Source organism: Hakea prostrata, chromosome 2 (assembly GCF_041222555.1).
Source record: "Hakea prostrata isolate BN-2017 chromosome 2, UWA_Hpros_2, whole genome shotgun sequence".
NCBI lineage: Eukaryota > Viridiplantae > Streptophyta > Magnoliopsida > Proteales > Proteaceae > Hakea > Hakea prostrata.
Genome location: NC_142601.1, coordinates 45,289,838 through 45,578,195, shown reverse-complemented (window position 1 = coordinate 45,578,195; position 288,358 = coordinate 45,289,838). Strand labels below are relative to the sequence as shown.

The 288,358-nt window shown below is 38.0% G+C and overlaps 7 protein-coding genes and 1 pseudogene across 9 annotated transcripts in view; 2 read left to right on the top strand and 6 right to left on the bottom strand.

Annotated features, from left to right (window-relative positions):
* Positions 1-3,065: 3,065 nt before the first annotated feature.
* Positions 3,066-19,030, bottom strand: LOC149024465 (pyrroline-5-carboxylate reductase pseudogene; annotated as a pseudogene).
* A 16,566-nt stretch (positions 19,031-35,596) lies between these two features.
* On the bottom strand, positions 35,597-37,952 carry LOC149024464 (strigolactones hydrolase CXE15-like). The gene is made up of 2 exons (XM_089142954.1): positions 37,107-37,952; positions 35,597-36,100 (listed from the first exon to the last, which is right to left on the bottom strand). The coding sequence occupies exons 1-2, from the start codon at positions 37,796-37,798 to the stop codon at positions 35,788-35,790; spliced, it is 1,005 nt and encodes a 334-aa protein (XP_088999080.1). The 5' UTR covers positions 37,799-37,952; the 3' UTR covers positions 35,597-35,787.
* A 24,328-nt stretch (positions 37,953-62,280) lies between these two features.
* LOC149024463 (strigolactones hydrolase CXE15-like) lies at positions 62,281-65,158 on the bottom strand. The gene is made up of 2 exons (XM_089142953.1): positions 64,375-65,158; positions 62,281-62,897 (listed from the first exon to the last, which is right to left on the bottom strand). The coding sequence occupies exons 1-2, from the start codon at positions 65,055-65,057 to the stop codon at positions 62,588-62,590; spliced, it is 993 nt and encodes a 330-aa protein (XP_088999079.1). The 5' UTR covers positions 65,058-65,158; the 3' UTR covers positions 62,281-62,587.
* An 11,604-nt stretch (positions 65,159-76,762) lies between these two features.
* LOC149024462 (uncharacterized) lies at positions 76,763-82,984 on the top strand. Its single transcript, XM_089144692.1, has 4 exons — positions 76,763-76,780; positions 77,052-77,105; positions 79,503-82,452; positions 82,527-82,984. Exon 3 carries the CDS (start codon positions 79,515-79,517, stop codon positions 80,379-80,381), a length of 867 nt encoding a protein of 288 aa, XP_089000818.1. The 5' UTR covers positions 76,763-76,780; positions 77,052-77,105; positions 79,503-79,514; the 3' UTR covers positions 80,382-82,452; positions 82,527-82,984.
* A 37,543-nt stretch (positions 82,985-120,527) lies between these two features.
* Positions 120,528-122,237, bottom strand: LOC149024461 (strigolactones hydrolase CXE15-like). The gene is made up of 2 exons (XM_089142952.1): positions 121,585-122,237; positions 120,528-120,837 (listed from the first exon to the last, which is right to left on the bottom strand). The coding sequence occupies exons 1-2, from the start codon at positions 122,235-122,237 to the stop codon at positions 120,528-120,530; spliced, it is 963 nt and encodes a 320-aa protein (XP_088999078.1).
* A 13,859-nt stretch (positions 122,238-136,096) lies between these two features.
* On the bottom strand, positions 136,097-239,788 carry LOC149024460 (D-lactate dehydrogenase [cytochrome], mitochondrial-like). Of its 2 annotated transcripts, none has more exons than XM_089144690.1 (18): positions 239,432-239,788; positions 239,096-239,198; positions 238,827-238,927; positions 231,391-231,439; positions 224,130-224,225; positions 211,215-211,329; positions 196,081-196,141; positions 183,882-183,918; positions 183,745-183,806; positions 179,482-179,578; positions 178,671-178,745; positions 177,466-177,574; positions 161,098-161,207; positions 145,791-145,853; positions 144,744-144,823; positions 144,365-144,495; positions 137,313-137,356; positions 136,097-136,717 (listed from the first exon to the last, which is right to left on the bottom strand). In XM_089144690.1, the coding sequence occupies exons 1-18, from the start codon at positions 239,692-239,694 to the stop codon at positions 136,598-136,600; spliced, it is 1,716 nt and encodes a 571-aa protein (XP_089000816.1). In that variant the 5' UTR covers positions 239,695-239,788; the 3' UTR covers positions 136,097-136,597. The 2 variants fall into 2 exon arrangements, with proteins under 2 accessions (XP_089000816.1, XP_089000817.1); XM_089144691.1 differs by having other exon boundaries at positions 224,130-224,222.
* Positions 239,789-272,630: 32,842 nt separating this feature from the next.
* Positions 272,631-276,187, top strand: LOC149024459 (maltase-glucoamylase, intestinal protein). Its single transcript, XM_089142951.1, has 4 exons — positions 272,631-272,794; positions 273,015-273,240; positions 273,364-273,422; positions 275,963-276,187. The coding sequence occupies exons 1-4, from the start codon at positions 272,735-272,737 to the stop codon at positions 276,140-276,142; spliced, it is 525 nt and encodes a 174-aa protein (XP_088999077.1). The 5' UTR covers positions 272,631-272,734; the 3' UTR covers positions 276,143-276,187.
* Positions 276,188-280,283: 4,096 nt separating this feature from the next.
* LOC149024458 (cationic amino acid transporter 2, vacuolar-like) overlaps positions 280,284-288,358 on the bottom strand; it is a 23,360-nt gene continuing 15,285 nt past the window's right edge. For both annotated transcript variants that reach the window (XM_089144688.1, XM_089144689.1), the window contains exons 11-15: positions 282,612-282,876; positions 281,800-281,908; positions 281,337-281,449; positions 281,107-281,182; positions 280,284-280,945 (exon numbers count right to left, since the gene is read on the bottom strand). In XM_089144688.1, the coding sequence (XP_089000814.1) occupies positions 280,789-280,945; positions 281,107-281,182; positions 281,337-281,449; positions 281,800-281,908; positions 282,612-282,876 (720 nt within the window). In that variant the 3' untranslated portion in view covers positions 280,284-280,788. The remainder of the gene's footprint in view (positions 280,946-281,106; positions 281,183-281,336; positions 281,450-281,799; positions 281,909-282,611; positions 282,877-288,358) is intronic.

The following is a 288,358-nucleotide window of genomic DNA, read 5'->3' as shown; positions in this document are numbered from 1 at the left end:
CACAACATATGCGGAAGGTAGATCGAAATCTAAAGCAAGCTCTAAGCTAATACAAGTAAATTAAAATTCTAGAAAAAACAAGAGAATCTAATCCACATCTTCAGTCGGCTCTTCTTTTTCTTCAGTCTTCATCCTCTTCACTTTAGGGTCATGCTCTTGAAGCTTCAGATCAGCATCTAGCACACGATCCCATCGGCGAATAAGATGATGCCGGGTGCCATCAATAGGAGTTGTCAGTGCAGCCCAAATCCGAGTGTTGGCTGCCTCGCTGTTCATTACCTTGTCCAACGACATCCGGAGCTGTACCATGTACGGAAAGGTTCTCCGTGCTGGGGCACGGGTTCTCTTTCGTACCTGCAATGTCATCAAAAAACAAGTCCCCCGAAGGGTAAGCTCAAAAGAACTTAGCAAGTAATCCAAACACAATAAGCATCTTCACATGGATTCACAAACAAACATATATGAAATGATATGAAACAATATATGCAAATATGCTTCTAACTCTATATATGTATGCTGGTCTCTATTGGCAGACATGCTTTAAGTCATAGCACCATACTTCTTTGGGTAGGTCTCATCTCACAACGCCGGTTGGCAAAGGGTCCTTCATCCATCTTGGACAATCCATGGCTGGGGGTTAAGTCACTGCTCTTTCACATAACCGTTTGGTCTAAGTATTGGCGCATGTCAAGGTAAAGCCTAGCCCAATGCAAGTCTTCTACTTAGTCATATCAACTCAGATCCAGATACGTCCACTCCTCGCCCCTGGCGATCCTTTCCGGTATCCTTCACACTAGAGTCAGCATAGTCCCAGACTACGGACTCATCAACCCTATAGGTCATCCACATATAGTAAACGGGAAGCTCTCATGTCCTCTCACGGGTTGGTTACCGGTCTTAAGCGCCCATGAGCCCAAGTCTATCCATATGCAACCCTACCCATAAATGGCCCCCACAATGTGATTCATGTCCCCTCACGGGTTGGTTACCGGTCTTGAGCGCCCATAAATCCCCATTGCTACCACGGGTCGTTCGGTCTCAATACCCTTCCGAATCGGGTCTGATATAACAGGGGTATAACCTAGCCAAACACTGCTAGACAAGTCCTAGGTATGACAACAAATAATCCGGGAAAGCTTCAAAGGGCAACATTGGAAATATCCCATGCTATCCCCAATGATGTCCAAGGACAGAAATGTCAAAAGGACATTCCCCAATCCCAAATCATACCTAAACAATCACAATCATAATTTAGTCATATCATCCACGACAGATATCTCATCAAATAGAAGAGTATAATAAGACAAGATTAAATGAATAAGAAACATACATGAATAAGTATTCATTCATGATCAAGTACATAAAGTAAATAAGGAAATAAGATCCTACTGTACTTACAACATTCATATCATAATGGAAACTAACATAAAAGTAGCTAAATCATGCATTCATGTCATAATACATAAAGACATGTAAATAGGCATATTGTGAGTTGGAATACTCACCTCGAAATCCGGACTTATAGTCTTCAAATAAGAAATCAGAGAACAGATCCAAAATCACCTAAACAAGCTTGACAAAACATGTATAGGTCATAAGAAGTGATTTCAAAAGATTGGAGTCGAAACGAATGAAAAACAGAGTTGCTGTTCTTGCGGGTTGATTGGCTGGGTTGAGTGCTCCTGTCGACCTAGGCAATCTGCCCAAGAGCAAATCCGGAAATAAAAAGAGAATCTTGATCCGAAACCTATGCTACACAAACCGGAATGCGACGAAACTTGGAGGGATTGTCTAACACAGTAGTCTAAGACTAAAAAGCATAATTTAGACATCAAACCACCATTAAAACCATTACTTACTAATTTAGAATCATAGTTTCTATTTTGGAAAACAAGACTTTCTAATTTGGAAAACAACATGGTTTTCATTGAAAACAAGCTATGAATGAAAGAGATGAACTAGAGATGATGAGATCTCATTCTAGTACATGAATACAGTAAATCAAGAGTAAGAATGATCATAGAGATGCATCTAATATGCTAGAAGAAATCGAAATAAGAACATGATCATAGTTTAAGAAGAAATCATGAAAATCATGTAGAGAATGAATATGAAATCATAGCATATAGAATGAGAAGAGATTATAGAAGATATGATTGCAGAGATGCAATATCTTCCTCATAATCTCAGATCAGAGAAGAGAATGATCATAGTAAGAATGAATCAATAGCATAATAGATTGAATACTAACCTTTGATTGAAGAACAAGAGAGAGAAAGCTTGAGAGTTGAATGTAGATCTTCTTCCACACCAAAGGAGGCTTGGAGATGAGTTTCCTTCGTTCTCTAGGTGTTTTGGAGGCTAGGGATACTAAAAACACGAAGTTATAAGGTATATATAGCAATAAAGACCTAAACAGAAGATTCTGCTCGAATTCTGTTTGCTTGGGTCGAGTGGGTGGGTAGCATGGCCCAGTCGACCCAACCAGTCGACCCAGGCAGACAGCATAGCCAAAAACAGGGATTTGAGGGCCTTTCTCTTATTGGAATCAAAGGAAACTTTCTACACAACAACTATAACTTACCTAGCATAGGAAAATGGCTTTAAATCATATCTAACCATGCTCTAAGGTCATCAACCAATCTTCTCTTCATCAAGGTGCATTTTCTTTTCTAAATCAACCAAGCTCTTCAAGTAGGGAATTCCATCATCAATTTTCTATGGGTTTTCGAATCTACACTAAGGGAGAGGTCGGACTTGACTTCCTAGGACCTTCTAAACATATTAACACCATACTCAAGGTCCAACTTCAAGGTCAAACATCAAACAAGTTCTTCTTCATCCAAAACAAATAGGGTGTCTAATTTAGGTTTTGGGCTGGATTTCACAGATGCTGCTCCCAGAACCTACATAAACATACAGACCAGTTGACCTATTCATTATCACATCATGACACCATACATGCAGGAAACAAGAAAGGGGTCGGGTGCTGCTTATGTCACAAGTACAGAATGTTACTTGTTGAAAAGATAGACTCTTCTTATGTAATGGCTTAAACTTACAATCTAAGAAGCCAAGCTCCGTGCCAGATCAAGTGGTAGACCAGCAGCTACTCCTCCATCAGCCATAGCATCTATTGCTAGAAATATGTATGCAGGGCCACTACCATTGAAAATTTAGGTGAAAACAAGAGCTTATTACAATATAATTTAATTAGCATCTTCCTTTTTTGTGTTCTCACATGAATACACATTTGTGCACCACCCACCCCAGGTGCGCATACAAAAGAAATGCACAATCAAACATATGCAAACTCATAAAGCTCCTTTACATCCAACTTCTAAAGAAAGAATAAACGAATAAATGAAATAAAAGATGTTCAGCAATCAGTACTGAATCTTAGTGACATTTCAGATACTATTAAATCATATACCTCAGGCTGGTGATTGCATCAAACAATTTCTCATTGGCTGTCCAGATCTTGCCAATTGCTCCAAAGAGAGTAGCAACTAATTCTCCATCTTCTTTTGTTGCAGTACTGAAAAAAATAAAGTACTGGATTACAGCTCCAATTTCTAGAAAAAGTAGGGGTGGAAACAGTCCAATTAAGAATACCAAGATAATAACAACAATAAGCCTTATCCCAACTGTCACATGGATCCTTGCCTTCCAATCAAACTCTATTTGAGGTCATACTAGATATAGGGCTTAAGCTATGCATATCCTTTCTCACCGCTTCTCCTAAGGCTAGCTTAGGTCTGCCCCTAGTTCTTCTAATACCTTCGATCTTGATTAAATCACTTCTCCATATAGGGGCCTTTAAGGGCCTCCATCGGATGTGGCCATACCACAAATTTAATATCGGATGCTGAAATGGTGCAGAATTTCCAAGCTGTTGTGCATAACATATTCAACTAAAACTCAAGCCACACCTTATCTCAACTGTATGAGCTCAGCTTAATATGAATCCTGCTCGGCCATTCTCTCTATGGAACCATTGCTAAATCATAAGCACCACAATATCTGGAGTTTAACTTGCAAAGAAAATCGGAAACTTCAAACTCATCTAAGATTAACCTATAGAATGAGAAAAAATCATAACAGAAGTGTTTTAGGACACTGAAATGCAAATGAACTGCAGTCAAATTAAAATGTTGACTGAGAACCATTTTTAGATAGAGGTGTGAGTACTCAAAATAAGTGCTTTCTTGGAAAGAGTGAAACAATGCCAATCTGAACCAGTAAGATCTAGTTTCATCCGCATACAGCTGGGCATGTGTGAAACTAGAAGACCAGTTTGAGGTTTTAGTAAGAAATAACTTTGCCATTGTATTTATTAGCCTCAAATTAGGCTGTACATAAAAAACCAGACCCACCGAAACACTCAACTGAGACATGGTACATCATTGTATCATGGTGTGTTGTCGAGACAACGTGACAAGAAAAGATCTTGGACACTGCTGGAGATGCCTTGCTAGCTTAGACGCCATGACAACTATGGTCACAGGTGAGTATTTGATCCAGAATTGGGTTTTCATGCATGACATGAATGGCTGAATAGAATTGGTGTAAGAAAAAATTGAAGAAAACACAAGAGGTAGACTTGGTGATGATGTTTCAATGATCATGGTGGGAGATCTCAATCTCGAGCGAGATCTCGCCACTAAGAAAAAGCGAGATCTCGACCGAGATGGTGAGATCTCAATCGAGATCTACCAAAAAAATGGCGTAGTCTCGGTGGGTTTTAGGGCTCTAATTGGGCTGAAACTTGGTATTTAGCCTACTTAAGGCCTTTTGAACACATTGGTGGCCTTAGATTTGTGAAAAAATAACTCTAACTATGTCTCCTAAGTCGACCCTATGTGTAAAACCGAATTTCTGTAAAATGCAAGGTTGGAGTCTTAGAGAATAGAATTAGAGTCTTAGAGACAACATGTAATGTAAAGATATCAAGTAATTCAAGACTTCAAGTTAATGAGTTATCATTTATCAACTATCAAGTATCAAATACAAATATACAATAACATTACACATCAAGTATTCAAGTCAACAAGTGATCAAAGTTCAAACTTCAAACTATCAAAGATTCAAAGTAATAAATTGTTAAATGTCTTCAAAATTTTACAACCATAAGAATTAAGAAGATTACACCTTACAACTTACAAGACTAAGAGTATCACTGAACATTCTGCATCAATTAATTCTGAACGGTGGCCACATATGACTCCCAAGTCAATTCATCACTGAAGTATGTCACATATCGGTTTATATGGAATTGATATGTCTCCATGTCAGAATGCTAGAGGAATAGCACTCTGGGATAACCGTCAATGGTGGGTGGGTGAAAGAGCCATTGTTGTTGTTGTTGTTGTTTATATAGTTGTTGAGTATTTGGGTAGGGGTTTCTAAACCACTCATTTAACAACCCACCTTCACTCCCATATGTGTACTCTCTAGGTGCAGGGTCTTGAGGAATAGTATGACCTACATAAGAAGAATACCCACTGTATTCTGACCCGGTGCTGTGATCCCCGTATTGGTATCCCGATGACAGGCAAGTGTCCAAACTCTGCTGTTGTGAATCACTCTGACCATGATCTAGGCTCATGCTTCCCATATTCAATTCAAGATCATGCATGCTCACATCATCATTCGTTTGCCCCTGCCCTGGTTTGATCTTGCTTTTCCTACTCCTAGTATAAGTCCGAGAGATAGGGAAATTGTGGCTCGCATGTGTCGGATGACTCGGACCTGGTGGAGGTGAGTCAAGTGACTCCCTTTGTCGACGCTGGACTTCCACCGAAACACGACCAGCTTGATTGCCTTCATGACTCGAACTCGATGGCTGACTTGGGCCACTTGGCACTTTGGTATCATCAGCATCATCTGAATCCCCACTACTAGTTGTCACCTTAGTTGTTTCAAGTCGACTAGGTGGCTCCACAAATGGTACAGTTGGTCCTTCTTATGCCGCTACAGCAGCTTGACCCTCATCAGAAGATATGTGCTCGCCACAGCATCTGGGCCCATAGCAGCAGCAATGGTAGGATCCGGTTGCCCTTCTGGCCCATCCAGCACTGGGCCACCTCGATCCCTAACCCACTGATATATGACATCATCTTCCTCATCTTCTGCGGGGGGGCTCGTGGAATATATCAGTCAACTCAATCGGTTCACGACTGTCGTCATCTATATCATCTTGCATGTGCCCTATTCTCAATCTCATGTTGTAATGCACATACACTAAGTCCTCGAGCCTCTTACTCCCCAGTCTATTCTGTACCTTACTATGGATGAGCGAGAAGGTGCTCCAGTTCCTCTCGCAACCAGAGGATGAGCAAGTCTGTGAGAGTACTTTAATTGCTATGTCCCTGAGATTTGGTGCACTGGTTCCATATAGCACCCACTAGTCAGCTGCATAACCAAAAATAAGAATGCATTAGGCAAGTAAATCCTTATATTTATATAACTTATCAGTTATCATTTATAGAGTTATAGACTTATAAACTTAATGAATAATGACTTATAGAGTAATGGACTATTTACCAAGATCATTTTTTTGCCTAGTTGCAACTGCAGAAGGCTTTCCAAAACTCCCAGAGGCATCGCTGAACTCCCTGATTTGTACACCAATTCTTCAATTATTGTATTATGTATATGCTTAATGCACTAATGCAAGAAGTTGAAGAAACAATTGAATAAGTTCTCACATCTCCATTAATTGTCCCTTGCATGGTGGGATTTGACAAAAGCTTCTCCACCACGTCTTGCACCGCATTCATCAACTTTACATCAAGCCCCAGATCATTCTTGTAATGGTACTTTGGGTTGAGGTTGTAAGCTTGCATTGTGGAAATAAAAAATTTGGTTAGTGACTTAGTGATTTGGTTGTTTACTTGTTTATAAATCATAAGTTATAAGTTATAACAAATAAAGAATGTAAATTAAAGTATGCAACAAAAACTTAAAGACTTAAAAGTGACTCACCAGCCAAGTGCAAATGATGCATCAAGTGCATCTCCCATCTATTATCGATGCATCAAGTGACTCCCATCTAATGCAAGAAGTTGAAGAAACAATTGAATAAGTTCTCACCTCTCCATTAATTGTCCCTTGCATGACGGGATTTGACACAAGCTTCTCCACCACGTCTTGCACCGCATTCATCAACTTTACATCAAGCCCCAAATCATTATTGTAATGGTACTTTGGGTTAAGGTAGTAAGCTTGCATTGTGGAAATAAAAAATTTGGTTAGTGACTTAGTGATTTGGTTGTTTACTTGTTTATAAATTATAAGTTACAACTTATAACAAATAAAGAATGTAAATTAAAGTATGCGACAAAAACTTAAAGACTTAAAAGTGACTCACCAGCCAAGTGCAAAGGATGCATCAAGTGCATCTCCCATCTATTATCGATGATCCTCTCGTAGGATTTGAAGGAGCTAGGGGCAGCAGCTCTAACCAACTCTTTCATTTGCTCAAGGGTGGCATATATGTGGGGCATTGTGGGCTTCTTCTCCGAATCCACCATCTTTAAAACAAACACAATAGGCTCTATAATGCCCAGCATCCTATTCAGCTGCCTCCAAAAGGAATCATTAACAATGGTTTGTTGGGCTAGTACTGCATCAGGATGGCTAGATCCACGCCAACTAAACCACTCCTCACTTGCAAACATTTGCCGAAGACCCACCACTTTCTTCTGAAAGCTTTTCAGAGCTACATAGTTGGTGGCGAATCTAGTCAATCTAGGTCTGACTAGATCACCTTACAGTGGTTCCTCATCATCTTAGCACATACCCATGGTTATAAATAAAATTACTTACCCTTCTAGCCCTCTCAACCACAATATTGATTGACTTTCTTTTCCCCAAGTCCTTCAACATAAGATCAATCGAATGAACTGCACATGGTGTCCAAAAGAGGTGGATCCTGTTGCTCTTCTTCCTCATCAACATTTCACCAGTTTTTTTGAAGTTAGCACCATTATCTGTGACAATTTGAACATTCTTTGGCCCTACCTCGAGGACCACCTCCCTAAGAAGCTTGTAAAGGTAGTCAGCATCTTTGATCTTATCTGAGGCATCCACTGACTTAAGGAAGGATGTCTTTCCATTGCAGCTCACCATGAAATTAATGATGGACTGTCTAGTAGGACCAGTCCATCCATCAGCCATCATAGAAACACCATATGTACTCCATTTTTCCTTTAATGAACCAATGTATTCATCCACCTCCTGCTTTACCTTGGGTAAATATTTATTCATTACTTCCCAAGCTGTTGGGCCTTTAACCCCTACACCTGCCCTAACAACTGTATTGATCATCCCCTGATAGTATGGTGTTTTGGCTACATTGGCTGCAATGTTGTTGTAGAGAATGAATTTGTTGATTGCCAACCTAGCTTCCTCCTCCGTACAGCCTTCTCTACCTCCAGCAAACATATACGGAATGCTTCTTTGATAGATGTCTTGTTGGTTGAAGAGGGAGGGGTCTTGGTCAAATGTGGAATCATAATGTTTAGTCTTCATCCTCCTCCTTTCGGTCCTTTCAGTTCCTTGAAAACTATGTCTAGGTGGCATGGATGCCCCTAACCTCGAACCACCTGCTCCCCTTGTCTGTTCATATTGTCTCACACTCTCAGCATGTAAGGACTGTCTGCTAGCTTCCATTGCAGCCTTCATCTGTCTCCATTCGGCTCGTGACTCAACACCCATAACCCTCCTCCTCTCTTCATCGTCGCTTGACTCCTCATCAACATCAAGAGTAGGTCTAGATAGCACTGTATCCTCAAATTCCCTTTGCTTTTGTGGCATCTCGTCCTTTTTTTGTTTCCCTCCCCTTAAAGTTGCTGCAATTGCTTTTTGCACTTCATAAGGAACCCTGGGACACTTAGAAACATCTTTACTACCACTAGCCAAATGTTGTTTTAATCTGGTTGAACCACCAGAATTCAAAGTCTTGAGGCAATACTTGCATCAAGATTTCTTCTTGTCGCAGGTCAGTGGATCCCCATGTTGCCAAGCAATGTCCTGAGTCCCACTACCAGTGCCGCCACTCCCACTACCATCTCGCAGATCTCGCTTGAGGTCTCGTCTCACCACTCACAAAAAGCGAGATATCTCGTGAGATCTCCCACCATGTCAATGATTAAAAGAAGAGGATGAAGCATTAAGGGTGACTCAACCTACTATCAATTGAAGAAAAGAAAATAGAAGGGTAAAGACTAAAGAACTGCGACATTTCAATTACTTTGAAAGGGTGAAGACTGAAGAACTACAGACAATTCTTTCAACATGGCAACCACTGATGGTACTACCTCTCCCACTGGCTTCAAACATTACCCCACTCTTCATCCTCTTTCGGTAAGATTTAATGGAACAAATTATTTGATTTGGTCTCACTCTACTTACCTGACTATTGCCGGAAGAGGCCTTGTTGGATACATTATGGGCGTCACTATCAAACCTACTACCATAGGTGTTTTACAGTATAAATGGATATCGAATGACTCTCTTAATATGTCATTTCTTTTGAATTCCATGATTCCAAATATTGCTCGTGGATATCTATTACTTGATACTGCAACCCAAATCTAGAAGGCTACTACTGAAACATATGGATAGTTGGGGAATGATACACATGTTTATGAGCTATGAAAGAAGCTTTATAAGACTACCCAAAAGGAATTGACTGTGGCCCAATATTATGCCGCGTTGCGATCTCTTTGGTAGGAGTTGGATCATTATGGGGATTATCACCCCCACCAACCCAGATGATGTGACTACTTATAGGAAGCACATTGATAAGATTTGGGTATATGACTTCTTGGCAGGTTTGAATGTGGAATATGATCAGATCAGTGTGCAAGTATTAATTCATTCTCCCTTTCCTACACTAGAACAGTCTTATGCTCTTGTTTAGTACGAGGATAGTCGTCGATTAGCCATGCTTCATACTCCTATTATGGAAAAATCAGCCTTACAGTCTGTTAGCACTAAATCTGATCCGGCTAAGAAGATTGTCAAGTGTGAGCACTGTTACAAACCATATCATACCAAGGAAAATTGTTGGAAATTGCATGGGAAGCCTGCTGATTTTGAGCAAAAATGAGCACAAAAAAAGGGAAAATCAAAGGCTAATCTTTCTGAGACAGTATCCACCACACCCTCTGTAGACATTGGTTTTTCACAAGAGGAGTTCGCTACTCTGCGACCTATTCTGCAGTCTTCTATTGCCGGTACAGCCTCGACCATTGCTTCCTCTACTACCCATACCAACTCCTACCTTGCTACTTCAAGTAAAACTTTTACAGGCTTTCAAGTTTCTTCAGTTTCTACCCCTTGGATCATTGATACAGGAGCCACAGATCATATGACAGGTTTATCCTCCTCTTTCTTACAATATTCTCCAACTTCTGGAAAAAATAAAGTTCGAATTGCTGATGGCTCCTATTCTTCCATTGCTGGAAAATGGACCATTCAACATTCTCCATCACTTTATTTGTCTAAAGTTTTACATGTTCCCTCTTTCTTTACTAACTTGCTCTTCAGTAGTCTTACACATGACTTGGATTGTACAGTGACATCCTTCCCATCTTATTGTGTCTTCCAGGATTTGGTCACGGGAAAGGAGATTGGACGTGGTAAACTAGACAATGAACTTTATTTGCTCGAGCCAATTGAAGGATCTACTTCTGCTTTGACTACAATCAGGTCCATTTGGTTATGTCAGACCTTCATCAGTGGCATCGTAGGCTAGGTCACCCCCTCTAGGAACTCTTAAGAAAAAATCTCCTGATTTAGTTTCTTCTTGTAATGAGGATGATTTTTTTGTGAAGCCTGCATTTTTACGAAGCAGACTCGTTCTACTTATTTGCCTTCTCTTCATAATAGAAAAACTTTTCCTTTCATGCTAATTCATACTGATGTGTGGGGTCCCTACCGACGTGTGTCTATTACTGGCCATAGGTACTTTGTTACTTTTATTGATTGTCAGTCTCATTCTACATGGGTTTATCTTTTAAAACAAAAAAAAAAGAGATTTTTAGATGTTTTCGTGATTTTTATAATATGATTAAAACTCAGTTCAATGCCACTATGAAGATCCTTCGCAGTGACAATGGCACAGTATATTGATGGTGAATTTCAGAGATCTCTCTGACTCTCGCATAATACACCAGACCAATTGCTTTGATACGGCTGCCCAAAATGGGGTTGCCGAAAGGAAGAATCGGCATCTCTTATAGATAGCCCGTTCCATTATGATTGCTATGAATGTACCTGACCAATACTAGAGTGATGTTATACTCACTACTTCTTACCTTATGAATAGGATGCCCAGTAGGATACTTGGTTTTAAATGTCCTAATGAGATTCTTCAGGGAGCCTCTTCATTTGTTATTCCCCTAAAGGTTTTTGGATGTGTGTGCTATGCCCGAATCACAGCTCACCAGAGTAAGCTGGTTCCTCGTGGCCTACGCTGCATATTTTTGGAGTATTCTGCTACTCAGAAAGGGTACAAATCTTATCATCCTCCTTCTAAGAAAACCATTGTATACATGGATGTAATTTCTTATGAGTCTTGCTCTTACTATACATGTCACACCCCACCCAGCCGGATCCGGCCATACCCGAATACCCGTGGGGGTGATACACTGCAGGACATAGGTTCAGTGACAATTCCATACAACACAGGATATAGCATAATTAAAAGGACAAGAATAAATCAAGTTCTAGTAATAAGTTATTAAATCTGGATTATCAAAAGGTTACAATCATCCATTATCTAAAGTTAATCAAAATGGACATCAGAGTTTGAAGGAAGCATAGATTGTCATAGCAGAATTTAAACTAAACTGATTCCCTAATGGAATCCAACCTCATAAGAACAGTCTTTGCACGGGCATGAAGCTCCATGCAAGTCTACATCTTCTTCAGTCACTCCTTCAAGAAAGCCCTGTGGCGACGAATCCTCCACTTGGAAGGAGTCCTCATAACCTGCAGAATATTCTAATAGAAACATACATATAAAAAGGAATGAGTTCAACAGAACTCAGTGAGGTCAACTCAACATCTTACCATACATTCGTCCACAGGATTTCACATCATATCATGCATTCGTACACAAGATTCCATATCATATCATGCATTCGTACACAAGATCCCACACCACACACATAGCTTGAGTATGGACAATGTAATTAATGATAGTGATATGATGTATGAATGACTATGATATTATGCTCCTAACTCTATCATGAGGTCTCTATGGTAGACACGCATTAAGTTTGTACATCAATGTCCTTTAGGCGGTCTCAGTCACTCTCCCTCAACAAGAGACGTCTATTGGGTTCTCCGCGGTTGTTGGGTAAAGTCCTGTCAAGCCATAGTTGGGGTATAGGTCACCACTCTCTCACATCACCGTTTGGTATGAGATTGGCGCATGTCAAGGATAATCTTAGCCCAATGCAAAGTCATACGGTCTCGTACTACATATGGTCCGGATATCTCCCCTCATGCCTAGTGCCCTTTTGGTTCAATACCTTTCCACCTATGAATGGAATCCTCAACGGGAGGCATCTGTTGGATCCCATTCCTTAACCCAGTGGTCATCCACATATAATGGACAGAATGCTCTTCATGTCCTCTCATGGATCATTTCACCGGTCTTGAGCGCCCAGGAGCCCTTATCTATTATATGCAACCCTACCTCTCTATGATGATAGTGGGCCTACTTGACGCTCAGGACCCAGCCACTAACATCACGGATTAACCGGCTTCAATACCCCTACCGGAAGGGTAGTAGTACTTATGAGGTTACCTAGCCAAACACTTCTAGACACTTAGCATTCATGTACTTAAGTCTAGATGCATACTCATGTAAGTTCACTAGGGTAATGGGCGAACCCACAACCCTAGTTTGAAACATAAAATAAAAAGAGTAATTTAATTCAACATCATCCATATATCTTCATATCAATAATTTAGAATTGCAAATAAAAGAAAACACTCAATCCATTCAATCCCATCCATCTCATACATTCTCATATTATTTTCAAAGAATATTGAAAATAGAAGCAAAGATACTTGTTTACCTTTCATTCGTGCAAAGTCCCACACATAATCACAAGATAATAAATATTAAAGCAAGGCAATATATCAATAATGAAATTTAATTACATAATTAAACATGCAAGATAACGTTGAGTATATTCCTCACCTTTTTAGTTAACATAAGCTCTCCAAGGTTCCACAAAGTCACACTTACGAGTTGGTGATTATAATCAAAATAAACCTAATCATGTAAGAGGATCATTCGACATAAATTAGAAGTCAATTGGGTTTTAATAAAGTTCCCAAAATCACCCAACAAAAGCCTAATATGCCAACTAGTTTCGAACCCACCTTTCTTAACTTAATTTCGGCGAAAATCAAATTTCACCATCGATTCGAAGTCAAATCGAAATGAAACTTTGGGAATGTCTAATTGGCAGTAATAGGGTCCTAAAGTATACCTTCAATTTGATCTAATTCCATCTCAATCAAAAAGCCCCAATTTTGGGCTCTCACGAGTGCTCTCGACTGAGTCTGAGAGCCAAAATGCAGAATCGTTTGCAATAATTCGCACAAATCACTCACAAACAAAAGGGAAACATAAATGAAACTATTTTCAAGAATTCAAAACACCTATCATGTTACAACTACTCAAATCCAACATTTATAGCGAAGAACTACTCCTAAAACAAAGCCCAAAGAAGAGGGTTTGATGAATCTTACCTTTTCTAACGTTTCCGCAATGATCCGGGTGCCGGCACGCGTCCGAAAGGTTAGGAACCTTCCTCTCCCTTGGTTTCTCCTCCTCCTTGAGCCTCAGCCTCGTACTAGCAACATAAAATGCGAGTATGAGTGAAATATAGCTTCAAAATAGGGTTTTAAAGGGTAAAACCCGATTTTGCCCCGAACTGGGTTGGGGGCGGTCGACCGGCCGTTCAACTGGCCCGACCGACCGGCCCTATTTGAGGGACCAAATGAAATCCAAATTGGGAGATCTTTGGCTTGTTGGAAAGGTCTTTCGACGCTCTTCGTTTTGATACCTTTTCGTGTCAATCGGATTCTCCATCACCGATCTATGGCCGTTCCAAGATCACCCTTTTTACACCATCATGATTAATCTTCTCTCTTCAATTAAACTTTAGGAGAGTTGATGAGTCATCACAAGGGTCATCCACCAACATTGGTTCCATTTCCAACCCTTTGGGCTCCACTTGAATGGCCCACATTTGCCGTCAACTCGAGGCCTGATTTTCTCGATTTTGAAGCCACGGGTTAAAGGGGTAGAAATCCGGGGGATTTCACAAAAATACACCTCTCTAGGGGGAGAGTCCTAGAGGAGAGGTGTTCTTTCCGACTCTAGATCTTCCTATCACACACCAACACAACTTAAGAGTCCCAAAATAGTTTCTAGACCAGGGGGAGACATAGGTCAGTATACCTGAAGACTCTAATCCTCCCCCTTTGCTTTTTGAACCATGTGAAGAACCTAGCTATGGGGAGACCACTCCTGTGAGACACACTGTTGGGCTCTTTCAAAACCAGATTGACCAGAATAAGGAGGTCCTGACTTATCAAAGGAAGAATTACAACCGGCTAAAGCAGGTGGAGAAAGGTGATACGTTACCACTTTAGTCTCCTGCTCCAGAATCAAATTCTATTGTTCCCCTTATGGTATCTTCTTCTGATCTTCCTATTGCTATTAGAAAAGGGGCCAGATCTTGTACTCAACATCCCATAGCTAAATATGTTTCTTATAACTCTTTGTCTGACTCCTACCGTGCTTTTATATCCTCTCTGTCATCTGTATCTGTTCCTAAAAGTTGGCAGGAAGCCTATGTTGATAAGAGATGGAAGGCAGCTATGGTAGAGGAAATGCAGGCAATGAAGAAAAATGACACTTTGTGAGCTAGTTACACTTCCTCTAGAAAAAAACCAGTGGGCTACAAATGGGTATTTGTGGTTAAACAAAATATAGATGGATCAGTCAACAAGTTGAAAGCTAGACTAGTTGCAAAGGGGTTTACCTAGACCTATGGGATTGATTATCAGGAGACCTTTGCCTCTGTTGCGAAACTAAACACTGTCAGAGTTCTGTTGTTTGTAGCTATGAACAAAGACTGGAACTTGCACCAACTAGATGTAAAGAATGCTTTCTTACATGGGGAATTAGTAGAAGAAGTCTATATAGAAATCCCACATGGTTCCTCCGATGACAATACTGCAGGGAAAGTATGTCGGTTGAAGAGGTCAATTTATGGGTTAAAACAGTCTCCTAGATGCTGGTTTGGACGCCTCCTAAAGGCAATGACTTCTATTGGGTACAAGCAAAGCAATGTTGATCATACACTATTTGTCAAAAAGTCAAGTACTAACATCACACTTCTCATTGTCTATGTAGATGATATTGTCATCACAGGGAATGATGGTGAAGTAATTCAAAAGTTGAAGGACTTTCTTAGCAAAGACTTTGAAAATAAAGATGTAGGGAAGTTACAATATTTCTTAAGGATTGAGGTGGCTCAATCAAAGAAAGGTATATTCCTATCCCGAAGAAAGTATTTCCTGGATCTATTATCATAAGTGGGAATGTTGGGGTATAAAGCAGTTGATACCCCTATTGAAGCTGGAGCTAAACTTAAAGAAAAAGAGGGAGAACCAGTGGACAAAGGAAGATACCAAAGGCTAGTAGGGAAGCTTATTTACTTGTTCCACATCAGGCCAGACATTGCTTATGCTGTAGGGATAGTGAGCCAATTTATGCATGATCGATATTTAGCTCATATGAAGGTTGTTACTAGAATAATACAGTATTTGAAGAGAACTCCTGGAAAAGGAATACTTCTGTCACTCACTGATAATCTAAAAGTAGAAGCATACACTGATGCAGACTGAGCTGGATCTCCAGACAGGAAGTCAATTTTATGTTACTGTACCTTTGTTGGAGGTAATCTAGTTACTTGGAGAAGTAAGAAACAGAATGTGGTAGTTTTATCTAGTACCGAAGCTGAATATAGAGCTATGGTTCGTGGAGTTTGTGAGCTACTATGGTTGAAAGGTTTGCTGCAAGATATTGGAGTCCAAGTTCCAAACCCTATGATATTATATTGTGACAACAAGGCTACTATTAGTATTGCTAATAATCCGGTGCAACATGATCAAACTAAGCATATTGAAATTGACAGTTTTTTGTCAAGGGAAAGTTGGAACAAGGGCTTATCTGCATGCCTTTTGTAAGATCTGGAGACCAAGTAGCAGATGTTTTCACTAAGGGTTTAAAAGAAAGAGATTTCCTTCCTATTGTAGGCAAGTTGGGCATGACTAATATCTATACCTCAACTTGAGGGAGAGTGTTGGATTCTACTAAGAGTTCAATTAGAGTTTGTATAGGAGTTGAATTAGAGTTTGTATTCATGTAAAATTATATTCCTTGTAATAGTTTCCACTTAATTATAAATAGAGGGCTTGAGATCATTGATCAATAAGCCATTCTACTACAATCGTTTCTTTCAACATTATTTAATTTGCAGTATTGTATCTATGAAATAGAAGGGTGTGCCAAAAACTATTCAACAAATACAGGGATAAAGTTACACAATCCCAGAGATGGGTTTAACAAACATGAAAATAAAAAGATTGCAAAAGGGATTTTGGTACAAAAAGTAGATGTGCTAGAAAAGAAAAGTAATCTAGGTTGAACAAGAGAATATACTATTTTTTTATGTACAATACAATTGAGAAATCAATAACTAAACCCCCAAAAAAAAGAAATTCGACAACATCCCAATATTCTGCTAGTCAGTTATGTTAGTTAAGAAACTGGAAATTGCAGAATGCTTGAAATTTAATAAGAAATCGAATATCTAATTACAAGAACTGTTACCTGATGCTGCCTCACCAACAGCAGCAGGAGTATTTGGCATCACCCTAATAAATCGACTATGACCAGCCCATTCCTAAGCAAAACACAGCCAATTTCTTTGATAAGAAGGATACCAATAGTAGGTTAAGTTATAATAAATATAAAATGGACAAACTACAATTGGAATTGTAAACAAAAGGCAAACAAATGACATAAAGCAAATGAGGGATGTGAGAAGAAACTAGATGAAGGAAAAAGAAACTTTACAGAGGGGGGGGGATTGAAAGTTCATGAAAGAGCTTACAAAATTCACACATATGATACCTGCAATTTAACTTTTTCCAAAAGTGCAACTTTTTCATTTTTTTCTTTAATTGGGAAAGAAAATATTGTATTCCTCACAGAAAATGGCAGGATACACAACTACAAAGGCTATGTTTGGTCGTCAAGAGAGAGTAAGTGATAAAATATGGGGAAAGATGGATTTTTCCAATGCTCTCACATTTCCCATATGTGAAGTTGTTTGGAGAATTTACTCATCAACATTAGAACCTTACAACATTGTCATAATTATTTCTAACATGCCTGTCACAAAATCAGAAAGAAACTGGTTGGCATCCTAAAAAAAGAGTTCATGAGAGTCAGAAGGATGACACAGTTGCATTAGACATTAATCCCACATGGAGGCCTAGCCAAGCTTGCAAGGCTTATTAGACAGCACAGTTATCTCGTACCTGATTTTTTTCTCTAGTTCTGTTATCCTATCTTCCTCTTCCCAAATAGATCAATTCCATCTCTTTTCCAACCATTTCTATTTGTCTAATTTCTTCTAGTGATGCAGCTGTTTCTTTTATCTCAAATCTGATCATAGAGTTGATCATTGTATCTGCTTCACTGCTTGCTCATTGCATATTGCCTGATTTGGTATTAAAGAAACCTAGCCATGGATTCCCATCCAAAATTAGAGTTCTCTTTATTTTTATCCTTAACGGTTGCAATTATCAAATGGTCTGTCGTGGTGATGCAGATCCAGCACTGAATTGCCTATTTTCATACGTTTGTGGTCTTTGAAATCAACCTAGAGTTGATAGATACAGGTGTTGGGCCTTAATTCCATACGTTTGTGGTCATAGGCCTACTCAATGGGCCCAAAAGTTTACATGTAGGTCAAGTACCAAAATACGTTAGTTTGTTAGTTTAATTGGTCTAATTATGTAAAATTCTTGCCAACTTAAGTTATAAGGGCAGAATAGTCTTTTTCTTATGTTGTATTTCAGTTTTAGAAGTCTAATTCAGTCCATTTATTTTCCTAGTTTAAATCAGTTTCTAAGTCTTAATTTTATTAGGACTTCTTCTGTAAGGCTATAAATAGCCCCCATTGATTAGGTTAGAGAACAGAATTGAAGATTGAATGAAATCGAGCACTTTGTGTGTATTTACTTTGGTTCTGTCAATTAGTTTGAAGACCCAAAGCTAGGAAGGTTCTAGGTGAATCAATCCTAGACACTTGGAACTGATTGAAGATCAGAGCTCATCCATTCTCCATCTGAGTATTCCAGCCTCAACGCTCCATCCAGATATCTGGCAGCCTACACACATTTCCCTTCTTGTATCTTCCCTTTTTTTTCCAGACTTTTCCAGACTTTTCCAGAGATCCAAATTCAAGGTCAGATGTATACAATACACCAATCAAACCATTAGAACAGTCCAAACTTTATATACATCATTCCCCCCCCCCCCCCCCCAAACAACAACCAAAACCCTAGTGACCTTAAGTCCTAGTTTGACCCCATTCTAACGGTCCAATTTCAAGATATAAATATTTTCTTGAATTTTTTGCACTCCCTCAAAACCCTCATATCTTGTAATATAACATTCCAAGCCTGGGGGATCATATCCCTATATCATTACCTACTTCATTCCAAGTTTCATCCCCTTCCAATAATTTTTCATCCCACATCTCAATAACCTAACCATTCACCCATACACCCCATTTATAACCTAACCATTCACCCCATTATTCTGCACTTCTGCAAAACTAACCACATCATCCTTGATAATTCCATTCCAGTTAATTAAACCAAGGAATTCAGAGTCACTAACCAAATCCATCCTTACTAGCAAAATCATCCCATCATAGCCCATATCACAAATAACCTCCACATTCCATAACCAAAATTTGAAGAACCCTTTCTTGGCCCCAAATGAGTGTTTCTCTTAAAAGAACTTGGAAGAAGTGGCCTTCATTAAATTGGACTGCATCAAGTGTTATCATAGCAAGGAAGAACCAAGCATGGCAGAATATGATAGACGTCAAGTATACATAATCTCAAGTTCATCAGCATAGGTACAACGACGTAAGAAAATGGCGTAAACCTCCAAAGGCATATGATGGCAGAGCTGATCCCAAGGTATTTTATAAATGGGTAGATACTTTAGATGATTATTTGGAGAAGAATGCTTTCTCTGAGCGCAGCAAGATGAAATTTTTTTATATTTTTTTATTTTTATGGTAAACCAGCAAGATGAAATTAGCATACACTAGACTAGTGGGAGATGCCCGTCAATGGTGGAATGCCTATTACCTGGGCAGCAATAAAAGATGAGCAGAGCAGATTCTTTTTCCCCCCAGTGGAGTAAAGAAATTGATGACAACATCAATTAAACTCCTTCCAACAACAATGACACCAAGGTTCTGCAAAGCTGAAGATAGGAACAAGGAAGATGCTAGCAGGAATGCCTATGCCAGAATTCCTTATAATAGAGAAGACAGGTACGATAATACCATTCTTTATGGATACGATGAGGATAAAACACCCTATAGAGAAAGGCATCATCATAATACAACTCCACCTAACTTTAAGGAGTACATGCAAGCTTTCTCCGATGGAGGTTGTGATCAAAGACAAAGGAATACCTCCCATCTAGAGGTAGCAACATCCCTATTGTTGGAGACTAATATCAGAATAGTTCTTAGATTCAAATTCCTAGAAATGAGAATGGCAGCAAAGAAAAAAAAGCAAGGTGGATACTAGCATGTAGAGTCTTGATAATAAGGCAAAAGAAACCTGTGTTCTTATAGGAAGACTATGGGAGCTGATAGTTGAAGAAATCAAGGCAAACTGTGATAAGGAAAAAGAGGCAACACTTAGAGCTCCAATGGCAGAAATACAACATGAAGTCAAGCCCCGAAGGCACATGGAAGAGCTGGGCATCATGTCTGCTAAAGTAAATTCAGAAAATCATTAAAGACAACAAAGCAAAAACAGTGCAGACAAAGAGGTGATCAAGCCATTTATAAAAGAGAGAGTTGCCAAAGCTGATTATGGTGGTACAAAAGCTTGCAAAGACGTGGTCGAAGAGATAACACCAGCTAGAGTTGTCCTTAAAGAAAACCCCAAAAGAATGCCTGCTGATTTTGAACATGAGCATATTGAATTTGTTATGCCGCTGTGGCTCTTTGAAAAGAAAGTTCCCAAAGTCGAAGACTTCATTCCTTGTGTTTTCATAATGCAATTGTTTTGCCTAGGAATGGTGAAGGCTGCTGCTATACACATATTGCTCCCCCCACATCACTACCAAATACTACGACAAAGTTTTTTCAAGATGAAAAGAGTTGATGCAGATCCAACACCGTGTTCTATTTTCCTTTGAAATCAACCTAGGGTTGACATACGTAGGTGTTGGGCCTTTTTTCAAGTATATGTATAAATCCACCCAAGAAAAAAACTTCGTTATTCTAATTTAAGTTTGTTCCTTTTACAGAAAGTTCAATGCCATCAGTAAAGGTCTTCTCACTTAGATGGAATGTGACTCTCGACTCAAATAAACATAAACCCAACTACCCAATGAATGACTACACATTAGTCCCACAACTGCAATCTATCAGGTGAAACCTCAAACGGAGGAAAAGCATAAACATTGCATATCTACTCTCACCTACAGGAATAAGGTTTGAAATGCTAGTAAAGACCATGGAGATATCTTTTCTGATATTTGATATAATGTATGTTTAGGATATTTATCGAACCCTTTTACTATTTGAGCGAGAGGCATAACAAGGGTTGACAGGAAAGCTAAACAGGGTAACAGTTATCACAATAATTTAGAAACCTCATAAAACAAGAGAAAAACAAAAATTACAGATATGAACACCTGCAAAATCACTCAGGTTGGTTCCTGCAGCGACTGAAACCAAAAGTTTCTTCTTTGAAAGCACTGGCTTCAACTGCAAAACCGCCTCCTTAACTTCAATAGAAAAATATTCATATTATAAGTAGGCAAAGGAAAGGGCAAAATGTGCTTTGTAGGACAGCTTCACCTTAAAAATTATTATAAATTTAAATAAGCTTTTTTATAATTCATGGACTGAATTGTCTCTTCACATTTTGTATATGGCTAGTTACGGGTAGTTTGTGTATATATACTCTTGTGCTTCCCTATTTCAGTTATTGAAAATATTTTCTCCGGATTGTGTTTCTTAACACGGTATCAGACTTTCTATGGTTGATTCTCTCGTGAGACTTCTGAGATTTCTTGCGCTTGACTTTGTGATTTCTTAGCAATTTCTAGTGCTTTCTCTTCGATTCTGGTTCTAATGGCTTCTTTTCTTGTGTCTTCAGTGCCTTTTTCCTCGTTTCCTTTTCCTTGTAACCTGAATGTTTACAATTTTGTAATGCTTCGGTTAACTCCTGACAATTTTCTTTTGTAGGAGACACAAATTTCTTCTTTACTAGAGAGTCAAGATCTTGCTAGATTTGTGAATGGTGACTATGTTGCACCAAATTTTGCAGTTAAGAATGATGCTAGTGTTGAGGTTCCTAATCTGCTCTTTCAAGCGTGGATTCGAACGGATCGCTTGGTTAAGGCCTGGATTACAGGCATTCTTTCTGAGGCCGTTCTTGGTTTTGTGGTTGGTGTGAAGACTTATGCTCAGTTGTGGAAGGCGCTTGTTGATTCGTTCTCTCAAACGTCTGCAGCACGTGAGTTTGAGTTGCTTTCAAGGTTACATTTCTTGAAGAAATCTTATACTCTCTCTTTGACCGATTTCTTGAGTCAGTTTAAGAGTCTTTGTGATCAGCTTGCTGCTATCGATAAAGTTGTTTATGATGACGGAAAGTGTTTCTTTTGCTCATGAATCTTGGATCTGCGGATGAGGCGTTTGCAACAACAACGTTGAAGCCTCTTGTGCTGTCTTATGCGAATTTGCTTCCCTTGCTATAAAGTCATGAATATGTGAAGCAGAGGTTCTTTGTCTAAGACTTCTACTCCAAATCCAAGCCTAGCATTCTATGAATCTCAGCAACCTAGGAAGTTTTTTTGTAGACGTCAATCTGGTGCCTTTGGTGGTGGTGGTGGTGGTCGATTTTCTTCTCAAAATCATGACTTTGCTCCAATTAAATCTTCCATGGTTCTTAAAGAAAATCAATCTCCGAATGTTTCTTCCAATGTTGGATCTTCTACTGATGGTTTTAAATCTTCTGTTCAATGTTAGATCTGTAAGAAATTTGGTCAGGATGCACTCAGATGTTGGGGGCAGTTTGATCATTGATAACAGTCTGAGGACATTCCTAAGGCTTTGGCTACAATGTCTCTGGATTCTCCAGATTCGTGTAAATGGTTTAAAGATTCTGGTGCCACTGATGATCATGTGACTTCTGCTCCAAGTAAATTTTCTGCTATTGCTCTTGTTCCTTTTCGTGGTAGAAATTCGTTAATGGTTGGTAAATGGTAATGGAGATCACTTGAGGATTACACATACTGCTTCTAGTGTTCTTGATGTTGGTTCTTCTTCCTTACCTCTTCGTGATGTTCTTATTGTTCATGAGATCAAGAGGAATTTGCTCTTTGTCTCCAAGTTGACCAATGATTTAGGTTGTGTGGTTGAATTTATTGATACTGTTTTTTGTATTAAGGATCCTCGAAGTCAGGCAATTTTGGCATCAGGGAGTAAGTTCGGTGGTTTGTATGTTTTGGATGATGCTCATAGGTGTAGTTCTGCTGGTGAGGTGTTCTTTTCCTTGATTCTTTGCTGTTTCAGAAAATGTTTGGCATCAAAGATTAGGCCCTCCATATTCTAGAGTTACTGATTTTCTCAAGAAACAGGGATTGATCATTGTTACCAGTAAATCACAACATGTATGTGCTAGTTGTCAGTGTAGCAAAAGTTCACAAATGCCTTTTATTAGTTCTTTTACTCATTCAGTTGCTTCTCTTGATTGAGTGCATTGTGATTTGTGGGGTAAAGCCCCTGTTGCAAGTGTTCAGAAATATAAGTATTATGTATTGTTCATTGATGATCATTCTTGTTATTCTTGGTTATATCCCTTGAAATGAAAATCAAACATTTTTGGTTTTTTTTACGGTTTAAATCTCTACTTGAGGGTCAATTTGGGACTGGTATTAAGGTTTTTCAGTCTGATGGTGGCAGCAAGTTTTCTCTTGGTGAGTTTCAATCTTTTCTTGTAAATAATGACATTTTTCATCAATTATCTTGTCCAAAAACATCAGCTCATAATGGTGTTGTTGAGAGAAAACACATGCATATTGTTGAGTTGGGACTTGCAATGTTGTTTTATGCATCTGTTCCTCTTCCATTTTGGGTGGAGGCTTTTCTTACTACTGTTTTTCTGACTAATAGATTGCCTTAGTTTTTTATATGAATTCACCTCTTAAAGTTTTATTTGGTCAAGAACCAAATTACTCTGTTTTGTGGACTTTTGGCAATGCTTGTTTTCCATATTTGAGGCCATATGCTTCGCATAAGCTTGCTCCATGGCCTTTGTTGTGTGTATTTTTAGGATACAGTGATAGACACAAGGTTATTGTTGTTTTCATCAAGCTACTGGCAGGGTGTATAATTCTAAAAGTGTGGTTTTTTATGAGAATGTTTTTCCTTTTGCACCTTCAGTTCAACCACCTTCGGTTTGTGATGAGGTTGATGTGTGTGATTTTTCTGGTTGGGTTGACTATAATGAACCTTTTCAGTGTCTTCAACTTTACTTCTCCTGTTCAGCCATGGTTTTCAGATCCTTTTGTACACGATACTGTTGTTGTTCCTGTTGTTGCACAGGGTGTAGTTGCAGAAGCTAGTGTTAATGGTGTACCTATTGCTGCCCATGCTGTTCTAGTTGTGCATTCCAATGTTGTCGTTCCTGGAAGAATTATAGATACGACGTGCAATCTAAATCTGGATGTTAATGCTTTTACTGGTTTGGCAGGTGGTAGTGAGTGTTTGGGTCATATGGGTTCTAAGGACATGGTTGATTCAGGACTTTGTAATAAATTGTGTTCAGTTGTTGCTTCTCCACACCCTTTACATGCTTTGGAAGATTCTTCTAGTGCTGGTCCTCTAATTTCTAATTCACAGACAGTTGTAGCTATTGGTTTGGATGGTCCCACTTCTATGGGCTCTTCTTTAACTGCACATGCTTCGGTTCTTCCTATTTCTACTAGATCACATTCTATGGTAACTTATGCTCGGGTGGGAATACATAAACCCAATTCTCGTTACGCTGTGTGTGTGTCAACTATCCCATCTAAGCCATAGTCTGTGAAGCTTGCTTTGTGTCATCCTGGGTGGCATGCTGCCATGAAAGAGGAGATGGTTGCTCTTGCATTAAATCATAATTGGTCTCTTATCCCTAAGACTGATGATATGAATGTAGTTACATGTAAATGGCTTTTTAAACCAAGCTAAAAGCTGATGGGACTTTCGAATGATTAAAAGCTCGTTTGCACGAGGTTTTATGCAGCAAGAGGGTTTGGATTTCTTTGAGACATTTAGTCATGTGATAAAACCGGGTTCTATTAGACTTGTTTTGAGTTTTGCACTATGTTTGGTTGGTCTCTACAGCAACTAGATGTTAAAATTTGCTTTTTACATGGGTATTTGACCACACCGATCTATATGACACAACTGCCTGGGTTTGTCGATCCGTTGCGCCCTCATGATGTTTGTCATCTTCATTGTTCCTTGTATGATTTACGACAAGCTCCTCGCTCATGGTATGACCCGTTTAGTAGTTTTTTGATGGTCTTTAGGTTTCTTTCTAGCCCTTCAGATAGCTCTTTATTTGTTTATAGAGCTCATGGCAAGGTCTTGCTTCTTCTTTAATATGATGTTTTGACTAGTAATGACATTGATTTTATGATGTCATTTATCACAACTCTTCAGGCTCCATTTACTATGAAGGACTTGGATAATTTACACTATTTTTTCAGGATTGAGGTAGCTCGCACTTCTTTTGGGCTTTTTCTTTCACAAAGAAAGTATGCGACAATTTTACTTCAACGAGCCCAAATGGATGATGTAAAGCCCGTGCCTACTCCAACGCTTTTGCAGTCCGTTTTGTCGTCTACTACATCTTTTTCTAATGTTACTTTGTTCCATAGTCTTGTGGGTGGATTGCAATACTTGACTATGACTCGCCCTGATTTGGTTATGCCGTTAACATAGCTTTTCAATCTATGCATGCTCCGACTGTGGATGATTTTGTTCGCGTGAAGCATATTTTGTGTTCTGTGAAGGGTACTATTGATCATGACCTTTCTATTCATTATGAGAGTTCTTTTCAGCTTTATGCCTTTTTTTATGTTGACTGGGCTGGATGTCTTGTTTCATGACATTCCACAACGGATTTTTGTTTTCTTTTTAGGGGTTAAATGTATTTCATGGTGCGCCAAGAAGCAAGCAACTGTGTTTTGTTCTAGTACCGAGGCGGAGTATCGAGCTATGGCTTCTAATGCGGCAAAGTTGACTTGGCTTACCTTTCTTCTATGCGATATCGGTGTTCCCTAGCCTAATCTTGCTATCTTATATTGTGATAATATGAGTGCTCTTCATATGTCAGTTAATCTGGTGTTTCATGCATAGACAAAACATATTGAGTTGAACTATCATTTTGTGTGGGAGAAGGTGGCCCTAGGACCTTTACGTACTTAGTTTGTTTCTTCTACTCAGCAATTTGCTGATCTCTTTACCAAGCCTTTGTCACGACGAGAGTTTTTAGCATTATGTACCAAACTGGGCCTCATGGCCGGGCCCAGTTTCCGGGGGGGGGGATGTGAGGGTATAATTGTCTCCACATTTTGTATATTGGTACGGGTAGTTTGTGTGTATATACTCTAGTACTTCCCTATTTTAGTTGTAAAAAATAATTTCTCCAGATTGTGTTTCTTAACAACCATTGGACTTAGTAGATCGATTCTTTTTTTTTGGTAAGAACTTAGTAGATCGATTCGAGTAACAAAAGTAATCAATAATTGATCAGTATAAGTCTTAGATCGAGGATGATATCAGTGTGACCATTGGATTCGAGTAACAAATAATCAAATTGACCAGTATAAGTCTCAAATCGAGGATGATAAGTAGGTACTTGAGATGCACTGTGAGTAATAAGAAAACCGACAGAGAAGCATTTGTAGAGGCAAGAAGAAGAATCTCTTGAGTAAGTAGAAGACCAAATAAAGTCATTGAATTGAATAGGATCAGCATAAAGACTAATAAAAAAAAAAATGAAATCATGACTATCATCGCCGAAACCATGCAAAACTATAAGAAGATCTTCATCTGAAACAGGCCAATCTATAGCAACTAGAGCATCCGTTAGAGCACGGATAGCTAAGAGACATTCAATAACAGTAGATTAGCCTTTCTATAGATGATGAAGACAGTCTTCTAAATCAAGAATGCAAGAACAAGAAGATGGGGGCAAATATTTGAGTCAATAGCTGCCAAGCCTCAAGAGAGGTGTGAGGACTGATCACATTGAGGTTAAGTCTCCTTAGATAGATTAGAGATTAGCCAAGAAAGAACCAAGTGATTTCGATGATCCCAAATATCAGTAGAAGCGATCGTGGGCAAGGAAGTAGTCAATCAAAAGCAGATTCACTAGACAAAGTAGAAGGCATTTCAGTGGAACGAGTATATACAGGAACTATAAAATAAAACCTAAGAGGTGGTGTGCATGGTGGTTTGCATGAAGGATAGCAAGAAACCGTGGCTGCCACAAGAGAAAATTAGTAGCAAAAGGGTTTAAACAGAAGAGAAGGATGGACATTAAGAGATTCCATAGACAAGGGCAAAGCTTTCCCAAGGCTAGAGTGCCATGACCTTCAATTTTTTTAAACTTACCCTTTCCCTTCTCCCATTTTTTGAAATTTTCCTAAAAAGACCCCTTTAGCACTCTTTTTGTGTATGAAACAACAGCATTTGCCCCCCTCCCCCGTATTGGAGAAAATTTTTAAGGGCAATGGCAATGGGGGCAATGGTCATTATGTTTTGTGGTTTTATACTTATTCTTGTATAAAACAATATGGATTTAATGCTCGAATTCTTTTTCCCTTCTCCTCCCCCCGGAATTAAATCTTGGCTCCGCCCTAACCCTTGATCTAGATTCAAAAGTCATAAAATTTGATTAGAGAGGAAGCCTAATAACATGTAAATGCTAAGAGAAATTGATATCTAATTAAGGGAACAATTAAAATATTATATAGGTGTCAAGAACAAGAAACAACCTAAGAGACTATAATTGATAGTTGTACAAGACTAACAGACTAAGTTTAAATATGTCTTTTATTTAACACTATCCCCCATCCCTAAAGAAAGAAAAAAAAAAAAACTCATAGGAATCCCTCCATCTATTCATCTGAATTTTAAGAATGATTAAATCAAGAAAACTTTATTCTCTGTAGATTTCTGCTTATAAAGAGTCTCTAATTTTTTTCAAAATGTTTTAACATTAGTCTTATTAGCAATATGATGAAGCATACAAATATTAATCCACTTTCTGATAATACCGATAGTTTTGTTGTTCATCTTTGCCTATTCTTTATCATTTCTTATTTGTTCTTGATTTTTTTAATTGGACGTGTAAATCATTGCAACAAAGTATCCTCCATCTTGGCTTTCTAGATTGAATAATTTGATCCGCCATCGAGTTCAACCATTGTAGCCTTTGTTTCTTCCATCAACACACTAAATTTTTACCAAAAAAAAAAAAACACTAAATAATTCAACCACAAACCAAAGCTCTTATACCACTTTTTGGGATTAACAAACCTAGTGACCTAGTGTGTATTTGAGAAATAATAAAATAATACAAGAAAAAATTATCATCTACAAGATACCAAAAATTTTATGTGGAAAGTCTTTCTATTATAGAGGGCAAAAACCATAGGGCAATATTGCACAAATCCACTGTAAGAAAGGAGTTTAAATAAAAGTAGAGCTACATAGGGGCCAGGGAGGCCATGGCCCCCCTACATTTTAAAATTTTTGATTTTTTTCTTTATTTTTCTCATTCCACATGTGAAATACTATCATTCCCCCTTCCCCCACATATTGAAAATAATTTTTGAAGGTAAAAATAATGGACATAAATGTCATTCTCAATAATTATCCAACGGTTATTAGTAAAGCCCTATATTTAAGAAAGGAAAAGTTAAATCTCAATTCAAAACTAACTTATAATCCCAAAAATTTCTCTCTAATTTTTTTTCTTCTCCTCTTTCCATTCCCATTTATTATCTTTACTTTCATTTCTTAGTTTTTCTCTCCTCTTTCGGAAAAATTTGAAAAAACTAGCACACATTGGAGTCTATTTTTTAAATCTTTTCCACAGCCTGGAATTCACTCTCTCTTTTTCATTCTCTCTCTCTCTCTCTCTCAATTTTCTGTTATTCTTTTTAAAATTCACGAACTAATTGAATGTTTTTTTCAATGTAATTATTGAGCTAATTATTCTTCTAACATTTTTTCTTACTTTTTTTAGAAAACCATAAACTAAACAATTAAAAAACAATTCTTAAACTTTTTTTTAACAACTAGTTCAAAATTCTCTATACTAGTGTCTAGTGATTTATTTAATTAAGTTAAATTTTAAATCAGATACTAGCTAATAGTTAAACAATTTTGTGGGAATTTGAATACAAAGTTGAATTGTTTAGTTGAGTTCATTTTTTTATTTTTTATTTTTTAAATTTTCAATCAATACTAGTGAGTGGTTTAAGAATTTTTTAAACAACTTACTCTTATAATTGAAAAAAATATTATTTTGAATTTTAATTACTTATCCCCATAGAAATTTACATATATTTTATATGTGTGGGCTTCACGTCTAAACATGATAAAATAATTTAGAAGTGGGACCCCTATCAGGTCTCACATGGGGCCCACCCAATATGTGTGATGAAAAGACGTTAGTATTAGCCCGACGGAGAGGTGGTCCCGATTCTTATTATTTGGCCCCCCATGTTAAATCCTAGCTCCACCTCTGAGTACAAATATCCATCTCAATTTGAGGATACTAATTGAAAACAATAAATGACAATGTTACCTCACAAGAAACCAAATCAAGAAAAATATTACACACCACTTTAGATCTCACGAAGTCTTATTCCTTTGAGTGGATCTCAAGGTCTAGTAAACGGAAGATCTCACAGGCAGACAAACCTCCTTGCTTCTCTTTCTACTCCTTTCTTCTCTTTTTCTTGCTTTTCTTTTACTTGTGATATTCTCACAACCATATCAAGACCATACCACAAAGAGAAAAACAAATATCTTAAAAATCCTAACAATTTGTTTTTTTGCAAGATAAAAAAAAAAGGTAGAAATAATAAACAAGTGGGACCCACTGACTGTGGAGTAGGAGGAATAGGAAATGATTTTGTAGAAAAGTTGAAAATGTTGATTTTACTTTATCATTTTCCTCCCTTTCTTACAAGGTCCTCTAAAAATGTATGATTTTCAAAAAGGATCGGGTAAGAATAGTAGGAAGCCACACAAGAGCACAAACTTTCTTGAATTAAAAAAGCTCTAAGGAAGCTTGTCTACTCATTTTTCCAACCCATTAAACCAGACAAATCTTGTTTTAGAATTTTGTTGGAAACAATGTACTTCTCCCATCCATTTTTATCCACCTAATTTTATTATGTCAAACAAACGCAGAACACCGACACGTTTGATTAAAAATAAGCATCTTAATCCTATTGAGATTCGCCTTCCAATTTGGGCTAGACAAATAGAATATGCTCCACTAAGCAACAATTGTTTGAGTAGTGAAAAAAAATTTGTTGAGAACTTCTCCCCAAGCTATGATTAATTTTTTTCTTCTTTTGAGTAAAGCTTAGTTACAATTAATGAGCATTGGAAATAATATCTTACCTTTTTTTCTTCTTTCTTTTAGGGATTGATAGCTTTATATAAGGGGTTGGGGACTAATATATATCATAGGGAGAGTCTAACCCATGACCTCTTGAATAGGAAGTGCCGGTCATTACCAACTAAGCTGCTCTTTAATGGTGTTAATATTTACGAATCCTCATCATTAAGGAAGGAGGTTGTCAAAACCTTAAATTTTGACAAACTAAATGATTGCATAAAACACATGTTGCCGACCAAGTAGAATAAAATAAATAAATAAATGTGAGAGATTTTTTCTTTGTCTCCCAACTCCCCCTTTCCCCATCTATAAATAGGATTGGAGGTAGTTTGCTTACAACATATAACAACAAGAGGTGTGAGATCACCTAGAGAAGTGGGGGGTGTTCTAAATGTTGAGCAAGTCGTTTAGAGTTGTGGTAGCGGGTTAAGTTTGTAATCTCTTCACAAGTTGAGAGTGTGAGTTGGGAGAGGATGTACAGGAGTATCTAATTTTGGATATAAGGTTAGGTTTGGATCTAAATTTGAACATTGTACAAGTTGTGTATTTCCATTTTAATAGTGAAGAAGCCCCATTACACTTGTGGATGTAGGCAAAACCTGACCACTTAAATTTTGTATTTCTGTCTTTTGTGTTTGTTACTTTTGTAATTTTACATAACACACACATGGGTTCCACATAGGCACTAAGTACAATACTTGTACTTCATTTTTCTTCGTCCATCTTTTACAAAGGTGGGAAAAAGTGAATTAGGTGTGAGTACTTTTTTTTTTCTTCCAAAAAGTAGTATCAAAGTCAAGTTTCTGTGAATGGGAGGTATTGGAAGATATGAAAATTTAAGACAAGTGATTTGTTATACTATAAAGACTTGTACTCCATAGAAGATGCATTCCCAGAGTCAAAAAAGATTTTTGAAGCAAATTGGGAAGTCCTAGATGGGAAAATCATTTGTTTCATTTGCCAATGGTTTAATGATTCCGTCTACCATCACATTTCTACAAAGCTTGACGCATTCACTATGGAAAAAGCTAGAAGGCTTGTATGAGAGAAAGTCTGCCTGTAACAAGGCATTTATTATTAGAAGACTTGTAAATCTCAAATACAAGGAAGGGATCTTTATGGTGGAACACTTGAATTTGGTACGAAGTATAATTAATCAGCTTACTTCTATGAAAATGACACTTGACGATGACTTGTAGGCACTATTATTGTTTAGCTCGTTGCCAGATAGCTAAGAGACTTCAATAGTATCCTTCATCAACTCGGCCCCAAAAAGGAAGCCCATAATGAACATAGTGACTGGAAGCTTAATGAAGAGACAAGGAGAAAACCTTCGATCTCATCTACAATGAAGTACTTGTCACCAAGAAGCGAGGGAGAAGTAAAACCAAACCTCCTCATCCTTATGAGAAATCACAAGGAAGATTCAAGTTAAGAAGTAGGATCACATGCTACTATTGCAAAAAGGTAGGGCATATGAAAAATGATTGCAGAAAGCTTAAGGCACGAATGGAGAATTATAGCGAGGACAAAGAAGACAAAGAAACCACTGTCATTAACTTAGATGAAATATTATCATCGTCTCAACTTGTGACAAATCTGCCTCACTTTTACATGCCATGACTCAGAACTGCATCTTTTCATGTTATGCCTTGTAAAGATTTTTTTAGCACTATTGAATCAAGTGATTTTGGCGTAGTAAGGACAATAGTGGCGTTTTGAAAGTTATGGGGAAGGCAACATGTGCGTGGAAACAAATGTTAGATGCCAATTGGTTCTTAAGGAAGTGACGTAAGTGCTAGATCTTCGTTTAAATTTGATATTTGCCAAAAAGTTAGATGAAGAGGGATACCATAACCATTTTGGAATGGTCAATGGAAGCTCAACAAAGGATCCTTTGTGATGGCAAGAGGGAGCAAATTTTACACTCTCTACAAGAAACAAGTGAAAATATGTAAAATAGAGATAATTGCAATAAAAAAGAGTACACTACCGAATTATGGCATCGAAGACTAAGCCACATGAGAGAGAAAGGTATGCAAATTCTTACAAAAATGAATCTTCTGCCAAACATTAAATCGTGTTACTAGGAAAACAAAATCGTGTTATCTTTAATAGAACTTCTTCCCAAAGAAAATGAGAAATTTTAGAATTAGTGCATTTTGATATAAAAGTAAAATCTCTTGGAAGTTACTTTGTATTTTAATGAAACATCTAAAAAAGTGTGGGCATATGCATTAAAAATTGAAGGATCAAATCTTTGATGTATTTAAAAGTTTTCATGCCTTAGCTAAAAGAGAAATAGGTAAAAATCTTAAATGAGTCCGTACACAGTGGAGCATTTGAAGAGTATTGCAACGAGCATCGAATTTGCTATAAACATACATTTCTTAAGACCCATAACATAGTGGTGTAGCTAAAATGATGAATTACATCACTACATGAAAAATAAGATGCATGCTTTCACATGCAAAGTTGGCACAATGTTATCGGGGAGAAGTAATGTGGACAATTGTTAACCTAATCAACTTACCTCCACTGGTTCCTTTGAATGAAGATGTTCCCGAGCGAGTTTGGAATGGAAAGGAGGTATCCTATAATCACCTGAAGGTGTTCAATTGCTAAGCATTCATGCACATCCCAAAAGACACACGGACCAAAATTGATGATAAAGCAAAACAATGTATTTTCTTGCATTATACTAATGAAAATTTCGATTATAGGTTATGGGATCCATTGATAAGAAGCTCATCAAAAGCAAAGATGGGGTCTTTCTAGAGGACCAAACAATTCAAGTCTTTGATAAGATCGAGAAACCTCAACCATATAATGATGATCTTGTTGATCTTGGTCCAAACACTCCACGGTTATTGCAAGATGAAGGAGGAGATGTTCAAGAAGGCAATGGGCATGTGATTGGTGATGGTGACAACAACAATAATACTCCTACCTATGGTGGACAAAGGAAGCAGGCAACTCAAGAACAACCAGCTGAACCTAGGTTAACAAGTTCCACTAGGCTATGATAAAAATCAGCCAGGTATTCACCTAATCAATTTGTATGCTAACAGATGTAGGTGAACTAGAATGCTTTGAAGAAGCAAATGACAATGAGCATAGAGAAGAGTGGCTAAAAGCCATGCAAAAAAAGAGATGGATTCCCTGCATAAAAACAACACTTAAGACCTGGAAAAACTATCTGAAGGTATGAAAGTACTCGAGAACAAATGGGTGTCCAAGATAAAAGCTCAAGAGAACAACTCACAACCAAGGTACAAGGCAAAATTGGTCATGAAGGGATTTAGGAAAAGAAAGGTATTGACTTCAATGAAAATTTTCACCTATACTAAAAATATCTTCTATACGGGTGCTGTTAAGTTTGGCTGCAGGTATTGATTTGAAAGTCCATCATCTGGATACAAAAATATCTTTTCTCCATAGAGATTTCGAGGAAGAAATTTACATGAAGCAGCCAAAAAGTTTTGAAGTCAAAGATAAGGAATACGTGGTCTGCAGGGTGAGGAAAATATTATATAGCTTGAAAGAAGCACCAAGGCAGTGGTACAAGAAGTTTGATTCATTCAAGATGGATCATGAATATAAATAAACAAAGTTAGATCTTTGTGTTTTTGTTAAGAAATTTTTTGAAAAGGATTTCATATTCTCTGGCTCTATGTTGATGGCATGTTGACTGTTGTTCAAGATCTCAATAAAATTGATAGATTGAAGAAACAATTGAGCAAATCCATTGCCATGAAGATTTGGGAGCTACATAACAAATCTTGGGCATAAAGATTTATCGTGACCAAATGGCTAGAGATATGACTATCATAAGAAAGATATGTGTGAAAAGTACTAGAAAGATTCAATATGAGCAAAGCAAAGTCTATAAGTAACCCCCTGTTAGTCATTTCAAGTTGAGTAGTGAAGAAAGTCCCTCAACTGAAGAAGAAAATGATGAAATGAAGCATACTCCATACTTCTTAGTAGGGGAAGACCTAATGTATGTCATGGTTTGCACTATACCCGATATTGCACATGTAGTAGGAGTCCCTAGTAGATTTCTACTAACTCTGGAAAAGAACACTGGGAAGCAATGAAGTAGATAATGAGATATCCTTAAGGTATTACTAACATTTTCTTGCGAAACCCTGTGTTACAAGCATATACAAATGTTGATTTTCTGGAGTCAATACTGATTTTGTAGGAGACATTGACTCCAGAAAATCCATATCAGGATAATTAGTTACCTTTATAGGAGGAGTGGTGTCATGGCAATCCAAGTTACAAAAATCTGTGGTGTTGTCATCCACAAAAGCTGAGTACATCGTTATTGTTGAAGCTTGTAAGGAAATGCTATGGATGAAACAATTCACTCAAGAACTTAGTTGGGAATAAGATAAGTATGTCATTCACTAAGACAACCAAATTGCAAATTTCCATTATAAGTCCAAGCACATGTATGTAAGGCATCACTATAAATAAGATTTACTAGAGTGGAAGCAGTTGCAACTTGAGAAAATCCATACTGACATAAATGGAGTAGATATAATAACGAAACCTTTACTATAGGTTAAACATGACTATAGCAAAAGCATGGCAAGCAGAACCTATCCCTCCTTATGAGTCGGAGGGAAAATTTGTGGGTCCTCCTCATTAAGGAAGGAGGCCGTCAGCAACCTCAAACATTGACAAACTAAAAGATTGCATAAAGACAACTGACCACAAAGTGAAATAAATTGAAACAAAAATGGAAAATAAATGTGAGAGATTTTTTCTCTATCTCTCAACCCCCCTTCCCCATATATAAATACCGGGGGGAGGGGGAGACAGTTTGCTTGTAATATGTGACAACAAGAGGTGTGAGATCACCTAGAGAAGTGAGGGTGTTCAGAGTGTTGAACAAGTTGTTAAGAGTTGGGGTGGTAGATTAAGTTTTCAATCTCTTCACAAGTTGAAAGCGTGAGTTGAGAGAGGGTGTATAAGGGTATCTAGTTTTGGATACAAGGTTTGAGTTTATTTCTAAATCAAAGTATTGTGCAAGTTGTGTATTTTCATTCTCATAGTGAAGAAATCCTATTACACACGTGGATATAGGCGAAAACGAACCATGTAAATTTTGTGTTTATTAATTTTGTGATATCACATAACACACATCTAGGTCCCACATGTGCACTATTCACAAGTTTAGTACTTGTACTTCATTTTTCTACATTGATCTTCTACCAAAGGTGGGAAATTGGATCAGGATCAATATTTTTCCCAACAATATCTTACATTTGTCAAAACCCAAACAAAAATGCAAATCAAAACTGAATTAGTAAGCTTACCTGAATTGAAACTTCAGTTTTGTTTGGTTTCAACGTACAAGTCTTTTATTCAGTTGACCTGTTGGTAGTGAATCCAAACTGAATCAAGTAGGCTACTCAGCCAGTCCCCCCCCCCCCCCCCCCACACACACACATACCTTTTTTTTTTTAATTATTTTATTATTTTTATAATGAGGAGTTTAAAGTCATACTAATCCTAACATTCACAAATTATTGTCTTCATGAAAAAGAATAATTTTTTGAGACAGCTAAAAGTGAAACTTTTATCTTTATTAGAACAGCTAGGGAAGAAGAAACTTGAAGAGGAAACGCAGCAAGCAATGCAACAATGAAAGGTGCATGGGTTGGGACGCAAAACCAAAGCATGCAAGTTGGTTTAGACGACTGAGCTACACTTAGCAACGAAATCTTTGATGATTTGCATCAACTTGTTGGCTACTGTAGGGTTTGAATTCATCGTAATGAATCCATGTTCTTGTTCCTCAAATCCAAAAAGCCGGATATCCTTTCCCCACTCTTTCAATTTCTTAACATAATCTTCAATCCGATCCCTTAGCAGATCACGGTCACCGACCACAACCAAGATTGGATCAAGAGCCATGGATTCAAGGTTTGGACTGTTAGGTCCAAAGGGGTTTGCTAATGGGTGATCTGCTGTTCCTCCCACCGGTAATGATAGCCTCCAGTACCTATCAAAGACATTATATATGTAGTCATTCAAAAAATAAATTGAAATTCAATTCAACTATCAGATAGGAGTATTCCCAAGCAAGACGAGTAAACAACTCCGAGGTAGAACTTTTGGTAAGGGAGTTCGAGCAGATTTGGATATCTGAATTCATGAAATCTAGGAATTCACCTTTTTACACTAAAAACATGAACTTGTAGATTTATGGGTATATGGTGAAATTCAGAGATTTCACTCCTATTATAAAAACGTGAAACATTTGAACCATGATTTCCCATAAATGTGCTTTCAATATAAATCTACAGGTTTCATTCCAAAGATTCAGGCTAACCAAATAGTTAATTTTATGAACTATGACTTCATAAATTTTAGAGCAAATTACATTGGCACCCCAAAATGGAGGCTTTAAAGCACTGATATCTCACTTTATGTTTAAAAACACAAAGACTCTAAAATTGGATTTTCATTTGATATATTTGTCCAATTTATCACTCAAAACAGTCCAAATACTGTTTATTATAAGGATGTTTTTAAACTGAAACAAAATAAATATTGATTAACTATTTTAATTGATAAAATTGGATAAATATATCCAATAAAAATCCAATTGGGTCTTTGTGTTTTTTAAATATAAAATAGAGTGTCGGTGCTTTAAGGCCTCCATTTGGAGGTGCCGGTGCAATTTACTCTAAATTTTATAGATTTGAAATCTATAGATTTGGGTAGGCTTTTCAATTTTCAACCCATATCTCGTCCTATTAACCTTGGGTTAGTCCGGTTTGAGTTTTAATGGGCCAGCTTGACTTTGATTTCAACGGTTCAATCCCAGAATCGACACCTATAAATGTAGTTGAGGTCGGGTTTATCAACCAAACTCATTCGATTCCTTTCGACTAGTTTTTTGTTTTTGTTTTTTTGGATCTCTGGCCCTATTTTTGTACCGAAAAAATATCAAATAGAATAGAATCTATATATGGATGGTAACAAAAGAGAATTGGAGAACTCACATGTCAATCAGTTCCAAGTTGAGGAACGATTCCTTAGGCCCTTCGGCTTCAGACCTAGTCCGCACGGTCCCACCAAAGAAGGGATTCGAGAGTATGTAACCTCGTACCTGAACTGGTTCCAATCCGGTCGATCCAGCACCGAGTCGAACCGCTATATGATGAACGATGTTGCCGCCGGCCGAGTCACCGCAGATAAAAACTCGTCGGAAGTCGACCAGATCAGCGGTTAACCATGAATCGGGATTGTCGGACAAAGCCTGAGCTTGAAGCCACTTAACCGAACACAATCCGTCTTCAATGGCTGCTGGAAGCCTATTCTCAGGCGCGAGTCGGTAATCGATCGATATGATGATCGATTGAAGCTCAGAAGAGAGACGAAGGCAGTAATTGTGGAATCGGGGCCAAGTACGATAGCCGAGACAGAAGCCGCCGCCATGGATGTAGTAGTAGATTGGGAGCTTTGTGTTTGTGGAAGAAGAAGAAGAAGAAGAAGAAGAGGAAGGCTTGTAGAGACGGAGTTGGAGTTGATGAATTGGATCGAAGAGGACATCTTTCCAATCCACAGAGCCATCATCATCGACAGCGATGTCTGCAATTGGTTGAGAATTTCGGACAATGGAACCATCGCTGTACACTTGAAGAATTCCTCGACAATCTTCCACCACATAGGGAACGCTGCTGGTGTTCGACATATCTCTCTCTCTGTGTAATGATTTTGTTGAGTGATCAGAAAGGTCGTTGGAGGTGGAGGTGACGAAATGGAAATTGAGAGAAAAGGGATGGAATGGTCCTTCTTGATTAGCTTAATATTCAACTGAGCTGACCACTCACTCTACAGGTTGCTGATGGTTTGTATGTATTTTTAAAGAGAAAATTCACATGTACTCTTTGACTTGCAAGCTATTATGTTTATTTCTCTGAAGTTTATTATATTATTTTATTAAAAAGAAAATAAGGGAGAAAGGCAGTTGTTGGAGGTGGAGGTGACGAAATGGAAATAGAGAGAAAAGGGATGGAATGGTCCTTGATTACCTTAACATTCAACTGAGTTGATTACTCTACAGGTTGCTATGCTTTACGCCCGATTAAGACCCTCTAACACTTAGAAAGAATTTCAGCATTTTTTCTAAGGAAAGGCTTAGGTTATGTCCAACTAAGACCTTCTAACACTTAAAAAAGTTTTCAGGATTTTTTTTAAGGAAAGGCTTTGTTACACTCGACTAAGACCTCTCAGTACCTGGAAAATTTTTCTAAATTTTCTCAAAGTTAAAGATCTCAGTTCATTTAATTCGAAAAAAGAGACTCTTGATAAGAGAAAGTTAATTTATATTCAAAGGCTAGAGGGAGCCAACCCTTACAAAAGAAGAAAAAGAAGAAAGACTATTGAACGCAGTCGATAAAAATTACAAACAAAAAGAAAGAGAGAAAATTTTATGTTTTTGGAGCTGGATTTTCTTAAGTAGGATCGGCTACGAGGTGGGCTTGTTCTTGATCGAGAGGGTCTTCAGCTCGGAGTTTGGCTTTGTCATTCTCTTGTACCACTTTTGGTTCAGGAGAAAGTGGAGGGGAGTCACTGAGGTAGCGCTTGATGTTCAGTCTGAAGCTGGATGGTAGATCTTGTGAAGGGTCCATTCGGGAGCCACCAAATGTAATTCTTCAAAAACCTCAGAGTGACATACTTCTTGATGAGGCTCGCTGTTAAAAGAAGGGTCCTGCCTCAGGATAGACTTCCACACCTCGTTTTGGCCGTCGCGATACGCCATCGCATTGTAGTTGATCATCAAATCAGTAAAAGGTTTGTTGTTCGGGTACTTCTAAACACATGCCTTCCTAGCCTCCACTGAAATATGTTCAGGCTCTAAGGGTGTTGCTCGATCCTGAAGTTCCTTCTTCTCTTTAACCAAGCTCTCAACTTTAGCCTCCGACTCCTTCAGGACTTTTTGGAGTCTCTTCACTTCCCGATCCAGTTCATAGATTATTTCGGTAGCCACTGCTAGCTCTTCAGTGACTCTCCTAAGTTTGGAGCCTTCTTCCATAAGCCGAGAGATCTTTTCTTCTTTGGCCCTCACCTCTTCCTCCTGCCGCTTCGTCCAGACACTGAGGCGACCGATCCGGAGTACATCTTCCATTTGCCTCTGGAAACTGTCTGCAATCACCCTGCAAAGAGAAAGGGTAAACGATTAAGATGAGAAAATTTTGAACAGTTAGAAAAATGACAGAAGTTAAGTGTTATAAAGGACTTACTTGGCCAAGGAGTTTACAAACTCCTCATCAGAGATAGAACAGAGGATCTTGCTCTCGGTAGGCATCTGAGCGAAGGTCACCCACTCCAACGGCTGATTAGAATCCCTGGAAACACTCTCGGTCTCCGTTAGTTTCCAGGGAGGAATGTACACATTCCCCTTCTTTATTTAGGCCGCATCGTCGAGGAGATCGTGCCTCCTCTTCATGAGCACAACATCACCATGGGTTGACTCCGCAAAGTCAATAGGAGCCTTCTCTCGTTTGGTTGCACCTGGATGAACTTTTAGTACCCCCTTCGGGGCTTGGCTGGAGACCTTCGGGGGTGGAGGAGCGGCTTCAGACTCCTTTGTCCTGATTCTCACTACTCTATCCTTTGTGGCTTCCAACCCTTGTGAAGCCAAAGCCTTCACCGCCTTCGGGTTGTATCTGGGAGGCATTGCAAGGAGAAAAATAAAACAGAAATGAGTAAAGTATATGTATAACACTATGACTAAAGCAGAGGCTATAAAGGGTCGGGATCTCATTAGGGGCTAAACCCCACGTTTGAAGTATAGCTTCATGCTCCATAGCCTGACTATGGATCTCCTGACGTGCCCAAATAGATTTAATTTTCTTTATTGCGCTTTCTTCTTCGGGAGATAATGGAAGAGCATGATTCGCCTAGGTATAAGAATCAGTTCGATTCTAAGCAATCGGGAAGCTTAACTCAGAAGGAGGTGCTCAGCAAAACAAGTACCAATGGCGCCATCCCTTGTGGTTAGAAGGGCAAGTACACTTAACGAAGATACTCCCCGACCACCCAAACTCAGTTTTGGGGCGCTTCTAGAAGAAAACACAACTAGGAGGGTTGGATTTACTGAGGGATTTACTGAGATAGTAGAAGTGTGAAAAAAGAGGGAGAGAGGAAGTGATTTCTAACTCAAAACAGAGGCCTAGAAAGTCGACGATGTGACACCAACTATTCGAGAGGAGCATCCCTAGGCAAATTTCCCAGTGATTGAGAATCTCCAAAAACAGAGGAGAATAAAAAGGGAATCGAACACCACTTTTCAAGGTGTCGATATAAAGAGAGAACTCATCGGGAGGGTTAAAGTTAACCCTCTCGTTCGGATTGGGTACCCAAAGGAGATAAAAGAAAGGAAAGGAGTAGAAATCAAAAGCAAAGTCTATCTCTTCACAACAAAGGTGAGATACAAAGTAGCTAGGACCTTGAGAAGGCCTCTTAGATGGTCGAGAACTTCTAGCAACAACCTGCTTGGAGGCTTTTTTCTTTCGGATGCTGGAGGAGAAGCAATTCTTCTACTATCCATTTCATTCCCTGGGGGCTGAATGAATAGAGGTCAACCAACGGTCGATGATCCTCTCATTCTTATCACCCGATAGCTCAATTGAAGCTGAAGGGCTAGGTTGATTGGCATAATCATTCCCTTTTATCATTCGATCGATGGAATCATCATCGGAAGTTCTGCCACTACCCATTGAAGAAGAAAAAGTGGATTCTAAAGGTTTTTTCGAAAGAAAATAGAAGGGTAGAATCCTAAGTAAGCTATGTCAGAAGTCACAAACCCAGAAATGGAAAAGAAAGATGGAACTGAAGAAGAAACGAAGCTGAAGACCAAGAGACTTACTTGTTTGATGCTAAACTAGTTGGAGTTGAAGTTGGAAGACTTGAAATTGCAAAAACTTGCTAAAGACTTCAAGTGCAGATGAGTTCGTGAAATGGTAAAGTAAAGTTGAAGTTGAAGAACAAAGGGATTTAAGTATATTTTGAACAAAATTTTGAACGAATGCGATTAATTTCAATCAACGATCAAGTATGAGTGATGGTTCGAGTATGAACATCCAACAAACAATATCAATCTAGAATCAATGGTTGCAGAACGAAGACGGTTCGAGAAGAAGCTTTCATGATGGTGCCTGATCGCTAAGGCCATGTGGCATTGATAGCGTGGGTTACAATGAACGAATGTGGTTGGAGAGAATGTATCGTTGCCCAGGTGGGTGCAGTAAATGTGACATTTGGAGAACGAGGGTCGTTTGAACTGCAAACTTGTTATCTCAGGAGTTCGTGAGCAAGTAAAGATACACCAAGCAATCGGTTGTTTCACCCCAATCACTTGGTCTAGGGGGCTCATGATAAGGGGAAAATGACAACCTACCGGGCTTAACCACGGTTGGTTCAGTAATTCTGGTCAGAACTGGTCCGAGAGTTGAACCAAGAAGTATTGTAAGTGTGAAGGAACTCGATAGTTATGGAAAGAAACATGTACCCGTTAAACTCGGGATAGGAGATCGTGCCTTACATGGAAACAATAACCAAGTCAAGAGAAAAGGGGGAAACCCTATGATCGAACAACCACAAAGAAGAACTATGAACGAATCTAACGATCAAGAATAAGAGGTAAATCCTATCTAAACTAAAGTAACACGCAAATCAAAGGTATCTAAATCGTTTCCCTCTATTATTGTTTTCAATTAAGCTCTGCAATTAGCCAAAGCTATGTGATGATCCATTATTGACTTAACCTTCGGTAGTGGCTCCCCGACCATTGAGTCGGCCCACATCTAATCTTGTTTTGCAGGCACGCATTAAGAGATTGATCAATTTTTGAACACATCATGAGGCGAAAGTTATTGATGATGTTATTGGCAAAAGCATCTTTCATAGTTAAAAAATCAAAGTTGATTTGGTATCCAAATCTCTGAGGATTTTAACATGGAAGAAACTTCCTAGTCTGTTGATGGGGTTGCTTGTCATGAAGAAATGTCTTGCTTTTAGAGTGATTATCATTAGTTATAGTGCTCTTTATACTACAATCTCCACCCTGGTTGGCAGGTTTGAAATTCGGTTTGCTCTTTAAAACCTGAAGTTCTAATAATTTTGTACAGTTTTTTTTTCCCCCTCAGTGTGTCCAACCTAAATAATGTCACAAAACGAAGTTTACCCTCGACCAATAGTCTTATTTTGGGTATGAAGTGCAATATATACAATTTTTTTGTTAGAAAAATACAAACTATTAAATTATCACCTTAATGGGAATTAAGTAATCTTGTGGCTGCTAACCTGGCCGTGACCCAATCTACCAGATTATATAGAACAGGTTGAAACAATGGAGGTCACATCTGGGTCGGTGGTTAAAACAAAGAAAACAAACCCCAAAAAATTGCCCGAAGCTACTTGTGGTTTTATTAATGGGAAACTTCAGGGAACGAAAATCTCTATAAGATAAAGCCTCCTGCATCTTATGAGCATTACTTTTAATTTGACTATTGATGCGTCCAAAATCTGCTCAGCCCTTAGATCTCCACGTGATGTCTTGCAAAACGAAAGCGTCAGATGTGGCCCGACCGCTGGGGTCGGGAGTCCACCTCCGAAGGCTAAGTCAGTTGATGAACTTAATCACAAACGGCTCTGCTAGAAGCGCAGAGCTAAGGAATGAAGAACTGGGAAAGGTGATCTAGATAGCAGATCGCTGATAGTTTAGGTCTATCAGTATGTATCTAAACCTGAGTCTCAGATAGTATTCTTTCCGATCCCCTCACCTTGTATGGTAGTGAGGTTTATATAGAGTGTACCTTCGAATCTCCTTCATTGGATGCACTTGAGCCTTCTTCGGGTAGTCGTTGGATCTTATCAGTTAGATCCGTTGAGCAATAGACTTCTACTAGTTTGGGCTAGTAGAGGACTCCTGAGATAACCTTTAGGTTATGCGATGATTATCCCTTCGATAATGATTATCCGCAGCCGTCAATTCGAGTCTGCCATTATTAGGGTGATTACCCTAATCCATAAGTAGGATTAGGGCACGCTTGCAGCCGAATAAGCTTTCTTCTTCAGCAAGCCATCTTTCGGATCCGGTTTGCTCGGGAGCGAGTTGGATCTCTCCGTCTCGACCGGGGTCGAGGGTCGGACCAGGTATGAACCCGGTTTGATCATAATCTCTCCATATCACGAGCCCCCCAGACCAAGCGTTCGGTCGATCCCGAGGGCTTGGTTTTTTACTGGGTTCGTCGTCAAGTGATAATCTCTGCGTGCTTTATTAAATGTCATATCACATTTAATGCGGTGGTCACTTTTCCTCGAGCGTTGTGAGTGTAAAGCCACATATCTCCTTGCAGTTGATCTGTCGTGGTCACGTCATCCAAGCGACGGTTTCCGAACGCCTATTTCGGATTCGTGAGTTCAAACTTTCAAAACGTCTTTCAATCTTGATCGCTGATTTTGAATCAATCTCGATCGTTCAAATTCCCGAACACTCGTGCGGGAGTTTTAAAAGCGGTTCGTTGTCTTCGTAGGTTTCATTCTTCTTGTCTGGAATTTGAACCTTTGTTGTCTGCTTCGCGCCTTCCTACTCTCAAGCTTCCGCCTCACTGAATCTGTAAGTTTACTGGTCTTTTTCTTTTTGTAGTTTACTAAAACAAGTAATGGCGGACGATAGGGCTTCTCTAGTACCCAATGTTGGTAATAGTAGTGATGCTTTTGCTTCTCCTGCTCCCGAACAGTCGGATAGTGACAACAAAACCCTAACTGTCCTCTGGCGCGAGTTCGCTGAAGTTTCTCAAAAAGGTTTTGAAAGAAAAACCGAAACTTCTCCTGTCCTTCTCGAGTCTGGATCTTCCAAGATTGTCGAGTCTTCTAGGCAGCCTCAAACTTCTGGGTCCAATGGTGGACCTGGCTCTGTTCCCTCCATTTACAATGAGGAAACCCTTCTTTCAGCTGTCCAAGATTTTGATCTTCCTTCCTCATATCAGTTAGGGCTCCCCACCCCCGATGAGAGGGTTGATTCATCCCTTTCGGGTGAATTTTCTCTCGTATATAGATGCACCGGAAAGCGGGGTTCGCTTTCCCTTTTTTAATCCTTTGTTTTCCACAGTTCTGAATCATTGGAACATTTGTCCCGTAATGCTCCTCCCCAATAGCTGGCGTCTCATCATCGGCTTCTTGGGTTTGTGTTTTGAACTTGGCATTACGCCATCTCTTTCTCTCTTTGTACATTTTCATGTTCTTTCTATCTCCCATCCTCCCGGATGGGTTTTTCTGTCCAAACACAATAAGGCTGAACTTGATTGGAGGGGCAACATCCTTGTCAAAGGAACTTGCCCTTCTAACCACAAAAGATGGCGCGAACAATACTTTTTCTGTCGGGCGCCTCCATCAGATCTTAACTTCCCAACCACCTGGAGGAGGTGTACTTCTTCTTCCGAGAATAACCGAGGCCTTCCCTTATCCAGAGAAGACGAGGCCGCCATCAGGAAGATCAAATCCATTCCGTGGTATCAAGAGATACATGGATTTGAAGTGGAGTATAACTCCATCCTTCAGTACTGGGGCTTGGCTCATTGTGAGCTTCTAACCACCATCCTTTAATTTGACTGAAGTGATATGTTTCGAATTCTGACTCTTGTCCTTCTTCTTTGCAGTGCCTCCAAGAATGAACCTTGAAAGCCTGCAGGTGAAGGCCGCCAGGGCCGTTGTGACAGCCGAGCAACGATCGCCCAGAGTCTTGACCGTAGATCAAGAGGCTTCTCTTCCCTCTCCCGACCCCTCTTATAGGGGTATCAGGAATATCAGGCCTGTAGCTGATGCTTCGGGTAAAGGGAAGAAACCGATGGTGGAGAGGTCTAATGTCTCTTCCTCTGCCCGAACCAAGAGGAGGCATGACACAATTGATGCTCCCTCCAACAAAAAATACAAAGCTTCAACGGATGGTGAGGAGGTCTTCACCCCCGGTGGACCCCGAAGGCGACCGACGGGGTGACTCGGGATCCCGAGAAAGCTGCAGAATGGAGCTCCCTCAGTCTTGCTCCTTCTGATCGCCAGGAATTTGAAGCCCTAGATGACACCTCCCTTGTTAGTCAATCTACAAGGTACTGGTCTTCTTGCTTAGTTATTTTTTCATAATTCCTTATGACTTCTTCTGATATTTTCCGCCTTCCCAGGAATGTTGTGTTGAGCTTTTATCAACACATGGAAGCATTGAGCTGGGTTGGTCGCACCAGCTCCTTGCTGCAAACCTGTGAAGAGAATTTGGCGAAAGCCAATTCTGAAATAGACCAGCTGACTGCAGCTGCCGTGGAGCTGCAGAAAAAGCATGAGGAAGAAGTGATCTCCCTCAAGGAGGCCCTCGAAGCGTCGAAGATTCGTGCCTCTGCTGCCGAGCGCGAGGCCAAGAAGCAAAAAGCAGCTGCCACGTTGTTTGGTGACAGGCTTGAATTCAAATGTAGGGAGCTCGAAGAACATCTGAAGTTGGCGATCCCTAGCAAGCCCGAGCATATAAAGCCAGAGCTTCGGAAGGAGTGTGTTCGGAAATACCTGAACAGCGTACCTTTCTCCGAGCTGCTAGGTATCTACAACCTTCAAGCTTATCGCCTGGGGCAGAACGACGTTTGGGAGCGAATCCTCGGATCAATCCCTGCCTTCGACACTGCTCCTTTTCGTGAGGTGTGCCACAAAGAGGTCTTCGGGAAAGTTGGTATGGATCTCCTGGACTGGGCTCAGGAAGAAGATGATCCTTTTCCAGCTGACCCTCAATATGAGGCATACCTCTCTGACCAGCCGGCACTTCCAGAGGAGAAATCACAAGCCGAGTCTCAAGTTGCTGCTGTAGAGGACTCAGCCGATGCCATTCTTAAGGAAGGCTCTTCTCATGATCCTGAGAAAAGTCCTCCCGACCAGGGTCCCTCGGGCAACAATGAAGAAAAGGCTTAGGGAGTTATCTTTTTGTATAGATTTACCCTCTATTTAATGAATAGACGTTTCTTTCTCATGTTGGCCTTTATATTTCCCCGTCTCCTGCCGAAATCTTGCCTTGAACATCAAAGTATTAATGATAAAACTCATCACTTAACTTTACATTCCTCGCCGAATAATAATCTTGTAGAAATATTGTGAAGATGCGTTTCGGGAAGATGCATTAATCTTCCCCACTACTTCATTTATTGCAAAGTCCGCACGTTTCCCTTCTGCGAAGTTGAAACGTTTTCCTGCTTTTGTATACCATTCACTGTTTCCAATGAATCGGAAATACATCCATTATTTTAATGGCAGTGCGACGATTAGAGGTATCTCTGCATCAGGTGCTCGCTTCCACATGTTTCCATGTGGCATCCCTCCGACCGTTGATCTTGCTTTCTGCGGATTTCGAAGTGTCATTTCGATCTAGGTCGTCGGTTATCCTTAGCCTTCAACCGTCGTCTTAATACCTGAGGCTATTTAAAGCCTTCGTGGGTACTCTCCATCTATCCTGTCTTCTGTAAGTTAGATTTGCTAAAGTGTTAAAGCGACCTTTCGTCCTTCGGCCTGCTTCCGTATTCCTCGTACTCCAACAACAGCTCTACCAACTTCTGAACAAGTGAGTTTTTTGATTACTCATCTCTTTCCCCACTTCCCCCTTGAGTAAACTACACAGTAGTTATACTTGGGGTTTAGTTTTTTGGTTTTGTCAGAAGTGATAGAAAACTAGGGTTTTCCCTCTTGTTGTTGTTGTTGTTTATTTCTGTACTGATACGGCTTGTTTCTTTGCATAGTGGCTCCCAAGATCAACCCGAACTTTATCAGAGCAAAATCTTGCAAGAAAATCGTTCCGTCGGTGGTGGTTGGGGCCAGTGCGGTGGTTTCAGCTAGTGAATCCTCCAAGCGTAAGGCGGCTCGCTGCCGGTGAATCTTCAAGTCGATTCCCGCAGTTTCTATTGATGCCGTCCCTGCGCCTCCTTTGCCCGAAGTGATTGCTTGTCTTTCCCAGGAAGATCTTGATCACTCCGTTGCCAATGGTGCTGCCGGCGCCCCTGCTGGTGAGCCTGTTGGTGCACCCCCCGAAGGAGACTCTTCGGGCATCCGAGGCAACTATGTTGGCGTCCCGATGAAGGTGTGGTCCCAGCAGTGCTGCTCCTATTTCCAACTCTAGTGCTTGTTTGGCATCCTCCTCCTCTCCTTCCGAGTTGGAGGATTTTGCCACCAGGAAGCACCGTCGGGTGACAAGTGATGCAACTCATCCTTCTCTTGGTGTAGCTCATCCTTCACCTGAATTAGTGTCAAACGAGTTTGACAGAGCGTTGGAATGGTGTACTGCTGCTCGAATGACTTCCGAGAGCGCAGTTTTTCCAAACTTCCGGATGAAGTCTTTACGAAGTCACCGGTGATGTAAGTCTTTCTTCATTATCCTCTGATTCTGAAAAATTATATTTCTGCTCCTCGCTAACTCGGAAGTTGTTTGTAGGAGTCTTGCTGGTAACTTCCACAACCAAGTGGAAGCAGTTACTAGGCTCAGAAGATTGAGCAATGAAGTTTCTAGGCTTCGGGAAATCTCCGAAGCTAAAGATGTTGAGATTGCTCGCCTTCGGAATCTAGCTTGGGAGGTGGCAGGAGAAAAAAATTCGATGATTGGTCGTCTTCGGTCAGACTTGGATGATGCCGGGGGAGAAGATCCGGCGACTGGAGCGAACAGTTGGAAAGTCGAGAGCCAAAGGATCTGAAATGTTACTCCGAAAGGCAAGTCGTCGTCCCTTTGCCCGAATCCCTTCCAACCGATGTTCGCAGAGCTGCGTCTTCAAGTATTTACACAGTAAGCCCTTTGTTGATATGCTGAATGCTTATAACTTGCAGGTGTACCGGGATGGTGAGAACGAAGTATGGGAATCAATACTAAGGAAGGATCCTCATTTTGATTCGACTCCCTACAAGTCTTGTTTGCCATCCCGAAGTATTTACCGACACGGGTATTCCTCCTCCCGACTGGACCAAGGATAAGATTGATCCTCCACCTTCCGATCCAAATATTATGCAATATTTGGAAGATTCTCCTGTTTATTCTCCCCTGGAAGAAGTCAATTATGACGAGCTTGTACTGAATGCGAGTTTGGTCGAGGACCATACTTCTCCTGGACAAGCTGGACAAAGAGTATGAAATTGCGGAGGATTTTATGCATACCGAAATATTTTTGTAATCCTCATTTCTTCTCTTCTTTTCCTTGAATCCCCACCAATGGTTGACTCATATGTTTGTTCTAGCAAAGTCGCGTCGATCTTGTATAACTTCTTAACAGTCACCTATGATGACTTTCTTTTTTGACCGAAGATTGTATCCAACTCTTGTAATTGTTTTGATACTGGCCTCTTTGGATCTTTTGAAGAAATAAGAAATTAACTTTATCTTGAACTTTGCTAGCCACTTGAATCGCTGTTGCATTAGGTCTTAGTTGTTTGAAGCAATGCCTTTACTTAAGGATTTCTGGAGAAATACAATAAGTCTGAGAAGGAACTCACTCGGGTTTTAAACCGATGCTTTTACTTAAGGATTTCCGGAGAAATACAATAAGTCTGAGAAGGAACTCACTCGGGTTTTAAACCGATGCCTTTACTTAAGGATAATTCAAAAATTCAATAAGTCTCGAAGGAACTCACTCAGGTTTCAAACCGACGCCTTGCAAAAGGAACTCACTCGGATTTTCATCCGATGCCTCGACTTAAGAAAGTTCGAAAAATTTCCATAAGTGTTGAAGGACCCACACGAATTTTCATCCGATGCCTTATAGTTGGATCTTGTTCTTGAATGTGGTGTATGATGCCCCCAATCAAAAGATAGTTTGTTGAAAGCCAAAAATTGCATTGATTGAGTTGAAAATGATTACATCGCGAACAAAATTGAAATCATCCTCAAGGATAAAACTTTTTGAGATGCCTAGCATTCCACGAACGATCCAACTCTTTCTGGTTATTGATGTTCTTTAGCCTGTAAGCTCCTGAACCGACCGGTTTCACAATCATATAAGGTCCTTCCCAGTTTTCTTCGGTGACGCGGGTCGGAAGCTAGGGTGTTTCTCAACACCAAATCTCCGACTAAGTACCGGCGATTCTTCACTCGAGTATTATAATGAGACGCTATCCTTCTTTGATAATGTTGAGTTCGTGCTATTGCCTTTGCCCGAACTTCGTCCAACAAATCAAGACTATCAAGCAGTCCTTTTTCATTTGCTTTTTCCTCGAACTCACGATCCCGTAATGTCCCCGCCATTATCTCCACCGGTGCCAATGCTTCGGATCCATATGCCAACCTGAATGGAGTTTCTCCTGTGGGTGTTCGAACCGTAGTTCTATAAGCCCACAGTACATTATGAAGTTCTTCGACCCAAGAAGCTTTGTCGCTTCGAGTCTTCTCTTTATTCCTTCCAGTAGCGTTCGGTTAGTAACCTCTACCTGTCCATTGCTTTGGGGGTATGCCATTGAGGACATACAATGCTCGATCATATATGTTCCACAGAATTGCTCAAATTTTGGACAGTCGAACTAAGTACCATGGTCAGTGACAATAATCTTTGGAATCCCAAAGCGATATATGATTGATTCAAGCACAAATTTCTCCACTTTTTCTCGCGAATTGCCGCCGCAGCACCGGCTTCTACCCATTTTGTGAAGTAATCAATTGCTACTATCGATATTCCCGTCCGCCTCGATGCCTTGGTGAATTTGCCCATGATATCAATTCCCCACATTACAAAGGGAATGGGATTTAGAATTGAAGTCATAGTTTCCGCCGGGCGCTTCGATACTGTAGCATGAATTTGACAGTTACCACATCGACGAACGTACTCCATAGCAGCCTCTTGGACCTTAGGCCAATATAACCCAAGTCTCAGAATTTTGTGAGCCAGGGCTCGGCCACCCATGTGAGCTCCACAAATTCCTTCATGATGCTCAGCCAAAGCTGATTTTGCTCCTTTGGGGCCTATACATCTCATAAGGGGTCCAGCATAAGATCTTTTGTATAGTCTCCCATTCTGAATGACAAATCTAGCTGATCAAATCTTGATCAACCTTGCCTCTACCAGATCCTTAGGTAATTTGTCATCCCTTAGATACTCGATTATTGGATCCATCCAACAACGTTCTGCTTCAATATAAGAAATTTCTTTCTCATGATAACTTGGAAAAGTTATCTCTTCAATGTAAACCGAAGGGTCTAGATTCTTTTCCTTGGCATTGGCTAGTCGGGATAGCTCATCTGCCACTGAATTTTCATTCCTCGAAATCCGAGATATCTTCAAATTCGAAATTGGTTTTGAAATGCCTACACTATCTCTTGATATTTCTGCAAGCGTGGTTCTTTAATACCATACTCCCCCTGGACTTGGTTGACTATAAACTGAGAGCCACTATAAATAGTAACTTCTGCAATAGATAATGCTTTTGACAACCGAAGTCCTGCTATCAGAGCCTCATATTCTGCTTCGTTATTACTTGCGTCAAATGCGAATCTCAAAGCATATCGAATAATAAATCCCGCTGGACTTTTTAATAGAATTCCAGCTCCCTGCTCCATCTTTATTACTCGAACCATCCACATATACCTCCCAAGTGGTTGGTATAATGGGATCCTCAATGGTGGGTTCCACTGGTACAATAGTTTCTACTACAAAGTCGGCTAATGCCTGAGCCTTGATTGCAGTTATGGGCTTAAAGCTCACTTGGAACTCGCTGAGTTCAACCGACCAGGACACCATCCTTCCAGACAAATCAGGTTTGTTAAGAACTTTACTAAGAGGAAAAGTTGTAAATACCTCAATTGGATGAGCCTCGAAAATATGGCCTTAGCTTCCCGGCGGCCATCATGAGAGCCAGAGCTCGCTTCTCAATCTGTGAATATCTTGTCTCCGCATCTAGCAACACGTGGCTTACATAGTAAATCGGCCACTGTTTTTTATCTTTTTCCGAACAAGTACTGCACTGACCGTCGAAAGGGACGTCGCTAGATATAGCTATAATATTTCCCCCTTCTCTGGTCTGGACAGGATCGGTGGTTGTCCAAGTGCTTCTTTTAATTCCTCGAAAGCTTTCTAGCACTCTTCAGTCCACTTTGCTTCCTTATCGCCCTTCAGGTCTTTAAGTGCCTTGAAGAAAGGCAAACATTTTTCTCCGGACTTGGAGATAAATCGATTTAAAGCAAAGAACTCTCCCCGTTAAACATTGTACATCACGAACAGTTTTGGGAGCCTCCATATCAATCAGAGCTTGTATTTTGGCAGGATTAGCCTCAATTCCCCTTTGTGATACCATGAAGCCCAAAAATTTGCCCGAGGAGACTCCAAAGGCACATTTTTCCGGATTTAGCTTCATTTGATGTTTCCGAAGATCGAGAATACCTCGCTCAAATCTGCAATATGATTTGCTTTTGTAAAGCTTTTCACTAGCATGTCGTCAACATAAGCTTCAACATTCTTTCCTATCAGCTCTTTGAAAATCTTGTTGACGGCCCTCCGATATGTTGCTCCCGCATTCTTCGGGCCAAAAGGCATGACCTTGTAATAATAGCTCTCACGATCAGTCATGAAAGCCGTATACTTCTCATCCTCCTTATTCGTAAGGATCCGATTATACCCTCGAGTAGGCATCCATGAAACTTAAAGTTTCATATCCTGCAATCGCATCTATCAAGAGGTCAATCCGAGGCAATGGGTAGCAATCTTTTGGGCAAGCTTTGTTAAGATCTCGTGTAGTCTGTACACATCCTCCACTTCCCATTCGCCTTTTTTACCATTACCACGTTGGCCAACCAAGTTGGGCACTCAATTGGTTCTATGAAACCAGAATTCTTAAGTTTTTCAACTTTGCTTCGAACGGCTTCATACTTTTCAATGGAGAAATTTCTTCTTTTCTGTATCACTGGTTTCGCCTTAGGGTCTATCCAAAGTTTGTGCTCTGCAATGGCCCGATCGATTCCGGGCATGTCCTCAGCAGACCATGTGAATACATCTTTATTCTGTTGAAGAAATAACTTCAACTCATCTTTAAACTCTTCCACTGCTCGCACCCGATATAAGTAATCTTTTTCTCATCCTCGGTACACAGCTGGATTTGCTCCAGCTTCTCCACTGGTTCGGGTCTTTGCATCTCTGTCTCTTCCCGATCATCTCGAACTTCTATAGGCAGGGCAGTTATCTTCCTCGGGCCCTCCTTGTCTTTTAAATAGGCAACATAACACTGCCGAGAGATCTTCTAGTCAGAGGAGACTTGACCAATTCCCATATCAGTAGGGAATTTTATCTTCAGGTGCTTTGTCGAAACAATAGCACCTATCTTGGATAAAGATGGTCGCCCGAGGATCATATTATAAGCTGGCGGTTCCCGAACCACCAAAAAATTGATTCGGACAGTTGTTTCCTTAGGGAAACTTCCAATGGATAAATCCAACTGGACCGATCCTTCCGCCACCGCAGATGACCCCCGCAAAGCCATATAGATGTGTGGATGAAGGTTTCATCAAGTCCCGATCCACCTTCAATTTTTGATACACTTCGTAGGAAATTAGGTCACGCGGACACCTTGTATCAATCAAAACTCTATGCACTTCCCGTCGTGCAATCTCTACCTTGATGACTATAGCATCATGATGAGGTAAACAAACATCTCTTTCGTCTTCCTCGCTAAAGGTGATAGAATCTTCACCATTCAGCTTCTTCCATTTCTGCGTCTCTCCGGTTCCAACAAATTTGGATTTTGTTTTCGAGACCCGGAGTGATTCGGGCTCTGGTCCCCCGAAGATGGTAAGGATCGGTGACCGAGTAGCTTCAATCACCTCCTTGCCTTTCTTAGATTTCGGGGCCTCCCTTGATCATTCCGAACTAACCGAACGATCCCTTTTCGGAGCAGCCGCACGTGGCTCACGTGGCTCCTCCCTTCTTCTGCTAACGAAACTGGACAGATGTCCCCGAGATATCAATCTCTCAATATCCGCCTTCGGATGACGACAGTCATTAGTATAATGACCATAGTCCTTGTGGAATCGGCAATACTTTTCCCGATCCCGCTGCTCTCCGTGTTTCAAAAGAATTTTAGGCGGCCACTTTAAAATATTTTTTCTTTTGAGGATATTCAAAATATCAGCCCGAGGAGCATTCAATGGAGTGTACTCACTTTTACCGGGGGACCTTTGGCGCCAAGGCTGAGATTTTCCAACCCGATCACGAACATTTTTCTTTGGCTTCGCTTCGTCAGAGCCTTTTGTTCCTTATTGGAGACTTTATTATCCCCTTGGCGCGCATCTAGAATCTCCATGACTTCAGCCTCGCTTCTAGCATCTCTCGTACCAACTCAAGCATAAGTCGCAGGCATATCCCGTAGTAATAACTCCAGGAGTTTCCGATTAGTGAGTCCCGTGAATAGAGCAGTTTCTGCTACTTGTTCATCCAAATTTTCTATCTCCATCGTCACTTTGTTGAATCTTTTCGTAAACTCTCTCGATTGATTCGTTCTTTCCTTGTTTGACAAGAAACAAGGTTTCTTCCGTTTTCTTGACCTCGTATTCCACTCCGGAATCGCCTTATGAATTGGCGCGCCAATTCATCAAAGTTTACGATCCTTCCAGAGGGGAGGTTCGAAAACCACTTTTGTGCTGCTCCAGTTAGAGATGAACCAAAACCCCGCATAAAATTTCATCGAATTACCGAAACCGCCATGGTCTCGTTGGTAATAGCCGATGTGAGCTGTTGGATCTCCGGGAGCCATCAAATGTTGAGAAGGTAGGCAAACGGAAGTTATGGGGAAACCGATATCCCGCAATTGGCTCGGCAAAGGGAGTCTTCCGAATGACCGAGTAAATATCCTCGCTTATTCTTCCCTTAGCCAACCGCCCTAATTTCTCATTGATGTTGGCCAATTCCCGACCAACTGGGTCGGGTGATCTTCAGCAATATGATCACGACCTCGATTAACACGATCATCCCGTGCTACTCGATCATCACAAACAGCCCGTCCTTCCCGAGCATTCCTCTCGTCGCGAATCGCTCGATCATCACGAACGGTTCTTCCGACAGTGGTGAGTGAGTTCTTACCCCCGTATCCAACCTTGTGTTTGAATCATTTGTACTCTCTTGCGGTCTGTCGAACCGATTGTCTCGCCTCGGTTGATCATCGATCCTCCTAAGTCCTCGGTCTCCTTCACGGAAATTCTGATCGATATTTTGGTCTTCAGCCAGTCTCTGGTCACGTGGCAATGCACGTCTCCCTGAATCACGCTGATCAGGCTCTTGTGGTAAAACCACTCGTCTGGTGAGCATGCGGAGTGCTTGGCTCACCTCCAAGAGTTGAATCTTTACCTGATCCAACTGATCTTGGATTGTATCAGGAGGAGGATTACGTCCTCCCTGGCCACCATCTACCTCGATAGGATTTTGGCTTTCCTGGGGAATATCTGGATTATTCACTCCAGGGATCTGAACACCGGAATTGCGTTGTGCAGCGGCTGCTGATCTAGTCACCATGGCTTTTCAAGTTGTTTCCCACAGACGGCGCCAATTGATGCGTCCAAAATCTGCTCAGCCCTTAGATCTCCACGTGATGTCCTGCAAAACGAAAGCGTCAGATGTGGCCCGACCACTGGGGTCGGGAGTCCACCTCCGAAGGCTAAGTCAGTTGATGAACTTAATCACAAACGGCTCTGCTAGAAACGCAGCGCTAAGGAATGAAGAACTGGGAAAGGTGATCTAGATAGCAGATCGCTGATAGTTTAGGTCTATCAGTATGTATCTGAACCTGAGTCTCAGATAGTATTCTTTTCGATCCCCTCACCTTGTATGGTAGTGAGGTTTATATAGAGTGTACCTTCGAATCTCCTTCGTTGGATGCACTTGAGCCTTCTTCGGGTAGTTGTTGGATCTTATCAGTTAGATCCGTTGAGCAATAGACTTCTACTAGTTTGGGCTAGTAGAGGACTCCTGAGATAACCTTTAGGTTATGCGATGATTATCCCTTCGATAATGATTATCCGCAGCCGTCAATTCGAGTCTGCCATTATTAGGGTGATTACCCTAATCCATAAGTAGGATTAGGGCACGCTTGCAGCCGAATAAGCTTTCTTCTTCAGCAAGCCATCTTCCGGATCCGGTTCGCTCGGGAGCGAGTCGGATCTCTCCGTCTCGACCGGGGTCGAGGGTCGAACCAGGTATGAACCCGGTCTGATCATAATTTCTCCATATCAACTATCTAGTCAATCTAATTAAGAATCATAGCACAAGATGCCCACTATGGTGAAGCCTTTGGAGGATGACATTTGTAAATTGGCGGGAAGCTTTTTGGGTTTTGTGATTTCTTATGTACCTAGGAAAGCTAATTTATTAGCAGATCGACATCCTAGCTAGGAAGATCTTTTTAGTTGAGAGCCCAAAAGAATGGTCATGTTCCAATGAGTGGTTATTAGAGCTCTGCTCGGCCACATCCTATGCACAAAATTAATGACAAGCTTGGTTACCAAAAAAAAAGAAAAAAAATAAAAACACAACCAAGTTATTGAAAGGGCTTAGATAGCAAGAAATTTGAGAAGGTGCCAAAATCGAAAGTGAGAAGATGGAGTTGATTATGGAAGTTGCTCCAAAATCTAACTATGGACCAACTAGTTTGTCGTAGGACCAAACCTGGTTCTTGAGAAACAAAAAAAGTGAGTGTGGGCTGCCTCTAAGGATGGGAAGTCACCTCCGATGATTAAGTCAAAATCTGATGAACACAAATCCTCGTAAAAAGGAGTAAATGCTCCAAGAAGATGAAGAAAGAATGCCTTCTTGAGTGGTAGCAGGAGAGTAATGACCAGAGTAAATGTTCTTGCCCTCAGATCCGTGTAGAGTATTGGAATATAAACCAAGTTGACACCTCTGAGGTGGCCAAGAAGCATCACAGTTGTTCCAGATGAAGGGTTGAGGTGGCATCGCAATCCTCAGTTTTATCCCACTACAACATATGTATGGAGGAATCGCTAAGTTGGAGTTAATTTCTGTTGTAGGGTGAGCTATGTGAGTCTCTACATTCTTCTTTTCTTTTTCTTTTTCTTTTTTTTTCTTTTTTTTTGCTTTTTTTTTTTTTTTTTTTTTTTTTTTTTGTGTGGAGAAAATGAGACTTTATATTAATAGAAATAAATAGAATACATACAATAATGCAGGATTAGGTTCTAAAGAACCTACGACCCTGCCGCTCTCAACATATTAAGAGAGCTGAGTAGGCAAAGAGAGAGGAACCAACAGAATTTCTTGGCTCGCCGTTGCCAATTCGGCTAAATAATCCGCTCACCTATTAGTCTCCCTAACTCCATGCACCAAAATACACTCCTGAAATAAAGATCTCAGTGAAGAATATCCTCAAGAATGTGTAATATCCCCCAATGAGGGCGGTAAGTACCCAGTAAAGTCCTAATTGCCACTTGGGAGTCTGAATGCACCAAAACCTTATTATAGCAGTATTGCCGTGCAAATTGTAAGCAACACCGAATTGCAAGCATCTTAGCATGAAAAACACCCAAATTAGCACAACCACTAGAACAAGCAAAAAAAACATCACTTTGCAATTCCGAGCCATAGCACCATACCCTCCAATATGTCCCCGATGAGAACCGTCACAGTTGATCAGGATCCAACCCCATGGCGGTGGTAGCCAATAATGAACAGAACTCTTGACCTGGGCAAAAGAAACCGAAATACCCCAACTAGAGAAGAATTGTCTCTGTCTTGGGCAATCCTCCACCACTAGCTTTGCAAATTGAAATCGTAATCGGGTCATCTTATCCACTAAGCAAAAGATGTCAAGGTCACTCTGAGAACCCTTCTGAAAGGTACGATTATTCCTTTCTTGCCACAGAAAGTAAATTATGATAACAAAGCTAAATCGTGTCACATCATTCAAGCTATCGGATCCCTTGAAATGCTCAATGCACCATTGCAAGGCGTCGGCCCCTGAGAGAGCACTAGGATCCCTGAGTCCATGAAGGATCATGAGACGACTCTAGGCGCCAAAAGAGAAAGGACATGAGAAGAAGATATGAGCATCTGACTCTCCTACCGACTGGCATAATGAGCAAGTTGGGTCAATATTCCTACCCCATGAGATTAATCGATCCTTGGTGGGAAGGCGCTCAAGGTAGGCTAGCCAAGCAACAAAAGCGAACCGTTTTGGATTTTTAGAAGACCAAATCACATTATACCAAATTGAGTCTCTACATTCTTATTTATAAGGATGTAATGTTGAGGTATCTGAGTCGTACTCAAATATTGTTGAGGTATTTGTGTTATACCCAACGTATGTTCTAATATAGGCCATCGGATCAGTTACGATCCAACGGTGTAATGGGCTTTGTGGGAGAGTCCAACTATCCGTAAAACCTAGTGTTGGTCTATAAATACTAGTTGTAAACAACGGTTTGGATATTCAAATCTAGATACTCAGGGTGTAATGTTTTAAGCAACCTTGTGCATAAACCCTAACCCTAACTATTTTAAAGCATTATTTTATTGAAACTTACTCGAGACTCAAGAAAACGATGGTGTCTAGATGGTGTGTGAATCAGTTAAAACATTATTGTTACCTACACTGCTACTGAAAAACGTAAGGTAAACTGATTCTCCCATTGCTGATGCAAGCATGATTTCACTAGTTCATTTTTAAAAATCATTAATTTTACTTGTAAGATACCTGTGGTGTGTGGTGCATACAAGAGCTCAACCTACTCATTATAATGGAGCTTCTCCCACTCATTATAATTGAGCTTCTCGGGCTGCTACTGTTGCCGTTTTCTACAGTGGTGAACATGTAATTGGATACTCCATCTTCGACGAAGGGAGATAATGGTGATCTCCAAAGAAAATATTGCCTTCTCCATATTCAAAGAAGGTTTCTTTTGATCGCTTCGGCTGATCCTACCGTGTGCTGTAACGGCCAATGAACAAAAGCAAAGATGCATGTAAAGCTTGCAATTTCCAGAAAAAGGAATAGAAACAAATTTCTTAAAGGGATGGCTGGGTGCAGCAATATTCGTGCTAGACAATATAGAACGAATTGAATGGAATCCAAAAGCAATCAAATTGGAGCTATTTGGGTTTCTTTCACTGCCGATATAGAACGGATTGAATGGAATCCAAAAGCAAAGTGAGGTAATCTTGACTTCAATAATTGTTCCCCAGGCAAATTTTCTGGGCCGTTTATCAGGAATAATTGTTGGTTACTCCATTTGATGGGGTTGGCCTTTCGTGTACAATGAATAGAGGAAGAGAAATTGACAAATTCTCTTTGAATCTCTAAGTAGATCGTGGACTCCAGTTGCACAGAAAACACAAAACCAAGGTGGATTCTTGCAAAAGGCGTTGATGGCTCTGTCGGCAGCATGTAGCTCGTTAATCATTCGATTTGGTTGTGTTTACTCCTTGCTCAGGCGCGATCGATCCTCTTTACTAGTATTAGTATCTTTCTTTTCTTTACTCTATTGTTGAAAAGAAAAATATAGAGAGGTGTCAAAAGGAGGCTTATGGAATCTAGAATATGATTTCTCTTAAGTGGCTAGGTTTGTTAGTTGACCAAAGCCCCTTCTTGTGAGAGGGGTAACATTTTACTGAAAATACTTCAAATTGAACCCTTATGCCATGAATTTGAAATAAGATAATCTATTTGCGTAACCACATAATGGAGGAGGCATGGTTGTCAGTTGTTACTTCAATTCATTGAAGTTAAAATTAGGAATAAAATAACCCAATTCCTAATTGGTTGGTGGTTATTTTCTTCCAACTTTACTATTGTTAAAATACAAAAGAAAGGATTCAAAGCGATGGCTTTGTCACTATCGAAATCCAGAAAGAAACTGCTACTTACTTTCTTCTGTTAAGAATTAAAAAAAAAAAAAAGTTTTTAAGAGAAAAAAAAAGGAGGGGAAAAGAGAGAACACATGAATGAAGATATGTGTCCAATTAACCTGATCAAGTTAGAGACCTTTATTGGGTCTAAAAACAATACAAGAAAGAAAAAACAAAATTTGGATGAAAGAGTCTAAATTTGTTCTATGGAACACTAATGTGTTTTTTATTCAGTCAAATGATTCTTGTGTCGTTAATTCTTGGTCTTGTAAATAAAAATGACATGTCTTTAAGTTTTTGTTACATATCAAGTGATTCATATCGATTTTACAATTTTGTGGATTCTGATAGAGTTAATGATATGGACAAAGAGTACATTGATTATAAAACCTACATGAACAAACTTGAAAGGTATGTCATGAAAGGTTTCGAACATAAAGACTATAAATTAATTTAGCCTTTTGATCTCAAATAAGCACCTAAATTGTGGCACAAAAATTTGACAAAATAAGTAAAGAGCTTTGGGTTTCAAACGAGTAATTGATAAATGCCTTTACTATAAGTCTGTGTCGAATAAGGTCATAATTATTTGTTTATATGTAGACGACATGTTGATTCTTGGTTCTGATCATTCTGTAGTGAGTGATATCAAAGAATCTTTAGCTAAATAATTTGACAAGAAGGATCGTGGTGTTGCAGATATCATTCTTGGCATGAAAGTAAGTTTTTTTGGGCAAGTAATTACCATTAGCCAATTTAGCTATATTGAAAACTACTTTCTAGATCAGAATATAGTGAATACAAACTAGTAGAGACATCATATGATTATAGCAAAAGCTTATATCAAATGATGGAAAAATTATGAATTAGTTAAATCATTCTAAACTGATTGGTAGTCTCTTATATGCAATAAGTTGCATTAAGCCGGACATAACCTATTCAATAGGCATACTGAGTTGATTCACTAGTAATCCTAGTAGAGAGCATTGGTTTGCCTTTATAAGGCAAATGAGATACCTTAAGGGTACTTTAAATTATGCTATTCTCTAACATATTCAAATTTTGCAAGAATAATTCTGATGCATTTTATTGCTTAGAAATAAGAACAACAAATCTATTAGTGATTATTTTTACACTAGATGAAGTGGTTGTTGAAAAGAAATCCAAGAGATGAACTTCTATTGTTTTGAGTTCTATTTTTCATGGAATCAGAATTATATTCTCTAGCCATAGGAGGAGATAAGGCAGAGAGTAAATAAAAGATCTGATCTTGGATATTCCTATGATTAACTTGAATATTTGTTTTGTGATAATCAAGCAATAACAATGATAGCTAATACCTCACTCTTTAATAGTAAGTGGAGACAAATTAGGCTAATGCAAATTGTGCTGAATTATCTAATAGAACAGGAAGTGATCACTTTAGTTGATGTGCGATCAATATAAAACATAACAAATGCCCTTAAAAAGGGATTGAAATACAAATTGAACATTCAAAATTGTGGGGGAGATGGGGTTAAAGACTATATAGATAGATAGGTCTTAATCCAATTTTTATTTTGAATTTCATCTAGTCATAATTAGCATTCATGACAATTACATATTTCAGATAATTTAACAGGTTGTGTAGTATAGAAGTTTGTAAAATCATTCCATATTGATAATATAGCAACCTTTGTATGAAGCTCGATTACCTTATTATTCCAAACAAAGAATATGAAAATTGTTGATATGTTTCGATGATGTTATTATTATCTTTATATCATTCCACATCTGATGATATGTCTTCCATAGAAAGGTTTATCATTCGAAATTTGATGATATAACTAATAAGTATGTTGGACATGATAATTCTAACATTCCAAATAGAAACATGGAATTGTATTTTGTAAAAGAAACCATTTCGATTTGTTCTTGTATAGAAACTTAATGATAATGCAAATGATTTTCAGTCATCATATGGATTCTACTAAGTTCTTTTGATTGAACTAGATACTTATGCAAATAATTGAATTCATTATTATGAAATTCATATTTTGATAAATTTGTAATGGATGACGAAAATGGAGGAACGAATCTAATCCTTTGGCGTAGTGCAAAGATTTACTTGACAAGTAAAATCAATCAAAGCTGTCATGATGGATCTCGACGGAGATGATTCACTTTATGAGTAAATCATTCAAGGATGCAAGGAACAGTTGTATTGTTCTTTGTGAGAATAAGTAATTCACTTCCAAGAAGAACTTCTAATTAGATTGAGTTTAGAATTGTTCTAAAACTCATGTTTTAATTTAAAGTGTTCTTTTGGATTTTATTGAATACTATTCTCTTTTTTGAAAAGTTATGAATGATTTTGTATTGAGTTTGAACATTACATTTCTAGGACTAATGCTAAAGTCATATGTAGAACATAAGAGGAGATTGTTGAGGTATTTGAGTTATACTCAAATATAGTTGAAATATTTGAGTTATACCCAATGTATGTTCTAATATAGGCCATCGGATTAGTTACGATTCAACAGTGTAATGGGCCTTGTGGGAGAGTCCACCTAATCGTAAAACCTAACATTGGTCTATAAATACTAGCTGGAAGCAACGGCCTGGGTATTCCAATATAAATACTTAGGGTGTAATGTTTTAAGCAACCTTGTGCTTAAACCCTAACCCTAATATGTAACTCAATCAAGATGGTACAATACGATATTGGAATGGAATTTGTGTCGATTTTCCTCCTCAAGGTGGAGTTCTTCGCAACCAGATTGCTCGATCTCATATTCCTCATCTATTGTTCCCTGACTTCTTCTTGATTGACATTCTTCCTGATCCGTTCCTTTTTCTTTCTTTCCTGAAATGATACAAAACATCTGTCACACCTGCTGTAGCTCGAATTAGAGGAACCACCATCAAGTTTTTTAAGGTATTTAGAATGTTGACATTAGAAAGAAAATAGGATATGTAATTGGGAGTATTTTGATCATTAAAAAACTAAGGGGTATTTTAGCCTGCCTATATTTAAAATTTGAAAATATTTAACGGTGGGAGGCAGTGTTAGTGTAGTTGGGATCCAGATGTAATATATTGCATTAAGGACCCAACATTAGTTTTTCCTTTACTAAGAGGACCTATGCGTAAAAAACACATTTTAAAATAAACCGCACACGATTTCTATCATTTCCTTTTGGGTGGCAATAGATGAAAATCTATTAACAAAACAAATGAATATATATACAATTAACATCAAAGGATTGCTCAGTTAGTAATGATGAACGCCTCTTAATAAAGAGTGACATGAGTTCAGCTCTCCCTGGAGGTATATAAAAGATGTTGCTACAGTGCATGTACACTATTGACCTGGTATGAGCATTCCTATCTTTTCCACATTAATAATTAGACTAGCTAGTTTGAGTTGGACACTAAGGACTGAAAAATGCGAGAGCTCTTTTCCGATATTATCATTATTAGTAAAGATAATTACTGCTGCCCCCATACTATAGCTTAAAAATATGATTTTATATACTAGTGTTTCATCATCATTATTGGAAAACACAGGAAAACTTTCAGATTAAGTGCAAGTATAGACACATTTTCTTGCTATAAACATGATGAGACTAGTGAAACAGAGCAAGAGCAACTGATCTGCAGGCTTAGTTGTTGGAGTTTTCAGTGATGAATTTTTTGATGACTTCCATCAACTTGTTTGCTGATTCAGTGTTTGGATGGAGCGCAAAGAAACCATGGTCTACTCCTTCAAATTCTGCAAGTTCTATTTCCTTTCCCCACTCTTTCAACCTCTTTACATAGTCTTCAATCCTGTCTCTTAGTATATCACAGCTGCCAACTACTGCAAGGATAGGGTCAAGAGCCACAGTGTCAAGGCTTGGACTTGCAGGTGCAAATGGATTTGCCAATGGGTGATCTCTTGTCTCTCCAACTGGTATTGAAAGCCTCCAAAACCTGTCCAACATCATCATATGCTATAGAGTTTCAAAAAAGAAAAAAAAAAAAAAATGATTTGCAAAGATGTGCATGTTCACTGCATGGTACATGCAGCGGGTTCAGACTCATTTTGTCCCTTAAATCTAACTGAAACTTGTTTTTTCATTCTAGCACTTTTGTTGTTTTGTGGGTCATCACTTAGACATGTCATGTGTTCTTTTTTTCTTTTTGGCCAAAGACATGTCATGTTCAAAAGAAAGAGAGAGAGAGAAAAGAAAAGAAAAAAAGGGTTATTTATGATCACTTATTTTGATAATACATGACACCATTTAGATGATGAGCCATAGATTAACCGAGGATGTCAAAATCCCTTAAGACTTCTATACATCTCAATTTATGTGTGTAAAATAAACAATAAAATATAGATCAACGTCTCTACTCATATTTTGACATTAGAGGAAGGCTTCATTTTTTGGGGTAAAGGAGCAAAGATTCATTCATCCTATGATAAATGTTATTGGACCCAAAAAAATAAAATAAGTCTCCATTCATAAACTTGAAATGACATTTCTAGTCTTATAAGACAAAACTAGCAATACTGTTACCCAGTCAAGAAATTCTCCTTGAATTTGACAATGGGGTGTGGAATATTCGATCCACGAAAGATGATAAAGACTTCCAATGCAAAAGAGCACATAATTACAAGGTACGATAGAGATGTAGGACCCATCGAGTTTAAGCCCAGCAAACTGCCAAGGTATCTAGCTCATTGAGGATCTTAAGGATTTTTTATCGTGTCATAGAAATGGAATATTTATTTCTCTCGGGATGAAGAATACATGTCTAACAGTCACATCTATAGGTTGAGGTAAGATTTAGAAGATATAAATTTTTTATATTTTAATTTAATCTGAACATTTAGATGTAATTGATGGACACATATCCTTTATCCAGAAGAAAATAGATTGTCCACTTGATAAAATTTTGGATCTCTAGATCCAAAAATTTTAAAGGAGTCAAGATTCTTTATCCAGATAAGTATAGTTGATGACAGATCTTCACTTCTTAGGAACATAGGTAGTGCTAGGAAGAATAGAAAAGAGTGAATCCAAATATTAAAGGCTTTTGCATAAATAGAGTATATGCCTGGGGTACAATTTACTATGTAAACTTGATCCAGAAGGGCTTCAAAAAATATAAAAGAAAAAGAATCCAAGTTAAAGGTTTTTATATGAATAAAATCTAAGGGTTTTGCTTGACTGCTGTGTAATTAATGTTCAATACCTACAGTTTACAGTAGGGATCGAAATCTTGACACTCTCTTTCCAATACGTTGAAAATCACATTTTGTCCAGTCAAGATCGAAATCTAAGTTTAAATTTCCATCCCCACTGTAGATTGTACCTGAGCAGGCCCAAAATCCAGAGGATAATTTTTCTACAAAACCTTATTTTTGCTAATGGAGTAGTTTTAGTTTGGAGGCTCGGAAAAATACCTGTCAGAAATCTCCAAATTGAACAAAGCGTCTTTTCTTCCCTCTACCTCCGACCGCACTCTTTCCGTTGCGCCAAAGTAAGCAGCCAAGTATACATAACCTCTCACACGAACAGGAGCCAACTCGGGCGATCCCTTACCGAGTCCAACAGCGAGGTGATGAGCGATGTTGCCACCAGCCGAGTCTCCCGAGATAAAAACTCTGTCAAAATCGGCAACACCTGTCAACCACGTGTCGGGATTTTCAGAAACAGCCTGATCTCTGAGCCACTTGACGGATGCAAACCCATCTTCGATTGCCGCCGGTAGACGATTCTCAGGCGCTAAACGATAATCCGGCGACACAACGACGGCTTGAAGGTCTTTTGCTAGACGAAGACAGTAGTTTTGACAGTTGGGCCAAGTGCGAGAGCCGATGCAGAAGCCACCGCCATGGATATAGTAGAAGATTGGAAGCTTTGCGTTTGAGGTTGCAGAGATGGGTTTGTAGAGACGGAGTTGAAGACCATGAATTGGATCGAAAGTGACGTCTTTCCAGATCACAGAACCATCGTCATGGACGGGCACGTTGAAGCTTGGTTTATCAGAGCGAACTATGGATCCATCGCTGTAGACTTGAAGAACTCCACGGCAATCTTCTACCACAAAGGGAGTGGTGGCGCTACTGCTGGTACTGTTCGACATCTCTAGCTTTCTGATGGGTTTAATTCAGAGGAGTGGTGTAGTTCTTGTTTTCCAGATTTTAGTAAGTAGTTGGTGATGACGTTGTCAACGTGACTCATGTGTTTCTGTTTGATGGTTAACGTTTGCCCCGAATACGGTTCTACTAATTTTCCTGGTACCTAGTTAACAATTAACCAGTTGAAGCCTATATTTGCGGGAGATTTTCAGCACAGCCTGACGAAGTCCCAACACATGGCCTAGTGTTTGAACCGGCGGCCAAATGAGGTTTGGTTTGTCGTTTGGGTTGTCATTTGGCCCCGGCGAGTCTTCTTGATCATAATTTTGAAACAGTTGACACAGATAAGATTTCCACCCCTCTTAATTGTTGTTGCAATATACGAATTTGATCGGCTGCTTTTGAGATATTTTCTTTATAATCTCCATGAATCGGGGAATGATTCTTTGATTCGATTAGATCTAATTAACCATAGTTTGATTATTTAAATCCAAGTTCAGGTCGGATTTGATATGTGATTACATTCATTTATGATTGTACACATTAAATTTGGAAAAATTTCAAGAACATTCTACCATAATTTGTAAAAAATAGGGACACCTCTAAAATTATGTCAAATTCTCTCCTAAAATGTCTCTTAGAGTTGCATAATGATACACTTTAACAGTAAAATTCCCTTAAATCATGGTTTCATAATCCCTACATCACCCATAATCTTTTGTGACTTTAACATGTTACCCCTACTAAAATAGAATTCTAAATTTCATTTTCTTTCTTATGTAATGAGTTCTTTCTTTATCTTCATTTGTCATTTATATTAAAAGATATAGAATAATACAATCAATGGTATATTTGTCATTTCCTTCGACTGATTAACTATTCTAACAAAATCGAAGTAATGCAAAATTTATATAGTTTTCGGATATTTATGCTTTTCACCAATCATAGTGGAGTGCCTCTTAAATTTTCCCTTAAAATTTTCCCTTAAAATTTAGATTCACAAGTAAAGCAAAATAATGGTACCGCTAACTCTGATCCTAACCCTAAAACTGACCACAAAATAATAAAACCAAGCATATGTCTATATTCTTGCCCTACTTTTATTAAATATAACCTATAAAGGTGATAGAGACATATCACATTTGTACTAATCAAACACTCAACCTTAGAAAATAAAGCAAAAGCATAGAAAAAACAAGAATTTATGTGGTCCACCTGAAGACTAAGTCTGTGACTGTGCAGAATTAATTTTTTATTTTAGGGATGATTATTGTTGTCTGTTTGTACTAAAGTTTAATTAGCTCCTCTCAATGATCATGAATCCAACTCCTTACCTTACCTCACCCTACACAAAACCCAAATCAAGATTTAATACATAAGGTAATAAAAACTCGCACTTCCTTGATTTTTGACTTTTACTTATTTCCTTGCCTAATTATATTCTTGTTTTTGTTTGTTACTTTCAATTTAATGGTATTAATTTTAGGAAGTTCTTAATTCTAATAGCTTTTTACTTATAAACTTTTTAATTTAACGTTATCAATTTTAGAAAATTCCTACTATCAATGATTTTATTTTATTATTATTATTATTATTTTAAATCTAAAATGAATTAGAATACAATTGTAAAATTAGTATTTCATTTTTTTTTTAAATAAGAATAACATTGTTCTTAGGTTTCTTAATTATAGAAAGACAAAATATGGATCCACATCCTCTGTAATTCCTTTCCCCATAATTTCCTGTAATTCCCTCATTGGATTGTGCCATGTGGCATTTAAGTAATTCAATGGCATTTAACTACCATTGATTTGCATCTCTTACGTCTATCAATTATGCCTGTCTAAGCTTAAGCCACGTAGGCAAAATAATCATGATAAGGAACATACGCTTGTCATTCCACAATTAGCATTTAAACTCATTATTTATAATAATCTTTTCCCTGTTGAAGATGATGATCAATATGCCCTGATTCTGTTAGGTAGTGTTACTGTTGCTTTTCTTTGTGACGATGGGCAGAAGATTTTGTTGTCTTTTTAAGAATTTTTAATTACTTTTGATTGGTAATTCTTAGTGGAAAGAAGCATGCATTGTTTGTGGCATGGATATAAATTTATATTGTTCTGTTTCTAGATTTGTTGTGAGATTCATCACGAGACAACCAGATCCTCCAGTGTGAGTCAAATTATAGAAAGAAGCATGCATTGATTCACACTACTATTCACTTTTTTGGAATGGATAGTTTTTTCAATAATAGGAGATGTGCACTATTAGTATTATTTTTATTTTTTTTAAATGTAGCTTGTATTAATAATAGAAAAACAAAAAGTTACGGGCGAAAGTAAACCTTCCCATTGGCATCTTCCAAAACAATTTTGGAGATAGCCTTGTGGAGGTTTGGAAGGAGTAAAAGACATTTTACAAATAATTGAAGTAGCCCTTGCAAGGTAATCAGCCTCGGTATTGAATTCCCTCAAATGATGGTGAAATACATGCTAGACTTGTAAATGGATAGCCGAAACCGCCTCCGAATATGCATTCATATTCATTTAAGGGTGTCTATATCCAAAATAAATTTTACCGAAAAATATTTGTATCAGTCTGCTAAGCAACCGGATCCGGATTCGGATAATTGTTTATCGGATCGGATAAAAAATTATCCGGATAGAGTGAAGTATTCAACATATTTTTCTCTGAAAATGGATGATAATCGGATTCAGAAACCGGTAATCGGATAATCGAAAATAAAAAAATTATCCGATTAGAGTAAAGTATTAAACATTTTTCACAAAAAATGACTGATAATCGGATTCGGATACTGGTAATCGATAACCTAAAATTGTAAATCGAAAAAAAAATAAAAATGACAATCACCAATCAATAATCGGATAGTATATAGGATTGGATTATTATCGGATATCCGATAAAGTTCCGGATTTGAATTCGGATGCCTTCTCTAAATTTCTGCCGGATTTGAATTCGGATTCGGATAGCGGTTTTGCTAATCGGATTCGGATACTGATGTATCCAAGCCAAATCCGATCCGTTTACAAGTCTAATACATACCCATGACAATGCTGAGCTAAAGCACCATAACCACCCAGTCCAGAACAGACTGATCCATCGCAATTCAAAACAATCCACCTTGCAGGTGGGTATTGCATTCGAGTTTTCTCGGTGACTTCAAGAGCCACCGGACATCAATATTCCAACATCCAAAGAAACTCCTAGTAGCTGTTGTATCTGCCACTTTGTCCTGGATACCTGCAAATCTCAAACCGGTGTTATTAACTACCTGGAAGAGGATTGCTACACTAGGTGAACTCTTCACAGAGAAGATGCGATGACTTCACTCCATCCAAATGCTATAAAATGTTGCACAGAAGAAGCTGAAACACCAAACCTTACCCACCAAATCGTCACTCTCACATTTGTGGGCTGCCCAAGAGAGAATTTCCTTCCAGGAATTATCATTAAACAACCTCAGCCCATTTCTATAGAAGAGGGCTCTCCAAATCAACCACGGATCTGCAAAAACTACATAAAGAGTCATTTATGACACCCCACTGCATAAGGACACGACCTGTGGGAAGACACTCCAATGCAGTGAACCACATAATGAAACAATACCGTAGTGATGGTGCCGTAGACTTCCAAATAAGCTTAGTCCAAGAGACTTTAAACCCTGCTGTCGAACAAGATCATAAGCCCTTCTCATGGTGAAGTCATTGAAAGAAGAAGAAAGCCAAACCGGACGGTCGGTAGAGAGCCTATGCCAAATCTTAATTGTGGTAATATCACTCCACTTGGCCTTAATAGCAACATCGGAGCTATTGTTGCACCACCCAACCATGTCGTTTAGGAGATTACTAACACAATCTAGATGTCGTCGCCCAACTGCTTCTGCCACCAAGCTAGAGGATCTCCTTGTAGCCTTTCGTAGCCACTGGTCGAAGTTTTAGCTGAGCCCTCATGAAAGAAGTACACCCATGAGGGATTTGCATGGACCAAAGTGAATCTGACGAGCGCCAACGATGGGATACATAAGAGCACAAGAAAGTAGGAGCTTTGATACTAAGAAGCCAAATATAACGGATAAAGGCGGCATTGTTCCAGTCTTCAAGCTGTCGGATACCCAAGCTAGCCACCCTCATCAAGAGGTTTGCAAACTGTATTCTAAGAAACACAATAAGAGTCAGAATTGTTTGAGCCCTTCCAAAGAAATTATTGAAAATCATATTCAACCAGTAGGCCACAATGCCCATTAAGATAGAGTGAATAAGGGTTAAGCGGCCTTCATATGAAAGAGTTTTATGCTACCAACCCAAAATACAACTTTCCACTTTCTCGATCAAAGAAGCGAAATCATCTTTCTTAAAGTTTCTGGAGGAGAGGGGAATTCCCAAATATTTCACCGGAAAGGCGCCATGAGAGACACCAAGAATTTGGTCTATAAGATGAATAATTACCGGAGAAGTATTGGAATAAATTTTTTTGACTTCCCACGATTAATCACTAGGTCAGATTGAGCAGAAATTAAATAAAATAAAATAAAAAGTGCTTGAAGTGGTGGCAATTTTTATATTTGCTTCCCCGAAGATAAATATATCATTCGCCGAACAAATAGAGGTAATATCTAGTTGTTGACAATGTCAATGACAATCAAAACTGCCTTGTCAGTAAAAAGAAAATCAGCAAACACTTGAAGCACCATGTTGAAAAGCATGGGGGCAATGGAGCATCCCTGTCTAAGACCCTATTTGCATAAAATCTTGATGACTTAGTTCCATTCAAAAAGATTACTTAACTCGAATTGGTGACACATTGAGCCATCCAGTTAATGAACATAGGAGGGAAATTCAACTTATGAAGGAGAGTAAAGGGATAACTCCATTGAACGGAGTAATAAGCCTTTCGGAGGTTGGGCTCAAAATGACCAAAAATACCCTCGAAACTGGTGAGCAAAAATTACCTAAAGTCAACATGCCAAATATGATTAAGAAAGAGTGTATACATGAAATAATTTATAGAAACAATTTAAATTATTAATGAATCTTGTAATAGAATCTTCAGAGTGAATGGATAATCATTCCAATTATGTCCGAATGATGTAGGCCTCAGAAGGTAACATATTAAATGTGGCTAGGTACGTAGGAGAATTTATATGGAAAAAATTTTAGGAAATAATTCAAGTTTATCACATGTTTGCATTAGATTAGGAGGTATCAAATATACCAAAATTATTGAAATTTTCTATATGGGGGGGCGAAATATCGCCGAGATCTCCGCGATATTTCGCCATTTCGCCCGGTTCGCCGCCCAGCGAACTGGGCGAAACGAACGAAAGTTCGTTCCTTGGGTGGAAGATCAATTCCAAGTAAGGGCTTGGTGTAGCTGCCTAGGGTTGATTTTGGGTTTAAAATTCTAATTGCAAAAATCATTGAAGAGAGAGAAAATGGGCTGATCGCTGGCAGGGGAAAGTGGGGTGGTGGTTGTTGATGATGTGGGGGGTTTTTGGCTGGGTATTGGAAAAGATGGATAAAGGAAAAGGAGAATCCCGTCACTTAGGGTTGGGTCACTTAAGTGAGGACTTTCCAACAGGGTATGGGAAGAAGAAGATGGGTGAAGGAAAAGGAGAATTCCTTCATCCATCTAGGGTTGGGTCACTTAAGTGAGTAAAATGATAATTTCGTCTTTACATAGTACTAATGGAATATTTGATATTTTACAGCCCAAATTGAACAGAAAAAATGTTTGACAGTTAAGGTGTGTAATTTGGAATATTAGACTTTGAACAAAAGGGTATTATTTATCCCACCAAAAGGGTCAGTCCCTAATTTAAAACCGACTTAAAGGAGGGCCAAAGAAAAAACTATTTTTGTAATTTAAACCTTATCTTCTTTTTTCCCCCACCGAATGAGTGCATGTAGAAAGCTCTAATAATATGGATTCAAAAGAACAAATGAGATAATTAGAAGTTTGTCACCTAATAAGATTCATTCTCGAAAGAGGTTTTAAGTTTGATCATTGTTTTTTTTTTTTGGGTAACAAATAAACGAGGTTTAGCAACCCTGCAAAAGAAAACTACTCAAGCATGCAAATCTTATCCGCCAGTAGGATCTCCTCCAATTCTTGGGGTGGATCCAAAAAGAATCGTGAAGGTTCCTCTAAAGAAGTCGGTCTCTTCGTGATCCAGTCAGCAGCATAGTTGGACTCCCGGTACATGTTGGAATCTAATTCCTTCATAGCTTCCCACTTCTTCCTTTATTGCATGCACAACTCTTGCTACTTTCCCTTGTATTCTTACATTAGGCTTTAACAGATCAATAGCTTTAAGCGAGTCTGATTCCACATATAAAGGCATGAAATTCTTTTCACGTTCAACGTTAATTCTTTCATAGATTGCCTGCAATTCAGTTTCTAAAATATTCATCTTCATTTGCATTAAAAAAATTGTTTGTTTAGAAAATAAAGAAAAATCATTGAACGCAAGTTGTAATTATAAAAGACTGTTTTGACATACCGAAAGAAATCAAAATATTGTGAACATTTTTTTGGGTAATTTTCATCTGAACTCCCTGAGGTTTGACTTAGGTCACTTTTATTCCAAAAAAGATGATCTTTTGCATCTGCCTCCCCTAAGGTCTTCAAAAAAAGTCAATGTAAGGACATAAAATTTTTATGACCAAAGTGCCCTTATATATATTTAAATTTTTTGTTTTTTGCAATCCCACACCAGGCCATCAAATTAGCATCACAAATATAAATTTCAATCCGACGACCTAATAAAAACCTAAGGTATGCTTGCAATTAGAACTTCTCTTTTTACAATCAAGGGGTTTCTTAGATTCTAAATTTACAAAATCAAACCCTTGGGTGAAATCAGATGGAAGCCCAAGAATTTTCACTCAAACCCATCCGCAGACTAAGAGTCCTCACTGGAGGTTTGGTTCTATTTCGTTTCATATCTATTTTTGTTTACCTTGAATTCCTAACAACCACTAGAGGCAATGTAGGCTTCAATGGTTAGAAAGCTTAAAGGAAAAAAGAGGAGAAATATGGTGAAGGTCAAGAATTGCCTCATTAATTGCTCTTGCTTTTACCTACAAATCGCTCTCTCTTCCCCTTATTCTCTCACTCTCATTCTCATGCAGAAGCTTCCCATTTCCATCTTATCTTTGCAAATCGTCATTGTTTTTTTTTTTCTTTCTTTCTAGGCTACTCCACAACATTCATAAATATAATTTGTGCATATGCACCTCAAGTAGGATTAGATGAAAGTCTAAAGCTAGAATTTTGGGAAAATATGGATGGATTAATGTAAGGAATTCGTCAAGGAGAAAAGATTATCATAGGAGGTGATTTAAATGGACATATTGGAAAATATCAAAGGGGATATGAGAGTGTTCATGGAGGATATGGTTTTGGAGAAAGGAATGAGGAGGGGATTTCAATTTTGGATTTTGCTACTGCTTTTGATCTATCTATTATAAATACTTACTTCAAAAAGAGAGATGAACATTTAATTACTTTCAAAAGTGGACAGCATAGAAGCCAAATAGATTTCTTCCTAACTAGAAGGACTGATAGATTGTTGTGCAAGGATTGCAAGGTGATACCGGGGGAAAGCTTAACTGCACAACATAGACTTGTGGTCTTGGATATATGCTTAGTCCCAAGAACACATAAAAGGTCCAAGGTAAACTATCCCAGGATAAGATGGTGGAATTTGAAAGGAGAGTACTCTAAATCCTTCGTTAATGAAGTAGTCAAACAAGGAAAATGGGATTTTAAAGGGGATACCAATGCAATGTGGAATGAGATGGCTATGTGTATTAAGAAGGTGGCTAAAGATGTTCTAGGTGAATCAAAAGGAAAGATCCATTTTTATAGAGAGACGTGGTGGTGGGATAGTGAGGTTCAAGCTGCCATTAGGAATAAAAAAGCTAGTCTTAAGACATGGCAAAGAACTAAGGATGTTGAGGATCTTCAAAGGTATAGGTTGGATAGAAATGAAGCTAAGAAAATTGCTGGAAAAGCAAAAGAAAGGAAGTATGAGGAGTTATACAATAAGTTGGGCACAAAGGAAGGGGAAAAATCTATTTATAAGATAGCTAAGATGAGGGATAGGAAGAGTAGAGATCTTGACCATGTTAGATGTATAAAAAATGGAGATGGTAAAGTAGTAGTTTGTGAGGAGGATATTAAGAAAAGATGGGAAACCTATTTCTCTAGTTTACTAAATGAGCATTCTTCACGCACTTATGTTTCGGACAATTACAGTTTTCACCAAGGCACCAATGTCCGAACTTATATACGTAGAATTTCGATGTCCGAAGTAAAAGAAGCTTTAAGGAGGATGAAACTTGGCAAGACACAAGGTCCTGATGAAATCCCAATTGAAGTATGGAAGAGCTTAGGAACTCATGGACTAGTTTGGTTGACTAAGTTGTTTAATAAGATTATGAGCACAGGGAAAATCCAGATGATTGGAGGAGAAGTGTTGTGGTTCCAATTTACAAAAATAAAGGAGATATTCAAAGTTGTAATAACTATAGAGGCATTAAATTGACGAGCCATACAATGAAATTATGGGAGAGAATAATTGAAACCCGTTTGAGATACTTAAGTACAGTTACGGAGAACCAATTTGGGTTTATGCCGGGAAGATCTACAACGGAGGTTATTTACTTAATTAGGAGACTTATGGAAAGGTATAGAGAATGTAGGAAAGATCTTCATATGGTATTTATTGACCTAGAAAAGGCTTATGATAGAGTCCCTAGAGCGTTAATTTGGCAAGAACTAGAGAAAAGAAGTGTTGCAAGTAAATATATAGATATAGTTAAGGATATGTATGATGGTTCGGTTACTAGTGTTAGAACAGTGGGGGGACAAAGTAATGAATTCCCGATAACAGTTGGGCTACATCAAGGGTCAACTTTAAGCCCATATCCATTTGCACTAGTAATGGATGAATTAACCAAAGACATTCAAGATGAGGTCCCCTGGTGTATGCTTTTTGCGGATGATATTGTATTGATTGATGAGACCCAAGTGGGGATTAATACCAAATTAGAATCATGGAGATTAGCTTTGGAATCAAAAGGCTTTAAACTTAGTAGATCGAAGACAGAATATTTAGTTTGTAACTTTAGTCATGATTAGGCAGATGATGAGTTGGTGATACTTGATGATAAAAAGATTCCTCAGAGTGATTGTTTTAGGTACCTAGGTTCAATCATAAGTAAAAGAGGTGATTTAGAAGATGAGGTTTCCCAAAGAATTAAAATAGGGTGGATGAAGTGGAGAGGTGCGTCCGGGGTCTTATGTGATCGGCGTATTCCATTAAAGCTTAAAAGAAAATTTTATAGTACCGTTGTTCGACCAGCTATGATGTATGGTGCAAAGTGTTGGGCTGTTAAAAATAATCATATAGATAAACTCAGTGTAGCAGAAATGAGGATGCTAAGATGGATGAGTGGCAAAACTAGGATGGATAAGATAAGAAACGATCATATTAGAGTTGGTATGGGAATTGCTCCCATAAGTGATAAGCTTAGAGAAAGCCGTTTGAGGTGGCACGACCACGTTCAACGGAGACCTATAAATGCTCATGTACGGAGAAGTGATATAATCCATATTGAAGGAACTAGAAGAGCTAGGGGTAGACCTAAGATAACCTTAGGAGAAGTGGTGAGAAAGGATATGTATAGCTTAGGCCTTGTATCTAGCATGGCCTCGAACGAAAATGATTGGAGGGCAAGAATCCATGTAGCCGACCCCATTTAGTTGAGACAAGGCTTATTGTTGTTGTTGTCGTTGTTGTTGTTGGCTACTCCGCAACAAAACCCGTGTGGGCTTTTGTCTAATCTTCAAATTCGAGAAGTAAAACCCGGGTGAGTTTTCTCTAATGATGCAATTTGGAATCCTTTGCTTATGAGAATTGTGATATGGGTTTTAATCATTAGCTCAAACATCTTCCAGATTCTAGCAAAATTACTACCACCAACATCAAAAGTGCTGGTTTTGGCTCTTTTTGGTGGCTTGTTTAATTGATCTACGCTATTGCAATCACATAGAGATATCAACACCTTTGATGGGTTTGAATGAGGATTCTCGGGCTTCCATCTGCTTTCACCGAAGCGTCTGATTTTGAAAATTTAGTATTTAATAAACCCCTTGATTGTTAAAAAAGAAGTTATAATTATCATAAAAATAAAAACTTAAATATATACAAGGGTTTTATTTAAAAAATTGATCTATCTTTACATTGACTTTTTTGAAAATTTGAGAGGAGGTATATGCAAAATATTATTTTTTTTGAGGTTAAAAGTGACCTAAGTCAAACCCAGGGGTCCAAATGAAAATTACCCTATTTTTTTTCTCTTAAATTTTATATGTTTGTCATCTCCTCCTGTCAATACCTTGAAGCAAATTGATTCAAGAGTAGGAAACAAAACAGCAAAATTAAACCCGAACACTTGCAGACAAAAACAGAAACAACAGCGAGAGGCGATGGAATCATGGAAGTGATGGAACCAAAGAACGGAATTTCGGTCGTTTTGCCCGGTTTGTTGGGTAGCGAATTGGGCGAAACGGCGAAATTTCGCCTACATTTCGCCGAACTTTGCCTTTGAGATTTCGCCTACACGTATCTCTCTGTGGTCTGAGCTGTTCTGAACGTGTGTCAAGCCATCCCAAATGTAAATGAGATGCAATAGAGAGAGAGAATCCTCCGAAACATAGAGTAAATCAACCTTTTTAGTCGTTAATGGCGAATGGTTGGGTTAAATCGTTACAGTGCAAAGCAAGAGCCTTCAAAGACGTTTATCATCCAAGCCCCAAGCAACTCAACAACCTTATCGCATCTTCAAGTTGCATAAAGAGCATTCAGATTTCAGAACCTTAAATACGTAGCCGACACCACCAAGAAGAAGCCCAAGAAATCAAACCCACCACCATCGCTGACGTTGATTTCTTTCTCATTTCTTCTCACTGCCGCCGCCGCTGCTACTCTGAGAGTTCGCCGTTGCAACCCAAGATTTGGCTCACAGTGTTTCTTTCTCTTTCTCTCTCTCTCTCTCTCTCTCTCTCTCTCTCTCTCTTTCTTTCTTTTTTTTTCTTCTCCTTCAACGATCCGGCAAAAATAGCACCACCTGGTGGTACTACTCCTCTCTCCGTTTATTTCTCTTTTTCTCTTTCTTTCTTCTTCTTCTCCTTCTCCTTCAATGATCCGGCAAAAACAGTACTAAATCCGGCGATTTTCAGGCGATTTATGTTGGGTTCGCCAGACGATTTTCCGGCGACTTCCGGCGATTTTAATACAGTTTCGTTTCGCCCCCTAGTTTTGATTCGCCAGGGGGCGAAATCACCGAAATTCGGCGAAATTAAGTTCCTTGGATGGAACCCAACTAAACATTAATTTAGGGCTATTTGATTATTTGAATCTGGAGATTTTTAATATTTGAATCTATAAATGGAAGATTTATACCAATTGGTTGAGTGTATCATGAAATCCTGGATTCAGTTTTTTGCCTTACAATTGTAAATTTGTACATTTCTGGGGACTAATAAGTGAAATCCAGAGATTTCAGCGGATAAATTTACAGATTCGCGGTTCATTCGAAAATCGAAAGACGGAAATCTACGAACTCCTTTTCGAACGACAGTGGGTTTCGAAAGTTTTCGAACATAGGGTTTTCGAACGAAAGGGTTCCAAGAGCAGGTAGATCTTCTTCTTCATCTTGCTTCTTCTTCAGCTTCTTCTTCGTCTTCTTTCTGCTTCTTGCTTCTTCTCGTCTTTTTTCTGCTTCTTGCTTCTTCTCGTCTTTTTTCTGCTTCTTGCTTCTTCTTCGTCTTCTTTCTGCTTCTTGCTTCTTCTCGTCTTTTTTTCTGCTTCTTGCTACTTCTTGCTACTTCTTGATCTTGTTTTTGCTTCTTTTTTTTCCAGTTTATTCGTGGATTTCAGTAACGATAAAAGATTTCATGTTTTGCAGGGCCTAAAATACATTTGCTGTCTCACAAAGTTCAAATCGCCACTTCTTCGCACTGTAAGTTCAAGTCGCCACTTCAATCGTCTATCAATTACCTCAAAAACTAGATTACAGCGGAAGCTTTTGTGGTGTCTTGATTAGCCGTCACTGATAAACCTTCTTTCAATCGTCTGCCTCTGCTTGACCCAGAAAGTCCAAAAATGGTTTTTTTGGGTAGGGGTTCAGCTAAGTAGAGTCGCTAGGACCTTGCCTACCGTTTCGACTTCAATGCTGTACCACATCGATAGCTCTCTTTGATCATGTCCTGGAATTCATTTTACTATTTCTACCGAAACTGGTTGGAATAAACTCTAGGTAATGAGACAATGCTCTTCAGTCCTTGTATTTCCTTCCCTGTCAGTTTGTTGAGAAGAGCAGACGTGGTCAATCAGCTCTGTTTCGTTGGTATCATTAGGAAAATGCCTCAGGTGGTCTTGTGTTCCATAGGTACAGTTCTGACACTCCTACCGATCCTTCTTGTGATCAATCTCCCCCATCCCCTCCCTCCCATGCGCGAACTGTGGATGTCTGTACTGGCCTCTCTGAGTTATAATTATAGATTGCAAGCAGGGAACACAAATTACAAGGTCCTGAAAATAGGTTTAATTGTTGAGAAACTTGAATATCAATAGTGACCCATTTCTGCGATCTTCAAAATTTGGATTGTGCCTGGATGAACTGATTGTACTTTGCAGGCCAGGTTGCATTGCTGTGTCTATAGTCTATATGGACCATTTCTCTCTTTTTGGTTTTACTTATAATCTTTTATGTTTTGGTGATCTTGATTGATGTTTCTATTCATCTTAGAGTTGGAGTTTAAGGTATGGTTCTCATCTTGCCAGTTTCAGATCCTCACACCAGATTTTTTTACACCAAAATACCTGATTTTTCAGTAAAACTTGCATACTTAAAGCTGGTATTCAGCATATGACGTGAGGCAGTATCTGATAGAAAATGCCAAAAAATGAGATAAAAACTTTAATGCTTAGGTGTCTATACACTTTACTTAAAACAACATATATTGTTCTTTTCTTTCCTTGTGCTCAAAATCTAGTTCTAGTTAATGAATGGAATGCAGGTAGAAATCTATTTTTCAGTTTTCATGATTCCATTTCAGACATGTTACTTATGTAGTTCCATCTCATTGTGTTGTGTAGTTCAATAACCATAACCTTATCCCAAGTAAATGGGGTTGGCTACTTGTGATTCAAAATACGCGAAGATATAATGTGTAGTTTAAAATAGAAATGGATGCTTGTTGTTGAAGGCTATGTTTTATAATTTTTAGAACAATTTGGAACTTAGCTATTAATAAGGTAATAAATAGGGTAGGTTACAAAATTTTCCCAGGTGACATGTCATCGTTTGAAATTTCTTCTGCTTGATATGGTGCTTCCTCATGGATGATGTTGAATCAAGATGGTAAAACATGAGATGTTCTTATAAGAAAAACAAGAAAAAGCGGGAGGGTGGGTGGTTGATGCACTTCAGCTGTATTTAAAACCAGCCTCAGGTGTAGGGGTCTTACAAAAGCAGGTTAGATATGTTTTTGCACGGGTAGTGTCCTAGGGTAGGTTACTATGCCAAAATGGGAAGAAGTATAGAAAGTTGATAAATTTAACATAAAAGTGTAGCAATGAGTGATATAAACTTTAGCTATTGGGCTGCATCAAGAATGGTGTTAAATGATATGGAATGAGAAATAATTGAGAGTGGTGTTAATTAGGTGAAAATGATTGATTCTGTCTTGTTTAGAAGATTGAAGGTTTATCTTCCTACCTGTTGTTTGTGCATTTACAAGATGTCTACTTCTAGTGTCAACAATTGTTCAAGATCGTATTTGAGGTTTACCAACACAAGGATGCAAATGTGGAAAGCGGTAGGCTGGGTTCTCGGGTTGCTTGGCGTGTCATTCTAACATTCCAATTGGCCATATCAATATTGTGAAGCCTTTCCTAGGGGATGTGGCTTCCTTACGTGGTGTGAACCACTAGAACAAGTAAGCACATCCAATCATGCTCTTGTTACAGATACGAGACAAGAAGGTGTAGAGGAGGAGATGAGAGATTTGAAGAAAAGAATGAAACAAGTGGAGAATAAGTTAGGATTCCAACAGAATTTTATGATTGTGATTGTGGTTGTAGTGTTTCTTTAAATGTTAGGAGTGATGCCATGGTCTCATTAGGAAGTTGTAGTATGTATTTGGATTAATGATTGTACTTATGCTTAATATTGTACTGAAACCATGGTATATAGACTATGTAATCAATTAGGGTTGCAATGAAACATTTTCCTTTGTTATCTTGTCTTACATGTAATGACAATCTTGCCTTATCACTTTTACTATATGATTGCAACTTTGTGGTGTTATGATATAAATAATACATATTTCTAATTTATTGAAATTAATTGTAGATCACTACTGACATGGATTACAAGAATGATGACGAGCAACTTAGGAGACAGAGGGAGGAGTTGAGGAGACAGAGGCGGAGGAAAGCTGTGATATTTGTCATTATTGGTGTCGCCCTAGCAATGGAACAAATTAAAAGATTGTTGTTCCCAAGTAGAGCTCCATACTTGGGCGAGACTCTTCATGACCAACAAGAAACACATAGAATTATAGGGGCATCTGATCGTATTTGCCGAGAGCAAATTAAGCTGAGTAGAAAGGCATTTTTCAGCTTGTGTAAATTGGTGAAGGATAGGGGTGTCATGTTTGATACTAGGCTTGTAAGTTTGGAGGAACAAATGGTGATGTTTTTGAGAGTACTTGGGTTCAACCATTCGAATCGTGACCTTGCTCATGAATTTAGTCATTCCAATGAGACTGTGAGTCGGCACTTCAATTTTACTTTGAATGCAATAATAAAACTGCATCCAGTACTATTGAAACCTCCATGCACGATGGAGTACCAAGCTAAATATTATCCTTTCTTCAAGGATTGCATTGGTGCCATTGATGGATCCCTTGTCCCTGCAATGGTAGTGGGGAATGGACAAAGAAGGTTTCAGGATAGGAAGGGAAACATTACTCAAAATATCTTGGCTGCGTGCGATCATGATCACAAGTTCACCTATATCCTAGCTGGTTGGGAAGGTTCAGCCTCAGACTCAAGAGTTTTTGAAGATGCCCTACATAGAAATGGAGAAAGTCAACTAAAGGTACCTGAAGGGAAGTTCTTTCTTGTTGATGCTCATTTCCCTAATAGAAAGGGCTTCTTAAGACCGTATCGATGTAGTCGATACCATTTGAAAGAGTGGCGAACTGTTCGGAATCACCAAAAAATCTGAAAGAACTCTTTAACTTGAGACATTCTTCTGTGCGGAATGTAATTAATCGTACCTTCGGTATGTTGAAGAGGCGTTTCAATATCTTGAGAGTCCAAGCAGATTACCCCTACAAAACACAAGTGAAGATTGTCTTAGCTTGTGCACTTTTGCATAATTTTATTCTTACTGAAAACACTTTTGAAGAAGAACTTCAATGGGTTGGAGATGGCAAATCTGATAATGATGATGAAGATTCAAGTTCAAGTGAGGATTCGGAGAGCGATGAAGAATCTGACGAGGACCCTCCCATTGGCAATCATCAAGTTCATGATGATGTTGCCTTCAATCCAGAACATTTTCGTGATGACATTGCACAAACAATGTGGGATGCTTGGGATGGAGAAGTTAATTCGAATGAACTTTTTTAAATGATGTATCTTATTCTACATTACTACATTATGAAGAATCTTGGACTTCTATGGTTTTTTAATTTTTATTTCTTTTTTCTCCCTTAATTACATGGGATTGTTGTTGCTTTTGATCAAACAATGTGGGATATTGCTATGGTTGTTGCTATAACTCTAGTTTTTTCAGATCAGTAAATGTTGGTAATTATGGGGTTGTTGGTATTAACTGATGTTAGTGTAACTATGTTTTCTACTCCATATATTTAAGTATCTTGCTTTTAAGTAAAAGGGCAATCTCTTAACCATATATCTTGTACAACCATATCCTACAGATATATCATGTATAACCATATCCTTCAGTATCTTGCTCCATCTATCCTGTATAACCATATCCTCCAGAAACAAAGGAAGCACCTGTAGCCCCTATAATGACTATATGGAAGTTCGAGCAGTTGGGTCCTGCCACAAGAAATTTGGGTGATGATTTGTACAATGATTCTGGCTGTCTCATTCTGGGTTTTCATTTAAGTGGCATTCAATCTTGGAAAGAACATATCCTCCTCCCCCATGATGGTAGGTGATAGTTAATTTTTCAGACCAGTATTGTATTTTGTATTTGATTTTTTGTGGTGAAAATTTTGTCTTTGATTAGATCCATTCACACTACTATAATTACTTGGCTTAGTGATGGATCAAGTATTGCTGTCCCCATTTTTCTTTTGACAGGAAAACAATATATTTCCTGTACAGAAACTTGACAAATGCTTTTGACAGTGGACATTATATGAGCCAATAATAGTCCTATCAACAATTATTTTTGGAGTTCTATGGTTTGAACCACTGAATCTTCTTTTTCCACCATATTTTTCAATTTATTGGATAAAATGGGATCTTCTAAATGTTAAACAGAATTGTACTAGTATCTGATTCTACGAACCTTAATGGTGGATCTGTCAATTGGTCATTTTTCTTTAAATGTTTATTAATTTTCCTAGAAAAGTCTATTGCCATCCACCAACTATTATATTCTTATCTCCCTTAGTATGTAAACAGGATGCAATGTGACCCTAACTACCAAACTAAGTCAGTTAATGGGCATGATAGTAATTGTCCTTGCTTGGGTGCAAATAACACCACCATCCGTATCAATGAAACAAGAGAGTTTCAGGTTTTGGCAGTATTGGGTAACACCCAATGGACCTTATAATGTTTTGTCTAAGTGGGTTCGAAGGAGAGATGGATAACAGCCTTAGGCCAGCCCACTTTGCAGAAATTGCAAACCACATAAATGACGCTCTCCAGGCTACGTATGAGCCACACCAAATAAAGAACCAGTATCGGGTGTGGAGGTTGAGAATCAAGCACTAGACAAGCACTTTGTTGTTGGATTATATAGAATCAGTTTCAATAGAATCCAGATTTAGGATTTAGAAAACTTTTTGGTTAAAGAAAAAAACTGATGGATTCACTAGAGTCACATGGTTCACTTAAATCCATTTTCTACACTAGAATGGATTCAAGGCTGAGTTGTCTCAAAACCTAAACTCAAAATTGTATCCACTTTTCAGACCTAGGGTATAAAACAGGTCGATTCTGGAGAATCCAATTTGTCGGGTTTCTCCTCACAGGAAAGAATGAGACTTCTGCTCTTCTTCTCAAACGTGCAGCTTTTCTCTAATGTGAAGGTTTCTCATTCTCTCTCAATTGCTCTCTCTCTCTCTCTCTTCTCTCTCTCATCTAACCAAGGATTTCTCTTAAGGTTGTTCTCTCTGAATCCATGCATCATTCTCGCTGCAAAGTTGGGAAATCGGATTTGATCAAAAGTCTATCTGCTATCTACTAACCAGGTATGAGTGAAGAAAACCCTAGTTTCTCCCATTGTTTATGTTGTTATTTTTCCCCCCTTTTTTTGCCCCCTCGTGTGGTATATCGGTTCTGCTTGGAGTTGGAATGCAGACAGTTTTTCCTAGTTCTACTTTTGGTTTTATTGTCCTTCAATTTATTGGTAATTCATTGTAAGTCGATTTGGTTAACCGTAAATGGTTTGATTTCCCCTAAAATTTAGAAAGGGTGAATGTCTTCTCACTTTTCAACCTAGAGATAATCCTAACTGCTTAGAGAAAGAAGTAGTGAGATCAGAGAACTATTGTCATTCTGGTAGAGTAAGACTGTAACAGATGATATTGTGTTGTGAGAATGTAGACAACATTAACTTGTAAAAACACATCATGTTAACCATGGTACCAACATTGACTATCAGCTGCACACATTGTGTTCATTATTAGTGAAATCCAGATCTTGATCATTAGCGTTTTTTGGTTTTTTTTTGGTCTGGCTTGATCATTAGTCAGTTGGCATCAATTAAGAAATCAACTCTCATATATTGGAAGAAGCTTAATTGAAAACCAACTGCATTCATTTGATTGCATCTCCAAGACAACTGCATGAAACAGGGTTGGTTGTATGTACAAAGTTTCTGGTGAATGATTTTAATTACTGTAAAATTAAATTAGAAAAGTCAAAATGGATTACAGATATGATCTGTGGTAGAGTATTAAAAGGGGGGTGGGGGTGGGGGACTGGAATCCCAGATTCTTAGCTCTTTCTTGGGTGAGCCCCAGATTCTGTACTTCTCTTTTTGTGTGTCCTAGTAAAGAATAGAGAAAAGAGATTAACAGCAATTGCGATTCAGGAAGAAGCAAAAGAGAAAAAAAAGGGAGAAGAGCTCTTTTCTATTACTTTGTTGAGGCAGAAATGGACCCAGCTTCAAAGCCCTTTGTTCTCTGGTTAAATGGAAGTATAGTCAAGCTTCTTCTTTCATGATCAAATGAATGCAGGAGCTTCAAAAAATGGAGAGTGAACAGGGAAGATTTAAACTGAAAACTAACACAAGAAATGTTTGTTTTTGTGTTGACATAGTCTTCAAGATATTATATAGTTTGGTTGTTTGTTTTGTTCTTTCCATAGGGCCTGGTTGTTCTTCTGTTGGAGTAGGAGCCTTATCTGAAAATGAACCTTTTAGAACAAGTGGAGACAGATTGGTCAAAAGAAAAGAAAAGATATACATTTTCCTATAACTTATGGGTTTGATTAGAGACTGCTTGACACCCAGAAAAGAAGAGAGATACATTTTCCTATAACTTATGGGTTTGATTAGAGTCTGCTTGACACCCAGATCAGGGATCATATAAGAGGATATATGTCTTCTCTGTGTTAGTCTGATCTGCAGAAGCAAACATGTTGTACTTGGAGACCCCAGCAGGGGTTGGTTCCAGGGTAATAGAGCCCTGCATCTGCTAACATATGCCCAAATCAACATAATCTGAAAGATCCATTATTAGTACAGAGCGAGAGAGAAAGCAAATCTGTAACATGAATATAGTCTAGAAGGCCCATTATTGTAAAAATATAATCTAGCATGGACTCAAACAGAACTGATTGGAAGGCAAGAGTTCGAGTAGCTGACCCCATTTAGTTGGGACAAGGTCTATTGTTGTTGTATCGTAAAATAGTCATTTATGCACTAATGTCTAGGGAGGAGCTTTCAAGCTTTCAAGCTTTCTTTTAGAAACACACCAGCCAAAGGGACCTGTCATGTGTGATGGGGTAGTTTATCCACCATGAGTTTCTTAAATGTTTGTTTATGGTAGGAAGGAGTTGCAGAGATTACTGTACCCAAGACAAAGTGAGGATTCATGATCTGGGTTTAAAATACAAATTAGAGAATTGAATCAACTATATGGAGATTTCTGATTTGAATGCTTGGAGGGAAGCATAGAATGCTTCCTGTTGGTGACCTAGTTGATTATCCAGCTTTGAAGATAATCATCAGAGAGAGAATTTGTTTTCTTGGGATGATCATATGACTATATTGATGAGGTTGCAATCTTGTGCTTCTCGTTATATACCTTTCCATAATTTCTTCCTTAGATATAAATTAGCATCAAATTGTATAATGCATATGCTGCTGTTTTTTTTCTTTTTTACATATCCTGTTAGGTTTCTTTTGTGAATTTTTGCATTGTGGCTCCCTTACAATCTGGGTTTCTTTTTTAGGTGGGGTTTTAATTTGTTCAATATCCAGTGCTATCAATAGTTAATCATTTGGTTAATCTCTGTTTTGGTTTGATTGCTTATTTTTCATATTCCTGCAGTTTGTTAGTTTTACCTCGCACATGATTAGGTGTCTCAGATGGACTGAGTGGATAAGGTACTCGTGCATTTTGTTTTTGACAATTCCATTATCAGGTGATCTTAATGATGGCCTGAGAATACGGAGATAGTGGTAGTTGTGTCATTTAATCTCAAGGGAGTTGTCTTCTCTTTGTCGTCTGTCTACTTGAATTTGTGTCTGTATGAAGATTTGGAGATGCTGACTGGTTGACGTTATGTGGTTATGGTTATTTAACACCCCCCCCCCCCCCCAAAAAAAAAAAAAAAAACCCCCCTTTGTGACGGTGTGAAATTTGGTTTGTCATTATGAGTTTTGTTCAGAATAAAGTTTAGTAAGTTAGGGGTTGTATGCAATGATTTTGTGCCAAATTTCCCAATTCGGCACATAATGCCTTTTTTATGTTTCGGTGCCGAATTGGGCAAATTTAGCACATAATCTATACTGAAATCTTGTATGGTTGGATACAAATTGGCTCGTTTCTCTGGTAAAATTGGCACAGAATCTCGTATGGTATGTACAAAATGGAAATTTTTTTGTTAATAAAGTAATTTTTTTTAAAAAATACACATCAGTTGACAGAATATTTATGTTGTGCATAGATATGAAAATTGAACAATTGATTGAACTTGAATTTGTTGTCATACTTATGTTTTCTAGTAGTGCATTGTGATTATTTTGGCAACATAACATATGAAAATTGAACATTACATTGAACTTGAATTTGTGGTCATATCTGGTCTTATCTAAGGTTTTCGAGAACAGATTCAAGTCTGACGAATTGAAGATAAGCCCACTTCAATTTACTTTAAATCAGCCTCCAAACAGTTTCACGAGGTTTTGCCCTATTCTGGGTTTTATAAGAATATCAGTTTTTGGCAATGTGTGAAATTGAGCAATCTAAACTTCAAGGATCATTCAGAAGACCAACCAAAAGACCAAGGTGGGGAAGAACAAGAAAATGAAAAACACAAATACACAAATCCAAATGTCAACTTCACCGATTATTTGAACTCTATTGAACTTATAGCACAACCACCTAAATATAAAATTTGTATGTTTGTTCTTTACATTCCGGCTCCTCTCTTGCCCTTTATTTAGAGAGAAAAAGATATTTGTAAAATCGTTGAATAGAGAATAACCTCATTTTCCAACACAAGATAAATAAGACTTACATATGCTTCTACATATAGCATTTTCCAATTTAGTTGCTATCAAGCTCAGATGGAAACATGAAGCTCTCTAAATTTGTGATCAGATTGGGAGCTTCTACAATGGTTTTAGTCCAAATTCCATCTTTTCACTCACTGAGGCACATCAATCTCCTTTCTTTATCCTTTTGTCTTACCTACAACATCTGTGACATGGCTGCATCTGTCTCTATAAGTATACAACATAAAATTAATGAAAGAAAAAATGTCGTCTAGAGTGGTGTCCTTTTCTAACTTGCACAAGTGTTTGGAAATATATATTAAGGTGAATAATATTTGATAGAGCAAACCAACTTCTCAGGGGAGGAAAGAGTAACACAATGAAGTTGTTCCATTCCTCATTTTTGTACATATTGGTAGGTAACACGGATTTTAAAACACTTGAATGACAATTATATACGGTTTTCTTTGCACATTATTTGCAATACCACATCATGTGATGAGAGATCCTTCACTGTACAAAAGAATTGATGCCCACGAGGTAGTTTGGACTTCACAATCGACTTCACATGGAGACTGCAAAAGAATTAAGTACAAAAACTTGGTTTGCCTTCACCATGATTTCTTTGAGAAACAGCTTTAAAAAAGTGTCCAAATTACCTATTATAATAGAATGAGCACATCATCAAATTGTCTTTCAGTTGAGCAAAAAACCTCAAAACAGAAGATCCAGTAGATGGAAAGTATTCCCAGATATCCAACAGAGTCCTTTGGTTAGTGTGAGTGGAGTTAATGGGTGTGAATGAAGAGCCTCCTTAGCCAGATCACAGTTCTTTCCAGAGTCAAATGCATCCATCCCACACTTTACCTTTAGCCGGCCATTCCAATAAAAAAATAATAGGAAAACGCCGAGAAACATATGATGAAACCCAGGTTCAGTAGTTCAACAACCAACTTGATGATAATGCACCAAAGCCCATTTTCACAGGAGTAGTGAATCTAGTGATAAACCCTCTCAAAAATTAGTTCTAAATCAGCAATTGGTTCAACCTTTAAGCCCTCATCCTTGAGAAGCCCGGAAGGGCTCTGACCACCAGAATTAGGCAGCCTTCGATAATCAGATAGCTCGATTTCCGGATTTCCGGAGGCACATCATTGTGTAGTCCTGTGGTTAAAGATGATTCACCATGCAATTTCCAATTGAATATGCTAGGAGCATGTTTACTTTTTTTTCACTGAACATCATTCAGTCAAGAAGATAATGAAAGAGATATGACTCTCCAGATTTTTCTATGTGAAGAATTTTGAAAAACGATAGATTTTAATTGCTGCCTTTCTGTAGCAGTAATCTTTTGGAATACACTAGAAAAGAGTGCCATTTCTGATATCTAGCTGCAACGAAGTAGCTAGATAATTGTTTTGAAATTGTTACCATCTTTTCATGGTGACAATTACCAATCTAATGCCTATGTTATACATAGTATCTTCCTTAGAATTCATGGGGTCACACTCAATACAAGATGTGACAGTATAATGTCTATCTCATGCTAACAACAAAGGGTGAAAACAAGAATTTCAGTGACCAAAGTTGCTCGGAAATAAGCATAATGCAAACTCCAAGCATGGGTGCATTTTCTAGGACTGATTCATCAAGACATGGATTAAGATAAACAGAAAAAACAATATGATGATTATCATTGCAACAATAACAACATCGATGACTACAGCAGAACATTTGTAAAGAAAATTCTTGAAAAAAAATCTCTCCCAACAGAAATGGTTAATAGAGGTAGGAGGAGATGGCAACTACTACATTCTGGATTTCAATAATACCATACTCCTAGACATTTCTACAATTCCTGTCTAACTCCAACAACAAGCATGGTTGCAATTCCATCACCAATAACAAGAAAAACATTCAAAAAATCTACACTAAACTAGAAACTTTCATTCTGACACTTAATAGAATATATTTTTTTAAACCAAAAGGTTTTATTAGACATCCCAAACCACAAAATTTCACTCTGACATTTATTCAAACACTCCCTATGTAGTCTAGCTCTCTCTTACTCTGTCTCTCTGGGGAACCAATTAATGGCTGAGTTTCTAAATTCACATCAAACAGGTATCCTCAAAAGTCCATGACCTCCCAAAACAGTTCTAGCTCAAGTCAAAACCATGAACAGACCTGACTTGACTTGACTTGATCTGTAGGAGCTCAAACCACAGACGAAGATGACAAAACATAATAACAAATACAAGCACTTCGATTCTGTTGTTATGTGTTAGGGGCTTTATGGTCTTTTCACATTTGTCTGGGATATGGGAGTCTTATGTATTTGTATGTGAGGTTAATAAGGTATTTAATTTAAGTGGTTAGTATGTATAGTTCTTTGAGGGCCTTAGGGTTTTATATCTTCCATTATTCTCGTTCTCTCTTTGGTGTGTGAGTTAGAATTGTGGTGCTCTGTTGGAGATGCTTGGTTGTTGCTGCTTCATGAGGTGTTTGAGCATGGTGTTGGTGAAGCTATGGAGCTTCTAAAGCGTGGAGTAGTTGCTGTTTTTGGTGGTCTCGGTTTGCCTTGAAGAAGAGATTGTGTGTGTGTGATTATCAGGTGTGGTTGTTTTGATTTGGTTAAATCTCTTTCTTGGTCCATGTCTTGTGAGTTCATGTTAGGTAGCAACTAGATCTATAATGTTTTTGTTGGGATTTAATAATTATTAATTTAATTATATGCCCAAGGGAAAAATTGAAAACTCACTATTAAGGCGGTTACAAAACATAGGGTTATATATTTGTAACCACCGCATCACTGAAGAGGTACGAGATTATTCTTACGTGAGATTTTCTAGAAAGGTGGCTCCCTCACACACTCTCTCTCTCCCTCTCTCCAACAAAGTAAAAATACTGTGTGTTATGCTTTTGATTTCCTTTCTTTCTTAATTCCGCTACAATAATGTATGAAAATCTCAACATATTGGCATCAGAGCCACATTTTTCGGTATATACATTGTCTGATATGATGCTAGATATTCTTGAATGCTTCAATCGAGTGTCCCTCTGTCTTATTCTGGTTGAATCTTGCTTTCAATTTCAAGCATTTCTTTGATTCGGTGGTTGTGAACCAAAATCCCTAATTTGCCCTAAACTTTAACTTAGGGTTTGACCTAATTTCTTTAGGGCTTTCATTCTTCATTCTCATTGAGGTTGATTGCAATTGAAACCTCCAATTTATTGTAAGAAATTGTGATCCAAAAACTCAGATTGGGTCACTTGAGCGTTTGGCTGCTAGGGTTTCTTGAATTTCTAATTCTTTGATGTTAGAAATTGATTCTTTCTCTTAAATTAATTTGGGGCATTTGCATATTGTATACTGTATGCATGAAATTGATGCTTGAAATGTATTTATAATCTGAAATTGGTTATGAATTGACTGTTGTTTATTAATTACATATTGTCTAGAATTGTAAATTGGTTCTTTTCTCTCTGTTTCATATTCTTTACTATTAGAATTGTTTACCTGAAGTGAGTTATTCAATTGAAACCTAAATTCTGCCTTCTTTACATAATCTTGAAATTACCGTAGTATTATATTTCATAAGTGTTACTAAATTTGAAATTATTTAATTTAGTAGTTTCATACTATGCTGCTATTTATATTTGTTAGGCATACCTTGACTTAGTCTTTTTTCTCTTGTCACGGCTCTTACTGGATATAAATTGGAGACATTTGATGGGAATGGTGACTTTGTGGTTTGGAAGAATAGAATGCATGCCCCCTTCTCCCCCACAACCCCCACCTAACCCCCCCCGGGGGGTTTGTTTTTCCCCCCTTTTCAAAAATTATTTCCCCCCCCTATTTTTTTGGGGGGAATTTTCCTCCCCCGTTTCCCTTTTCCTTACTTGAAGTATTCGCAGCGGAAGTCTAGATCCACGTTCTCGTTCCACCACCAAAGATTTACCGGCGAGATTCCACAATCATAGGGAAAGGGAATAATATCCACAACCCAAATGCCGTGGATTAATGGAATGAAGATCAAAAACTAGGAAAGAAAAATTTCTAAGCCTGCGAGTCTAAGAGAGAGGGAGAGAGAGATGGAGCCGCTGTTTCTCAGAGATTCGCTCGTTCGAATGAATCACTCAGTTACCTACTCACTAATGCGGTGGTTACCAAAATATATAACCCTATTTTGTAACCGCCCTAATAGTGAGTTTCCAATATTGCCCTTGGGCATTTAATTTATTAATCAAATCAATAAATTCCAACAGCTCCCACTTGCACAAGGGCAAGTGTTAATCTTTCAATGTGTCCCAGACACACTTGTATATCCCAGATATACACATTCAATCTCTCTGCTATGTATCCCAGATACATAGACATGTTGTGTCCCAGACACACATGCATATCCCAGATATACATATTCAATCTCTCTGCTATGTATCCCAGATACATAGACCTCTTGTGTCCCAAACACACATGCATATCCCAGATATACATATATATTGATCTCTTCATTATGTATCCCAGATACATAGACCACCTGTGTCCCAGACACTAATATCCACAAGTCATACTGGCAAAATGGGTTGTGCGACCGGTGATATACCTGCACGCGTGAGCCCCAAACTAGAAACCTTCCCAAAAGGCCAGAATGGCACATCACTCATAAAAACAAATCAAATAAGCATTAGTATAACACAGTGTCCTAGGTTTATTCAAACTCACCAGACTAAAGGTATCTCGATCCCTTTGAGAGATCACCTTCTTGTCCTTAAAATGTTCACTACTGTAACACATAAAGTTGGCGCTAGCAAACACTTTTTAGGGTGCAGTTGAATCAAACCTTTCCTTTCGCCCCAGACCATCACTACACTTAGGATTGACTCCTTTCCCGGTAGTGCCCCTTTAGGTCGAATCAATCATGACCATAGGTAACACCCCAAAGTAGCCACATCAACCCTTCGTTTCATGATGTCGTCGAAAGTCACTAAGAACACTAATGGACCATAAGGTCCAGGACTCACACAATGAGAGGAGCAGGGATCCATCCTCTTATTTCCAATGATCGCTAAGCACACATAGTATGATATATGTGCTATGGTGGAGCACTCTATATACAATAGAACGTATGTCCATCTCAACACCATACAGGTCTTAGTCTAGTCGCAACCTCTTGCGCCTAACCTGAGTTTCTTTATTGTCGCCATCCTAGCACCACATAAAGTACTCGCACCTGGCTCCTATAGGCAACATGAATAGTGGGAACACTCATGTCGATTCTCTTTACAATAGAGAAACTCATCTTGATTCCAAATCAAGGCGACATCATGATTATGAATTGACCTACACAAAGTCATTCACAATCCGTCTCATCTCTGCTCGCCTCCAAGGCGCCGAGGAGGCGAATGCTCGTGTGAGTGAGCCATTCTCTTGCCTATTGACATATCTTGTTTTATGCTAGCAAAACACAATCACACGAAAGTGAATAAAAAAAAATGCTGGAATGAACTCATATTATTCATTAATAAGAAAGTCTCGGTACAAAAATAAGTCACAATCTACGTAAGCCCAAGGATTTTACATGAGAAATAAAAACATCCTTGGCTATAGGTTTGGTAAGAGGGTCAGCTACCATCTGACTAGTAGATATGTGCTTAAGTACAACTTTCTTCCTTGATGTAATGTCTCTAACAAAGTGATATCTCAACTGTATATGTTTGGTCTTCCCATGATACTTGGGGTCCTTGACATAGCTAAGAGCTGCCGTACTATCCACGGTAGACAAGGGCAGCCTCTTTGGATATCATCACAATCCCGATATGTCGAAGGAATCTCCTCAACCAAACAGCCTCTTGAACCGCAGCTGAGCATGCCACATACTCTGCTTCCATGGTCGAGAGGGATATACAAGCTTGCTTCTTGCTACACCACGAAATGGCCCCGCCATTCAGCAAGAAAGCATATCCGAGAGGTTGATTTGCGCTCATCGATGTCTCCAGCCCGATCGGCATCACTATAGCCAACTAACCGCAAATCCGATCCTTGGTAACACAACATGTAGTTACTCGTTCCTCCGAGATATCTCAATATCCTCTTGACTGCTTTCCAGTGCTCTATGCACCGAGTTTGATTGGTACCGACTAACCAAACCCACTTTGCATAACAAATATCCGGCCTAGTACACATCATAGCGTACATAAGGCTACCCATTGCCTTTGGAATATGGAACTCTTTCCATCTTGGTTTTCTCCTCTAGAGTCTTAGGACCCATATCAAGGTTCAAATGCAAACCCTTCTCCACTGGAGTATCAATTGGTTTGCAGTTGTGCATCTGGTATCTCGTCAAGACATTGTCAATATAGGTCTCTTGAGATAAACCCGGTAATCTCTTTTGCCTATTTCTCGACAATCTTGACACCAAGCACATAGCTTGCTTCACCCATGTCCTTCATATCAAATATGGAGGACAACCATTTCTTAATGGTTTCCAATAGCTCCTTGCTATTGCTAGCCATAAGTATGTCATCTACATACAATGTCAGAATGACATAATTATTATCAGATCTCTTGGTGTAAACACAGTGGTCTTCCTCAAGCATGGAAAAACCATTTTCCATCATAGCTTGGTGGAAGCGCACATTCCACTTGTCTAGATGCTTGCTTTAAGCCATATATGGACTTCTTAAGCTTGCACACTTTGCGCTCAAGTCCATGTGCTTCAAAGCCTTGAGGTTGATCCATATAGATCTCTTCCTCAAGTTCTCCATTGAGAAAAGCAGCTTTTACATCCATCTGATAAAGCTCTAAGTCCAACTGAGCAACAATGGCTAGTATGAGGCGAATTGAGGCAAACCTAACCACAGGGGAAAAAGTTTCCTCATAATCAACGCCCTCTCGTTGGGTGTAGCCCTTAGCCACGAGCCTTGAATCTCTCAATAGATCCATCCGCCTTTCTTTTGATCTTGAGAACCCACTTGTTCCCAATCGCCTTTCGGCTCGGCGGCAAGTCAACCAAGTCCCAGACATGATTAACTTTCATCGACTCCAACTCTTCCTTTATTGCTTTTAACCATTCCTTTGAGCTTGACCCCCCAAGAGCTTCCTGCACGCTCTTTGGTTCATGCTCATCGACTGAAATCATCTCACAGTCGATCTCTTCAGGAGTTACCATGTAGGCTTCATCCTCTATTTCGAAACGTCGACGAGGAACTAGCCCGCGCCCACTACGGCGCAAGTGCATGTCAGATTGCTCACCGTCTAAGGTAGCTATCACATCTGCACTCCCACTCCCACTAGGATCTTCTGGATGAACCCCAGGTTCATTATCCAGAATCTGAATCCCTGGAGTGACAAGACCACTATCTTGTATCTCAAAGAATTCCGATGATTCTTTGTTAACTCCTGAAAGAGATGGAAAATCATTCTCCAAGAATGTTGCATCCCTAGACTCAAGTTCCGTTCTCCTCTCACTCTCATCTAGTCCAATGAAGACATGGCCCTTTGAGGGTTCAGAATATCTCACAAAGATACACTTTCTTCCTCTGGGTCCAAGCTTTCCATATTGGTGAGAAGTAGAGTGAACATATGCTTGCACATCCCCATGCGCGCAAGTAACTCAAATCTGGCTTCCTTCCGGTCCACAACTCATATGGTGTGGAAGGAACCGATTTGGTTGGAACTCTGTTGAGGATATAGGCCGCGATCGGCAAAGCATCTCCCCAATAAGAGATGGGTAGATTTGCCTGCGCCATCATGGATCTCACCATGTCTAGCAAGGTTCTATTCCTCCTCTCGGCAACCCCATTTTTTGTGGAGTCCCCTGGAATAGTAAGTTGTCTAGATATCCCCTTTTCATCACATAACCCTTTGAACATATCGGAGAGATACTCTCTACCTCTATCCGTTCTAAGAGTTTTAATCCTTTTATCTAACTGATTCTCAACCAAGCTCATGAATTTCTTAAAACATTCCAGAGCTTCTGACTTATGAGAAATTAGATAAATGTGACCATACCTTGTATAGTCATCTATGAATGTGATGAAATATGACTGTCCTTTTCTAGTATGCACATTCATGGGTCCACACACATCTTAATGGATAAGTTCTAAAGGAAGAGAGGCTCTCAAAGCCCTTTTAAATGGTTTTCTAGTTGCTTTTCTCGCTAGACATGACTCACGAGTTGGCAAATCAGATAGTGAACCTTGGCCTAAGAGACCTTCTCTTGCCAACCTGTTCATCCTATCTAAACCAATATGTCTTAGTCTAGCATGCCACAAATTAGAAACAATACACACAATATCTTGGCAAACAAAAGCACTACTAGAATTAAATGAATAATCAATTGTATCCAATACAATGAAACCATTCAGAAGAAAACCATAACCATAAACTGTATCACCCAGATACAAAACCAAAGAATTGTTTTCAAATGCAACTCTAAAACCATGTCTCATAAACCACTCTTGTTTCTGTTCCCACCTCTATTACTTTGCCTAGACCACTGAGGTTGAGCTCTCTCCTTCTTGCGCTTGAAGCTTGCACCCTTACGAGTGCTTGCTTCAGCAGCAACTATTTCAATGTGAGGGACATCGGCCAACATCCGATCCTCCTCTAGCTTAAGGTGCTTGGCAGCTTGATCAAATGTCTTGACCTCATCAACATGAGTCAAGAAGATATTCATATGCTCCCAAGACTTAGGCAATGACCTAATGAATGCAGAGACTTGCTCCTCATCAGTCTTTAGGCGCCCACATTCGCTCAACTCACTAATCATGTTGGACATGATGGTTATATGCTGCCTCATGGTGTGACCCTGGCGCATCTTATAACCGTCAAAGGTGAGTCCGAGCTGGCAGCCTCTTGTGGTGGAAGTCCCTCCATACTGGAACTTCACAGCCTCCCACAAAGACTTTGCAGTCCTATGCTTCTCAAATCGAAGCATCAGGTCATCCTTCATGGAGCTCGGGATTGTAATCCACGGCTACCCGGTCTTTCCTCTTCCGGGCATTGTAAAGCTCAAGGTTCCTGCTATACTGTGCAGTGGTACCTTCCTCAGGTGGGGACATGGTCTAGTTTACGGTTTCCAGCATGTTCTATTCTTCTAGGAGATACTGCACCTTTCGGTGCCAAAGGTCATAATACCTCTCATTCGGTTTATCTCCTTTCGTGAAGTTAGCAACAATGCTCTTGGTAGCAGCCATTTATTCTAGAGACATTACATACTAGGATGAGTTCAACTATTCTAGCATAAAACACAACTCAAGCAACAACAAATCACACTAGCATAGTCAACCTATGGGATAAGCATTTAAACCAAAAGAGATGCTAACAAACATTCAATCAAATTCTCATGCAAACCCACATAGACTTATACACTAGTTTCATTCTGTGCAAGAAACATGATTGATAGACCCAAAATAAAAAATAGTTTTATTAAAATAAAACATGCAATCATGTTAAAGCTATGAGGTGGTTCACACAGAACACTTCTACCTCATTAGCTCCCACTAGGCCCCAATAGGCCCTCAATGCCCAAACATCACACAGATTGTCGGGCCATTGGTGTCCAGTAAGTTAGAAACACATTCTGAACTGGACAGACCAATATCCAAAAAAATCCATCTCCCAGACGGACTGCCGTTTGCCCAGACGGAATTCCGTCTGCCTTTTATGCCCAGACGGATGACCGTCTACCCAGACGGAAATTCCGTTTGGCATTCTGACCAGACGGATGACCGTCCCAGGCGGATGAAATCCGCGCGGAAATCCGTCTGGCATTGTGACCACCGATAAAGCGGCGATTTTTCAATTTTTCCTTGAACGGCGATTTTCAATTTTTCTCAAAAACCAGTAAAACACGTTTTTTCACTCAAAAAATCATCCAAAAACACATGAAAAAATCCAACAATAAATTATCATCATGGATTATCAATTCATGCAAATCTTCATTAGGGAAATTCACAAGGATCTCCCACTCGAATCCGAATCAAAATTAAAGGTTTCCAAAAACCCTATCAATTCTCCCATGGGTTTCGTATTAAACCCTTGATCCTCCCATTGGATCCATACAATAAAATTAAACAATGGGGAGTAACAATAAACGTGGGAACCAATGGCTCTGATGCCAATGTTGGTAATACTCCATATATCAAAAGTAATTCAATTCAATTAATTGATGGGGAAAAAATTCCTTACCTGGATTCTCTTTTCCTTACTTGAAGTATTCGCAGCGGAAGTCTAGATCCACGTTCTCGTTCCACCACCAAAGATTTACCGGCGAGATTCCACAATCATAGGGAAAGGGAATAATATCCACAACCCAAATGCCGTGGATTAATGGAATGAAGATAAAAAATTAGGAAAGAAAAATTTCTAAGCCTGCGAGTCTAAGAGAGAGGGAGAGAGAGATGGAGCCGCCGTTTCTCAGAGATTCGCTCGTTCGAATGAATCACTCAGTTACCTACTCACTAATGCGGTGGTTACCAAAATATATAACCCTATTTTGTAACCGCCCTAATAGTGAGTTTCCAATATTGCCCTTGGGCATTTAATTTATTAATCAAATCAATAAATTCCAAAGGGGGAAAAGAGATTCTTTTTTTTTTTTTTTTTTTATTGGGAGGGGGGGGGGGGGAGAGGAGAGCTTTTTTTTTTTTTTTATAAAAATAAAAACAGGGGGGGGGGGGGGGGGGTGCGATTTCACTGGGGGGTTTGGGTTTGGTCTAACACTTTTTTTTTTTTTTTTCTTTTTTTTTTTTTTTTTTTTTTATTTAATATTTTTTTTTTTTTTTAATGGTGGCTTCTTCGTCTTTTTTTGCTATTTTGGGGGGGTTTTTTAAACTATTATGTGATTTGGGTGACGGGGGGGGGTGTTTTAGATGAAGAATTGATTGATAATACCCTTGTTGTTTTGTTATTAAATTCTTTGCCTGATTCTCATGTTGGTGTTGAAAATGCTATCTAAGTATGATAGAAAATCTATAACCCTAGATGATGTTATGGAAGCATTAAAGATTAGGGATATAGAACTTAAGACTGAGAAGAAGGGAAAACAAGTAGGTGAGGGGCTATTTAATAATTCTGAAAACATAAATGGTTTTGAAACTAAGAAGAGGCTCAATAATAATAAGAAAAAGAAGAAGTCTATGGGAAAGAATAATAATGCAAATAATAATCAGAAAAATAATGGTAAATATAATAACAATAAAAAAGTTTATTATTATTGTAAGGAGGGGCATATAAGAAAGTATTGTAGGGAAAGACTTCAAAAGAAACAAAATGAATTTGGAATGAGAGAATGGAGGCTACAAATGTAGCTGATGTTATAAGTGATGCACTTGTAATATCCCCAAGTGGTGACTTAGATACTTGGATCTTAAATTCAGGCTGCATTTTTCACAGGATTCCTTGGAGGGAGTGGTTTATCACTTTTGAATCTATAAGAGGTGGTAAAGTGTTAATAGGTAATGACCATGCATGTGATGTTGTGGGGATAGGGTCAATAAGACTTAAATTGGAATGATAGGATTGTCAGGGATCTTGAACAAGTTAGGCATGTATTTGGACTTAGAAGAAACCTGCTATCCCTAAGTTAGTGGACTTTAGAGGTTTTCAATATACCTCTAAAAATGGTTCCCTTAGGGTTATGAGGGGTAACAATGTAATTTTAACCAGTGATTTGAAGAATGAGTTATATTTCTTGAATGAAAGTGTAGTTTTAGGGGCTGCATTAGTCTCTAGTGAAGTACCTAGTGAGGTGGAGCTATGGCATAGGAGGTTGGGTCACACAAGTAGTAAGGGTTTTACTTGTACAAAAGTGGCCAAATTAGCCTCAAGAAGTTCAGTAGGCTGAACTTCTGTGATGTGTGTGCGATGGGTAAGCTCCACAAGACCAAATTCCCCCATTCTTTATATAAGACCTCTCAAATCCTAGAGTATATACATTCAGATCTTTGGGGAAGTTCAAATGTGCCTTTATCTCTCTTGAGTGCCCAATATTCATTGTCCATAATAGATGATTACTCTAGAAAGACCTGATTGTATTTTCTTAGGGATAAATCAGGTGTATTTGATAAGTTTCTAGAGTGGAAGGCCTTAGTTGAGAACCAAACTGAGAAGAAAGTTAAGAAACTAAGGACTGATAATGGGCTTGAGTTTGTGAATGATAAATTTATGGTTTTTTGTAAGGATCATGGTATATCTAGACATAGAACATGCACTTATACTCCTCAACAGAATGGAGTGGCTGAGAGGATGAATAGGACTATTATGGATAGGGTAAGATCCATGTTGATTAAATCTGGCCTAGGTAAAAATTTTGGGCTAAAGTTACTAGTATAGCTTGTTTTGTGATTAATAAGTCCCCATGTTCCTCTATTGACTTTGAAACACCTGACTTCAGGTGGAGTTGGGTTAAGACTGATTATAATATCCTTAAACCTTTTAGATGTGTGTGCTTTGTTCACCAAAGTAAAGGTAAACTTAAGCCTAGAGGTAGGAAGTGTATTTTCTTAGGCTACCCTTTAGGAGTGAAGGGGTATAACCTTTGGTGTTTAGAGGATAAGAGAGTTGTAATTAGTAGGGATGTGAGGTTCAATGAATTAGAATTCTTGAGAATTAGTTCCTCTAGTGGTATCTCAAACTCCCATAACTTAGATAAGAGTTTTCTTGAGGTGGAGTTGGATGATAGACCTAATGTTGAGCTAGATATTTCTAATCTTATAGGTGAAGATGATGATCTAGAGGCTGGTGGTGATTCTTTAGATGTTAAAGAAGAGCTTGAGGATGAGGATCCTTTAGATAACTATGTTTTGGCTAGAGATAGGTCTAGAAGAGAGATTAGGAGACCTTCTAGGTATGCCAATGTGAGTGAGATGTCTAATTCTAGTTCAAATCTCATCTCTTATGCTCTTAAAGTAGCTGACCAGCTTGAGCAAAGTGAGCCTAGGACTTATAAGGAGGCTCTTGAAAGTGTGGACAACAAGTATTGTCTTGCTGCCATGAGGGAAGAAATGGTTTCTTTTGGCAAAAATCTGACTTGGACACTAGTAGATAGACCCAAGAGGAAGACGCTTAAAGGTTGTAAGTGGGTTTATAAGAGTAAGGCTGGGATTCTAGGTGTAGAACATCCTAGATTTAAGGCTAGATTAGTGATTAATGGTTATTCTCAGATTGAGGTAATAGATTATAATTAGGTGTTCTCACCTGTTGTGAAACACACCTCTATTAGAGTGTTGTTGGCCCTAGCTGCTATTTATGACTTAGAACTTGAACAACTTGATGTAAAGATTGTATTCTTGAATGGTAAATTAGATGAGAAAAGATTTACATGTTTCAAACTGAAGGTTTTGTTGTTAAAGGTAGTGAGACAAATGTTTGCCTATTGTTAAAGTCATTATATGGCTTAAAACAATCCCTTAGGCAGTGGTATAAGAGATTTGATGAACTCATGCTCAAGAATAAGTATAAAAGAAGCTATTATGATAATTGTGTATATTATTGTGAATTCGGTCCTAATTCTTTCATTTATCTTTTACTTTATGTTGATGCTTAATGCATCTAAGGATAAGTTTCAGATTTGTAAACTGAAGTCAATGTTAAAATCTAAGTTTGAAATGAAAGATTTAGGAATTGCTAAAAGAATTCTTGGCATTGATATTCATAGAGATAGATCTAAGCGTATTTTAATTATGTCTCAAGTTGATTACGTTCATAAACTTGTGAATAAGTTTGGAAATGTTAATTGTAGGACTGTGGATACTCCTCTTGGTGCTCATTTTAAACTTAGAACTGTTACTAATGTTGCTGTAACTAGTAGGCCTTTTTAAGAGTGTGTTGGTAGTCTTATGTATTCAATCGTTTGCTGTAGGCCTGATGTTGCATATTCAGTTGGACTAATTTGTGGGTTCATGAGTAGGCCTTGTGATACACATTGGGATGCTGTTATGTGGTTATTTAGATATTTGAAAAATTCTGCTTCTTATAGAATTGCTCATGATAATTCTTATGTTAATTTTCTAGGCATTGTTGGATTTTGCTGCTGACTTGAACAAGAGAAGGTCCTTGATTAGTTATTTGTTCATTGTTGGTGGTAACTTGGTGAGTTGGAAGTCTACACTTCAACATGTGGTGGCACTTTTAACCACTGAGGCTAAATATATAGCTTTGGCTGAAGCTATTAAAGAGTGTTTGTGGCTTAAGGGGCTTCTTAGTGAGCTTGGTTTTAATAACTTACATTCTCTTATGCATTGTGATTCTCAAAGTGCTTTGTGTCTTTCAAAAGAACAATGTATATCATGAAAGAACTAAGTATGTTGATGTAAAACTTTATTTTATTAGAGATATTATTGCTAAAGATCTTGTTAATGTTTGTAAGATTGATACCTCTATCAATCCAGCTGACATTATGACTAAAGTGGTTCCTATTGGAAAATTCAAATATGCTTTGAACATTATGAAGTTATTATCTCTCTAATCTGCTTTTTGTTTTGTTATTCTTTTGATGAGTTCAGTGTTTACTCTCAGGTTATTGCACAATCAAAATATCAGAGTCAAGGTGGAGAATGTTGTTATGTGTTAGGGGCTTTATGGTCTTTTCACATATGTATTGGATATGGGAGTCTTATGTATTTGTATGTGAGGTTAATAAGGTCTTTTCAGTGGTTTGTATATATAGTTCTTTAAGGGCCTTAGGGTTTTAAATCTTCCATTATTCTCGTTCTCTCTTTGGTGTGTGAGTTAAAGCTATGGTGCTCTGCTGGAGATGCTTGGTTGCTGCTGCTTCATGAAGTGTTTGAGCATGGTGTTGGTGAAGCTATGGAGCTTTTAAGGTGTGGGGTAGCTACTGTTTCTGGTGGTCTCGGTTTGCCTTGAAGAAGAGATTGTGTGTGTGCCATTTTCAGGTGTGGTTGTTTTGATTTGTTTAATCTCTTTCTTGGTCCATGTCTTGTGAGTTCATGTTGGGTAGCAACTAGGTCTGTAATCTTTTCTTTGATATCTAATAGTGCAGTGCTTGATGAGATATTGAACTCACCCTTGGATGTAGGTCTACATGACCGAACCAAGTAAAAATATTGTGCGTTATGCTTTTGATTTCCTTTCTTTCTTAATTTCGCTGCAATAAGGTATGAAAATCTCAACAGATTCATTATCTTCAACTATGAAAATATAACTTCTAAGTTGCAGAGAAAGTACTTTAATAGAGTTGAACAATTGAGCAATGGTGATTTTGATGAATGATGCCTCTTCACTATAATTTCAGATTTGAAAGACAGATGCACTAGAGAGAGATTGTTGAGCAAAATAATTAATGAGTGATAGATGCTTGCGTGATTCCTAACACTTTCGAGCGAACTTGAGAGAGATCGAGTGAGAATGAGAGAGAATAGTCGAGCTTTTGGAGTGAGATTCTTCATGGACTTTGTGCGAATGGGAGAACATAGAACCGCTAGGGCTTTGAAGCTTTATATTGTGATTTTCCAAGTTTTCCCTCAAATGGCGTTGTTCATTCAAGTGTGCCCCGCTTCTCTATGAGAAGTGCTTATGTGCCCAAGAAACTCCAAATTTGTGGGCACAACCAATTTGTGTGCCAAATGTTTGGTTGAGCACACTTTTGCTGAACCGGCACACTAATTTTAGACCGGTTTACCATACAAAATTTTAGTGACTTCTATGCCAAAATAGGCAAATGACACTAAATAAGTGTGTTAGAATCGTTACCATACAAACCCCCCATTCACTTTTTCTCAATTTGGTTCATTGCCATGGATATGTTGTAAAATGAAGTGTGTACATACCCTTGAGGCCTTGGCAAACTATCAATACATAGGGTGGAAAGCTAGAGTTGGAAGGTTTTTGGGAAAGGTTGCTTGATTATAGCTTCCATGTAAACTTGATTAGAGAACAATTCAATTGTATTGTGATATATGCTCTGTTTAACAACATTTGAAATAGTGAACAAGTTTCTTTCCTTGTCATCTTTCCTTAAAGTTCAAGTTGTATTCTCATATTGACGCAGTTGTCTGAATCTTCAACAAATAAAAACTGCAACGTGGCGATTTTATTGATGGATATTGTTGTAATTCTGAACAGTATAGTCTCTAAAGATTCAAACAATACAGGGCTAAATAAAAACAGCTCTGCCAAGGAGGGTTGTAAATGGATAATCAAAATATGTTTCTGGATTCACATTTGTATCTAGGGGAATTGAATCTATTTGATTACTAATACGATATAGATATGGTAATATCTCTTTCCAACCATTCTACCTCCCCCCCCCCCCTCCAAAAAAAAAAAATCCCTTTTAATTACAAATATGTAACATTGTTTAGTAGTGAATCTTTAGTTCAATAGTAGAGCACTTGGAGCATGAGCATGTTTCAAGAGGATTGTGGTTTTAATCCACCGAGATTTCTTGTAGTGAATTAGATGATAATGCCATTTTTTAACTTGTTAAAAATGAAATTTTACCCAAAATAGATATCTTAGAATGTGTTTATCAAAAATGAAATTTCACCTAAAATAGATATCTTAGAATGTGTTTATCAAACATGTTAGTTTTTGGAAAATGTTTAAAACACTCATATGGAACATGTTTATTAAATGCTCAGAATTGTTTCAAAAATATCTTTAAGCACAAAACATCAGAAAATAAACAATAACAACAACAATAAGCCTTCTCCCAACTAAATGGGGCTGGCTATATGGATTCTTGCCTTTCCAATCAGTTTTGTTTAAAAACAATAACAACAACAATAAGCCTTCTCCCAACTAAATGGGGCTGGCTATATGGATTCTTGCCTTTCCAATCAGTTTTGTTTAAGGTAATGCTAGATACAATGCCTAAGCTATGTATATCTTTTTTCACCACTCCTCTTAAGGTCATCTTAGGTTTACCTCTAGCTTTTCTAGTTCATTTAATCTGGATTATATCGCTTCTTTGTACAGGGGCATTTATAGGTCTCTGTTGAACATGACCGTGCCACCTCAAATGACTTTCTTGAAGCTTATCACTTATGGGATCAACTCCCAAAGAAACTCTAATATGATCATTCCTTATCTTATATTTTTTTACTTTTGCCACTCATCTATCTTAGCCTCATTTTTGTTATATTGAGTTTATCTATATGTTTCTTTTTAACATCCCAATACTCTGCACTGTACATCATAGTTTGTCAAATGACGATCTTATAAAATTTTCCTTTAAGCTTTAATAGAATACGTTGATCACCCAAGACCTGGGACGCACCTCTCCACTTCGTCTACCCTATTTAATTATTTATCATCTCTTTTATTTATGATTGAACCTAGGTACTTAAAAGATCACTCTGAGGAATTTCCTTATTGTCAAGTTTCACCACCTCGTCGTCTGCTCGATCATTATTAAAGTTACAAACTAGATATTCTGTCTTCATTCTACTTAATTTAAAGTCTCTTGATTCCAAAGCTTTTCTCTATGATTCTAACTTGGTATTAATCCACACTTGAGTCTCATTATCAACACAATATCATCAACAAAAATCAGAAAATATGTTTTGCAAAAAACAATCTAGCATAGAAGCTTTGTAAAATGCATATCAAGTTCTAGACTCTGGGTTGAAATACTTCTCAGTGGAGAGGTCATGGGTTCGACCCTTGCGGACAACAAGCATCCCCCTGAGGATGTAATCAAGGTGCGCGCAAGCTGGCCCGGATGAACCTTAGATACCAAAAAAAAAAAAAAAAAAAAAAAGTTTTTATAATTGTATTGTATTACAACTCTTGTTAGATTCAATGTGCAATGATTTCTATTTTGGACTATTCAAGATCCTTTTTTTTTTTTGGGTACTTTCTTGGTCTTTGCTTGAAAACTAATGGTAGAGACTACCAAAATGATTTTAGGCCCACAAGTTGATTCTTTGCACCATGGTGTTTTCACTTACTGATAGTTCTTTTTTGTTGTAACTTGGCATGATTATATTTTGTGAAATCCAGCCCAAATTTAATCAGGACATCCTATTTGTGTTGGGTTAAAGAAAGGCTTGTTCAATGTTAGACCTTAATGTTAGACCGTGATTTCAGTGTTTTTATCTTTGAAAGCCTTAGGAGGTTATGTCCGACCTTTTCCTTAGAGTAGATCCAATGTCCCGAAGTAAAGGAAGAAGTCCGTGTGGGCCCTCTTTATGGAAGATATGGTATTTGACCCGAAACCCATAGACATTGATGATGATACCCCTTACTTGAGTACATTATCAGTGTTTAGTGAAAACCTGAGCATCTAAGAGGGGTGAACTATTTGAAGTACCTAATGAACTCCCGTGCACAATCCGAAGATATTTTTCGAAACTAGACTTCTTGATGGATTTGTAGGAGAAAACCCCACTCAATTTGATCCCGTATAGCCCTCCGAATCTCTGTCCGAAGTTGTTAAACTATTTCTGGATTTTCTGTTGAAACCTATTTTGGTTGATCCTCTTTGGTTGATGCCATCAACCAAAGAGCATCGACCAAAGTTGCCCAAATTCAAATAAAATATGTTTTTTGGAATATTCTCTCATCTATATATGCTAGCCTCGTGTTTTGAACCCTATTACACTCATTTAGACCACTGAGAACGAGAGTGGAGCTTCCCAAGGCACTCTCTTGGTATTTGTGAAGGATTCTTGCCCCCAATCATTGCAATCATTGTCTCTCTTCTCCAACTATCATCTTCTAAGGTATGATTCTCTCTCTTGCTCTCTATCCTACCCACTTCTCTTCTTCTTTTTACTGATGAGACCATGGCCAAGGTGCTACAACCTTGCAAACACCTTGCCATGAATGTCTCTTCCCATTTATACTTGCTTTTCCTTCATTCTTGCTATGCCTCACTTGCATCTTGATCCTTGCATATGCATTACCATGATTCCTTGCTTAGCAACTTGATTTCTTATACTAGACTGAAATGTGGAGTATGATTAGTCTAATTTCTGGCTTGCAAATGATTGTAATCTTGTTCCTAACCCATTCCCCAACTAATTCTCTAGCTTACCTTTCAATTACATTGATTTCCCATGAATGCTAGGATTCTTGTCTTTAGAACATAGGACCTCAATTTGGGGGTTTTCATTTGGACCATTGGATTGTGATAATACTTGCTAGGTAGTGTTATTACATTTTTATTAATCATCCCTCCAAGTTTCGGATCGATCCGAGCCCTGGAAGACCGATTTTGGACCAAATCACCAAAATCCAACTTGCTGCCCGAAACCACTTTTGGTCGATCCCATCAACCAAAGACAATCGACCAAACATGCTGCTGACAGCAACCTTGCTCCATTTTGACCTGTTCGACCTCCGATTTTCTCGATTTCTTCTCTAATCTCTTATTTATATTTGTTTAGGGTCTTAACACTATTATTGAATCATTCCTTTGTGACTCTTGGATCGTTATCGATTCAACTTAAAGTAAGGATGGTTATCGCCATAAATACGTAGGCTATGTGCTTATGTCTTGATGCTCATAATTTAGTGAACAAAGCATCTTAATTGCTTTTGAATGTCATAGGACTACTATACATGTTTTAGAATAGTAGTATTGTGATTTCATATACTCTTGTCATAATGATTTATTATTCTTGCTACTTGTATATATGATGGATCATTTCGATGTCATGATTTAACTTCTGTCATGATGATGTATCAAATGTATGCGATATGATGGACTTGAGTATGTGATTGCTTAGGTATAACTTGGGATTGGGGAGTGTCCTATTGATGCTTCTGTCCTTGGGCATCGGAGGGAATAGTATGGGATGTTATCTGAAGATGCCTATCGACACTTTCTCGAGTTATTGGATGACATACATAGGATCGTCTAGTTGTTTGGCTAGGATGTCCCTGTCGTATCAGACCCTAATCGGAAGGGCATTGAGACCGAACGACCCGTGGTAGCAGTGGGATTTATGGGCACTCAAGACCGGTGAAATGATCCGTGAGAAGTCATGAATCTCATTGTGGGAGCCATCTATTGGTTGGGTTGCAAATGGATAGACTTGGGCTCACGGGTGCTCGAGGATCGGTGGGTCATATCCGTGAGGGGACGTGAGAGCTTCCTGTCTACTATTTGTGGATGACCAATAGGGTTGATGAGTCTACAATCTGGGATTACACTGACTCTAGTGTGAAGGATACCGGAAAGGATCGCTCGGGGCAAGGAATGGACGTATCTGGATCTGAGTTGATATGACTGAGTAGATGACTTGCATTGGGCTAGGCTTTACCCTGACATATGCCAATACTTATACCAAATGGTGATGTGAGAGAGTGGTGACTGAATCCCCTACCATGGTTTGAGAGGACTTTACCCAACTACCACGGCAGACCCAAGATACGGAATTGGTTGAGGGGGGAGTGACTGATGACCCAAAGTAGTATGGTGCTATGGCTTAAAGCATGTCTACCTAGAGACTAGCATTCATACAGTTAGAATCATACTTGCATCATGTGTTTCATATCATATTGCATCATGTTATGGCTTGCATCATATGGTTTATGTTTTATGGAATAACTGCCTTGCTGAGTTCTTTTGAACTCACTCCTTTTTGCAACATCTTTTGTTAGACTCTACTGCAGGTACTACTACTGTTGACTATGATGGTCAACACTATGAAGACTAAGTTGGTGACTCTTAAACTATTGATTATGGTGACTACACTAGTGAAGACTAGTAGTCCAAGATTGGGACTTATCTGGAGCAGTTCGGCCTTTGCACTTGTGTGCTAGTGTTGGGATATCGTCCCATTTTCTTTTTAACCTTTTTATTTGATTCGTCGAGACTGTAGTTTAGTTTGTTCCCTTGTCATTTTGGAACCGGTTGTAACCCTTAATTTTAGTCGATCTACCTTCCGCTATTATTATAGGACGGGTTTTCCCCTCCTTTTCACGCTTTGATTATTTGTCCTATTTGTATCATTTCCGCACTCTGATGTTTCTTGTGATCCTTCTGAGTTCCTTTCTTGACTTTTATTATTAAATTATTTGAATACAAAGAATTGTTCTTGCTTTTGATTATATTATTGTGCTAAGTGACTATGATTGTTCCTAAACTTGATCGGCGGGACCGTGATTCACTCCCTCGGGTAATCCAGATAGGGTACCCCCTTGGTGGATTTAGGGTGAGATGTGACATATTTGGTGTGAAATCCCCCGGATTTCTAACCCTTTAACCTATGATTTCAGGACCGCGAACCTGGGCCTCGAGTCGGCGACAACTGTGGGCCATTCGAATCGAGCTCGAAAGTTTGGAAGTGCACCCAATGACTGTGGATGACCCTAGTGATGACTCGACATCTCTGCAAGAGTTTAAGAGGAGAGAGAAGGTCAATCACGACAACGTTAATAGATGATTTTGGCACGTCCGTAGACCGGCGATGGAGAGTCTGATTGATGAGGTAAATATATCCAAATGTAGATAATCAAAAGACCACTCTTTCTAGCCAAAAATCAATGAAATCAAACCTCTGATGGGGGTCCAAACATGGACGGTTTGTGTGGCCGGTTGGGTGAGCCAACCCCCGCCCCTTCCCAATGACAGGAAAGAATTGGAATTTCGGGTTTTAAAACCCTATATTATGTTTCAACTCACTTATAACTGCATTTTCTAATGCTAGAGTAGGGCTGATGCTTTGGGAAGAGGAGAAAATAAGGAGAAGAGTAGACTCCATCCAACCAAATGTGCTTTGTGACCCAGATCGTCGCAAGAACATTGAAAGAGGTGAGAATCCTTAAACCCTCTTCTTTAAACATAGTTTTGTGGGGGGGGGGGGGTGTTCTTCACTTTGAATGTGGGATTTCAATAGTTGAAGCATGTTAGGTATTTTGAATGCTCTTAAATAGTTGTATTAATTCTTCCCTCTAGTATGAGAGTTGTTTGTGTAAATCGTTGCAAAAGATTTCGCGTTTTAACTCTCTGAGAAGCCCGAGGGCGATTTAGCCAAATTTGGGCCTTTTTGATTTAGAACGAATTGAGTTAAATTGAAAGTACCTTTAGGACCCTATTGCTGCCAATTAGACATTCTCAAAGTTTCGTTTTTATTCGACTTCGAATCGGTAGAGAAATATTGACTTTTCGTTTAAACTAGGTTGAGAACGGTGGGTTTGAACCCATATGACATATTGGATTTTTGTGGATGATTTTGGGATATCTTTGAAACCCAGTTGGCTTCTAATTAATATTTATTAATTCTATTACATGATTAGGTTCATTTTGATTATAATCACCGACACTTGTGAGCAGATTTGTGACTTTGGAGAACGGGATTGAATTGAAGGGTGAGGAATTTACTTAACCTTATCTTGCATATTTAATGATGTTAATTAATTTTCATTATTGATATCTTGCCTTGCTTTAGTATTTATTATCTGTGATTATGTGTGTGACTTTGTGTGAATGAAAGGTAAAAAAGTATATTTGCTTTTATTTTTTAATATTCTTGAACCATCAATATGATAATGTGAGTGGGATTTGGTTTTGAGACTTAAATTCTCTTATATCTATTCACCAACTAGGGTTCTGGGTTCGCTCATTACCCTAGTGAATTTACATGAGTATACATCTAGATCTAAGTACATGAATGCTAGGTGTCTAGAAGTGTTTGGCTAGGTAACCTTATGAGTACTACTAATTTTCCGGTAAGGGTATTGAAACCGGTTAACCCGTGACGTTAGTGGATGGGTCTTGTGAGCATCAAGTAGGCCCACTGCCATCATGAGATGTGAGGATTGCATAAAATAAATAAGGGCTCATGGGCGCTCAAGACCGGTAACCAACCCATGAGAGGACATGGAGAGCATCCTATCCATTATATGTGGATGACCAATGGGTTAAGAGTCAACGTAGTTCGAGCTGATTGGTGCCATAGGATACGATGACTCTAGTAGAAAATGATATTGAACCGAGTTGGTTGGTGCCATAGGGGAAGTATCTAGACCATATGTAGTACGAGACCGTATGATTGTGCATTAAGCCTAGAGTAATACTTGACACATGCCAATTCTCATGCCAAACGGTGATGTGAGAGAGTGGTGACTTATACCCTAACCACGGATTGATGTGACTTGACCCAACAACCGCGGAGAACCCAAAATATGTGAATCAGAGCCATGAGGGAAGAGTGACTGAGACCTCCCAAAGGAGACTAATATACAGCTTAATGTGTGTTTACCATAGAGACTTCATTATGGAATTAAAAGGGGGCATTGGTGCAATGGTTAGTGGACCACCAGTTGTAGGCTGATGTTAAGACATCAAAATAGTCTCTCAAGAATAATTGATGGGGTAAGGTTGCGTCGAAAAACTGCCCCCTTTGCCCCCCTCGGGCCATCTCTTGTGTGGAAGTCTTCAACATTGAAGTCGAATTTTAATAAATATTACATTTTAACACTTACCAATTTGAATATGAAGCCACTTTTCTTTTCTTTTCTTTTTTTCATTTAATAAATTTTGTTATTTGATTTTGTTGCTCATCATATTTTCTAGGATATTAATAATTTACAATTATTTATTAAAATTAAATATATTATAGAATATTTATTGATTAATAATATTAATATTATATTATGAACTCACATTTCAAAAAATAGTATGGGTTCATAGGTAGTGTTTTTAAACTAAAGATTCAGACAATATATTTTAATGGATTTTATGAAATAAAAATTATATTTTAGTGCATTTTATAAAAATATCATATTTTAATGCATAGTGAAGCACTTAGTGAAAGTTAGACTATTAGACTCTAAAATATTGAATCAGGGTTATCAAACAATTATTTTAGATTTCTACCGAAAAAGTAGTTATTTTAGATGATTGAAGCCCAAATCCATGTTAATCAAATAGTTTTTCAGATAGATTTAGGTCCAGACTCAATGTAACCAAACAGTTTTTCAACTTGATTAAATCTCGAACTCAATCTAACCAAACAAATTTTCTATTACAAACTTGATTTCAAAGAACCAGATTCTATTGCATCCATATTGCATATCAAATCTAGATTCTATATAATCTAGCAATCAAATGCTTGCTAATGGATCTAATGAAGTGTAGCAGGTTAGGATGGAACACCTGAGATTCATGTTTCGATGGATCGGAACACCTATGGGCTGGATTTCAGGTATGGCATTATACTTTTTCATTATTTCCATTGCTTGTTTTTGAAAATACATTTTTAGTAATTGACATTTCCATATTACATATGTGCAAAAACTCTAAGAGAAGTATTGGAAGGACAACCCAGTCCAACCAATCCATTATAAGGTGTTGGTAATGAAATTGCCACTGATCAAGATGCGGCGCACCCAGTTGAGTTACACGCTAAGGATGAAAAGTTGGTGGATATGACATTAGGGGCTGGTGAGGATGGAAGTGCTTAACCAACCCCGAATGATCAAAGGTCCACAAGTCGTACTAGGCTAGCATTAAATGCTCTCTTAGGGGTTTTGAGTAAGAAGAAGAAGGACAAGACTTCGGTTGAGAAAGCAACATGTCCTTAGGTGTCTAAGATGTTATTGAAGCCTATCTAGCAGCTAGTGGAGATGCATATGAGGGTACTCAAAAGACTACTGTCAAGAAAAAGCCAATGCCATATCCATCCAATCATTTGTGTGCTGACCAGACCATGGCCTTCAACAAAATCTAGGATGGTCTCTAGTATTTGGCATTTGTAATTCTCTCAACCTCAATGCCCACTACTTGATATCTTGGAGATCTTCCTCCATGGTTAGATTTAGAATGTTGTGTCAATAATCTTTGTAAATAGTGTCCCACTCTACTTCATCTTGAGCTCTCCTCTAGGTTGCTGCCTAGGAAGAAGAGGTAAAGTCTAGGAGTTACACCAAAAAGGAGTGATCTTGTTCTCATGTCATCAACTATAAACAATTGTGTTGTTCATATACCTACTATAAGAGTAAATCTAGCTAGGATCACATAGATTGATCAAAAACACCTTAGAATAATAACAATACTAGTTGATGAAACATACTTTCTTTAGGATCCATTGGAGACAAAGTGTTGCAGAATCTTTTCTACAGTCTCCCACAAAGAACGAACCTGCAGTTGATTCTATAATCAACTTGTACTAGGATCTTTTTATCTATAGACTCCTCCTTATTCACTGGCTCGATGGAACAATCTCTTTGAACTAAAGCTTTATGTGTAGAGAATAATGTGATGCATTAGGGTTTAGAGGAGGGACCTAGTATCTTTTATATAAGCAAACTCAATAGATTGTCCATTAAAATCTAGCGGTCCCTATTAGCCCACACTAGCCAATCCATATCAAAGTTCTAGTAACCATATATCTTCCATATCAAATCATTAAGAAAATCAAATCAGAATCATATGCAATCAATCAAGCCCACCTTATGTGGAATATTTTATTAATATTCTAATATTGTCCCACTTGGGCTATATTGATTGTAACTAAAGTCGAGTAAAACAAAACTATCTTTGTCTTTTAAGAAAACAGTTGAAAAACATGTTGAAAACGTCTTGACCTTTATGTGCACAACTTTACATTGGTCTGAAGATAATATTAAAACTCAATCCTTTCACATAGAGCCTTAAGTACTGAATCATGACAGTAACTACATCTTTTAAGCTACACAAGACCATTTATAGTCACAAATACTTTTAACTCTACTGAAAATTGATGCAATATGGTAGTGTGGCAATTGATGACACTCTATAGAAATCCTTACGTGTCATTGTCGGTCCAAATCTCTCACTTTATGTGACTCAATGCCACAAAAGAATATAATTTATGGTTTTCACTAACTTGTATGTCATCCTTTATAACTTGAGTTTAACTTTATGTGTTATATGATGTACCTTAAGGCTAATAAATAAATGCCCTAGCCTTTGATTAAGGTTAACACATACCTTAAGACTTGCATAATATGAAAAAATAATAATAATGTGAACACGCATGTGTCACCAAAGAACTTTATTGAATTGAAACAACATATTCTCAGTGCATATACAGATTAAATTTCAAGAGACAAATACAAAAAGAAGACCTTATTACACAATAAAGCAAAATACACAAACTCCCACTAAGTAATCGCATCTAAGTATGGAATCAAACCCATAATTACTACATGTCTTTCAAATACGTTTAGGGTGAGGCCCTTAGTTAAGGGATCTATAACCATATTATCTATATCAATATGTTCCACTATGGCATCACCTTCTTTAGTGTTTTCTTTAATGGTCAAATACTTGACTTTCATGCTTTCAGACTGTGTGATAGCCTTGTTGTTGTTAATAAACAACAAAACATAATTGTTATCAATTGGATGAGTCGACCTGATGAGATTCTTTAGTCAAACAGTATGAGTAACTGTTCCATAGCATGAAACAAACTCTACTTAGATAATGGAAGAAATAATTATTCCACACTCTATACTTGTTCACGAGACTGCCCTATCAAAGAAAACAATCTAATGTAGATTTCTTATTATCCTGACTACTAACAAGGTCAAATCTGTATACAATACTATTTTAGGTCTGAAATACACTTGTAGATCAACATGTAGACTCTTGTTTTCTTCAAGTACTTCAAAATAAAATACTTTCTTCAGTTGTTCTCTCTCAGTACAATTTATAGAGCATTGTATAAGTTCATTTTATCTCCCTTGAGAATCAGAACATTCCCAGATTTGTAATCCAACATACTGAATTTCTTCAAATGTAAATTATATATGCCCTATGAGAAATATCCAATAAATGCCATGAATAATCCCTATGGATCTCAATGCATAGAACAAAGGTGATTTATCAAGGTCTTTAATATCAAAATTCTCAAATAACAATTATTTGGTCCCCATGCAATACACTAATGTCACCAATATTGAGTAAAATGTTATCAACATAAGTATTAAGGAAGATAAAATTCCTCCTATTAACCTTACCACATATATACTGATTTACAAGGTTCTCAATAAAATCAAATGAAGTCATAACACTATCAAACTTTAAGTATCCTTGTTTGGAAGCTTGCTTAAAACTATAAATGAATTTCTTGAGTCGACACACAAGATGATCAAAATCATCAATCGCAAAACCCTCAAGTTAAACGATATAAACTTCCTCATCAAGGTTTCCATTCAGAAAAGTAGTCTTCACATCCATATGGTGTAACTCTGAAAGAGTCCTTGGTTGAGACAAGTGAGAAAATATCATTAGTCAACTTTTTCTTTTAAGTAAATTCCTCAGATACTAGTTTGATTTTAAACTCACAATATTTCCTCAGGAATTCTTGTTGATTTTATACACCCACTTACAACCAATGAGTTTACAGCCTCTGGGCAGTTTAACAATTTTCCTAAACATCATTATGTCTCATCAACTACATCATATCCCTCATTGCACCCAATCATAAATCTGACTAAGGAATAAAGATAGCTTCTTGAGTCAACCATAATGCCAGTATTATAGTTATGTTCATCCAAATAAACCATACAATGAACACAAGCTATCCTTTTTGACTACATCGAACTCTAGAAACTTGGTTGTCTGAGAATCCACAATTTTGGTACCTCCACAGGGTTTGTAAAAATGATATCCATTAGCATGACCAGGGTAAGAAACAAAATAGCAATGAGTGGTTTTAGGTTCCAATTTTTCCAATGTTGGATTATACAATCTCATTTTTGCAAAACAAACCCGAACTCTAAGATGGTTCAAACTAGGTTTATGACCAGTCCATGGCTCAAAAGGAGTTAAAGGAACATATTTGGAAGGGACATGATTATGGATATAAAGATTTGTTTTCAAGGCTTCATCCTATAAAAATTTAGGTAAATTAGTTCTACTAACCATGTTCCTCACCATATCCATAAGGGCGTGATTACATCTTTTGGCCACGTCATTTTGCTCGGGACTGTTAGGCATAGTAAACTGACCAACTATACCAAAATCTCTAAGTATTTGGAAAATGAGCCCTTAAGTTGTCCAACACCTTCATGTCTTCCATAATACTCTCTTCTTTGGTCAGATCTAACAATTTTTGTGACTTTCCCTAACTGTTTTTCAATTTTAGTCTTAAAGATCTTGAATTTTCAAGAAATTCAGATTTTTCCTTAATTGAGTATTGGTAACCATATCAAGGAATATTCATCTATAAATGTGATGAATAATAATTTTGATAGAAGGTGACTGAATAGGGACCACTGATGTTAGTTTGAATGACCTCAAAAAGGTCAGAACGATAGATTGCAAATTTTCTTTTAATCAATTTACCCCTATAGTAGTTTACACAAGTCTAAAGTTGAATGAGAAAATAAATATCCTTTAAGTGTAGGTACATGTTGGGAAATGCCATGTTAGCATTGCCACATCAGCCTCAATTAGTTTAGATGATAACAAATACGAATTACTAATGTCTACATTAAGTTGTAATTGTCCAGCTCATTACTAAAGCAAGTGGACCAAATCCAACTTATTGTACCAAACTTACCGGATGCTTAAGCCCAAGTCAAGACCAAGTAAACTTGGATAATAAACTAAAGTTAAGATGAGTGTCAAGATCAAAGCACAACATGCGAAAATCAAATCAAGTTCAAGACTTAGATAAATTCAGGACTAAGGACACCTCCACATGCACTCATATGTAATTGCATTAAATTATATGGATATCATGTCATATCATGTCATATCATGTCACTAGATTGATCTAGGACATATTAGGAGAGTGTATGAGGCTTAGGGTGGCTAGAAATACCAAAAACCCAATCAAGTTTCTGTCTAAACCTACTTGTGCACTTTGTGCTGCAGACGGATGTCCGTCTGAGCTAGACAGTCGTTCGTTTGGTCACAGAGTGCCAAACGAAAAGTCGTCTGACTACAGCAAGCCAGAAAAAGGTCCGTCTAGATGTCCTGACCGGACGGACTTCCTTCTGGTCCTGACTTAAGCCCAACAACTATTATTTAAACGGCTATTTTTGAGGTCATCTGGACTAAAATTTCACAGAAATTTCTATTTGTTAAGAAGTTGGGCCAAACAATTGAATGCCATCTTTATAAGCCCAACCAACCCCATTTGAGAGTCTCTACCTTGCCTATTAAGCATTTACTATCTCACAACTCTTGAAGTTCTTAAATTGGTGAACAAGCATTGATCATTTGTCTTCTAACTTCACTCAACTTTGAAAGACATTCCAAAGTTGCCAAGGCTCATTGGAGTAAAGCTTGGAGTGATTAAAGATCATTGGGACTTCATTAGTGGTGCATTACTTCTCTTAAACATTCATTCATCATTGCATCATATTCACACAAGGGGTAAAGTGTCACACCCCTTGTTAGGTAATATCTTCAAATTCTTCAAATTGTATTATTGTTCAATTCTAATCTAGGTTGATTATAATTAGTAGAGGGTACTCTTGCCCTATTTAGAACAAAGATTGTAAAGGGTGTTCTTGCCCTACTTAGAACAAAGATTGTAAAGGGTGTTCTTGCCCTACTTAGAACAAAGATTGTAAAGGGTGTTCTTGCCCTACTTAGAACAAATATTGTAAAGGATGTTCAGTGGGATACTTTCTTGAGGCCAAGAAAGGAGTGGACATAGACTTGCAAAATCGAACCACTATAAAATATTTTTCTTGTGGATTGATTGCGTTACTTTATTATCATTGAAATTTACAATTTATTTTGCATTTGCAATTAAACCAAAAAATTAGACAAGTATACTAGTTGCAACATATTCAACCCCCTCTAGGTTGCCTTAACAATACATAAAATGTATCATCTAACATCAATTTGAAACCAATACTAATACTGAAATGATGCCTCCCACTAACTCTATGTCCTCTTCTACATGTGTACCCATTGGAAGCTTGATTACCTCTTTATTGATTTCCACTTTTTTTTTCTCTCTAAATCCCTATAGTGTGGAAGAACCACTATCTAGTCATTAGAATTGGATGAGACTAGTGAAAACTTGGATTTTCATAGAACAACAAAAAAATCAATCCCTTTATTCTCGCATTTGGCTAACCAGACCTTGTACTTGGTGCAATAAGTCTTTATGTGACTTTGATCTTACAAAAAAGCAATGGTCAACTCCCTTCTCCAATAAAGTTTTCATAGGTCCCAAATTGTTAGTTTGACTGGATTCTTTATCTTTACCCCAACCATCTTTATATGTATGGTCTTGACTTCTTATTTCGTAGATGTTGGGTTTAGATGTAAACAAGACTATATGGGTTTCTTTGTCTTTCTTGAGTTTCTCTTAAGTCATTTAAAAACAAAGTTTCATTTTGGGAAAGGTAAATGTTATTTATAATTCTAAACTCATGGGAAGATGTTAAGGGCTTTGATAGACAACAATGAGGGCAATAAAGAGAAACATTAAAAGTCTTGAGTTTTGTTAAGAAAAATAATAATCCTAATGACATAGTCCCCAACTCCTCCAAAACTATCGAAAAATAAACTTATTTCAACACTAAATGAGACTCGGTACCTTTGTGTTACTGCACTCATTGGATAAACCACTCTTCAAATTTTCTTGATGAACTCTTAATGGGCAGTAAATAGATAAATTATTTTTCACTTAGGCAGCATAAATCAAGTTTTGTCTTCTATACTCTCATAAGTTAGATTTGTCAGTATCTAAGTAACTAAAAATAATGTGTGGTTATCTACTATATTCATGGTAAGTAATACATTCTCTACACTTTTTTGTTTGGCTTCATAAGAATTTCAAAATAACAACCATATTATTATTGACAAAAAAAAAAAAAAAAAAAAGGAGAGAGATTAAAGTCAAACAATGCATCTTTTATTAGTAAATATGTAACTTATAAGTATATCACTAGAAAGAACACATACATATAATCATGAAAATACCTTTGGGTAGAATTCATGATATGCAGTTGTGATATCCTCTCACTTTATTATCATAATATCGGTAGTATGTAACTTATAAGTACATCACTAGAAGAATATACATATATTATCATGAAAACACTTTTGGGCATAATTCATGACATATAGTTGTGATACTCCCTTCACATATAAGCACTCGTGGGAGTATTCCAATATTTGAAAATCTACCACATTTGGTTGTATAAATTTCTTAAATTAGTCAACTCCTAACCATATGCTGGATATACACAATTACCACATTTGAGTGTGTAAAAATACATTAACACTAACAGACATCCCATTATTATATATAATTGATATTTTACAAAATCATAAGTGTTACTTTGGCAACCATCCACAATCAAGCTCATGAAACTCTTTCATGTTGGAACATATTTTATGTTACTTACAATATAATAGTAGTTGTAATTTTAGATTGTATGGCAAGGGGCTTGATTGTCAATAAAATCACAACACATGATAATACATTATTGAAAAGGTTTTAGGGATACCAAAAAGCAATCAAAACTTTTTTAAACAAGCATGACATGCATCTTATAATTGCATTATAATTATATGAAACACAGTCACAATACAAAACCATAACACAAAGTATAGGAACCATGTTAAAAATTCACTTAACGGTTAAGGTGCAAAAACCATAAACATGTCATGTCATATTTCACATATACAGAGGTGGAATTAGGCCCTAAAAATGGTTCTATTGCATCCGTAAGGGTCCAAAACATATAATCTTTAGACTGCGTTTCAAAATTCCTTATGGTTTGACTAGAAATAATAATAAAAAAAATACTAAATATATACCATTTTTTAAAAATAACAATTCAATCAAATCGGTTAAATAAAAACGAACCAGGTTGACTCACAAACAAACAAGTTGACTCGCTGAGTTACACAATAGGTTCAGGTCGCCAAAAAAAAAAAAATCAAAGATCAAAACCGGTTCAACAAACCACACAAAACGATCCAAACGATGCAACTAAACTATTGATTAATCCACTTGGGTAGATTCGAGTGACCTGATGGATTTGTATTTTTGGGTCGTCCAAACTGGCCATGAATCGGGTCAGATATGATTCATTAACCCAATCAAACTGCCATGTCAGCACCTTTAATTTAATTTAACTAATTTAAAAAAAAATTATGAAAATTGATTTGCTGGATTTTGCCAGCATGTCCGATGTCCTATGGTGGCATTTGACATTAATTTCTTTTTTTGAGAGCTATGTAGTGGTGGTCTTGGATTTTCAAGATTCATTCTAGAAAAAAGTTATATGGCAAAAATCATACGATTTTAGTGAAAACTCAAGGGAGAAACTCACAAAAATTCATATATTTGTTTTTAGAGTCCAAAATTCATCAATCAACATTCCTATTGGTCTTTAATCAATTTTATGCAAGCTTTGATATACCACATGTAAAAGTAAATCTACTCAGGATTACATAGATTATCAAAAACACCTTAGAATAATAACAATACAAGTTGATGAAACATACATTCTTTAGGATCAATTGGAGACAGAGCGTAACATGATCTTTTTTATAGTCTCACACGAAGAGTGTACCTATAGTTGATTCTATGATCAACTTGATACTAAGATATTTTCTACTCCTTCCTATTCACTTGTTCGATGGAACAACTTCTCTGAACTAACTCTTTATGTGCAGAGAATAATGTGATTCATTAGGGTTTAAAGGAGGGACCTAACATCTTTGATGCATGCAAATTCATTTGATCGTCCATCAAGATCTAACGTTCCCTTATTACCCAATATTAACCAGTCCATATAAGAATTCTATTAGCCATATATTTTCCGTATTAAACCAATATGAACAGAATTAGAGATAATCAATAAAGCTTACCTTATGTGAAATATTTTATTAATATTCTAACACCAACTTCTATATTTGCCTCTTGAAATGTCAAGGTGAAAGGCACAAAATAGGGACATTGACAATAGAGGTTGTGGATTGTGGTTAACCTTTGTATGGTGTGAAGGGATCAGGTTACCATGATTGTTTGTCATGTGAATTTTCCATTATTTTTCATTTTTTATTGTTGAGTGCAGACGTTGTATTGAATTTGGACTGGATGAACTGCAATACTAATGTTCTCGCAAGACTCAGGAAATGATTGTAACAAGTCTTAAAATTGTTCTTATGTTTCCTTTGTACGTACACATCCAATAATGGAATTTGTTGAGAATGTGATCTATTCACATGCTCCCCTTCTTTTTGGGATTGGTTGACATTGTGTTATGGAGTATTTTTTTCTTTCTTCTTATTTTAGTCTATGGGGCAAGCGTTTTAGATGCAATAAGTGTAGCAGCAACAAATTCAACAATAATTATCTCAGTTATTCTATGTTGATGTTTTCTTGATCCCAATCATAGTCCCTGAAGTTCAGTGAAGCCCCATTGTAAAGAAAATTCAAGAAACAAGTGATTCAATTTCAGTTTCAACAAAAATGTTGGGTCTCACCGAACATTCTCATTCTGGTTCGGACCGTATTGTCGTCATCTACTTAGATTCTAAATTGAGTTGACCTTGTTATATGAAACTTGGGCTATCTCATGACTAACTCAAGTGCAATTCAATGGCAATGAAGGACCCCTAGAAGAGAAGCAATTGACAGAAATGAGATTTTCTTTATTTTTTATTTATTATGTTGAAAGCGATTTTGAATAAAGGATGTGCACTATTGGTCGTGATACAAAATTTTCTTCTTTACATCCTATTCTAGTTTTCGACAAGAAAATCGATTTTAATTACACACTTCAGAAAATAACTGTAGTAAAGATTTTGATGTCCAAGGAAATAATCAAAGTCTCCCATGGCGCAGTACTCATTCAGTTGATATCTATCAATCAATTTAACGGGCAAATGATTCAGTTCTCAAATTTTTTATAATTTTTAAGGTTTAAGTTCATTCTTCTATTATGGTCTCATGAGCACTCATATAATTTGTTTTTTGGGGACGATAGTAGGACTCTTTCTATCTTTAATACGATTAGTTCTAGGGGGCCGGCCTTGAAGGAATAATGAAATATTGCATACAAACTTGGGAACATCAATGTCTGCGGATTCCCAAAGTCTCAGGAAAAAAATAATAAAGTTATTTTTTAATAATATATTTGGGATATAAGTCAATGTTTTGTAGTCTATGGATTTTGATAACTAAACAACTTTTCAAAATGAATCCACTGATTTTGTTTCATAGATTTAAGGTAACCAACAGTTTTTAAGGATAAATCGACATATTTCATTCTATAGATTCAGGTTAACCAAATAGTTAATTTTATGAACCATGACTCCATAGATTTGAAATATCCATTTGGAAGCTCTAATATTTTGAATCTCCGAAATCAAGTAACCAAACAGGCCTAGGACTTCATTGATAATCCAAAATACATTCAAGCTTAATTTCTCGCATTGTAATACATCAAAAGGAAGGATAAACATTAGAGGAACAAAGATCCTCATTATTGAAACAAGTAAGAGAAAATTTTCTTGTATGTTTAGCAAGTGCAACTCAGCCAATTTAGTTGTTGGAGTTCTCAGAGATGAATCTTTTGATGTCCTCCATCAACTTCTTTGATGCTTCACAGTCAGGATGGACAGAATGGAAACCATGATCCACTCCCTCAAATTCATCATATTCTACTTTCTTTCCCCACTCATTCATTCTCTTTGCATAATCTTTAATCCTATCTTTCAGTATATCATAGCTACCAGATACTGCCAGAATAGGGTCAAGAGCCATAGATTCAAGGCTTGGACTTGCAGGTGCAAATGGGTTTGCTAGTGGGTGATCTCTTGTCTCTCCAACTGGTAATGATAGCTTCCAACATCTGTTAAAATTCAAGGTTTAATCATGTCAAAATGGTAACACATAAGCACATTTCTTGGTAGCTTTTGTTCTAGTCCAGATAGTCCTTTTCTAAGTAGTTCTTTTTTGAATTTGGATCTTTGACATGATGCCAGTTTTGATACTCAATGTTAGATACTCGATTAATGTATCAAAAGCTCTGAAGTTGATGAAATGAGTTGAGCTAAGCAATTTATCATCCCATACTAAGTTGGCCTAATATACATCCGTATACTAGAGTGGACTCCATAGGCACATAACATGACTTTCTATGATACTCTTCAGAATGTTTCTTAGTGTCCATTATGATCTAAACACAATAGGAAGAAAAGTTTTTATAACAACACTAGAGGTTAGAGTAGAAAAAGTATATTATTCCTCTAAATATAATATTGCTATCCTACGTACCTTTTTGGATACAAGATTGATTATTGCTCTATCGAATGTTTTCGACACACCCAAAAATCGAACCCAATGCGGAAGATTTTTTGAAGAAGCGAAGTTTGAGGTGGGGAAAATTTTTCTATGCAATCTGATCCTAGTAATTTTTGCTAAGAGACTATTTTGATACCTTGACTTCATGCTACAATCGTGGTCCATCTAGCATTGTACTAAGGTCCGTGCATGCTAAATTATGCCCTACCACCCATCAAATGCTAGCAATTGTCCAAGCCCAGAGCCCACCCATACTTGATAATTCATAAAAGAGTGGTGAGGGTTAGGAAAATACATGTCAGAAACTTCTGTGTTCCAAGAAGCGCCAGGCAGTCCTTCCAACTCGGACTTGACTCGTTCATTCTCGCCAAAATAACCACCCAATAACACATAACCCCGCACACGAACAGGTGCCATTTCGGGCGATCCAACACCGAGTCCAACCGCGAGATGATGAGCGATGTTGCCTCCAGCCGAGTCACCAGAAACAAAAACCCGGTCAAAATCGGCATTACTCAACCAACTGTCAGGATTATCAGAAAGAGCCTGAGCTTGAAGCCACTTAACTGCTGTAGTTGCATCTTCCATGGCTGCTGGAAGGCGATTCTCAGGTGCCAAACGATAATCAATTGAAACAACAATGACTTGAAGCTCCGATGCAAGAGTGCGACAGTATCTTTGACCATTTGGTGATGTTCGAGAGCCAACGCAGAACCCACCACCATGGATGTAATAGAAGACTGGAAGCTTTGTGGTTGCAGATGAAGAAGGCTTGTAAAGACGGAGCTTGATGCCATGAGCTGGGTCGAAAGTTACATCTTTCCAGATCACGGAGTCATCTTCATCGACACCCACGTTGAGGTTTTCTGGGTTAGTGCGAACTATAGAACCGTCACTGTAGACTTGGAGAAGTCCAAATAATTCATCTACCACATAAGGAGTTGTCATCTCTCTCTTTCTCTTGCTCTCTCAGTCAGTCAACTGTGCTTTTGTGTGGGCTGTGCTAGAATTCTTAGGGGAGAGTTAGAATTTATAGTGAGACGGTGTAAGCTAAATGGGTTGCATGGTTTTTATTTTTCAGAAAAGTATACGGCAGTGTGAATCTTGTGGTAGGATTCTGTAAGGTTTTTTCTGTTTTTAATAATTAATTAGATAATTAACTGAGATTCTTTGATAGATTACATAAACCCATCTGTCATAATTGTTTGTTTGATTATCTTTTGAGTAATTTTCAAGTTTGGTCCAAGTCCAAAGAAAATGATGTTTTACATTTGCCTCCTCAATGATATCCAAAAAAATAAATTAATGACACACCTTTATTTTTACAACTAAAATATCTTAATAATATTTTTTAAAAAAATTTCAACAGGTAATATGTCAAGCTTACTCCAACACCAAATTACTGGTACGTCATACTTCTGTGTCAGATTTGGATCAATTGATGAAAAGAAATTGAAAAATGTAAAGGATTTTGGTCATAAAAATGACAATATATTTTTAATTAATTTTTTAGATACCATAAAGGGTGGCAAATGTAAAATGTCATTTTATTTAAAATGAAAACGAATGTGATCAAATCTTAGGGGTCCAAATAAAAATTACTCTTATATTTTTAAGGCAATTTTCCTGTGGTTTTTATTTTAGTATTTGGTACTAACTAATTCATTAGCAGTCTGAGATCATAATTAGTGATAATGTAAGCATGAGATGGTATCTGTTAAGCAAGCTAAAGCATGATATGAGACTTAAGATCCTAAATATCCAATCTCTCTATCCATTATCATATTTTACTCATTATTTCATAATAAAATATATCCCTAGTTGATTTTTTAATGTTTATAAACATTAAAGCTATTCTAACATTGTTCATTTTTTGTTCATGAAGAAGGAAAGAAAATTTTCTCTTTAAATTTTAATTAGCCTAATTATTAACTTTTAGTGGTGGAAAGAAGCATGCATTATCTTGGCATGGAAAGAAGCTTATATTGTCTGCAGTTTTATGATTAATGCCACTAAAAATCAATCAGATTACAAGAGAATGAGTAAGAAGAAGATAAGTTATAAGAGTTTGTCAATATTGCAAGGTGTAATATAAATGAGGGGTTGTTGCATCTATTATAGAATTTGACTTTCTTTTTTCTTTGTTTTCTCTTGATAAATAAGAATCTATTTATGAAAGGGGGTGGAACTTGCAGTTGTCACATACAAGCTTAGATCATATACAGTGTCAAGATAGGTCAAACTATCTTGCTTGTATGGGTAGGGCCTTCCACCAAAAGGTGATCACTACATTCACAAATCACTTCTAGCATGACACCACGCATGATTGAAAACTTGAAAAGGCTGAGATTGGCTCATAGTCATGGCAATGATGATTGTTAGAGTAAGAAAAATCAAAACTGATAACAACTTTTTAAGATTAATTCAGTTTGAAACGTTCAAATTGTTTTGAACTCCTCCTTTGTTACTAGTAGAAGTTTACCAGAACTTTGTGATTAAGGCTCTTTTTGGTATCAATTATCATTGTCAATTATGAGAAATTTTCATTATTTTAAATTGTTTGGCATCTATCCTGAATTTTATTTTTATTTAAAATAATAGAAAAACCTCCAAAATCCATAATGAACTTTTTGTCCATTATGGATTATGATGAGAATTTCATTATCTTCATTTGTGTAAGTTTACTTAAAGTTCTATAAGTAAGATGAGGGTAAAATAGTCAATACACATTCTTTTATAACAACCATACTTTTTCCTTCTTTTCTCACTTGTTTACTATCATTTTTAATAATTTTTTATCTTGACACCAAACTTATTTTCCATTTCATAATTTATTTTCGATAAAATTCACCAAACCATTTTTCATTCTTGACCAATAATGAATTCTTGTACTTATTTATTTTAAATATGCATAATAGATAATGAGAATTGATACAAAAAAGAGCCTAAGAGAGTGTACATGTAACTCGATCAGCTTGTGTCTTTGTGTGATCATTGTTGTCATTTTGTGTAGCACTGTATGGTGACTTTCTTGAAGTGTTACGATGAAGTGCTAGAATTGGATCATGGGTGGCCGTTGTGCTTGACTTGTCATCAATCATCTGTTTACTGTTAGGAAAACCTAGAATGTCTATGTAATTGAGAATGAACTCGTATGTGTTACTTGAAATTGTATGTTTTAGTAGATGAAGCAAGAAAGAAAAAAAATGTGAATTTGCTTTCCATTGTATGCCTAATAAGATCCTGAGGCTAGCCATTGGAATAACAAAAAATTATATATTTTTTTCTTCTCCTTTCCTGCTCATAAGGTAACTTTCATCAACTAGTGCTATTACCATGTGAACCAGTAGAAGTTCGAATTGATTAGATATGAAACCAATGTTAGAACATCTAGGGTATTCCCCAAACCCTAATCAATTAAAAACCATGCAATAACTAGAATACGATATGATATTTAGGAAGCATTGGACATATCTTGCATCAGACATATATTGAAGAACATTAATTTAAACCTTGAATGCCAAATCTGTAGAGTGACGAAACCTTCTTTAATCTCTTCGTCTTTCCTACCGTACTTCTTTCTTGTGGAGAGAAAAAAGAACAAAAGAACTTAAGTGATTGGAGAAACTTCATCATAGCTATTTATAATAGCAATATCATACCCTAGTCTACTTCCACAATGGACCGGTTTGGCCCATCTTGAACCTAATGGTAGTGCATCGACCCAATATGTTGAGACCCCCATCAATAATTAATCCCAATAATTAATCTAAGCCTATATAATGCTTAGAATATACCTAACAATCTCTCACTTTGGCTAGATTAATTAATCTGTTACGAGAAATTGATGTGGCCATGAAATCTCAATCACAAAATATGCCATTAATCCTTAATTCAGTTAATGAGTTCACTAATATCGAATAATAGTAGAATATATGTCTCATCATATGACATATTTCTTTTTATCAATCACAACAGAAGTTTACTTACTAACTAAATCGAAATGAAATGAACAAGGAATATTTAACAATTATGATCACATAAACAATGTTATTTCTTGTCGATCCTTCGCCATACCCCTAAATATCATCATATTCATGGGTTGCCTTGAACACTGTCACATTCAAGGCCAACACACATTTAGACCCAAGGCCATGGTTAATAGTTAATCCATCAATTATGATTAAAACCGCACTTAGACAATGGTAAAATCACAATTTCCAAAACATCATAACAACGAAGCACAATTAAATGCATGCATACATCAAAATATATATATATATATATCATCAATATCAATTCATTAACTCTCACTAAGTTCTCCCACTAAACAAACAAAAATTTAATCAAGAACAAATCATAAGATCAATTAAACTACCAAATAACAATGATATGAGTGTATAAGTTCAATCGTCAAAATATAAGCCTCATCTCATAAATTAATCCTTCCCATCCTTAACGTCTTTCTTCTCAAGCCAAGATTTATGTGCATTACAATCTCTCTTAAAAATGTCCCTTTTGGTCACACCAATAACACATAATATCACCATGGTTCTTTTTCTTGTTAGTTGTCACCCATTATTATACCTTAGCTTCTCCTCATGTGTACTTGCAGTGGTAAGATCAGCGGGTTTTGGCTCTTTAAGAGCCAGATCATAATCAAGCAATTGAAGTGTAGCATTTATTTCATCTACCCATCTTTTATAGTTTTCCTTAGAGAGAGCAGGGATGGAAGCCAAAGCATTAGCTTGAGCAGACATCTTTAGAGAGGAATAAAAGTTCAAATGAGCAACATAAGTAAGAGTATAATAAATGGATTTAAACAATTATATTGTAATCATATGAAATAAGAACAATATGTCACCCTCAAATATATGCATGTATGAAAAACACATCATACCAAATCTGTTAAAAACAAAAACTTTAGCCAACATGAACTGACTAAGTAACATTTCAATCTTTGGGTTAAAATATACAAGGCCTCACATGTAATATTGTAAATACCATGGAATAACAATGACTTTCTAAAATTCCTTTCATCTTTAGGTGATAAGAAACTTATGAAAATCACACCATACCAAACATGCTAAAGACAAAACTTTAGCCAACATGAGCTGACCAAGTAACATTTCAACCTTTGGGTTAGAATATACAATGCCTCACATATAATTTTACAAATACCATAGGATAACAATAACTTTCAAAAATTCCTTTCACATTTTGGTGATAAAAAAACCTCCTAAATTATGCTTCCCAAAATATTTTAATGTATTAATTTACCTTTAAAAATTGAATGCAACAATAACTCTAGAAAAATCTCATTACCTTTGGGTAAATGAAATTCCTTAAATTATTATTCATTCCCACTTGAGTGCATATATTATCATTGTATATAAGAGACATGAGACCAAGCATAAAAAGAAAAAGATTTGATTGGAAGGAAGAAAGAGGAAAACAAGATAGGGAAATGGAACTAGACCTGGAAAATAATTTCAATCAATCAAACTAAAACATGACTTAAGGCTAAGCCTAGATTCGATAAAAATGATTTTCTGATTGTAGAATCGGATGAGTGTTTAAAAAAAACCTCGTATCATTGCTTATATGACATCATCTTTGGGAAAATGTTACCAAACTTTGACTACTATGGCAAACAGTAAGAAAGTAGAGTGATGCGACTTTGCTGGGTTACACTACTTTTGTTGTCTCCATCCAAAATTTGTAATCGAAGTACGAAAATACACACAATACACTACAAGAAAATAGGGTTAGAGGCATTTATAAATATTTTTAGAGACATTAAAAAATAATTGTATCTAATGCTTTATATTAGAGACAATATTAATAAATGTCACTATTTAAAGATACTTAGAGGCATTAACTAGAAAAATGTCTCTAATAGTTAAGTTTTAGAATCATACTTTGCAAGGGTTTTCATTTGTTAATTGAACCTTTACCTCCTCACAATTTCTCATTCGACTGGCATATCAGCAAGGGCTTTCATCTGTGCGTTTGTTATAGTGTTGAGGTTAGTTTTTCTTTATTTTCTCTGTTCCTTCGGTTCTCCCATTTTCAGTTATGTTTTTTTTTTCTTTATCTTTCGTTTTGGTTTTTCATGAAAATCTCTTTCTTTCTTTCTTTCTTTTTTATCTGGAAGAAATTGGCGATCTTTCACAAATTGGTTGGCATATCAGCAAGGGCTTTCAGTTGAGGTTCGATCCGTAAGTGTTGAGGTTCATTTTTATTTCTCTTCTCTATTCCTTTCTGTTCTCCCATTTCCTCTTTTTTTTTTTTTTTTCCTTCTCTCTTTTCCCTTTTTTCTTTCTTCTTCTTTATCTTTCGATTTGTAAGTGTTGAAGACTTCTCCATCGATTGTTCCGATGGCCATATCGAGATGCAATTTGGTTAGAGCCTTCTTCTGATAATTCCCTCTTCACTTTTTGTAAGATTGCTTCGTTGGTTCACTGTTTGCTCTGTAACTAATACGATCACCTTTGAAACTACATGTCTCACCAATTGTCTAATTGTCAAGTTTGGGGCATGGATACTTATATTGGTATCTTCTTCGCTGAAGTCGAACCTTTTCATTTGGGGATCGTATGGCATAAGAATAAGAACTTTCGAAATGCATCCAAGTATTCCGGTATAGCTTTACCCAAAAAGGAAAAAGAAGAAGAACAATTGTTATATTTTCATTAAAATATATCTTTTGATTCCCAATACTCCTCAGAACTCTATAGAATGGGAACCCTTTGTGTAGAGTGTAAACACAATCAACTCATCCTTCCAATGCAAAGATATAAACAGAATTATTACGTTACTTGCTTAATGAGGTAAACGAACGAATATGAGAGGGAGGTTTGCGTATGTAAAGAGAGAACAACAGATCGTGTAACTCATGATTTGACTTGGGTTAATGCGGGGGTTCATAAAATAGACTTTCTAAATTGATCTCTTTCACAAAAGTGTCTGCAAACTTGAGAACTTACTACAAGTTCTGTGTTCAGTTCAAGATCCAGTTATCCAGTAATTAATCATAGAAGTATTGATTTCTAACTTCGTCTATGGGATAGCTTGGTTTCACCCAGATTGGAATTTTCATTTGTTCTGACCAATGTAAATCTTACTGAGACTTTATTGGCAGTGGCCACTATATTAGACAGGAAGCTTATGCATTGGCACTGTTGTGGACTCGGTTGGTCCAAAACTGCTGGACAAGATTGAAAGCTAAACTAGGCTTCTTGACCTGATTAGTCCAAGTGGTATCCATATGACAGCTTTTAGGTAGTTGAAATGGCATTGGTTATACCTTTTTGCTCAAGTGGGAAATTACAACCATAGGAGACTTAAACTTGGGGAAACACATTTGTTTCTTTACTGTCTTCTTGTTTTCCACTTATAAAACTAAATGTCTAGTATATGTTGGCATGCAGCTGAATGGAGAGGAAAATGGATGCATGTCCTAGGCAGTGGTAATTTGTCTATGTATTTGTTTCTAGCCTTCTTTAATATGCATTTATCTTTTACTTTTTTATTCATCTTATTGGTTGGAAAATATACATTTTCTCTTATCAGGGACTGGACTGGTGTCCAGCTGAGAAATGTGACTATGGAATCTGTAGCTGGGGCCTTGCTTCCATGCTCTATCTGGTTAGATAAGATTTACTACAGTTTGTAATTTCATTTATGAAGAATGAGATCTTGAGCATGAAATTCAGTTCGGCTTTTAAAGAAATGATTGATTTGTTTTATTTTTCTCCTTCTCTTAATGCATCTCATTCTATCAACAAATTTCTGTACTTGATATAGTGCCTTCTCATCATCTTGCATATTGATCTCAATCCCTTGGTTGTATTTGTCATTCTTTTGTCAGATTTTTGTGTTACTGATAGTTGACGTCACATTATTTTATTTCTTTTTTCAATAACACAGTAGATCTCATGATAAGATAGTTGTTGACTTAAACTACATATTTTGTAGGTTATTTGACAGAAACTTTTAAGGACATTTATAAGATTGTGAGGTAGATTTTTGCCTTGTCATTGTTATGTTATAGAATTTACAATTATATTTATTGCTTCCTGGTCACTATTATGTCATGCCTACAAAGGACTTTCTTCTTTTTAATCATTTAAGGACTGTTTTGGTTTGCATCAGTGAGACCAGGAAAAGGGATTCAATTTCTTAAAACTGCTACCCCTGATTGGCAATAACCTCTATTTATGGCAGTGACTTCCAAAATGATTGAGGGAAAAGAAAAAAAGAATGTGTCTGCAAACCCTGCATGGGACCTTCAGAATTTCTTTGGTCCAGAGTGCAACGGGTTTTCTGAGGTTGGTGATGCATAACTTGAAAGTTATTGTTATTTAGATTTAGTAGCCCTTATTATCTCATTCTCTTATCGGTTTTGGATAAATAATGATTAACTAGGTGGCTTATCATGGGTTTTCTTTTTTGTTGATGTTGTTATTAGATCTTCTGTTTCTTTAAGCCTAGAGAATGAAGTGATGCAAAAAGGAAAATTCTCATCATTTGTTTTACTTTTTGTACTAATTATTGTGCAGAGGAAAATTCCTTCCCCAGTACTCCAAGTTGAGGTTGTGATGGTAGGCTATGATGACACCAAATCGACAATTTCCAAACCTGAAATTACCAACAAACCATCCGGTGGAAGTTCAAGCAGCCCCCGAAATCCCATCTGCTAGTGAAGTGAAAAGTGACAAAGTTGGTACTAATGGTGGAATTGCATCAGGTACCGAAGTGCCTAAAATGGATTCAAGTGACTTCAAGCCAATTGCTGCTGATGCTTCTATTTTCACTTTTGGATATGACGAGGATTTTGATAGTGAATGATCCTGGCCAACATTAATCTCATCTTTTGTTTTCACTTTTGAAGTGTCATTTGCACATTTGTATATCTAATCAAATTGTAAACAATGTATTTTTCTTAGAGGCATTTATGCAATATTTGTAGAAAATTTGGTTGTTTATAAACATTTGATGTATACAATGATTTTTTATATGAATAAATAAAAAAAATCTATAATTAATATGTTTGGAGTATTGTAATTAATCTATTTGTAGTATTTCACGGATCAAGGAAAAAGAAAAATGTATGAGACAAGAAAAAAAAATTAGTATTTTTTAGTGGTATTATTCAATTGCCCACAGAATTAAAAAATGGTCATTTGAAGCAATAATGAAAAAGTCTCTATTTATAATATAAATGCCTCAAAAACACTTTTTGTAGTTCAAATTAACAATAACATAAAATCTTTAGAGGCATTTTGCAAATGCAATAAAAGACTATTGGGAGCATTTTACAAATGTTATTAAAAAAATGTCTCTAAAGCATGAAAAATAGAGGCATTTGTTAAATTGCCTCTAAAAGGCTTGGTCTTTTGTGACACGACCTATAGAGGTATTTATGCAGCATTTATAGAAAATGCCTCTAAAAGTATTAGAGGCATTTACTAAAGCTAGAGGCACTTGTCAAAAGCCTCTAAAGCCCTATTTTCTTGTAGTGATATATATTAGTATAAAGCACAACCAGCTAAGGGGTTAATTTCACAATCATAACAATTAAACCTTTTTCATTTTCTTCCTTTCTTTCTTTATTTCTTTCCTTTTTTTGGGAAAAAAAAATTCTGTGATCAGACGGACGTCTGGTTGGACCAGATGGACATCCGTCTAGTCCTCTATGCCTAGACAGAAATTCTACTTGGTCCTCTGTGATCAAATGTCCGTCTAATCTACTTTGACTAGATGGGTAGGGTGTTTTGTGACGAGACAGACGTCCGTTTCATACAAGACAATACTCCGTTTGGACGAAGGAAAATATCGTTTTCTCCGAAAAGAGCCCAAAACACCCAAACAGGACATGATTCATGATATCATCATCCCATATTAAAAACTTCACGAAAAATCCAAGAAACATATAAAAATTTTCACAAATACAATTCACACAAATTATTATGATCATCTTTTTTGGGTCCCAATAGAAAATCAAATCAATAGAATCTAGTTCTATAATGAGTTAGGGTTTCAATTAAACCTTGGATCCTCCCACTGGATCCAATCCAAATACAAACCATAGATTCTAGTTTTGTAGGGAAGGCTCTGATACCAATTGTTAGAACATTTAGGGTTTTTCTCAAAACCCTAATCAATTAAAAGCCATGCAAGAACTAGAATACGATATGATATTTAAGAAGCATTGGACATACCTTACACCAGACATATGTTGAAGAAGATTGGAGTACGATATGATATTTAGGAAGCATTGGACATACCTTACACCAGACGTATGTTGAAGAAGATTAATCCAAACCTTGAATGCCAAATCTGCAGAGTAATGAAGCCTTCTCTAATCTCCTCGTCTTTCCTACTGTACCTCTTTCTTGTGGAGAGAGAAGAGAACAAAAGAATTGAAGTGATTGGAGGGACTCCTTAACTATTTATAATAGCAATATCAAACCCTAGTCTACTTCCACAATGGACCGGTTTGGCCCATTTTAAACTTAATGGCAGTGCATTGGCCCGATGTCTTGAGACTCCCATCAATTATTAATCCTAGTAATTAATCCAAGCCCATATATTGCTTATGATAAACCTAACAACCGAAACACCCCTTTCATATGATCACACTAAGCATTTTAATGCTTGCAATATTTACTTTCCTTACTCAGATCTATGTAGTCTTAATCAGTGAATCAACTGTTATTTTTTTAATACAAATTATGAGATCATCAATAAAAGTTAAATGCATAATATTAAGAGCCCAATATTTTCAGATTGACTAGATAATATTTTGCATAGTTTTAACACTTAGACATTTGGACATGTCCTTCCATATCAATAGCCAATAACACTGGTTATATATATGGAACCCTTATGAAATTCCTAACTTAGACTCAAAATAACCCTAAGGAGAGCCATTACTAAGACACTGAAATATGAGCAATAGAATTGAGATTACAATCGAGAGAATATTCATCAAGTGATTTCAGCAAGTACAACTCAATCAATTAGTTGCTAGAGTTTTCAGAGATGAATCTTTTGATGTCTTTCATCAACTTCTTTGATGCTTCACAATTGGGATGGACAGAATGGAATCCATGATCCATTCCCTCAAATTCAACGTACTTTATTTTCTTTTCCCATCTTTTAAGTTTCTTGCATATTCTTCAATCCTATCCTTTAATGTATCAGAGCTACCAACTACAGCTAGAATAGCATCAAGAGACACAAGTTCAAGGCTTGGGCTTGCAGGTCCAAATGGCTTTGCCAATGGGTGACCTGTTGTCTCTCCCATTGGTATTGACATCCTCCAGAGCCTGTGTTATGTAATTAATCTTATGTTAAATAAATATTTAGTGCTAAATTTTTATCATGTCAATACAAGAATAACACAAATGATGCATCTATTATTTCAATCTCTAACTCGAAATGAGTTTAGATCATGTCTTGTACTAGCGCATCCAAGACACTCTAGAAATCAATAATTTTGAATCCATTGTGTTGTTAGTGAAGTTTTCTGTATTGTAGTTTCCTTGATGGATTTTATAGATGATTCCAGAGACTCCACCTCTAAAGGATTTGGATGGCATTGGCCTATAGAGTCCTCATATGATACTATTGTTGAGAGTATGGGTTTTGTTGGGTTGGAGCTTATGGTGTCTCTCCCACTAGCCCCTATCGAAGTCAGCCACTGGAACCTTATTGTCATTATGGAGCTTATGGTGTCCCTGCCCCTGCCGACGATCAGGGTGTTTCTTCATTTGTAGAGTAGATCTTTGACTCTACACCACAACCATCACCAACCTTTCCATATGCAGTTGAGCTAGTTCCTTATCTGGAGATTCCCAACTTCCCACCATCAGGACATCTTAGGCATGTGGATGATGCTACATATTGAGCAGCGTTGTCAACTACATTGACAATTATATGGGGGCAAACATCATGGAACATGTATTGTCATTTGTATGGGTTCTAGAGGGAAAAGGGAGACATGGAATAGAGTAGACTTATGATTGGTAATATTGTCGTTTCTTCTCATATATACTATATACTTGAATAGTACCTTTTCAATGGTTATTTTGGTAAACTAGTAGTTCCATAGTATTTATTATGCTTGAAATAGATAGTATGCAAGAATCCATATCAGCTTGAGTCCATATGATGCTCGAAATTGAAGTCTAAAGTTTGAAACTTTAGTAAAAAAATCACAAGTTTCGACCTAAATTTTTTCCTTGTTGTTTACTACTGAGGTTGAGTTTGTTGCTGCATCTGAGTGAATGAAGGAGTGCATATGATTACATGGTTTATTATGTGAATTAGGTGCTTTAAAGAATAAGCCTATTGTATTTATTGATAATCAAAGTGCTATTTTCTTGTTTCATAGCTTTATGTACTTTCTACAGTATAGAGTTGTATATTATTTTTTGTTTTGTTAGTTTGTGGTGAGTTTCGTGTGAATTTGTTGTTTTTTTCTTCTAGGTTTGTATATGTTGCATTTTTAGGGGAGATATATATAGCTCAATTTTTACAACTCTTATTCATGTTTATCTCTAGTTTTGAGATGTATGCCTTGCTTGTGCATGATTTGCTTCCATGGTTGTTTTGGTCAGAATTATGAACGTATGATTGTGATTTAGGGCTTTTTTACTTCTTGTACCTATTGCATTTGTTTGCATTGTGTGCCTGTAAGTTTTATATTTTCATTTGCATGCTTAATTGTGTCTTAGGTATTTTACATGGTGTGTTGCATTGTACTACTGTTGTTTTTCTTTGTTGTCTTGCATGGACACTTGGCGATGACGATTGAAGTCCAGTCAATTATGATTGAAGATTACCTTACAAATTAAGGGGGATAATTATTAAGGGCTAATTTGTAATTTCTTAGCCCCTGATTACTTGAGTTGTGACTTAGGCATAGGTTGGACCATATTGAACTGGTGCCATATAATCTAGTTCAGGTTACTTTATATATTCTTGTTTTGGTTCGGTTTGGGGTTAATGTGTAATTGGTTGGGTTCATTCACCTGCTTTGTTCGTTTTTCTTCTTCCTCACCAACGAGCGCCTCTCCAAGAAGCCGCCGCTGCTGCTCCTTCTCTGCAATGGATTTGAGTGTACAAGCAATGGTTTTGAGCGTGGATTAAGCTATTGTAATCGCCTAGACAAGTGCTTTCTTTGATGGTAGTTTGTACACTGACTTGTAAGATTTCTCTACCCTCTTTATACTGGATTGGGCTTCTCTCTTAAGCCCAGAGACGTAGGTCTTGGACTGAACTCCGTTGTCAAATCTCATGTTGTTTCCATCTCTTTTCTCTTGCAATCTCACTATTAATCACAACCGGTCACAACATTCTTGTTAGGTTTAAGCTCCTTTTTCTTAAGTACAACTTAACAATATTTCTTTCTCTTCTCCATATCCTTTATTTGATCTTCTATTCAATTCATAGTACTTGACCACCAAAAAAAAAAAAAAACAAAGAAAAGAAAAGAAGAAGAAAGTAAGAAAGAAAAAGACAAAAAGAAAAAAGAATAAGAGTCATGTATGTTCTTAACACATTAGGAGAGGATTAGAAAGCTTGCCTCAACACTCTTCAAGATATATATGCAGATTTTTATTTGCAGCAACTGCTGCTGGTTGCTGCCAATGGTGGTGATCGTGCCATGTAATCAAAATAAGATCCAACGTTGATAATCAAATAACAGGGGTTTACTTGTAAATACTTCTTTTTATTTTTACATTTTAAGAGTTTAAATTTATTAATTTACAAAATCAGACCTGTTTCATTTGGGACGCAAGACCACTGTAAGAGGCAGGGAAGCAACAGATCTTGCTACTGTTGTTATTGTTGTTGTGACTGCTCCAATTGATGCTGCTGTTGTTGTAGCTAATGTTCCGCGAAAGACAAACTAAGACCAGTGGAGACACCGTTGGGTTGTTGGTTATGGAGTTGAGCAAGGTTTACAAGCACCGTTTGAGGCTGACATTGCAGAGAGAACAGATTGATTGAAGACGTGGCTGCCGCAGCAGCAACAGTTTTCTCGGTTCCTCTGCCGTGGTTAACTCCACTAACTGCAGAAGATAGCACCACATATTCAAATCTCAGAATCATTCATGTTCTTCTATTCCACCTAATTTCCTCTTTGATGGATAAGAATTAGACAGACCCAAATGCACCTCCATTGTTGAAATACAATTTTTCCCAATAGAAAAACTGAAAATAATTACTAGAAAATGAAACGGTCGCCCTCTTCTCCTTCTGCCGGCAGCCTTATTAGGCCGGCAAAGAATAATTTCACTGAGAACGAAGTACAGAAAAACCTAGAAAAATTGAAGAAGAAGAAACTAGTAAATCTGAAAGGAAAACAAATATAAGTTAAAGAAAAATTTAATCTTCTCTCCAGTCAGATCAGCTTTCTTTTTCCAATCAATTGGGAATTGATTACCCATTAGTGGGTTCTTCTTTTTCCGATAAAAAACAGAATGGGAGGTTTACCTCTTGTAATAGAAGAATGGGAGGTGATGTGTAGGTGGGCATGAGTCCAGTGGTGAAAACTGCAAAAGAAGAAGAAAGAAAGAGGGATTTGGGAATTGGGTAAATAAGGGGTCTAATTTTGTAAATTAATAAACTTTAAAATGTAAAATAAAAAATAATATGTTTCCCTTCATTTGATTCTCAACCGTTTAATCTTATTTTAATTATGTAGCTCGATCACCACCATTGGCAGCAGGCAGTAGCGGCTGCTGCAAATTAAAATCCGATACATATAGGTCCAACTCATGCATTCTAATTAAGTATCAATTTCTAGAACGCTAAAGACCACTGTTTTGTTAGGACTGTCTTTTTTTTTCTAAGTCATCGCGTAGAAGGTAGTTTAACATCCATCTAGAATAATTTTAAGTCTCCCTATTACTGCTGAAAAAAATTTCTAACAATCCATTCCAACGTATTGGGAAAATCCAGTACAACAGATCGAAGCTTGAATTTATTAACAGAAACATATACAACAACAGTAAGCTTTGTCCTAATTAAAGTTAGTATACTGTATATACTATAATCTTTCTCTAAGTCTTTTGATGCATAGAAAGTCCCATGACAAAAGGAAAATATATAAACCTTCATAATGAAGCCGAATAAGGGCGTTATTTGGATGATCGAAGCCTAGCTGATAAGTTCAGATTGCTTGTCACGATTTTTCTTATACAAAATATGAAGTATGACTTGGAACTTTTACAGACCCTTCACTTGATGTAGGACACCATGCGCATCTGCAATCTGAAGATGGATTTATCTTAGAAACACACATGAGGAGGAATCAGTTTTCCAGGATTCATGATATTGTTGGGATCTAAGATTGACTTTATTCTTTTCATCGTCCTCAGAGCTTCTATTCCAAGTTCCTTTTCAAGATACTGAAAAAACAGAGTAATCCATCTGATCAACATCAATTTAATTGAATTATAAACTGACAAAAACCATCCACCCCCCCACCCTGCCCCCCCCCCCCCAAAAAAAAAAAAAAAAAAAAAAAAAAAAGGCAAAAGGAAAATGAAAAAGAAATATTGAGTGCATATCAAATGTTGGTTTGGCAAAGGATACTACTCCATTGATGCATGTGGTAAACATAAGGGTGAAATGTTATTGTTTACCAAAAAAAGAAACATCTGTGTCATTCTTACTACCCATGGGCGACAGTTCAAAAAATTAATCCTTCATATTCATCTCAAATAAAGCTACACTACATAAGAATGAGAAGAACAATGTTCATCTATGCATTTGTATTGCAGTTGGTGACCAATTGGATGTAGTAAAAAAGAAAGTTTAGGAAAGGAACATGATTTTCTTGGTGTAAATACACGATGCTATTTTTTTTTTAAATGAATAATTACATGATGCTATTTAGAAAAATGAGCATGATAATGTTTAATATTTTAATCTATGGGTCCTTAAGGGTGTAACCAGATACACAAAATGGCACCCAAGTGATGTATGAAAGCAAAGGCATACCTTCATTTTCCCAGTGCCAACACCATGTTCCCCTGTACATGTTCCTGTTCCATTATAAAAGCACAAAATAAGCTTATTATAGCATTTGTAATTTAAATATCATAAATGGAGGATTTTGTACTACGTTCATAAATGCAGAAATAGCGGAGCAGGTAGAGCAGTGATTTTTCATTTAAATATACAACACACTGAAGAAAAAAAAATCCTATGCCTAACCAATTGCTTATTGTAAACTTAGCAATTAAATCACATGCTAAGAATGTTTTTAAAAAATAAGAGTGTTGCACCCACGTATTAAAAAAGGAGGGGAAAAAAAAAGGACACCCATGAGATACTGCTGAAAAAGTAACCAGAAGAGTTTTGTGTCCAAATAACAGTCGCCTTCCTCTGGAGTTATTCTAGAGGTAGAATGCACCGAGTTCCAAATAGTGTTAAACACAGGGTGATTGGAGAGATGAATCCAACCAGCTTATAAAAATTGGCCACCACAGCACTCTTAGGAAGCCCCAAGTTATGAATGGCTCTAAGGCTGGCTAAATGAAGAAGGGTTCCCACGGGATGCCAGTGGTCTATCCAAAGGGGAGCAGAGTAGCCATCTCTAATACCCAAACCTCCTCTCTTTCGCATTCACAATGCAACCCAGCTGATAAGATGAAATCCAGTAGTGTCATCTTCTTTCTAAAGGAATGAAGATATCAAGTACAAAGATTTGACAATCAGATACAAATGCCAGACCAGTGCGTACATGAGGATTTCAAGACTGATTTGATTACCACTAGATGCCCTGCATAAGAAAGAAGCATGCCTTTCCAAATCTAAAGCTCTTTCCTCATAACATCCAGCAAGTGAGTGAAATGATGAGCTGTAAACCTTGCTGGAATCAATGAAAGCCCAAGTAATTGACAGGAAAGTGGCCAACGGTGAAACCTGATCATTCAACCAAAGCCTTTTCAATATCAATGGCTCCTGCCAGGAAGAGAAGCAACTTTGTAGGGTTGAAAGAGAAAATAAAAAAATAAAAAAAATCCAGAGAAATCCTGGACACCCAATAGTCTTGAAGGGAATTGATAGAATCCTTTGAGAATTTCATGGGATTGTCTACAAAACCCAAGTGATGGCTCAGCATTTAGTTAAAGTGATACATATCAATGTCTGTTGCGGCACCTAATTGGATAGTCATATGGGTCTACAATTTAATATAGAATTCAGAAGTAACAGTTGTCCGTTGGTGTCTGACATTGCTAGTTTTGGTTGGTTCAGTTCTATTAGGAGTTTTGACTCATGTGATTTTCTATTTCTTGCCGCCCAAGGATATTTATGTAATAGTGTTTTTCTAACTTCATTATGAATAAAAAGAGCTTGGGATCACACTGATCAATCCAAGCTATTCTACCACAATCGTTTCTCAACATGATATCAGAACCTAAAGTCGATTAGGGAAGAAAAAGAAGGGGCAAAAAAAAAAAAAAAAAAAAGATGAAGAATAAGAAAAGAAAAGAAAAGAAAATAAGGAGAAATCAATTCACAACCACTGCTGCTGCCCTCTCTGACAAAGAATCCACCACCACCGACACTACTCTTGCACCTGCCCTTCCTCTAACGCCAACCACCACATCCTGTACCTCCGTTAATGCTATGACTTGAACAACTTCTTCACCAGAACCCATTGCTTTACCAAGGTCTCATCATTGCTGCAACCCATGCTTCACCAAACTTAACATGCAACCTGCAACCTAATCACAAAGATCCCATTGAGCTACTCCTATCCTTGAAGAGCCCCATAGCCAGTATTCTGCACCTAAAAGACTTCCACCAAAACCCGGTTGTGAATCAGTAACCGCCCCTTAGTTTGATTCCTTTTTAAGGCCATTTTTTTTTGGGTTTTTTAAAAAATAACCTTCTAAGCCCTCTTCTTACCTATAATATTAGCCCACTACCACCAACAACCCCCCCCCCCAAAAAAAAAAAAAAAGAAGAAGAAGAAGAAGAAGAAGAAGAAGAAGAAGAAGAATAAAGAAAAAAAAGAAAAAAAGAAGCTGATGTTGTCCCTTATCCTTTGAATCCTATGAATTCCTACATTTATTTGGGTGGTCAAGCTATTCAGTTCTATGACACTTCAGTTGTTTCGAAAGGGTGAAGATTGAAGAATAGTAGGAAGTCTTTTGAAAATGTGGCAACCACAAATGGTACTACTCCTCCCACTGGCTCAAAATATTACCCCACTCTTCCTCCTCTTTCAGTAAGATTTGATGGAACAAATTATTTTTACTGGTCTTGATTTGCATACTTGACTATTGTCAAAAGAGGACTTGTTGGACACATTACAGGCACCACTATTAAACTTACTACCATAGGTGTTTCTCAGAATAAATGGATCTAAAATGACTTTCTTATTATGTCCATTTTGAATTCCATGAATCCTAATATTGCCCATGGGTACCTATTACTTGATACTACAGCCCAAATCTGAAAGGCTACTACAAAAACATATGGACAATGGGGAATGATGCACAAGTTTATAAGTTACGGAAGAAGCTTCAAGAAATTACCCAAAATGAACTGATTGTGGCCCAGTATTATGCTGAGTTACAATCTCTTTGGTAGGAGTTGAATCATTATGAGGATTATCAACCCACTAATCTGGATGATGTGGCTTCTTATAAGAAGCATGTTGATAAGATTTGGGTATACGACTTCTTGGCGGGTTTGAATGTGGAGTATGATCATATCAAAGTGCAAGTATTGAGTCGTTCTCCCTTTCCTACACTAGAATAGCCATATGCCCTTGTTTAGTGTAAGGAAAGCCACCGATTAGCCATGCTTTATGCTTTTATTGTGGAGAAATCAATCTTATAGCCTGTTAGCACTAAATCTGATTTGGCTAAGGAGATTGTCAAGTGTGAGCACTGTCACAAACCATATCATACCAAGGCCAATTGTTGGAAGTACCATAGGAAACCTGCTAATTTTGAGTAGAAAAGGGCACAAAGAAGGGGAAAACCAAAGGCTAATCTTTTAAGACAGTTTCCATGACACCCTCTGTAAACATTAGATTTTCACATAAGGAGTTAGCTACTTTGTGACGTATTCTGCAGTCTTTTACTACCAGTGCAACCTCTACTACTGCTTCCTCCACTACCCATACCAACTCCTACCTTGCTACTTCAGGTAAAACTTTTATAGGCTTCAATATTTCTTTGATTTATGCTCCTTGGATCATTGATACAGGAGCCACAAATCATACGAGTATATAACATGTTCATCCTCTTTTTACTTACATTATTCTCCAACTTCCAAAAAAGATAAAGTTCGAATTGTTGATGGCTTTTATTCTTTCATTGTTGGAAAAGGGACCATTCAGCATTCTCCATCACTTTTGTTGTCTAAAGTTTTAAATTTCTCTCCTTCTCTAGTAACTTGTTCTCTACCAGTGGTCTTATACATGACTTGAATTGTAAAGTGACCTTTTTTCCATCTTACTATATCATCCAAGATCTGGTACTGGGAGGGAGATTGGATGTGGTAAACTAGACAATATACTTTATCTGCTAGAGCTGATTAGAGGATCTACTTCTGCTCTAGTTGCATCTTCTCATCAGGTCCATTCGGTAATGTCAGACCATCATCAGTGGCATCGTAGGCTAAATCACCCCCTCTAGGAACTCCTAAGAAAGTATTTTATGATTTAATTTCTTCTTGTAATAAGGATGAATTTTTTTGTGAAGCAGACTTGTTTTACTTATTTACCTTCTCTTCATAATAGAAAATCTATTCCTTTTGTGTTGATTTATATTGATGTGTGGGGCCCCTGCCACGTTTTTATTTCTGTTCATATATGCTTTGTTACTTTATTGACTGTCACTCTCGTTTGGATTTATCTTTTTATTTATCTTATTTTTTTAATTTTTTTATGTGGTTTTCCAATGTTTTTGTGATTTTCATAATATGAATAAAACCCAGTTTAATGCACTATGAAGATCCTTTGCAATGATAATGGCACGGAGTATATTGATGGTGAATTTTAAAGCTCTCTCTTTGACTTTGGCATAATAAACTAGACTAATTGTGTTGATACGGTTGCATAGAATGGGGTTGCCAAAGGAACAACCGGCATTTATTAGAGATAGCACATTTTATTATGAGTGCCATGAACATCCCTGACCAATACTAGAGTGATGCTACACTTATTGCCTAATAGGGAGCCTAGTAGAACACTTGGTTTAAATGTCCTAAAGAGATTCTTCAGGGAGACTCTACCTTTGTTATCTCCCTAAAGGTTTTTGGATGTGTGTGTTATGCCAGAATCACAGCCCACCAGAGTAAGTTGGCTCCTGCAGCTTGCGCTACATATTTTTGGGGTGTTCTGCTACTCAAAAGGGGTACAAATGTTATCATCCTCCTTCTAGGAAAACTAATGTGTCAATGGATGTAATTTTTAATGATTCTTGCCCTTACTATACACCTCTCTAGGGGGAGAGTCCCAGAGGAGAGGTGTTTTTTTCCCAACTTTGGACCTTCCTACCACACATATAGAGTCTTACACACCACCGCAACACAACTTAAGAGTTTAGGAAGAGTTTCCTGACGAGGGGGACACTTCGGCCACCATACCTGAGGACTTTAATTCTCCTCTGTTTTTCGAACCCTATGAAAAACCTGGTCAGGGGGAGACTACTCTTGTGAGGCACACTATTGAGGTCTTTCAAATAAGGAGATGCAAACTTATCAGAGGATTAATTACAATCGGCCTAAGTAGGTGGAGAAAGGTGACATGTTACCACTTTAGTCCCTTGTTCCAGAATTAGATTCTATTGTTCCCCTTGAGGTATCTTCTTCTGATCTTCCTATTGTTGTGAGAAAATGATTTAGATCTTATGTTTAGCATCTCATAACTAAATATGTTTCTTATAACTCTTTGTTTGACTCTTACTGTGCTTTTATATCCTCTTTATCATCTGTTTATGTTCCTAAAAGTTGGTAGGAAGCCTATACTGATAAGAGATGGAAGGCAACTATGGTAAAGGAAATGCAGGTAATGAAGAAAAAAGATACTTGGGAGCTGGTTACACTTCCTCCAAGAAAAGAACCTGTAGGCTGTAAATGGGTGTTTGTGGTTAAACATAATATGGATGGTTAGCTTGAAGGCTAGACTAGTTACAAAGGGGTTTACCCAGACTCATGGGATTGATTATCAGGATACTTTTGCCCCTATTGCAAAATTGAACATTGTTGGAGTTCTATTGTCTTTATAGTTGTGAACAAAGACTGGAATTTGCACCAATTAGATGTAAAGAATGCCTTCTTGTATGGGGAGTTGGAGGAGGAAGTCCATATGAAGATCCCAAATAGTTTCTCTAATGACAATACTATAGGGAAAGTTTATCGGTTGAAGAGGTCAATTAGCGAGTTGAAATAGTCTCCTAGATGCTGGTTTGGATGCCTCCAGAAGGCAGTGACCTCTATTAGGTACAAGAAAACAATGTTGATTATATACTGTTTGTCAAGAAGTCAGGCACCAATATCACACTTTTATTGTTTATGTGGACTATTGTCATCATAAGAAATTATGGTGAGGAAATACAAAGGTTGAATGACTTTTTTGGCAAAGAGTTTGAGGTTAAAGATCTAGGGAAGTTACAGTACAACCTAGGAATTGAGGTGGCTCAATCAAAGAAGGGTATATACCTATCCTAGAGGAAGTATTTTTAGATTTATTATCAAAAGTGGGAATGTTGGGGTGTAAAGTAGTTAATACCCCTATTAAGGCTAAAGCTAAACTAAGTAGAAAGAAGGAGAACCAGAGAGCAAAGGAAAATATCAAAGGTTGGTAGGGAAGCTTATTTACTTGTCCTACACCAGACATTGCTTATGCAGTGGGGATAGTGACCTAGTTCATACATGATCCATATTCAGCTCATATGAAGGCACTATTATTAGAATACTGTAGGTTTGAAGGGAACTCCTGGAGAAGTGTTATGGGTGAAAAGAAGCATACATTAATGCAGACTGGGTTGGGTGTCCTAATAGGAAGTTAATTTCAAGTTATTATACCTTCGTTAGATTTAATCTAGTCACTTGGAGGAGTAAGAAATAAAATGTGATAGTTTTATCCAGTATAGAAATAGAATGTGATAGCTTTATTTAGTACAAAAGCTGAATATAGAGCTATAGTTCATGGAGTTTGTAAGCTACTATGGTTGAAAGGTCTACTAGAATATATTGGAGTTCATGTTCCAAACCAATTCTGTAGTATGACGATAAGGCTGCCATTAGAATTGCCAATAATCATGTGCAACATGATCAGACTAAGCACATTGAAACTGACAAATCTTTTGTCAAAGAAAAGCTGGAACAAGGCTGATTTGCATGCCTTTTGTGAGGTCTGTAGACCAAGGGACTGATATTTTCAACAAGGGTTTGTGGGAAGGAGATTTCCTTCCTACCGTAGGTAAGTTGGGCATGACTATCATCCATGCCTCAACTTGAGGGAGAGTGTTGGTTGGTTCAGTTCTATTAGGAATTTTGGTTCGTGTAATTTTCTATTTGTTGTTGCCCAAGTAAGAGTATTTATGTAATAGTGCTCTTTTCACTTCATTATAAATAAAGGGCTTGGGATCACACTAATCAATCCAAGCTATTCAACCACAATCATTTCTCAACAGCTAGTGCATCCATCTCATATCAAATCCCTTCTTTTTAAGAAAGTGACTTCATTGCATAGGTCAGAGATCTCATTGAATCTTTATTTCAAAGCTCACACATATCATCGCTAAAACAGGATGAACCAAAACAGCTGGAGATATTGAATGGATACAATATAAATTAGTATATGACGAACTGTCTACGTGACTTCAAAACAAAAAGGTCAATGGTGAAACAAAGCATCCCCTCCCATTTAGAATGGACTAAATCAAGTTAATTTAGGTATAACCACATCATTCAGTATTTAATCATGAAGAAGAATTAAAATTAAACCCCCCCCCCAAAAAAAAAAATAAATAAATAAATAAAAGTAGTATTAACTAAATATAGTCTGTGGCTATCAGGAGTACCTTCCATTGATAAGGCTGTATGGACCATGAAATGGTTTAGTCGCTCTGCTTCTTGCCTTTGTTCTTCCTTTTCGGGGTCAAAGAGGATCAATGTATGGAAGTTCCCATCACCAGCATGAGCAACAACAGGGCTGATGCCAGGAATACCAGAAAAAGGAAAGCATTAGCAGAATCAGTGTTAGTTACTCTTTCTTCCTGTTTTGTAGCATTATTCATTAACATTATTTGTGAGAAACAAAAATAGATGCATGTCACAAACTCACACCATCCAAACAGATGGTCGTATTAAGTTCATAATCTACAATTTAGAAAGGAATGCGATTATATAACTATTTCAATCCCTTTCTGATTTGCTGTATATAAAAACAGACCAACATACCACACCAATGGTGATGAATCAATTTCCTGCTTAGACCTTGATATCAATTCTGCAAGCCGTGACAAAGGAACACAAACATCCTGAAAGAAAGGAAAGTATATGACGACCTGACCGAACCACAACAAACATCTTCATTATAAAAAACCTATGATAATCCCCATTCAATGGCCAAAAAGAAACACAATTGGAAAGAAAGGCTATGAGGCTCTAAAACCTATTATATTTTCAAGACATGGTAATTACAAGGAAAATAGTAAACATACTTCATAAATAAAAATCACAATACATAATGTGAAAGAAAGGTTCAATTTATCAAAAAACTCCAAAAAATTCACCAGACATGATTCAACAACAACAATAATAAGCCTTGTCCCAACTAAATGGGGTCAGTTACATGGATTCTTGCCTTCCAATCAGTTCTATTTGAGGCCATGCTAGATACAAGACCTAAGCTATGCATATCCTTTCTCACCACTTCTCTTAAGCTCTGTCCCTAGCTCTTCTAGTTCCTTCAATTTGGATTCTATCACTCCTTTGTATAGGTGCATTTATAGGTCTCCGTTGAACGTGGCTGTGCCACCTCAAATGACTTTTCTCGAAGCTTATCACTTATGGGAGCAACTCCCAGACCAACTCTAATATGATCATCGCTAACAATTAACTAAATGGTCTAACATAAAATCAGTAAGCAAAATTTTGAAAAATTTATTCCATCATTCAAACAAGGTTTGGACAGACATGAGAACAAAAACTAGTATTGGTGAGCAATAGTCATCAAATATGCCTTGATTAAACAAAGGCTGACAGGTGCCCAATGTGAGCCAAAAAAAGGGAAATACAATCTTGTGCTTGCTTTCACAAAGTCCCTCCATAGCATAGGTTAGACTATTTCTACAGGTGCCTAAAGTGAGCCAAAAGAAGGGAAATACAATCTTGTGTTCGCTTTCAAAAAGTTCCTCCATGACGTGACATAGGTTAGATTGTTTTTGCATTTTATATTCAAATCAGCAATAAAAAACAGTATAGAACAGATAAATGAGATCACACCGTAATCATTGCTTCAGAATCAGGCTGCATCGCGAAACAAGCCCAGAGTGCTTCCTTCCTTATCTACATAGTGGGTTTGGGGGGGGAGGGACAAAACCAAGATTTATCACTGGATTCAAGGAAAAAGGAACATAAAAATTATTACCACTAGCGTAATTGTAATTATACTACCACAACAAATTCAGGACAACATACCCAACTGAGACAAAAAAAAAATTTAATGGTTCAAGAAAGAGTTTTATAGCTACAAATAAGAAGAAAAACCCAGCACAATAAAGAAGGCAACTGAAGTACTGAACTACCTTTTTATTTAAGGAACAGACAAAACAAATACAAAACTCTCCCAAGTGTGTGAGGTGCATGAATGAACTAAGGTGGACTTTTAGTACCTTGCTTTATGGCCTGAGATTTTGCAAATACCAACTATCCTTGAAACCTGGTATTTCCTGCTTTGGACCTATGGTATACTTCCAGTGAGGTGTTTCCACTTCTTATCTGAATTTTCAACTTACTGCTTGATCTGGCAGCAGGAAGTTTGGTTAATTCATCATTCTGGGATTACAAGTTTGTTATTTTAGTTCGGGATTTTAAGGTTAGGTTCAAGTCCTATCAATGCAATATATGAGAATATTCTAAATGCCCCATGTAGCCAAAATTGGCAGGGTGGGCCTCTGATTTTAATTACTCTAGGTGGATGATTTGGCCATTCTAATTATTCTATCTGTTGGGCAGATAGTAATCTGTCTCTATCCATCTCGTACCAGACTACTGCTGCAGTATGAGAATCAAGGTTTAAGGCCTTGGCATCTTGACTGGTTTCAGTGAGCCCCAAATTAAGTTGTCTTGGTAACTCACTTTTAAGAACTTGCCGAGATAATCCCTTTTCTTTTCAAATAATTTTTTCCCCTTGGCTTTGGGGGCCATATGACCTGATTAGGCCATGAAACTTGTGAGGTAGCCAATTTTAGGCCTACAGATATGGTGGAACACTAATCACACCAAAATGGTAGTTTGACTTAGGACCTAGGATGGTAGTGTATACTCTTTGTGTGTGTATGCGTGTGTTTATATTGATACAACCTATTCCACACAATTTGTAGTAATAGAACAATAAGTCAAGCAGAAGTGTAAGGTTGCCGGCCTATCACCCTTAATGTTCTCGTAATAAAAATAAAGGGCAGACCTGGTGCTGAAGGCTTCCAGACAAGCAGAGCCTGCGAGGGCATTTTCCCTCACACACTTACCCCAATAATTTTTGCTGGGAGGCTGTTTCTGTACCTTGACCTCAGACTACAACAGTGGTCCACCAACCATTCTGCCAAGGCCCACCCAACAGTGGTCACCAACCATTCTGCCAAGGCCCACCCCTTCCATGGTTCTCATATTGAAGAACAAAAATAGTTGTTCCCATGAAAGAGAGAATATAGTTTATTTTAGTAGGTCCTCAGGGATGTCCTGTGGTGGGTAACTTCAATAAATCCTAATCACATCTCTGGGTCTTAATGCAAAATGGAGTAAATATTGACTCAGATCTCCTTCCATTAATGTTCTAGAATAGGAAACACATACATTATTTTCCTATAGAAAGATTGTATACCTGAAGAGCCTCAAGTGTTGCTCCTCTAGATAATGGTTCTCTGTCTACTAAATTGCAGTAGGCCTTCTTGAGGTTGCACATATGCAAAACCTTCTTGAGCCAAAACCTAATGCACCCTAGTGGGGTGTGTATGAAATTCAAGGAGAGAGGAGAAATAGAAAAATTGTGAGTCTGGCTGGTGCATTCAATGCCTCCCCTGTGGTGGACTTATATAGGCAGCCCAAGTGATGTAGAGGGTGAGTGGGGTTCTCTCTCTTGGCTTGGTTTGATTTGGAAGCCCTAGTTTGCTGCAAATAACAAAGAAGCAGAAGCTAGGGAATTGATAATTAATATAACTAATTAAATGCATAAAATTAACCAATTAGTTATCTATATGCTAATTCCACAAAATCCCTATGTAATTATGTATTTGCATATAGGCCCTTGTTAAGTTACACGGTTACATTAAAGACCCTTCACTTCCCAGTATTTAGAAATTAGATCATAGGGCAAGTATTTGGTTACCTCCAACCCTTGGCTCTATTGTAGGCCCAATTAGGAAGCCCGAGTGCTCACATCAAATTCCAAAAAATGTGATTAAAACATATGATAAGTAATTTTTCTAATCAAATAATCTTAATGTAAAATCTTTTTTCGTAACACTGGTGCCAGTATTACAATTCAATCATGTACTTAGGTTCCATCTCAAATATTTCCTGCACTACACTTAGGTTCCATCTCAAATATTTCCCGCACCAAGTACTGGATGCTATGTCGGGTTCTATTGCCACTCACGGTCTATTCTTATCCACAAAACATCTTCCTACGATTAGTTGAACTTTGGTCATTGACAATCCAAATAATATGTGTGTATATTGCAACTTGCAAGGACAAATATCCCGTCAAGTATACAGTCAAGGTGCAAATATTCATTCATAACAACTGGCAGTACTATGTGTTGGAACTGACAAGTTTAGATTCTTCACCAGTACACAAATACGTGTACTCACACTTTTTCCCTATCCCATGTTGACCAGTTATACCAAGTGTGATGACCAAATGACAAGGGATGCCAAACCCAAACCCTAGTCATCACTACCAATTGAGTATGACAACAAAGGCACACTTTGCTCACATCTATATAATAATCAATATGAGTGAGTTAAACCAAAGAACGTAATGTTTAATTAAATAGAAAACTGGGCCTAAACATGCCCTAGTAGATTAGATGGACAAATATATCCAATGTGAACAACTTAATAAGAAATTGGAAAGAAAAGACTCCCACAGTTTATGTAGTAGCATAGAGAACTGGTGCAATTACCCCTACAGGATTACAGGAAAATGCATTGGGAGAATACTTCTCTTGCAAACAATCAATCCAGAAATTTTGGAAAATTAACCTCCAGGTAGTGTTTAGGGATAATGCTTTAGAAGAACATGGTAATGAGAAAATTTTAGATAGGTCATACAGAAGACATGCAGGGCTACAACTTCTGTTCAATGAGTTCTTGCAAATAAAGAACAAAAGATGGTGATATGGGCTTGTGAAGGGAAGGCATTTGCATGGATCTGAATTTGGAAAACAAGTATAAATGCAAGAAGCGTCATGAGACCTGCTCTTCAAGGTTGATCTTCAAAAGAAGCTGCTTCAAATCCTTCAAGTTGGCATTAAGAATGACCTTTCTTTTAGGCAAGGGAAGCTCTTCAAGTTTTCTTTAGGTTGAACTCTTCTAGGTACAAATGCAAGGACTCGTCATGGTTATTTTATTTTCAAGGCAATTTTCATTCATATATTTTTTATTTTACAAGCAGGATAGAATGACGCTTTATAGGCAAAACAAAGGATATCCCAAAATCATTATGATCTCTTAGTCATTGATTTTCTAATGGTTGAGATAGGATCCTTGATTCCCAAGAAAATAGAAATTAGAGAAAATTAAATTAGAAGAGCTAAATAGGACTTTCTTGTCATAGCTTTCTATGGAAGATCAAATATTGAAGATCTTATCACTAGATCCCACAGAGAATAGCAAGTTCCTATGTTTTGAATCTTTGATATTCATGAGAGGGAGTGGAGAATTGTAACTTCCCCTGTAGTCTTGGTTGATTAAGAACATGAAGCTTCAACAAGTCTTGAAAAGGAGCAAAAAGTAGCTTACTTGAACTCCACTAGCATTTTGGACCAGCTTTATTGGTGTTTTTGCCTAGTTTATTAAGGAAAAACATCCTCTTCTAGTCTTCTGTGCACATCTCTCTGCTGTGCACAGCAGTGCACCACTACAGACTCACATGTGGATTATACCCTATAAAGGGCTGAGATTAAGTCTGTTTTAACTCATACATCCCGTTCCAAGAACCCACCCACAAAGTTGTGAACTTTTGATTTTGTTTTAAACGACAATGATTCAAACTTCAAACCCAATTTTCCTTTCTTCTTCTTCTTCTTTACATCTCAATCTAACAGTAACTTCAATCACTCACAGAAACTAAAACCAAATCTCATGGTTATTTAAACTTAGAAGCCAAGGTTGATACAGTTTTAAAGCAAAGCAAAATCAAAGCTTTGGTAATTGAGAGAGACTGAGAACAGAGGAGACGCACAGCACCGAAACAAAGACCTGGGACTAATCCTTTATGGAGAAAACGAAGGAGAGGAGAGCGATTGCAGGAACAACAGTGATTATGCCAAAGGCATCGTTTAACTCGAAAGGATCATCTCTTGGTGAATGATGAGACTGACTGTCATATCCCCAATTTTTCAAGGAAGATCTGAAAGAGAATTTTGGGTTGGGGGGGGGGGGGGAGAACCCTCATGCATATGCCATAGTGAAGCATGCCAAAGAGTTCTATGAAATTTACACCATTCATATCAATGCCTACAACTTATACACCTTCTCCCTCCCCCCCCCCCCAAAAAAAAAAAAAAAAAAAAAAAAAAAAAAAAAGGATTTTACAATGCAGCATTTACTGGGATTTTATTTTCTTTCACTCTGCAAATTAAAAAAAACTGAAAACCCTAAACCTTCTATGGAGGAAGAAAGAGATGATAAACAAAAGGGGAGTTGTGGGAGGTTTCTTGGAAATGGACATGTATAAGTTAAAATGGGTCTCTCAACTGGGTTTTTCTTACTTAAAATTGGAATCTTAATCTCAGCCCTTTATAGGGTACAATCCATGTGTCAGTCTGTAGTGGTGCACTGCTGTGCACAGCAGAAGATGTTTCTCCATTTATTACATGGTTGGTGCTTGGTCATGACATGGTCCACAGCCAGGTAATCTTCATGGGCTTGGGCTTTGATGCAGGCTGGCTCCTTAAGAGGCTTTTGTGATGCACTTGGGCTAATCAATAATTTGAACAGAAACTCTATACGCAGCAATGGGACGTAGGATAAACTTGCTGAATTATAGGAAGAATTTTGAATTTGTGCATTTTGAAAGAAGAATGCACATAGACACAGAACACAAACTTAGAACCATAACACTTGACAGGTTTTCACACAATGCAACCATAACACTTTTAAAGATAATGAATAAACCATAGTTGGAATTGATTGCCCAGACCAACATTTCATTGACCTTTTGATTTCATGTAGTACCTTGAGTTTTCCTTCTATTACAATTTAATTGGACAAGAAGTAATCATGGTGTGAAGGGCCAACACCTATGCATGGAGCTGATGATATTCAATATTCGGACCTACCAAGAAATCATAAAATCACAGCCTGTACTCATGCTTTTAAAGTTTGTTACATCAATCACTTTTGGCCTGAAAGTCTTCATAAAAATCTCAAGCCGCCCAGGCTTTGTAACTCAGCACAATATTGTGACAGAGTAAGTTCCTTGTGTTTCAATTCATGGACCTCCTTGTGAAGTTCCTAGACCTGGACATTATTCCTACTTGGGAGCATGTCTTGTTCAGCTTTCCAAATCTTGTCAACTCAATCAAGGAGATAAACTCAGGCAATTTGTGGTTGCATGGAATTAATGAGAATCCATTTAAAGAATACTCACTTTCCCTCTTATCAAGGGGTGTATCTATAAAGTTAGGATTTGTTACATCTTCAGTAAGGTATCTGTAAAATTCAGAAAAGAGATTGAAATGCAACATGAATGTGATCAGTGATCACATCAATAAATCTGTGCCATCCAATTTGACAAGGCACACTGAGAAAGAAATAATTTCCCCAATGAGAGACATCAATTTTTGTAGATACAAAAGAGATCTCAAGCATCCTTGTTTTAATAGAGGATGTGGCATCTAATCAATAATCACAAGAGTTTTTTTTTTTCAGGGCGCCCACTTAAGTTGGGCTGAAACTCTTAACTGCCCACTTAAGTAGGAAATATTTCAGATTGCCCACTTTATGCTTTTTGAAAAATTACAAGTTTCTCACAGTTGCTTTTCTGTTAACTTTGAAAATGAAAAGACCATTTTGCCTATGGGGTAAAGAGAAATATACGCTTTTTATTTTATTCAACCTCACTTAATTTTTTCTAATTTACAAACAAACTCCCTGGGTTGTTTTCACTTCTTAGTGTACAAGTCAATGAATTGTCAAAAGACCAGTGAACACCACTATGCCATCATAAACCCTAGTTGCGATACCAATAGAAACCATTGTAATCAAACACCTATCAAAAACCAATAAATTTCAAGATGCAGACAACAATCAAAAAGGAAAATCGTCACTATCTTACCTGGATTGATAAGAAGAAATGACACAATAGAAGAAGAGAGAGCAGTGGCAGAGAGAATAAAACGATGCTACTAAAACAAGATATGATGCCAAAATGTGGATCGAATCAGGGAAAACAAGGGTTATGTAAGAGCATGACATAGGGAATTCCTGCTCTTGTTCACTCTGTACGGGGAGAAATTGTTTCCAAATCAAAGAAATCAACTACAGGTAGCAGCAAAAAAAAAAAAAAAAAAACTTATATTTCTCTTCACCCCGCAGGCAAAATGGTCATTTCATTTTTAAAGTTAATAGAAAAGTAACTGTGGGTAACTTGTAATTTTTCAAAAGCATAAAGTGGGCAATCTAAAAGATTTCTCACTTAAGTGGGCAGTTAAGAGTTTCAGCCAACTTAAGTGGGTGCCCTGAAAAAAACTCTAATCACAAAGTATCTAGGAATCTCCAAAAGTTAAACAAGCAAGGATTGGCTTTATAAATTGATGCAGCTTTGGAAGAAAAGCAAGGATTGGCCCTAAAAGTCACCAACAAACAAACACAGATTGCCCTTGGGGTACTAGCATAAGGGAGTATTAACGTCAATCAGTGAACTGAGAGATCAAAGATTACAGCTTAGTAATTAAAATCAATTGAGATACTATGTTTATCCTCTAAATTCTCATGTCTCCTTGACCATCTTGAAAACAGGATTCAGGGTTGGAAGTCTAAGCTACTGTTCTATGATACAACCCCATGCAGAGGGGAAAAGGGGGGGGGGGGGGGAGAAGAAGCCCCCAAAATAGAAACAAAATACACACGTAATGCATGTGTCAGCTTGCTTGATCCACTATTAAAGAGCTCATTGAGACAAAGAAAGGTAAAAGCAGATCTCAGTGGGTTAAAAAGAAGTCAGCAATGTTAGCGGAGATGGAGGCTTTCCTCTTATTACCTTGTGGTAGCTCTAGAAGAGGAGAGAGAGGTGTGGGGTAACTGGAGAGTGGAGAGGAAGGTAGTCAGTGGTTGTAGATGGTAGAAGGCCCAGACAGTCGACGCATGTGTGGTGGTGGTCGTTGCAGTAACAGGGAAGAGGCAGGAGACAGAGAGATAGATCCTGCTTCGGTACCATGTTCAACATTGGAGAAAAAACATATGATTGTCTAATGTGACACAGTTCCTCTTTATATATAATACAGTGGAGAACATTCTAGAATGGATACAAGACCAAATCACCTCCGTAACACAGGAAGACAATACCCTTGTACCTATTTAAAACAACGTCTAAGTAAACGGAACTGTCAAAATGGGGATCACACAACTCCTACTTACAGAATTTTAGCTAAACATTAAAGAAAAATGTCATTTAATAAGAGTTTAAGAAGGACCAGGTATGTTATCCATGAAATCCCACCTAAACCTGCCCCAGCTACAAGAATCCCATCCATTAGTTTGATAACAATTTGATTCCTCTGAACCTTAGGTAATAGGGCTATTTCATAATTTCGAACCCAGGAATAGTTCTCTCATTTTTTTTTATCAAGGCTAACTCATAAGAATGCTTAGTCTAGGCTGAACCAAATATGGACACCAGTACTGCAAATAACGAAATGGAGACATCCAGCTATTTGGAGAAGGCTCTGCAGCACAATTCACCATTTAGACATTTTTTCAATGAAAAACCCATTTCATGGATCAGCGATGTAATTCATGAAATCACAGCTGAAACCTGCCCTAGCTACAAGAACCCCATTCATTAGTTTGATAACTGATTTCTCTGAACCATAGGTAATAGGGCTATTTTGTAATTTCGAACCCAGGAGTAGTTCTCTCATTTTTTATTGACTCATTAAGAATGTTTAGACTAGTCTGAAGCAAATACAGATACCAGTACTGCTAATAGTGAAATGGAGACATCCAGCTATTTGGAGAAGGCTCGACAGCACGATTCACCATTTAGACATTTTTTCAATGAAAAGCCCATTTGCATGGATCAGCGATGTAATTCATGAAATCACACCTGAAACCTGCCCTAGCAACAAAAACCCCATCCATTAGCTCGATAACAATTTCATTTCTCTGAACCTTAGGTAATAGGGCTATTTTGTAATTTCGAAGCCAGGAATAGTTCTATCATTTTTTTATCGAGGTTAAATCTTAAGAATGTTTAGAGTCTTTAGACTAGTTTGAACCAAATATAAATACCAGTACTGCTAATAAATGCAGACATCCAGCTATTTGAAGAAGGCTCTGCAGCATGGTTCACCATTTTGACATTTTTTTCCCCAATGAAAAGCCCCTTTGCATGGATCAATGATGTCACTCATGAAATCACACCTGAAACCTGCCCTAGCCACACAAATCCCATCCAGTAGTTCAACAACAATTTGATTTCTCTGAACCCTAGCTAAAAGGGCTAATTTTGTAATTTCAAAACCAGGAATAGTTCCCTCGTTTTCTTTATCGAGGTTAGGTGTTAACAATGTTTAGACTAGTTTGACACTTTGACCAAATATGCATACCAGTACTTGTTTGAGTTCTACTAGGAGTTAAACTCTATTAAAGTTTTTCTTCATGTAGTTTCTTGTTACCCAAGTAAGGGTATTTATGTAATAGTGTTCTTTCCACTTTATTATAAATGGAGGGCTTGAGATCACATTGATCAATTTAAGCCATTCGACCATAGTCGTGTTTCTCAACATGGTAGCCTAAGTTCAATTAGAAAAACAAGAGAGAAAACAACAGGGGTCTTGATCCCTCTCTCTCTCACTCTCCCCCATTCCAGCCCTTAAGGACTCATCGAAGACCTAAAACCACCATTGCCTGCACCTATACCCATTCCAGCTGTTAATGACTCACCTCCAACTCATCACTGCACCTGCAATCCATCGTTTTGCCTCGCAGACCACCTACAACTCACCTGCAACCCTCTCGCGACCCCTTGCAACTCATCAATTTGCCAACCAGAACAACACCACCATCATTCTCTTGGTTCCGCAACTGTTGTCAAAAACCAGAGCACCTTTTTTCAGCCATCGTCCCTTTGTTTTTTGAATTGACTACATAAACAACCTCTTACAACCATTGAACCATTGAATCAGACGAACCATTGAACCAAAATCATGGACCAAACTAGACTAGGGGTCTAATTGTAATTTCGTATATATGCAGGGGTCTCTTTCTTGAGAATTCAAAGATTTCCAAGGGCCTATACCCAAGTATCAATATTCCTAGGGGTCTAACTATAATTATCCATATTTTAAGGGGTTCAATTGCAATTTTGCATATATACAGGGGTCTATTTTTGATTTCTCACGTCTCTTTTGAAAAGAAAAAAAATTAATGGTGTCACTTATACTATGGACCCTATAACTCCCTAGATTTGTTTGGGTGATCCAACTATTCCATTTTGCGATGTTTCCCTTGTTTTGAAAGGGTAAAGCCTGAAGAATTGCAGATAACTTTTTTGGCATAACAACCACCGATGGTACTATTGCCTCCACTGGCTCTGAACATTACCCCACTCTTCATCCTCTTTTGATAAGGTTTGATGGAACAAATAATTTGATCTGGTCTCAATCGGCCTACTTAACTATTGTCAGAAGAGGACTTGTTGGACGCATTATGGGCGTCACTAGCAAACCTACCACCACAAGTGTTTCACAAGATAAATGGATCTCGAATGACTCTCTTATTATGTCATTCCTTTTGAATTCCATGAATACAAATATTGTCCATGGATACCTATTACTTGATATTTTAGCCGCCTCAAATCTAGAAGGCTACTACTAAAACATATGGATAGTTGGGGAATGATGTATAGGTTTATGAGCTACGGAAGAAGCTTCATGAGACTACCCAAAAGGATTGACTATGGCCTAATATTATGCTGAGTTGCGATCTCTTTGGCAGAAATTGGATCATTATGGGGCTATCACCCCACTAATTTGGATGATATGGCTACTTATAGGAAGCTTGTTAATAAGATTTGGGTATATGATTTCTTGGCAGATTTGAATGTGGAATATGATCAGATCAAAGTGCGAGTATCAGTCATTCTCCCTTTCTTACACTAGAACAATCTTATGCCCTTGTTCAGTGTGAGGAAAGTCGTCGATTAGCCATGCGTCATGCACTTATTGTGGAGAAATCAGCCTTACAGTCTATTAGCACTAAATCTTATTTGGCTAAGGAGATTGTCAAGTGACTGTCACAAACCATATCATACCAAGGCCAATTGTTGGAAGCTCCATGGGAAACTTGCTAATTTTGAGTAGAAAAGGGCACAAAGAAGGGGAAAACCGAAGGCTAATCTCTTTCAGATGGTTCCACAACACCCTCTGCAGATGTTGGTTTCTCACAGGAGTTAGCTACTTTGCGACGTATTCTGCAGTCTTTTACTGTCGGTACAACCTCTACCACCACTACCCATACCAACTCCTACCTTACTACTTTAGCGAAAACTTTTACAAGCTCCCATGTTTCTTCAGTTTTGACTCTTTGGATCATATGACAGGTTTATCCTCCTTTTTCTTACATTATTCTCCAACTTTTGGAAAAGATAAAGTTCGAATTGCTGATGGCTCCTATTCTTCCATTGCTGGAAAAGGGACCATTCAGCATTCTCTATCACTTTCTTTTTCTAAAGTTTTACATATTCCCTCTTTCTCTACTAACTTGCTCTCTATCAGTAGTCTTACACATGACTTGAATTGTAAAGTGACTTTTTTCCCATCTCACTGTGTCTTCCAGGATCTGGTAACGAGGAAGGAGATTGGACGTGGTAAACTAGACAATGGACTTTATCTGCTCTAGCCAATTGGAGGATCTACTTCTGCTTTAACTGCATCTTTTAATCATGTCCTTTCGGTAATATCAAACCTTCGTCAGTGGCACCGTAGGCTTGGTCACCCCTCTCTCAGGAACTCTTAAGAAAGTATTTCCCGATTTAGTTTCTTCTTGTAACAAGGATGAATTTTTTTTTGTGAAGCCTGCATTTTAGCAAAGCAGACTCGTTTACTTATTTACCTTCTCTTCATAATAGAAAATCTATTCTTTTTGTGCTAATTCATACAGATGTGTGGGCCCCCTGTTGACGTGTGTCTATTACTGGCCATAGGTACTTTGTTACTTTTATTGATTGTCACTCTCGTTCTACATTGATTTATCTTTTAAAACAAAATAAGGAAGTTTTTTTTTTTTTATGTTTTCGTGTTTTTTAGAATATGATTAAGACTCAATTTAATGCCACTGTGAGGATCCTTTGCTGTGACAATGGCACAGAGTATATTGATGGTGAATTTCAGAGATATCTCTCTGACACTAGCATAATACACCAAACCAGTTGTGTTGCTACGGCTGCCCAAAATGGGGTTGTCGAAAGGAAGAATCGACATCTTTTAGAGATAGTTTGTTCAATTATGATTGCTATGAATGTCCCTGACCAATATTGGAGTGATGTTATACTCACTGCCTCTTACCTTATGAATAGGATGCCCAGTAGGATACTTGGTTTTAAATGTCCTAATAAGATTCTCCAGGGAGCCTCTTCTTTTGTTATTCTCCTAAAGATTTTTGGATGTGTGTGTTATGCCAGAATCACAGCCCACCAAAGTAAGCTGGCTCCCTGCGGCCTACACTGCATATTTCTACAATATTCTGCTACTCAGAAAGGGTATAAATGTTATCATCCTCCTTCCAGAAAAACCATTGTCTCCATGGATGTCATTTTTAATAAGTCTTGCCCTTACTATACACCTCTCCAGAGGGAGAGTGCTAGAGGAGAGGTGTCCTTTCAAACTCTAGACCTTCCTATTACACACAAAGACTCCCACACACCACCACAACACAACTTAAGAGTTCAAGAAGAGTTCCTAGACCAAGGGAAGATTTCGGCCAATATACCTGAGGACTCTAATTCTCTCCCTTCGTTTTCTGAACCATGTGAAGAACTTGGTCAGGGGGAGACCACTCCTATGAGGCACACTAATGAAGTCTTTCAAAACAAAATTGACCAAAATAAGGAGGTGTAGACTTATCAGAGGCAGAATTATAATTAGCGAAAGTAGGTGGAGAAAGGTGAGATGTCACCACTTTAGTCTCCTGCTTCAAAATCAGATTCTACTGTTCTCCCCCTGAGGTATCTTCTTCTGATTTTCCTATGCTATTAGAAATGGAGTCAGATCTTGTACTCAACATCCCATAACTAAATATGTTTTTTATGACTCTCTGTCTAACTCTTACCGTGCTTTTATATCATCTCTATCATCTATATTTGTGCCTAAAAGTTGGCAGGAAGTCTATGCTGATAAGAGATGAAGGGTAACTATGGTAGAGGAAATGTAGGCAATGAAGAAAAATGATACTTACGAGTTGGTTACACTTCCTCTAGGTAAAAAACCTGTGGGTTGCAACTGGGTGTTTGTGGTTAAACAGAAGATGGATGGATCAATCAAAAGGTTGAAGGTTAGACTAGCTGCAAAGGGGTTTACCCAGACTTATGGAATTGATTATCAGGAGACTTTTGCCCCTATTACAAAACTAAACACTATCAGAGTTTTGTTGTCTGTAGCTGTGAACAAAGATTGGAACTTGTACCAAGTAGACGTAAAAAATGCCTTCTTATATGGGGAGTTAGAGGAAGAAGTCTATCTGGAAATCCCACATGGTTTATCTGATGACAATACTGCAATGAAAGTTTATCGATTGAAGAGGTCAATTTATGGGTTAAAATGGTCTCCTAGATGTTGCTTTGGACTTCTTCTGAAGGCAATGACTTTTATTGGGTACAAGAAAAGCATTATTGATCATACACTGTTTATCAAGAAGTCAGGTACTAATATCACACTTCTCACTGTTTATGTGGACGACATTGTCATCACAGGGAAATGATGGTGAGAAAATTCAAAGGTTAAAGGACTTTCTTGGCAGAGAGTTTAAGATTAAAGATCTAGGGAAGTTACAGTACTTCTTAGGGATAGAGGTGGCTCGATCAAAGAAGGGTATATACCTATCCCAAAGAAAGTATGTTATAGATTTATTAACAGAAGTGGGAATGTTAGGGTGTAAAGCAGTTAATATCCTTATTGAAGCTAGAGCTAAACTTAAGGAAAAAGAGGGAGAACTAATGGACAAAGGAAGATACCAAAGGCTTGTAGGGAAGTTTATTTACGTGTCCCACACCAGGCTAGTTCATGCATGATCCATATTTAGCTCAATGAAGGCTGTTACCAGAATACCGCAGTATTTGAAGGGAATTAATGGAAAATGAATACTTTTTTCACCCACTAATAATCTAAGAGTAGAAGCATACACTAATGCAGACTGAGCTGGATCCTCTTGACACGAAGTCAATTTCAGGTTATAGTACCTTTGTTGGAGGTAATCTAGTTACTTGGAGAAGTAAGAAATAAAATGTGGTAGCTTTATCCAATACTGAAGCTGAATATAGAGCTATGGTTGTGGAGTTTGTGGAGTTTGTGAATTACTATGGTTGAAAAGCTTGCTAAAAGATATTAGAGTCCAAGTTCCAAACCATATGATGCTATATTGTGACAAAAAGGCTACAATTAGAATTGCTAATAATTTTGTGCAACATAATCGAACTAAACACATTGAAATTGACAAGTTTTTTGTCAAAGAAAAGTTGTAACAAGAGCTCATTTGCATGCCTTTTGTGAGGTCTGGATACCAAGTGACATATATTTTTACTAAGGGTTTGAAGGAAGGAGATTTCCTTCCTATTATAGGCAAGTTGGGCATGACTAACATCTATGCCTCAACTTGAAGGGGAGTGTTGATTGAGTTCTACTAGGAGTTCAACTATATTAGAGTTTTTGTTCATGTAATTTTCTATTTCTTGTTACCTAAGTAAGGGTATTTATGTAATAGTGTTCTTTCCACTTTATTATAAATAGAGGGCTTGAGATCACACTGATCAATTTAAGCCATTCTACCATAGTCATGGACAAGACATCCAGCTATATGGACAAGACTCTGAAGCACGGTTCACCATTTAGTCATATTTTCACTGAAAAGCCCATTTGCTACTGAACTTCTGTGTGGGTTGCAATTTTTTATGTGAAATTTTGATGACTAAAGGAAAACTAGATGTCATCAAGAGAGTTAAATATAGTATCCTCTCCATTTCTTCTGGGAACTGTCAGCTTCTTATGCCATTTCTATCCAATTTTCTAAGCATATATTCTTGCCATAGAATCTGAAAAAAAAAACAGGCAGGCCTTGATTTTTCAGCCAGGGCCAAAGCAAAAACTCCTAAATCTACAAAACCACATTGGAATCCTAGTTTACACTAGTTGCTCCTTGTGTTTAAATCATCCTCATGTTCAGCAATTTCCTTCTTGCCAAATTTCACCTTTTACCATATTCTGACTCTTTTAAATCCTGATGCTCAGTTGTAAGTATAGACATAGTCTACCTAATCAACCGGAGCTTACGTCCCTTCACTTTGGTTTCAATCACGCTTCCTTCTTCCCTAGTTTCCCTGTAGAACCCTGACCTAAACTTCCTCAAAAGATTCCCTGTCCTACTTTGCAGGACTATAAGATAACCACAACTCACACACCAAAGCAGCATCAAATTCTTCTCATCAAAGCCACACTAGAAGGCCCATGCACAACTGCAAAGAAATGATTACACCAATAAACTATCCTAAATCAGAGCATATTAGATTTTAACAATTGACAGAGGGTTAAAGAATCTAAACTGAAGATTGAGGAATCTAATTTAAGGCTAACACATCCAGCTCAAAAAAATCAATGCAACCCCCAAACTGCTAATCCATTATATGGACCATGAACAAATTGGTATAGAATGATTATCAATAACTTGAGATAAAATACTTCAGAGAACTCAATTTTCAACAACAATAACAAGCGATTTTTCAATTCTGTGCATGAGGATATAATAAAACCTAAATAGGTACATATACATATACTAAATGAAATTATTATTGACAAGAGGCCTGACATAGCACAAAATAATAAACAAGGATAAATATCAGTAATGAGTTGGAATGTAGAAAAATGATAAACCATCTCACCTTCCAAAGTTCTCTTTTAGATTCAGGATTCTCTGCAAAGATAAAATTGGAACCGTTGTGTTCAGAAGCAATTTTCTGAACTATTAATGCTTGCTCCAGCGAATATGCTTCTGCATTTGGTAAAGGAATCGATAAAATTATCACTGAAAGCTGACTTTTATTATTAGTATTGAAAATTATAACTAGAAACTATCTGTTAAAGGACATATGAGTTATTAAATAGTAAGCATAATCCATACATTGTCTGTAAGACTAAAATTGTAACATACAAATCAATAAGAGTGTATTGGCATGGCCGGTTCATCATAGGCCACGGGTCTAGATTAAAAGGGCCACATATAGCCTAGTCTACTAAAAATGTTCCTAATGGCCAAGCCTAGCCCACATTCTAGAAGTTCCAACAAAACAGAGAAATCTAGAAGAATCCTAGCCTTGTAAATATCTTGTATCTAGAACATTTCTAGAAGGTTCTCCACCGTTAGATGGACACGTGTACAAAACCGTTCATTGTAGACTACCTCACCTATAAGTAGGAGAAAGCCTCATTTGTACAAACCATCAATCAAATTGTAAGCAAGCAATCAAGCAAAACAAGTGATTTTCTCTCTCAAAGTTCTCTCCAAGTTATTTCCTACTCACTCAATTGGGGTTAAAGGCTGACTTAGTACGGGTCGTGTGCAAAGTGCCGGCACAGTTGGCTTAGTCGAATACTAAGGTCGTGACAATATGCTGTATACACTAGGGGAGGGACCCAGTACTGGATGTAACCATTCTTAACTCTCAAAGATTTAGATAAGTTTCTGGCGATCCAGTGCTGATCCACGCAGTGGTAATAGGACTTTATTACACTGAATGACTGAATCCAATTGACTGGGTTTTATCAGTTAGAACAAGTAAGACTGAAGTAAAGGTGAAGAACATGGAGAAAAAGATTTAGAGAAGATGTAGATTGAAGAAGGTGTAGAGGAGAAGTAAAAGATGAAAGAAATGTTAAAAGTCAGAATTGTGGGCTGGAAAGTGCGAACTCTCTGGCCTATATTCAATACTAGCATCTCAAAAAGAGAAGTACAACTACCTCTGTGGAAATAATTGAATCCTTAGGTAATCAATGTGACCCCTAAACTTCCTATTTATAATATGTGAAATATACAAAGTTACATAATTACCCTCACTAACCAACTGCATAATAATAACTTGAACCACAACTTATAATTAAACCAACCTACAAATAAACCGAACCAACCAACACTCCCCCCTCAAGTTGAGGCATAGATGTTAATCATGCCCAACTTGCTCAAAATAGGGTAGAAATTTCCTTCCTTCAGTTCTTTAGTAAAGATGTCAACTACTTGATCTCCAGATCTCACAAAAGGCATGCATATCAGCCCTTGTTCCAACTTTCCTTTGCCAAAAAATCTATCTCAATATGTTTTATACGATCATGTTGCACTAGATTATTGGCTATACTGATGGCAGCTGTTGTCACAATATAACATCATGGGACTTGTAATAGGAAACCCAATATCTTCTGATAGACCCTTCAGCCATAAAAGTTCACATACTCCTTGAACCATGGATCTATACTCGGCCACTGTACTAGACAATGACACCACATTTGCTTATTGCTTCTCCAGGTTACTAGATTGCCCCCAACAAATGTACAGTATCCTAATATTGATTTTCTGTCAGGTGAACTAGCCCAATCAGCATCTGTATAAGCTTCCACTTTCAAATTATCTAAGGGTGACAAAAGTATTTGTTGGTAGAGTTCTACTAGAAGTCCAACTCTATTAGAGTTTTTATTCATGTAAATTTCTATTTTGTATCACTCAAGTAAGGGTATTTATGTAATAGTATACTTTCCACTTGATTATAAATAGAGAGCTTGAGATCACATTGATCAATAAACCATTCTCTCAATCTGCTTACCTGACTATTGCCGGAAGAGGACTTGTTGGACATATTATGGGCACAACTATCAAACCTACTACCACAGGTGTTTCACAGGATAAATGGATCTCGAATGACTCTTTTATTATGTCATTCATTTTGAATTCCATGAATCCAAATATTGCCCGTGGATACCTATTACTTGATATTGCAGCCCAAATTTAGAAGGCTACTACTGAACATATGGACAGTTGGGGAATGATGCACAAGTTTATGAGCTACGAAAGAAGATTCATGAGACTACACAAAAGGAACTGATTGTGGCCCAATATTATGCTGAGTTGCGATCTCTTTGGCAAGAGTTGGATCTTTATGGGATTATCAACCCACTAATCCAGATGATGTGACTATTTATAGGAAGCACGTTGATAAGATTCGGGTATACGACTTCTTAGCAGGTTTGAATGTGGAGTACGATCAGATCAAAGTGCAAGTATTAAGTTGTTCTCCCTTTCCTACACTAGAACAATCTTATGCCCTTGTTTAGTGTGAAGAAAGTCGTCGATTAGCCATGCTTCATGCTCCTATTATGGAGAAATCAGCCTTACAATCTATTCGCACTAAATTTGATTCTACTAAGGAGATTGTCAAGTGTGAGAACTGTCACAAACCATATCATACCAAGGCAAATTGTTGGAAGCTCCATGGGAAGCCTGCTAATTTTGAGCAAAAAAATGCACAAAGAAGGGGAAAATTGAAAGCTAATCTTTTGGAGACAGTTTCCACAACACCCTCTACAAACATTGGTTTTTCACAGGAGGAGTTAGCTACTCTGCAAAGTATTATGCAGTCATTTACTGCCGGTATAACCTCTACCACTGCTTCCTCCACTAACCATACCAACTCCTACCTTGCTACTTCAGATAAAACCTTTATAAGCTATCATGTTTCTTCAGTTTCTGCTCCCTAGATCATCGATACAAGAGCAACAGATCATATGACAGGTTCATCCTATTTTTTCTTACATTATGCTCCAATTTTCGGAAAAGATAAAGATCAAATTGCTGATGGCTCATATTCTTCCATTGCTAGAAAAGGGGTCATTCAGCATTCTCCATCACTTTCTTTGTCTAAAGTTTTACACGTTCCCTTTTTCTCTACTAACTTGCTCTCTATCAGTAGTCTTACATGACTTGAATTGTAAAGTGATTTTTTTTCCCATCTAATTGTCTCTTCCAGGATCTAGTAACAGGGAAGGAGATTAGACGTGGTAAACTAGACAATGGACTTTATCTGTTGGAGCCAATTGGAGGATCTACTTCTGCTCTGATTGCATCGCCTAATTAGGTCCTTTCGGTCATATTAGACCTTCAGTAGTAGCACCGTAGGCTAGGCCACCCCCTCTTAGGAACTCTTAAGAAAGTATTTCCCTATTTAGTTTCTTCTTGTAAAAAGGATGAATATTTTTGTGAAACCTGCATTTTTGCAAAGCAGACTCGGTTTACTTATTTACCTTCTCATTCATAGTAGAAAAACTATTTCTTTTGGACTAATTCATACTGATGTGTGGGGCCCTTGCCGACGTGTGTCTATTACTGGCCATAAGTACTTTGTTACTTTTATTGATTGTCAATCTCGTTCTACATGGATTTATCTTTTAAAACAAAAAAAATGAGGTTTTTTAATGTTTCGTGATTTTCATATATGATTAAGACACAGTTCAATGTCACTATGAAGATCCTTTGTAATGACAATGGCACAAAGCATATTGATGGTGAATTTCAAAGATATCTCTCTAACTCTGGCATAATACACCAGACCAATTGTGTTGATATAGCTGCCCAAAATGGGGTTGCCGAAAGGAAGAATTGGCATCTTTTAGAGATAGCCCATTCCCTTATGATTGCTATGAATATCCCTAACTAATACTGGAGTGATGCTGTACTCACTGCCTCTTATCTTATGAATAGGATGCTCAGTAGGATACTTGGTTTTAAATGTCCCTAATGAGCTTCTCCAGGGAACCTCTTCTTTTATTATCCCCCCAAAGGTTTTTGGATGTGTCTGTTATGCCAGAATCACAGCCTAACAATGTAAGCTGGCTCCCCGTGGCCTACGATGCATTTTTCTAGGGTATTTTGCTACTCAGAAAAGGTACAAATGTTATCATCCTCCTTCCAAGAAAACCATTGTCTCCATGGATGTCATTTTTAATGAGTCTTGTCCTTACTATACTCCTCTCCAGGGGGAGAATCCTAAAGGAGAGATGCTCTTTTCAACTCTAGAGCTTTCTATCACACCACTACAACACAACTTAGTATTTCAAGAAGTATTTCCTGACCCAAGGGAGACTTCAGCCAGTAAACCTGTGGACTCTAATTCTCCCTTTCTGTTTTCTGAACCATGTGAAGAACCTGGTCAGAGGGAGACCACTCCTGTAAGGGACACTATTGAGGTCTTTCTAAACAAGATGACCAAAATAAGGAGGTACAAACTTATAAAAGGAATAATTACAACTGGCTAAAGTATGTGGAGAATGGTGACATGTTACCACTTCAGTCTCCTGCTCCAGAATCAAATTCTACTGTTCCCCTTGAGGAATCTTCTTCTAATCTTCCTATTGCTATTAGAAAAGGAGTCCGATCTTGTACTCAGCATCCCATAGCTAAATATGTCTCTTATGACTCTTTATCTGACTCTTACGGTGCCTTTATATCCTCTTTATCATCTATATATGTTCCTAAAAGTTGGCAGGAAGCCTATGCTAATAATAGATGGAAGGCAGCTATGGTAGAGGAAATGCAAGCAATGAAGAAAAATGATACTTGGGAGCTGGTTACACTTCCTCCAAGAAAAAAACCAGTGGGATGCAAATGGGTGTTTGTGATTAAACAAAATATGGATGGATCAGTCAACAAATTGAAGGCTAGACTAGTCGGAAAGGGGTTTACCCAGACCTATGGAATTGATTATCAAATGACTTTTGCCCCTGTTGCGAAACTGAATACTGGTCGAGTTTTGTTGTCTATAGCTGTAAACAAAAACTGTAACTTGCACCAACTAGACGTAAAGAATGCCTTCTTACATGGGAAGTTAGAGGAAGAGGTCTATATGAAAATCCCACATGGTTTCTCTAATGACAATACCGCAGGGAAAGTTTGTCGGTTGAAGAGGTCAATTTATGGGACAAAACAGTTTCATAGATGCTGGTTTAGACGCCTCCTGAAGGCAATGACTTCTATTGGGTACAAGAAAAGTAATGCTAATCATACATTATTTGTCAAGAAGTCAGGTACTAACATCACACTTCTTATTGTTTATGTGGACGATATTGTCATCACAGGGAATGATGGTGAAGAAATTCAAAGATTGAAGAACTTTTTTGGTAGAGAGTTTGAGATTAAAGATCTAAGGAAGTTACAGTACTTCTTAAGGATTGAGGTGGCTTGATCAAAGAAGGGTATATTCCTATCCCAAATAAAATATGTCTTAGACTTATTATCAGAAGTTAGAGCTAAACTTAAAGAAAAAGAGGGAGAATTAGTGGACAAAGGAAGATACCAAAGGCTAGTAAGGAAGCTTATTTACTTGTCCCACACCAGGCCAGAAATTGCTTATGCCGTGGGGATAGTGAGTCAATTCATGCATGATCCATATTTATCTCATATGAAGGTTGTTACCAGAATACTACAATATTTGAAGGGAAATCTTGGAAAATGAATACTTTTGTCACCCACTAATAATCTAAGACTAAAAGCATACACTGATGCTGACTGGGCGGGATGTCAAGACAGAAAGTCAATTTCAGGTTACTGTACCTTTGTTGGAGGTAATCTAGTTACTTGGAGAAGTAAGAAACAAAATGTGGTAGCTTTATCTAGTACCGAAGCTAAATATAGAGCTATGGTTCCTGGAGTTTGTGAGCTATTATGGTTGAAAGGCTTGCTACAAGATATTGGAGTCCAAGTTCCAAACCCTATGATGCTATATTGTGACAACAAGGCTGCTATTAGTATTGCTAATAATCTTGTACAACATGATTGAACTAAGCAAATTGAAATTGATAGGTTTTTGTCAAAAGAAAGCTAGAACAAGGACTTATCTGCATGCCTTTTCTGAGGTCTGGAGACCAAGTGGCAGAAGTTTTCACTAAGGGTTTGAAAGGAGACTTCCTTCCTATTGTAGGCAAGTTGGCATGACTAATATCTATGCCTCAACTTGAGGGGGAGTGTTAGTACAGTTCTAGTAGAAGTCCAACTCTATTAGAGTTTTTATTCATGTAAATTTCTATTTCTTGTTATCCAAGTAAGGGTATTTATGTAATAGTGTACTTTCCACTTAATTATAAATAGAGAACTTGAGATCACATTGATCAATAAGCTATTCTACTACGATCGATTTTCTCAACAGTATTCCCTTTCCTGGTGTGGATTTCAAATACTGAAGTATTCTAATAACAACATTCATGAGTCAAGTATGGGTCATGCATAAACTGGCTCACAAGGCTTACTGAGAAAGCAATGTCTAGTCTGGTGTGAGACAAATAAATTAGTTTTCCAACCAACCTATAATATCTCCATTTATTTATTGGTAATCCCTCTTTCTCTTTAAGCTTAAGCCTGCTTCAATTGGGGTATCCATGGCTTTACATCCCAACATTCCCACTTCCGAAAGTAAGTCTAGGATATACTTGCGTTGGGACAAATAGATGCCTTTTTCTAATCTAGCGATCTCAATTCCTAGGAAATACTTGAGTTTCCCTAGATCTTTAACCTCAAATTGCTTGCTGTGAAAGTTCTTCAGCTTTTGTATTTCTGCCCCATCATTTCCAGTGATGACAATGTCAACTATATAGACTATAAGAAGCGTGGTGTGAGTTCCTGACCTTTTCACAAAGAGAGTATGATCAGCATCACTTTGTTTGTAACCTATCAATGTCACAGCTTTTTGGAGGTGTCCAAACCAACACCGAGGAGATTGCTTCAACCCATAAATTGACCGCATCAACCGACAAACCTTCCCTTTTGTTTTGTTGTCAGAGAATCCATGTGGGATTTCCATGTAGACCTCTTCTTTCAATTCTCCATGCAAAAATGCATTCTTTACAAATCTAATTGATGTAAATCCCAATCTTGATTCACAGCTACGATAACAAGACCCCGAACTGTATTCAATTTTGCAACAGGTGCAAAGGTCTCTTGATAATCAATTCCATAAGTCTGAGTGAACCCTTTTGCAACCAATATAGCCTTCAATCGGTTGACTGAACCATCCATGTTCTGTTTTACCACGAACACCCACTTACTACCTACCGATTATTTCCCTGGAGGAAGAGTAACCAACTCCCAAGTACCATTCTTCTTCATAGCTTGCATTTCCTCTACCATTGCTGCCTTCCAATTTTTATTAGCATAGGCTTCTACCAAGTCTTTGGAACAGATGCAGTAGATAAAGAAGACATGAAAGCTTGGTAGGAGTCAGACAAAGAATCATAAAAAATGTATTTAGCTATAGGATGCTGAGTACACGATTTGATTCCTTTTCTAACAACAATAGGGAGGTCAAAAGAAGATACTTCAGGGATACTTACAGGACCTGATTCTGGTTTAGGAGATTGGAGTGGTAACATGTTAACCTTCTCTACCTGCTGTTGCCGATTGGTTTTCTTCCTTTGCTAGGTTTGCACATCCTTGCTTTGGTCAATTTGCCTTTGAAAGACCTCAATAGTGTGCCTTACAAGGGTGGTCTCCCCCTGGACAAGACCCTCACAAGGTTCAAATGGGGAAAGGGAAGGTGTCTACATGTATGCTGGCTGAATGCTCCCCTTGTTCAGGAATCTCTTCCTGAACCTCTAACTGGGGCTGAATTAGGTTTGGTAGGTCTCTATATGTGACAGGAACATCCAAAGTGGGAAAAAACACATATGCTCTTGGAGTCTCCCCCTGGAGAGGTGTATAATAAGGAGTAAACTCATTAAAGATGACATCCATGGACTCTATTGTCTTCCTCGAAGGAAGATGGTAACATTTATAACCCTTTTGAGTAGCAGAATGCCCCAAAAAAATTCAATGGAGGCCATGAGGTTCCAACTTACTATTGTGGGTCGAAGTTCTGGCATAACACACACAACCAAATATCATTGGAGGAACTATAAAGGAAGATGTCCCTTGAAGGACATCACTGGGGCATTTGAAGTCCAAGATTCTACTAGGCATCCTATTCATGAGGTATGATGCAGTGAGAACTGCGTCACTCCAATATTGGTCAGGGACATTCATGGCAATTAGAAGAGAACGAGCAATCTCTAAAAGATGCCTATTCTTCCGTTCGGCCACTCCATTTTGGTCCGCAGTAGCAACACAAATAGTTTGATGTATTATGCCAGAATCCAAGAGGTATCTCTGAAATTCTTTTTCACCATACTCGATTCCATGGTCACTGCGAAGGACCTTCACAGTGGCATTGAATTGAGTTTTAACCATATTAAGAAAATCTTGAAATCATCGGAAAACGTCATTTTTTTATTTTAAAAGATAAATCCATGTGGAGTGAGAATGACAATCAATAAAAGTAACAAAAAAAAACGATGGCCAATAATAGATATACAACGACAAGGCCCCCACACATCACTATGAATTAACATAAAAGGAAAAGAACTTATATTATTATTATAGGCAAATAATTGGAACAAATCTGTTTAGCAAAAACACACACTTCACAAAAAAATTCCCTATGACAAGATGAGACTAAATCGGGGAAAAGTTTTCTCAAAGTTCCTATAGGGGGATGGCCTAGCCTACGATGCCACCAGTGGAGAGCTGACAAATTGACCTGATGAGGAGTAGCAAGCATAGCAGAAGAAGAGGCTCCATTCGATTCCAACAAGTAGAGGCCATTGTCTAGTTTACCACATCCAATCTCCTTCCTCGTTACGAGATCCTGAAAGACACAATAGGAGGGGAAAAAATGCTACCGTACAATTCAAGTCATTGGTAAGACTACTAATGGAAAGAAGGTTAATAGAAAAAGATGGAACGTGTAAAACTGAGGACAAATAATGGGATGGTGAATGTTGTATGGTTCCCTTTCCAGCAATGGGAGAGTAAGAACCATCAGCTATACAGACATTATCTTTCCTTGAGACAGGTAAATAATTCAAGAAAAGAGAAGCAGAACCTATCATATGGTCTTTCGCTCCATTATCAATCATCCATGGAGCAGAAACTGAAGAAGCATGGAAGCCGTTAAATACGGTACCTGAAGTAGCAAGGTAGGAATTCAAATATGCAGTTGACGAGGCATTGGAAGGGGTAGTGGCAGCGGCAACGGTAGATGACTGTAGAATGCGCTTTAGAGCAAGCAACTCTTCTTGGGAAAAACCAATATCTGAAGTAGGTGCGGTAGAAACAGTTTCTGAATAATGAGCCTTGGGTTTACCCTTCTTTTGAGCCCTTTTTTGTTCAAAATCTGTAGGTTTCCCATGTAATTTTCAGCATGTGGCTTTGGTATGATAGGGCTTGTGGCAATGCTCACACTTAACCATATCTTTGACTAATTCTATGCGGGACACCATACTCACACTTTGAAGAGCAGATTTTTCCACTATCGGATTATGTAACATGATGACGACTCTCCTCACATTGAACAAGTGCATAGGATTGTTCCAATGTAGGAAAGGGAGAGCGACCAAACCTATACTCGAATCTGATCATACTCCACATTTAAGCCAGCCAAAAAATCATACACTCGAATTTTGTCAACATATTTCCTATAGGCAACCAAATCATCAGGATTAGTCGGTTGGTAGTCACCATAATGGTCTAACTCTTACCAGAGAGAGCGTAATTCAGCATAGTACTAGGCAACTGTCAGCTCTTTCTGTGTGGTCTCATAAAGTTTCTTTCGTAGCTCACAGATCTACGCATCATTCCCTAGTTGTTACTTGTCCATAAGTCTCTTTAGCAGCCTTCCAAATCTAGGTTGTTGTATCCAACAATAAATATCCCCTAGCTAGATTTGGATGCATGGAATTCAAGAGAAATGACATGATAAGAGAGTCGTGTGAAATCCACTTATCAAGAAGAATGCCAGCAGTCAAAGGTTTGGTTGTAGTGCCCATAATATGACCGACTAGATCTCTTCCAGTAATAGTCAAATAGGCAGAACTAGACCAAATCAAGTAATTGGTTCCATCGAACCTAACAGCGAGTGATGGAAGGTTGGGATGATTTTCATGACTTGTTGGAACTGCAGAAACATCCAGTGTAGTCATATCTTCAGTTCACTCACCAAGAAGACCACCAAAAACAATTTTGATCAAGTCTGCTGAAAATTCTGATCAAACCATTTGAAGAATGCTGATCAAACCTTCTAAAAATTCTGAGCAAACCCGAGGGAAGGGTGGATCAAATCTGCTGGAGAAAAATCTGATAAAACCTGCTGTTCTGCAGGCTGCAAACTGGTTCTGAAATATCCCAGGAATGTGTAAGAAATATTTATCTGAGCAGGGGTATTTTTCAGATTCAATGTTGCAGTAATTTTCTGATCGATACTGCATAAAACCTGCTGTTAGAAGAATCTGAAACATCATAGGAGGTGTAAAATTCCAAAAAATAAAAAATAAAAATTCTGCATTGCAGTAGAGAAGAGAATGGCAGAAACAAAGGAGAAAGGAGAGGACGAAGAAGCTGTTAATGGCAGAAACACTGCCAAAAAGAGAGCAGAGGCGGAAGAAGAAAGAAGAAGAAAAAAATCAAGAAAGAGATAGGTGGAAGGAAAAAAAGAAAAACGAAGAAAAAAATTGAGTTTTTTCTTGGTGTTGTGGAACACAAGAGGAAGAAGAAACAAAGGAGAAGGAGAGGAGAAAATGCTGGCTATGGCAAAAACAAAAAGAAATAGAAAGTCGAGGCGGAAGAAAGAAGAGAAAAGAAAAGAAAATCGAGGAAGAAAGAGGTGGAAGAAAGAAAGAAGGGGAAAAAAAAACCTTGGTTTTTCAATTCTAATTTAACTTGGCTCTGATGCCATGCGGAAATAATTGAATCCTTAAGTAATCAATGTGACCCCTAAGCTTTCTATTTATAATAATGTGAAATATACAAAGTTACATAATTACCCTCACTAACCAACTGAATAATAATAACTTGAACCACAACTTATAATTAAACCCAAGGAAGAAATTTTGATTGATATGAACATTTCGACCTTGGAAAATGTCAAAATTTCGACAAACTGGATACTTTTCCTGATTCTTGAAAACTCAATTTCGAGCCTCAAATGCACTCAAATTGATTTGGATTTTTGCATACTAGCTATTTCAAGCATAATAAACACTATAAAACTACTAGTTTACTAAAAAACTAATTAAAATGTAACATCCAACATTCCAAGTATATAGTACATGAATCAGAGAAGAAGCGGGAATGTTATTACTTACAAGTCTATTCTATTCAAGCCTCAAGGTCTCCCTCTTCCGTCTGCACCCCATACAAATGACAATATAACTCCCATGATGTTTGCCCCGCCCCATAAGTTTTGGATATAGTTAAGAATTGCATCTCTGTATGTGGCCTCATCCACATGTATAAGATTTCCTAACGGTGGGAAGTTGTGAATCTCCACATGTATCAGCTTTATTTCTACTTTAAACTTATAAATCCTTCTCAGTGTGGAAATCTTGCAAGAAAAATAAAATCCTAGAAAACCTACTCCAATAAGGAAAGAAAGTAAACTAACTAAATCAAATCACCCAAGTCTGGAAGATCTCCTCCACATGAATTTGACTCACAACACTCCCCCTCAAATTGAAGTATAGATATTTATCATACCCAACTTGCGTATAATCCTATTGAACACTTTCGTGCTTAATCTCATTGTGAGCACATCAGCTCATTGCACATCTGAAGTAACAAAGGTGATATGGATCAACCCAGACTCAAGCTTCTCTTTGATGAAATGCCTGCCAATCTCCACATGCTTAGTCTTGTTATGCTGTACTGGGTTGTGAGCCATGCTGATCGTTGACTTACTATCTGAGTACAACTGTATAAGAACCTCCAAATCTGTCCCAACTTTAGCCATAATGCCTCACAAATGCCTTGAGCAATCGCCCTAAACTTGGCCTTAGCACTGGACCTCACAACCGTAACCTTTTTATTGCTTCTCCAAGTCACAAGGTTACCTCCTATCATCTGGACATCCACCCAGTTTGCATTTGTATATGCCCCAATTTTCAAATGTCCATAAGCTGAAGTTAAAATCCCTTTTCCTAGAGTGGCCTTCAAGTACCTTAGATTAGATACATTGCATCTAAGTGTGAGGAATAGGATCATGCATCTACTGGCTAACAAGATTTAATTGCAAATGTGATGTTAGGCCTAGTGTAAGATAGATAAATCAACTTTCCCACCATCTTTTCATACCTTCTCTTATCAACTGGTTCTCCTTCCTTTGCCTTCAAGTGTAGGTTAGGCTTAATAGGAGTCTTAATAGGCTTACATCCTAGCATCCCAGTTTTCTCGAGAAGATCCAATGTATACTTCCTTTAAGAAAGAGATACACCACTGACAGAATATGCCAACTCTAGCCCTATGAAATATTTGAGTTTTCCCATATCTTTGATCTCAAATTCAGTTAAAAAAAAAGTCTTCAATGCTGCAATCTCATCCTCGCTGCTGGCTATGATCACAATATCATCCACATATACTAAAAGTATAGTAGTGTGGGAAGTAGGAACCATCTCTTTTGATGAACAAAGTGTGGTATGCATTTCTCTGCTTATAACTATTAGATATCACTGCCTTATAGAACCTTCCAAACCACACTCTTGGAGATTGCTTTAGCCCATATAAAGCCTTCTTCAACTTACACACTTTCCCATGAGTCTCAACAGTAGAACACCCAAATGGCATATCCATGTGCACCTCCTCTTAGAGTTCTCCATGAAGAAAAGCCTTTTTCATGTCTAATTGTTTTAAACCCATCCTTTATTAACTGCACAAGAAAGGATAGCCGAACTTTTTTCATCTTGGCAATAGGGGCAAATGTCTCCTCGTAGTCAATGCCATGAGTGTGAGTGAGGCCTTTGGCCACCAATCTTGCCTTGTACCTCTCAACAGTCCCATTGCCTTGTGCTTGATCAAGAACAACCACTTGCACTCAACAGTTCGCTTTCCTATAGGCAAAGTCAACCAATTTCCACGTTTTGTTTTTCTCCAGGGCTCGCATTTCCTCTTCCATAGTTTCCTTCCAGTTTGAGTGAGATAATGTCTCCTGCCATGTTTTAGGAACAGAATTAGACGATAAAGAGGAAATGAAATTTTGAAACTCTCGAGATAGGGACTGATATGAAAAATAATTGGAAATAGGATGTTTGGTGCAAGTTCACGGTTGCTTTCTCAATGCAATTGGCAAGTCCAAGGTAGGATGAGAAGAAGGCTCAAAGACACTCTCCTGGAGGGACAAATTTTTTAGGACTAGGAACTGAAGCTTCCAACTGGCTTTGGTTAGAAGGGGTCACTCGTTACTTTCTTTGATAGGTATTTAGGGGTCTAGGCTCCCCCTACACATTATCCACCAGCTGTTCTTGTCTAGTCACTCAATCTTCCAAATAAGGATCATCTGTAGGAATCTCAAGAGAAATATCAAAAGGAGGAATCAACACTAGAACCTCTTCATTAAAACTTTCCCCCTGAAGAGGTGTAGGGGAGAAATAAGGAAGCTGTTCCTGAAACATAACATCCATACAGACAAAGAAACAATGAAAACCACGATGATAACACTTATACCACTTCTATATAGGAGGATAACCTAGGAAAATGCACTTAACCCACAAAGATCCAACTCACCATGAACATGGTGGTTTTAGACAAAGAAAACACAGCCAAAAACCTTAGGTGGCATTGTAAAGGTTGCAGTCCCTAAAAGAACCTTAAGGGGGTAGTGCTGGTCATGTCTTAATGGAACTTAATACAATTACACATAATGCCAAAGTAGAAACCTCCTTCATCCAATTCATACAAACATTGTTTATCGCTAATACAACAAGTGCTGACAATTTGAGGAAAGCAAAGAATGGCAGACTGGCCATTTGAGAGGATGTGTTGATGATTTCTCCACAAAATGGGAAGTGATAACTGAACACCATATGTGATGTAACCTGGGGGGACCCCCCCCCCACCCCTCCAAGGAAGCCCCAAGATCATAGAGGAAAGGACCAACAGCCCAAAATCATGCAGCACCATAGAAAGGCCAAACCAAATGGGGAGCAATATGGTCATTTTACCTCCCGCTCTTGAGTCCCTTTTGGTTTTGTTAGATTCAGCTTCATTTTAGTCCAAATCTATTTTAATCTTTGTTATTTGAATCCTTGTTTGCTTAGTTATGACAGAGTCCCGGTCCAAGGAGAGTTGAGCTGGAATCTTATTTCAAATTGGATACCTTCTTAAGTAAGGAAGTTCTTTTAATTCTACAATTATTAATTACTTTCGAATCCTTATATATAGTATCTCTTTAATTGAATGTCCTAGTTGAGTTCTATTTCAAATGGAACTCTTGTTTGTTAAGTCCTAGCAGAATCATAGTTGTCAAGGCGTCGCCTAGGAGTCTAGGCACCTTCGGAGCGCCTCAAATCGGTGTCGCCTCATTTTCAGGCAATAAGGCGACCGCCTTGGGGTATGAGGCATCGCCTTAAGAGCCTCGGACGCCTTATACCCCAAGGCGTCCATTTTTTTATTCTTTTTTAAATCACATGAAAGATGCCAAATCGAAGGCATATATTGAATTAATTATTAGATTCCAATTGTAAAGTATCTATTGTTTGAACCTATATGCATATTTATAATGACTCTAAATGTGATCAAATGTTAAAATAAAAAAATAAAAAAACAAACAAAATCGAAAGAGAATAAGTTTTTGACTCGAGTCTCACACTCTCACTCTAATCCTTAATCTCTTTCTCTTCCTCTCTTCTTCTCTTCCATTCCCGCGACGACACTCTGGCAAGCCGCGCAACAGATGACTTCTTCTCTTCCTTTCTTCCCACAACTTCTTATTTAAGACCTACTATGTGTGGTTTGTAGTATGTTGGATGACTTAAGGTAGGCTAATATTAGTGTTTTTTATTTTTTTTTATTTTTTTTTCTTTTTTATCATATAAGATATGATAGATTTATAATGAATTGGAGTGAATGAGATGTACACTAAAAATTTCACTTAAAACGCCCCAACCGCCTCAAAAGCGCCTCATCGACTCATTGCCTCAACTAGCCTAAACCACCTTGCATCGCCTCATCGCCGTGACAACTATGAGCAGAATATTCTTCATGTCAAGGCTACAAATAAGCCAATCATAATGTAAGCAACACAGTTGATGATTAAAAAAATTGATGAATGAAGGATATGAATGTTGGATTGTTCTTAGAGATAAGCAGCCTGTGGCACATTGAATTCAAAGATTTCAGCAAGTTTTATTGATCAGCCTCAACAGCAGCCATTAAGTTACCAGCCCTACTGCAGCCCACTCGCAGACTCTCCTACCCTGGCCCCAAACCCTAAATCTTCCAATCCCAGCCCAACTCAATTGCAAGCTCCATCCCATCACTCCCAAACCCTATGGTAGTAACCCCTTTCCCCCCCCCCCTCCATTCCCCAACCCCTAGTTCACATTCTTTCTTCTTTTCTTCTTCTTCTTCTTCTTTTCCCTTTACTTGGGGCAGCCTAGAAACCCAGAATTTTTTTCAAACCCTAGATCTTCCTAACCCCCTAGTCAAACCCTACCCCCATTAGGAGTTGAATTTCCCCTCCCATTCTCTACCTTCACTCCTCTACTTCAACCCTAAGCCATCACCCTAAACCCCAGTAACCCTAATTTTCTTTTTCTTCGTAAAACCCTAAACCCAAATTTAGGTTTTCCAATCAAATCTCATAAACCCCTCACTCCAACCCCATTCTATTCTAGAATCACCATCCCCTTCCCTACCCTACCTTCGACCCCATCCCTAACCCTAGCCTCTCCCTCTTAGAAACCCTAAATTTGAGAAAACCTTAATTTCTTAAACCCTAAAATTCTGGAACTGAGTTTTAATGTTAAACTAACTGGATTCAGACTTAATTCTACCAAAACTATAACCCAAGCCCTCCTAACGAACCCCATACTCCTTTTCCCTCAACCCAAACTTCCCTAAACCTATAGAAACCCCAGCCGCAGGGTTTAGAAGGCAAATCCTCCCAACCGCAGGGTATTTTAGCCCTGGTATAGCTGCTGTCCACCTCTAAACTGCCCTATAAGACCTACAAGTATGGTTACTAAAATCCTAGCTAAATTCACCTAAGGATCCTGAAGACTGGTTCTCAATTTGGGGGTTACATCACAAGCGTATTTCAATAATTGAATGTGAGTTTCCGTTAAGATAGAGGAATAAAATAACAAACATAGCCAATGACAATAAGCAACCAAAAGAAATGAGAGGAATTAACTCCCACCTGTGCCTATGAATTCAAACATTAACGTTGGAACTTCAGGGAAATTTTTCCCGTTCGCCATGTTGAGAGCTTTTACTAGAACCTCATCCATCAGTTCTACTCTGGATACCTAGTGGAGACAAGAGAATACATCTATTAGAAAAATCTTGAGGTCCATATCATCCAAAATCCATTTGGCAATTTAAACAACAAAAATTGCACATTTAATTTAGTATGACCTGATTGAAACATCAATTGGACAGCCCAAAATTTCAAACAACAAGAAAGATCACATGGGTCTATCCACCAGTATTTACATACTTTTTGACCTAGGTAAAGATAAAGAGAGAGAGAACCAAGTAACTTTTAAAAACAGCACAATAAGTTTTTAGTACAACAAAACAAGAGGATTCAGCTTTGTGTATCAGTATTCATGACATACTTGTCATCAAGCCTAGGTAATTCAAGGAATTAAAAGGGATCTAGATGCAAAGGTGATACCAACAAGGTGACCATGATGCGACCATGACACCTTCCTAGGCTTGTCAAGGCACCTAGACATAAAGATGTCTCCTTGACAACCATGCTAGACAAAGACCACAGTGTAGGTTGTTATCATGAGAACGCATCAATTTTACGATAGTAGCAAAAAATAACAAAGAACCTATTTCAACTACACTAAAGTATCTGAAATAAACCGTGGGCAATGGCTAGAGACTGAAACCCCAGAGGCCAACCATAGTAGATACACTTACAAAACAGAGGAAAGATTTAATCTCCAATCAAAGACATTAGCTTGAACCAGAGACATTATGCATCCACAACAACACTATAGCCTTATTCCTATTCAAAACTAAATCAGGTCGCCACAAAGTCCATTAGTCCTTGCTCTCCAATCAGCTCTTTTTGAGATTGCACATGGTAAAAGGGCTACACTATGCATTCCTTTCCTCACCACCTCTCCCAGAGTTATTTTAGGCCCGTCCCCGGCTCTTTTAGATCATTCAGTCTAAATCAATTCATTCCTCTGAATTAGATCATCCGAAGGCCTCCATTGGACCACCTAGAATGACTTTCTCATAGCCTATCGTGAATCAGATCTACTCTCAGCTCAGCTCTAAAGTCGTAATTCCTGACTTTCACCAATGTAAACAAATAAAACTCCAAAATGGTGGAAAAAATTACCAAAAACATAATAAATGTATAAATTACAGATTAAACACAACCTGGATCCCAGACATCATACTGGCAATGGCAACATCAGCTGCATCCTTAATTGTTGGAAAGTTGCACATTGCTACCTGCAATTTTGCAAGGTTGCCGAATGTAAGGCATAATATGAACATATTAAGACTTAAATATAAATTTTATAGCCAGATAATACCAACTAAAGAAAATTACTCCTATCAGGAGAGAAATTGTAGGTTAACTGGGAGATCTCAGAGTGTATAAGAACTGATCTATGAGATGCTTCAGTTTAGAAATTAGAACCAACACTGTGTTACCAAAGCTACTGTTCAGACATGTTTGTATTGTTAGACATGGGTTCACTCATAAATTATCTTGCATTATTGCACACTGTGGCGATAAAATTTATATACATATAATTTGACAGTTCAGATACCAGAAACAAAACAGAGACTATTTCCAAAGTTCTCCAACATCTTTTTTTTTTCCCTTTTTCCTTTTTCTTTTACCATAAGTCTTAAACTATTGCTTATTTAATAAAAGAAGATAGGCATACAAATATACAACTAGTAAATCACAATTTCAGTTCGATGTCTTTGTATCCTCAAGGCATTGTATCCATCTGATTTTCATATGAATGACTAGGAAGCGGAAAACCATTTCAGCTGAATGACCAAGGAAAGAAAAATTAGCTTTTGAGTATCCAAAAGATTTTACTTTGAAATTTTGAGGTAATGTTTGAAAACAAAAAAGCATTTTGACTTACTGCAAGAGAAATACATCATCAGGGAAAACTACAAAGAACCAAAAAAATTCAATATCCTTAAATAAAGGAAGGGAGAAAGATACCGTTGAGTACTGCGGAATTTTTTGAAGCCGTAAAGTAATTTCTGTTATAACTCCCAAGGTTCCTTCACTTCCAATTACCAATCTTGTCAAATCGTATCTGGGACAAACAAAATATTAGCATGGCTTACGAAAAGACGGATAACACTGCTATCAATACCTTGTTCCTATGTATCATTATTTAATTAACTAGTATCATTATCCTCAAGCTAATTGTGTATAAACTTGGACAGAGATGAAATTAAATTAAATCTTGGATCATAGAGAAATTTTGCTCAAATGAAACTCAAGTACAAAGAAATAAAGTCAAAGGCACAGGAAGAGAAGGTGAAAAAAGAATCAGCAAGCATCAGAGACACAAGGAAATATTAAAATAACCTACATGAATAAAAAGATGCCCTCAAAAAGCTGGTGAGAAAGAAAAAAATATTAAAAAAAAAAAAAACAAAACCACTAGAGACAGCACCACTTAAAATGTCTTATCCAGGATTCAGTACCATAAGCATGAAACTAGAAATACTGTCATAGTATATGAGAAAAAAATTACTTCACTAACTAGGGAAGTTTTGTTAAATTTTACCTCTTAGGATTATGTATGTTATCTCTCATATCTCAACATGGGGGATATGCACGCAGTTTCTTGTATCTTGAATTTGTGAAACAATACAGGAGAGAGAAATCAATTCATAGCCCAAGCTATTGCAAGCTTCCTTCTTTCTTCTGCTCACTTCTTTAATCATCTCTTCTTCTCTTCTCACCTCTTAAATTCCTTTTCCTGTCTCTTGAATCAATTATCGCACAACTTCCATTTATACTGTCATCCAAGGTACATTTCTAAGTTGAGGCAATGTTTATAGGCTACCTACATTGGTCTCTTATGTAGAACTATCTGCCTCTTTTTGGAACTCATGAAGCTTTTTAGGAAGCCATAGAACTTTAAACAGGGGTATTTTCATCATTTTGAACTTTTAAGTTGGTTGATCTGATTTGGTGCACATTATTCCAGCTTTTGTCTTGGTCATTTTGGGTTAATATTTTTCTTTTTTGGGAGATAAATAAAAACTTTGTAAGAATGGTACTCAGATGATAAGTTACAGAATGAGAATAGTGCAAGAGTGCAAGTTGGTTGATCTGATTTGGTGCACATTATTCCAGCTTTTGTCTTGGTCATTTTGGGTTAATATTTTTCTTTTTAGGGAGATAAATAAAAACTTTGTAAGAATGGTACTCAGATGATAAGTTACAGAATGAGAATAGTGCAAGAGTGTTCAAGTAGAGAGACTTAGTGTACAATGATTTTATTTTTTATTTTTTGGAATAGTAAATAATGCATTAAGCAAAAGGAAATAAGGGGGGAAGAGAACAACAATAAAGCAAAGGGCTGAGCCCAACCACAACAAGGCCCTAAACAAAGCAAGGCAAAAAATGGATCAGATGGATGGGCCAGAAGAGAAGGGGGGCTAGTGGGGCTAGGAAGAGGAGGTATGGGCTAAGATAAGGAGATGGGCTGAGTGGGAAGATAGGTTAATGGGGCTAGGCCAAGAGAGGGGAGAATGGGTATGCAGGGCAGAAGCTGAAAGTAGGGCTATGGCTCACACTACTGCCGAGTCACTATGGCTACAATCCTTCCTTGGTGAGTTCAGATTTCCAGTTGATTCACCCTGCCATATACATAGCCAGAAATCCTGAGTTTCATGAGTGCAAGAAGCACATTGAGGTTGACTATCATTTTGTAAGAGATGCTGTTCTCAACCAAAACATTATTACTCCACACTTTTGATCCTCTGATCAGCTCGGTAATCTGTTCACTAAACCTTAGTTTGGTCATAAGTTCAAGAGCAGTTGTTGCAAGCTGGGCATTGGTGACTTGTATGTCCAGCTTGAGGGGGAGTGCTAAGTATGCATGCTTAGTAACACAGGTAAACCAGTCTTTCTACTTCACGAGGTAATTTTACTTTACTTGCTCCAAGTAAGTTATATGAAGAAGTAAATTAATAAGTTTGTGGAATATATTCTCAGGATATCTTTCCTTATTTTCCAGATTATGTAATATTCTGAGATTATATCAGAATATATCTCCCCTTATTTTGTAACATTTTGGGAGATATTCCAGCTTTATAAATGAATTGAACTAGGGAGAGCTGCGAAAGGCATTCCAGATTTATAAATAAAGTGAACTAGGGAGAGCTGCAGTACCTTTCGCAACTCTCCCTCTTCCAAATTTTCTCTCCTCTCCTTCTCTTGTCCTATTGTATTCGCCTTCTCTGTTTTTCTGTTCTGGTTTTACAGATTTGATTACTGCAACATAAGATTTAACAAATCATCTTGTAATAGTCAGTTATCAACTCACTCAACGAGATTCAGCCACGGACAAGAAAAATATAGCTGATAGTACCTCTGCAGAAAGAATAAATCATAGAAGAAACTGATATTTTGATCAAGCCATTTCCATTTGCAAGGAGAAGCCTTAGGACTTTAAACCAACACCCTGGGGCAATTAAAATGTGAGTGTTATCATGCACTATCATGGCGTAGCTTGATAGAGATACCAAAAACAAGCTTCAGCTGGCGGTAAACAGAGCAATATGCATTAATATCATGGGAAGCTCCAGGTCTTCACAGCAGCTTCAAGGTTTGACGGCAAACTTTCATATGTATTTGGCTGAGGTAATACATATCAAAGAATACTCAACTTATGTATCTTACATATCAAAGAATTTAGACCTATTCGGATCAGCAGTTTATAGCCTCCACTAGAACCCAATTCTCTTCTAGGGTTCTGAAGAGAGGAGAGAAAGGAAAGGAACTCGGTAGACTCTCAAACCAAGCTTCAGTACCAATTTAGATCTATTAGGATCAGCAGTAAACAAGGACCAAGAGATGAAGAGTTGAGAGAAGCCGAAGGAGGAAGAAAGAGAAGAGGGAAGAAGAAGAAAAGAGTTAGAAGAGTATAAATCCTGGGAAGAGAAGGATCTTGCATATTATTCATTACTTGGATTATGTTGAGAACTACAACCACTTCCCTAGGGAAGTAAAAGATAAAAAGTACGAAACAGAAATTACAAAACATATCCCCCATGGACATGGACAGAACATATAACTAAAGTACCCCTAATACATTCTAACAAGGAAGCCCTAATGGGAGAAAGGCTTGAGGGTAGAGTGGGGTTTAGGAGCCAGTCCCCAGAGGATGAAGAAGGAAAGGGGGATAATCCATAGGGTTACAAGAGGAATAGACCACTCTCATCGCGAGCTAATGATACACAATATCGACGAGTACCAGGGATTAAGCCATAAGAAGATATTGGCACCTCAGCGTATCTCAGTAGATATGCAAGAATGGCTAAGGATGGAGGCTAAGGAGTTCCCTTCCTCCAAAGCCAGGAAGAGTTAGAGGGGGGCCATGCTGAAAGAGTCCTTAAGGAAGTAGGAGCAAACCCAATTTCCCAGATGTAGTTCTCTTTGGAAGCGAGTTTCCAAAGTAGGCTGGCAAGTTTATAGCCATGAATATGACGAATTCCCAAGCCATCTTCAGATTTAAGCTTCAAATTGCAATCCCAAATTATGGGATTCAGGAATTTGGAAGATTTCTTATCTTTCCAAAGAAAGCTTTAGAAGAGGGATTCCATAGCTTTGATGGTAGATTATAGATGTTGCATCAGTAGATGTAGGACTGCGGAACTGATTGGGTCATGGTTAGTCTGCCATTGTTGGAAAGGAGTTGCCCGTCCATAATTGGATTTCTGTATTTTAACAGCATTAATTTAGTAATTCACATAAAGTGAAATAGAAGATGTGTCTATTGTTCCACTCACTGTCCTATTAAATAAAGAAAATGATTCATAGACCCCACATGTTGCAAACCTTCCATTTTAACTCTTAACCACATAAGAATGTACTACTACAAAGACTTTATGAGTAACCAATGTATTTTCCTTCTCAGAATTCAAGTTGCAGAACCACCTAAATCCGAAATCATTGAAGCACAGCTGGTCATCAACGAGTAGCCAAAAGCTGAAATACTAATCTAGGCTGTTAAACACATAATGATTAAGGAAAGATCACCAACTTAACAACTGTGTGAGAAAATAAACCTAATGGATGAGAAAAACAGAATTCTGTGGAAATTCAGAACACACTTAAGCCTCACAGCCCCTTCTCATTTTCCAGAACTAGATTATTTGAATGAGCATGAGCACCCTGATTATTTCCTTCAGAAGAAAAATAAAAGTGATATTATATGTTTGTAATTGGAGAGAAACACACCCTGCAGCACTCTTTCTTGCACGAGAAGCTGTCTTGACTACATCCCCATTTGCCAGAACAACCTGCAAAAAACATCTGAGAAACAACTCTCACTTGTAATAGCAGTCTAGCAGAAACTAAAAGAGAATCCAACAAACCTTAAGGTTGATGACGTTATCACGCATAGTTCCATACCTACATGCTTAAACCAAATCATTAAATCCAATACAAAGTGTGGTAAGAAAAATTTAGTAAAGAACCTACACCAGATGAAGATTTCCAAGGTTGTTCCCAAAAGGAACTGGAGGGAGGCAATTAAAAATCAGTGAATTTTCCTAGCATCTCTCAGTTGTTCAAAAGGTTAACCGAGTTTTGCCTAAGGTTGATATTTTGGGAAGTGTTTCAGTCAACTTTCTACTTTTAACCAAGGTTCAAAATATCAGTTTTGAGGTCGGTTTCTACCAGCCTCAATACCAAGATAAGGTCGAAACATAGGAATTTTCCCAGGTAGTTCCAGAAGCAAGTTTCTGGGCAATATACAGGGCTTTTTGGTCTTTTTCTTGCATACTACCCATTTAAAGCATAAAGAACACAATGACACATGTACTTTGCTAAAAAAGAAAACCAATGAAAATTTGTCATTTAAGTGTTAGTGTTGAAGTATACGTAAATTTGGAATTTACTGTTCACGTTACTGTTCACGTGAACAGTATTTTGATGTTGTTTTGATTATATTTTCTATTTCTAATGTGGGAATCTTGCTACATAAGTTTTGGGTGTTTTTTAGAAAGCATAGTTTCTATTTTGGTGGTAGTTTCTATTTTCAGAACTTTCTATTTTAGAAGTTAGGAAGTTACTAAAGCTGTAATATTTTGTTTCCTTCTTCTAGAGGACAATTACTTGTCTCTCAAGTTGTATTAGATTCATTAGAAGCTATAAATAAAAGTGCTCTGTGATACTAGACTCTTTAGCTAAGAATCACAGGTCTTTTCTACTAGTTCTTCATCTCTCTTCTCTTCTTCTTCTTCTCTCTTTTCTTTGTTCAAGTTCAACTGCTATTTTGATTGTTTAAAGCTTGTTTTCTAACATGGCATCAGAGCTTTTTTGAATCAAAATAGTGTTGTTCTCAATATTCTCTTCTGAAATTCTTTTTTTTCGGTTTCCTTGGTGTGCAGCCACCTAATGCTGTATATTATGGACTGTTAGATCAGATATTCATGTGAACTGATCTTCTTTATCTATTACCTTACTCTTACACGTTCCAGAACTTGGATACCTTTGTTACCTCTCTTCTTTTTTTTTCTCCTATTTTGTCCTAAGGTTGCAGAATTTTTTTTCTTTTTTCTCCTCATTCTACTTCAAGTTTTGAAAAACTGATTTGAGTGCTATCTACCTCAGTTTAATGTCTTCACTTACACGTGACTCAATCATGAGTACGGCTGAAACAAATGGATCTCAAGGAGATCATGTAAAAGTTCAAATTACATCTATCAAGCTCAAAGGTAGTTCTAATTACTTGTTGTGGTCACAAGCGGTTCGGGTGTACATACTTGCAAAAGGTAAGCTTAAGTTCATTGAGGATGAACCTCCTGCTGAGACTGACAAATCCTATTTTAGTTGGATCCAAGATGATGCAATCATCAAAATTTGAATGTGAAATAGTATGGCACCTGATATTGCAGCAAATGTTATGTTCCATAAGACTGCAAAGGGAATATGGGATGATTTGCAAGAGACTTATTCCCAAGCTAAAAATATGACTCGAATTTTTAGTATTTATGAAAAGCTATTTCAATTTCAGCAAGCTGACAAGTCTCTGCAGGATTATTACAACTCCTTTAAAGGCATGATGGAGGAGTTGAATGTCTTTCAACCTCTCACCACTGATATAGAGAAGCTAAAGGCCCAACGGAATGAATTATTTGTGTCTAAGTTTCTTGCAGGTTTGAACCCTAAACTGAAATCTGTCAAAGGACATCTTCTTGCTGGTGAGCATGTACCTAATCTTAGTGAAGCATATTCTAGACTTCAACGTATTGCCTTGCCTAAAGGGAGTTCTCCAAACAAAAGTTCTAAAGGAGAAAATTCAGCCTTCACTACCTCTTATGGAAGGGGACATGGTCGTGGTTTAGGAGGAGTTAGTAGGTCTTTTGGAGGTCGTGGTGTTCAATTGTCTGATAAGACATCTCGACTTTGTACTCATTGCAGTAAAACAGGGCACTTAGTGGAAACTTGTTGGGCCAAACATGGAAAACCCGAGTGGGCCAAGCACCTTGCCAATCATGCCACTTCTGATGGTGGTACTGATACTGTAGCAAACAACGATAGTGGTTCTGGATCTTCTTCAGGGGACTTGTCTAAGACTCTAAGAGATGATGTAAGCCAAATCCTTCGCCGATTGCAAAATATTGAAACTGGCGCTTCCACATCCACTAGTACTTCTGCTGCCACACTTTCTCATGCAGGTAACACAGCACTTCTCACTTCTACTCCCACCCCTTGGATCATCGATTCAGGGGCCTCTTCCCATATGACTGGTAAGTCATCACTTTTTAGCTCTTTTTCTAAATCTACCACTAAAAATTATATTGTCATAGCTAATGGGACTTCCACACCTATTCTAGGCTCTGGAAGTGTTTCTCCTACACCTTCTCTTACTTTATCATCCGTACTTCATGTTGCTAACTCCTTTTAACTTATTATCTGTTAGTCAATTAACTAAAGCACTAAACTGCTCTGTGACTTTTACTCCCACTTATTGTGTTTTCCAGGACCTTCACACTAGGAAGACGATTGGTGGAGGGTGTGAAAGAAACGGACTCTACTATCTGGACTATGCTACCCCTATTGCGGCTCTTTCTGATGATTGTGTAGATGCTCTCCAGTGGCACTGTCGTTTAGGCCATCTGTCTTTACCTAGATTAAAAATTTTATTTCCTTCTTTTAAATCGGTGATCAGATTAAATTGTGAAGCGTGTGAGTTAGGGAAGCATCATCGTGCCACCTATCCTCCACGCTCTATCTCTCGTAGTGAGTCCTTATTTTCTCTTGTTCATTCCAATATTTGGGGCCCTTATAGAATTAGTAATAGGCATGGTTTTCGATATTTTGTTACTTTTGTGGACGATTTCTCCCGTCTTACATGGCTGTATCTTTTAAAGGATCGGACAGAGTTCTTAACTACATTTAAAAGTTTTATTCATGAAATTCGGACTCAATTTTCTCTTCCTATTAAAATTTTTCGGTCTCATAATGCTTTAGAATATGTGCAACATGATATATCTAACTTGTGTGATTCTCTTGGAATAATTCATCAAACCAGTTGTTCATTCACTCCCCAACAAAATGGAGTGGCTGAACGCAAAAATCGTAACCTCTTGGAGGTTGCACGCGCTATTTTGATTCAGATGAATGTTCCAAAGAGTTACTGGTGTGATGCGATTTTGACTGCTGGTCATTTAATTAACCACATGCCTATGACCTTGCTTTCTGAAAAATCTCCTTTTTTAATTGTTTTTCCCAATAGAGAACCGTTTTCAGTTCCACCCAAAATTTTTGGTTGTTGCTCAGGGGGAGGACAGTGTTCGTGTTTGCAGGCTTCATAAAGTGATTTATGGACTCAAACAGTCTCCACGGGCTTGGTTTGAGAAATTTAGCAAGATTGTGGAGTCTTTTGGTTTTGTACAGTGTTATTCTGATCACTCTATGTTTATTAGACGGCAGGGTGATTGTGTTGTCATTATGGCAGTTTATGTTGATGATATTGTCCTTTCAGGCAATGATGTTGATGCAATCCATACAGTTAAGGCACACTTACAAAAATCTTTCCAAACCAAAGATTTAGGTGATCTACAATATTTCTTGGGTATTGAAGTGATCCGCAGTAAAAAAGGAGTAAGTTTGTCACAAAGAAAGTATGTGTTAGATCTTTTGATTGAGACTGGCATGCTTGCTTCTAAACCTAGTGACATTCCCATGGATCCTCAGTTAAAGTTAGGACGTGATGATGGTGACTTGTTAGATGATGTCCATCGTTACAGTGTCTTATTGGGAAACTTATTTATCTTATTTATTACTCGTCTCGATATTTCTTATTCTGTTGGTGTGTTGAGTTAGTTTATGCAGTCTCTAGGAAGGCTCATTGGGATGCAGCGATGAGAGTGCTTCGGTACCTCAAGAGTGCGCCCGGAAAGGGCTCATCTATCGACCAAATCGGAGTATGGACTTGGTTGCCTTTTTCGATGCGGATTGGGCTGGATCCGTCATTGATCGCCGGTCAACCACGAGGTTATTGTACTTTTCTTGGTGGAAATCTTGTGACTTGGAAGAGTAAGAAACAGTCCACCATTGCTCGATCTAGTGCTGAAGCTGAGTATAGGGCTATGGCCCACACCGCTGTTGAATTGATGTGGCTTCATTCATTGTTAAAGGAAATAGGATTTCCAGTTTATGCCCCTATGAAAATGTTTTGTGATAATCAGGCAGCCACTTACGTTGCTAGTAATTCAGTGTTCCATGAGAGAACGAATCATATAAAGGTAGATTGTCACTTTGTGCGTGATGCAGTGAAGAAGAAGCTTGTAGCAACTCCTTTTGTGAGCTCTACTGACCAACTAGCTGACTTGTTCACCAAAGCTCTGTTCGGACCAAGTTTTGGTCTATCATTTTGCAAGTTTGGGCATGGGAGATTTGTATGCTCCAGCTTGAGGGGGAGTGTTGAAGTATACGTAAATTTGGAATTTACTGTTCACATTACTGTTCACGTGAACAGTAAAAACAGCTTTTACTGTTCACGTGAACAGTATTTTGATGTTGTTTTGATTATATTTTCTATTTCTAATGTGGAAATCTTGCTACATAAGTTTTGGGAGTCTTTTAGAAAGCATAGTTTCTATTTTGGTGGTAGTTTCTATTTTAGGAGTTAGGAAGTTACTAAAGCTGTAATATTTTGTTTCCTTCTTCTAGAGGACAATTACTTATCTCTCAAGTTGTATTAGATTCATTAGAAGCTATAAATAAAAGTGCTCTGTGATTCTAGACTCTTTAGCTAAGAATCACAGGTCTTTTCTACTAGTTCTTCATCTCTCTTCTCTTCTTCTTCTTCTCTCTTTTCTTTGTTCAAGTTCAACTTCTATTTTGATTGTTTAAAGCTTGTTTTCTAACAGTTAGTATACAAGAAAGGTTCTGAGAAATACAAACTTTATAAAAATTGAACAAATTGTCTTGCGTACATTATGTTTGATACAAAATCACAATACAATAACCAAATAAAAAACTCCCAAGCTTCAGTTTCAAGTTGAGCGCTTGGGTCGATCATTCCGTTGAGTCACGTAGTACTTTGAATTCTGATTACTGTACAAAAGCAGGCCACGTCATCTTACGCATAGAGTTGTCCATGTAGTCTGTCACTGCACTTCTATAGGTGACATAGCCTAGGGAATGTGTCGCCAGCCATGGACTCTAACCTGATGAGGACGACTGAACTAGCATAACTGGGTGTGACGAAGGGAAAAGAAGTGACAAAAATTGGGTCAAAAGGGCATGAAAACAACAAAAATCACAAAAAATGGGGTCAGGGAGTCGGAATTCTGCCAACGGTACCGCTCAAGTTCTGCAAGAGCAAGGTATGGTACTTTTATTCCTGGAATGGGCCAGTTTGGGTCGAAAGCAAGTATCCGAATTTTGACTGTGATGAGTCAAAACTTAGTACTTTTTTTTCTCCACATAAGTTTAGATTTCAGCCATCTCGGTCGAAATTTGTTCATTGCTTTCAACATGCCAATTATGCGTGATAAGGTGATAACAAAGATCATATTAATGAAAAATATCACCTCAATCCTCAAAGCTTGTGTGTGAAAAACAACCAATAATTCATTTACAATTATTGATTATTTTCTAAGTGGTATGAGTGATCCTTGGAGACTATCTCATCCCAGTGCAGAGATTGATTTTGTTGCCTTGCTACTGAATATCTCATAGCAATGGAGGCAGATTGCAATTAGTCCAGAGGTGATAGAGAAAGCTACATGATGTGGCTTGGTCAGCTGGTCCTTTAGGAATAGTTAGCTTTCCATCCCACTGTAATATTTTCTTGCTTAATAGCAGTTTCCCTTTTGTCATTTGTGGGATCTACTATTTCTTCATTCTTTCTCTTCTATAAGTTAGATCACACTTTTTTCTCACCAACAGTACCAGAACCTTCATATAGCTTGCGTGCTTTGAAGTTTTCATGGTATCATGCAAGGATCCAATTTGAGATAACCCAGTAGAGAGATTCTTTTCAAAGCAAACATTAGCTGTAATTTTCATTGTTACAAGTATTTAGTTAAGTTAGAAATACCATATACAATGTGTGAAAGCACAAACACGAAAATTTTCCTAGCATCTCTCAGTAGCAAAGACCAAAGAATAGAAATCTTATCACTTAGAAGTTGAAAGTTGTTGCAAAAATTGATTATGGTAGAATGGCTTAAATAGATCAGTGTGATCTCAAGCCCTCTACTTATAGAGTGGAAAGAACACTATTACATAAATACCCTTACTTGGGTAACAAGAAATAGAAAATTACATGAATCAAAATTCTAACAAAATTGAACTTCTAGTAGCACTCAACCAACACTCCCCCTCAAGTTGAGGCATAGATATTAGTCATGCCAAACTTGCCTAAAATAGGAAGGAAATCTCCATCCTCAAACCCTTAGTGAAAATATCTGTCACTTGGCCTCCAGCCTCACAAAATGCATGCAGATGAGCCCTTGTTCCAGCTTTCCTTTGACAAAAAATCCGGTAGTTTCAATATACTAATGACAGCCTTTTTGTCACAATATAGCATCATATGGTTTGGAACTTAGACTCCAATATCTTCTAGCAGGCCTTTCAACCATAGTAGCTCACAAACTCCATGAACCATAGCTCTATATTCAGCTTCAGTACTAGATAAAGCTAATCCCTTCTGCTTCTTACTCTTTCGAGTAACTAGATCACCTCCAACAAAGGTACAATAACATAAAATTGACTTCCTGTCAGGAGATCCTACCCAATCTGCATCAGTGTATGCTTATACCCTTAGATTATCAGTGGGTGACAAAAGTATTCCTTCTCTAGGAGTTCCCTTCAAATACTGTAGTATTAGGGTCAAGTCCTAAATTGATGGTCTTAAGCCAATGTGGAGGCACTATGGGGTGATGATGACGTGTGATGGTTGGATTGGTCCCACTAAACAGTCTATTATTAATTTTATATTGAATTGTGATGGGAGGACGGTGTTCCTCAAGTCTATTAATGCATTCAGTTACAAGAAGGATGCCAAATACAAATATCGGTTGCTGAAGAGTGGTGAAAGAGGTTGGAGTAAAGCACGTGGCACAGATTGTGACTGATAATGGCTCCAATTTCAAGAAGGTTGGGATGAAGTTGATGGAGAATCCCAGGGAACAGCTCTTTTGGACTTCTTGTGCAGCACATTGTATTGATTTGATGCTGAAAGACATGGACAAGTCAAAGTTGTGAAAAAGGTTGTCCAGCGGGCTTGGCATGTGACCATATTTGAATATAACCATGGATATACATTGAATATGTTGAGGAGGATATGTGATAGTGACTTGGTGAGGCTTGGGATCACAAGATTTGCTACAAATTGAATTGCCTCGGAGTTTTGAGAAGAAGAAAAACCAATTACGTGCAATTTTAGCATTGCAAGAGTGGTTCGATTGGCCCTGGTCAAATTCACCAGCAGGGAAAGCGCAAGACGGGCCACCACATCTAGTGATAGCTTAAGGGCGAATCTGAAAGTTGTTGTGAAGCATCTAGATTCTATGGTGACAATCTTGAAATTGGTAGATAAACAAAGGAAACCAACTTTACCATATATATGGGCTGCAGTGGACATGATGAAGGAGATGGTTAGGAAGGTATATCCTAAGGGTAACCAGAAATTCCTTGATATCATCCAGGAGAGTTGGGAGAGACAGTTGCAACATCCACTACATTTGGTTGGGGTAAGCTAAAAAGTATTAAATTTTCCAAGTTATTACTTAATAGTTAATAATTCTTATGTTGTTGTGTAGTTTCTTACCATCTCATTTGTTGGTTTGTTTAATAGCCTATCATTTTATTGAGAAACTATATTTTGGTAGAATGGCTTAAATTAATCAGTGTGATCTCAAGCCCTCTATTTATAATAAAGTGGAAAGAACACTATTACATAAATACCGTTACAAGAAATAGAAATTTATATAAACAAAAACTCTACTAGAAAACTCCTAGTAGAACTCAACCAACACTCCCCCTCAAGTTGAGGCATAGATATTAGTCATGCCCAACTTGCCTACAATAGGAAGGAAATCTCCTTCCTTCATACCCTTGGAGAAAACATCTGCCACTTGGTCTCCAGACCTCAAAAAAGGCATGCAAATGAGCCATTTTTCTAGCTTTCCTTTGACAAAAAACTTATCAATTTCAATGTGCTTAGTTCGATCATGTTGCACAGGATTATTGGCAATACTAATGGCAGCCTTGTTGTCACAATATAGCATCATAGGGTTTGGAACTTGGACTCCAATATCTTCTAGCAAACCTTTCAACCATATTAACTCACAAACTCCACAAACCATAGCTCTAAATTCAGCTTCGGTACTGTATAAGCTACCACATTTTGTTTCTTACTTCTCCAAGTAACTAGATTACCTCTAACAAAGGTACAGACGTATAGTAACCTAAAATTGACTTCCTGAGGAGATCCAGCCCAGTCTGCATCAGTGTATGCTTCTACTCTTAGATTATCAACGGGTAACAAAAGTATTTCTTTTCCAGGAGTTTCCTTCAAATACTGCAGTACTCTGACAACAGCCTTCATATGAGCTAAATATGGATTATGCATGAATTGGCTCACTATCCCCACGGCATAAGTGACATCTGGCCTAGTGTGGGACAAGTAAATAAGCTTCTCTACTAGCCTTTGGTATCTTCCTTTGTCTGTTGGTTCTTCCTCTTTTTCTTTAAGTTTAGCTCCAACTTCAATAAGGGTATCAACTACTTTACACCCCAACATTCCCACTTCTGATAATAAATATAGGACATACTTTCTTTGGGATAGGAATATACCCTTCTTTGATCGAGCCACCTCAATCCCTAAGAAGTATTGTAACTTCCCTAGATCTTTAATCTCAAACTCTCCGCCAAGAAAGTCCTTCAACCTTTGAATTTCTTCACCATTATTCCTAATGATGACAATATCGTCCACATAAACAATGAGAAGTGTGATGTTAGTACCTAACTTCTTGACAAATAGTGTATGATTAGCATTGCTTTGCTTGTATCCAATAGAAGTCATTGCCTTCAGGAGGCGTCCAGAGTAGTATCTAGGAGATCGTTTTAACCCATAAATTGACCTCTTCAACTTACAAACTTTCCTGCAGTATTGTCATCGAAGAAACCATGTGGGATTTTTATATAGACTTCTTCCTCTAACTCCCCATGTAAGAAGGCATTCTTTACATCTAATTGGTGCAAGTTCCAGTCTTTGTTCACAGCTACAGACAACAGAACTCTGACAGTGTTCAGTTTCGCAACAAGGGCAAAAGTCTCCTGACAATCAATCCTATAGGTCTAGGAAAACCCCTTTGCAACTAGACTAGCCTTCAACCTGTTGACTGATCCATCCATATTTTGTTTAACCACAAACACCCATTTGCAGCCCTCGAGTTTTTTTCCTGGAGGAAGTGTAACCAGCTCCCAAGTATCATTTTTCTTCATTGCCTGCATTTCCTCTACCATAGCTGCCTTTCATCTCTTATTAGCATAGGCTTCCTGCCAACTTTCAGGAATAAATATAGATGATAGAGAGGATATAAAAGCACGGCAAGAATCAAACAGAGTCATAAGAAACATATTTAGCTATGGGATGCTAAGGAGAAGGTTTGACTCCTTTTCTAACAGCAATAGGAAGATCAAAAGAAGATACCTTAAAAGGAACAATAGAATCTGATTCTGGAGCAGGAGACTGAAGTGGTAACATGCACCTGCTTTGGCCAGTTGTAATTCTTCCTCTGATAAGTCTACACCTCCTTATTATGGTCAATCTTGTTTTGAAAGACCTCAATAATGTGTCTCACAGGAGTGGTCTCTCCCTAATTAGGTTCTTCACATGGTTCAGAAAACGGAGGGGGAGAATTAGAGTCCTCAGGTATACTGGCCGAAGTCTCCCACTGGTCAGGAAACACTTCTTCAACTCCTAAGTTGTGTTGTGGTGGTGTGATAGAAAGGTCTAAAGTTGGAAAGAGCACCTCTCCTCTAGGACTCTCCCCCTAAGAGGTGTATAGTAAGGGCAAAACTCATTAAAAATGGCATCCATAGAGAATGGTTTTCCTAAAAGGAGGATGATAACATTGTACCCTTTCTAAGTAGCAGAATACCACGAAAATATGCAGCATAAGCCACAGGGAGCCAACTTACTTTGGTGGGTTGTGATTTTGGCATAACACACACATCCAAAAATCTTTGGGGGAATAACAAAAGAAGAGGTTCCATAGAGAAGCTCATTAGAATATTTAAAACCAGAATCCTACTGGGCATCCTATTTATAAGGTAAGAGGCATCACTCCAGTATTAGTCAGGAACATTCCCAACAATCACAATTGAACTTGCCATCTCTAAAAGATGCCGATTCTTCATTTCGGCAACCCCATTTTGGGCAGTTGTATCAACATAACTGGTCTAATGTATGATGCCAGAGTCAGAGAGATATCTCTGAAATTCACCATCAATATACTTTGTACTATTGTCACTGTGAAGGATCTTCATAGTGGCATTGAACTGAGTTTTAATCATATTATAAAAATCACAAAAACATTAAAACACCCTATTTTTTGTTTTAAAAGATAAATCCATATAGAACGAGAGTGACAATTAATAAAAGTAACAAAGTACCTATGGCTAGTAATAGACACACATCATAGGGGCCCCACACATCAGTATGAATTAGTGCAAAAGGAATAGATTTTCTATTATGAAGACAAGGTAAATAGGTAGAACGAGTCTGCTTCGCAAAAATGCAAGCTTCACAAAAAAATTCATCCTTTTTACGAGAAGAAACTAAATCAGGAAATACTTTCCTAAGAGTTCCTAGAGGAGGTGACCTAGCCTACGGTGCCACAAATGAAGGTTTAATATTACCGAATGGACCTGATTAAAAGATGCAGTCAGAGCAGAAGTAGATCCTCTAATTGGCTCCAACAAATAAAGTTCATTGTCTAGTTTACCACGTCCAATCTCTTTCCCCTTTTGCAGCAAGGTTCTTCCCCTCTTTTTTTCTTTTCTCTCTTCTCTTTTTCTTCCCTAATCGATCTTTGGTTGTGATACAATGTTGAGACTATCGATAATGGTAGAATGGTTTGAAAATCAGTGTGATCTCAAGCCCTCTATTTATAATAAAGTGAAAAGAACACTATTACATAAATACCCTTACTTGGGTAACAAGAAATAGAAGATTATATGAACAAAAACTCTAATGGAGTTGAACTCCTAGTAGAACGCAACCAACAAACTCTAACCTGCATTACAACAAGTATTCATTGCTACTTTTTTTTTTTTTTAACCTTCAAAGAAGAAACTATCTAGTTATACAAGCCAAACCCCCCCCCCCTCTCTTCTTCTTCTTTCCTTCTTGTAATTAAATAATTTGTGGATACACCCGTACAAGTATTGAAACTTGTTTTACAGGAACAGGACCACACCACCAAAAACTAAAGTTGAACCAACTTGGCCAAACCAACTGGAAATTGAAACAGGAAATAGAACTATACCTAAGCAGCTAGGCCAAATCAAATATGCACCAAATTTACTAAATGCTAATAAGAAGGCACGATCTCATAATCCCAATGGTAAAGGGGAAAAAAACACACAAACAGAACACCCATTCTAAAGCCTTCATCACCACAGGTGAAGACAACATTGGCTGCAGAAAACGAAGTGGATCCTTAAATAATCCAAATTGGACCTGCAGGGCTATTGACTCATGCTGATCATATCCTGAATCATGGTTTCCAGTTGCCTCAAATCCTATTTATTAAGGCAGATTGACATATGCATCATACATCTCAAAAATACAAGTTGTCACTCTCTTTGTTCGGTTGGTTAGTTAATGAGAATAGCAGATCAGATGAGTTAATAATATCAATTACCTGACTCATGAATAACCCATGCTAAAATAGTCATTTTTCGAAAGTCAGAAAGGAGCCTCAGTTAAAAAAAAATTAACAAATCATGAACAAAATAAAGTCACTTAAGAACTACACAAACTTCCTGAGTCATCGTGTTTTGCATCTAAGAAAGCCAAAAGTAAAGGAAAACCCATTGTACCTTACAGCTAATGACCCAGAGCAACGTGTAGCACACATGCCCCCAATGGTTGCACCAGGACCTGCTTATCAACGCAGTTAAAGAAATATCAAACAGACTGAAATGACCAAAAAAAAAATATCTTGTAGCCACATAAAGATTATGTGATTTATTAACTAAAGTATATACCATTTAAAGAGAGTCTCTCTGTGCCTTCAGTAACAAAGACAATCATGGAAGATGCAGTCAACAACATATTTCTTTTTGAGGTCTTTCTCCAGTAGAATAGTCATACTCAAATCCCTCAATCAGAATTACCACAAGATGGAAACAGGGTGAACCCAGTGCCAAATGCTTTCGCACAAGCAGAGTCCCGCAGGTGGGATGCAGTTTTCCTGTGGAGTCTTACCCTAACAATGTTTGCTAGGAGGCTGTTTTGATGCCTTGACCTAGGGGCTACAACTGTGGTCCACCAACCATTGCGCCAAGGCCTGCCCCTGAATCACCACAACATGACTTTTTTTTTTTTTTTTTGGAGGGGAGGGGGAATAGCTGCTAACCCAGTGGCATTTTCTTGTTGAATCTATTTTTAGCTAAATATTCAGTAGGGGGCACTGCCCACTAGAACTCCTAATTAATACCCAAAAAAACAAAATAACAGGATTAAGTTGGAACCGTATCACTCCAACATGAAACCCAAAATTGTGCAATTTCTAGATTTTAGGTATAGAGTTTTCAGGTACTCCCTGAACATAACTATCTACCCGTTGCATGACAGCAGCAAAGATTCGGTGCTATTTCTTTTTTTTCATTTAACATTTTTTTGCTACAAGCATTCCATGTATTGGAGCTGTTTTTGGAATTTAATTTCAGGCAATGAAAATTGGTAATGTTGTTCAGAAACCCAACCTCTTTGGAGTTCATTGGGTATTTTGAAAGAAAGGAACCATTCTGCAAGGTCCGTAATAAATTTTATGGAACAGAAAATGTTGAATTGATAGCAACAAACCAAATCTCAAAATAAAAAAATAAAAATAAAAAGAAGAAGAAGAAGAAGAAAGAAAAAACCAAACAGATACAATCGAACACCAACAGTATGCCAACAGTGACTTGTAAAGGAGGCAACAGCAACGTATCCAAGATCACAAACACCAACCTAAAGGGAAACTTAACACGGTGCTAAACTCAAAACAAGGTACAACTAGATCCAGTCAAAGATTAGCTTGCAAAAACAAAGTAGGAGAAGAACAGAACAAGATTTGCTGAAAATTTAATAACTCAATCAAGTTATTTGTGACCAATCTGAAATTTGGCTTGAATGCCCAAATGAGCTTGTAGAACAAGACTGTAAAATAAGATCCTGATCAAATGGTCAAATTTGAAGCGACTCAAGAAGCAAGCCTGTGTTAGGAAACTGAAGGTGCAATCAAACAGAATTTGATAGGAGGATTTTGAAATTAAAAACAGCCCTTCTTGATCAGATTTAATTCGTAGATAATAGATTGAATCCTTGACAATGATCCGTTACCAGACCCGAAAAATCAAATTCAGAAAACAAATATTTAGGGCGGTTTACTGTGAGTACAAATATTCCATTGATTTGAAAACTGAGAATAAATAGAATCTGGAACTAGAATGCTAGGATAACATTATCAGTTTTTCAAAATAGTCAATTATTGAGCTCATTCTGCTCTCCAATGTGTCGTGATGGATTCTGGACAGCTACTCCCATGGGTCCAGTCCAACCACCTGGAAGGAAAAGAAGAGAGTCAAGGGAGTGCCAGCACTTGGCCAGTGGAAGAACTCCGATGCAGAAGTTAGAACTCAACTACAACAGATAGTAATCGACTAAGAAGAATAACAGAGGCCTGAACAGAAAGGGGTTAAAAGGAAGATGACTCAAAGAAGATCTCCCCCTTCACAATGTGAATTCTCATATTTATAGACCGAATTCTGCCCTCGATCACTCCTGGCTGACCATGTGGTCATATGGCCAAGTGACATCTAGGATGTCCACTTTGTATTAGGGATGGGGGGACCAAAAGATCATGACCGATTTGAAGTCAGCTCCTCAGCCTATCACATACTAGCACTTGTTGACTTAGAGAGCAAATCCTTAAGGTACAGAAGATCATGTTCCCTTCTATCCCGCTCCGTTTTCTGTCGTTCTTTTGTCCTGGTCCGTCGTGCTAGGCAGAGCTATGTCGCATCCAAAACTCGTTTTTTTGTCTTGTCTTGATGTCGACAAGAGCTTGGTCACAATTTTTTTCTCCTGAGTTTGGTCACCTTCTACACCACCAGCTTTATGTTTGGCCTTGCTTAACTCTGTATTGGTCTAAACTTTGGGCTAAAGTGAGGTCTCCACTTTGTCCTAGCCTAAGGTCGTAGTATAATTAAGCTGAGTGAAAATGGCCTCACAGCCTCACAGGCATGGTGGGAGATCTCGCCGAGATCTCGCCTTTTTAGAGAGGCGAGACGAGATCTCGCTCGAGATCTCGCCCATCTCGCGAGATCTCGCCAATATCTCAGCGAGATCTCACTAACGGTAAGATTTTTTCTTCTTTAGAGCCTTTTTAAAGGACTTGTCTCGCTCGAGAGAGGCATATCTCGCCTCTCTCGAGCCTCTCTCTCTCCTCTATCTCGCTGGATCACCAAAATTGGCCGGAAAACTCCATTTTTGGCCGGAATTTGTTGGGGATTCAACATAGCAACATCATCAACTCATCTACAACAACAAATTGAAGTATATTTGTAGTGATTCAAGCATATTTCAAGGGATCTTCAAGAAATGTAAGATTTTCCCCCAAATTTGATTTTTTTCAAATACAAGGTTCTACAATGATTGTATGAGTGTGATATAAATATATGTTGACGTTCAAGCTTTGATCTACACTTTCATGGAAAAAAATTTAATTTTCTGTTATTAATTTTTTTTTTTTTTGAATTTTCATATTTAAAAAATATATTATCTAAAAAATTAAAATTAAAGATTATAAATAAATACTTATGATATGAATGTGATTATTATTTATGTTAAACTAAATTTAGAGGGCTACAATCTCATGTATTAATATTTTGATTATCATGCTTGCTGTATTTTTTTATTTAAATAATTAAATAAAATAATTATGAAAAATAATATTTTATTAAAAAATTATCTGTTTTTTTTTTTTTTTAATGATGCTTATATTATGTAGTTTATTTAAAAATACAAACATGTCTTATTGAGCATTGTATATATGTTATCTTAGAACAAAGTGTGTGTTTTGTTATTTTATAAATTGTTTTTACATAAAATAATTATAAAAAATAATATGTTATTAAAAATTTATCTGTTTTTTTTTTAAATGATGCTCATATTATGTAGTTTATTTTAAAAATACTAACATGTTTGTTTGAGCAGTGTATATATGTTATCTTAGAACAAAGTGTGTGTTTTGTTGTTTTATAAATTGTTTTTACATGTTTTTATGTATCTAAAAATTATTCTAATGATTATTTGGGAATATTCATGATTCATGTATGTATTTCAGACTTTTAGTGCTGTACATTTGAATCTTAAATGGCAACTAGTGGGAGTGGCGACACTGGTAGTGGGACTCAGGACATTGCTTGGCAACATGGGGATCCACTGACTGCTGACAAGAAGAAATCCCGATGCAAGTATTGCCTCAAGACTTTGAATTCTGGTGGTTCAACTAGATTAAAGCAACATTTGGCTGGTGGTTATAAAGATGTTGCCAAGTGTCCCAGGGTTCCTTATGAAGTGCAAAAAGCAATTGCAGCAACTTTAAGGGGAGGGAAACAAAAAAAGGAAGAGATGGCACAAAAGCAAAGGGAATTTGAGGATACAGTGCTATCTAAGCCTACTCTTGATGTTGATGAGGAGTCAAGCGATGATGAAGAGAGGAGGAGGGTTATGGGTGTTGAGTCACGAGCCGAATGGAGACAGATGAAGGCTGCAATGGAAGCTAGCAGACAGTCCTTACATGCTGATAGTGTGAGGCAATATGAACAAACAAGGGGAGCAGGTGGTTCGGGGTCAGGGGCATCCATGCCACCTAGACATAGTTTTCAGGGAACTGAGACTGAGAGGACCGAAAGGAGGAGGAGGAAGACTACACATTATGATTCCACATTTGACCAAGACCCCTCCCTCTTCAACCAACAAGACATCTATCAAAGTAGCATTCCCTATATGTTTGCTGGAGGTAGAGAAGGCAGTAGGGAGGAGGAAGCTAGGTTATCAATCAGCAAATTCATGCTCTATAACAACATTGCACCCAATGTAGCCAAAACACCATACTATCAGGGGATGATCAATGCAGTTGCTAGGGCAGGTGTAGGGGTTAAAGGCCCAACAGCTTGGGAAGTAATGAATAAATATTTACCCAAGGTAAAGCAGGAGGTGGATGAATACATTGGTTCATTAAAAGAAAAATGGAGTACATATGGTGTTACTGCGATGGCTGATGGATGGACTGGTCCTACTAGACAGTCCATCATTAATTTCATGGTGAGCTGCAATGGAAAGACATCCTTCCTCAAGTCAGTGGATGCCTCAGATAAGATCAAAGATGCTGACTACCTTTACAAGCTTCTTAGGGAGGTGGTCCTCGAGGTAGGGCCAAAGAATGTTGTCCAAATTGTCACAGATAATGGTGCAAACTTCAAAAAAGCTGGTGAAATGTTGATGAGGAAGAAAAGCAGCAGGATCCACCTCTTTTGGACACCATGTGTTGCTCATTCGATTGATCTTATGTTGAAGGACTTGGGGAAAAGAAAGCCAATCAATATTGTGGTTGAGAGGGCTAGAAGGGTAAGTAATTTTATTTATAACCATGGTTATGTGCTGAAGATGATGAGGAACCACTTTGTAGGGGTGATCTAGTCGCACTCGGATTGACTAGATTCGCCACCAACTATGTAGCTCTGAAAAGCTTCCAGAAGAAAGTGGTGGGTCTTCGGCACATGTTTGCAAGTGAGGAGTGGTTTGGTTGGCGTGGATCCAGCCATCCTGATGCAGTACTAGCCCAACAAACCATTGCTGATGATTCTTTTGGAGGCAGCTGAATAGGACACTGGGCATTATAGAGCCTATTGTGTTTTAAGGATGGTGGATTCGGAGAAGAAGCCCACAATGCCCCACATATATGCTGCCCTTCAGCAAATGAAAGAGTTGGTTAGAGCTGCTGCCCCTAGCACCTTCAAATCCTACGAGAGGATCATCGATAATAGATGGGAGATGCACTTGATGCATCCTTTGCACTTGGCTGGTGAGTCACTTTTAAGTCTTTAAGTTTTTGTTGTATACTTTAATTTAAATTCTTTATTTGTTATAACTTATAACTTATAATTTATAAACAAGTAAGTTAGTAAACAACCAAATCACTAAGTCACTAACCAAATTTTTTATTTCCACAATGCAAGCTTACTACCTCAACCCAAAGTACCATTACAAGAATGATCTGGGGCTTGATGTAAAGTTGATGACTGCGGTGCAAGAGGTGGTGGAGAAGCTTGTGTCAAATCCCGTCATGCAAGGGACAATTAATGGAGAAGTGAGAACTTATTCAATTGTTTCTTCAACTTCTTGCATTAGTGCATTAAGCATATACATAATACAATAATTGAAGAATTGGTGTACAAATCAAGGAGTTCAGGGATGCCTCTGGGAGTTTTGGAAAGCCTTCTGCAGTTGCAACTAGGAAAAAAACTGATCCTGGTAAATAGCTCACTACTCTATAAGTCATTAAGTCTATAAGTCTATAGACTATAACTCTATAAATGATAACTGATAAGTTATATAAATATAAAGATTTACTTGCCTAATGCATTCTTATTTTTGGTTATGCAGTCGATCTGGTGGTTTCTATATGGAACTAGTGCGCCAAATCTCGGGGACATAAGCAATTAAAGTACTCTCACAGACTTGCTCATCCTCTGGTTGTGAGAGGAACTGGAGCACCTTCTCGCTCATCCATAGTAAGGTACGGAACAGATTGGGGAGTAAGAGGCTCGAGAACTTGGTGTATGTGCATTACAACATGAGATTGAGAGTAGGGCACATACAAGATAATATAGATGACGACAATCGTGAACCGATTGAGTTGACTGATATATTCCACGAGCCCCCCGCAGAAGATAAGGAAGATGGTGTCATATATCAGTGGGTTAGGGATCGAGGTGGCCTAGTGCTGGATGGGCCAGAAGGGCAGCCTGATCCTACCATTGCTGCTGCTATGGGCCCAGATGCTGTGGCTGAGCACCTATCTTCTGATGAGGGTCAGGCTGCTATAGCGGCATCAGAAGGATCAGTTGTACCATTTGTGGAGCCACCTGGTCGACTTCAAACAACTAAGGTGACAACTAGTAGAGGGGATTCAGATGATGATGCCGATGATACCAGACGGCCAAGTGGCCCAAATCAGACATCGAGTTCGAGTCATGGAGGCAATTAGGCTGGTCGTGTTTCTGGTGGGAGTCAGCGTCAACAAAGGGAGTCACCTAACTCACCTCCACCAGGTCCGAGTCATCCGACACATGTGAGCCACAGTTCCCCTATCTCTCGGACTTATAGTAGGAGTAGGAAGAGCAGATCAAAGCAGGGGCAGGGGCAACCGAATGATGATGCGAGCATGCATGATCTTAAATTGAACAAGGGAAGCATGAGCCTAGATCAGAGTGATTCACAACAGCAGAGCCTATCATCGGGGTACCAATACGGGGATCACAGCACCGGGTCAGATTACAGTGGGTATTCTTCTTATGGAGGTCATATTATTCCTCAAGACCCTTCACCTGGAGAGTATGCATATGGGAGTGAAGGTGGGTTGTTAAATGAGTGGTTTAGAAACCCGTACCCAAATACTCAACAACTATATGAACAACAACAACAACAATGGCTCTTTCACCCACCCACGATTGACGGTTATCCCAGACTGCTATTCCTCCAGTATTCTAACATACAAACATATAATGATCATATAAATCAATATGTGACATACTTCAGTGATCAATTGACTTGGGAGTCATATGTGGCCACCGTTCAGAATCAATTGATGCGGAATGTTGAGTGATACTCTTAGTCTTGTAAGTTGTAAGTTGTAAGTTGTAATCTTCTTAATTCTTGTGGTTGTAAAATTTTGAAGACATTTAACAATTTATTACTTTGAATCTTTGATAGTTTGAAGTTTGAACTTTGATCACTTGTTGACTTGAATACTTGATGTGTAATGTTATTGTATATTTGTATTTGATACTTGATGGTTGATAAATGATAACTCATTAACTTGAAGTCTTGAATTACTTGATATCTTTACATAATTACATTACATGCTGTCTCTAACTCTCTAAGACTCTAACTCTATATCCATAATCTCTATTCTCTAAGACTCTAACCTTGCATTTCACAGAATTTCGGTTTTACACATAGGGACGACGTAGGAGACATAGTTAGGGTTATTTTCTCACAAATCTAAGGCCACCAATGTGTTCAAAAGGCCTTAAATAGGCTAAATACCAAGTTTCAGCCCAACCAGAGCCCTAAAACTCACTGAGATGGGCTACCGAGACTACCGCCAATTTTTTGGCATATCTCGACCGAGATCTCGCCATCTCAGTCGAGATCTTGGTATTCTGAGTGGCGATATCTCGCCAAGAGTGAGATCTCCCACCATGCTCACAGGTACCTAGCTGATGTGTTTTAGCATTCATCTCCCAAGCTTGGTCTGCTTCTTGATGATGTGGTTGGCTCACGCGGTCTTTCACTTACTTTGGTAGGAGGACGTGCCCTGCCTCTAGTGATCGGTCCAATATGGGTACTACATGGGACCCCCACTCACTTTGTCCATAGTTGTCCTCGAGTCAGACATGGTAATTATTGATTGAATTGATGAGATTCTTATTCTTATTCTTATTCTTATTATTATTATTCTTTTTGTAACAGAACCCTACTCCTTTGGGAGTTCAGCTAATGCTCGCCAATCCAACCTCAACCCCCTCTTTTTGTAGATGCAGCTCTTCCTTGCCCTCCTCTTGCTTTTGGGTACAACGCTTCCTTATCCAATTCTTCTCTATTTTCTATTTTTATTTTTTTATATTTTTTTGGGTTAACAGATAGCCTCACCTCTTTTCAAGTCCCCGGTGAGCTTAACCATGTCCCCTCTGATTTCTTTTTCTTTTTCTAATGAAATAAAGAGTCCCACCTCTTTTCTAGTCACAGGGGAGCACAACCGTGTCCCATCTGATTTTTGTTTTTCTTCTTAATGAAACAAAGAGTCCCACCCCTTCTTGAATACTAGCTGAGCTCGACAAAAAGCAGGCAGTCCCACCTCTTTCTAATTCCTAGCAGAATTTGACACCCAGGCATCCAGGCACTCTGGTGATTTTGTGCATCTAGGTGTTGCCTAGGCACCTTGTTTGCTGTTGAATTGGTTTTCTTCGCCCCCTCAAACACCTGGTCGCCTAGACAATGTGGCAACTATAGCTCAAACAAGTCCCATTTGAAAAAAAATTCTATTTTAGATGAAAAAAAAAAGTCCCACCAGTTCTTAAATCGTAGGTGGGCTTGACTATGTCCCAAATGGATTCGTTTTTCATTTTGTTGGATGAAGTAAAGAGTGCCACCACTTTTTAAGTCCTAGATGAGTTCAACCATGTCTTATGTGAAATTTTTGTCCATTTTTCAGATGAAATAGAGTCCCACCGCTTCTCAAATCCAAGGTGAGCTTGACCATGTACAACCTGGATTTTTTTTCCTTTTTTGGGATGAAACAGAGTCCCACCTCTTTTTAAGTCCTAGGTTAGCCCAAAGACACCCAATCTGAAATTTTTCCTTTTTTAGATGAAAAATAGAGTCCCACCACTTCTAAAATCCTAGGTGAGCTCAACCATGTCCAACCTAGAGATTTTATTTTATTTTATTTTTAATTTTGGAAGAAACAAAGAATCCAACCTCTTCTCCAAATCCTAGGTGAGCTCGACCATATCCCACCAAGGATTTTTTTTTATTTTAAGTACATGAGCTTGGAGAATAAAGTTATGGGAGTGTTTGAACTTCTTGTTTGGCTAAAAGGATTAGAGCCAAAGACATTCAGGTAGGCCAAAGGAATTAAGGCAGATCAAAGATGTTGATATCGACGACCACAAAGCCAATGTTGCAACATACAAAGCCTACAAGCTCGAATGCGTAATTAAGACTTCGCTAGGTGATGACCGAATTCCAGGCCTGGAGCATTTAGCCAACTATGCTTGCCGGTGACCAAGGGTTGAGCTCAGAGCCTTTGACCAAGATTGGGCTTGGTAGTGACCAAGTCCTAAGCGTATTTGACTAAGGCTAGGTCTAGCAATGCCCAAGGGCTAAGCTCGAAGCATTTGACCTAAGCTAAGCTTGGTGGTGACCAAGGGCTAAGCTCAAAGCTTTTGATTGAGGTTGAGCTTGGCATAACCAAGGGTTGTGCTTAGAGAATTTGATCCAAATGAGGCTTGGTAGTGGCCAAGTTCTAAGCTAGAAGCACCAAATGTTAACTTGTTATATAGTCCAAGGTCAAGCTTGTTGCTTGGTTCTTCATACCTCATGATTAAGGTCTTATCGTGACTGCCAAAGTATACTATGTGGACCATTCTTCCTCCAACCCAGGTCTTCAAACTAACCAGGGGGTTAGTTCTTTCACTAAACAAGATCTTCTCATCAACCAGTACAAGGTTTTCTTATTGATTTGGTGGCCTATTCTTGATTTAAAAAATGTCTTCTCACCTACCCGCTCTTCCTTCAAGCGAGTTCTTACCAACCTAGCGGTTGATTCTTCCTCTAAATGAGATTCTCACTGACCTAGTAGTCAACTCTTCTTCCAGACTAGGTTTTCTCACCAACCAAGAGGCCGACTTTTCCTTCGAGCAAGGTCTTTTAACAAACCCATTGATAAATTCTCCCACTTTAAAATGCCTTATCACCAACCCAATGGTTAGCTACCTACTAAATTTGGTCCTCTTAATCCTATCTCATGAATGAGCCCTTCTTATGTCCATGCAGTGATCAACTTTTCTTATCTCATGGATGATCTCTTCTTATATAGATTTACAGATTATCTCTCTTCAGCTCAACGATGAGCCCAAGGACCATGTTGAGGTATAGTTCCTCGATTTGAGTGGACTATTATGTAGGGGATGACATATTTAGGGTTTAGACAATCATAAGAATGCCCAGAGCATAGCATTTGTCTCAAGCACCTAAAGTTGAGGTCTCACGACTCAATCAGTATGCTTTGTTTTCTACCAATGGCAATGTTACACTCGTACCAAACTATTTCTTTAGCCATGCCTTATGGGCTTGCGATGAAAGTCCCTCATCTAATGAAGGAATGACTGCCAGTATTCAAGGCATCCTCCACAACCCACGGTTTTGAATAGTTTTTGGCTTTCTGCTTGCGCTCCTCTAGTTGATTGGGAGAATGTCAAAAAGGGGTGGAGATAGGGGTGTAAGATTCTGGTTGAACAACGCCTGGACTCAAGAATTTGGCCCTGAAGGCAGGTCAGGGCCAAATATTTTGGCCCTTAATTAAGGCCAAACGCAGGCTTGGGATTAGTGTTTGTCCCACCTAGCTCATCCTAACCCTGATTTTGCCCTTCATTCTAGCCCTGATTTTTCTGGTCAAGACAATATATTTAAAAATTGTTTTATTGTTTTATGAACAAGGAAATAAAATGGAGGTCTAGTTTTTTTATACTTTTGTGCATTTTGTTTTTAGTTTGCTTTTCATATGTTTTTCTTATCAAACTTAATAGCATGTTAGAAGTTTTACGGCTTCTTTGTTTATTTTACTTTTGTATATTGAATGATTCAAATTTAGATTATGAGTTTTTTTTAAATTATGCATGTACTGAGATATATTAGATTCAACAACTATATAGATAGTAACCGCACCTTGGAAGTTATTCTCTTTCTTTGTTTTATTTTATATTAAGTGATTAGATAAAATAAATAAAAATAAAAGTTAGATTATGGAAGTTCTATTTTTTGTCGTATATCTGGTCAAGATATTGCAATATTTAATAATAATAGCATGGAAGATTGTACTTTTTTTCCTCTAATTTTTATTTTAAAATTAATGAGTCTGGATTAGGAAGTTTCATTATTCGACTGGGCATCTCAATTTAGTTATAATACTTTTTATATTAGAGTTGCTGGGCTAGGGCCAAGGCTAAAGTCAAGGACAGAGCCAATAAGAGCCCCGACCTAATCAGGGACAATCAAGGCGAGATAGGGATGGGCTTAGCCAAGTTCAAGGTTAAGGATAAAAAAAATTAAGGCCTCGAATCAACATCAGACCAGGAATGGGCCTAGGCATGAGCATTCAAGGTTGGAATTGGCTTGAAAACACCCGCCCCAACCTATCCTTGATGCAGCCTTACGTGGAGATGTAGCTTCCCTAGACAGGGAGTCTTGTCATTTCACATTAACCTATAAGAGACAATGAGTGAGATTACTCAATGACGGCCCAACAAATCTATCAAGTGCAAGTAGCCCATGAGCATGGTATTGATTGGTCACACTTCAATTGGAAGTCGTAAATCTGGGCAATAATTGCTGGTGCTTCAGGATGTGTTAAGAGGGAGGTTTTTGAAGGTTGACCAACTTGCTTCCAATAGCTCTCCCCATTACTCTAGGGGGTCAAGTCCAGCTTTTCGCCATCAGTTCCATCAACTTATTGCAATGACCTTGAGTGGTGGAAGGTTCGACCTCTTTCAAGATGTTGCCTTCTGTGGGAATTTGTTGATAATAAGCATTTTAGTGAAGCAATAGGTGGCTGCACACCACAGAAAAAAGAAGAAAAAAAATACAACCACTTAAGAAGAAGAGAATGGAAGTTTTTCCAGTCTCTGATAACAGCTCTGATACCATGTTAGAACTTAAGACCTGTAGTCAAACCAAGAACGAAAGAAGAGAGAATGGATCATAAGTTCAAGGAGAAGAACCCAGAAATTAGATTGTGTTTTCTAACCGCAGAAAGATGCACTTATATACAAAAGAAATAATCAAACCTAAAAGACCAAGTACCTTTCCTTTATTTGTATTTTTGGAAAGAGTGTATTCTATAGTCCGTATCAGATTCTAACAAACCCGTATTTGGTTTTATTAATAGGTGTCTCATCTTATCATTAAGTAGTGATGTAGACATGCTAATTGCTATGGTGTATGGACGAGGTTGGTATACCACCGAGCACCTCATGGACATGCACATGTGGGCAGTGGATTGAATGGCAATTTACACAATTTTGGCGCATTCACTTGGCACTTTGCACGTTTGAGTTAATTCAAGAAAGATATGATCTGAAGTCTGAACCGCCCTTTTTGGTCAACGGTTGATCAGAGATGATGGATTTAGACAGAATTCAAGGAAATCTAATGGTCATTTTACCTCGGTAATCTAACTTACAAGGACAGACTCAAACCTGAACGGCTGATCTGGCTGACCGATCCAATGGAACAAACTAGGACATGCACTGAACCATCTATACAGCTATACATGTAAGGTCATCACTGACTGTAAGCACCTCCATGACTATAATTGTCCCTCACATTTACATAATCTGATAGCTACAAAAATCTCTCTTTCAAGCTGAAGTTCGGTATGTGCATAATGGGACCTAAATATCAACCGTTGTGGGCTTACTTGTATTCTAGGAGACAATTTGCTGAAACCCCCTAGCATCCAGTGGTGGGGGAGAATTAACGTGCCTGGAAGTGCCTACATCCTTTTTCCTGTGTTATTTCGAGTTTTTGACTAGCACACCATTCATGTGAACATTAGCTCATGAACAGTACCCACTATTATTAATTTCCATTACTTTCTCTTTATTGTAAATAAAGGAGCTTGGTGATTTCATCGATCACACAACCATTACAACCTAATAGTATTATCAAGTATAAACACATTATCACAAAGACTTCTTGTGGTAATAGAAAGCTAATAGAAGATTAGAGTACCAACAAGGTTGAAAACTCAAAGTTTTGGCGAAACCTAGTACAAGATTGTGCTGGGGTTTGATTGATGGTTTCGGTGGGTTTTAAGGCTGATTTTGACCTGATTTATTATACACAGCCTAAAGTAAGGATGATAAACACACCTCTTAAGGTTTTTTTGTTTTTTTTTTTAAACTAACATAACATAAATTTCACGAAATTGAGTACCAAGAATACAAGGGGAAGAGTAACTAATTTGGATTTCAAAATATGCTATAGCTAAATAAGAAAAGCCGCAGAGTGTAACAAAGATATAACAACATATTGTAAGACTCTGCATAGAGAACCATGTGAGGAGGTTCAGAAGGATGATATATTTTCTGGTTTGTTTAATGTTGATCAACAACGCTATACCAAACCAGATAAGAGTCAACCAAAACCATCCATTCCCTGACCAATCCCTTGACTCTCAGACACAGGTTCCAAGATTGAGTCCCCATAAAGTCCTGAGGATTGCAAGTTGACTCCATTTTTCCTTGACCATTATCAAAGTAGCTTTTGAGTGGAAAAAATGAATCACAATAGGAATGTTGAAGTTGGTGGTGTAGACGTTGAGGAAACAGCCTGGTAGGAGAAGTTGCAATGATAAATAAAAATTTTTAAGGTTCTCCCTTTGGGAAACTACAGGAAAAAATTGAGGAATAATTTCCTGCCTTGAATAGGAAACATGCTTCTATGCAAGTGTTGACAAAATTTCCATCATGAAAATAAGAATGACTAAAAGCAGGACTTTTACAACCCAATGCAATGAGTGAATTGATGGAAAGTCATGGGCAGATTTGGAGATTTAAAACCACATCGCATGAAGTGCTGGATTCTCTCTCTTTCTGCATTTGAAGTTTGAAAGAGCCATATAGTTCAGCTTCTGCAGCACAAGAATTTCAGTTGACCAACAGCATAGGATGTGGTCTAGCTAGTAGCATACTTCTTTGTTATTAATATTCAATTTGAATTGTCAAAAAAATCTGAGCCAAGAAGGCAACCAGTTTTTGACTGCGAAAAAAGCCGATGGCAAAAATAACATGAGTCAGAAATCTAATACGGATGATGACAGATGTTGATGAAATGCTAGTGAACCCAAAAAAAAAAAAAAACCTAAATGTGAACTAGAAAAGCCTGGTAAAGAACCTGCTTCCATACTGCTCCTAGCACTAGCAGGAAGATATGCGAGCCTATTACTAACAGTGATAGGCTGATACCTTTGAAGGAGTTTCAGATGAGAACGTGACAAAGATGAATCGATACATCAGAGTAATGTAGTTCTAGATTGGTAGGAAACCAACTAAAAGCCAAAAACCAGGATCTGCTATATAGAGATAGGCTCGGCTAGGTCAAAGTAGGGTTATGGTTTGGTAGGACCTACAGTTGGATGGTAGGGTTATGTCAAGGATATCTAGTAGATTCTATCAGTGAAGGTTTTCTTAATTCTTGATGGTGGGATTATACAGGAATTTAGAAGACAACTTATTAGGATTAAGTTAGGTTTCTGGGGTGTCAAAAGAAAATAATGATATAATCTAGGAATAAGGGTGGTCAGCTGAGGGAGAAGCTTGGATAGAGTTTCCAAAGAAGGAAGGGAAGTACTTGATCCAATTACTGGTTAGGTCTATGATGGATTCAGTTTTATGAAACTTGTTTCAGAGATGGAGGGGATGTTAGGGTTTGACGATCAGAGGATCAGATAAAGAAGGGCGGGCTTTGGCTTGAACCAAACTTACTGTTGCAGAAGTTCTATGGCAGAAATTAGGAACTTGAATAAAAATCAAACCTTAGACAAAAACATGACAAGATATTCAAACAACCATCAGGGCTTCACACTGCAAGGTGTCAGTCGGATAAAAGACCAGTTGGCCAACCTTCATCAGACACAAAAGACAAATCAATCTCCAAGGGAAATAAAAAGCACATATAGAACTATGTGTGGGAGTCTACCATCCATTGGCATCCCAAATATACTTAATGCTTGGAGCCTTGGACTGCTTGTTCTATTTCTTCTTGCAGATGTAGGACTTCAGTTCTACATCACAGACTCCCAGTTTTGCCAGTCAATATTTCAGATATAATGGAGCACATGAATCATTTTTTAGTGAAACTAACAAAAAGATTTGTGAAATACGGGTTTTAAAGTGACCTGGATCCAGTGGAAAGAAAAGACCATAAGGTTCCAGGTATTCATTAAGCTCTACCCATCCAATCCCAGGCTCAACAACCACATCCATGTCTTCAACATGCAGAGCTTTAACATTCTGTCATGCAAACAAGCAGAAATGCAGCCTCTGGTTATTACAGTAACAAATTTTTCCACCATTAACTTCAACACATTCAACACAGAAAGCATTTAAATCCCAGCAAAGTTAAAACATCTTAATTTTGACAAAATTTACTCAGAATTAAACTTGTATTAATTTTGATTAAAATAATTCCAGATCAACGAGGAAGTTGCAAATAGGTATATCTGAGAAGTGACATGAGTCTCAAGGACAAAGCCCAAGGCCAATTATTCAGTGAGCTATAGGTTTAGAGGACAATAGTGTAGAATTTTGCAATTTACTTAAAAGTTTCATTGTCTGAGTATTAGTTTCTATTTCTGAGAATTGGAGTCTGCAACAGTCAAGATTTCTATTTTTGGGTTTGGTTTCACCTTCTAAAGGGGGTCTGTTTTTTGGGAGTTATTTAGCGGAGATTTTATGTACAAGAATCGAAGTCATATTTTGGAAATTAAGGACCAGCAAGGTAACTCTCTGGAAGATCCTAAAGAAATCAAGAAAGAGGACTTTATCCCTAGACTCTTTAAAGTGGTTGCAGAGGATGTGGGGAGCTGTCCATCAATATCCCTCAAGGAGGGGGCGGTATTGAAGGAGCAGCAATGCCAGTTGGAAGAGCCCATTCTTGAAAGAGGTAAAACGGTGGATCTTGGGGTGAAAGATTCCAAACCTCCAGGGCCCAAGGGGGTTGGAGGTAAGCTTTACAAACACTTATGGGACATGGTAGCAGGAGGAACTAACAAAGACTATTATATGGTCCTTTGAGATTCCATCAGCGTGAATTCATCATGCTGGAGCCTGAGGGCAGAGAGGTGCGAACGTTTGCAAGGTAAAGGCCTATTGGATTTTGACGAAATAGGAATTGAAATGTTTGATTCTTCAGTATCTTATTCAGAACTTTACAATCAATATATACACAACTGCTATCTATGAAATAGGAAAGAATATCCTACCTAGAAGATTAGAATAAATAAGAAATCTACCTAGAATAGAAGATTACAATAAATGAGAAATCTACCTAGAATAGAAGATTACAATCAATGAGAAATCTACCTAGAATAGAAGATTACAATCAATGAGAAATCTACCTAGAATAGAAGATTACAATCAATGAGTAATCTACCTAGAATAGAAGATTGCAATAATAAGAAAAATACCTGTAATAGAATATTACAATCTGATCTACTTAGATTAAAGATACTAATAAAATATTATGATGTGATTCTAAGATTTTCCACAGATTTTGTAATCTGGTGTACAAAATTATTTTTTAAGGATCATCAGTAATAGAATGCAATAGGTGGTGGGGAATCTCCCAGTGACAGCCAGCCTATATTAATCAAAGGAAAGTCGATAGTGGACAACATAATGGTGTGCTATGAGCCTATGATATTATGACGGATTGAACAGAAGGTAGCCTCCCTATTGGCAATGTTGAGGTTGACTTGCACAAGCCCTATGATTCCCTTAGTAGGAAGTTTTCCTTAGAAGTTATGGACAGGAAGCAGTTCCCTTCCCCTCTAGTTCTTAGGGCAAGCGAAAACTTGTAATACTTTCCCTGTGTTCTCTCTATTTCAATTAATGGCAGCCCTGCAGGATATTTTTCAGGAGGGTAGGATTCAAGCAAAGGGCCTTACCATCAGATTACCAGTTTACTCTGGCAATAGAGATTTTCTCTGGAATTACGAGAAATCTGGCAGTTGAAGGACAGATATAGCTACTACCCAAATGCATGTCAGCATGTATTTCCTACTAGATGTTTGCAAATGACTTGCTGGTTTTTGTGAGAGCAACCCATGGCTAGTATGGGGCCCTAATCCGAGTCCGCAATACTCACCGTGGACTAGACCTTGGTAGGGGTAAGTCCTCTATTAGTTTAGGAGGCTTTACGCAAAATAGCTGACCACAACTTTTGAAATGAATGGGTTTCTCTAAGACCAAATTCCCGATTAGGTAGCTTGATGTTCCTTTATATTCAACAAAGCTCTCAAGCAAACTGCATGGCTATTATAGACAACATGAGAAGGAGACTGAAGAGATGGAAAGCTAGATAACTTTTGTATGTAGGGATATTGCAATTGCTGACTTTAATGCACCAATACTGTATCTATAACAAACCCTATCAATTTTAACCCGGGATTCGTATTGCAGGTCCACGTGCCCAAGTTCTAGCCGAAATAAGCTGTGGACTATCCAGATTGAAGCCCATGATCCATATCCTAAGCCCATGGATCTGGATTCCGCAGACGAAGAACCTGCCATACTGGGAACCCAAAGGAGATCTAGTAGAAACTCTGATGGACAGGAAGTGGATCACTAGCCGGAGTCAAGTTGAGTTTGAAGATGTTCGGGATCAAGGTAAGAACACCCCCACATGTTGGTTAGGGTTAAGTTAGTGTTGGGGATCAACCGGATGAGCAAAGCACCCAAACAGTGAAAAGTACTAGGGGGCGGTTGCTTAACGTGGTTGATTGACCCAATATGGCTGTGGTGAGAGAGTGTGAACCTAAAACCTAGCCATGGTTGCTTGACGAGGATTGTACCCCTTGCCCGGGACCCAACAGAGGTAACTTGTTTGTGAGGGATCAGAGTGACTAAACCTACCCAGAGGAGGGCTGGTGTTATATCTTAAAGCATGTCCGTCATATTAGAGACTTGCATAGTTAGTTACTAGATACATCCTTACTTATGCATATCATCTTTTATATGTGTTACTTACCTCGATATAAGGTTGGCAAGCATATGAGATATGTTTCTTTACTGAGTTCGCTAAAACTCATTCCTTTTGTGAATTATTGTTAAACTAAACAAATGGCAATACTGGACCGGGAGAAGTTCCCTATGACTGGGAGGACTCCCGTGAAGAAGCTCTGGAGACGCCAGTGGAAAGTAACGATGTACAGCACGAAGCCACCTACAGGTGCGTGGAATGTGCTTATGGTACCTATTGATGGCAGGAGGGTCCATGTGGCTCATCACTTCGATAAGATGATGGAGGGTTGGATGACTCTTTTCATCGAGAAGCTAGAAGAGAAGACCGCTATTTATGAAAGAGAATAGAGAAATAATTAAACTTTTATTATTTTTGCTTCTGCTGAAACTCCACTTTTGGACATGTTTAATTTATTCATTTTCCTAGATTCTTTCCTTGAGTATTGGACTCATGTAATTCCTTTTTATTTAATTATTTGGATTCTTCTTGCTCTTGATTATTATTGTGTATATGTATTATCATTGATGGGTAAACCATGGATCTTGTGACTGTGGATCGCACCCACAGGTTGTCGGGCGAGACCGATACCGGCGGATGGGGTGTGACAATATCTACTGGTCAAAATTTTTTAGGCTGCTTGGAAATGTGATTAAAAAGTTGGAATCCATCTTCTAAAACTTCCCACAGACTGGTCCTTCTCTAGAGAGGAAGATGCATCTGCTGTCTTGGGATGCAGTGTATAGACCAGAGAAGGGGAGGGAGGTCTAGGGATTTGACACATAAAAAACATGAACATGGAAGGTATACTAAGGCATTATAGTGAATTGCTTCTAGGAAAGATAGCATTTAAGCCTGTTAGACGTATAGCAGGTGTCTGAAGCAGGACTTTATTTGGTTAGTCAAGCCAATCCATGATTCCTCTTGGTTCTAGAGGAAGGTGCTAAAATACATGGATAAGGCAAAACCACTATGCCCATTGAGTTCAATAGAGTTAGTATGAAACAAAGGAATGTTGTCACGTTCATGCAATCAAGATGAAGTAACATCTGCTGTTCTTAAAAAACCCACAGAAATCTCAGACATGGCTGCTACTGATCCAAAAAAAAAATTAAGAGGAGACTGAGATACGTAAAAATAACGACAGAATCTTCAACAGAGAAAATTGTACGGTATGGTCAAGAAGAAAAAGGCCCTGATGGAAGAAAAGTGTTCACCACCATAGGAAAGGCAATTGAAAAAGGCCTGCTCAGTCGCACGTTGGAGAGAAAAGGGAACTGAAGGTCTCATGGAGGCAATGGTAGTGAGGGGCTGACAAAGATTTAGCAGGGGCACTAGGACCTAGCAGAGGTGGTAGGGGGTCTGGCGGAGCCTAATGGTAATTATGGTAGGAACTGGCACGGATGTGTTAAAATTTTATGCACCTGTCAGTCACATTTCTATTCTGATAAGTTTTTTTTTTTAAGTTCTTATTTACATTGTACCTCCCTAAAGAGGTCCCTTTTAATTCAAAGAGTACTAACAAATCAAATAGGTGTGGATTGTGCCTTCTTCTAAATAGCTTCTCTTCTATCTAACGAGGGACAGAATAGAGAACAAAGAAGGATAAAGAAGATGGGGGGAAGAAGAGGAAATCTCAAAAGTATCAGTCTTAAAGAAGGGGAAGAGAGAGAAGAACACACGTAAGGAGGAGGAGGAGGAGGAGGAGTAGGAGAAGAAGAAGAAGAGAAGAGAATAGGAGAGAAGGGGGGGAGCTGCAAATGCACAAAGCTCAAGCTTTACTTCATTTTTCTCTACTCCAAAAGTCCTTGTTTTTATTGCAATGTAAGAGCCTATTTATAGCTAGGCTAAAACTTTACAAGAAATAGAAACTAATATTCTAGTACTATTGATAATAGAATCTTATGGAAATAGAAACTAATTAAAATCAGAAAGTACTAGGCTTTATACTTCAGCCACATGCATAAATAATGAAAACAGAAACTAATCTAAGGTCCTAAATCTCCCAATAATAAAATCTTCATCTAATCTAATCTTGGGCCTCACAAATCATCTATGGAATATTCCCGTTATGTCAAATAATGGACTGTGACCCTGTTCATGTGAACAATGATTTGGCATTCTAAAAGACCATTTGAGTGCTAGCTTGAGCTAGCCTGGTCCATGTTGGTCCTGGTTCCATGCTGCTTGTCCTGCTTGACTATCTTCTCTACAACTTCTGCTCTCTTGATCTTCTTCCTCAACTCTCCACTATTGCTCAATCTCTTGATCCCAGAGTTGACGATGGAGGCAAAAAAGCCTTGTGGTCGCTGCTGGAATGGGAAACGGATTGGGTGGCGGGAAGCAGCGAAAGAAGAAAAAGAGAGGAAGAAGCAGCAGCAACAATTGGTGACTGGTGCCTCAACTCTCAAGCATTGATGAAAAAAAATCCCAAAAATTGCTCCAATACTAGATTGAATGATTTGGGGAATTCAGCTTAAAGTCACTGTGACACAACCCAACTGTGTAATCATGGATGAGTGATGCACATTAGAAATACACCATAAGGAAACACAAATAAATCCCTATGGACAATTCTACTTTGTACCCATATTACAATACCAAAGTTCTGAGAGAAGTGAAGAAAAACACAGGTTTTTTTTTGCTGAATCAAATCTAAAATCTACTCATACCAAGTTGGAGATTAGGTATCGAGAATTCAACCAAAGGAACAATGATTAGCAGATAAGAAGAGAATCTGTTGAGAGTGAAATTGGTGAGTTGCTTGCAGGAATCACTTACCTATATGTTTCATTGCTAACATTCTTGGAATTATGGGGAATAGCCGACATCTCGAAGGTGATCTCTCTGATTCTCCTCTTCTCCTCTACACCACTTCTTCATCCTCCTTATCTTTCTCTCCTCTCTCTCTTTCTATTTCTCTGCCTCTCGTTCTCAACTTCTCTCTGTTCTGGTGTAAACCTTTGAAAGTTTTGCAGTTCATAACTTTTGAATCTTTGGCAATGCTGGGATGCCAGTAGCTAAGCGTCGTGGCTTTCGTCTCTTAGGGTTTCTGGCACCAACCTTGCCTTAGAAATCCTAGAGTGGTCAGCGATTCTAGAAGCGGAGAGCTGTTGGCGGTCATCCACCTAGGCGCCACTCACTCTCTCTCTCTCTCTCTCTCTCTCTCTCTCTCTCTCTCTCTCTCTCTCTCTCTCTCTCTCTCTCTCTCTGCCTCTCATTCTCAGCTTCTCTCTGTTTCTCCGCCCCTTGTTTTCATCTCTTCTCTCTGCTTCTCATCTCCTCCTTTCTCTCTCCTCTCTACCTATCTTAAAAAAAATGAGGTCATTTCAAGTTTTTGGTTTAGGTCATCAAGGGTTCTTGTATTCGTACAGTGCCAGCAGTAAGCCATAAGGGCCATCACTGCTGATCCCTCCAACTCAGTTTTTTACCTAGACGTGGACTCCTCTCCTCTCTCTCCCTCTTCCCTTTCTGTTTCTATGTTCAGCTTCATCGTCGAGGGTTCTAGTTCTCGATGGCCTCTCTAGCGTTGGGAAGCCATCATTGCTGATCTCTCCAAGTCAGGTTCGATCTCAATTCCATATTCATCTCCTCCCTCTGTTTCTCCTTCTCTTGCCCTCTTCCCTTTCTTTTGTTCTTCTGATTCCTCTCCCCCCCCCCCCCTCTTCCTCTTCCTCTCCCCTTTTTGTTCCAAGGTTTCACTTCAGATCATCAAGGATTCTATCCCTTAATGGCCTCTCTTGCATCAGGGGATTCCCATAAGAGCCATCACTGTTGATCTCTCTAATTTAGGTTTGAACTCTGATCCGGTTTTACCTCCTCCTTCCATTTCTCTTTTTTTATCCCTATCCCCTTTCTATCTTTCTTCATCTCAATCTTGTGATGCTACCAACCCTAGCGTTTGTTGTGCTACATTGGTCCTTGCTGCATGTCCCACACATTGTTGCAACGAAGGCTTTTCATATCATCGACCCATCGAGAGATTGAGTCGGCTTAGATGGGTCTACTACCCTTTGGGTCCGTTATGGTTGTGATTAAGGTACAACTTTTCCAAGAAATTCCGCGAAATTTTGCCGAATTTCGGCCGTTTCAATGGATGGTGAACCAAAATGGCCGTTGAAAGTCGAACTTGTGAGACATCACGGCGATATCTCACTATTTATCGCCGAATTGGCGATTTATCGCCAAACTAGCGGCGATTTCTCACAAAAAAATTGCCGAAATTCTTTAGCAATATAAGGGTGAGTTCGCCGAATTTCAGCTAATTATCCACCTGATTTATTTGGATTTTCTCTTTCCTATCCAAACCTCCCCCAGAGCTTCTCTCTCCTACTTCTTGGCATTTTTTCCATATTTTCATTCGATCTTCAACATAAAATCTTAGATTTTGCTTCATTATTGACAGGTATAGCAATATTCGCAACGATCAAGCGAGATTTCACATAAATCTAGGTGTTTTGTGGAGTTTTTCATCTAAGAGGTAACTATTGTTTTCTAAACTGTTTTTTTTTTTTTCAAAATGCATGCAATAATGTTGTTGGATGGGTATGAAATTAATATATGTTGAATACAGTAAGCCGATCTACAAACTCACGGAGTCAGAATTTTTTTCGCTAGGTAATTTATTATTTATTTTCGGGCATCAAAAATTGTATTTATCTACATTACAAATGCTTACTTTTTGCATGATGTGTTGTATCATGATTGAAAAAATATATGTGGATCTTCATGGGCCGATCTACAGACTCACAGAGTTGGAATATTTTTCGACCCAATAAATAATTTTTTGATTTTTTGAAATTTATTAAAATATTAAGATAAAATACAAATAATTGTGAAAAAAAGATTAAAAAAAATTAAGAACAAATAAGGAAAATGATTTTGAAAATTAGAGAAAATTATGAATAGCTATATAATTATTTTCAAGTGTTGCTCGTGTGATTTCATTGTCGGTTTTGATATGGCAACTTTTTCTTTTGTCGAAAAAATTTAAATATCCATTCTGTATAAAATATTATTTTGGTATTGTAAAAATGTTTATGCAATCATTTTTCAATGCAACAGTTATCATGTCTAGCAGCGGGAGAGGAGTAGGTTCACAGGGAGTACAGTAGGGCCGGGGACAAGGACAGCCACAAGGAGCTGCAGTGAGGGGGAGGGTTGATCTTGCATGACAGTATTGTGTTGCTATTGATGGCAACAAGAGTACAACAAAATGCAACTTCTGTGGTAAAGAGATGAACTCAAGTGGAATAAGCAGGTTTAAGGCTCACATCACTAGCAATTCAAAGAATGTGGCTACATGCACTGAGGTGAATGCTGATATAGTGAAGGCAGTTAGAGAGCTGGAGAAAGAAAAGGGGAAGAAGAAACAAGAGAAGAGGAGGGTGAATGTTGCATTGGACGAGGCAGTGGGGGCACCATCATCTTATAGAGTTTATTCAGATTCTGATCGGGATGTTGATCCCGAAGATATCAGAGCAGGAAAAGAGGGACATTAGATGGGCGATGGCTGACAGGCAGGAGATGCAGTACCAGGAGCAAGAGAGGGCCAGAGCTAGATTTACAGGAGTTGGTCCCTCTAGGTCTATAGGGGCCGGATCATCTAGATCAGGGGTTGGAGCATCTGGATCAAGGGCTAAAGCATCTGGATCTATGGACAGGGGTGGTATACGTGGTATGTTCAGCCAATCACAAAGTTAGAGGGTCACTTCTACAGCAAATCTACAAGGACCACGTGACTATCCAAAGAGGAGGGATCCTATCCTAGAGCAGGATCCTGATATTTTCAGAAAGAAAGGGACCAAGCAGCCCAAAATTACAGGTGCATAGAATGGGATGGCTAAGAAAGTGAAGAAGGCAGTGTCGAAGTGGATATACCACAGTTCGGTTCCAGCAAACACAGCACAGGGTCCTTATCATAAGAATATGATTGACACTAATGCAAAGGCAGGTCCTGGATATGCTGGTCCCACCCCTAAAGAGGTGATGACCACCTTACTGACTGAGGAGAAGGAGGAGCTGCAGCAGTGCATCAATGGTTTGAGACCGATGTGGGGGTCATATGGATGCACCATTATGTGTGATGGATGGACTGATCCGACAAGAAAATCTATCATCAATTTTATGGTGTATTGTGATAGGAGGACCATATTTTTTAAATCTGTAGATGCTACTGGGCAAACAAAAGACGACAGGTATATACTTGGACTCCTACAGGATGTTATTGATGAGGTTGGGAAGAATAATGTGGTGCAGATTGTCACCGACAATGGCTCCAACTTCAAGAAGGCAAGTGAGGTACTGATGAATACACCTGAATATAATCTATATTGGACACCCTACACAGCTCACTGTATCGACCTCATGTTAAAGGACATCGGTAAGATCAATATTATCCAAAGCACAGTGGAGAGGGCCAAGCAGATAACTAATTTCATCTATGATCATACCCCTGCTCTGGATATGATGAGGTGAGCATGCGAGGGTGAGCTAGTGTGACCCGGTCCCTCGAGATTCGCCACGAATTCCGTCGCCCTCAGTAGTATTCAGGAGCGAAAGGCGGGCCTAAGCTCCATATTTGCATCAGAGGAGTGGTTATCACGGGTTGGATCAAAGTAAGTATTTTTTTTCTCTCTACTATTTGATTTAACAAGTTCTTAACTTCTTATACATTTATACTATGAATATATAGTATGTAGTATTTACTACAAACTTAATGTGTTTGTGGGCGCACCGCACAGACAACAATCTCGTCTGATGAGTTTTAGAGGAATGTGACAATTGTGCTGGAGACTTTAGATCCCATAATCAAGGTCTTGCATACGGTTGATTCCTCCCTGAGGGGGCCCACTATGCCCCATATTTATACAGCCCTTGAGCGAATGAAGATAGCAATCCAAAGAGCTAACCCCAGAGGTTGCACCATTTACCTGAATATTGTGCAAGCTAGATGGACCGCTCATCTAATGCATCTGATGCATAAGGCGGGTAAGTAATTAGTGTGGGTTATTAATTTATAGCTTATAGTAGATATTAAGTCTCTAACTGTGAGTTTGTGAATTGTGCAGCCTATTATCTCAATCTCAAATATCAGTATACATAGTTGTCAAAGCATCCGCCTAAGCGGCAAAGCGGTTTTTCAACTGCTTTGTTTTGAACCGCTTAATTGACGTCCAATCTGCAAAGGACCCCCGTGCCCATCGGCAACAAAATGTGAAGCATAATCCATACTCAACATCAAAAATCAATGAATTAGTAAATGCCTAGCTGAACGCTTTGACAACCATGGTTTGATGAGATGAACTTATGTTTATGTTCTTTTTTTGAATAATTTTTCATGATTATAATTCTTGAATGCTTTTTTTTTTGGATGAATGTGACTATTGAATATTTGTTTAGCTTAATATAGAAAAGTAGTTGTATTGAAAAGTAGTTTAAAAGTAGTTATATTGAAAAATTTTGACCCAACCACTTTGGTCGCCTAGGCACCGCTTTATTGCCTAATTGCCTAGTCGGAGCCCCAGTCGCTTTAGTCACCTTGCCGCTTTGACAACTATGTCAGTATAATGAAAATTTTGGGGTTGAGGTCAGACTTGCTCAATGTTGTTATGTAGGTTATCTCGAAGTTGGAGCCAAACCCAGTGGTCCAATCAAATTTCCATATGGAGGTTAGAACTTAAAATTTAAAAGTTAGAACTTAGTACTTGCTTTTTATTTGTGAAAGAATTTAGCTAACCATCAATACAAATGATTGTAGATCAAAATGCTTAGGGATGCACTAGGGGCCTTTGGGTCAAATGCTGCTATACATAACCAACAAAATTATGATCTAGGTTAGATGCATGATTACTACTATTATTATTACATTTTACATATAAGTATATAACTATATAAGTAGGATTTTTTGTAAAAGTATTAACTTAATTTATTTGTGATAACGCAGCTGAGTGGGGGATTCTATATGGGGGCAATGCAAAGAACCTTCGAAAGTGGCAGTGAAGATCCTCTCCTAGACTTGCTTTGCCTCTGGGTGCGAGAGGAACTGGAGTACATTTGGCATGATTCTCCTCTTTGTTAATGAATTTATTTATTCATCTCAAAAAGAAAAAAATTTCTTGGAATTACAGGTGAACTCCCAACATAGGTAAGATTTTAAAAAAGAACAAATGCAAAATAAATTTCATATTGGTTACAAACTTACAATAAGCTTGTGAGTGAAATACCCTTATACACAATAAAAGACCATTGAAGGACAACGTTATTATCTGATCGGGTCTCCAACATAATCATCACTTAGGCATCCAAGCCTCATACATGGAGAGGCAATGGGTAACGAAGACCTCCATAATGGTCCCCATCAGCACAGATGATGTAAAGGGGCAGCATAGCACCTAAGGTTACTTCCCCAAACCCTACAGCCCCCCCAACAACCCTACCAAAGGCATTTTTTTTTGCCAGTTTGGTAAAGTTAGTGGAGTCCAAGGTTAGGGTGGATCTACTTTTGTTTCTTCATTTCAGTCATTATTTTGTCAGTTATTGAAGAGTCCTTAGGGTATGATTCCTAGGTTGTTTTTGGGAATCCTCTAGTTTCAGTCTATCTCTTGATAGGATTCCATATCTACTTTTGGATTCCAAATTGGATCATTCTAGAGTGAGATATGTTAGAATCCTTGTTTGAGTAAGAAATCATACTTAGTATTAGATTGCAAGTTTGAATCCAAATTGGGTTCCTAAGTTGATTCATAGTGTGTTTCCCTTTAGGGGCAATAAATAAAGCCTCCATTCTCTGTAAATAACAAGTTGAAATTGAAGAATAAAGTTGATTGAGTTTGGAGGAATAGAAGTCATGGGCTTCCTTGGGAGATCTGCGGCAGCCTTGAGTAAGATTCCAGCAGTGTCTTAAAGCTCCAGAAGCAGTCCTTCAATTCCAGCAATTCCTTCCCATCTCCAAGTGAAAAACAACCCCAGCCCCCTTCCTTGTCACCCCTACCTCCAGCAAGTGCCCCAGCCCCTCCCCTCTTCCCTACTGTAGCAGCAGCACCCCTCCCCTCTTAATTCCCAAATCCCCACACCATTACCTCCCTTTTCCCTTCCTAGTAGGATCGCACCTTAACCCTTACCAAGTCGTACTCCTAATTCCCTCAAAGAACCTAAACCCCAGTACTTCTAAATTCCTGCACTTCACCTTCTTCATTAAAATTCTGTAATTCATCTTCAACCTCTAAACCTAAACTTTCAACCACACTCCAAAACCATTTAGGATTATCATCTTCTTAACCCATTCTACTTCCCCCCTCCAAATCCTAACCCTTGTCGACATCCACAAGAGTCCTACTCCAAATAGAAAACTTAAATATGATCCTTAAACCTATAGAAACTAATCTGACATTACAAATTACAAGTAATAGTCCGATTCTTAACCTAATCGAACCCTAGAATCCATTAAAACCCTAAAGTTCAGATCTGAAATCATAGATTACAGCAATTTCTAAACCCTAAAACATAAATCCGGACATCCCCTAGCCTGGCCAAAACCTATACCAACCCTAAACTACCCCTTGGATAACAACGATTACTGCAAAACCCAATGCTACAGGTCAATTACAGCCCCAGAAGACTGCTAGTTCTCAAGAAAGAGGATCCTGGAGTAAGCATGAGTCATAGGGTAATAACCCAATTGCTAAACCCTAGAATTTGGTTCACAACAAGGATCTTGTTCATTCTCTCGTAATATTTGGGTAGAAACTTTTTTTTCCATGAATTATTTACTATGTTACACAGAAAGGACCTTGGAGAATTCAGCACATGGAGATTGGAGAACAATTTGAAGGTCATCAAAGAACGGACAGGAGGGACACATCATGATATAAAGACTTAGTTCAATAATGTAGTTGGGACATCTTATTGCCTTATTCCCTCCACCCCCAACCCCACCCCACATAAATGAAACAAACTGCTATAGCACATGAATCACTCAATCACATGGTACAAAACTCCTGCTAATCAAAAAGAAAATGCAAGACTAAAAACTAATTGTCATAAAAGGTAATAAGAAACTTTTAATCCATACCTTCATCAATGACATGTCAATGCAAACACCTCCATGTGGAGACAGAGTGTGACCTTCAAGTGATGTAGCTCCACCATATGGTACAATAGGAACCTGCTAATGACAAAATAATGAACAGTTTAGACATCACTTCTTGAAGCGAACTGGACCACGTACACACTACCAAAATCAAGGAACCAGTGAGATAATCTAATCATAAATTATGGTTGGTCAGTGATTATTAGTTCTTGCAACTTTAAGCTAACCATTTAATGTTAGGGGAAGAAGAAGCAACAAATTTTCATGTCAGGCAATTTTAGATGAAGCATCAAATTTCCATGTCAAGCAATTTTTCCTTTTTCGCTGTCTTCTTTTGTGCAGTTCCAGGCTGAAATTGTAGGACGTAAGCCTTTTTAGCAAAAGAACCTGGGTTGGTTGGTTCAGACAGAGTTGGATAGGAGAGTCATCTATCCTAGAAGTGCCATGTTGGCAGTAGGTGAACAATCAAATGACAAACCAATCTTTTAAGGGTTGTGAAGGAATTCAGTAGCTTTTATTTTCAATGCTTTTTAGTTGAATATGAGGTAATTCTGATAGTGCAGCTGGAATCATAGAGAAATTAAGATACCAAAATAAGGAGTATGCTGAAGAATATTGAACAATGTTAGAAAACAAGCTTTAAACAATCAAAATAGCAGTTGAACTTGAACAAAGAAAAGAGAGATGAAGAACCAGTAGAAAAGACCTGTGATTCTTAGCTAAAGAGTCTAGATCACAGAGCACTTTTATTTATAGCTTTTAATGAATCTAATACAACTTGAGAGACAAGTAATTGTCCTCTAGAAAAAAAAAAGAAACAAAATATTACAGCTTTAGTAACTTCCTAACTCCTAAAATAGAAAGTTCTGAGAATAGAAACTACCACCAAAATAGAAACTATGCTTTCTAAAAACTTCCAAAACTTATGTAGCAAGACTCCCACATTAGAATTAGAAAATATAATAAAAACAATAGCATAATACTGTTCACGTGAACAGTAACGTGAACAGTAAAACTTCCAAATTTACGTATACTTCAACACTCCCCCTCAAGCTGGAGCATACAAATCTCCCATGCCCAGCTTGCAACAGATAGACTGAAAACTTGGTCTGAACAGAGCTTTGGTGAACAAATCAGCTATTTGGTTAGTAGAGCTCACAAAAGGAGTTGTTATAAGCTTCTTCTTCACTGCATCACGCACAAAGTGACAATCTACCTCTATATGCTTCATTCTCTCATAGAACACTGGATTACAAGCAATGTAAGTGGCTGCCTGATTATCACAAAACATTTTCATAGGGGTAGACACTGGAAATCCTATTTCCTCTAACAATGAACGAAGCCACATCAATTCAGCAGCGGTGTGGGCCATAGCCCTATACTCAGCTTCAGCACTAGATCGAGCAATGGTGGACTGTTTCTTACTCTTCCAAGTCACAAGATTTCCACCAAGAAAAGTACAATAACCTGTGGTTGACCGGCGATCAATGACGGATCCAGCCCAATCTGCATCAGAAAAGGCAACCAAGTCCATACTCCGATTTGGTCGATAAATGAGCCCTTTTACGGGCGCACTCTTGAGGTACCGAAGCACTCTCATCGCTGCGTCCCAATGAGCCTTCCTAGGAGACTGCATAAACTGACTCAACACACCAACAGAATAAGAAATATCAGGACGAGTAACAATAAGATAAATAAGTTTCCCAATAAGACTCCTGTAATGATGGACATCATCTAACAAGTCACCATCATCACGTCCTAACTTCAACTGAGGATCCATGGGAATGTCGCTAGGTTTAGAAGCAAGCATGTCAGTCTCAGTCAAAAGATCTAACACATACTTTCTTTGTGACAAACTTACTCCTTGTTTACTGCGAATCACTTCAATCCCCAAGAAATATTGTAGATCACCTAAATCTTTGGTTTGGAAAGATTTTTGTAAGTGTGCCTTAACTGTATGGATTGCATCAACATCATTGCCTGAAAGAACAATATCATCAACATAAACTGCCATAATGACAACACAATCACCCTGCCGTCTAACAAACATAGAGTGATCAAAATAACACTGTACAAAACCAAAAGACTCCACAGTCTTGCTAAATTTCTCAAACCAAGCCCATGGAGATTGTTTGAGTCCATAAATCGCTTTATGAAGCCTGCAAACACGAACATTGTCCTCCCCCTGAGCAACATACCCTGGAGGTTGCTACATGCAAACTTCTTCATGAAGATCACCATATAAGAGTGCATTTTTTATGTCAAGCTGAAAAAGAGTCCAATCATAATTCACAGCCAAAGATATCAAGACACGGACAGAATTAAGTCTTGCCACAAGAGAAAAAGTCTCAAAATAATCTACACAATATGTTTGTGTAAAGCCCTTAGCCACCAAGCGGGCCCTAAGCCTTTCAACCGTACCATCAGAATGGTACTTAATAGTATACACCCACCGACAGCGAACCACATCTTTCCCAAGAGGTAAGTTGACTAAAGACCATGTATGACGAGAATGTAAAGCATCCATTTCCACATCCATAGTGGCTTTCCAGCCAGGAATTTTAAGAGCTTCGGTATGATGGGTTGGAATATGAATGGCAGACATAGACAAAGCAAGGCAACGAAAGCTAGGAGGGAGATGAGAGGTAGAAACAAAATTGGAAAAAGGATAAACAATGTTAGAGTGTAAAGTGCAAGTACGAGTACCTTTCCTTAAAGCAATTGGTAAGTCATCTAAAGGCGGAGTGGGATCTCCACTAGAAGAATCCGCCGGTGGAGAGGATGAAGAAGGAACATCCGTAGGGCCAACTTCAGGCTCCACTAAAGGAGAGCCGCTAATATTGTTAGGAGGAACTCTACTATCCACAATATGTTCTAGCAACTTATGTCTTCGCTGATAAACCTGTAGAGGAACATTGCTAGTGGAAGGAACTAAAAAGGGAATAGGAGGAGTATCATCCAAAACACAGTTTTCAACAGACACAGATTGACTAAGATAATAAGGAGTGTCTTCAAAAAAGGTCACATCCGCACTTGTAAAATGTTTGCGAATAACTAGATCATAACAGCGAAAACCTTTTTGAGTTCGTGAGTACCCAAGAAAAATACACTTAATAGAACGGGGGGTAAGTTTATCCAAAGGATGTGGTATGCGAACAAAACACACACAACCAAAAATTTTGGGTGGAACTGAAAACGGTTCTCTATTAGGAACAACAATTGAAAAATGAGATTTTTCAGAAAGCAAAGGCATAGGCATGCGGTTAATTAAATGACCAGCAGTCAAAATCGCATCACACCAGTAACTCTTTGGAACATTCATTTGAATCAAAATAGCGCGTGCAACCTCCAAGAGGTGACGATTTTTGCGTTCAGCCACTCCATTTTGTTGGGGAGTGAATGAACAACTGGTTTAATGAATCATTCCAAGAGAATCACACAAGTTAGATATATCATGTTGCACATATTCTAAAGCGTTATCAGACCGAAAAATTTTAATAGGAAGAGAAAATTGAGTCCGAATTTCATAAATAAAACTTTTAAATGTAGTTAAGAACTCTGTCCGATCCTTTAAAAGATACAACCATGTAAGACGGGAGAAATCGTCCACAAAAGTAACAAAATATCGAAAACCATGCCTATTACTAATTCTACAAGGGCCCCAAATATCGGAATGAACAAGAGAAAATAAGGACTCACTACGAGAGATAGAGCGTGGAGGATAGGTGGCACGATGATGCTTCCCTAACTCACACGCTTCACAATTTAATCTAGACACTGATTTAAAAGAAGGAAATAAAATTTTTAATCTAGGTAAAGACAGATGGCCTAAACGACAGTGCCACTGGAGAGCATCTACACATCATTAGAAAGAGCCGCAATAGGGGTAGCATAGTCCAGATAGTAGAGTCCGTTTCTTTCACACCCTCCACCAATCGTCTTCCTCGTGTGAAGGTCCTGGAAAACACAATAAGTGGGAGTAAAAGTCACAGAGCAGTTTAGTGCTTTAGTTAATTGACTAACAGATAATAAGTTAAAAGGAAAGTTAGCAACATGAAGTACGGATGATAAAGTAAGAGAAGGTGTAGGAGAAACACTTCCAGAGCCTAGAATAGGTGTGGAAGTCCCATTAGCTATGACAACATAATTTTTAGTGGTAGATTTAGAAAAAGAGCTAAAAAGTGATGACTTACCAGTCATATGGGAAAAGGCCCCTGAATCGATGATCCAAGGGGTGGGAGTAGAAGTGAGAAGTGTTGTGTTACCTGCATGAGAAAGTGTGGCAGCAGAAGTACTAGTGGATGTGGAAGCGCCAGTTTCAATATTTTGCAATCGGCGAAGGATTTGGCTTACATCATCTCTTAGGAGTCTTAGACAAGTCCCCCGAAGAAGATCCAGAACCACTATCGTTGTTTGCTACAGTATCAGTACCACCATCAGAAACGACATGATTGGCAAGGTGCTTGGCCCACTGTGGTTTTCCATGTTTGGCCCAACAAGTTTCCACTAAGTGCCCTGTTTTACCGCAATGAGTACAAAGTCGAGATGTCTTATCAGACAATTGAACACCACGACCTCTAAAAGACCTACTAACTCCCCCTGAACCACGACCACGTCCCCTTCCATAAGAGGTAGTGAAGGCTGAATTTTCTCCTTTAGAACTCCCTTTAGGCAAGGCAATACGTTGAAGTCTAGAATATGCTTCACTAAGATTAGGGACATGCTCACCAACAAGAAGATGTCCTTTGACAGATTTCAGTTCAGGGTTCAATCCTGCAAGAAACTTAGACACAAAAAATTCATTCCGTTGGGCCTTCAGCTTCTCTATATCAGTGGTGAGAGGTTGAAAGACATTCAACTCCTCCATCATGCCTTTAAAGGAGTTGTAATATTCCTGCAGAGACTTGTCAGCTTGCTGAAATTGAAATAGCTTTTCATAAATACTAAAAATCCGAGTCATATTTTTAGCTTGGGAATAAGTCTCTTGCAAATCATCCCATATTCCCTTTGCAGTCTTATGGAACATAACATTCGCTGCAATATATCAGGTGCCATACTATTCCACATCCAAATTGTGATGATTGCATCATCTTGGATCCAACTAAAATAGTATTTCTTAGTCTCAGCAGGAGGTTCATCCTCAATGAACTTAAGCTTACCTTTTGCAAGTATGTACACCCAAACCGCTTGTGACCACAACAAGTAATTAGAACTACCTTTGAGCTTGATAGATGTAATTTGAACGTTTACATGATCTCCTTGAGATCCTTTTGATTCAGCCGTACTCATGATTGAGTCACGTGTAAGTGAAGACATTAAACTGAGGTAGATATCACTCAAATCAGTTTTCCAAAACTTGAAGTAGAATGAGCACAAAAAAAATTCTGCAACCTTAAGACAGAATAGGAGAAAAAAAAGAGAGGTAACAAAGGTATCCAAGTTCTGGAACGTGTAAGAGTAAGGTAATAGGTAGAGAAGATCAGTTCACATGAATATCTGATCTAACAGTTCATAATATACAGCATTAGGTGGCTGCACACCAAGGAAACAGAAAAAAAAAAGAATTTCATAAGAGAATATTGAGAACAACGCTATTTTGATTCAAAAAAGCTCTGATACCATGTTAGAAAACAAGCTTTAAACAATCAAAATAGCAGTTGAACTTGAACAAAGAAAAGAGAGAAGAAGAAGAGAAGAGAGATGAAGAACCAGTAGAAAAGACCTGTGATTCTTAGCTAAAGAGTCTAGAATCACAGAGCACTTTTATTTATAGCTTCTAATGAATCTAATACAACTTGAGAGACAAGTAATTGTCCTTTAGAAAAAAAAAGGAAACAAAATATTACAGCTTTAGTAATTTCCTAACTCCTAAAATAGAAAGTTCTGAAAATAGAAACTACCACCAAAATAGAAACTATGCTTTCTAAAAACTCCCAAAACTTATGTAGCAAGACTCCCACATTAGAATTAGAAAATATAATAAAAACAATAGCATAATACTGTTCACGTGAATAGTAACGTGAACAGTAAAAGCTGTTTTTACTGTTCACATGAACAGTAAAAGCTGTTTTTACTGTTCACGTGAACAGTAAAACTTCCAAATTTACGTATACTTCAACAAACAATATTAAAAATAAAATGTATATCGATTAGGGTGGAAGTGGTGACGCAAATGAATTTTGACAGGATACATGGTTTAAAGAAGCACCATATGGACAAACTTAGCACAAAGGAAAAAAGGATATTGAGATGGATGAGTAGCAAAACAAGGAAGAATAAAGTAAGGATTTATCGTATTAGAGCTAGTTAGGGAGCAGATATGATAAATTATTAAAAAGTCATTTGAGGCAGCATGGTCATGTTCAACTGAGGCCTTTGGGTGCCTCAGTAGAGGTGTGATTTCCATTGAAGGAACTCAAAGAATCAAAGGCAGACCTAAATTGACCTTAGCAGAAGTGGTCAAGAGAGACATGCATGCTTAGGCCTTGTATCAAGTGTTACCTCAAACAGAGCTGATTGGAGGCAAGGATCCATGTGGCCAATCCCAATTAGTTGGATAAAGCTGAGTTGTTGTCCATAATTTGAAAAAGCAACTGCTTGGGAGCTTCATCAGAGACAAGCTTTTGATAGAAGTATTGGAACCAATAAGTGGTTCTCCGTGATAAACGGCCTTAACATGGATGTTGATTTATGCTTCTCATGCAAATCAATGCACATGATTCAATTTTTCCAGAGGTGTTGTTTTCCAAAATTCTCCTTGCAAGTCCTGAACATTAGATTAATTGTATGCATAAATTGTCAGAATTGGGGTGCTTTTCCCATTCATTCTCTTCTGTTTACCAAAACTCATGGGGCAAAAAATGCATTCTCCATACAAAACTTTTAGTGAACCCGACTTTTTTGAACCTGGGACTAGCAGATTATAATCTGGCTTGAGACATAACTTTGCATCATGTATAACTTGCTTATATTGGATTCTTAAACAAGAAACATTGCACACCATTTTATATACATGAAGAATGTCACTGTCTTAATTTACTAACATTTATTGAAATTCTCCCTTTGGAATAGAACACTAACAAAAATGAGAGGGAGCTGCCAGGGGGTAGGCGACCCACTTTCAATAGTGCACTCAAAAAGGAAAATCAGAAATTTCAAAGAAAAGTGAATACTTGCAAAATTCAAAATGATAAAACACATAAGAAGAATCTGCAGCTTCCATAGAAAAACAAAAAGATCTCACCTTATGTTTGTTACAAGATCTAACAACCTTAGAGACTTCATCTTCAGACCTATATGCTCAAATAATGAATTAGTGTTACTCTCAAGAAAAATCTTTTCCCAAAGGCAAAGAGAAATATTCATCAACAAAAATAAAATATGCAAGATTATTTCATCAGCTACTATTGTTTCCATGAAGAACTCACATAAACATGGGAAAAAAAATATTAGGTAAAATCACTATATGAAGCAAGATTTTACTTAAAATCTACTCTATTACATGAAAGAAAGCCTTTGAGACTGATACCTAAATTATCAATTCTCTACATCTTTGATTACTCAAAAAATGGAAGCTAGAAATTTTCAGGCTAAGGGATAATGAATTGATTGAAAGTGAGAAAGTAAAGAGTGTCTTGACATTCAAGGTGTTAGAAGAGTATTCTTGAGATAGCTTGTGCTGGGCCTGCTGGCAACCATTCAAGATCCTCAAGATCCAAATGGGTCTCCCCGAGATCCTCGAGATTCCAAGGGATCTCCTCGGTTCCTTTCTGGCTCTTTTTTTCCCAGTAATTTAGCCTTACACAAAGCTGCCTTGTATTCTACTTAAAAGCAATATAATTCAGCCTCTCTTCTGGCTGCTTCTCTTATTCTTCTCCTCCTCCTCTCTTCCTCTTTTTGTCTGTAATTCTTGCTATTTGATTGACATGGTTTCAGATCCATCTTGATATTGGTTAATCTCTAAATCAGTTCTTTGCTTTTCAGCCTCCTTTTGATTCCCTTTCTTTTTCTAATGTAGCCAAGGTCTCCATTTACCTCCTAGAAGGCACGACTTAAGCAAAAGGGGTGATTTTTCACCCCCGGATCCTTGTCTGTGATTTATAAGTATAGGTATGTGCATGATAATGTAGATCTGCTCTCAACAATTAAAGCAGACTGTTCATGGTTTCTTCGATGATGCCGATTGACAGATGATGTTACGGATCTGAGGAGGAGATCGACTATGGTGGTTGTTTGACTTATCAGTAGTTTCAGGTATATTCAGTGACCGGAATTTTTCAGATCTACTTCTGATTTTTCTGGTAACGTTTCTGACCACATCTTGAAGTATTATTTCTTTTCTAATTAATGGGTGATGAGGAAAAGAATTCTGTTGTAATGGAGGTTGCATCCTCCTCTTCTATGAGAATTACTAACAAGAAATTCAATGGAGTTAGTAATAATCAGTAGTAAAGACTGTAAAACTTAACGCTCATTTCTAATGTTTCTGATCAGTGACCACATCTTGAATTTTTCTGGAAACGTTTCTGACCACATCTTGAAGTATTATTTCTTTTCTAACATATAATGGGTGATGAGGAAAAGAATTCTGTTGTGACGGAGGTTGCATCCTCCTCTTCCACAAGAATTACTGACAAGAAACTTGGAGTTAGTAATCATCAGTAGTAGAGTAAGACTGTAAAACTTACATTCATTGGAAGGGATCAGCAGGCCCACATAACAGATTCATCTAAGAGTGATTCTACATGGATTACTCTTGATGCCATATTCTAGGATAGATGCTAAATTCTATGGAGAATCATGTAGCTGATTTGGTGACTCAAATTGATACAGTAAAAAAGTTCTGGGATTATTTAGAAGTTTTATAATCTAGGCATAATAACTAAGCCCAAAGCTACGAGCTGTCTCAACAATTTTACAGCTGAGAGAGAGAGCAATCCATTACTTAGTAATTTTCTGATTTACGCGTACATATGAAGATTTGGGCGTCTTGCTGCCCCTTACATCTGATGTAAAAAAGATGCAACAGCAAAGAGAGCAATTGGCGATGATGGATTTTCTTTGTGGGCTAGGACCGGAATATTACTCAGTTCGATCTCAAATCTTGGGAGGAGAAAATATTGCATCCCTCGTCAATACTTTTGCTTGTGTTTTCCATGTTGCACGAGAAAATTCTAAGCATACACCAACCATGACTTGAGATCTCAGTCTTGACCCAAACGTTGGCCAGCCAAAAATCCGAGATCTATAAAGAATATCTTGCTTAATTTGGGTGAACTCGTCTGGCTCGGTGGGTTTTAGGACTCAAGTTGGGTTGAAATTTGGTATAGTCTATTTTAGGCCTTTTAAACACAGTGGTGGCCTTTGATCTATGAAGAAACAACTACATATATGAGTTCCAACTCGACCCTAACTTTGAAACTGAAATGCTGAAGGAAGGAGCATGCAAACTCAAAAAAGATAAAATACACCACCATTATTTAATATAAATGAAAACATACGTTTAAAGTGAAATGATACATCAAACACGTTCAATCGTTCACAATTCCACCTTATGACATTACAATGTCGGTGTATCATATAAGTTACACCACAAGAGTACAAGAGTGAATTGAAATCAATGACTAAGTCATTATGGAGTCTTAACGTATATTACAATCATTTTCAAAACATAAGTATTTCTCATCATTTTTCTAATTTTAATCTCTTCCTCAATATATTTTTTAATTTTAAAAATTTTAAAAACAAATTAATAACCGAAAAATGTATTTTGTACCATGAAAATGTAGCTCAGCGAAGATATTCAACATACATTTAATCCACACTCAAACACCTAATGTAGAACATATTATTTGAAAGAAAAAAATGATATTGGGGAAGAAAACTCACCTTTACTGAAGAATGAACTCACCTTCATTGAATAATGGCTTGATGATTCTAGGGTTTAGGGTTTACTCCAAGATCCTCTCCTTGTGAACCAACAATCAAATAACTAATCATTGGAAAGCCTGCTTCAATTATTATAACCCACAGTAGTATTTAGAGGATTGTGAGGAATGGGATTGTGAGATATTAGAGTTTTAACAAGGATGAGTTAATTTGAGAAGCTAACAAAGGACTAAATTCAGACCTAGGGAAGGGCTAGAGTCTTGTGGCAAAGGGGAGAGAGGTTGGGAAGCTTGTGGTTGGGTCTTGGGAAGGTTTAGGGAGGAATGGAATAAGAATAGGGGCTGTTTAAGGTTCTTGGATGATTCTTCATTCTTGAACTTCTTTTCTTGCCTTTCTTGATATTTCTTGAAATTCTTGCTTTCCTTTTCTCTCATTTCTTTTCTTTCTTTTCTTTCTTTTCTTTCTTTTCTTTTCTTTCTTTTCTTTTCTTTTGTTTCCAGAAATTCTGCACTTGTGTTCTTGGCTGCCGCAAGTTAAAGAAGTGGAAAAGGAGGAGGAAAGGGGAGGGGAATTGGGCTGCGAAGGGGGCTAGGGTTGTGCTTACTTGTTAGGAAGGACTCTTGACCGAGATTGAGTTGAGAAGGCCGACGCATGCATGAAGGAGATGAAGAACAATGATGAAAATGCAGAGAACTTTCTTTAATCCCTCAACCCAATTCGTGGGCTAGCTTCCCACGACTCCAAGTCTCTGAAAATTTATTAATCTTCAACTGATTTGTTTACAAGGAGGTGGGGGCATTAAATAGCCTTACACTTAAGCGAAACAGACTTGGACTCAACCTATAAAACTTAATTGGACAAATAGGGGATCCACTTTGGATTAGGATTCCTTTTACAACTCAATAACTTAAATAACAAACTAAAAAGGAATCTTGAAGATCAAAACAACTTATGAAATTAATAAACAATTATCCAGAAGGAATCTTAATATAAAATTTGATTCCAACTGGGACTCCAACTCTGACCAGGACTCTAACCAAAAATTCAATTGAAAAACAAAAAATAGATATGGACTAATAAAAATATCAGGAAAACTACTGGACCTTTTTGTGCTCAAAGGAGGAAGGGAGAAGATCAAAATACCCTACTGAGGTTTGGGCAGCCCTTTGGTGCGCCACTGGGCTGAACCTTGGGTCCACTTTTTCTGGTTCATTGAGGGGCTGGGACTGGTTACATCACCGCTTCAAAATCACTTAATGACTACTTGTTGTAGATAAGCTAAGTGTTGATGCAGTGTAGCCGTGTAGGGGAACATCCAGCAGTTTTCCAACAAAAAAACCCAGTCCCAAAAGAATAGCAAGCAGGGGTTGAAAGGAGCCAAGATGAGATGAGATATCTCATCTCAACTAGACAAAAGGGGGTATAAAAAGGGTTAACGCTAGCCAAGATTGTCCTAATCGAACCAAGATCTTGGCCAAATTGGAGTTCTCAAGGTTTCACAAGAGATCTTGACTCAGTATTTCAAAATATCAAGATCCCGACCGAGATCTCTCAAGACCTCAAACACCATAGACACTTCAGCCCTTTTATCACAGAATGGGAATAAGAAGTAAGAACACCAGCCATGAGAATAGTGGAGGATGTGGGGGTAATTTTGGCCGTGAAGGTGGTAGCGTGGTGGCCCAGAACAGGAAGATGTTAGAACCATCAACCAGCAGCAACCCATTGGACAGTTTACCAATTTCTGATGGTAAGGGAGCTACCCATGTATGTCATTATTAGGGAAATAGGTAAGCCAGGCCATATTCAGAAATTCTGTTACAAGTTACATGGGAGACCTAAGCAGCATTAGTATGCCAATTCCGTGACTAATACCGATTCTCCACCACAGTCTAAACCTTCTGAGGGGATGATGACATAAATGACAGAGGAGAACTTGCTCAGTACAATCAATTTCAGATTTCACAGTTCAGTCAGGTAATGTGACTGCTTGTCTACACAACTTCCCATCCCCAGATCATAGATTCCGGGGCCTGTGGTCATGTCTGGTTTACCAGGTATTTTCTCATTCTTGTCCCCATCTACTACAAGTGTTACATTAGCAGAAATTAAAGGCACTGGTGGAATGCAACCAAACCACACCTTGTCCCTGAAAGTTGCAGCTAGGATTTGTAGGCTTAGGGCTGAAGAAAAATAAATCTGAATCTAGTTATTTTCAAATTCATATTCAATTTCTAGGGTTTAGAATTATGGAAGTTAGGGTTTCTAAAGGGTGGCCAGGGCTAGGTGTAGATTGAGTGTAAGGGAAAGAAAGGGGTTGTGGTCCTAGAAAGGGAAGGGAATTGGTAGAAGGGATAGGAAGATGGGGGTAGGGTTATGGAGAAGAAGATGAAGTGCCGCAAGAGAGAAAGAAAAGGAGAATTGAAATGTGTGATGGGGTAGGGGCTGGGGGAAGGAAAAGAGGATGCCATAGGGAGGGGGAAGGGGTTTTGGAGTAGGTGCGATGGGGGACAAGAGACTAGGAAAGGTGAGGGAGGCTTGACACCTTGAAGAAGAATAACTGCATGAACAAAAACCACAAACCAGGCTGACGCAGGGTTCCTCCCTTGGAAGCCCACACTCTACTCGATACCTTATCCTTCAATCAAATTTTATTTCAGCAAAAACTGTCTTGGTTACATGTATAACTCTTTAACTCTAACCTACATTGAATGACTCATACTTACTCTCAACTTTGAAAACCAAAACAACGGACTTCTACTTTATTTAGGACTCCTACTCCACTAAACACAACAATATGAATAGGTCTAGACTCCTAGTAAAAGTTGGACAACAACTAAAGGAATCCTACTTTAAATATGACTCCTAAATAGCCTAGGAATCTTACTTAATAAGGACTGCTCTAAATAACAAAATAAAAATAGGACTAACTCCAAACAAAATTCTGCATTTAACAAGACAAACTTGGACTGGACTAGGGGTACAAAAGATGAACAAAATGCCCCAGTTGCATCACGTGAATCGAACAGAAAAAGGAGAAGGAGTCGAGAATGAGAAGGAAGAGAAGAACAAGAGAAAAGATTTGAGAGTTCTTACTCTTGATGTGAGAATCCTCGAGAGCTTTCTCTCTTTATCATAGGAAGATCACAATTTCAAAAAAGAAAAGATATAAAACCCATGATTGTGGACTCCAAACTGTCGTTCGGATCTTTACTCTAATTTCCCTTATTACCCTTATTACCCTTAATACTTAACCCTTATTACTTTTTCATAATATGGTATTTACTCTCTAAAACTCCCCCTCATGCTAGAGAACAAACATCAAACATTCTCAGCTTGTTACAAATATAATTCACTTTTTCAGCCTCGAAAGATTTGGTTAATAAGTCGGCCTATTTTTCTCTGGTTTGGACATGATGAGTGAAGATCAGTCCTTGCTGTAGTTTCTCACGAACAAAGTGACAATCTACTTCAATATGTTGTTCATTCATGTAAAACAGGAGTTGATGCTATATGAATGGCAGCTTGATTATGACACCAAAGAGACACAAGTGATTCGTGGTAAATACCAAATTCCCCCAAAATTGCTTAATCTACATCAACTCATAGGTGACAAGTGCTAAGACACGGTACTCTGATTCTGCACTAGAACAAGCAGCCATTGGCTGCTTATTAATCTTCCAAAACACAAGTTTTCCTCCAACAAAAGTACAGTAGCTTGTAGTCGACCTCCTTTTTATCAGTGAACAAGCCCAATCTGCAGCAGAAAATCCCTCAACTCTCCTATGACCATTATCTGGGTAAAGGAGCCCACGACTAGGAGCTCTCTTAAGATACCTCAATATATGCATGACGCATCCCAATGAATGGTTTCAGGACTAGACAGGAACTGATTCACAACACTAACTAGAAAAGCTATGTCAGATCAAGTTACAACCAAATAGTTTAGCTTTCCAACCAACCTTCGGTAGTTATGTGGATCTTCAAGAGCATCTCCTTCATTAGGCATGAGTTTATATTTGGATTAATTAGAGTATTCAAAGGCTTTGAACCAGGCATTTCAGTTTCAGATATCCGCCAAATCACCTTGGTACTCAAGGGAGTCCTCAAACACCATAATCACTATGATCATGTGATCTTGGCCAGCATGTGTAAGGGGGTGTTAATGTATATGTTTAACCTTACTTTAACAATTTGAGTTTTTAGGCTAACAATAGCAAATGGAACCTACTAGAGCTGTGTGCACAATGAAATTAGTTAATATAAAGCTCCTACCAAAACACAAAAAACAAAAAAACACTTTTCAGCAAAATGTGCTGAAACTTTGGTATTTTAGTCATGTCACTAGGACCCAGAAGACCTACCAAAACAAAACTTTGAACTATGATATAAATATTCAATAAATACATTTTCAAGCACCAATTACTTGATTACCTCAATCTTAAGCTCTGGGATATACTACATGATTGCCGATTAGTTTTTTCCGTTTACCTTCCTAGGAGGCATCGATATTTAGATTGATGATCAACCGTCCAAAGAATACCATTCACACAATCTTTTTAAAGAATCAAAAGAAAGAAAGAAAACTATTGCATTATAGAGCAAGAGGAGGAAGGGAAGAGAGGTAACGCACGCAGCAAAACAAATTCGTTTTTGTTTTAAATAAGCTGAATCATTTAATTGTTTGCACACACTAATAGAATCACCCAAAAGTATATCTCCAACGAGAAAATTGAAACACACGTGAAGTAATAATTTGAAAAGCTTGAAACCTGCGAAAAACAACCAGACCTTGGCAAAACAACAATGTCAGGAATATTTACAGCTTTGTGGAAACTGTTTTGTGGCTTCCCATGAAAGTATCTCTCATCATAATCTAGCGTCATATTTCCCTAAATATGTGAAGAAAATGTCAGCCTCTGACACAAAATCTTACAAAGTTTACCAATGTAACTAGAAAAAAACTTTTGAAGGAGGAATCTACAGACAATCACACGGCAGGTAAGACAACTGCTAAATACGATTGATAAAATAGAAATGCAAGGTTCAAGTTAAATTACTCCACAAATGGCCTTCAATTCGTCAATAAGCTCTGTCGAGTCATTCCTGCGAGGACCGTTAACAACAAGGTCTGTGCTACCTTTGCCCCCAACGGTGCCACCACTGAAATTTGAAAACCCAAACACCAATCAGCGGCTTGTCTGAGGAATTTAGTTCTTTAAATTTAAGACGATCAATCAAATGAAAACTAATAGAACAATCCGTTACTGATTGAAGTCAAAGGAGGAACGACAATTCAAGAGGGAAAAAATGATTATCTAATCACATGGAAAATCTAGATGAACAAAAGTGTCTCAAATAAGTAACAGAACAATTTGAGAGATTTAGATACGCACCGGTAATCATCGACCAAGGAGGCATCGCACATCGAAGGATTATTTCTCGAAATATCAAAGACAATAGATCCAGCAGACAAGGCGATAGCGAGAGGAACAATAGAGCTTGACCATGATGGCGCTGGTTTTGTCCCCTCGGAACACAAAGTTTCAGTGATGAACGTCCTCTGAGTGCGAAAATAGTTGAGGGATGAGCTCTGGATGATCCTGTATATGCTCTTTGAAGGGGAACTGAAACGAGAAAACCAAGACGAGAACGCCATTGTAGAAAAAAGTGAGAACAGCCTATGGAAGAGCGAGCTTCCACAATGCAGAAATACAAATCTTAGGATCAAATCCCGCCTTCGCCAGGTGGCAACGTCCGGTTTCTGGTTTTTTTTTTTTAAGTTCATCTGGACCCGCTTGCTCGCATCTTGATTATATCAGGAGCTTTGTCGACCAAGGTCCGACATGTCGGCCCGTGTCACCGTGAGGACATTTTGGCAGGGGAACCCCGTTTCCAAGGGTATTTCAGGTCATTTTGACCTGAAATTTGACGTGTAACTTAATTTGAAGTCAATAAACACATTGGGAGTGTTATTTTGACCTAAAACATCACCTAACCTAAAGTTTATAATTAGCACATGTCCGGCTATATGCAAGCAAAACTGGAAGTTTGGAAAATTCATATAAACTAATGTAAATATGCAAAAATAACACAAATACACAATTAGTAAATAGATGTACTAAAGTTTACAATTCATTATACAATTATGTTAAATATTGTTCATGCTTCACATATTGTTGTGGTCTGAGGGTTGCGCATGAGATACATGTGGAGCAACAAGTAAAGGTTCTGAAGGACTTGAGGTAAGTTAAACTAGACGAAACTCAGTTCCAAACAAAAAATATAATTTAAAAGGATGTTATACCACACAATAGATGGAGGTCTCACTTTTAAAATTGGATGTTGGGGTAATTGTATTTCAAATTCTACAAAACACAGTAATGAAATCGCAATACAATTAAAAGATGAAGATCCTTAGTCAATTCGGAGAGTTTGACATTACAATCAAACGAACTACCGATGAATGAGATTGAGTCACTCATTGAATGTTATCTTTAAGGTAATTGATGCACCCTACTACTAAGGGTTCTTCGCACCACCACCTCCAAGATAAAGTAACCTCCAACTATAAGATGAGATAGTTTTTCTAGTCCCTTCAAGGAACCAAAAGCTAAAGCACAACACTTAGACAAACTCAAAGGAATAAACTTTTAAAATCAGTAACAAATAATGCAAGTATAAGAAGTGTCTCTATTACACTCCACATGCAATGAAGGGTTGGGTTTATATAGGCCCAAACCACATTTTACATCCCTTGAAGTTCTGAAGGCAATGAATTGGGTCATTGAAGCATAATGACTCACCTCCTCACAAGAGGGAGAATCATTTCTCTACTAATAGATAATCAATGGGCTTGTCCCTTCTCCTCTAATGAAAATAAACCACATTGATCTAACATCCCCACTACTTGGAGAATTAACTCTCATATTCACATTTTTGTATGAACTAGATTTAATCCATTAAATAACCTTAACCCCACTTATGGTAATGGCCATGAATGGTCATGAAGTTGAAATGGGAATTGAAGGTCAATAGTTTGAGTAAATACAACCCTACAAGTAAGTCCACCTCATCACCGTGATCAATGTCGTGAAAAGCTTCATAACTAAGGTCATGAAGAGCCTCCTTTACTCAAGGATGCCTCATCACCACCCTTACCTCATGGGTCCCACACACTAACAAAATAATTAAAATAAAAAAATGCAAAAATTAATTTCAAAACTTATTATAGATTTTGATAAAAAAAAACCTAATGTTGGATAACCTAATACTTAGTGTGGAGCAAGGTTTTGTCCCCTCAGAACACAAAGTTACAGTGCTAACTCTCTTACCAAGTGGAGGTTCTGCTAACTCTCTTACCAAGTGGAGGCCCTTGATACAGATAACTTGCCTTACATCAATCCAAAAAACAGAAAATGGAGAAAACATAAATACATGAAAACAGAATATCTTATGTATTTATACGAATATTTCCCAGAAACAGTACTTGGAATCCGAATTTTGGGAGAGTTTGGTTGGGGGAGGACTTTAGGGAGAGTTTGGTGGGATCGGGCTCATCTCTCTATGGGGGAGCACTTTGAGTTTGGTTGGGGGCAGGACTTTGGGGAGAGTTTGGTGGAATCGGGATCATCTCTCCATCATACTCCCCAGCGGCTTTCCAACCACAAAAATGCAGTGGGGCCCACAGGTGAAATTCTGAGTTTTTTTCTTTCTTTCAAAAAAGTGTTTTTCATCGTGAGCCCCACCGTTTTTGTGGTCGGGAAGGCGTGGGGCTGATCCTGACTCAGTTTGGTGAAGGAGGGGCAGAGAAAGAGAATTAGTAACCATTATTTTTTTTATTAAAATCATTAGGTCGTAGATTCAAATTTGAAATTCTGCCTGGATGGGTTTAGAAAAAGGATTAGACTGGGAAAATTTTCTAGAATTAAAGTGAACATTGCACCAAGCAGAAAAATCATAACAAAAGCAACCATTATCTTTCCAATATACAGAAAATCAACTTCTGGGCTTGACTAACAGATCTCCTCGCATGATGTGATCCATCTGACTTCTGCAAATATGAAGCCAAATTCAAAATATATCCATTACAGAAAAATTTGCTACAATAGAGCTTGACCATGATGGTGCTCGTTTTGTCCCATCGGAACACAAAGTTTCAGTGATGTACGTCCTCTGAGTGCGAAAAATAGTTGAGGGATGATGAGCTCCGGATGATCCTGTAAATGTTCCTTGAAGAAGAACTGAAACGAGGAAGTTACCAAGATGGAAACGCCATGATAGAACCTCAGTCTGGTTTCCTTACAAAGAGTGATCAGTGAGATCTCAGTCTCAGTAGCCTTTGGAAGTGAGCTTCCGCGCATTGCAGAAGTACACTTCTCGCCTTCCCCAGGTGGCATTAATGTCCGGTTTCTGGTAGATGTCACGTCACTCGCAAGTCAATTTAGGTTGGCTTATGCGAGTCGGGATCAGCGACCTGATAGGGAGCACTTTGTACTTTCTGACACTTCCCGACCACAAAAAACAGTGAGGCCCATGGTAAAAAATACTTTTTGAAAAAAAAATTATGAAAACAAATTTCACTTGTGAGCCCCACTGTGTTTTTTGGTTGGGAAGCGGTCGGGCGGGGAGATGATCCAGATTCAGCTTATGCTGTGTTGGGAAGCGGTCGGCGGGGAGATGATCCGGATTCAGCTTATGCTGTGTTCGGTTCTACAATTTCTTGAAATTGGATTATGATTCCTAATTAAATAATGTTGGCCAAATTAATAGTAAATCAGTATAAATAATAACTATTAAGAGAATATATATCAATGATATCTAACATGAAAATGGAATACACCCAAATGGAATTTGAACGGGAAGTAATAGAATAAAGAGGAAAAACCATCGAGGCACGTTAGATGTTTTTCTTAAAATAGATTTGTCCCCTCCATTATGTGGCTGAGGATTCAATGGACCTCTGTCTCCCATGATACAATGACAAACAACGGTATACCACTATACCAACATAAAATAGACCTTTACGATAAAACTTGATACGTGTCTTCCTTCTATCTCTGTAAAATTCAATTTGCAAGATTATCAAGACATTAACAAGATCCACAAAACATTAAAAAGACTTTCAAAGCAATCTTAGCATGACTCTTAAATTAGAAGAAAGAAAAATCTCAAAAAGATTATCTTCATGAAGGGGGAATCCCAATTTATAAGGGAAATCTTTGGTAGATACAATGAACATACCATATTATCATAAATGTTTCATTACTGAGCTTGGGAAAACGAAAAGCTTTTGTCATTTACAAACCAAACTTGGAACCAAAGAGTTTCAGTTATTAATGAATCAAGTTTGGGAAACGAAAAGCTCCGATCATTTATTAACCAGGCTCAGAAAATGAGAGTCTTCTTCGAAAATGAAAGTCTCACAATACTTCATTCATAAACAATGCTTGAAAAATAAAAAGTCCAAATGTTCATTAACATTTCATGCATGAACCTTGCTCAAGAATTGTAAGGTCCAAACCTTCATTAATATTTCATGTACTCATTTCCATAGAATCTCCTTGATGAATAATTTTCATTCACTCATGTTGAGAGTCATATTCCAACAAATAAATCATTTGATTCAAAAACTTTTTGAAATCTACATGATTCTATGGAGTCAAATAATTCACAATTTAGTGTAGAATGTAGAATAGGTGAGTCCATGGAAAACACAAAAACAATGGCCTAAACCCTCTCCTTTGTGTTGTTCTAACCCTACCTCTTCTCTGCGATTGTTGAACCTCTGTCCTCTTTCATTGCCAGACCATCGTCATCTGGCATTGCGTGCGAATGCTGACCTCTGTCCTCTTCCATTGCATGCATGCGACTTGATATCTTGTCTTGGAACCCCTATGCGAATTCTAACTTCTAAAGTAACATTTGAGCCCTGATTCCTCTGATTTGTCATCTTTGTTGAATGAATATCTTCTTTTTTCTTTTCTTTTTTTTTGTATTTAATTCTTCCTGTTTGGTTATATGTTTTCCTTAACCCGATTGATAGAACAACTCTGGTTTGTTTTTGTGTAATACAAATTTGGTGTAATTGATATAAGTTAAATAGAGAATGATATTTTGTAGTGATACGAAAGTTTCCTACCCGACCGGGGCTCCGCACACCCTACAGTCGGGATAAGAACCAACCAGCTTGATTGAGGCGTAACGTACGCTGGACTAATATGGCAACCATTCTCAATTGAGAAGGTCAACTCAGTCCCTGATCGAACGGGACTAACGACATGGAGGCATAATCCTAGGAGAAACAATAGCCTTCGCCGGGTAAACTTACCAAATACATAAAAGGTAACACTTAAAGTATAAGAAGAGGGACATACCCCTCTGGTAAGCATCCAATACATTTAGAGCATAGTCTTGTGTAATCCTTGCACGGGACCTTAATTTGTTCACTGTATGACTAAGCCATTGGAGGCAGTTGCCTGGTATTCTAGCCGGCCCGCGTCTAACCCTTTTTACAGGACTCATCGTATTCGGCACTAAAGGAGGTTTAGTCGGGAGCAACATCAATATAACTTTAATGCATCAGTTTGGCGCCATCTATGGGAACGACAACTTTTCAAGTCATGGTGAGACGAGCTAACAATGGGCGCACTTGGCAAGAAAATGCGGAAGAAAACCCTCACTTAGACGATCAAACACATCAAGAGGAGGGGGCTGAACACTCGACCCGAGTGGAGCAAGATCCTCCCGAGGACAACCTGATTCCAGGAAATCCACACGAGGAAGGTATGTCTAAAAGCCCCCATGGGCATGCTACTACAATAGATGTAGATGAACTTCGGAAAGGAATGCTCGAGATGCAAGGAGTGTTGAGGAACTTGGTCCATCAAATTGGAGTTGAGCAAGGCCCAAAACGAAATACGCAGGCGGGAAGGTTACTAAGAGCTTTCCAGTTGGAGGATATCAATTTACAATATCAAACAAATCATATTGAGACAAGCTTGTTGCCACCAACATCGGCCGAGACAAGCTTGTCTCCCTTGGCACTTGCATTGGCAAACTAAACACAACAAGTTTCACCTCACAACTCAGTCCCTCGTTCTCTTGGAGTCTTGGCTGAAAATGCCAAGCATAAGGTTTGGTTGAAACCCACTTTAGAGATGTCCTTTTGGTATGAGAATCATGTATTGAAAGGTGGGTTTGGTAGAGTTACTGAGAACACGTCTGCTGGTGATAGTGATGTACCATTTCTATGTCGAATGTGCCATTGAGGTTCGGCATAACAGCAAGTCAACACAAAATTGCAGGAAATTGGATCCGAATGGCATTGTTGTGCTTCATCACTCAGATATTGAGGAGTATTTGAGAATGGAGGATGATATGTGAGCCTGTTGAAATGGGAGCTACTTTTATTTTTATGCATTGGCCAAGGGAAATTTGGAAACTCATTTTGGGCGGTTACAAAATATAGAGTTATATATACGCAGGAGGAAGGCTTTGGGAGTTCTTCCTCTCTAGTGTTTTGGATCTCGATCTTATACCATTCATCCACACGGCAATTGGCTTGTGGAATCTATTCCCTTTCTGTGTGATTGTGGAATTTAACCGGTGACGATTTCGTGAAGGAACGAGGACGTGGAATCAAATTTACTTCCGCTACAATCTTTCTATATTGGGAAAAGTGAATTCAAGTAAGGATCTTTCTCCCATCTATTTACATAATATATAGATTAACCCTACATTGGCATCAGAGCCAGGTCCTCATGGTTCTTTAGTCCTCCCAATTGTTTATTTTTTCTTAAATGGATCCATGGGAGGATCAAGGGTTGATAGAAACTCACAATGGAGAATCCAAGGTTTAATGGAAACCCATGGAGATCAAGGGTTTGATAGAAACCCACAATGGGAGGATCGAGGGTTTGATTGAAACCCTAAATTTTTTTGTTGGGATCCAAGTGGGAGATCCTAGTGATTTCCCTTCCATAAAAACATGCATGAATTGATAATCCATGAGAACAGTTCTTTCTTTAATGTTTGTTGGATTTTTCGACGTTTTTTGGGTGAATTTTTAGGAGAAAATCGAATTTTTTCCGTTCCTGATGAACTGTGGTTCATACAAACGCCGTTTGGTCCACAAAGGACCAGACAGTAGTCTGTCTAAGAAGATGGTTTCTAAGACGGTGGCCTGTTTAATTCAGAATGTGTTCCTGACTTATTGTAAACAAGAAGCCCAACACTCTGAGTGATGTTTGGGCATTGGGAGCCTAGTGGGGCTAAGTGGAAGTTACTGGGGTAGAAGCGTTCCGTGTGAACCACCTCATAGCAAGAACATGAGTTTTATCCCTACTTACTACATGTCTCTATTTTCCATCCATCCCTAAATCTAGTATTCGTAGCCCATCGGATTATGCAATTGCTAAGTTTTGGAATGGCAAGGAATGCCAATCCTGAAATTGTTGCCAAATTAATGCTTGGTCTAATTGGGCATGTGTTCCTTTCCTACCATTGAGGGTGTTCAGGCCGAACTGCTAATTGACCAAACTAAAGCCCTCCCCTTTATGCAAACCTGGCGTGCGTCTACTAACATGTACAATTGGAATCCCTTTGGGCTCGTGTTCTTAAGTCAAATACTTCCCTTTGCGAATTGCGACCCCTCACTCGATTGTAAACCTGGGCCGGGTCACGTGTTTGGGGTGGAATTAAATCAATTATGCCATCCCATGCTTTTGTTCAAATGTGTATGTTGGTTTGTAGAATGGAAGAGCTGTGATCTGGTCTATCTCATCCTAGCTTTGTACTTGCACATCTCATCGTGAAGATCAATGGTTTTTTGAACCTTCATCCTCATCCATTTCCACCAAAGTTGTTTTCCAATCTCTCTAGATGAGACTTCTAGTAGTTGTATATATGCAGTATATGATATCCTCTGCTTGGCATGTGTCTTTGAGTGGTTAAGAACAATAATAGTTTCCTTTGGCTCCCCACTCCCCCAAAAAAGGGGGGGGGGAATTAAGTGATTAACTACTTTTGGGTTTTTCTTTACAAAAGTAACCACTCAATGTTTCACGGATTTTTATTTGCGGCAGACAGCTAGCTGCTGCCGACGGTTCTAATTGCGCCACATCATCAAATTATGATCGAACGGTTGAGAATCAAATGATGGGGGCTTACCTGTAAATATTAATTTTTACATTTATCTTTTAAGGCTTAAAGTTTATTAATTTACAAAGTCAGGTCCTTCATTTATCTGATACCCAAATCCCTCTCTCATTTTGCCTTCTCAAATTGACGCAATTTGGGAGCATGCTACCGAGAAACAAGAGCACTCCGGTGACATAACTCCGTCATCGGTTGCCGTTGAAACTCTATTTCAGCCAACTTCATTTAGTTGAGTTTTGAGGTTTCAAATTTTAAGAATCCTCCCGTCTCTCAAATCTCGAATCGATTCGGTTCTTCACAATCTTCATTTAGCCTTTTTGGAGTTCTATTTGTCAAAATCGACAATTCTCCCACCTACTCGAAGGTCAGCAGTCCTCGGCGATTTATCTTCTTCAAAAATCGTTGGATTTGGTGAGTTTCTCTTTCTAATTGCATCTCTATATTTTTTTTTTCTTTTTCCATTCTCCTGTTTAGGTTCAGGTTCAACGCTGATTGCATCTCTTTCTGATTAAGCATAACTCTTTTCAGTCTCAGGAGTGTGGCTTATTGAGCGATTGATGTATGGATTATAAGATGTTTCTATCTTTATATGCTTGATCTCTTGGTTCTTTGCTTTGTTAGGAACACGAACAAGATTATGGGCTTTTTCTCCCGTACATCTGGAAAGAATTAGCTCCAAGTAGGTGGTTATGTTTCTTGATCCTTCGGATGAGGAAAGTTCCAACTGGACAACTTTCATTTTTCTACCACAACTGGGATATCACAGTTGCAGAAGATTCATCCTTCTTCGCTATTGTATCCATAGCTAGATCATAACTAGATTTCATCTGCATTATAGACAATCTAGCTTTCACCACTAAATAATAACAACACAATGAACTTTAATTTTGATTCAAATTCTATAGACCTGGATAATGTGATTCTGCAGGGAAGGATGTCAAAAGCAGGTTGCTCATGCATATCGATGTAGTCTATTACATCCCCATCTTGTCTGCAATGAACATGATATTACACCATTACTAAGGTAGAATTTTTAAGATCTATGGCTTGATATGAGTGCATGATAACATATATTTAAAAACATGAACCTGGATACTTTTGATTGGATGTCTTTCGAGAAGCTCTGTCTTCTTACCATTTTCTGAATTTCTTTTTGGTTTGACATTTCCATCTACTCTATTAATGAAAAAAATAAAAACTAGCACCATGAAAACCAATTTTTCTTTGAGACCTAACTAGCCAACCTTTTCCCCCACTGTATCAAAAATTAATGCTTTGCCTACAACAGAGGATGAAGAAAAAAAATATGAGTACATTAAAATCTACACAGTTCATAGTGAAAAATAAAGAAAATTGGAAGACTACGACCACTAAGAAAAACTAAAGGAACAAAAAAACTAGAAAAAGGAAAAAGGCAATTTGATTTGCCTTCTTTCATAGCTCAGAGTCCTTTAATATGAAAATCTTATTTTTAAATGCAACTACGAGTAACCATATATAGACTGTAGCAGCTGGAGCATTTAACATCATTCTCAGCTCACATTATTCCGTTCAGTATTCCTTCTTTTTATGCTCTTTCCATGGAACTATAATGAACTGAAATTATTATTTCCAAGTGTGGAAACTGGGTACCCCAAAGTGTAGTACACCTTTCAAAGGAATTTGTCAAACAAGCTTTAAAGATTCTACCTAAAACAAAATAAAAGCCTTAAAGATCTTTAATGTGTATTTGCTACATAAGTGAGGTTACAATGTTGGGACACAGGGAGTAGAAAGGATATTGCAACTTTGTGCAATCTTGTTCCATTTTGATTTTATACTCATGTATCTTATTTATTACTTCTTATGCATTATTCTTTTACGGTGAAGGCTTATCATCTTCAAATACTTGGGGGAAAAGAAGATAAGTGAAGGAGGTTGAATACCGAAATGGATAGAGTTGCCGAAATTGAAGAAGATGCTTATCAATTCTACAATTCTTATGGGTATATGATGGGCTTTAGTATTAAGAGATAATATGCACACAAGAGTCCAGCTGATAGCTCAAATTAACATCTAAGAGGTTTGCATGCTCAAAACATGGTTTGGAAATTGAAGATAAGCATGTCAGACCTACAGTCAAAAATCCAAGAGGGGAGACAAGGACTGATTGCAAAGCTCGCCTGGGGATTATGAATGCTTCAATTTTGTTGAAGCTCATAATCATGAGTTGCACACTCCATTAACCATTCACATGATGTATTCACAACGTAAAATCCACAAGCATATAAAATTGAGTAGGCTAATAAAGTTGGGATTAGAACCAAGGACATGATTGCATACATGGGTGCACAGACTGGTGGAAATGATAACATTGATTATATTCCCACAGATCATTACAATTATCTACAAACCAACCGGGGTAAAGGAGAATTGTATTATGGTGAAGTGGGGAGCATGCTTCAGTATTTTGGAAATGAAGTTAGGGCTAATCCATTATTTTTTTATATAGTGCAATTGGATGTTGATGACTTGATTACAAACATATTTTGTGTTGATGTGAAGATATTAATTGATTATGCACTTTTCGATGATGTTGTTACCTTTAATACAACATTCTATATCAATAAGGAAAACATGTCTTTTGGTAGTTTCTGTGGTTTTAATCATCACAAAGAAGTAGTTGTATTTGGAGCAGTTCTTTTGTATGATGAGACAATGGAACCCTTTCAGTGGTTATTCAGAACATTTTTGGAAACTCATGCACAAAAAGAGCCCAAAATATTTTTATCGATCAAGATGCCGCCATGATATTGGCAATCTCTACGGTTTTAAGTGGAACATTTCATAGCTTATGTTCATGGCACCTAATGCAAAATGCAATTAAGCATTTAGGGAACTTAAGAAAGGATGTAACAAGTTTACTACCATAGTTTCGAAGTGTATGTATGAGTACGAGGAGGAAGTAGATTTTGAGACTACATGGAAAACCTCCTTTAACTCGTACTATGTGGTTGGAAATAATTCATGGTTGGATCGTGTTTACAAACTAAAACACAAGTGTGCAAGGTGTTACATGAATTATACGTTCACAAGAGGAATGCAGAGTATACAATTGAGTGAAAGCTTAAATGCTGAGATGAAAGAGCACACAAAGTGTACTATGCACATTATACACTTTCTAGGACAATTTGCAAGAATAGTAGAATCAAAGCGTGAAAATGAATTGAAGGCCGAATTTAATGCCCGAAATAAGAGACCAAAGAACAAGCATGAACTTCCCCTATTATGTGTTAGGTAGCAACATATCCCAAAATATTTGACCTCTTCCAAACTGAGTATGAATGGGTGTCTTTGTGCCATAAAAAACACCAGATTGAATGTATAGAAGTGCGGGAATATGATATTGGGATATGGAAGTCAGAGAAAGAAAATCAAGTAAAATGTAATCCATAAGTTTTCATTGTTGGATGTAGCTGCAAAAAGTTTGAATCAATAGGCATACTATGTTGTCACGTGTTGAAGGCGTTAGACATATTGGACATTAAGTTTATTCCTGAAGCATACATTTTGAGTCGATGGACACGTACTGCTAGAAGTATGTCATCAACATATAACAAAGAAAAACAAGCTGAAGAAGATGTGACCTTAGATCATATGAAGCGTTATACTTTTCTTTGTCACACCTTAGTAAGGATTGCATCACAAGCATCTAGATCGGTAAAGGGTTTTGAATATGTGAATAGTATAGTTCATGATATCTATCAACATTTGGACACTCTTGCTTTGTCTACCCTTTATTTAAAGGAAGAGGAGTTCCTATATGAGATTCCTAATGTGAATGTTGGTAAAGGATGCATAAGGAAAATGAGGAAGAAATTTGAGGGTTCCAATAGCAAAGTTAGCAGGATTATTAAAAGTGTGTTAGAAAAGAAAAGGAGGAAGGACCAAAAGGCAACGACTCATTGTCCTCAAATTTGGCCAACCATCCAAGTGGTCTTGCAATCGTAAATTATTCTCACTTTCAAGTAATTGGTTGCATTTAGACTCTAAGTATCCATGTTTTTCATTTTCATATATATCTTCTCATATTATAGGCGCATGGAACACTTAATTTTGTCATACCGATAATCCATTCATCTCAAACATTTGAGACTTAGGTTTATTTCTTATTTAAAGTGGGAACTATACTGGATGGCATAAATGACTTAAAATCTGATGCATCATTTTTTTAGGGTAATATTCTTTTGTCTCAGCCTGCTAAACATGCGAGTAGCAGCTACTGTTTCTCTGCCGCAAGTACATGGGTATTAAACAATGTAAGATGGCTTATTGTAATTCTAAATGTAGAGTCTTGATATTGTTTGTTTGTTCTTTATGTGCAGATAACATTTGAAGGGCTAATGAGTGGTGTCTTTTTGTTTTTTGAAACCCTATATGGAGAGCAGCACCTTAATGGCTGCTATTATTTGAATCTTTCTCTTGAGTTTTGACTTTCCTATAGCTGATTATTTCCTGTGTATCTATACCAGGTATGGTATATTGGCATGCTAATGGCTTCCCCTTGATGACTTTTGCCTTTGTATCTAAACCGACTTTTGTGTGTGTGTAGATAAACCAGATTTTTGTGACTTCCCTTTGATGACTTCCCCTCATGACTAGTGTTCAATCTTATGTCAGTGCATTTACCCCCATGGTTTAGGGTCTATCAATTTCCTAATGATTATTGGTTAGTTCAGTAATCTCTATGTTATCCCTCATTTGGTTTATTAGTTTCTTAACTCTTTGGTAGTGATGGCTTCCAATCCTACAAACCCTTAATTTTCATATTTTGTGGTTTAGCTCTGTCACTAAATTATGGTATATGAAATGAAGATTTCATGAAAGCTAACTGCTCCAAGTGAAGCATCACGATGCAGATTTCAGTCTTTGAGTTTATTCCAGTGAGTGATCAAAAGTATTCTTTTGTTAATTTCCTGTGCTAGAAAACTTCGCATGATTGGTTTGAAGTTCATAAACAGCCAAGAATGCATTTGGTGTTTGAATACTCTTCTTCGGTTCATGTTTCAAATGCTAATACCGTAGCATCTGGGGACACTTCAAACATAGATTTTAAAAGCACTAACTGTAATGACAGAAGCTCACGAAGTCACCGCATGGTTTCTCTAGATTTCACTGCATTCTCTACTGTTATTCACTACATTTTCACTATCAATGATTTTATGGGAACTCCTTTTTTCTTGTAAATTTGGTAGATCATCTTGGATGTTCCTTTTGTGGGAGGAAGACTCATGTCTATTGACATGGCTGGTTCTGAAAATCTTGAGCAAGCTGGCTAGCCAAACTAGATTGGAGGCAAAGATGCAGGCAGGTGACTCTATCTTATATTAAAAGTATCTTGTTCATCATAAGAGATAGTTGGGAATGTACACCAAACTGATACCTTAGGAAACTATGCTCAGTTTAATGCTCATCATTGGACTGCTAACGGAGAGGATGGAGTTGATGATATGGTTGTACCACTAAGGTTCACAGAGAAAGTATATTTGAGCTCCATATTCAAAGATGGATTGAGTGATCATGTACTAGCTGATATAACAGAAAAGAACATCATAGAAACACCAAATCAAGCAAATACGGTAAAACCATTGACCTTTGTTGTGAACCCCTTGAATTTAGACAATGAATCCTATGATTAAAGCGAATTATTTCCCAAATCATGTGCCTTTATTGACTCACATTTTTCTAGTATTTTTTTATTTATTTATTCATGATTGATCCTGTGATTCAGGCACTGAAAGTAAGGACAAAGGAGCAAACTCAGGGAAATTAGGAGTAGTCAGGGCAACATGCTATTTGCAACATTGCTCCTAACCTACTTCAGACGATGCAACTATGTCATTATTCTATGACTTCATATGCAATTCTATATTGATGGATGGAATGAAGCAGCTATGGCACCTAACTTTTACTTCAATGGGTTATGCAACAACCTATTCGTTGTTTTCTTTTTCTCCTTTTTACCTTTTCCCCTTGAAGGCGATTAGGAGTTAAATATAAGGCTGTGGGTTGTTCCGGTTGTATAATTTTTCTAATGGTATTTCCTTTGTTATTGTCGATTGTTGAATTACCAATTGGATGTTAGAAGTTGTTTGCTCTTATAACCATCATGTGACGAAGGTTGTCGCTCTTATAATTTTTCTAATGGTATTTTTTTTGTTCTTGTCAATTGTTGAATTACCGATTGGATGTTAAGAAGTTGTTTGCTCTTATAACTCAACAGTTGTGTACCTGGTAATCATCAAAACAGAGTGTTGTTGCTCTATAGAGGTGGAGGAAGATTGCTGAGAAGACTCAATACCTTGCAAAGCTTATTCCAAGTGGAGATAAGCTTAACACTGCTAAGATGCTCCAAGCTGCTTTCAAGTTAGTGAAGTATTTGTAGGCACAAGTAGGAATTCTTCAATATGTGGGCCAATTCATGTACTTAATTAAGGATTAATGAGATTTTATTTGTTTAATGAGTGCAATTAAAAATGTTTCAATTTTGTATTATTTGCTTTATTTTTGTGTGGGGGATGAGAACAACAATTTGGAAGGACTGGGAGTTCATACATCCCAAAGAATTCAAGAGAAGCTTTACTCGGAAGAGAAGTGTTCCTAAAGGGCTTATTGAAGCCTTAGCAAAGAATGAGGAGATTACGTTAAATTTGATCATCACAAAAGGTCTTGATAAGTTGATTGAATCAGGGTGTTTGTAAAACATGATTAACTAAATTAACTACTAATTGTGTTGTGTTTGTAAATTTGTTTTTGGTTGTACACATCTTAACCTAGATGTTGAATTTGTTATTTCATTAAGTTTGTATGTCAATCTATTTCTTGTACAATACTTATTTCTTGTACAATACTCTTGTAAGTATTGTACAGGAAATATATTACTCTTGTCTTGCTTATTTCTTTTTTTAGTAGAAATTTTTGTTCTTGAAATGGGTTTCCTATTTTAAATTTTAATTATGAAAACAAAATTTCTGTTTTAAATTAGTTACCAAACAAAGACCTTTTCAAAAGGAAGGAGATTTAGTGGGACCCACCATTTTTGACATATTAGGATTAGGGGTGAGCAGTTGGAATTATTTTAGGAGAAAAGGAGAGAGAAATGAGGAAATGGTTGAGTGCCATTTGGCAAAGTGAAGAGGATAGGGAATGTATCAAAGTCGAGAGATATATGCCAATCTCAAGGCACATAATATCACATAATATCCTATGGAAATTGTGAAATTCAGCCCAAACCCTAGCCTAGACACCTTGTCTATTTTGGATGAAGAAGTGACTTGAATGGTGTTTGACCTTGAACGTGGACCTTGAGTTCAGTGTGGATAGCTTTAGAAGGTCCTAGTAAGTCAAGTCAGACCTTTCCTTAAGTTGGTTGAAGGCCTAAGTATTGGTTTTGACCTTAGAGATCCAAAATTCAGCAAGCTAACAAAGGGAGACCCTTTGGTCGATCCTCCATTGGTTGATACCATCGACCAAAGCAACTCTGGAAACAAAATTGGTTATTTCAGAAGTTTTGGATTTTGGATCCCCTATATATTGCAACCTCATTCTAAACCTAATTGTTTGGCCTCTCAACTATTGGAGAATGTGAGAAGAACCCTAGAGCCTCCTCCTTAAGCGAAGGAAGAACCCCAAGCATTCAACCAAGGATTTCTCTTTGATTTCTTGCATTCAAGGTTAGTGATCTATCTCCTATTGTTGTAGTCTACTCTCTCTACTGTTGTTTCTTATTGTATTGATTATGATGAAGGTATTACACTATTGTAATGACCCAACCTCTGATCTCCTTTGTCTTAGAGTCAATCTTCATTCACCCTATGCTTTCCTTGAAACCATATGGTGATTCTCCTTGATTTTGATTTAGTTTTGATAGCATGATCTATTCTTACTGAAGTTTTCTATTCTAATTTATGTTAGACCTTCTCCTTACTTGTTTTCTATGCATGATCTACTATTCTTATTCTTTTTGAATGAGTCCCCTTTCATTCTAGCCTTTCCGAGTTGATCTGCGGTTTAAGCTTATTATTTGTTTTATTAGAATTCTATTCCTTTGACCTTTTTAGATGTTTAGACTTCCATAGATAGTCTTAGTATCTTGTTTTAGAATTTTCCTGTTAATTTCGGAGTGTTCTGATGTGTTTCAGCGAGTTTTTGATCAAAATTGGAGATTTCTGCCCGTAAACTGTCTACGTGGTTGATCCTCTTTGGTTGATGCCATCAACCAAAGGAGTTGCTGACAGTCGAATTCCCTATTTTGACTCCGTTTCGACTTCGATCTTTTGGAATTACTTCTTATGGTCTATACATGTTTTCTCAAGCTTGTTTAGGTGATTTTGGACATGATCTCTGATCTCTCACTTGAAGGTTTTAATTTCGGAATTCGAGTTGAGTATTCCACTCACAATTTGCATATTTACATATATTGTTATGATACGATTCGAATGCATGAGTTAGCTACTGTTGTTTTTCTTTCTTTACATTATATTACTTCTGTAACTACAATAGCATGTTCATATTGAAATTTACATATTAGAATTGATTATTGAGTAATGTGAATGTGACTTGGACTATGATGTGAATGTGAACGTGATATGTATGGAATCATGATACGATGTGAATGCCTAGGTTGTAGTTGTGGAATGGGGAATGCCCTTTTGGTGTTTTTGTCTGTGGAACCAATAGAGGTGGTATGAGACGCTTTCCTATGGTGCACCTTGACTATTCCCTGACAACTGGTTGACATACTTGAGGCATGTTTAGAAGGGTTTGGCTAGGAAACCCTTGTCATATCTGACCCTATCAGAAGGGGAATTGAGATCGAGTAACCCGTGGCAGCAATGGGGATTTGTGGGTACTCAAGACTGGTAACTAACCCGTGAGAGGACATGAATCTCATTGTGGGGGCCATCCATTGGTAGGGTTGCAGTAGTAGAGTTGGGCTCATGGGCGCTCAATGTCACACCCCACCCGCCGGTCTCAGTTACCCGACCGACAACTCATGGGAGTGAACCGTCAGAGGATCCACGGTCTTACCATCAATAATAATAAATGCAAGTAATAGATAATCATGAGCAAGAATAAGTGCAATAATTAGTAGAAAGATTACAGGAGTCCAAATACACCAATAAAATAATCAAGGAAAGAATATATGATAAAAAAGAATATGAGTTCAGCGGTAGCAAATCAAAACAATTCAAATAATCTCCAGTTTCTTTCTCTAAAACTAAGAACTGAGACTCAAGTTTAGCAAGGTGAGGGGTTCTCCAATTCTTCTCCAGATGATCAGCAAAATGTCTGGTAACTTGTCTCCTCCGTCCATCAATGGGTGCTATAAGTGCACTCCATGCACTTGCAGGAGCTCCCGCACAGGCTATCTCCATCTCCCATTACCGGTGCCACATCCTTTTCATACGAGAAGGCTCCTTCATGGGGTACCAATCCAATTTTTGACGCATTTCCTCCATCTGTATAAGCTAATATAACATAGAAATAAAGAATTGAGTTCTGACGAACTCAGTAAGAACAACATAATTCTCATCCACATGTCCACACCATCAGAAATGCAAATATGATATGTATGAAGTGCAAAAGTATGAATGCCACTAAGATCTAACTATGCAAGTTTTTAACAGTTGACATGCTTTAAGTTATACACCAGCCCTCCTCTGGGTAGGTCTAGTCACTCTGATCCCGTAAGGACTGGATACCTCTATAGGGATCCTGAGTAAAAGGGTAAGTCCACACCTGGCTCTCAAAGCATGGCTGGGGTTAAGTCGGGGTTTCTAATCCAATGCAAGTCATAATAGTAACACACTACATGAAGTCCAGATACTTCCCCTATGGCACCAACCAACTCGGTTCAGTATCCTTCGCAACCTAGGAATGAGAACCCTCACGGATTGGCTACCGCTATTGGTGTCACATCCATCCAGCCGGTACCCTACTTGGCATACCTGGGTGTGTGATCCAAGTCCCAAGGATCAAGTATCGAGCAACCATGCCTCTCACATACGTGATAACACAATCATGAACAATAATAATCAAGGTTAAAGCATATAATAAAAGGAATCATGAATAAGATAAAACAGATAATCAGAGCACGGAATAAAAGATACCAAATATATAATCTAAAGGGAGGAAGTGAGCGGAATTCACTCCCTCAGTACACAGTGGAAAGTAAATCAGTGAAAGTTATAGTTACAAATCCATGTTCCAAAGAAATAACGGTATACAGGTCTAAACTAATGTCTCCTCGGTTTTATACAAGATATCCTCATAAGTGTAAACATAGGAAACCAAACATAGCCTTTCCCACACTAAGGTCGGGCTAATCTTGGTATAGAGGGTAACCACCCTCGGTATCTTCATCATGACCATCATAGTAGCTAGGACCTTCAGCGTAGTATGAGGAATCCGGGTCCATCTGGAGAAAGGAGCCATCAGCTTCTTGACACCTACAGAGAAATCTAACAAAACAATTGCACAAAAAGGAATGAATTCAAGAGAAAGCAAGACAGTTATTCCATAATACATAAACCATATGATACAAGTCATAACATGATGCAAGATGATATGAAACAGATGATGCAAGTATGATTCTAACTCTACATATGCTAGTCTTTATGATAGACATGCTTTAAGTCGTAGCACCATACTTCTTTACGTAAGTCTCAATCACTCAGCACCGGTGGGAATTGGGTCTTGCATCCCTCTCGGACAATCCATGGCTGGGGTTTCGATCACCGCTCTCTCACATCACCATTTGGTCTAAGTAGTGGCGCATGTCAAGGTAAATCCTAGCCCAATGCAAGTCATCTACTTAGTCATATCATTTCAGATCCAGATACGTCCATTCCTCCCATCCCGTGTTCCTTTCCGGTATCCTTCACACTAGAGTCAACGGATATAACTCACTGGATTCACCAACCCTATTGGTCATCCACAAATAGTAGACGGGAAGCTCTCACGTCCTCTCATGGATATAACTCATCGGTCTTGAGCCCCCGTGAGCACAAGTCTAGCTATTTGCAACCTACCAATGAATGGCCCCTTTCGGGTATCCGCAATGTGATTTATGTCCTCTCACAGGTTGGTTATCGGTCTTGAGCACCCATCAAACCACACTACTACCACGGGTCGTTTGGTCTCAATTCCCTTCCGATTCGGGTCTGATACGACAAGGATGTCCTAGCCAACACATCTAGACAAGTCCTATGTATGTCATCCAATAATCTGGGAAAGCGTCGATGGGCATCTTTGGAGAACGTCCCATACTATTCCCTCCGATGTCCAAGGACAGAAATGTCAAAAGGACATTCCCCAATCCCAAATCATACTTATCCAATCACATTCTCAGTTTCATCATATCATACATACATGATACACTATCATATTGAGATATAAGTCATAACATCACATGATCAATCATATATGAAATTGACAAGAATTAATAATCATGATAAGCAAGAGTATGTAAGCATAATACTTCTGTCACAAAGTACCTACAGTAGTCATATGATGTCTAAAAGCAACTAATAAGCTAAGCTTGCTAAGTTGTCAACATCAATGTAATAATCACATAGTCTATGCTATATGGGTATAACCGTCCTTACCTTAAGTCGCGATGATGATAATCCAAAGGTCACAAAAGAATGTTCCCAAGATGGTATTAAGACCCTAGACAAACATAAATGAAAGATTAGAAAAGAAATTGGGAAAATAGGAGGTCGAACGGATCAAATCAGCGAAGTACACAATTCAGAAACAGATTGGTTGACTGACTTGGTCGACTGACCCAATCGACCAAGCAGTCGACCAAGTTAACAGTGCCGGGGCTGAATAGTGATTTTTGGCCAGAAACCGATCTTCCGGGGCTCGGATCGATCCGAGACTTTGAGGGATTTATTGTGACAGTATAAAAACACTATCTAACAAGTAATTAACATAATCTAATGGTCTAATTAGGAATCCCCAAATTGAAACCCTAAGTTCTAAATGCAAGAATCATAGCATCAATTTTAATCAAATGAAATTGCAATGGAAATGAAGAAATTAGCTAGGGGAACTGATATACAATGGATTAGGATCATATGCTAGCATAGAAAATCGACTTAGCATACTACATACTTCAGTTTGGGACAAGAATACAAGAAGTTAAGAAGAGAATCATAGCAATGCATATGCAAGAATCAAAATGAGAGCATAGCATAGGTAGAAATGGAATGTGATCATGCATTAGCAAGGAATGAACACTTGGAGTGATGGTTGCAAGGTTGCAGCACCAACTCCAAAGTTACACAACAAGAAGGAGAAGAGAAAAGAGTAGAATAGAGAGCAAGAGAGAGAAATCATACCTTGTAGATGCAAATGGAGACAAGAGGCAATGATTGGCAATGATTTGAATGGAATAATCTTCACCACTACCAAGGAAGTGCTTTGGGAAGCTCTCCCCTCGTTCTTAGCAAGCTTAAAATGTAAAATAGGGTTCAAGACTCGAGAAACACTTAAGTAGAGAAGAGAATATCCAAAAAGCATCTTTTTCTCGGATTTGGGCATCCTTTGGTCGACTGGCCTAGTCGACCAATTCAGTCGACCAAGCATGGATAGCATGCTTGATCCAGGGAATTGAGGGGCTAGAGCGATCCGAATTGAGTTGGGTTTTCTCCTAGAAGTCAAATAACAAGTCTAGATTAGAGAAATACCTTTGAAACAAGACCGGAAGCACATCAAGTATTTCAACTAAGCTTCCCCTCTTCTAGGTGCAGTTTCTCACTAAACACTGATAGTGTATCCAAGTAAGGGGCATCACTGTCAATGTCCATGGGCTCTAAATCATACACCAAGTCTTCAACTATGAGGGCCCACAAGTCTCTTCTTCCACCACTCCAGGTCTTCGGACCTACAAACATCAAAGGTTTCGGGTCAGGGTCAGGGTTAGGATAGGGCTGAGTTTCACAATTGGACTCCATTCCATAACCCTATGGTCATCCACATATTGTTGGGGGGGTGGAAAGCTCTCATGGCTCCTCACAAAACCCTGTCCACTCCTTAGACATCCATGAGCCCAACCCTACCATTGCATGAACAACAGTGGACCACTGAGTCTCCGCACGAACTGGTTACCACTGTAGGACGAAACAGAGTCACATCACAATCGTCACGGATCATCCGGCTTCAATTCCCCTATCGAAAGGGTAGTAGTATGTGGGGTACCTAGCCATGCAACCCTATACTCTACCTAGGTATGTCATCTAGTAGTTGTGATAGTGCTGGAGACATCAGCGAGCATGTGTCCCATACCACAGCCCTCTGATATCTCAAGCCAAGATATCCCAATGGAATACCCTTTCCATCAAAACCACAATACATAAACCATCATCATATCACATTCATAATTAATAATGTCACATCCACCTAGCCGGTACCCTACTTGGCATACCCGAGTGTGTGATCCACAGTCCCAAAGATCAGTATCGAGAAAATCAACCTCCCACATTCACAATAAGATAATCAAGAACAAGACTAAATCAATGTTAACAATATTAATTAATAGATCAAAGCAAAGTAGCGAAATAATCATCAGATTGCAAAAATGATACCAATATATATGTATAATCAAAATGTAGAGTGAGGCGGAATCTCACTCCACGAATACAGTGGAAATGTAGTTCAAAAGTCAAAGGAAGATTACAACCGATTCCAAAAGAAAGAAAGAAATAATAATCAAACTAATCTAGAGTCTATTCTACTTTATAAATAACGTTTTCATAACATAGACTTCAGAAATTAAGCTCGGACGCTCCCACTCCACGGTAGGGCTAATCATAGTACGTAACATGATCACTCGAGGGATCATCACCAAGATCTTCAGAGTTGCCAACACCTTGCGTGTAGTACGCTTCTTCAGCTTGCGCTTCCTTATATTGGCCTTCATAGTATTCTATACCTGTAGAGTAATCTAACAAAAGATATTTGTATAGAAGGAGTGAGTTCAAGAGAACTCAGCAAGGCAAGTCATTCCATAACAACATAAATAACATGATAACAGAAAAATAGCATGATGTAATATGATATGAGACAAACAATGCATGTATAAGTCTAACCAGGGAACGAAGTTTTGCCCAGTTCGCCGAGTTCGCTACTCAGCGAACCGCGAACTGGCAAAATATCGCTGAGATGTCGGCGATTTTTCCCCCCCAATTTTTTGGATATTTTTACTCAATAATTTTGGTATATTTGATGCATATCCTAATCTGATGCAAATATGTGGTAAATTTGAATTATTTCCTAAAAATTCTTCCATTTAAATTCTCCGACCTAGCCACATTTAATATGTTACCTTCTGAGGCCTACATCATTCGAACATAATTGGAATGATTATCCATTCACTCTAAAGATTCTATTACAAGATTCATTAATAATTTAAATTGTTTCCATAAATTATTTCATGTATACACTCTTCCCTAATCACATTTGGCATGTTGACTTTTGGTAATTTTCGTCCACCAGTTTCGGGGGTATTTTTGGTCATTTTGAGCCCAAATTTGATGCATATCCTAATTTGATGCAAATATGTGGTAAATTTAAATTATTTCCTATAAATATTTCCATTTGAATCTCCTGCCTAGCCACATTTAACATGTTACCTTCTAAGGCCTAAATCATTCAGACATAGTTGGAATGATTAACCGACGATTCTATTACAAATCCCTTCATAATTTAAATTGTTTCCATAAATTATTTCATGTATATACTCTTCCCTAACCACATTTGGCATGTTGACTTTTGAGGACTAGATCACTAGAATATAGTTGGTAAGATTGCTCATTAATCTTGAAGATTTTGCTATAAAATGTCTTCCTATTTATAAATTATTCTATGTAGATTCTCCTCCTAATTACATTTAGCACATTAACTTTTGAGTCTTGAATCATTGGGATAGAATTGGTAAGATTGTGGCGAGAGAAATTGCCTAAAAGTGCAAGAAATAGCATAAAAATCACCAATTTTTTTTTTTGATTTTTCTGATATATCTCGATATATCGCCGATTTCTTAGCGATATCTGTGGGATATCGTTTCGCCCCCTGGTTTCAGTTCACCAGGGGGCGAAATCACCGAATTTAGGTGAAATTTCGCCAAAATTCGGTGAAAATAAGTTCCATAAGTCTAACTCTATGTATGCTGGTCTCTATAGGCAGACATGCTTTAAGTCATGGAACTTTTTATCGCCGAAATTCGGCGAAATATCGCCGAATTTCGGTGATGTCGATAAGTGGCGAATCGAAATGGTGCCCGAAACCGATATCTGCAGATGTCGCCGAATTATCGGCGATATCTCGCCTTTTCTCGCCTAACTGCGATATCTCCGCCGATAATAGCGAATTTTCACGATCACATGACCTGGACAGAAAGGATTATGGCGACGACGGCGTCCTCCATCTCCGGCGGTTGACCAGTAATGGAAGTGAACCCCACGTCACTTGACTAGAGATGTAGGAACCACGGAAGCCGAAATCTCCTATTTACTCCACGATTTCAACCATGGAAGCTGGAATCTCGCCGGAACTGCTGCTGCTGCTACGAGAAATTTCAGTAGAGCTGGTGGTGATAGGGTTGTCTTCGCCTTTGAAAATAGAAGACACGCCGGAGCCAATCGAGGTCACGCCGGAGCCAATCGAAGTCAGTTCCGATTCCTCGTCTGCTCTGAGAGATCTTAGCTTGGGATCCCGTTGCGTCGAAAACCTGCGTCAAAACTCAAAACCCTGCGTCGAAACCCTCTGCGAAGTGCGAACACAGTAGAACTGTAGACGTTTGTAGAAGAAGAAGTAAAGTTGGGTGGGGACTGGGGAAGTGAAAATTAAATAAAGAAAAATGAGACACGTGTGTGAGGAAGTGATAATGACATTGACAAACACACACATGATGACATGACACACCCATTCCTTGATTTCTTCTCGTGAACGATACCTCAAAAATTACCGAATTTAAGTAATGTTATGGGCCCCGCTGAAACATATTTATATAAATATGCATGTCATATCTCGCCGAAGTATCGGCGAGATATCTCCATATCGCCCGGTTCGCTGGGCAGCGAACCAGCGATATGGGGCGAAACATCGTTCCTTGCTTTAAGTCATAGCACCATACTTCTTTGGGAAGGTCATTCACTCTCCCTCAACCATCTAAATTGGTATCTTGGGTTCTGCCGGTGGTAATTGGGTCTTGCATCCCTCTTGAACATACCATGGTTGGGGTTTAGGTCACCTCTCTCACATCACCATTGGTCTAAGTATTGGCGCATGTCAGGGTAAAGCCTAGCCAAATGCGAATCATCTACTTGGTTATATCAACTCAGATCCAGATACGTCCATTCCTCGCCCTGGGCAATCCTTTCCGGTATCCTTCACACTAGAGTCAGCGTATCCTATAGCTACAACCAACTCGGATTACGGACTCATTAAGCTATTGGTCATCCACAAATAATAGACGGGAAGCTCTCATGTCCCCTCACGGATTGGCTACCGGTCTTGAACGCCTATGAGCCCAAGTCTACTAAATGCGACCCTACCAACGAATGGCCTCTCACGAGTATCCACAATGTGATTCATGTCCTCTCACGGGTTGGTTACCGGTCTTGAGCGCCCATAAACCCCCATTGCTACCACGGGTTACTCGGTCTCAATACCCTTTCTAATCGGGTCAAATATAACAGGGAATCCTAGCCAAACACTGCTAGACAAATCCTAGGTATGACAACCAATACTCTGAGAAAGTGTCAAAGGGCACCATCAGAAATATCACATACTATTTCCATTGATGTCCAATGACAGAAATGTCAAAAGGAAATTCCCCAATCCCAAATCATACCTAATCAAATCACAATCCCAATTCAGTCATATCACACACAACTGATTTCTCATCAAATAGAAGAGCTTATAAAGACAAGATTAAAAGAATAAGCAACATACATGAATTAGTGTCCATACATGATCAAGTACATAAAGGAAATAAGAAAATAAGAAAATAAGATCCTACTGTACTTACAACATTCATATCATAATAGAAACTACAACATCAGTAGCAAATCTAATTGATTTCCAATTTAGAAACTAAGATTCACGCAATTTATGTTAATATGGTAATAATTGTCCTTACCTTAAATAGATTCGAAGATATTCCGGACGGACAAGAGAATGGATCCAAGGTTAGCAAACAAAGCCTAGGATAGCATCATACAATCATTAGGAAACAGTCTTAAAAGAATAAGCATCAAATGAATCGAAACGGACGAAGAAATCCCTTGCTGTCATGCCAGGTTGATTGGTTGGGTAGATTGGTCCAATCGACCTAGGCAGTCTGCACAGTGAACAGTACGAATCCAAAATTAGATTTTTGGTCCGAAACCTATTCTACATGATCCGGAATGCTATGAAACTTGGAGGGAATGTCTAACACAGTAATCTAAAACTATCTAGCATATGTTAGACATCAAACAATGATAAAAACCAATACTTACTAATTTAGAATCATACTTTCTAATTTGGTAGAAAACATAGTTTTCAATGAAAACATGCTATGAATGAAAGAGATGGACTAGAGATGATGAGATCTCATTCTAGTAGACTAATACAGTAAATCAAGAGTATGATTGATCATGGAGATGCATCTATAATGCTAGAAGAAATCAAAATAAGAATATGATCATAGATGCATGTAGAAAACATAAGAATCATGGCTAGAATTGAATATGAAGATCATGGCATAAGAGAAAGAATAGAGATTGTAGAAGATATGATTGCAAGGATGCAACATCTTTTTCATAATCTCAATTTAGAGAAGAGAATGATCATAGTAAGAATGAATCAATAACATATTAGAATGATTACTAACATTTGATTGAAGAACAAGAGAGAGAACTTGAATGTTGCAAGGTTTGATCTTCTTCAACACTCTTGGAGGCTTGGAGAGGAGTTCTTTCGTTCTTTAAGTGTTTTGGAGGCTAGGGATACTAAAAATACAAAGTCCTATGGTATGTATAGCAATAAAACCTAAATAGAAGATTTTGCTCAAATTCTGTCTGCTTGGGTCGATTGGCTGGGTAGACTAACCCAGTCGACCCAGGTTGTCAGCAAAGCCTGAATTAGGGATTTGAGGGCCTTTCACTTATCAGAATCAAATGAGATTTTAAACACATAAACTATAACTTACCTAGCATGGAGAAATGCCTTCAAATCATGTCTAACCATGACCTAAGCTCATCAACCAATCTTCTCTTCATCAAGGTGTAGTCTCTTTTCCAAATCCAACAAGGTCTTCAAGTATGGGGCATCATCGTCAATCTCCATGGGTTTGGAGTCGAACACCATGTCTTCTACTAATATGGTCCATAGTTGACTTTCACCTCTATTTCGGGTCTTCGGACCTACAAACAATAGAGTATCCGGGTTAAGGCTAGGGTCGGGTTTCACAAATAAAGTATATGCCAAGACAATACAAACATCAAGTATATGATAAGATCAGCATGCTATCCACAGTTTCAGTAGTATATACAATTAAAGAACAGTATTAAAAGACACTGAACTAGCATGTTCAAGTCATTGCATAAAGATAAGATTGTATGTCCTTACCTGTAATTAAGTAGAAGTCTTCTAGAATGCAAACCATAAACAATTATAAGACTTTTAGTAGAAACAGAGAACACCTATAAACAAGGTTACAAGATTATATAAGTCAAATGAGTCAAATTGGATCAAAGCCAAAAGCCACATGCTCTCTGGAAACCAGCCAGTCGCTTGAGCCCTTAAGCAACCGCCCCAAAAACAGAGAGTTTCCAATCCGAAACTCAAGCTTTTGATCATCCGATTTCAGTTAGATTTTGGGATGATCTTAATCCGAATTTTGAACTAAACACTCCTATAATCGAGGGGTAAAACAAAACCCTAAAATGAACACAGATCAATCACCCAAAATCCTCCCTTTGATTTGATCCATCATTTTCACGAATGCAGGGATTCGTTTTCGGACAGGATCTCATCAAGAACATTAAAAAGGGGAATATCGTAATGAGAGGATCATGAACAACCAAAGAGGGGACACCACTACACTATTCAATAGCTGAAGAAAGAGAATAAGTGAATGGGGATCCACTTACCTCAACCAGATCAGCAAGAATAGGAGGGAAAAGATTCCAGATCACCAGCAGCACTACGCTCACCTTCCAGCACGTCTCTACTACCACCTAATCACCAAAAACAGCAATCCCGAATATAATATTCGTCAAGTGGGCGAGGGTTGCTATTTATAGAAGTCTAGGGGCAAATTAGGGATTTTCCCGTAAGCAGAACCAGGCGGTCGCTTGGTTCAATCAACTGCCTCAAGCAACCGCCCCCTAGTATATTGCTATACAAGGTTGCTTTGCTCAAGGGGTTGAAACCCAAACACAACCTAACCCTAAATAACACATGGGGGAGGTCTTACTTTCAATCCGGACATCTCCAGACACCACTTGCTTTCCCAAACAATGTAGGTTCATCATCAAGAGTATCCAGATCCATGGGTTCAGGGTATGAATCATGGACTTCTATTTGGACACTCCACAAATTTACCCAATTAGACTTCAAGTTCTCGAATCTGTAATACGGATCTCGGGTTAGAAATACGGGGGTTGTTACACTCAAGACCTGTAGCCAACCCATGAGAGGACATGAGAGCTTCTCGTTTACTATTTGTGGATGAATAATAGGGTTAAGAGTCTAAGTCGGGAAGGAGACGATGACTCTAGGGGGAAAGGTACCGGAAAGGATCGCGGGAAGCGAGGAATGGACGTATTTAACCCTAAGTAGACGTGACTCAGTAGATGACTTGGATTGGGCTAAGATTAACCCTAAATACTTGCCAATACTCAAACCAATGGTGATGTGAGAAAGTGGTGACCTAAACCCTAGCCATGTAATGTCCGAGAAGGATGTAGGACCCAATTACCAACAGAGAGCCCAAAAGACTAGGAAGGTTGAGGGAAGAGTGATTTGAGACCTAGACCTACCCAGAGGAGTATGGTGCTATGACTTAAAGTGTGTCTGCCAATAGAGACCAATATACATATACAGAGTTAGAAGCATATTTGCATTTATTGTTTCATATCATTGCATTTATGTTGCCATGGATTGTGTGTGAAGATGTTTTTTGTGATTGGACTACTTGCTATGTTCTTTTTGAGCTTACCCTTCAGCGGACATGTTTTTAGATGATTTTGCAGGATCGGAAGAGAGCCCGTGCTACGGTACGGAGGACCCTTCCTTACTTGGTTCAGCTTGGGAAGTCAATGGAGAGGGTCATGACCAATGGTGTGACCAGTACATAAGTCTAGACTGCATTGACGGCTCCTATTGATAGTAGCCGGCATCGTCCATGGGATCGTGAGCTTGATGCTAACCTGAAGCTACAAGAGCTCAGTCCTAAGGTGAAGAAGATGAAGATTGAAGAAGAAGAAGAGCCGATGGAAGATTTTGATTAGTTTACTTTCTTTTCTTTTAGACTTTTACTTTTATTTGTAATAGCTTAGACCTTGCTTTAGATTTTTTATCTACCTTCAGCCTTGTTTGTGGGGTATATTTCCGCTATACTCTACAGTTATCTTTTATTTGGTATCGCACTCTAATGTTCTTCTGTGATCATTCTGAGATCTTTTATTGATTTTATTATTGAATCACTTGAATACAATGATTTGTTATTGCTTTTGATTATGTTATTGTGCTAAGTGGATATGATCATTTCTAAACTTGATCTTCAGGGCTGTGGATCACACCTCTCTGGGTATTCCAGATAGGGTACCAGATGGAGGGATGTGATAGACATGATGCATCATAACCATTAGATTAGTATCAATCAAGATTCTTTTGTTGATACCAATCTTACGGAATATATGACCACCTTTCTAGAATCCACATTGCTAATCTTAGCTTAGGGACCTACACCCTAAACTCAACCTTGCTAAAAACAAAAGGGCACGAGTTAATGGCCCAGAAGATTTGAACTTGTGAAATGTTGGTTTTCGCCAACCAAGCTAATCCCTTGGAGTGTGTGACAGAGGCTGTTGGTTTTTTCTCTTTTTTTCTTCTCCTCCAGTTATAAAGATTTCATCTGATAATATTGACTCTACCATTTACTCAGAGATGAAAATTGATGTTTTGGATAACATCAATTGCGAATTTGGTCAGCCTGGTCAAGATTTTTAGAACTAGCCATGTCAACAAGCATGACTCATCCACCCACAGAAGGAACATCTAAGATGATCTATCAAATTTACAAGACAAAAGGAGTTCTCATAAAATCATTGATAGTGAAAATGCAGTCAATGACAGTAGAGAATGCAGTAAAATCTAGAGGTGAAAAGAAAATTTAAAGTTGTTTCCATCAACCACTTCCCCGTTGCGCACTTGTGTAATGTTATATGATAGGTTCAGTTTTCAGTACTTCTATTTTGAAGTTAAAAGCTATTTATTAATTATTTGCCTCAAATTCTCCAATAAAAAATCAGATTTGACAACTTCATAATTCATGAAAACGGTTTATATCGATCAAAACAACAGCAAAAGAAAATTGATTTCTTTTTCCTTTATAGGAAATAGGGAACCTTCAAAATTAATGAGCAAATCAAAGTTAGGATCATTGAAAAAGAACCTAAAGATCATTCAAGAGAACCAAAATGTTAAGACAAAAGCAAGGGATCTACATGCATGGTTCTCTCAAAATACTTGAGAATACGAAGCACCAATGAAACACTATGTTTGATCAACCTCTGCTTCATTTCTTCACAATACATCATCAATCCTGCGACCTCCACATCCCCATGGTCATCAATTTCAATACAGCACACAGGATATTGTTGTTGAGAGAGCTTTGCCCCCCAAAACTACTATTTTCATCAACGAAGTACATTTCTACAAACAATCATATTCACAGGAAAAACTGGTTCTCCATGGGAACATATTCATCTGGAAAATGGAGTTGTAGAAGCCACAGATGGAGGAAGGAAGAAGAGGACGAAAGGGTTTTTTAAGTTGGGAGTCTTAAGAGTTTTTCATTGGGTTTTCACAGGTGGGGCTAGTGTGCACAGAGGATTTTTGCCTGAACTTAAGCGTAGATGTTTGCCTTCTTGTGAAGATCTAAGTACTTAGAAGCATCTACATTTGTCTGCAGAGACACAAAAAGATTAAATACATAAAATATAATTTGAATTATAAAAACTTCACATCCATTTGGTCTCTGCAACATCTTGGTTCAATTCCTAATGCATTGCAACTAATGGTATTAGTTTTCCATCAATTACATATACATATTAAACCATAAGTCCGAGTGACTCAACACAAAAAGATGAACCCAATGTCAGTAATCACTACTAATTTCTTCTTACCAAGACACAGACCAACATGAAAAGAATTCCAAAACATGAAGCTAATTGATAAAGTTTCTGCACAATATGCAGTAGGAGGAAAGGACATAAAATTTACTGATAATTGAGGAGAACATATAAAAGAAATATTAAAAAATCTGATAAAAAATTATAAAACTAGATACTAAGTTAATAAGGTTCCCAGCAGCAATGAAACACCTTAACTAATATTCAAGTAACAACAAATAGCATAATAGCAACATCCAAAAAAGGTAGGGGAGAAAATAGCAAGGATAGAACGATGAATCAAGCCACTTATAGGACTCTTTCCTACTCTATTGCTTCTTACAACGCACACAAATTTTCCTTCTACACATTCTCTTTAGAACTTATTAAAGCACATATTTGCTGGAAACAAGGGAGCACATATTCTTTTCATTGATAGAGTAGATGGAAATGTCAAATCAAAAAGAAATTCAGAAAATAAGACAAAGCTTCTCAAAAGACATCAATCAAAAGCATTCAGGTTCATGTTTTTAAATATATGTTATTCATGCACTTATAGACTCATAGCCACATATCTTAAAAATTCTACCTTAGTAATGGTGTAATATCATGCTCATTGTAGAGTCAAGATGGCGATGTAATGGACTGCATTGATATGCATGAGCAACCCACTTTTGACCATCCTTTCTTGAAGAATTACATATTTGTTGGAAACAAGGGAGCACATATTCAAATCAAATCCAACACAATTAAACTGTAAACCAATATTACATTTAAAAAAATAAAAACCGACAGAACTTTGTAACCAAGTAGTACTAGCCCCAACCCCTTCCCCACCTTTTAATCTTGCCCAACATCACTCATCATACAGGAGAAATAAAATAGAACAAAGAAGCAAAATCAGTAGATTGAATGTTGCATTAAATATTCATTTCTTTCCCTATGCTTAATTCTAAATGCCATTTGGTTTATGGAAACATCAATCATATTAATTCAATAAAAAAAACTCATCAATCCTAGTATAATAGGAACCGAAATTAATGAAGAGATCAGAGCTTCAACATATATCTATTCAAAATACATATCATGCTAGAACCTTTCATCAACCAAATCTAAGAATTATTAAACTTTAATTCATTTATTTATTTCTGATAGGTACACTCTTCAATTTGTAGACTAGCACAACACATAAATGTTATAGACTGCATTGATATGCCTGAGCAACCTGCTTTTGACCATCCGTCCCTGTAGAATCACATTATCCTGGTCTATATAATTTGAATTAAAATTAAAGTTCATTGTGTTGTTATTATGCAGTGGTGAAAACTAGATTGTCTATACTGCAAATGAACATAGTTATGATCTAGCTATGGATAAAACAACGAAGAATGAACAATCTTCTGCAGCTGTGATATCCCAGTTGTGGCAGAGAAATGGTAGCTGTCCAGTTGGAACTGCCCCCATCCGAAGGTTCAAGAAACATAACCACCTACTTGGAGCTAATTCTCTCCAGATGCACAGTAGAACAAACCCATATGTTGTTCGTGCTCCTAACAAAGCAAAGAACCAAGAGATCAAGCACATAAAGACTAGAACATCTTATAATCCATACATCAATCGCTCAATAAGCCACACTCCTGAGACTGAAAAGAGTTCTACTTAATTAGAAAGAGATGCAATCAGTGTTGAACCTAAGCCTAAACAGAAAAATGAAAAAACAAATGTATAAGATGCAATCAAAAAGAGAAACTCATCAAATCCAACAATTCTTGAAGACAGTGAATCGCCGAGGATTGTTGACCTTCGAGTAGGTGGAAGAATCGTCGATTCTGACGAATCGAACTCCAAAAAGGCTAAATGAAGATTGTGAAGAACTGAATCGATTAGAGATTTGAGAGATGGGAGGATTCTTAAAATTTGAAACCTCGAAACTCAAAACTAAATGAAGTTGACCAAAATAGAGTTTCAACGGCAACCGATGACGAAGTTATGTCACCGGAATGCTCTGATTTCTCGGAAGCATACTTCTAAATCGCGTCGATCTGAGAAGGCAAAATGAGAGAGGGATTTGGGTATAGGGTAAATGAAGGACTTGACTTTGTAAATCAATAAACTTTAAGCCCTTAAAAGATAAATGTAAATACTAATATTTACAGGTCAGCCCCCATCATTTGATTATCAACCATTCGATCATAATTTGATGATGTGGTGCGATCAAAACCGTCGACAGTAGCCAACCACTGCAGCAAATAAAAATCCATGTTTCACTTAACAAAACTCTGACCTCCTATGTGGAAGCGTTGGTCTTTTGCCAACTTGAGCCCCCCCCCGGGTTAAAATGATCCTTTTAGGGGAAAGAAAAAAAACATTGAATGATTATTTTTGTAAAGGAAAACTCAAAAGTAACTAATTACATAATTTTTTCAAAAAAAAAAATTAATCACACTTATCCCAAAAAAAGAACCCAACCTCACAAACACGATCAATATAACATTACCTAAATAATAACGGGTTACTTCCTAAACTAATTTGCCAATGGTAGGATAGTTGAACAGTTAACAACCTAAACTCCCAAGGGGAGGTTTTGGATTCGAAAAATAATAATGATGGGGTTTACTCAAGAAAAAAAATATTAAAACTATAAAGGAAAACTTTCGGTGCTAAGTTATCTTCTAAAATTAATATCACTCCCTAAAGTATCTAAATTTATTAATGAAATTCTTATAGAGCAAAACTATATTTACAATCACTCTTCTTCTTCCATTCTTATATTTTCATAATTTCTATTGTTGTACAAATATTTTTCTTTCTTTATCATTTTCTTCTCTTAAAATTTAAGGTAATATTGAAAATTAAAAGACAAATTTGATTACTCTGGAGGTTATTACTACAATTTTACTTATTTATTTATTTTTTTCCGTTTCACAATTCTACTTATCTTATTCTTCTCTCTCTCTCTCTCTATTTTTTTTTTCAAAACAAAGAAAGATTGTTTTGATGTTTTCACGAGTTCTCGAGTCCAAAATGAAGTCAAATCACGCTCAATTTCGTTGAGTTTTCAGAATCTGCCGATTTCTGTTTCCAGTTCCAACAATTCGTAGGTTGTCAATGGCGGACGATGGGATCGAGAAGTCTCCTTCGGAACCCCCTCTCCCGCGTCCTCCTCCTGTAAGAGCCCTTCTTTCTCTCAGGACTCCAATTTATGCATCATTTCTCTTAACGAGTTTCATCCTCGAAATCTTGATTATTTCAAGTAGTATGTGAACGAGAGTTTGTAATGCTAATCTATTTGTTTGATCTCCTTAAATTAATGCTTGAAACGAAAGGTCTTAATATATTTGACTGGATATATGGGCTACTCCATTTCATGTGTGGACGGTGGACGTAGTTCCTTGAGGTTGTCTGCAGTAGTTCCAGAAGCCTAAGGCGATTCTCTGCTGGTACAGACGCTGGCTTTGCCTTGTCTTTGATCAATCGGAAGCTTGGTTCAGGAGTTCCACTAGCTTCGCATATTGAGGCGGTCAAAGAAGGGGATGAACCTGTCAGCTTTGGTCCTACTTCACTTCTGGTGGACTATGGCGAGGGTTGGATATTGCAGACAGTTGTGGAAGAAGGTATTCATTTTGGGTTCGTCAGAAATATTTTCGATTGAGTTCAGCTGTTTTGGATGGATGGATGGATGGTTTCAACTTTTATTTATTGGTATCTGCTCTGATTTGTGCCTCTCGCTGAAACAGGTCATGAGAAAAAGAAGAAAGTGGACCAACCATCACCAGAACATATTCCTGCTGCAATGGTATGCATCCACCATCTTTCTCATTAGCTCTTCGACCCTGGGAGTCGGAAGGGAGTCCTAATTCTCTTAATAGGTTCATATTTCTTCCGACGCAAGAAACAAAAGCTGTGGAGCTTATTCCTTAAAGTGCATGTCCACCCAGAATGAAGCACTTTCAACATCTGAAAATTAAGACTCAATTTATTTAGTATTTTTGATTAGTGGAATCAGCTTATTGAGTTGAGAAAAGCTCTTGGTCGACTACCTATAACTATGGAACTGAACTAACTCTGCAACAATGACTTTCAACTTGGCCGAGAAATGATGAATTGGTTTTTCTAGATACCTAAATTGGGACAGTCAGGTTTTATATCAAGTCCTTCACAAGAGGACACTAATTTTGAACTCCAACCTAGTGCAGAATTTGGAGTCTCGAACATCTCAATCTCTTTCTGTGCATCTTTGCATTCTAGGAATATAGTTGGCTTTACCTGATATAGACCAAGGAAAAGAAATCTGCAGATATATTCCACATGAAACAGTAATATTTTTATGACAAATGATAAATTTAATGTCTTGTTAATAACTTAATATGTTCAACTAATATATATAAACGAGCTTTGGATGAGTGATTCTTTCCATTCATCCCATGAGGAAGGAGACTATTTATGAGGGTCTTATCAATATAGGGAAATAGATAGCATATCACTCTCATAACAATACCCCTAGACCCTTATGTCATCTTAATCTTGTTTAAAGCACCATCATCATTCAAGTTTTTGGAAGACCTTCTCTCCTGTGTTTGCATATTTCTGCTGCTAATTCCACCTTATGCAACTGTCCACTATTGAAAACGCTTCCTTTAATAATTGACGCCTCCTCAAATCTTATTCTTAAATTGAATTTTAGCTAGATCTCGGAAGTACCTTCTGCAAAAAATTGTTATATGCAGGGTTCTGATTTATTATCTTCTGATGCTATTGTTTTGCTACCATTTGTGGCTCAATTGTCCATTCCAAGATTGTCCGTATTTGGGAATGTATATTCTTGCTACTCACCTAAAGAAGTTAGTTTGTGAACTGATGCAGTTCCAGCCCCAAATTAGGTTCTATTTCCCAGGAATAGGCCTAGGGTTGTGTTGTATAGGTATTGGGCCTTCGTTGGATGGGATTCCTTTGTAATTGGCCAACTTAGTGAACCTAAAACATGCGCAAATGAGTTGAGGAGGAAAATTCAATATACTTGGTTTTATACTTTTATTTTTGTTTAGTCACTATTAGAGTGACGCACATTATTTAGTTAATCCTTATCAAGGGACCTGATACACATTAATTAATTAGTCATTATCAGGGCTATGCATGTTATATAATTAGTCCTTGTTAAGGTAATGCATATTATTAGAGTTTGTTTAGATTCAGTTTAGTTTTAGAAATACAACTAGAAATTAGAAACTACAGCTTTTAAGGCTATAAATAGCCACCCATCGCATGTAATAGCTTCACAGTTCAGATTAATAAAGATTAGCTATTACAGCCTATTTTGTTGTTATGAGTGAAGAATTTGCCCCAGCGGTGGTAAAGAATCTCCGGGTGCTCGAGTGACGAAGTTTCTAGGTTTAAAAAGTTAAGTTTTCCATCGGATAGTCTGCCACAAGGTTTGTCCTCTTAGTAATTGGTAAGCCAGCAGTTCTCCGTTCCCCTTTTCGCTCTTTATTTTTTGTTTTGAAACCCAACCCCACCGAAACTAATTGTATCCCTTCCCCAATTCCACTCCAAATCCTCTGGAATATTAGATCCCTAAAACCCTAACCCCAAGTCCAAGATTTGAAGGGACTTAACCCTGCAGCCATCAATCAATAATTATCCATATTACCCACCTACAGACCCTGCTTTGACCCAAAAAGAAAACTGTAAACAGTTTTTTGCTGAAAGTTCTCTTGAAGTTTTAATTGTTCTTAACAGCTTATTCATCTAAGATCTTGGAACTGGTCCTCAATCAACTTAGGCTACATCAGTGAACCTAATTGGCCTAATGGCAAGTGGCCCTTTTCTTTGGGACTAAACATCTTTTTTCCAGTCTGCTACTTGAAATTCCTTTTATCATACTCTCCCTTCCAAATAAGAGTTGATTGCATGGTATCCTAGCCTTTACTTGGTTATTATTTGCACTAAAATAAAGGAACAAAGTTATCAGGTTGGAAAGAAGACTTTCAACTAATGTGAGTGATCTCTTTGAGGCAGGTACAAGGCTTTAATTAAGCTGAATGGTCCAGAAATCCAAATTGATTTCCATGGATTAAGATCATACACCTTTCAGAATGCATCTAAAAATCTCATCATCTTCTTGTAGGCTGTTACTGCACATAAGTTGAGATAATGATGAAATTGAAAATCATTGGTGAGCTTGATACTTAGTGTCATGGATTAGCAGTAACGGATTATCAGCTCCAAAGTTTTAGATTCCAGCATTTTCTCAATAATGCTTTTTGTTTCTGTTCTTGAGAACTATTATTTTATTGTACGTCTCAATTTAATATTTTAAGTTTGGGTTCATATTTGCAGAAGTCTGATGGCTCACATCATGCAAGGAGATCTGTTAAAGAGACAAAACCAGCAGTTGATTTTCTGTATATTGGAAAGATACTGCTTGCTTTTGTTATGATATTTGTACTTGGTGCAATGTTCACCTTAATTTTAGAAAATCTTCCCAGGCTAATCCTTTCTCTAAAGCCATCCATGTAGAATTTCAAATCTGATTCTGCGACCTAATGATTTTGAATATATAGAATAATGGTTACTAATTCTCTCCCCCCACCCTTTCCCCCTTCCCCCAACCTCTCCCCAAAATCCCCCCCCCCCCAAGTTGCTTTTCATGAATGATTTTGATTCTGTTTTTGGATTGATGTAAGGCAAGTTATCTGTATCAAGGACTTCCAGTTGGTAAGAGAGTTATCACCCTGTCTTGTTTAGAAGTCTTCGTGATACTGGCAGACACAGTAAATATTGTGGTCATGACTGAAATTCTCATGTGCAAACATCTGAAACTTCTTTGGTGGTTGGATAAAACAGAAACGGGCAGTAACACATATCTCCATATTATTCTCACTAGCTAGCACTTCAATGATCATCTTTCATGGCTTCATCTAGTCTATATAATTATATTCACCAGGAGGGGGATCAACCAAATCTGAAGTTCCTTCTTAGCCTATATTAGCCTTCGGTACATTCAGTTTATTAGATAAAAAGCTGAACTGTATTGGCATCACTAGGACTCTTCCCTCACTATTTGAACCACTCTACTGATCCAACAAGAAGAAGGAATTGTAGAAATCAGCAATTGTTTCTAGTTTCTACCTCAGTATTAGTGCAAGTACATGGTTACAACTTACAACCAAGGTGCAGGCCTCATGCTGCAGACAGAAACAGTCAAAACCAACTTTTCTCTCCGAGTTACATCAGCAAGTACTCTTAGAGGAATCACAACATGATCCACAATTGAATCTCTATTCACAGACAACACCCCACTTGGGCACTGCACAAGATTCCTTTTACTGCTGATTTGACTTGGAAGGGAAGGCAAGAGTGCACATCACATGGGGAAACCTTACAAACACAGAACTTGTGGCACATACATGGAAAGAACATAAAAGAGAAATCAATTTCTGGTTCCACATAGAGGAAAATCAGAAATCTACTCAGAATACTATGAAATAATTAGAGAACAAAAGTACCATGAACAACTTCGAATGTCACTGTGCACAGTTATGTGCTCTAGATTAGCACTTGGGTACCATATAGCCAATATGAACACCCAATAGGGATGAATAGAGAAACAACAAAGTAAACAGAAATGATGTGATCAACTAGCAGGAAAAGTTTACCCTACTGATCTGGGAAATAAATATTTATTCAATTATATTACCTGTAAAATGACAAGTCTGCCCCAATACATCTCGCATAACTGAAATTATCAGGAAAGAGGAGAGTGGGGAACAGATCCAGTTCTTCTCACTTGATAATCCAATATATCTCTTAATTGGATGGTGATTCAATACTTCTGACCAACACTGAAGCCAACACTAAGAAATATAGCTAAGATCGCGTAGAATGTACACACAATTTACAAAAAAATAAAAAGAAAAATTTATGTTCAATGTACTCTGATGGTGCTTCAGACCTGTCTGGAACTAATAGTGTTTGAAGAGTCACTATCTTAGTTAAATTGGTCCTGGCTCCTTTAATGAGTCATGCTTGATAAACTTGATGAAGAAAACTAGGATTTAATACAAAGTTTTGCCTTCGTTGCAGCTAACCCTGCATCTATATGTGCCTGGAAGTCCAAATGGAGTGTTTTCCAAAAGCTAGTGGGTAAGCTGGAGTACCTTATTGGGCAGCTAGATTTTTTTTTTTTTTTTTGAAATGTGGGTTTAGCCCACTTTTGTTCTTTGTTATTCTTTTAGAAAGTTCCTTTTTCATCCCCTTTCCTGATTATGTTGCTGCATTTATGGCAGTTACATCAACTACTTTCTTGTTACAAAGAAAACCCTGCCACTATGTATTGATTGCTAAGTTCAAAGACAAACTACTTGAGAACTAATTCTGACAACCCATGAAGAATCTCAAGAATAGTGACAGATAATACAAAGAAAATGTAAAGAGAATGAACCAAATTCTATAAAAATTACATCATGTAATTTGAATGTCTCACTGACTAGGTAGACTGTCGCGGAACCAGGAAAAGTTAGGGGAATGTCTTGAGACACTGAACTGTTGCTTGTCCCAAGGTTTTTACTGCTATTTGATGAACTATTTTGGGAAAACATAAAAAGTCATAACTCAGAAGAGGAGGAGCAGTGTTACATGGTTTCTGGGCTGACATTGCTCTGCCTTCTGCTATTATTCTGTGGGATCCTCTCCTAAAGTTGCTCTTCAACAATTCTCCTGGTCTCTTGTGGGTTTCCCTCATTGACAGGTGCAGCTCTAGATCTTCTTTCTCAATAGACAATATAGATGTTTGACTTTTGTCCAATATTTTGTTACACTCGTAGTATATCTTGAGGGAATACAGAAATATTTCTACTGTTTATCTTTTTAAGGAGTGAGCTGCTTGTGCCTTGAGCTAACATTTGGACCATTTGGTTCTCTCCAATGTTGTCACCTTGGCCGGTGAACGTACGCACTGGAGATGAATGCCACATTTTGCTGATGAGTTCTTGAGTCTCACTATATATATTTCAAGTACTTGGGTCTGGGCCTGGGGCAAGGGTGAGTGTCTGAAATTTCAGCGAGGTTTGGGTGGGTTTTCAGGTTGGTTTTGGCCTGGTTTTTGTTGACAGCCTATTTAAAGGCGAATAAACATATTTGTAAGATTTTTTCTTTTCTTCTTTCTTGGAGATAAAAATATAATACAAATTGTTCTTCTTGATTTGAGCATGCTCGGTTGCATGTTGACGAAACTAAAATTGTATTTTCACAAATCTAAATATGATTGAAGTATAAATTAACATAAATTAGAAACAATTTCATTTGATATTCAAGAAAATGTTAAAACTTGATTTAAATGTCCATGATAAAGACATAACTGGAACATCCTAAAAGCAGTCAATTTGTCTTGGTACCCGTTTTGAAGAATATGTATTAAAAATATAACTATCTGAATATCATCTGAATCCGATTGAATCTATTTAAAAAATGATGGGATGTTATCAAAATCGATGCGAATATAACAGGATGCCACTATCCAATCTGAATCTGATATGTTTATACCCAAGGCCCAAGGGATCACTCCTGATACTTCTTTCCCCCCCTAAACGCTCTGTGGAGTCGTAGATCTGGGAGGTTTCCATTCATTCTCCTTTCTTAGACTATGTCTACCCCTATTTTGAAGGTACCTCTACTAAGGGTGGAAATAGATAATTAACATTTACATTTGAATTTGTATGTGCATTCGGTCTTTCAAAGTTTGAATTTGCCACAAAACTAACGGAGTGCACAAATTGTAATTCTTCAATCTTATAGTTTATTATTGACTTGGTTATTTTGGAGTATTTGTTTTCCTATTTTATAAGTTTTTAACCATAGAGAATGTGATTATTTTACTATATTTTTTGTAAAAATGAATATAGAAGAAATTTAATAGTAAAAGGATGTAAGAAAATCAAAGAATCATGAGAATAGAAGGAAGGGAAATTGCTAAGTGGTCAATTCTCAACACTATCTCTCATCAATAAAATGTTAAAATGCCATAGGCTAGTTAAGAATTTGTATTCAATTTGCATAAACACCCCTTATTTAGAAAAATAATTATCCGAATCCAATTAATTCTGCTTGCAAACTAATATGGATATGGTAGTATCACCATTCGATCCAAATTGGATCGGTAATCATTGCCATGTTGGTTATTTGTTGTGAATCTCCACGTGTTTCTAATGAAATTTTATTTTGGAAAAATTTCATCCCCACCCTCTAAGTTGAATCTGGATCATCTCCCCGTCAAGTGTTCCCCCATGGCTTCCTGACCACAAAAACCAGTGGGTCCCACTGGTAAAATAGTTTTTTTTTCTTTTCAAAAAGTGTTTATCACCGTGGGCCCCACAGGTTTTTATGGTCAGGAAACGTCCGGACTCCTCTTAATTACCTCCTATTATTAATGCCATTCATTCCTGAGTTATCTAGTTTATCAGTCAAAACTCTCTTATTTATAATACTATTAATTTCAGTCAGTTTTTATTTATTCATTTATAATATTATCACAGATTGTAACTTTAAAAACATTGTGTGAATCATATCTTTCAAACTTTGTGAAGATTAATGATTGGGAGAGAACGAAGTTATAGGCGGAAGAAGGAGAACAAAGAAATAAGTCGGACATAAGATTTTCTGTTCAAGGTTATTCTTGCCATTTTGAAATATTTAACTTACTTACATCATCACTTAACTGTAATTGATCTTTGATATATTTTCACCATATAGGAGGTCTGATTGATAGATTGAAAAACTCAAGTGTTGACACTAATTTTAGGGGCTAACTCAGAGGGTGTGCCAAAAATTTTCCTTTTATTACCTCCAATTGGATATAGTATGATAATATTCAAGGGCGAACAACCCAAGATTTAAACCACAAGAAACGGCAAGAAGGTGGATGTATTCCATGCAAGTCAACTTGCAATACATTTACTTACATCTTTATGTACACATAAAATTGAATACATCCCCTCATGCCATATGGTATATTACTCTGTACACATTAGCCTGACCATGGTTCACCTGTCCATAGTCCATAAAATTAGGGGGGAAAAATAAAAGATGGAATCTATTGTAATGCAGGAAGGTGCTACATCCTGTATTAAGAATGAGGCTGCTATGAAGGACTCCTTTTTCTTCTTTGCCTAAAACTGAACTGCGCCAGAAGTGCGGTATATTTCGTCAACATGGGCAGAGGGAACATAAACTGCATCACGCAGCATGCTGTTGTTCCTCCCATAGAACAGATATACAAGCACACCTATGATCATCCACACTGATACTTGAATCCATGTGCTAAGCCTGATAGGTTTCAGGGGAAGAAAAAAAATCAATGAGGACAGTAGAAAACATGAAAGCACCCAAGAAAGAAAAGCCACCAAAGCCAAGATGGTCATAGCATGAGTATAACATTGCTACCAGTGGTGAGGAACCCGAGAGGAAAAGGAGTGTAATATACTCACTCAAGATTTATTAGTAAGTAGACATTTATGAGGATGCAGGCAACAGGTAGGAGTGGGACGAATGGACAAATGAAACCTGCACATAAGATGCAAACAGTGCAGTCTCATCAGTTCTGCAGGTCACGAGCTTTTCCGATGACAGTCAACTTTATTTGCAACAGTCGGGGAAAAATGTAATTGCAAGGACCATAAGGGTTTGGTGTGGATAGATAATGTTAGATATCACATACCCCCTGTGTGTCCGAAGCTGTGTCTTGCCTCATCTTGATCTATCCAGGAAAGTACAATCAGACCATACAAGGTAAGTGCGCCACCAACTCCGGACAATGTGAAGCGAGGTATACTGAGAAAAAGAAAGCGAAAGATGAGGACATTCAAGATCATCACCTACCAATTCAGCACAATTTAGCTCAATCCTAGAATCAAATAATTTGAACCCCCCACTTCATTTTTGCTCCCAATATTTCAGTACAGCATTACCCAGAGGTACAATCTTTGGCTGCATTTGGGGATAAGCTGATCCTTAGCCCCTACAAAACTTGTGCTAATTATAGGAGCAGATTTGAAAAAAGTAGGGTGCTACACCTCAACCACAAAAGCACATGGTTGAAGCAGTGGCAAGGATGTATTGTGATCAAGAATATTGTTTCAACAGACTCTAATTGCAGTATCGAAAAATGGGGTTTCTATTACCTGGGAAGATATTCAGCTGATGCTCCTGAGGTGAGAAGAACAACTCCAACACATACAAATGCTATGTTCCAGGTAGCAGTTTTCCGCCTCTTTTGTTCAGCAAAGTTATCTGCATACACAGAAAATCAGAAGGAAAATTTAGCGTATATCTTTGAAGCTGGAAAATTGCTGCAACTGAACATTAATGCTACTGTTAAACTAGGAGTCAAACATGTGAGGTAAAGATATTAGATTATGTAGTAACTGCTGTGCAAAATAACATTATGGGAGAAGTATACTATACCCTGTGAGGAACTATTCTGACGGATGCACCTGGTAGATCACCCCAAGACCCACATTAACCAAACCAAGGACCATGGCAAAATAGATCCAAATATTATTTTTTTAGCACTATAACTATTGTCATACCACTTAAAAAAATAATGTCAGATTATAAGGTTCAAGTAAAAATCCAACTGAAGATGAACACGCACACCCTCACTACTATCATGCATGCAACAATAGCAACTGCATAGGTCATGTATATGCACAATTGGATCTGGGGATACAGGACCAGAGAATGACTCTCACGTTCACAGGCAGACCACCAAAAGCCTCATTCAAAGATTGATTAAGGTTTGGCTGATGATCAAAAGAATGAGCTTCTACCAATTCCATCAAAAGAGTGAAAAATCTCTTAAAAGCTTAAAGAAGAATTAAAACCAAATAGTTAGAAGTCATCAGATCATGCAGATGCCTAGCAAAAGCAATCTCTTTTCACCAACAAGTCCATGTTTCATCATGATCCTGTCCCCAGATCTAACTTATCTTACCTTGACCACTTTTTGCAATGAGGGGTTGTTGAAGGGGAACTTCTGACTTTCCTTGTGAATGTTCACTGTCACCTTGAGAGCTACCAACTGGATCCTTTGGGTTGCCCCCATCAATCTCCTGAGGGACACTACTGTATCGCAATGAGACTGAATCAATTGAAGCCTGAAGTGATGATGGAAGTGGCACCTCATCTGGGGGAACATATCTGAGAATCAAGATAGAAACTGCAACTAAGGTGAATGCAAGAAGTGTCCCCACACTGACCTGCAGGAAAACCTGACCGTCAGCTTTTGATGATATTGACTATACAAATTGCATGGTAATTAAAGGTTGGGCTGGGTCAGTTCAAACTGAGTTTCATCATGCTAGAAAGAAATCTATCCTAGCCACTAACAGACCCTGCCAGGCAGTAAAGAGGGAAGGATGGCCTGTCAGGTGCTAGGTTCAGATGGGATCAGAGGGTTTTGATCCCTGATTTGGTACTAATCTTCATTTCTTTCCAACCAAAGAGGCCAGGTACGTTCCTTGAGCAGTTAACTGCACAATATCATTGATAAAAGTTTGTAGCCCATTTCAACATATTTTGGTCTGTGATCAATTTTGAACCAACATCATTTTAAGTGCTGACATAATTTGCTGATAAACTTGCACCTGCACTCAGTGTATTATGCTTCTTATATCTATTTCAATGCATTATTAGTCATGTTTATAATCCAGAAATAGAGTAGAGGCAAGTGCAATATAAATTTTCAGATCAAGGAATCTAGATAGTAAAATCAAGAAAGATTTTGAGAAAATAAAACCATGATTAAAACTACAACATGTATGACAGTTTTTTCTAGTAAAACTAAAATGGATGTGTTGTGAGAAGGACTGAGGTTTCCTACTCAAAGGAGGATTTACTCAGATTATAACTATAAGTACCCCATTGGGCATATGATTAATTATCTTTCTTTGAGCAATAAACTCTCAAAATTACAACATGGTATCAGAGCCCTAGGCTCTTCAATTCATCCATCTTTCTAAAAGACCCTTTGCAATGCTGTCTCTCTCTACAAATCCAACTGCAGGACTGGTCTTACATCTCCTTTGCAGACAGGTTCTCAAACATTGCTGCTAATTCTAATTTTTTGGCAGCAAATCCGGTGAATCTTCCATTGAACATTAGGGCCTTTTCACCTCAGAAAGCTTCAAGTAAGTCTGCAGTTTTTTAGTTTGCTGAAAACTCTAGCTGCAACCTCCTTTCTTACCATAACATTGGGGACAGCAGCAAGGGAAGTCGATGGACCACACTGCTGCCCCCTTTCCTTCCTTTTTCATGACCTAAAATATGAAATAAGACCCTAACTCGGTTATGCACAGAACCTGTTATCTCCTTTACCTGAAGGGGTTTCTTTTTCCCCTTAATTTTTCTTCCTTGGAGACCAAAATTTGTGGCAGATTTGAGATACTTTTTTTCTTCTGCTTATCTAGCAATTATTCTATCATAATCTCCTTTTTAGGGCTGTAATCAGTACCAGTTCACAACCTTTGATTGTAAATTTCCCCTTTTTCTTAGCAATTGTTTTTAGGGCTGTATTCTGGAATCTGGACTGCCATTAGTACTGTCCAGACTTATTAAAGTTGTACCTTTCTTGGCAAGGTTGTTACACTAAAAACTGGTAGTAATTTTGCTCTAATTCTTACCTGTATTCCATTGGTCTGAAACCTTAAAATTTGGAAGATGACTATATCCGAATCTACTAAAACAGCAGAACCTATAACTTCTACAGCTGACAATCCTGACAAGAATGATTACCAGCCCCTTGGTTCCCTTCTTACAATCTTAGATGGATCAAATTACCTAATGTGGTCAAGATCTGCCAAGATTACCATCACTGGCTGAAGACCTCTAGGACATATTACTGGTACTATTGTGAAACTAAGAAACCCTAGATCAACTCAGGATCGATGGCTTGCACATAACTCTTTGGTGATAAATTTTCTAACGAGATCTATGAATCCAGAGGTACACCAAACTTTTCTACTATTGGACACTGCTGCCATTATTTGGAATGCCGCTCAGGAAACCTGTCATAAATTTGGAAACAGGGCTCAAGTCTATGAACTCCACAAGCACGTTCATGAGACAAAACAGAGGGAGATATGCTTTCAGTGTTACAACATTGTTAGTGCACTGTGGCAGAAGATTGATCATTACAACACCTTTAGACAAATAATGCTGAAGACATTGCAGCCTATAGCAAGCACCTTGATGAGACCCATGTATATGATTTTCTAGCTGGACTTAATGTTGAATATCACCCTATTCAGCTTTGGATTCTCAGTGAAATCCCTTTCCCACCTTAAGGAATCATACACCTTAGAACACAGGGAGATTATCATCATGCTGCAATGCGCCCTTCCTCCACACCTGATAGGTCAGACCTCCACAGACTGGAAGTAGTACAAAAACATCAAAAGAAGTTATCAAATGTGGCCACTATGGTAAACCACGCACTAGAAAAGAAAAAATGTTGGAAACTGCATGGGAAGCCACCAGATTTTGTAGCAAAAAGAAAGGCTAGTCGTGGAAAGAATAGGGACAAGACTTTGGCCAACCAAACTGAGCCTGACTTCGATCCTTCTATTGACACCTCCAAGCTCTCCTACAAAAAACTATGAGCTCTCTGTCGGTTACTACAAGCTGCCCCAACTACCACTGCTACATCCACAACTGCCTCTGCTAGTTATAGTAATCATAAAGTCCACTCAAGTACTTCTGATCTACCCTTTTGTGTTTCAATTATATCTAATTCCTGGATTATCAACTCCAGCAATACAGATCAGACGATTGGTTCTTCCAGTCAATTCCATCAATACACCCCTTTATCAGGAAACAACACAGTCCATGTGGCAAATGGATTCCTCTCCTCCATCTTTGGTAATGGAACCATTTTCCGTTCTTCCACCCTAACCCTCTCTTATCTTTTGAATATTCCAACCTTTTCTATGAACCTCTTATCTATTAATAGCCAAACCAGGGATTGAAATTACAAAGTTACCTTATTTCCTTCTTATTGAGTTGTATAGCGTATGGTGACAGACGTAAGTGCAAAATGATCTCTACCTACACAACTGTACGGCTCCTCCCACTGCTCCCCCCCCCCCCCCCCCCCCCAAGATTCCCCCAATCTCCTCCAATATTCACCTTTTCCATCAAAGACTTGGTTGAGTGTCTTTCTTCTTCTTTTTTTTTTTTTTTTTTTTTTTTTTTGGGGGGGGGGAAGCGTGTATTTTTTTCTGATGCTCCAGTTATCCCTTATCAGATAAAAAAAGTGATCATCCATTTGATTTAGTTCACTTTAACGTATGAGTGCTAATCATTGTAATTCTATTTTTGGTCACCATTGGTTTGTAACTTTTATTAACCGTCACACTCATGTCACTTGAATATATCTAATGTGCCACAAGAGTGAAGTCTTCCAGCTCTTCCAAGTATCCGACAAGCTAATACAAACTCAGTTCGACGGAAAGATCAAAGCACTTTTACTGATAATGGCAAAGAATATAAGGAGCACAGCTTTTAGCTACTTAGCAGATCATGGTATTTCCTATGAGACCAACCGTGTTGATACCCTTGCTCATAGTGGTAGAACCGTAGAAAGGAAAAATCGACACTTCTTAGAAGTTACTCGTGCTCTGATGTCTGCACTTAATGTTCCATCCCAATACTAGAATGATGTTATTCTCACTGCCACCTATCTGATTAACCTAATGCCTTCTCGCATTCTTGGATTTCAATCCCCTGAAGCTATAATTCTTAGAAAGAACCCTTTTTTAGTACCTCCAAGGTAATTCAGTTGTGTCTGCTATATCCACGATCATCACTCTCATAGCAAGCTTGATCCACAAAGTATTAGTTGTACCTTTGTGGGATGTTCTCCTTTCCACCCATAATTACTTTGTTTCCATGGATGTTGTCTTTCATGAAGCGTCGACTGACCTGAATGCTTTCCCTAAATTAAAGATGAGATGGAACAACAGCCAAAACAACCTTAAAAGATGTCACAAGAATAGCCATCAGCAAATCAACTGGACAAATATAGTGAGGGGGAGACACGAACTCCTAGTAGAGGTACCTTATAAACAAATGAACTGCAAACTCTAAGTAATAGTATTTTGAAGTCATAAATTTGCAGAAGTCAAGTTACCACTACCAAAGCACCTTTAGTATTACAAGAATCTTCTCTATAACTAGAGCCTGGATCTCCACCTGCTTCACCTCCCAATAAGAATACTTTTCTTCACCAAGCTATAGCCCTACAAAAAGGTGTCAGGAAATGCACCTATCCCATATACCATGTTGTCTCTCTTGATTCTTTTTCACCTTCCCTTCGTACTTCTGTGTCTACCCTTTCTTCTATCACATAAAAATGCAAGAAGGCTTATGCAGATCCTAAGTGAAAGGCAACAATTTTGGAAGAAATGAAAGCACTGGACAAAAATGGGACTTGAGAGCTTGTAGTTCTTTCTTTGGGCAAGAGATCGGTTGGTTGTAGGTGGTGTTGTTGTAAAGTAGAATAGTGATGGATATATCGATCGATATAAAGCTAGATTTGCTGCCAAAGGATTCGCCTAGATCTTTGGAATTGATTATCAAAAGACTTATGCACCCATTGCAAAATTGAACATAGTTAAGAGTATTACTTGTATGAGTCATTAACTTGGAATGGGATCTTCAGCAGTTAGATGTAAAGAATGCCTTTTTACGTGGAGAGCTAGAAGAAGTATACATGGATAATCCTCCCAGTTTCTCTAATGATAAAACTCAAGGAAAAGATTGCAAACTTCGACATATAGGTCCAGATTACCATTCTAATAGTCTATGTTGATGATATAGTTGTGATAGATAGTGATGGTGGAGATATACTAAAATTAAAAAAAATTCCTAAGACACGAGTTCAAAATAAAAGATCTAGGAAAACTAAGGTATTTTCTAGGGATATCAATTGCTCATTCAGCTAACAACATATTTCTATTCAACGAAAGTATGTCCTAGGTTGTCATCCGAGTGATACTCCTTTAGAAGTTGCTACCTGACTCAAAGATAAAAAGGGGAAAATCTGTCAATAAATGTTATTAGGGAAAGCTAATCCACTTATCTGATACACGACCAGACATTGCTACTGATGTTAGTACTGAGTCAGTTCATGCACGACCCCCGTTCCAATTTATGTCTACTGTCTTTTGAATCCTTCACTATTTAAAATATGCTCCAAGTAAAGGTGTTCTCCTATCCTCACATGATCATCTTCAAGCTGAAGCTTACAATGATGTAGACTTGGAAGGTTTGCGTGATTGAAAATCCAGCTTAGAGCATTGTACTTTCATTGGTGCAACTCTGATTACTTGGCAAAGCAAGAAACAAAATATTGTTGCAAGATCAAGTGCTGAAACAGACTTCTGAGCCATGGCTTAAGGAGTAAGTGAATTTTTACGATTACGTGGTTTATTAGAAGATCTGAGTGTGCCAGTGCCTCTTCCCAATGATGCTCTATTTTGACAACAAAGCTGCCATAAGCATTGCCCATAATCCAGTGCAACATGACAAGACAAAGCATGTGGAAATTGATAGGCATTTCATAAAAGAGAAGAAGCAGAAAAATCTGTATGCCATTTGTTTAGTCTAAAGGTCAAGTTGCAGATGTCAATACCAAAGGTTCACCTGAATGGATTTTTCATCCTAATTTGACCAACCTGGGCA

Coding starts and splice junctions, on each gene's coding strand:
- LOC149024463 (XM_089142953.1), bottom strand. CDS start 65,057: ATGTCGAACAGTACCAGCAGTAGCGCCACCACTCCCTTTGTGGTAGAA. Junction 62,898..64,374: donor AATTTGGAGATTTCTGACAG/GTATTTTTCCGA, acceptor GATGTTGGACAG/GTTTTGGAGGCTTTCAATAC.
- LOC149024459 (XM_089142951.1), top strand. CDS start 272,735: ATGGCGGACGATGGGATCGAGAAGTCTCCTTCGGAACCCCCTCTCCCG. Junction 272,795..273,014: donor CTCTCCCGCGTCCTCCTCCT/GTAAGAGCCCTT, acceptor CGGTGGACGTAG/TTCCTTGAGGTTGTCTGCAG. Junction 273,241..273,363: donor GCAGACAGTTGTGGAAGAAG/GTATTCATTTTG, acceptor TCGCTGAAACAG/GTCATGAGAAAAAGAAGAAA.
- LOC149024462 (XM_089144692.1), top strand. CDS start 79,515: ATGGATTACAAGAATGATGACGAGCAACTTAGGAGACAGAGGGAGGAG.
- LOC149024461 (XM_089142952.1), bottom strand. CDS start 122,237: ATGACAACTCCTTATGTGGTAGATGAATTATTTGGACTTCTCCAAGTC. Junction 120,838..121,584: donor AACACAGAAGTTTCTGACAT/GTATTTTCCTAA, acceptor GAATTTTAACAG/ATGTTGGAAGCTATCATTAC.
- LOC149024464 (XM_089142954.1), bottom strand. CDS start 37,798: ATGTCGAACACCAGCAGCGTTCCCTATGTGGTGGAAGATTGTCGAGGA. Junction 36,101..37,106: donor AACTTGGAACTGATTGACAT/GTGAGTTCTCCA, acceptor TGTCTTTGATAG/GTACTGGAGGCTATCATTAC.
- LOC149024460 (XM_089144690.1), bottom strand. CDS start 239,694: ATGGCGTTCTCGTCTTGGTTTTCTCGTTTCAGTTCCCCTTCAAAGAGC. Junction 231,440..238,826: donor GACATTGTTGTTTTGCCAAG/GTCTGGTTGTTT, acceptor TTGAGCATATAG/GTCTGAAGATGAAGTCTCTA. Junction 137,357..144,364: donor TACAGCCTTATCAATGGAAG/GTACTCCTGATA, acceptor ATAATGGAACAG/GAACATGTACAGGGGAACAT.